We start from the raw sequence: 251,426 nt of genomic DNA on the forward strand, positions 1-251,426 counted from the left end.
GGTGTGGGAAGACATCACAGTAAAGGAGTGGATGTACCCGGACTTGGGAGTCACTGGATCAGGTTATGCCACTGATCAAGCCGAGAGATCTGGAGCAAATTGCCTAGTATCTCTGAGCCTTGGGTTTTTCTTTGGAAAGTGGGTGTGATGATGATAACGAATGCCCCCACAGATTGAGCCAAAATAGACAGAGGAGTTCTCTAGGATGGTGACTGGCTCTGAGATGCAAGGTCCGTGGGTCAGTCTTTTGAGTTTTCAGGCCCATATGACTTGGAAAATGTCAGTGTTATCAACAACGAAATAGGGCAGTCACTTGATCTCCACTGTATGGAAGATGAGGAGAGAAAGGGAACTAACTCTTGCTGTTTCAGGAAGTATGCTGGAATTACAAAGGAATTACCCTTCACCTTATGAGGTAGGTATTTTAATGCCCATATAACAGTTGGCTTAACCAGAGCAAAAGATGGTGGTTTGAGTTTGAATATAAACCAAGGTCTACCTAAATCTAAAACACGGGCTTTTTGAACTTCGTCATATTGTTTTAGACTTGTAAAGTTCTATTTTATTTCATTGGTTTTGGCCTAATATTCTAGTCTATGTTGAATTTTTTTTTTCTGAATTTTGAATCTAACATCTAACAAGTTAATTACCCCTCCAAACTTTGGGTCATCTGAAAGGGGGACAACATCAATTTTGCTGAGATGGGGGAGAAAGATGGAGGAAGAATGTTTTGATGTGGAAAGAGAATAGATGGCCTTGGTTCATTAGGTTGGAGGCAAGCTTACCTGCCCAGAGTACAAGTGGTATAGATGCAACCGGTTGTGAAGTGGACATAAAAGTCAATGGCGTAGGGGACTTCCCTGGTGGCGCAGTGCTTAAGAATCCACCTGCCGCTGCAGGGGACACGGGTTCGAGCCCTGGCCCAGGAAGATCCCACATGCCATGGAGCAACTAAGCCCGTGCGCCACAACTACTGAGCCTGCACTCTAGAGCCCATGAGCCACAACTACTGAGCCCGCGTGCCACAACTACTGAAGCCCACGTGCCTAGAGCCCATGCTCCGCAACAAGAGAAGCCACCGCAATGAGAAACCTGCGCACTGCAATGAAGAGCAGCCCCCACTCACTGCAACTGGAGAAAGCCTGTGCGCAGCAATGAAGACCCAACACAGCCAAAAATAAATAAATAAATAAATTTGTTTTTTAAAAAAGTCAATGTCATAGTCTAAGAGCTAAGAATAATAGTGCAGATGAGTGGAGGGCAAAGGCTAGAAGGAAGTTAAGAACCAGGAATTGAGGTAATGAGAAGTGAGGAGGATGGTATAGGTGGACTAAATCCTTCTGTTAAGGAAAAAGAGAGGTTGGAAGAAAAAAACAGTAAAGAGAAAGTTGACCCATTCAGCTCATGTATTAGCTCTGGGAAGTCACAGGCAAGGAGACCATATTGAATGATGAGATGGGAGAGGGCAGATTAAGGGAAACTGGAGATGAGATACCTTGTCTGAGGAAAGCACAGGGAAGAAGTAAGGATCTAAGAGAAGCCATATACCTACAGTGGAAAGCATTGTCTGCAGGGACAAGCCTTCCATTTGTACCTTCAGTCTTACCAAGTGCCCACAAAAAAGTTAAATGCATCCAAGTTTCTTTTGAATATTTAGAAGTACAGGGTATAAACCAAGAATCTAAAAATCCTCACACAGACTGAGATCACATACTTCGGTGACAAGTATAGACAAATGCCCTATTTTTAAAGATACTTAACAGGTGCTGACAAAAGACCACTTTTTAATATGAGGAACCACATCTACTAGTGGGATATTTCTTCTAAGAGAAACCCATATTCCTCAGGAAAGAGAGGACTATGGGGGCAGCCCTCTGCTCTGGGCCTAGGATTTCCACCCCAAGGTGATACTTAATGTTTTAGTTTGGAGCAACACAGGAAGTTAACATTCATCAAGTTTGTTGCCCAGGTAATCTGAAATCCTTCCACGCTTGTTCATGGACCACGGGTATGAAGGCAGAAGCCCCTCCAAGTCCACGCTTCTCACCTGTGCGACCCTAGGAAGCCAGGTGGCTATTTGTGCTGCCAAAATTTGTATTTCAAGTACCCAGTTGTGAATTAATTTCACCTGAATGCGATGAACTACTCCAGACCCCACGTGAAAACAATCCTATAGTCACACCTCATCCCATCCATATATGTAAAATCTTCAGTTTTTGATTTGTCTTTACAGAGATTAATGGTAAAGGGAATCTTTGTCAACATTTGCCTTAAAAAGAGTCGGTTAAAGAGTTTGAAGAGGGAAGCTAGTTTTGGTTTGATTTTAAAGAAACAGGGGGAGAGAGGCGCCGAAGAGCTCGGGCTTTCAGGTGCGTATCGCCGAGGCCCGCAGGTGTCCTGGGGCTCGAGAATGGACGACACGTTTATCTCTAGCCTGTACCTGCTTTTCAGGGCCACTCGCCCATCTCAGACTTTTATCAGCCGGTCGGGATATGGCTTTTGGTTATTCTCCCAGCCGGGGAGGCAGATCCACCGGGTGCACGTGTGTGCGCGCAGGAGTGGGGGAGGAGTGGGTGTGTAAGACCCCCCTCCTCCGGGGTGTCTTGGGGCAGTTGCTCCCCAGGCTGCTGCCCCGACCTAAGAAGGTGACCCCTCCTCGTTCGGCCCGAAGTGGCGGGAAGCCGGGTCCTTAGAGGCGGCCTCTAGGAGAGGGAGGCTGTAAAACCTGGAGGAGGATCCGCTGCGCCCGGCCGGGGAGGGCGCCGGGGTTCGGGGCCAGGGGCCGCGGGCTTTCAGGTAAAGAACAGCCCCGCGAGCGGGTCCTCGGTGGCGCTGGGGGACCGGGAACCGGGTCCGCGGCGGGCGGGAGGTTTCCGGGCCCCTCCCGCGCCGCGGGCTGGTGGGGAGATGGCGGCGACGGTTTCCCGGTTCCCCCGCCCCGGACGCCGATGGCGGTGCGTTCCGGCCCTCCCCCACCAGCTTCTCCCCCACGGGAGCCGTAGCCGGTGAGGCCGGGAGGGCGGGGAGCGGCGGAGGAAAGGCTAGAGGGCGGAGGTTGCGTGGTGCAGGCGGCGGCGGCGGGAGGAGGGCCGGCAGGAGGGCCGGCGGGCGGGCGGGCCGGGAGGAGGAGGAGGCGGGAGCCGTGTCGCACGCAGCTCCAGGCGGGGCAGCCCCGGCGGCTGAGGGACGCGGCGAGACCTTGGCGGGACGGGGATTTAACCGGGGCCGGGCCCAGCGACCAGGTGGAGACGTCGCCGGAGCCATTTAGGCACCCGGGAAATGCGGGTGAGTGTCGGCGGCGCCGGGGCCGAGGAGAGTCGGCGGCGCAGGCCCGGCCCGGAGCCGCGGTGTCGCAGTGACTGGGGCCGCGGCGGCCGAGCCCAGGCGCCGGGCGAGGCCTGAGCCGCCGAGTCGCGGCTGGGCGGAATGGCGGCTGGGCCGGGGTACTCGTGGGCGGAGGGCGCCGGGGGCGGGAGGGGAGCGCGCGGCCCGGCCCTGAGTCACCCCGGCCGGTTCGGGCCTGGCCGGGCCGCGGCCCCGGTCGCGGGCACGGGGCGGCCAGGCCCGGACTACGCACTGGGAAAAAGCCCGATTCATGGCGCCCGCCCCTTTCCCAGCGCAACCGGGCTCGGACCGCGGAGCCGGGCCGGCGGGCGGCCTCGGGTGGCCGGGCGTGCGAACCTCGCCTCTCCTCGGGCGGCGACCCCCGCGGGGCGCCCGGACCCGTGCCCTCTCTCCCTCGCCCCCTCGGGATCACTTCTCCCCCGAGCGTCGCTTGCCCCGGACTCGTTCTCTCAAGTAAAGTACTGGGCTCGCGCGCTGAAGGAGCCGCGGCGCCGGGCTCTCTGCTTTCCGGTTCCCTGCTCGCGGCTCCCGGGTTCCTCGCCCGCATTGTTGTGACTGTGCGGGGCGCTATTACTGGGTAATAGTCGCCCCTTTGCCCTGTTCTCTTGGGGGAGCGGGCCGGGGAGGCGCGCAGGGATGCCAGTGCGGCGGCCGGACGGGGCCCCCCGGCGCCGACCCAGCGCCCGCGAGTCGGGCCCGGCCTGCTCCGCCGCCTTGGCGCGCCCCCGGTCCCGCGCCCGGCGGGAGCGCGCGCTGACCCCGCAGGTAACCAGGGCGACGGCCGCCGCCCGCGTGCAGGGGTCGCCCCGCGTACCCCTGCCTCCGCCCGGGTGTGCTGTAGGCCGAGTGCTGGTTCGGGGAGAAACGATTGGTGAGCATTTCTTGAGACTAATCCTCCAAAGTTCGGGGTTTTCTCCCTTTAACGAGCTCTCTGCCAAAAATAGGATCCTCTTTTCCGATTGGATCCCTGTTGTTGCTCATCGTTCGCAGTTGGGGTTAGTGGTGAGGGTGCAAATGGGGAATTGCAGTTAACTCAGGTATTTATTTGCTCTGTGTAATTGCCCTTCCCCGTAGGGGCATTAAAACAGTCCAAGTTAGGAGTGGAGTAGTCTCGCAGTTTTGGAAATGCACTCGTCGGAGTCACAGAAGGGAACTAAATTCACTTTACGACCCCAGCTTCTAGGACCTCGGCATATCTTAACACGCTGCAAAAGCGTGTGCAGTTGTAAGGTTAACACTTCATTTTGTGGCCACTCTGTCTACCCAATTTTCCGAAATCCTGGAGCGTTTGTGGGTTGTGTAGCAAAATAGGGAATGTTGTTTAAAAAGCAGCAATATTTCGTCTAAAAAAAATTGGATATGACGTTTTCTTGATTTAAGTGTTCTTGGATATTAGAAAAAAATTTACTTCAACGTTCTATTTGTTGCTTTCCGTGGGCATCGCATTTCAAATTCCGAAGCATGCGAACAGACTGGCTTGCTTTAACTCTATTATGCCCGTTTTTGGAGGTTTCGAGACAGTGCTTATTAAGCTGCGGAGGGGTGGCTGAAATACTGTCTAAAAATATTTAACTTTTTTTGTCATTGGAGTCATATTTTAAAAACTTATGTTACAAAAAACCCCACAAAAACCAAAAAACACTTTTAGCTGTAGTAGTAGGGTTTCTCACCGATTTGTAGTATCCTCTGTGTCTTAGGGCCACCGGCTCAGGTCCTTGCTGGTACACCCCCTTTTTTACCGCCCACCACCTCGGGGAACTAACAGCCCAGTGAATGCCTGGGCTGATTCTGCAGTTTGCTTAGATATTACCGCCCGGTCGACTCCTTTGCCTGTTGCTGAATATTACCTTGTAGAGATAATTAACTTAGTCTGGGTTGCCAGTGCAGCCTTACTTCCCATACTTTTCTGACTGAATTGCTTGAAGGCAGGAGATACTCCTTCTGTATTTTTGCATCCCCAAAGTAAATAGCATAGAACTTTGTCATGGGTACCTCAGTTGTTTTTTGAGTGAATAAATTTGGAATAATTCTAACTTACACCGAGTGTTTGACCACCTCCGATTTTGGCTACAGAAGCAGTCACTGCACTTCCATTGCGTAAGAACGCAAGCTTAATTATAATTGTTATTACAGCACCCCAGAAACTAACACAGTGGCCCGACAGAAAAACTGCGCAGGTTTTCTTCAGCTATGGCAATCCAGGAAAGTGCCAAGAAAACAAGTTGTGAAACTTTAATTTGCTTTTTTTGTTGTTTCAAAGCTAGTTTTAGGGTAGATTTCTAAAATCTGTGTGTGTGTTTTTAAACAAGATTGAGGTCTTTCCCCTCAGGTTAAATGTTTCAGCCTTACCTTTGAAGTGAAATCGTTTGGTGAGTTAAGGCTCTTCCCTGTTGGAGAGATGATGCAAATGCAGTGGTGGTAATAGAGCCCGAGTGACCTTTCTCACAGGAGAGACCTTTCTTGGGTCCTTGAGGGCCTTTTATCAGAAGTTCACACCCAGTTTTCCCAGCAGGCATAGTATGCCTTTCTTTCAGCAAGGAAAGGTCAAAGGAATGTGGTTTAGATTGAGGAGTAGTTACTTGCCATCCTTCAAGTTGAAAATTAGGGCCCCCCAAAACACAGGAGCGTGTTTGTGTTTTATTCCTCGCTGTTTCAGCCCTGCATAGGTTCCAAGGCCATGGGCTTTCTACCTCAGCAGTTGAGTCTGGAATAAGATGTCTTGGGGACCATTGGCTGAATTTTGGGCTTGTCTTTCAGGTATGCCTGGAGAAAAGAATGTACCATTTTTAAGGACCAATGAAAAGTTTACCTTGCTTTTTTGTTTGTTTCTTTGGGGGGAGGGATATCAGGTAGTTTCTCAACAAATTCTCTTCTTTCACTTGCCTTTCAAAACTGAGACGTGAACATGAAATGAGGAGTAAATCAAATTTAAATAAAACCTTAGGTTTATTGCTAAAGATTTAAGCTCTTTGTTTATAATGTGTCCATTTAATAATGCACACTATAAACAGAATTATATTTGATGGCTTTTAAATTTTTTATTCACAGGGATATAGCTTCTGAAAGAGATGTGTGTGTAATTTATTCATGTATTTTTGCTTAGGTATAGAAGATGTTGCTTGGGAGAGAAGACATGGGATCTGGTTTGAACTTAACTTTGCTGAGCCTCTATTTCCTCACTTATAAAGTGAGATGGTTTTCAGTTGACTCTTAAGTTTTCTTCAGGCCCTCAAAGTCTGGGTTCTATGCGAATGCCATAGCTTCTAACGTTAACAACATTTGAGGAACCATCCTATAAAGCGTAATCTCATTCGTGTTTGAGAAGCAGGGTTGTGAAGCCTAGGCTTGTTGGTCATTTAAATGTTTTCCCTTGGGACTCTGGGATCAAGTGAGCAGAGTCTCCTGGCAGCTTCCCCATCACTGCAGCGCCTGTTCCCAGAATTGGCTTTGCTGCCCTTTCCTCATGCTCTCCCGCGGTCTCGAGTATTGTGTCCCCTTCCTGTCGCCCGACAGACTCCTGCTGCTTTGGAAAGGCTCCTCTCAGGTCCTGATGCTCCATCCGGGGTGGGAGCCTTCCCTGCGGTCCCGTGAGGCCCCACCCGGGTCACTGTCCTAGCAGTTAACCCTGGACTAGACTTGTGGTTCCTTTGGAATAGACAGACCTCCTGTAGGGCCGAGACCTTGTGACGGGCAGGTGTCCCTGTGCCGTTGCGCTACCTGCTGCAACTCCTGAAACTCACACTTTGTTCACGATCATCGACCCACTTAAAATCTTGATCGGGCCCCGCAGAGTGTGGTGCTGTTGTTCAGTCCTCTGATGGCGTCGAGGAAGCGGCTGAGGCTTTGGGTGGTTAAGATCAGGCCTCGTGAGTGGTGAGGCCTGGGTTAAAACATGACAGGGAGACTCCAGGGCTCCAGCTTTTAACGGGATGCTCCCAAAGTGTCTAATTTATATGAAGGTGGAAGAGGAGAAGAGAGCAAAGTTGAAATGCTTTCAAGATTGGTATCTTATCATTGATAATTAGGACCAAATTCATTATGCAGAACTGGGTTGCCTACCAAGAATGAGCTTATTCTTCTCGGTCTTTTAGTAACTGGGGGACATTGAAGGGGAGTAATTGGGCACTGAGGGGATAGAAAGGAGCAGTTCTGGAACTTCGGGACTATTGTTAAGTTGGTGTGATGTGACTCACTGGCCTTAAATTTATGAAACCATTTAAGACTGTTCATATCTAACAAGCTACGATTTTTAAAAAAGGCCTATGTCAGAAAATACTTTGGAAAACAGATTGTATGAAATGTGTGCTTAAAATGTGTATGTACTAGTGAAAATATTTATAAAGTAGTAAAGATGGTTGTAATTTTAGGATGATGAACTTGTGTGTTTTTAAAATATCCCCCCCACCCAAGTTTTTATCTTTTTAATAAATTTATTTATTTATTTTTGGCTGCGTTGGGTCTTCATTGCGGTGCGCAGGCTTCTCGTTGTGGCTTCTCTTGTTGCAGAGCACAGGCTCTAGGCGCGCGGGCTCAGTAGTTGTGGCTCGTGGGCCCTAGAGCGCAGGCTCAGTAGTTGCGGCGCACGGGCTTAGTTGCTCCGCGGCAGGTGGGATCTTCCCAGGCCAGGGCTCTAACCCATGTCCCCTGCGTTGGCAGGTGGATTCTTAACCACTGCGCCACCAGGGAAGCCCCCCACCGAAGTTTTTAAGAACCGAAAGATAATACAAATGATCTCAGGATGGAGGAACCCTCTCAGCATAACACCAGAAGTAGGAACTGTAAAGGAAAAGGCTCTTTTCATTACTTTAGAATAATTAAACTTCTGCAGGTTAAAATGCCTTAAACAGAATTAAAAAGCAAATGACAAACTGAAAGAGATATTGTAACTTAACACGTAAATTTACTTTGCTTACTATAAAAAGAGGGCTTATAAAAACTAAGGTAAAGACGATGCCCTCCCCTCCCCCGTGGGGAAAAAAAATGAGCAAACTGGTAATTTTTAAAAGAAGGATCCAGAAACAAGACAAAAATTTCAGCTTTACTAGCAGTACTCTTGGAAAAGTATATCAGTGAGATACTGTTTTTAAAAACTTGGGCATAGATTGAAAAATAAGCCACTTCTGGTGAGGGTATGGAGAAATGAGTCCATTCATTCATTGCCTGAAAAAGAATGATTTTTCTGAGAGCACTATGTAAAAAATATATATATATGTATTTATATACTTAGAAATAGCTAATCTACCTTTAAGGATTTAGTTTAAGAAAATATAAAAAATGATTGATTAATATTCTGTCATGGGTACACTATTTAATGCTTTCTTATTGAACATTTGTTTTCAGGTTTTGCTATTAAGGATTATGATCTCAGCATTTTTAGATAAGTCTTTGCATTTCTGTAATTCTGTATTCAGTGAGACAAAAACGTGCTGTAAAACAGTATATGTAATGCTTAAATTTTTCTTTTTAGTGTGTGTGTACATTTTTTAAAGGATAATAAGCCAAAATGTTTTGAGTGATTATCTTGAATAGTGGAATTATGGGTTATTTTTAGTTTATTCTTTTGGTTTTTATTTTTTCATCCAACTTTCTACAGCACACATGTATTTATAATGCGGTGGGTTAGCTTATGAAGACAAAAGACAATAGAAGCAGTGAGCCTGCTTCCGAGCGAGAGGTTTCTGCTCACTCAGTTCAGTGCTGGAATCACTCTGGTGTTTGCTTTATTTGCAGGTCCCTTGCCAGGTGTGTTGACACGTAGGGTAAATATCTGACTCTCAGCCCTCAGGTTCTCCTTGCAGCTCATCTTCCCATCCCCCCATCTTAATCCTTCAGCTGCTTTAGGCCCCTGCAAGTTTCACACCCTCCATGAAACTGTCTTAATCTCATGAACCTCGTTTATGTTTTGTTATTTTGTTGAATTACAGTGGATTATGTACTAGTGAGTTGTCTTCAGTGGGGAAGTTTCCTTTTCTTAGAGCTGCTGTGAACTTCCTGTCCTTTTTTGCTAACTTTACAACTCCTAGCAATAGTAGATGGATGTTTAAACCTGTTGTCATCATGCCTAAGAATGTAAATTTGCTAAAAATTAGAAAAATTCTTTTGACACATTTTGTGCTGTAGCCTGGAACATTGAAATGTTACTATTGATTTAAGAAACGTATTCTAAATGACACAAATTAGGGATACTTTTGGCCATCTGAGAAACAGGTGCACAGAACGTGTCCCCTATTAGCTAACATAGTTAAGTGTGCCTGGGCAGCTTCCGTAAGTCAGGATGTGGGAGAAAAGCCAGGGAGCTCAGAGCCCCCTTCCTGCAGTGGGGAGGGAGGCCTGCTCTGGTCAGACTGGAAGGAAAGGTTTGAAATCGTGGATGAGGCTGAGAAACAGGAGACAGCAGACTTCAGTCCCAGCTGGAGGCCCAGGCATGAGGGCTGGAGGCCTTTTCCCTCCCCGAGCCCTGAGTTTGTCTTTGGGAACTAGGGGACTTCAGTTTGGGGGAGGGTGGAGAAGAAAAAAGTCCAAGAGTGATTTCTTCTGACTTCTCCTGTCTTACAGAATCATCTTGCCTGTGGTAATAACCACTATTCCTCAGCGCTTAGAATGTGCCAGAGACTGGGCTGAATCCACTTTGGTGACTTTGGAGCTGTTCCCCCTCAGCTTTCTGCTTCTTGCAAATAAATGCCTCATCTTGGACAGAAGTCCCAGGGTGAAGGTAGCCTTGGACGACACTCGGTGCAGGAATGGTTCACTAGTCAGTCTTCAGATAGAGACTCCTGAAACCAGAGGGTGATTAATGTCTACCCACAGGGGACCCAAAAGTCAGAAGGGAGGGCTTAGGGGTGCTGAAGACGCTTGGCCTGATGAGCAGTTTTGCCGCCGCTGCCCCTCAGTAGTACCTCTGCAAGTGTCCCGTGTGTTGGCGCCTTTGTCCTGTGCGGGACGTTGTGTGTTCTGTTTTTGAATGTCTGCAGTTTAACTGGGGCATTTATGGTGAAGCCTGTAACACCTGTCATCACTTGACATTATGAAGCTTTGTTTAGTCACTATTATTTTTATAATAAAGGAGCTCAGCTTTACCATTCCCTGCATTTTCAGTAATTTTTGATTTGCCTAGAGCAGTATTTGCCCACCTGTGTTCTGTGACGTGTAAGATACTGGAGTGGAAGGGAAGATCTGTGAGGAAGTACATTTAGGAAACGCTAGGTTGCATATTGGGGGGCTTTTAATATGTTAATGTGCATTGAGGGTCTTATAGGGAGACATTATTTTACAGAGAATGTGTATCTTACAGGATATGTGTGTGTATGTACTTGTGTATGTGTGTAAGGTGTACCCTTAGTTTAATAATAGCCTTTGGGGGAAGAAAACCCTACCACCATGTTAAAGAGTATGTTTTGTTTTGTAGAGCACATACTGACTTTAGAATCAGAAATGTGAAAAATGGCGTGCCATGCAGTAGAGGCGTGGTCTGGAGTGAACGGCTGCGTTCGCTTCTTCCCTCTTCAGTGGAGCGTCGATGAGCATCTGCAAACGCCCGTGTTCTGGGGAGCAGTGTGGGAAGTGGCGCGGAGATCGGGATCCTCATGAGTACGGAGTTAGACGTGTAGTTGTCTAGAAATGGTTCCTGCTTCAGTTTATTCCTGGTCTAAATAGAAACCCTAAATACTATCACAGGAAGTCTCTAAGAAATTGTTTTAAGCACATGGACCAGCATTAATCCGTCCTCACTACTGAGGACCAACAAACAGCAGGATGACAGCACACATGGTTCACATTTTCTTGGAGGTGCCATACGTTGAAAGTACTTTTTAAACCTGGGAAATGCTGGTTGGTAACATTAACTGCAAAGATGTTTCAAAAATTTTTAAAGTCTAAACTGCCAGAGTTTTCAAAGCACTTCAGTCCCTTGAAACTCAGACTTGGCTTCTCCTTGTTCAGGTTCTGTTAGATTCTTTCCTGTTATTTTAAGTGGGTTCCCCTGCATGTCTCGGGCTCAGTGATTTCCAGAGTGTGAACACCGTTCACGTGATACATTTGCAAAGTGTAACCAGGACTGTTTTCTAGAGCGTTTTGGCCCCTTTAAGGAGGGGATGTAACATGCAGTGTTTTCCAAGCTTCTGGACCAGGTTCTCATCCTTTTTTCTTGAGTCATCTCTTGGCCTTAGCTTCTGTGGAGAATACTTTGCTCTTCCGGTTATGTCTTCTTCTCTAAATGGACGCGCAGGAGGTACCTCTGGGACCTGATTCTCTGTTCTAGTCCACTTTGCTGTGGGGTTTTTCAGCTCTGTTTTGGCCGGAGCGGTTCTGACTGTTCTCGCTGGTAGCTGGTTGCCTTCCAGCTGAGCCCCAGTGGCCTCTCTGCCTGCCCGCAGGGCTTCCCCGTGGCCCACCTGCCCTCCCCACCATCACAACCTCCCCAGACTGATCTCATTTGCTCTCCAAGCCACATCCAGCTTCTCTGTTTCGAGGCTTCTCTCCGCGACTGTGATGTTCCATAGTGACTACCGAGTATTATTAGTTCCTCCTTCAAAATGCCCTGTCTTCATCCCTCCCTTGTTCGGTTCTGTCACCAGCTCCTGTTGCCTTGTGTTCAGGATTTGTCATGGCTCCCTGACTGCAGAGTCTGCCCCCAGCGGGTGTTGGCGTCACCACGACAGGCAGGAGTGGGCTCCGCTCTCCGTCCTCGCCAGCCCTTCACTACACGTCCCATCTCATCCCCTTAAGCTCAGAAAATACTGAAAGTCGGGCAGGCCGTGTGCTCGGTGCTGATCTGCAGCACTTCTCACCTAAAGTGGCTGGTGTGGGTGCTGGCTCTTTGTCGTGTCCTCGTTCTTCCAACCTTCTACCCATAACAATGAGATTTCAGTAAAGCAAACCATTTTGGGGAAGTTCTGTTAATTTTGAGATTTAACCTATAATAAATTATAAATGAGAAATTTTCTTTTGATAGGCTGATTTATGGAAACAGTCTATGATTAAAGAATTCAAGGTTCTGGGCTTCCCTGGTGGCGCAGTGGTTGAGAGTCCGCCTGCCGATGCCGGGGATGCGGGTTCGTGCCCCGGTCCGGGAAGATCCCACATGCCACAGAGCGGTTGGGCCCGTGAGCCATGGCCGCTGAGCCTGCGCATCCGGAGCCTGTGCTCTGCAACAGGAGAGGCCACAGCAGTGAGAGGCCCGTGTACAGCAAAAAAAAAAAAAAAAAAAAAAAAAGAATTCAAGGTTCTAACCAACAAACCGTATGTTAACACCGTTTAATTCTGAAAGTATGGATGTGGTGTAAGATGAATATCCACTGTTGCTTTTTATGGTAGATTTATAGGTGAGTGAGTGTGTGTCTAACTAGGACGGTGGATTCCCTTAATAGTTGTAAAAAATGATTTTAAAACACATTCAGATGACTCCCTTGGCAGCAGTTTTACATTAAAAAGAGAGTTTTTCCCCCCAAAATGCAGAGGCAGATTTGTGTGTTTTGTTGGCAGTCTACTGTAGACTGAGTGTAAGTGCATACTCGGGGTGTGTGATCTGAAAACAATTAGTCCTAAATGTGCTGCTTTCTATAGTTCGTTGCATTTATACAGTAGTACTTCGCAGAAGTTGATTTATTTGCAAAGTTTTGACGTCTAAATTTTATTGTAAAAATTGGATCATGTTTGTGAAGCTCAAGTCTTCTAAAGTGCCCATTTGTTATAGAAGTGAGTTCTTGTTAAACTGTGGAGGAAATCTGCATTTTGTGATTTTGATGTTCTTTGAAAAAATACTATATTTTCAACTGGGAGCATGATTTGATGGTTTTCAAGGTAAGCTGTTTGAAGCGTAGGCTTGAAAACCTTTTTTGAGAAAATATACACAAGTTAATGAAGTAAATTATGTGAAATCAAGAATTTTGCCAGACATTTCTCTGAGGCTTCTCCCACCAAACTTGAGCTTGACTGTAAAGATGATGGTACTGCCCCAGTCGCAAGTAGTATATTGATAGAAATCTGTACCAATCTCAGTATGTAGGATGTTCTTTATTCTTATTTAAAATATGAGGCTTAATTATTGTAGAAGTGAAATGAGCTGCTTTTGTCTCTTCTGCCCCTAAACAGTAACCTAAAAAGCCACTACTTTTATAGTGACCATAAAAACAAGTTGTGCGGATTATGAAGGAAATTCACTACAAGTTTTTGCAACTAAAAAGAAACATCATGACTAGAACCAGTTCAGAAAAAAACCACAAGTAAAAAATGCTAGAAGCTTAGGTCAGTTTCAGAATCATTTTCTTAGGTGAGGCCGTTACAGGTTTTACCAGACTCTTTCCCGTGTTATAGGTGTGGCCGGATTGTGCTCAGTCAGAGCGGGGAGCACGAGTTTTTAACCACCACCGCCCCTGCCCCCCAAAAAAGAAAATACCTCCCTTATTGGAGGTTATCAAATGGTACATTTTCATGAACTCAGAAGACACACTTAAATAATTGAGAGGCTGAATTTAATCTGTTTATCCTTGATAGGCGCTAAAGCCCAGGTTCAAACACACTTTTGTGTGCTGTGCACCTCCTCATACCCTTTCCCGGGTATTTACAAGTCTCTTGACTACTTGCTGTTGTCGTAGCTGGTAAGGACATTTTCAACGGGATGCTTTTTATCAAGTCCGCAGTGCACGTGTGCACGGGGTGGGGCTGGGTGCCGACCCTCAGCAGCGGTAGGTGCCTCTCTGGCTCTTCACGACCCCGCGTGGCCAGAAGCACTATCCAGGCGCCTGTGCCGCCAGATTGCTCTCGTGCCTTCGGTAAGGTGAATAAATCGGTAAACTGTATTCAAAACGTGAAAGCTGCAAATCAGATGGAGTGTAAAAGTGGGACTGTTTATTCTTTTTGAGCCAATTTGTAGTGAAGTGGGCAGTGTCTTGAAAATTCACTTAGCTAGAGGGAGCTGCCAGTCAGAATTTTTTTTAAATTTTATTTGGTTTGGGCTGCATTGGGTCTTCGTTGCTGCGCGCGGGCTTTCTCTAGTTGCGGCGAGCGGCGGCTGCTCTGTGTTGCGGAGCACGTGGGCTCTAGGTGCGCGGGCTTCAGTAGTTGTAGCTCGCGGGCTCTAGAGCGCAGGCTCAGTAGTTGTGGCGCACGGGCTTAGTTGCTCCGCGGCATGTGGATCTTCCCGGACCAGGGCTCGAACCCGTGTCCCCTGGATTGGCAGGCAGATTCTTAACCACTGTGCCACCAGGGAAGTCCCCTGGTCAGAATTTTTGAACTTAAGATAATTTATTTGTATTAGTGGAAAAAAAAATGTAATGAAAAGCCTTGAAAACCCAGATTAGATGAAGGATCTTGTTCAATTAGTGACGTGGTAACTTTCAAAATCTGCTGGGTTAGCAGATATTACTTAAAGGTCTAGCACTCACCAACTACAGGGAAAACCGTGGCCACACAGGAGGGAAATCTGCACATTAGTTGAACAGAATTGTGGGAACTGTGAGATGAAACATTTCATTGAAACGAAAGTGACAGCGTGTTTGGTAGAACAGTGCATCCTTTCCTGAAGCAGCAGCATCACCAGGAGTGGGAGAGACCTGTCATCTGCATGTGACATGTCATTCTGTCTCCCCAGCTGAAGGTCCGTGTCTAGATTTCCACCCTCGGTGGCCTGAAGATGTTTCCTGTACCACCAACATCCCGGTCATCTCAGGAGTGAAAACGACTTGCTGTCTGTATCTGCCTGTCTGTTGTTAGGCTGGGTCCTGATGATGCTGCAGCACCAAGACAGGAGAGGGATGCTGGGATGCTGGTGTGCAGGGAGAGCTCCGCCGCAGCAGGCTTCCAACCTCAGTGGATTCGATAAAACAGCAGCTCACCCACTAACTAGGGTGAGAAACGGTTTCCAAGGTGGTATTTTAGGGCATTCTATTACGTGTATTTGGTGGTGGAATGAAAGATCCAGATGAACTTTAAGAACGAATGAAATTTCAAAGAAAATCTGAACTTTTACAACTGCTTCTGTCTGGATCCCCAGGTCTGTCAGAATACAAGGTTCCCTGTCTTCTGATGATGGGCCCACTTTGGTGGGAATTTGTAAAGTACCCCTGGTGTTACGTTGTCCAAGCGTATTGTGAAATTTTCAGGCAACATTACTTTACTTCATTTTGACTTACACGCTAGCTTTGACATTTCCCCCTGAGAAGTTTTTTGTTGTTTTATTTAAGTAGCACGTTAGGAGTTTCGAGGACATCTGATAACCTTTGTTGAAGTGTTAATATGAATAGTAGCAAATACTTACTGTGTGTCTGGTACCCTTCTAAACAGTTTATTTAAATAACTCATCTATACCTCCCAACAACCTTATAAGATAGGTACTGTTATTGTCCCCATTATATATATATGTCTATCTGTGTTATAATTGCAGATAATTATAGGCACAGAAGTTAAGGAATCTGCCCAGGCTCACACAGGCTGTGAGTTGTGGAACCAGAACTTGGGGGTCCCCTCAGACATCCACATGCACTTATAGATTAACTATTTGAAATAGTCATGTCACTGTGTAATGTCACTCTGTGCTTCTTCAGTTGTTTCTACAGTAAGAAATACATTTTGTAGGTTAACTCTGTACATACACAGACATAACTGAATTAAAGATGCGCTGAGCAATACTTACGTTCTATGAGCTCTTCTCATTTTCACTCCTTTGAAGAGTTCCGGCTACCATTTACTAAGCTGATTTCATGGCCCACATGTTAATGGATTGCAGTCCTGAATTTGAAAAATATGCATGGTGTAGATAATGATCAAATGTAATACTGTATTTCCTTGTTTTAAAGTGAACGAAAATGCTTGGAAATGAAATACGTGCAAGCACCAGGCTAGATCATTGAATAAATGTCCCTATAAAAGCATTGTGCTGAAACTGAGAGCTGAAATTCGGTCCTTCACAGGTAAAGCTCGTTTATGTGGACAAACCAGTCAGTCTGCATGGCACCTGCTAAATAGTAAGAGGTTAGGGTCACCTTCAAGCTTCCTAAAGCAGTTTATACAAGTGGTGCTCGTGTCATCCCACTGGAAGGCACATAGTAATTAAAATAGGAAGAATCTGTATTCTAATGGACTTAAGATTCAGTTATAACTTGGACAGTACTTAAAGCTTTGAGTGCCTGTATTTGGATTTTTAGGATTTGAAAACACTTATTAATTAGTTGTTCAAGTACCAAGAATAAAAATTGTATCCTAATTCCTAAGATGCTCATAGGAGAAAATTCCATACTTAATGGCATCCAAAATTTCTCATGATTATAAAATTGTATCTGTGTTTGGGGGAATGAGTTGAATTAGCATATTTCTATATTTATGTAATTAGAAGGACAAAGGTTGATCTCAAGGAGAAAGCAGCTATGTTGCCTCGTTTAGTATAAGTTTGAGGGCCTACTAATTTCAAAGCTCTGCTAGTCTTTAGGAAGTGGGAGAACTCATCAAACAAACCGTGAAGATTTAAATACATGTGCTCACATCCTGCCCCAGGATGGTGAGCCCTTGCTTCTTCCCTTTCCAAGCCATCAGTTTTACAGTTTTTATCGCCTGTTTGAATAATTTCTCTTAAGTTTTATACATAACGTAAATGGTGTGCCTCCCCTCTCCCCATTTTTCTCAGTACTGTTACTGTGCTGGGAGAAAATGAAATTGCATGTAATTAACATGTTCTAGCATGCTTCTTTGTAGTTCTGTATGCTGATGGGCTGGGTGGGTTTGGGTTTTTTTTTTTTAATCTATTTATTTTTGGCAGCGCGCGGGCTTTCTCTAGTTGCAGCGAGCGGAGTCTACTCTTCGTTGGGATGCGCGGGCTTCTCATTTCGGTGGCTTCTCTTGTTGTAGAGCACAGGCTTCGGGCACGCAGGCTTCAGTAGTTGTGGCACACGGGCTCAGTAGTTGTGGCGCACGGGCTTAGTTGCTCTGCGGCATGTGGGATCTTCCCGGACCAGGGCTCGAACCCATGTCCCCTGCGTTGGCAGGCGGATTCTTAACCACTGTGCCACCAGGGGAGTCTTGGGTTTGGGGTTTTTTTATGTGTCATCAGTGATTCAGACGTGTCCCCAAAATATTTGGAATCATCATTTCCCCAGTCTTTCTGGAGCCCTGCAGTGTGTCGGGACACTATGTTTGGTGCTGAGGATTTAGCTGTGAATTAGGCCCCTGCCTTCCAACCACAGAGCAGAGCCCATGAATCAGAAGTCTTACTTCTATTAAAGTCTGAAGGTCTGGGGCCAGATATTTTGTTTACAAAGAAGAACCAGTTATTGATATACTTTACATTTTTACAGTAACAGGTATAAATGTAAAATCTACTTATTGACATATCCATTATTCAGGTAGCGATAATTATCAAAATAGCCTAATTTTCATTTAAGAAAAATAAGCAAATACAGTATTTGATATTCAGTACTAGCTCTTTGTTTACTCATGTTTTCTAGATTATAAAATGCAAGTTATTTCATGAGCAAAATAGAAAGATCAAAAGTGAGCCTCTACTTTTATTGTTTTGTTTTGATTTTTTTAACTTTTTTTTTTTTTTTAGCAGTTGTAGGTTCACAGCAAAATGGAGAGGAAGGTATAGAGATTTTCTATATACTCCCTGCCCCAGCACATACACAGACTCCCCCGTTATCAGTATCCCCCACCAGCGTAGTACATTTGTTACAACCAGACCTCCATTAACACATCATAATCACCAAAGTCCATGGTTGACATGAGGGTTCACTCTTGGTGGTGGACATCTTGTGGGTTTGGACAAGTGTATAATAACGTGTATCCATCACTGCAGTACCGCACAGAGTAGTACACTGCCTTAAAAGTCCTCTGGGCTCTGCGTACTTATTTCCCCACCCCGAACCCCACCAAGCTCCTGGCAGCCACTTAAAACTTTTCACTGTCTCCTTAGTTTTGCTTTTTCCAGGATGTCATATAGTTGGAATCACACAGTATATAGCCTTCTCAGAATGGCTTCTTTCACTTAATAATATGCCTTTAAGTTTCCTCCATGTCTTTTCATGGCTTGATGGCTCATTTCTTTTTAGTACTAAGTAGTATTCCGTGGTCTGGGTGGACCACAGTTTATTTATCCATTCACTCCGAGGGACATCTCGGTTGCTTCCAGGTTTTGACAATTAGGAAAAAAGGTGCTATAAAGATCTGTGTGCAGGTTTTTGTGTGGACATTAGTTTTCAACTCCTTTAGGTAAATACGAAGCAGCACAATTAATGGCCGAATTGCTTGGTATGAGTGTTTATTTCTGTAGGAAACCACCAATCTGTCTTCCAAAGTGGCTGCACCGTGTTGCCGTCCCATCAGCAGTGATTGAGAGTCCCTGTTGCCCCACCTTCTCACCAGCATTTGGTGTTGTCAGTGTGCTGGATTTTGGCCATTCTAATAGGTGTGTAGTAGTGTCTCATTATTTTAACTTGCATTTTCCTGATGGTGACATAATGTGGAGCATCTTCTCATATGCTTATTTGCCATCTGAATATCTTTGGTAAGGACTTTGGCCCATTTTTTAATCAAGTGGTTTTCTTACTGAGTCCTAAGAATTTTTGTATTATTTTGGTTAACAGTTGTTTATCAGATGTTTCTTCTGCGAATATTTTCTCCCAGTCTGTGGCTTGTTTTCTCATTCTCTTGACAGTGTCTTTCCCAGAGCAGAAGTTTTTAATTTTAGTGAAGTGCATCTATCCTATCAGTGATTTTTTTCATGGATCCTGCCTTTGGTGTTGTATCTAAAAAGTCACACCTCACCCAAGGTCATCTAGGTTTTCTCCTGTGTTGTCTTCTAGGAGTTTTATAGTTTTGCTCTACTTTTCTTTTTAAGGAAGGTTTTGCAAATATTGTATGAATAATGTTCAACATGCCAAAAGTGTCCTTGCATTTCTTGCATTTAATGGGTTAATCATTTTCTGACCAAGATCAGGTGAGTTAGATGGTTTCACCTCCTACTACACTATTGTTTTTTGAGAAGGAAGGGAGAAAAAGAGCTATTGGCTGGGAAATTCCTACTAGGTACCAGCCATAGAACTAGGCCTTTTTACATACGATGTCTCATTTAAAACTCTTTAACAGCCCTGGAAAGTTGTTTGGGTCTTTAGTTTCAAATGAGTTAACAGAATTAGAGCTGGCACTGAAGGAACCAAGTGTGCCCTTCTAAGTGAATCCGACTAGCGGTGCTCCCTGGTTTTGGGTCACCTGGATTTGTCTGTTCTCTGTAGTAATCGGTGTAGTATTTTCTCAGTCCCATGTGGGCGTGATTGGAGTTGGGGGTCATCTTGAGATCACCAAGGGGACCCCTGTAAGAGGGCAGTGGGAAGCATGAACTTCAGATCAGATTTTGAATTCAAGGTTTCATACGTTCAACTGTGAGACATTGCACAGAAGTTTTATTATGAGACAGCTGTTGTAATTATCATTGGTTGTATATTATTTTTGAATAGGTTATGTGATTTGTCTTAGAAGTTGAAACATGATAGTTGTCATGTTGTATTCAAATAAAAGTTTGTAACAGTTATGCTTGTATCTGGCCTTAGGATTTAAAAGGAACACTCATGTCTCTCACTTGCATTGTGTAATGGCGGATGGAGCTAGTCCTGGGTCCTCCTGTGAGACCGGGTGTCAGGAAAGGCAGGTTTCCAGGGGCCCCAGCAGCAGCAGAGCCGGCACCTTCTCCCGGCCGTTAGGGGGCGTCTCCACGTGGCTGCAGCTGGCTCCCGCTCTGGAGCTGCATTCTCAGAGGTACCTTCTCCTGGCGCCTGCTACAGTCAGCGACTTTCATCCTAGACCTTCTCCCTGATTGATCGCAGCCTTTGAGCCTGTCGAGGACTAGAGGTTTCGTCCAGCTCTCCTCCCTGAGCTTCTGTTCTCTGGCCTCTGGTTCTCACACCTGTGTCCCCCCTGCTCGCAGCACTCCTCTCTCCTGGGGGGCCAGGGGGAGGGGGGCTCCCCCATGTCCTGTAAATACAGGTTTGAGTTCTCGTCGCTGTTACGTTCTTCCCTTATGCTGTGGAGATTTTATCCACGTTAATGCCGACAGTTTTACCTTTTTGCAGATTACCAAATTTTTTTCTACAGGTGCGATTTCCTTTGGGCTACAGTTGTGTATTTTCAAACTGCCTGATTGAGCATTTTCATTTTGGGTTTTTTTTTTTAATTCCTTCCCATTCATCATATCTAAAATTAAGTTTCTCATCTTCTCTTTAGATTCAGACTTCTTCACATAACTTACCAGTTTATCTTAATAATATGACCTTTTTCTTTTGGGTTGTTTCTCTTTAACACTTTTACCCCTGGGTTTTTTCCAGCATGAGAATTTTTTTAAATGAGTGTTCAATTTAGTGACATAAGGAATTTTGTAATAACAGATGTATGAGTGTCTAGATGGTCATCACTTAACCCAGAACTTCCATGAGACTTCGTGCTTGTGAATTCCTGTTTATTTACAATTCTATTGTTGCCAGTTATTACCTAAAGTAGAGAGCACAATTGGTTGAGACCCTCTAGGCCAACTATGGCTCACAGATAGATGTTTTTATAACTTTTACAGTGTAACTTTTTGCTTTTCTCAGTCATGAAAGATGTCCAACAAAGAACAGCAAACTTCACCCCTGAGAATTACATGTTAACGTATTTTAAATATTTCCTGTTTTTTTAAATTTATTTATTTATTTTTGGCTGCGTTGGGTCTTCGTTGCTGCGCCCGGGCTTTCTCTAGTTGCGACGAGCGGGGGCTACTCTTCGTTACTGTGAACGGGCTTCTCATTGCGGTGGCTTCTCTTGTTGCGGAGCATGGGCTCTAGGCACGTGGGCTCAGTAGTTGTGGTGCACGGGCTTAGTTGCTGCACGGCATGTGGGATCTTCCAGGACCAGGGCTCAAAACTGTGTCCCCTGCATTGGCAGACGGATTCTTAACCACTGCGCCACCAGGGGAGTCCAATATTTCCTATTTGAGGTATAAAAATTTTTATGCCAGGCTACTGTAATTCCACAGTATTGATGAGCAGAAATGATACTGGCAGTAACTGTCATGGAGTAATGAAAATACCTGTGATTTCCTGGTGGCAAAGCCAGAGGTCCTGCTAAAACTGTTGTGGACTGCTGCCTACATTCGTAATCGGAGGAGTGGTCAGGTTTCAGTCAGAGGTGAGTGGGAGATAAGATGTACTTTTTTCCCCACCCGCGTTTGCAACCCCCGAGTTCTATCCGCGGACCCCCAATGAATCTCACCTGCACCCCTCTCCTCCGTCCATGGGTAACCATTTGTATTAGTGTTTGGTTTATCTTCCACTTGTTTCTCTTCGAAAAGAAAAATAGAGATCTATCCGAGTGTTAGTATTTACTCCCCTCCCCTCACACACGCAGGGAACCTTGCCTTTTTCAGCGACTGTGTCCACTGGGAAGTCACTGTGTTGTCAGTGGGCAGGGGTCGCCCTCCTTCTTCTCCATAACTGTGCGGCGCTCCGTGATGTGGGTGCGCCATAAACGATGCTCCGCGATGTGAGTGGGCCATCATTTAGTGCTCCATCCCCTGCTGGTGGCTTTTAGGTGGATTTTCAGTCTTTTACGTGACTAAACTTGAGGAGTTTACAACTTCTTGTAGTTTTTGGCCAGTTTGTCTTGGGGATAGATTCCTAGAAGTGAGATCGTTGGGTGGAAGGGCCAGTGCACCTGTGGTGTTACTAGATGTGGCCAGTCGCCGTCTGTCTCGGTGAACATCCCCGCCAGCAATAGTTAAGTCATTTTGACTTTGTAATGCAGTGTCCGTCAGATGCTGGAATCCAGAGGTACATTTTTGGAGATGTGAAAGTCCAAGTTTGAGAGGCGCCCTCTTCATCCTTGTGTCGTTCCTCACCAGTGCCACCCATTCTGGTGCACGTTCCCATCGTCCCTGCTTGGTTTGGTTTTAAGCATCTGGCCTTTTCTTTTTCCATTGCTGTTCCTCTAAGTTAGTTAGTGTCACTGACCTTTGGTCCCCGTTCACCCCAGCTCCAGCTCCAGCTCCAGAGAGCTGTCACGTGAATGTTTCTAAAAGCACGGCAGTCATGTCACTTCCCTGCCCTGGAACCTTGCAGGCCTCTGTCGCCCACTCAGAATAAAGGCCTCCTCCAAGGGGGGAAAGCCGAGGGCAGGTGGGGATGGTGGTGTGATGAATTGGGCGATTGGAATTGACATGTATACACTGATGTGTATAAAATTGATGACTTAGAAGAACCTGCTGTATAAAAAAATAAAATTAAATTAAAAAATTAAAAAAAAAAAGAATAAAGGCCTCGTGGGAGTTCCGTGACGGTCCAGTGGTTAGGACTCTGCACTCCTACTGCCAAGCGCCCGGGTTTGATCCCTGGTCGGGGAACTAAGATCCCTCAAGCTGCGCAGCCAAAAAGAAGAAGGGCCTCACGTCCTCTTACTGAAAACCTGCCCTCCTGCCCCTGAAGCTTCCAGCCTGAACCCCACGCTCAGCCTCCCGCTCTTCCCTGGCCGCCCTTCCTGTTCCTCTGCTGCCCTTCAGATCCTTCCTAAGAAGCGTTCAGAGCACATGTGTGTAGAGACTTCTTGTCATTGTAGCTGGAATGACTTCTTCTAGACCCTCTGAACTCTATTGCAGTTCTGTCTTTATCTTTACTGTGGCAGTAAAACACCTCTGCCCTCTGCCGTGCGGCAGCTCCGCTGGTGCTTCCAGCTGTCTTTTAAATGATTTGTGTTGCAGGAGAATAAGAGCCCCTCTGTTGGTAACATATTAAATAGCAGTTCTTAAATAAAGCTTTCTTTCCAGTAGAACACCCAATAATACTGTTTTTCATGCTAAGGCTCCTACATATGCAGAACCTGGTCGTTTTGTAAAGATACATTCCTTTCTGTGAATGACCTGAATTTGACCCAGAACGATTTATAGCTAGCACGCTTTAAAGCTGTCTTTTTTTCCTTCACAGTTTTATTGAGGTATAATTCACATACCGTAAAATTCACTTGTATAACTCAGTGATCCTTAGTAAAGTTAGAGTTGTGCAGCCATCACCACAATCCAGTTTGAAAACATTTTCATCACCCAGAATACCCCACGTGGCTGTCCGCGCTCTCCATCCCCGCCACCCCCGGCAAGCACGAGTCTGCTTCCTGCCTCTGTAGTTTGCCTGTGCCGTACATTTCATGTAGTAAATGGCATCGTATAACCTGTGGCCTTTTTCTTCTGGCTTTCACTTAGCGTAATGTATTTGAGGTTTGTCTGTGCTGTGGTGTGTATCAGTACTTCCCTTTTTATTGCCTGAGAGTATTCTTTTATATGACTTTAGGCTACTTTGCTTATGCGTTCACCTGTTAGTGGACATGTGGGGGGTGTTCCACTTTCTGGCTTTTATAAATAATGTGCTGTGAACATTCTTGTACAGGTCTTTGGATGGACATACGTTGTCTTGTTTGTTGGGTAAATACCTCGTAGAGGAATTGATGGGTCACGTGGTAAATTTATGTTAACTAAACCCGGTGTTTAAATGGCCCAAATGGTTAATCACTAGCTTTGAGTAAAGACATAAACAAGGCAATTCGAGCACTTAGGATACATTCAGGTCTTGGGAACTTGGCTGTGAATTGGTTGCTTGAGAAAAAGCAGAACCAGCGTCCAGTCTGGGTGAGTGTTTTTGCTTCTCTTTCCAGCCGCGGATTTTCAATTTTGAATTTTTAAAGGTTTTGAATGACTAAGTGGAGACAGAAACTCAGTTAAAGTCTCTAGAAAGCCATCTATTAAGATGTGAATTGGAACTTTTTTATGCTTTTGTCAACTGTAATTGTTTGAACTTAATTGTAATTGTTCCCTTAGTTCTATATATAGAAATGGAATAATATATTTAAATTTTATAATATAAGTAAGTATAAATTTTGCAAGCCTTGTGTTTCAGTAGTGAAATAAGGTAGGCTTATCCGAGGTAGTAAATGCCCTTCCTGGTGATGTACAAGTAGACCCCTAATTATTGAATGCACGCATTCCTGGTCTGCATTTACAAGATATTAGCCCCTGTTCTTTAAGATTCCTTTGATTTAAAAAGTGAAAAAATTTTAATAATTAACATTCGAATACTAATAAATGAATATTCAAATGAAGTATGTGAGTATGAATAAATGTCCAGTTCCTGAGTTGGCCAGCTCTTCCTTGACCTGTGGGTTTGCTGTCCTTTGGGCTCGTCATTACACACTTGGGTCATGAAGCTTTCAGTTGCCTTTTTGCATGGTTCCTGTGGTTCGTGTTGTAATTTCAAATTGGAGAGTAAGTCTTCATAGCACACTTTTTGAGGAAGTGGAATAAGAAATCTCCACCTTCCTGTGGAAACAACATGGAGGGGCGGGTGACAGAAAGAACATGGCTTTGGAATCCAGATAGTTGGGTGTGAATACTTGCCTCTTATTAGCAGAGTGGCTTTGGGCAAATTATTGAACATCTTCAAGCCTGAGTATCCTCATTTGTAAGAAATTGATAGTACCATGCAGAGAGTACGGTTATTGTAAGGATTCAGTGAGAAAAAGTATCACCACTAATATTGCCACAGGGTCAAGCACTGAGACCTACAGAAAATATTGGGTCCTTTTTTACACAGCGAGTAAACCGACATGCAGCAAGCAATCCCACTTGATGGACACTGTCCGGGGTGGTCATCACTGTGGTAAAGTGTAGATGGTGGTTGTGGAGTTAATTCATTTAACAGAATGAAAGGCTGCTTGTATTTTAGAAATTAACCCCGGGCCCCATTGTAGAGGGTGAACTGGACAGGGTGAGAGCAGTGAAGAGACTTTTGTTAGGGACCCCAGTGAGAGACGGTGATACCTCTTGGACTCTAGGAGTTGTGTGGATATCAAGAGATGTGGATGATTCAAGAGAAGAAGAAGGGGCTTCCCTGGTGGCGCAGTGGTTAAGAATCCTCAGGGGACACAGGTTCAAGCCCTGGTCCGGGAAGATCCCACATGCCGCGGAGCAACTAAGCCCGTGCGCCACAACTGCTGAGCCTGCGCTCTAGAGCCCACGAGCCGCAACTGCTGAGCCCACATGCCACAACTACTGAAGCCCGTGCGCCTAGAGCCCGTGCTCCGCAACAAGAGAAGCCACTGCAATGAGAAGCCCGTGCACTGCAATGAAGAGCAGCCCCGCTCGCTGCAACTAGAGAAAGCCCGTGCACAACAATGAAGACCCAACACAGGCCCAAAAAATAAATAAATAAAATTTTAAAAGAAGAAGAGGGAGTTGATGGAACTGACTTTACATCAGGGGTAAGAACAGAGAGGAATCAAAGCTGACCTCTTACCAAGATGGGAAATACAGAAAGAGGGTTAGTTAGAGGCTAAGCATGACCCTTAATTTACAGTGTCGGGGAGGGGCTGGGTGGGGGGTGGTGTGTGAATGGAGATGTGTCTGCCGTTAGCAAGTGGTGCTTTCATCACCCCCAGGAGTTTGAATCGGGCAGCTGAGGCTTCTGTTAACTAAGGTGGAGGAAAGGCGGAGAGGGAGGTGTTCCGTTTTATTCATGTGAACTTGTGGTCTCTGGAAGGTCAGGGAAAGGAGAGTAGGAGGGAGAGCTGGATTCAGGAGCAGCTTGGAGTGGCAGGTGCACAGAGGGTCGTGCCGCCGGAATTACCAAAGTGAGAGTGTAGAAGTCTAGTAAAATCCTGACCAGAACTGTCTGCAAAGTGTATAGCCCGAAGCTTCGGTGTTACCTGATCCCAGGGGTGCACGTCAAACCCAGGTTGACTGCATCTGCCTCTCAGGTGTTACATTCATTTAAAACTCTAATGGAATTTAAGACTTTCTAATAGAATTTAAGAACTTCTCAGGTTGGGAGCTTTCCAGTCTCAGTTCTAAGTGGCACTGAGATTTCTTTGTTATCAACTAGATCATGATTAAACATCACAGTATTTCCAGGGGTGCAAGTGGGAAGCTACTACTGTAGGGAACCCACCCCCCGGCCCTGTGGAATAGGATGTGTCCAGTGCGGGCTTGCTCCCTGGGTCTGTGCTGCGTTCCAGTCCCATCTCCACCCACATCCGTGTCTGAAAGTTCACGTCCCCGCCCCCCACCCAGTCCTCTTGCTTTTCTTTCTATTTGTACTTCATATGTTGTGTAGGTTTGCAGAGCTTTTAATTATGGAAAATAGAAACTACAGTGTAACTATCACTCAGCTTTTTTTTCTGCAGTATTTTAAAGTATATATCCAGCCATCGTATCATTTCACCCACAAGAGTATCTGACGAGGATGGTGGCGGGTGTTGTTTGGTTGGTTTTAAACATGAGCCAGGAAACCCGGGTGCCAGTGCCTCCCCCAGCCGTGAGCCGAACCTTCCAGGCTTTCCTCCCATTCTGTCAGGGGAGTGCGAGCCTTCTCTCCTGTGTTTTTTGTTTGTTTGTTTTGGGGGGATTTTTTTTTTTTATTCAAACAGAAAGTCACGAAAATTATAATCATCCTCATCAGTTCACTCAGTCCCATGTAATTAATTTTTTTTTCATCTTGATCTTTTGTTAGCACTTATATGAACTCATCAGTTTTCCATTAGAGTTCTGAAAATGCTTATTCATTCAGTTCAGCAGTATAGTCAGTTACCAGAAACCTGTACTGGTCGGAGTCTTTTCCATGAATTCCTTGAAGATGAAACCCTTTTATAGGAACATTTTTCGAAAGCATCAGAGTACACCCAGAACTGTCTGTAAATGACAAAAGACTTAAAAATGACCACGGTTAAAGATTTGATGAAAGTTCATAATAATGCAGTTGACAAGGAAATTTAGTTATTTCTGAGATATACATCTTAAAGTAATAACTAGAATTATGACTTATAACATTATACCAGAACATATAAGACTTTTAGAAATTTCATGTAATGTCTGAAATATTTATATTAACATATTTCCATACAAATAACCCAAAGAAACTTTAGTATTAGTTGTTTCTTTCTTTGTTTTTTTATACTGCAGGTTCTTATTAGTCATCAGTTTTATACACATCAGTGTATACATGTCAATCCCAATCGCCCAATTCATCACACCACCATCCCCACCCCACCATGATTTTCCCCCCTTGGTGTCCATACGTTTGTTCTCTACATCTGTGTCTCAACTTCTGCCCTGCAAACCGGTTCATCTGTACCATTTTTCTAGGTACCACATACATGCGTTAATATACCATATTTGTTTTTCCCTTTCTGACTTACTTCACTCTGTATGATAGTCTCTAGATCCATCCACGTCTCAACAAATGACTCAGTTTCGTTCGTTTTTATGGCTGAGTAATATTCCATCGTATATATGTACCACATCTTCTTTATCCATTTGTCCGTCAATGGGCATTTAGGTTGCTTCCATGACCTGGCTATTGTAAATAGTGCTACAGTGAACATTGGGATGCATGTGTCTTTTTGAATTATGGTTTTCTCTGGGTATGTGCCCAGTAGTGGGATTGCTGGATCATATGGTAATTCTGTTTTTAGTTTTTTTGCGGAACTTCCATACTGTTCTCCATAGTGGCTGTATCAATTTACATTCCCACCAGCAGTGCAAGAGGGTTCCCTTTTCTCCATACCCTCTCCAGCATTTGCTGTTTGTAGATTTTCTGATGATGCCCATTCTAACTGGTGTGAGGTGATACCTCATTGTAGTTTTGATTTGCATTTCTCTAATGATTAGTGATGTTGAGCAGCTTTTCATGTGCTGCCTGGCCATCTGTATGTCTTCTTTGGAGAAATGTCTATTTAGGTCTTCTGCCCGTTTTTGGATTGGTTTGTTTGTTTCTTTAATATTGAGCTGCATGAGCTGTTTATATATTTTGGAGATTAATCCTTTGTTGATTTGTTTGCGAATATTTTCTCCCATTCTGAGGGTTGTCTTTTCGTCTTGTTTATGGTTTCCTTTGCTGTGCAAAAGCTTTGAAGTTTCATTAGGTCCCATTTGTTTATTTTTGTTTTTATTTCCATTACTCTAGGAGGTGGATCAAAAAAACATCTTGCTGTGATTTATGTCAAAGAGTGTTCTTCCTCTGTTTTACTCTAAGAGGTTTTTTGTTTGTTTGTTTTGTTTTTTTGCAGTACGCGGGCCTCTTACTGTTGTGGCCTCTCCCGTTGTGGAGCACAGGCTCTGGACGTGCAGGCTCAGTGGCCATGGCTCACGGGCCCAGCCACTCCGCGGCATGTGGGATCTTCCCAGACCGGGACACGAACCCATGTCCCCTGCATCGGCAGGAGGACTGTCAACCACTGCGCCACCAGGGAAGCCCCTCCCATAGGTTTTAAATAGTTGTGTTTTCATTGTCATTTGTCTCTAGGTATTTTTTGATTTCCTCTTTGATTTCTTCAGTGACCTCTTGGTTATTTAGTAACATATTGTTTAGCATCCATGTGTTTGCTTTTTATGTTTTTTTTCCCTTGTAATTCATTTCTTTTTTTTTTGTGGTATGCGGGCCTCTCACAGTTGTGGCCTCTCCCGTTGCAGAGCACAGGTTCCGGACATGCAGGCTCAGTGGCCATGGCTCATGGGCCTAGCCGCTCTGCGGCATGTGGGATCTTCCCGGACCGGGGCACAAACCCATGTCCCCTGCATCGGCAGGGGGACTCTCAACCACTGTGCCACCAGGGAAGCCCCCTGTAATTCATTTCTAATCTCACAGCATTGTGGTCAGAAAAAATACTTCATATCATTTCAGTTTTCTTAAATTTACTGAGGCTTGATTTGTGACCCAAGATGTGATCTATCCTGGAGAATGTTGCATGCGCACTTAAGAAGAAAGTGTAATCTACTGTTTTTGGATGGAATGTCCTATAAATATCAGTTAAATCTGTCTGGTCTGTTGTGTCATTTAAAGCTTCTGTTTCCTTATTTATTTTCATTTTGGATGATCTGTCCATTGGTGTAAGTGAGGTGTTAAAGTCCCCCACTATTATTGTGTTACCTTCGAATTCCTCTTTTATAGCTGTTAGCAGTTGCCTTATGTATTCGGGTGCTCCTGTGTTGGGTGCATATATATCTAAAATTGTTATATCTTCTTGGATTGATCCCTTGATCATTATATAGTGTCCTTCCTTGTCTCTTGTAACATTCTTTATTTTAAAGTCTATTTTATCTGATATGAGCATTGCTACTCCATCTTTCTTTTGATTTCCATTTGCATGGAATATCTTTTTCCATCCCCTCCCTTTCAGTCTGTATGTGTCCCTAGGTCTGAAGTGGGTCTCTTGTAGACAGCATATACATGGATCTTGTTTTTGTATCCATTCAGCAAGCCTGTGTCTTTTGGTTGGAGCATTTAATCCGTTCACGTTTAAGGTAGTTATCGATATGTATGTTTGTATGACCATTTTCTTAATTGTTTTGGGTTTGTTTTTGTAGGTCCTTCTCTTGTGTTTCCCACTTAGAGAAGTTCCTTTAGCATTTGTTGTAGAGCTGGTTTGGTGGTGCTGGATTCTCTTAGCTTTTGCTTGTCTGTCAAGTTTTTGATTTCTCCATCGAATCTGAATGAGATCCTTGCTGGGTAGAGTAATCTTGGTTGTAGGTTCTTCCCTTTCATCACTTTAAGTATATCATGCCACTCCCTTCTGTCTTGTAGAGTTTCTGCTGAGAAATCAGCTGTTAACCTTATGGGAGTTCCCTTGTATGTTATTTGTTGTTTTTCCCTTGCTGCTTTCAATAATTTCTCTTTGTCTTTAATTTTTGCCAATTTGAATACTCTGTGTCTCGGCCTATTTCTCCTTGGGTTTATCATGTATGGGATTCTCTGCGCTTCCTGGACTTGGGTGGCTGTTTCCTTTCCCATGTTAGGGAAGTTTTTGACTATAATCTCTTCAAATATTTTCTCGGGTCCTTTCTCTCTTCTCCTTCTGGGACCCCTATAATGTGAATGTTGTTGCATTTAATGTTGTCCCAGAGGTCTCCTAGGCTGTCTTCATTTCTTTTCATTCTTTTTTCTTTGTTCTGCAGCAGTGAATTCCACCATTCTGTCTTCCAGGTCACTTATCCGTTCTTCTGCCTCAGTTATTCTGCTGTTGATTCCTTCTAGTGTAGTTTTCATTTCAATTACTGTATTGTTCATCTCTGTTTGTTTGGTCTTTAATTCTTCTAGGTCTTTGTTGAACATTTCTTGCATCTTCTCAATCTTTGCCTCCATTGTTTTTCTAAGGTCCTGGATCATCTTCACTCTCATTATTCTGAATTCTTTTTCTGGAAGGTTGCCTATCTCCACTTCATTTAGTTGTTTTTCTGGGGTTCTATCTTGTTCCTTCATCTGGTACATAGCCCTCTGCCTTTTCATCTTGTCTGTCTTTCTGTGAATATGGTTTTTGTTCCACAGGCTGCAGGATTGTAGTTTTTCTTGCTTCTGCTGTCCGCCCTCTGGTGGATGAGGCTATCTAAGAGGCTTGATGGGAGGGACTGGTGGTGGGTAGAGCTGGCTGTTGCTCTGGTGGGCAGAGCTCAGTAAAACTTTAATCTGCTTGACTGCTGATGGGTGGGGCTGGGTTCCCTCCCTGTTGGTTGTTTGGCCTGAGGCAACCCAACACTGGAGCCTACCTGGGCTCTTTGGTGGGGCTAATGGCAGACTCCAGGAGGGCTCATGCCAAGGAGTACTTCCCAGAACTTCTGCTGCCAGTGTCCTTGTCCCCATGGTGAGCCACAGCCACCCCCCGCCTCTGCAGGAGACCCTCCAACACTAGCAGGTAGGTCTGGTTCAGTCTCCCCTGGGGTCACTGCTCCTTCCTTTGGGTCCCGATGAGCACACTGCTTTGTGTGTGCCCTCCAAGAGTGGAGTCTCTGTTTCTCCCAGTCCTGTCGAAGTCCTGCAGTCAATTCCCACTAGGCTTCAAAGTCTGATTCTCTAAGAATTCCTCCTCCCGTTGCCAGACCCCCAGGTTGGGAAGCCTGACGTGGGGCTCAGACTTCACTCCAGTGGGTGGACTTCTGTGGTGTAAGTGTTCTCCAGTCTGTGAGTCACCCACCCAGTTACAGGATTTGATTTTACTGTGATTGCGCCCCTCCTACCATCTCATTGTGGCTTCTCCTTTGTCTTTGGATGTGGGGTATCATTTTTGGTGAGTTCCAGTGTCTTCCTGTCGATGATTGTCCAGCAGCTAGTTGTGATTCTGGTGTTTTCGCAAGAGGGAGTGAGAGCACGTCCTTCTACTCCGCCATCTTGGTTCCTCCCATTAATACGGTTTTAAGACCATGCATTCATGACCTGAATAGTTCTGCAAACTGTAGTCCAAAGTCAGGGTTTCGGCAGGGCCATGCTCCCTCCAGGCCGTCGGGGAGGATCTTTCCTTGCCTTCCGGCTTCTGGCAGCCCCAGGTGTTCCTTGGCTTTTCTCTCCTATGTTTTTTGTTGGTTTTTTTTAGCTCTCATATATAAAAATGGTATCGTACAATATGAATTCCTCTGTCACTTTTTTCGCTCTAGACTCTTTTCTAAAATTTATCTGTGTTGAAGTAGCCAAAGTTGATTTGTGTGTGGTCTATTGTGTGACTGTCCTACAGGTTATTTGTGAATTCTGTTGGTGAACGTGTGGGTTGTTTCTAGGTTTGCGTTTTTGTTCTCGTTCTTATAAACATATGGCAAATGCATGTTTGCATATTTCTTGGTGTGCATAGGCAAACGTTCCTCTAGGTCTAAATCACTGTTTTATCATACATTTCATATCTTATGTGCCACACTGCAGGTGAAAGCCGGGGATTCTGCATACTTTTAAGAAGTGTTCGAAAATAAGTAATTGCTGAGTAATACCCAGGATCATTCACATTTTAATCAGATTTAAAATGTTACTAAACTAGAAAAGCTACATTTGGCCGCCTTGTTTGATTTTTTAACAGTGAATTTTAACTGTATTTTCATTTACTCTAATGCTTTATTTTTAGAAGATACTGTAACAGTTGAAGTCCATGCTTTGTTTTTATCTTTTTACATTTTTTCCAAAGCAGTCACGTAACTGAAGCAGCTGTGGTCTTTTTGAAGAACCCTGCTTCATGTATTCCTGTTACAACTCTGATCTGATTGATTTTGCGTTTATTTAACCCTATTCAACATTGGCTTGTGCAAAAGCATCTGCTAAGTGTGTTTGGTCTTAATTTATAGGAACAGAGGCAACTATCAGTACTGCATTAATAGACAAAAGTGGTATCTGGGTTTTTTTGAGTATTGGAGGTGAAATTGAGCAGGGGACACAATTCTTTTATTATTTCTAAATTTGTGGGTTTCTCCCCTAGCGTAGAAATGCAGTTCATTGAAGTCTTAACTTATATTCCTGTCTGTTCTGTATTTAGGGCTTGTTGGGGGAATAATACAACACATTAGGGACATGCACGGAGCTTAGCTGGTGAGACGTGGTCCAGGCCGAGGGCCAGGCCCCGTCCCATAAACTGGAAGCCACCCTCTACTGAAACCAGTGGCCTGAGTCCCCTTGTGTCTCCCCAGGGTCTCTCCCATCTCTGAACTAACCCCCCGTAGCTGCATTGTCTGTCCCCAACGACCCAGATCCCTACCCCGGTCCTCCCTGCCCTCCCTGCTTTCCCCACCTGGTTCTCATGGAACCTTCTGGAGCCCAGTTCCGGGAATGGGAAACTCCTCCTTGCTCTTCCTCAGAGCCTAAGGCCCCTGAAGCGGAGGTGTGGCCGTCGCTTTTCCTCAGCATCCCATGGGCTCCCGTCGAAGGCGGTCTGGGGGCTCCGCTCGTCCCCCCGGTGCTGCCTGACTGCTCAGCCCGCCTGCAGCGGCCATTGTGCCCTGTCACCCTTTCGCAGGCGACGTGGCCTTCGGTGCGTCCACCTCACATCAGCCCCTCTCGGGCCTGGCCGCCCAGCTGCACCCTCCCAGCCACGGCCCCCTGCCCTCCCATCCCGCGCTCTTTCTCTGGAGAGAGGATGAGGACATGCGTGCCTTTCCCAGTTGTCGCATCCCCTTGCAGCCTCTTCACGCCTCCATGGCCAGAATTCCTAACGACAGTCTGCATTTCTGTCCCTCCCAGCCCACTCCAGTTTGATTCCTTCCTTAAAACCAGTGAAACCTGCCTTGCTCAGGTCCCCAGTGACTTACGTAGAACTAAAGTCAGAAGCTCCATTTCGGATACTGTCATGATGATGAAAATAACAGCTGGCGTTTATCGAACACTGCGTGGCCACATTCAACCCTGACCCTCATAGATACTAAGTGATTTACCCAAGGTCATACAGGAAGTAAATGGCAGCGACCTCCTTAGGCCCAGCCAGCCATGGCCTTCTCTGGCCTCCAGGACAGGTCTCGTTGCTTTTGGCTGTAACTTTGCAGGTACGAACTCTGTGGGTTCCCCAGCATCCAGTCAGTTTCTAAATGTTCCTCAGGATTCAGTTTGGGCCCATCTTTTTCTGTAATTTCTCTGATTAACTCTGGTTCCCAGACTGAAGTAGTGCCCATCAGAGATGAGCTCTCAAGCACCTCAGATTCCCTGGGTCCAAAAGTGAACTGTCTCCCGCCTGTCTTCCCTCTGATGCGTTCTGTCCTGGTAAATGGTTCCATGGTCCATTTATCCTGTAGATACTCGTGGGTGTTTATCATATATGCTCAAAGTATGCTCAAAGAAGAGAAGTCCATAGGAGGCTGCCTGTTGCAGTATTACTTACAAACTGTTAAAAAGTCAACACCTAGAAGCTCTCTAGCAGGGTGGTAGTGTGATGAACAGTAGAATAGTATATGCCCACAAAACCAGTGAGGCGTATTTCATTAAGTGAAGTGAGGTTTATCTCATTGTTAAATGGAAACGTTACAGAACATCGTGTGGTTGATCCCAGGAGAGTTAGGACCCTGTAGGGATCAGCACAGATTTACCAGCACCACCCCCTTTTTTTAAAGTTATGTTGTTCTCTGAAACATTAGTGTTTTCTTGGAAGTCCAGTCCTGAGATATGTTCAGGAAAAAATACACTCTGGCCAAGTCAGTTTGAGTAGGAGATGCTTTATCCTGTTTTTCTGATGGAAATTCATAAGACACATTCACTTGTCAAGGCCTCTGAAGTCTTGTAGCAAACAAAATATTTAGCTTCAGTAAAGCTAGCATTTCCCCAGATTCCCTCGATGATCTGTTCAGTTGACATTCCAGTCAGCGTCGGTAGATGGCTGTTACAAGTGCTCTTTTAAGAAAGCCCTTTCCTTACTAATGAAACTGTGAATTACTGATATCAAAGAGGATGTATTTTGCAGGATTCTTGGAGGTCATTTGGTTAGTTCACACTTGTACTCAAGGAAGGAATCTTATGCACCATTAATCTTGAGAAGCAGGCTGATTCGTTCACGATTTGAATTGTTAGAAAACTTGTTTAATATTGATTCTGTTGGCTTTCATATCCCTTTGGAACAACAGTCTCTTGCATGAGGCAAAGCCTTAAATAGACAACCTCCCTTCTGTTAGATGCCTTTGTTTATTTTGGCTCCTGGGTTCCTCCCATTATCTTACTTTCTGGGAGAGAGGAAGGTGAAGGGAGGGCGGGTGGGTGAGCAGTGTTCTCATGCAGGCTTCTGAGCCAGGCTCTGGGGCGGGACGCTACAGCCTGCTCTGCCGTGGGTTCCTGCCCTTGGTTGGCTGCATTCTGAGCCTTGGTCTCCTGTGCTTGGGCCTGTGCTTCCAAATGGTGAAGTGGCAAATCTGCAGATTCTCCCTCCGAAATCTTGAGTGTTCCTCCTGGATATTCATCACTGCAATTGGTAAACCCTGTGATGCCAGGGACCTACTGTAACGGAGTACTTTTGAAAACCACCTGATTTCCTAAGTGTATATTTCGTTTCGTTTTGTTTTTTGTTTTTAATATCGGCTTCTTGGACATCCTAAGTTTTTTGGCTCTGTGATGTGAATTATTGGGAAAATATTTTTAGCCCTTACCCCAAAGCCATTTACGCCTCTGACTTTTCATGAGGTCGGATTAAGATTATTGATAGTTTTTGATGGCCTGGTTATGAGATGGAGGGTATACGGTTTGTAAAGTGGTTTATTCCTGAAAATTCAACACTGACAGTTAAACCAGTCTTTTTTTTTTGCGGGGGGAACTGCGTTGGGTCTTCGCTGCTGCGTGCGGGCTTCCTCTAGTTGCAGCGAGCGGGGACTACTCTTCGTTGCAGTGCGCGGGCTTCTCACTGCAGTGGCTTCTCTTGTTGCGGAGCATGGGCTGTAGGCCTGCGGCAGTTGTGGCTCAGTAGTTGTGGCTCGCGGGCTCTAGAGCGCAGGCTCAGTAGTTATGGCGCACGGGCTTAGTTGCTCCGCGGCATGTGGGATCTTCCCGGACCAGGGCTCGAACCCGTGTCCCCTGCATTGGCAGGCGGATTCTGAACCACTGCGCCACCAGGGAAGCCCCTAAGCCAGTCTTTTATGGGTACCTCTATTATTGTACTTTATTACTCCAAACAGTTTTATAGTCAGACACTGAGTGCTGCATAAACAGGTGAAATCCAGACACACAAACCTGCACACACCCCAAGGTGGAAACCTCCGTGAGCAAAGCATCTTGGGTCCATTTGGGCCCCACCCAGGTGCCCCGTCAGGGAAAGACTTGACTCCTGTGCATGGTCAGCAGGTGGCCTCCAGTTAGCGCCGCCCTGCCTGGCCCATTGCAGGGACTGAGCCGGCAGGAGCAGAAAGGCTGCCTCTGCAGCCCTGCGTGCCATGTCCGGGCAGTGCTGGGCATCCAGCTGCCTGCCAGGTGGGGACCACCTCACAGTTCCCTTCCTTCTCTGCCCAGTCCTGCTTCCTCCCCTGCCCCTCACAGGTGTCATCCCTAAGAAGCATCCTCCACCCAAACTCTGTCCCAGCATCTGCTCCAGGGCACCCAGCCTGAGACCAGCAGGTCAGCTGCTGTCAGCATGTGACCTGATTTTTAGGGCCTTTTTCTGATGTACTGACTTTTAACATTTCCCTTTAGATTTAGTTTGTTGTAGTGTAAGTGATGAATGTTAAATATATAAATGTGAGGCTCGCTGGGGGATATTAAAAATATAAGATAAGGTTGTCCTCTTCAAACTTCTCAGTTAAGTCAATAAGGACATGGGAATTGTTGTGAACCTTGGATCAACTCTGTATGAATTTTGGAATCTCAGTGGAGACAACGAGAAACAGGGAATGAGTAGTTTCAAAGGGAAAACAATAAAGCACCTGAAAGCAGGAGTAGAATACTTGGCTGATTTTTCGGCCTGGTCTCCACATAAGCTGAGATCTGCTGCGGCACCAGATTTCCACGCGTAGACCTAGACACAGAACGTGCGTAATAAAGTAGACTTGACATTTCAACATGAAAAGGTGGTTTTTGGTCTTAGGATACTAGTGACTTGACAGAGTAAGCTTATAACTGGAATCAGATGTACACGACGAGGAGGAAAGAGCACACTGGGGTGCTGATGTTGCGTGAGGACAACGAGGTATTGTGAGGAGAATCACTGACCGTTTTATTTGCTGTATCTTAACCTTGCCTCTGGGGCAGGGTTCGGGGTGAGGTTGGTATGACAAGTGCTACCCTGACTTTATACTGCTCTGATATTTGCAGTGTTCTTAGTTTAAAAAGTCAGGCTTTTTTTTTTTTTTTCCCCAACCCAGCTTTCTTAAATTTCAAAATATTTAAATAGATTTAATATTGATACGATTAAGACTGGTTTGTTCTTTCAGACTATCAACTGTTTTCTTTGGAGCTGTTTGGGTTTGTGAGATTAATAGATAACTGGTGCATCTGTTTGTTTGTTTATTTTTCTTATGGCTCTGTTAGTGGTTTCCCTGTTTATTGACACCTTAAAAATCAAAGAATCTGGGCTTCCCTGGTGGCGCAGTGGTTGAGAGTCCGCCTGCCGATGCAGGGGACACGGGTTCGTGCCCCGGTCTGGGAGGATCCCACGTGCCGCGGAGTGGCTGGGCCCGTGGGCCGTGGCCGCTGAGCCTGCACGTCCGGAGCCTGTGCTCCGCAACAGGAGAGGCCACAGCAGTGAGAGGCCCGCGTATCGCAAAAAAAAAAAAAAAAAAAATCAAAGAATCTAAAGTTCAGACTAGAGTGTTGGGGAGTACTGGCTTGAGAATCCAGAGCTCTGGCCTGGGGTCCTGCCACTTCCTAGCACTGTGACCTTGATCAGCTCTGATTGCTTCTTTGAGTCTGTTTCTTCATCTGTAAAAGGAAGGGCCAGAACCATCTTTTAAGGTTAAACCTCTAATCCTCTGGGACTGTAATCGGCTCTTGTGAGCAAACACTTTTGGCACAAATGCCTGGTACATAAAGTTTCCAGTTTACAAGTGGGTTATATACCAAAGGTGTATGTTAACCCCTTAGATGTTTTATCTCATGGCAGTGGTGTTAATGGAAGTGGACCACGTCTGCTTTGATTTACTATTAACAGTACCTAACCAAGGCAGAGGACAGTGCCTGGCACAGGGTCGCTTCCTACTAAATATTTGTTAGATAAATATTAATGGTCACTAGATTTCTATAACATAAGTCTGTTTAAAAACTGTGTTAGGGCTTCCCTGGTGGCGCAGTGGTTGAGAGTCTGCCTGCTGATGCAGGGGACACGGGTTCGTGCCCCGGTCCGGGAGGATCCCACATGCCGCGGAGCGGCTGGGCCCGTGAGCCATGGCCGCTGGGCCTGCGCGTCCGGAGGCTGTGCTCCGCAACGGGAGAGGCCACGGCAGTGAGAGACCCGCGTACCGCAAAAAAAAAAAAAAAAAAAAAAAAAAACTGTGTTAAAATATGTATACATTTGCAGTGACCAGGATAATACAAAACATGACTAAGTGAAAGAGCAAGAAATAAATTTTAGCCTAAAATCTAGTGTTTGAAGGAAAAAGTTGAAAGGGAACAAGATAGAATTTGTGGAGATGCTCGAGGGGGATTTGGGGTGAGTTTAGATGCTCGATGATGCTGGTATTTCCTTATTTCTAAATCCTTTCAAAACATGTAACTCATCGATTCCTTAATTTACTCTCTCGTTTATTCATGCGAAACATTGATGGAGCTCTGCGCCTGCTCTGAAGTGGGCTCAGAGACACTGTGGTGAGTGAAGAGACGGCCTCTGTGCCTGGGGATCCTTCACACCGGTACAGGGAGAGAGTCCCAGTAAAGACACAGCTGTGGAGTGTCGACTCTGAGTGAGAGTTAAGGCGGGAAAGGCCTGGAAATGGGTGAACCTGAACCTCGCCTGGGAGTTCCCTAGTGTGTCTTCTGTGGCTGGAAGAGAACTTGACGAAGAGGAGCTTTCCGGGAAGAAGCAGCAGCAAGTGCACAGATGTTCGGGAGTGGAAAGGGGACTGGCACGTCCAGGAACGGAGGACAGGGTCTGTGTGGCTGTCCCCAGGGGCGTGAAGGGGGAGTTTTGTAAGAGGCAAACGAGGAGAGAGATGTGACTCTGCCGTAGTGAGGATTTCTCTGCTGCGGCTGCCTTTGCTCTCAGGACGACAGCCTAGTCAGAGTGGCAGCTTTAGACTCAACTGCTGTGTGAAGAATAGATGGCGCGTGACATAAATACTGGGAGGTATGGGAGTCCAGTTCCGACTATGAAAACAGTGGTCCAGGTAAGAGAGGATGGTGATGGTTATTGGAAGAGGAAATAGAGATGAGTGAGTGGATTTGAAATGACCTTGAGAGTTGAAATCTGTAGCAGCTGAATGTGAAAGATGAGGGATAAGGCATTAGAGTCATTCCCAGGTTTCTGGTGTGTGGGTACGTGGAGTTGCCACTTACTGAGGTGGGCAGTACTGGTGGAGAATGGAGGTTGGAGGAAGATCCTGAGTCCAGTTGCGGATCTGCTGGGTTTGAGACATGGGAGAAGACGTGAACTGGATACAGAGGTAGGCCTGGAGTTCAGAGAAGTCTGGGCTGGAGATGAACATTGTGAGTGACTGGCCTGTGGAGGTTTGAAGAAAGAAGGGTTCATACATCCCCGTCCTATGCTTATGTGTCATAATTGAATTTACTTTTTTAAGGTACCCAGTTGAAATGATAAGGTGAGGTAAAGATAAAAATGGGGAAAGTCGAGGGACTTCCCTGGTGGTGCAGTGGTTAAAACTCTGCGCTTCCAATGCAGGGGGCCCGGGTTCCATCCCTGGTCGGGGAACTAGATCCCGCGTGTATGCCACAACTAGGGAGCCCGCGTGCCGCAACTAAGACCCAGCACAACCAAGTAAATAAATAAATAAATATTTTAAAACATGAGTTTAAAAAAATGGAGAAAGTTGAACATTTTCAGTTGCCGGTAGAAATTAGAAGAGAAGAAAAAGAAGTAAATAGAGCATCTAGATGGGTCTGAGAAAGCTTACGGTCTAAGGTAGAATTACCTGAATTGCGAGTCTGGGAAATTAAAGTGATAATTTCCCTTTAGGGAAAAGCTAAGTAAGTGGTAGGGAATGGAGTGTAGGTTTAAATAGGGACGCTGTCGGGTGGCGCTGCCAGTCCGCAGTGCCCCAGTTCCTGTCAGGTGGGGCGTTAGTATGTACCATCCAAGGCAGATTGAAATTATATTAGGAAACACTTGCAAAGCGGTTGCTGAGTTGTTAGTTTCTTAAAACTTGGGGATTCGTTCTTGTTACACATTGTTATATTTCGCATTTGGACATACCTATTTGAATGTATAACATAAAATATTTTCAGGATCAGGAATGATGTCATGGTTTCATAAAATATTAAGTCCCATAGCTTAGGTTATAAATATTAGAGATGATTTATGCTTCCGAAGTTCAGACTTAATCCATATGCGTGACCTATGTTGTCCTTAAATGTGCCTTAGACTACGGAGAGCTCTATAATGCCGTTGAAGATGCAGGACGCACTGAATCCCTTGCAGACTTTGACGGCCCATTCTTCCTGTTCCAGATTCCATTTACGTTCCAACAACATTTATTTTTTGGAGCCATTAAAATAATTCAGTGTTTCCTAGTTTTGCACCACAAATACTTGTTTAAAAGCCTCCACAGGGCTTCCCTGGTGGCGCAGTGGTTGAGAGTCCGCCTGCCGATGCAGGGGACACGGGTTCGTGTCCCGGTCCGGGAAGATCCCGCATGCCGCGGAGCGGCTGGGCTCGTGAGCCATGGCCACTGGGCCTGTGCTCCCGGAGCCTGTGCTCCGCAACGGGAGAGGCCACAGCGGTGAGAGGCCCGCGTACCACCAAAAAAAAAAAAAGCCTCCACATTTCAATGTGATGTACATAGACAGTCCTTAAAGTATGTCTGTAATGTTTTGTATTGGGAAGTACTGACTTAATACAATATTGGATAGCTGAAGTTCTTTATCTGTGGATCCATAGTCCTGAGACATTATAAATTGTATTTTGCAGTAGCTTCATTCACTTAGAAATAATCGCCATTACCACTTGTCACGTGTTCACTGTGTGTTAAATAGATTTGCCCCCATTTTGCAGGCTGGGAAATTGAGGCTTAGAGCAGTGAGAAGTTAAGTAACTTGCCCAAGACCACGTATTTGTAGGTATGGAGCTGAGCTTCAAACCCAGGTCTCCCTAAATTGAGGGAGCATTTTAAATTTTGGTAATTCTTGCCCAGTTCCCTTCTGAAAAGAGAGTGACCAGGAATTCACTGGCGGTCCAGTGGTTAGGACTCGGCACTTTCACTGCCGGGGCCCAGGTTCAATCCCTGATTGCGGAGAACTAAGATCCCACGAGCCGCTGGGCGCTCGGCACCAAAAGCGGGGGGCGGGGGGCAGGGGGGGCGGCGCAGAGTGACCACTTCCCTCACCTTCAGCCTCAACAACATTTGCATTTTGCCAAATGCGAAGTGAAAAGTGCTTTAAATTCCCAGGTAACTAGTGAGATTGAATGTTTGGCTTTTTGTACTAGCTATGTTTGTTTCTCTTTCTGGAAATTTCCTTTGCCTTTTCCCCTTTGAGTTTGTCTTTCTGTTACGTAGGTCAAGTAATATAGTTTAAGTTTCGATACCTTTAGAAGGCCTGCAAAGTAACGTGTTGGTTGTGCTTGTGTCCATTTTACCCAGCTTTTCTTGTGAGCACTGATAGTCATAATGATTTTGAACTAAGCGTCTCCGTAAGCACAGACCATGTAATATGAGTGTGTTTCCACACAGAAAGAGAAACACTCTCTGGATTAGAGTGGTACCTGCTGAGGCCTGCAGACTATTTCTGCCATGTGGCAGGCATCCTATCCCACCCCCGCTCCCACCCCAATGCAGGATGTTGAAAAAGGATTAATTAGTTCCCTTTATTTCTTCTTCAGGTTTGCCTGCAATGAGATTTCATTCTCTGCCTTTAAAGGAGTCCTTTCTGAACTGCTGTGAATAAATTTGGAATGATACTGTATATTTTCATCTAATGGAGAAGTAGCTGTACCTTGAATAAGGATTGCTGCACTGGACGACTTCAGAATATTATTCAACAATGTCATCCAACAGGAGTCAGAATCCCCATGGACTGAAGCAGATTGGCCTTGATCAGATCTGGGACGACCTCAGAGCTGGAATCCAGCAAGTGTATACCAGACAAAGTATGGCGAAATCCAGATACATGGAACTCTACACGTATCCTCCTGCTTGAGCTGTGATCGATCTGCTTAGGATTTTGATTATTTACTGGTCTGATCTGTGAGTTGTTAGAAATTTTACGTCACGTGTTCTCTTCCAGTTCATCCTGTAATGTAAGACTCGTTTTTTGCTTTAAAAGTTAACTCATTTACTCTTCTTTGTTTTGAGCAGAGGTGAAATTGGCTACTTGGTGGTCTAAAGCAGTGCTGCTCAGGACAGCAGCCTGTAGCGGCACGTGGCTGTTGACATTTGAAATCATTAGTCGTGGTAGCCGTGTTTTCAAGTGCTCAGTAGGTAATAGACTACTTTTATCATTGCAGGAAGTTCTGCTGGACAACGCTGGTTAAAGCCGGGGAGCATTGGTTTCTGTATTGTGCCGGGCTGCCTTCATGCTATGCGGGCAGAGTGGAATAGCTTGCATCAGAAACGGTCTGATCCACAAAGCTGTGTATTTACTGTCTGGTCCTTTATGGGACAGGTTTGCTGACTCCCGTCTAAAGGGTCACCACATAGAGCAAAAGTTGTACTGTTATGGCCTTGTTTTACAAATAATGTGTTCAAGTGTTTCACTCACTGTTATGTGGTCCACGATGGGTGCAGGGAACTGCTGTGTGCTACGAAGGATACCTTGTCTGTTGTATACAGTCGGCCCTCCTGATCCGCAGATGCGGAACTCCAGCTGTGCTAGCCACTTTACATGAGGAACTTGAGCATCCACGGGTTTTGGTATCGCTGGCAGGGAGCATTCCTGGAACCTGTCCCCCACAGGTATCGAGGGACGCCTGTACTCCAAGACATACTATTTGACTTGTAGAGTTTCTTGATTCCGTTCAAATACAAGAAGTTGCAATTTAAGCTAACTCACCAAAGAGCAGGTTGCTGGTTCTAGGAGGTTAAAGTTGCCAGTTCAGTGGAGATTTAAGTAAATCTTTAATATGTATCAGTGATTGTCAATGCGATATTCCAGTATGCCCTCAACTATGCTAATGTTTTATAATCTGAAAAAATTAACATTAATTTAAATAGATATGAACCTATATGTCTATCTCTAAATTTAAACCTTACTGTAAGTATGTACAGATATTCATAAATGTGTATATACTTACACTGTAGAATACTTTAAAAAAACAGCTTTAGTGAAATATAATTCACATACCCAAAAAACTCACCCCTTTTTAAGTGTACAGTGCAGCAGTTTTTAGTATAGTCCCATGTTGTGCAAGCGTAACCGCTGTCTAAATTTAGAGTATTTTCATCACCGTCCTGTCCCCCCTGCCCCAAAGAAACTCTGTACCCATATTAGCAGTCACTTCCCATTCTGTCCTCCCCCAGGTTCTGGCAGCTGCTGACCTACTTTCTGTCTCTCTGAATTTGCCTGTTCTGGACATTTCGCATAAATGGAATCACACAGTGTCTGGCCTTTGTGATTGGCTTCTTTCACTTAGCATAATGTCTTCAGGCTTCCTCCTTGTAGCACGTGTCGGCACATCATTCCTTTTTACGTTTGAGTTGAATGCGTATTCCATATTTTGTTTATCCATCAGTAATGGATATCTGGGTTGTTTCTACTTTTTGGCTATTATGAATATTGTATATGAGTTTCTGTGTGGACATGTGTTTTTAATTCTCTTAGATATATGTGCAGGAGTGGAACTGCTGGGTCGTGATATGTAGAACGCTTTTAAGGACAGTAGAATCTTTGCAAATGAGAGGATATTGACCCACTCAAGAGGGTTGTGGCTTGCTAGGTATGATGGGTGGTTGTTGTTTTTTAAATTCTTGGAAGTAATAGATATAAAGATGGTGATTCCAGTTGTGAGACGATAAGGCACTTAGTTGGATTCCTGGTGTGCAAACAACAGGGGAGCCCTAGTGTAGACATCATGGAAATTTAGCTGCTGGTTTGTCTCTGGGGAATTTATTAGTTGTAATTTTTGACCAACTCAGACTGGTCCTTAGCCCAATCAGATGTTTTGCTCTTCGAACTCTGAGGAAGTAGAGACTTGTCTGCTTGCTGCAATTACTAAATTCTTTTATTCTACAAATAATTATAATTGGTAGTTCTGACACCTTCAATTTTAATTTTTTTAGGAATACTATTAAATTGAGTATTCTTCCAGTTTTGTCTGAGAAAATACTAACTGCATATATTTAATAGGAGTGGAGAATCTGAACTGAGTCTAAAGCATCTGACTGTACTTCTTTAGATATTATGAAATAATATCTATGAAATCATAGCTACCATTTGAGTCCTGTGTGTCAGACATGGTGCTAAGAACCGTCTACATGTTATTTAAGGCTTACATCACCCACGGGGGTTGGTGGTAGTAGCCCTCCTCTAGTGCTGTCAGAAACATGATCTCCAAAACGCAAGTAACTTGCCTAGTTGTTATAGCAACTGTTGGGCAGTGATGATGCCTGTCTAAAATTCTTAGTAGCCTGAATCTAGAAACTGCCTTTATCCACTCACTGTATGGCCTTCAGATTTTGTATGTGAATGAATCACTGTTCCCAAAGTATTTTCTGTATTTTTCTTACGAAGTTCCAAAGAAGAGGGTTTGATCATCTCTTAATAATTAACTTTTAGGATACAGATGAAACAGAATGTCTATTTGTATTAATTTAATTACTGAAAATCATAAAATTTTATTCCCCACTTTACCTGCATTTTTAACATCAGTGTTATTTTCCTAAGTAGAAGACCTTGAGTCATCTGACACAGTTTTCTAGAACACATCTACACTTCCATTTCAGTTAGTTAACATACAGTATTTTTGGAAACTGTGTGTCGCCATACCACAGGTTTATCCCAGCCTCAGTTTACCTAACAGTATTTTTAAAAGTTTTCTCTTTCGGGTGTATGTTCAGCCTCCCATGTAACCGCTTAACTGCATCACCCTTTAAAATAATCTCCCCCAGGCTGGTCTCCAGTGACAGATGATTTAACACTTTGGATTGTGAGGTTGTGTTTCAGGCTTGGAGGTACTTTCGGTCCCAGGAAGAAGGAGCAGACTGTGCATCTCCCTGCTGTAGTGTCACCCTTCAAAGTCCTGGCCTTATGGGGAGCTGGTGAGGGAGAGTGGCTCAGAAAGGGAGGAGAGGGAAACTGCCTGAGAGAAAAATGAGGGATCCTTTCCCCATAATTGTAGCCAGTAGCTAATAGCTAGATTTGTAACCCTTCGTTCATCCTGGAGAACCACGTGACATGTTTTCTAGAGAAAAGTAACCTACTTCTGGATGTGAAACAGATATTCTTCGAGCTTTTAGGAACCTCTGGCATTTATTGGTGCTATAACAAGAAGGTGGGTTATTATACAGTATAAACATTTTTCTTGATTTTTCAACTCAGAATAGCAAAGGAAAGAGAAGGGAACTTGGGGAAAGAAAAAAAAAAAGTCCCAGAGCATCTACAGTCAGAAAGATCTAGTTCAGTTAACTTTGTTTCTGGCCATTTCACAGACGTTTCCTTTTTCTTCTAAAGTTTAGCCGGAGGCTCTTGCTCCCCCATTGTATGTCTGTTCAGCACTTATATTCGGTTCTGATTTTCTAGGACGTCTTAGGTATGTAGAGTTACCGTACAGCGACTTTTTTTTTTCTTTTCTTTTTTTTTGCAGTAAAATGTAGGAGTACATTCTCTGCCGGTGGGTAAATAATAGTAAATTTCCTTTCTCTTGAACTTGAAATAGGTAATGAAGTTTCCTATTCAGTTTCTTGACACCAGTATGTTCCCGCTGCCGTGCCCAGCTCAGAGAGCAGGGCTGGGTCCTGACTCGCAGGCGGATCTTGGTGAAGGGAGTGCAGTGTGATGAGGGGACCCCTGTGGCATAACCGAGAACAGCCAGTCTGGTCTAGTCTGGTCTAGACATCAGGCCATCTGGTTAAGTGTGTTGGTTTTGCTAGGCCCCAGGTCTACCTGCTTCTCACTTCCAGGTCAAAATTCTCTTGTCCTGAAGTCATTATTCATCTCAAATCATAAATTTAGCTTCCTTGGAGTCAGTGTAAACTTCCATGGTGATGCCTTTCTCTTTTTTTCTCTCTGCCGGCGTTAGTTCTCAGAAACTTAAAAGTGGCTGTTTCTCTCCCTGTAGTGCTGTGAGCTGAATTAGTTTATTCTGTTTTCTTAGCCTGTTTTTTCAAAGTTCTTTTTCCCGGACCAGTACACTAAGGATCACATTCCCGTTGCCTAGCCTTTACTGCACCTCTCAGTAAGTTATAACACAAGTGCATTCAGAATTCAGTTAATCTCTGTCCCGATACTCTGTGACAAAGTTCACCATCACTGGGGCTGGGGCACTTTTTCACCCAGGCGAGTCTGCTGGGCCCTTGGCAGCCTGCAGCGTAGGCCTTGCAAGGTTGACACGCCAGGATGTGCTTGGTCCTGCTGCAGCTCATCACCTGCCAGCTGGGCCGTCATGTCGCTGTCACTATGCTCAGGTCGCCGGCTCCTCTGCAGGAGCTGTGGATGCAGGGCCGGTATTCCAGGTGGCGGCCTTTCTTCTTGGCCTGCCTGCTCCAGAGTTCTCTTTCCTTTATAGAAACTCAGTCTTGTAGAAAATCGGATCAAACAGAAAGGGTCACAAATTGTTTTCACAATAGATTCATAATGATGCATGTCCATTTTGAAATAACCATGTAGGCGGTGAAGGTATTTGGACATTTTTCGTCTTGTATACTTTTTATTCAGGAGTCTTACGTTCATCTGATTTTGCTCACCTAATGAGCATGGCTTACAGCAAATAGACCTAAATGTACAGAAGTGTTTTTTCCAAATGTATGCGACTGTTCATACACATATATATATATATATATGTCCATACTTTCAGAGCACGGTTCGGAAGGATGTCACTGGTTCACAGAAGGAAGAAATGCAAATGGTCAGTAAGCATATAGGAAAATTTTCAACCTCTTAATTATTAAAGAAATGAAGAATTAAAAATTTTTTAAACTTACGTTGAAAACATTTTTAAAGACATGTTCGTAGCCAGTGTTGGCCAGAGTGAAGGGAGTTGGAGCCCCGGCAGTCAGGTGGGAGTGTTAGTTTGCTATGATCTTTCTGGAGAAATTTAGAAATATAAAGACGTAAAAATGTACTTTGGTCTGGTGATTTTTTAACTTTTAACTCTGTCCTAAGGAAATAGTTGTGTCCAAATTGTATGTGCAAGGTTGTTCGGCATACTTTAATAATAGGAAACAACAGAAAACAACCTCAGCCTTCAACATTAAGGACTTGGTATAAAATAGCTATAAACAGCCATTAAAAATTCATTGAAGAGTATTCATTGACATGTAATAATGTTCGTAATAACGGGGAAAGCAGGGTAGGAAGTGGTCTGTGTGCTGTGAACCCTCACGGCATCCTCTCTGCTTTTGAAAAGCTTTCCGTAGTATTGAAAGTGGCTATCCGTATGTATTGGGCTTATAGATGACTTAAAAAAAAAACTGATCTGTGCTTTCTGGATTTTCAGTATAGAACATGCATTTTAAAATACAGTTATTTCGTTTTTGCTGGTTTTCCTTATGCAAATATAGGTCCTAGTTATTATACTTACTTGCAAAATCCTCCCTACCTTTCATTACTGACATCGTACTATTAAAATAGTTTATGGGATTGAGAAATTTTATCTATCTTTGAGAGAGAACCCACAGAAATGATAATTATATTGCATAGTTGTCTCTAGAAGCAACTTTTTTGGTTTATTAGTATAAATGTGGTATGTTCAGCTTTTATCTTCTAAATCTGATTCATAGTGAATATACTTAGAGCACTTTGAGCATTGTTGAGACAAATTTTATAGTTAATCACAGTCCATTGCATGGAGTCTCTGCCTTTGAAATAAATGTGAACTTACTTGCTTCGTCTGGGATTCTCCTTTTCAACGCTGTACCTACCACAGCCTAGAGAGAACTTGATTCTTTTATAACTTTACAGGCGACAGTGCGGGATGGTAGGCAGGCCTGCCTCTCCTGCCACTGGCTGCAGGTGGGACGTTTGTTGACACGAAGATAGGAAGTATTTTCAACACAACTTTTAGTGCAGAGCCTTTCCAAATGATTTTCATACAAGCAATTGCTTAAATTTCCACTAAGTTCAGTTGGATGAAGAAGTGGTAGTAGAAAGTGGTTTCGTTCTGTTTAGTTTTGCTTCTTCAATTGACTTGTCTTTTACAAAATGAAAATGCCTTGAGTTTGGTAGTAACTAAAAGTCACAAATTGATTCCCCAGATGTGTTGACTTTATGTAGACGGCCTGGTGCCGTGTGGTAACAGACAGTGGGGGCATCTGCCTTATCCTAAAGCGTTTGCAGCCTCCCTTGGCCTCACAGCTGGGACAGCGTGTCGTCACACGCAGCGCCTGGGATGACAGCGGCGGGAGATGGCTGCATGTCACCCGACCCCTTTCGCAGTGACTTGTCGCAACCAATCATGCAAGAAGTGTGTTTTGGCAAATGACGGAGCAGTTCTAGGATACGGAAGAGTCGTAGGCCCATTTCGGAGGCAGAACCAGGCTCGGCTCTCGAACACCAAGTGCTGCCAGGCCACCGTGCCATCCTGGCCGCCTGCAGAGACCCCAGGTGTCTGCCTAGGGTCCCACTTACTGCCCGCCTCTGGCCGTGTTGCCAAAGGAACTCTTCCAGGGAACCTTTTGAAAACAAGCTCAAAGTTTTAAAAGTCAGATACGGGGGTTTGTCAGGCTCTCGCTGACGTACTGTAAAACAGCCACCCGCTGACTACTGAAGGAAGCTTCTGTTTAATTGCCTGTTAGGTTTTTAGTTTACTTTTACCTCTTGAGGGTTTTTTCCCCTTATTTCCTCTTAATTCCCATATTTAACTTTTCTTCATATTCTATTTTGTTTTTGCTTTAAAAATCATTTTAGACCTGACCATTTTACTTTCAAATCTGAGTCATATTTACTGAGTTTTTACAGTCATCACTTAGAGTCAATGCCTTGTTGACACGCAGCTGCCCGTGTCGGAAGGGCGGGTGGTACAGGTGGGCTTGGGGCGGGGACCTGCAGGAGGAGCCCCTGCTCTTCAGCCAGAAGCCTGAGGTCGGTGGTTTCCCACAGTGGAATGAACCACCCCCAGCAATCGCGGGCCACCCCCCTTCCAGAGCCCCCCTCAGGCCCGGCTGGTCCTCCCCGTCCAGGTGACACGCGGGACGTACCAGTGACGTGTGTGGAGGGCCGGTCCCCTGCACAGACGACTTCTCCCTGCAGCTTCTTTTTTTTTTTAATTAAAAAAAATTTTTTTAATTTATTTATTTTGGGCTGCGTTGGGTCTTCGTTGCTGCGCGCGGGCTTTCTCTAGTTGTGGCGAGCGGGGGCTACTCTTCATTGCGGTGCGCGGGCTTCTCATCACAGTGGCTTCTCTTGTCGCGGAGCACGGACTCTCAGCGTATGGGCTCAGTAGTTGAAGCATGCAGGCTCAGTAGTTGTGGCTCGCGGGCTCTAGAGCGCAGGCTCAGTCGTTGTGGCACATGGGCTTGGTTGCTCCACGGCATGTGGGATCTTCCCGGACCAGGGCTCGAACCCGTGTCCCCTGCATTGGCAGGTGGATTCTTAACCACTGCACCACCAGGGAAGTCCCCTCCCTGTAGCTTCTGATACACATTAGGAGTCTGCTTTTTCCTTTTCTGATAGCATTTCCCCACACAGTTGATTTTAAAGCCAAGATAAAACACTACAAAGTGAAGATTGCACATCATTAGAGCTCCGTGGGTCCATCTAGGTGGGAGGCCGTGGGTCTCGCCTTTCTGCTGACGCAGCCTGGGCTCAGAGCGCAGCTGGTGCTGTTCTTTTGTGAAAGGCGTTCACGACTCCGTCAGAAGCATCCACCGGTTGCTATCTTCCCGATAAACTTTGTGTCAGTTTCCTCTTCAGGAAAACAGCCAGCATGGGCCCCCAGGCCAGCATCTTCTATGAGGCATAGCCCAGCTTCGGGCTGAAGTCTTCCACAGTCAGGCGCAACTACCCATTTGGGGGCTTTTTAATAATTTTTGTTTTTTAGACAAATAATCCTGTAGTAAAATCTAGATGTTTAAAAGGACACACAGTGAAAAGTACGAGTTCTTTCCATCCACATGTCGTTCATGTCTCTCAGCCCCCGGGAAGTCCCTGCACTGCTGTCTTGGGTACATCTGTCTGAGTGTTACCTACACACACATACATCGTACAGAAAACGAGTGTTTGTATGTAACTTAGAAATAACCTTTAACAGCATTTCCCAAGTGTAAGTAAACATGTACCTGTGATGGTTCCCTGGTCATCAGTCTTTGCAGAGCACTTTCTCTGAATCCTCCCCGTGAGTGTGAGAAATGGTCTCGTCGTGATACCATTTTTAGCTTATATCTGAGCACTTGTAGTTGTTCTTCAGTGCTCTGGAAACAGACGTCTTTAGAGAGACAATAGGAAAATTCATTTTTCCTTGATTCCTTTGATAATATTTGTACTATAGTCAGGAGTAGGAATTGCCCTAACAGTTAGTTCTGTTACTTAAATGCTATTAGAAATGCGGAAGATAAATACTCTGAAACTGGAATTAATTGTGGCAGGTAGTCCTCCAGATGTGAAACATGTGCATTTCTAATAATGCATATGGTTATTTAAGTAAGTTTTAGGATGCTGACATACACACAATAATTTTGTGCCCTGTCTTTTTTTTTTTTTAAATAAATTTATTTATTTTTGGCTGCATTGGGTCTTCGTTGCTGCGCGTGGGCTTTCTCTAGTTGCAGTGAGTGAGGGCTACTCTTCGTTGTGGTGCGAGGGCTTCTCATTGCAATGGCTTCTCTTGTTGCGGAGCACGGGCTCTAGGTGCGTGGGAATCAGTAGTTGTGGTACACGAGCTTAGTAGTTGTGGCTCGCGGGCTCTAGAACACAGGCTCAGTAGTTGCAGCGCGCGGGCTTAGTTGCTCTGCGGCATGTGGGATCTTCCCAGACCAGGGCTTGAACCCGTGTCCCCTGCATTGGCAGGTGGATTCTTCACCACTGCACCACCAGGGAAGTCTTGTATCCAATCTTATTTTTGTGTTCTGTAAATATTATTTGGGCTTGTATTTTTTATTTTTCTATTACGTTTCAGGTCTTCGCATAAGCTATCTCAAATCCCTAGTGAAGTGGGTGGTGGGGGATGTGTGTGTGTGACGGAATATTTGATGGTCCCGTTTCATGAATTAGGAAGTATATTATGATGGGTAGTACAGAGGGGATGCTCAGAGGAGGAGGGAGAAGGATTCTGACACTTCCAAGGTTGGAAAGTTTCAAGAACTAGTAGAGATTAAGTGGGCCTCAAAGGATGAGTATAGATAAGGAGAAACAAAGGGATGAAAGTCTTGCAGAGTTTTGCTGGAGGGAGAAAGATGAACGTGAAAGTGGGAAGTAGCACTTTGAGAGAACAGGATGCTGGTCAGCTTGAATAGATGCTGTAAGAATGGCTACCCAAGTTAGTTTAACTGGCTTTAATAAAGAGTGACTCCAGATTCTGGTGAACCTTGAATACCAGGTAAATGAGTTTGTTTGTTTGTTTTACAGTGTTGTGGGTCCATAGAGATGGATATATGACTTGATAACTAATGACTTTAGGAGGATGAATCTGGAAACCAGATGGGATTAAAACAGGAAAGATATCAAAGGCACAGAAAGACCAACTTGGTTTTAGTAATCCAAGTGTGATGTTGTGTAAGTTCTGAACTAGGGTAGAAACAGGAAACAAAAGGAGCAAATTTCTGGGCTTCTGGTTGAAGATGAAATTTATGTTTTGACTTTCTCGTTTGTGACATCACTAAAATGATAGTAAAATAATTTTTAAATCAATGAAGACAAAGAATGGAAGAAAACAGACATCATAGATGAGAATTTAACAGTTTTTTTTTTTTGGAGAATGAAAAGCAGATAGAGTCACAGTACTGATCACCAGGGTATAGGAAGCCTCGCTTTACAGGGTACATCCCCAGAGGAGAGCACCGCTGGCCCTGCAGGACTGGAGAAGCTTGGGACCTGAAGGCTCCGGTTTGGCAGAAGGTGGAGGCGTGAGACTGGGCGGTGCTTGGGAGGTGAGGGATGGATTCAGAATCCGTGAAATTGAAAGCCTGTCATTTCCCTCTACTCAGGTATAGAACACATGGTAGTCAAGAGTCTGCATCCCAAGCAGAAGATTTGTTGCTTCTACGTAGAACACGTTGAATGGGACTGCTGCAGAAACTTGGGAACAGGAGGCCTAGCAGAGGTTGTCACGAATAGGAAGCAACAACAGTGGCTATGATAGAAAGTTGGCCTTTAGAGTGATTGGTCCCTAATTCCATATATTCAGAATACTGGTGGTGATGCTAGAGACAGAACAGTGCTCTGGAAAAATTGAACAGCCCTGAAAAATAAATGCATTTATTGACATGAAAGGTGAGCCATTCAGAACTGTGGCCCACCAGCCTCACTCAGGCCAGTGGTGTTTCCAGTTAGTTTTTTAGTACCTTATCGTTATTAGTACTAAGGATTAATAGTTGTATGAAAGAACAGAATACACACACAAAGAATAAAAGGGAACAGGAAGAAACTGATAATACAGGGAAAAGAAGAATATGTTTTAAAAAGTAACATTGTCTGATATGAGAAGCTTCTCATTATGACAGTAAGTTAGGAACAGGATGCTGTGAGAAAAGAACTCACATTTGAAATGGTAACTGAGATTTTAAAAAGAAGAACAATTGAAGACCTAGAAGGACAGTAAAAAGTAAAATAAAAGGACAAGTAGCTTTGCAGACAGGAGTCACCCAGGAGGCCTAGTATCTGACTGTTAGGAATTCTAGAGAAAAACAGGGGAAGAAGATTTTTTTGAATTTATAATATTTTTAATAGAGAGTGAAAAGTAACTTCCCAGACCTGAAGGTGCTATATCTCTAGTGCCCAAGATAATAAAGGAAGAAAAGATCGATCCCACAATTTCTGTGCACAGAGAATTAAGAGATATCCAACAACCTGTGGACTGAATTTGAGAACAGGATGCAGTTCCTGGGTTAGTGTCGCCCAGTGGGTCTAGAGAGCAGTCTGTCTAAACTGAAGCTAGAAGACTGGGGAGCTGTTGCAATTGCTGCTGGAATTAAGACCATAAGTGTGTTGAGTGGAAGGAACCCAGCCTTCAGTTACCAAGAGTAGCATGTAAGGCATATCAGAAGCCCTAAGCCTGTCATTATGAAGAGGGGCACAGTTAAGGGAAATGAACATAATTTAGCAGCCTCAAATATTGAAATAGTTGGAGTCTGACCACCTGTCTTAAGTGATTAGCCCGTCACAATGTAATTAGCCGGGAGCACCGTTATTACAGTAAGTCTTAATAAAAGGACCAAAGTGGTACACAGGCATTTGTTCAGCAGTTTTACGAATGACTGGTTTTGTATCTTTGCTTTTGATTTTAGGTAATAAAGCATGTCTAATTGTCTTTAGCAAATGACATCAGAGGCTCAAGTGTTCTTTATGTTTTGTTTTGAAGGTTGTTATATGTTATTTTCTCTCTTGGAGTTTTCAACCTTTTATTTATTTTTGATAAATTTATTTATTTATTATTTTTTGGCTGCGTTGGATTTTTGTTGCTGCTCAGGCTTTCTCTAGTTGTGGCGAGCGGGGGCTACTCTTCGTTGCGGTGCGCGGGCTCCTCACTGCGGTAGCTTCTCTTGTTGCGGAGCACGGGCTCTAGGCACGCGGGCTCAGTAGTTGTGGCGCACGAGCTTAGTTGCTCCGTGGCATGTGGCATCTTCCCAGACCAGGGCTCAAACCCATGTCCCTGCCTTGGCAGGCGGATTCTTAACCACTGCACCACCAGGGAAGTCCCTCAACCTTTTATTATAAAAAATTTCAAACATACAAAGAAGTCAGAAGAATTTTAGAGTGAAGACCCATTTAACTGAACTTGCTTAATTACATATCTGTCTATCCTGAATTCCCATATCCATCCATCCATTTTACTTCCTACATTTCAGAGTAAGCTGTAGACATCAATGCACTTCTCCCTAAGTGCTTAGGCATCTACATCATTGGAGTTTGATACTTGTTTATAGTTTCCAGTAGGTAAGTTTTGACTAACACATTTGCCCAAGTAACCCAAAGCCCTACCAAGTTACAGGGCATAATCATCCCCACAGAAAGTTCCTTAATGCTTCCCAGTTAATCCTGGCCTCCCCCAAGGTAACCACCATAGATTAGTTTGGCCTGTCCTAGAAGTTCATCTAAAGGAAAGTATGTACCAAGTGGTGCAAAGGAAGTGTGAACCACTTCATGTAAGGCTGCTTTCACTCAATATTTTTGAGATTTAGCCATGTTATCATAAGTAGCAGTAGTTTCCCTACCCCCCTTTTTTTCTGCTGAGTAATATTCCATTGTATGAATATGACAGTTTCTTAATTCATTCTTCTAATGACAGATACCTGGGCTGTTTCCAGTTTTGGGCTGTAATGAATAAAACTACTATGAACATCTAAGTGGAGATCTTTTATATCTCTTGGGCAAACGCATAGCAGTGGGATTGCTGGAATGTATGGTAATAGTATGTTTAACTTTATAAGAAACTAGCCAACTATTTTTCCAAAGTGGTTGTATCATTTTGAATTCATGTGAGCAATGTTTCTGAGTTCTAGTTGTCCTACAGTTTTGCCAACATCTGCTCGGAATGTCATTCTCTTTAATTTCAGCCGTTCTTGTGGGAGTGTTGTGGTATCTCCTGGTTTTAATTTGCATTTCCCTAGTGATTAATGATGTTGAGTCCTTCTCATATGCTAGTTGACCATTTGTATGTGGTCTTTTGTAAAGCATCTGAGTCTTTTACTTTTTTTTTTTAAACTTTTGGGTTAATATCCTTTTTATTATTGAGTTGTAGGAGTTCTTAATATATTTAGGATGCCAGCATTTCATCATATTATCAAGATATGTCTTGCTACTATTTTCTCCCAGTTTGAGGCTTGCTATTCCTGTTCTTAATGGTGTCTTTGAGTGAGCAGGTTGTTTTTATTTTGAGGAAACCTAATTTGTTTTATTTTCTTTTACAAGTATCATCCTCTGTGACCTTTGCCTAGATGACAAAGATACTGTGTTTTCCTCTTGAGGCTTTATGGTTTGGGCTTTTAGATTTAGGTCTGTGATGCATCTTGAGTTAACTTTTGTGTGTGGTGTGAGGTAGGGCTTGAGGTTAATCTTTCCCCCATGTGGTTCTCCAGTTATTCCAGCGTCATTTGTTTCCCCCAGTGTGTTGCTTTGGTGCCCTCGTTAAAACTAAGTCACAATATAAGTAGGTTCTATTTCTAGAATTCTGTTTCACTGATATGTATCCATCCTAAAGGAATGACATACTACTAATTTGATTTGTTTCTATTTTGTGCAATATGTTTACATCTATATTTATGTGGGATTATTGGTTGGTGTTTTCATTTTTCTGTAATTTCTTAATTACTGTATGTATGAAAACTCTTGAAGTCAGGTAGTATAGGTCTTCCAACTTTGTTCTCCTACCCCAAGATTTTTGACTATTCTAGGTCCTTTGCATTTCTCTATAAGTTTTATTGTCAGCTTGTCAATTTCTACTCTATTAGTTTCTGGATTACAATTGGGATTACATTGAATATTTTTTAATAGCAGTTTTATTGAGATACAATTCACATGCCATACAATTCATCCATTTAAAATGTACATTTCAGTGGTTTTCAGTATATTCACAGATATATTCAATCACACATTTTAGAACATCTTCATCATCTCAGAAAGAAACCTTGTACCCTTTAGCTATTACTCCCTTAGTCCCCCGCCTCCATGCTCATCTACTTTCGGTCTATAGATCTGTCTATTCTGAACGTTTTATGTAATGTAATCATATAATATGTGGACTGAAGTGTATGCCCCCCAAAATTCATATGTTGAAGCCCTAACCCCAGTTTTATAGTATTTAGATGGGACCTTTAGGGAAATAAGCATAAATGAGGTTGTAAGGTAGGGCCCTGATCCTATGGGATTGGTGTCCTTATAAGAAAAGGAAAAAATACCAGAGAGCTCTCTCTCCAACGACACAGGGAGAAGACAGCCATCTGCAAGCCAGGAAGAGAGGCCTCACCCAAAACCAACCCTGGCACCTTGATCTCGCACTTCTAGCCTCCAGAACTCTGAGAAAATTAACTTCTGTTGTTTAAGCCACCCAGTCTGTGGTATTGTGTTATAGTGAACTGAGTAGACTAGTTCTGTGTCTGGCAGCTTCCACTTTACCGTGTTTTCAAGCCGCATCCATGTGGTGGCATACATAACTGCTTCATTTGTTTTTATGGCCAAATAGTATTCCACTGTGTAGATATAGATATTACATTTTGTTTATCCATTCATCAGTTAATGGACGTGTGTTATTTCCACTTTGTAGCTATCATGAATAGTGCTGCTGTAAACACTTCTGTACAGGTTTCTATATGGATATGCTTCTATTTTTCTTGGTTAGATACCTAGGCGTGGAATTTCTAGGTCAGATGGTAGGTCTATGTTTAACCATTTGCAAAACTGCCAGAATGTTTTCCAAAGTGGATGATAATACTGTTTTACTTTCCCACCAGCAGTGTGTGAGGGGTCCAGTTTCTCCACATCCTGACTAGCACTTGTTACCATCTGAGTTTTTTGATTCTAGCCATCCTAATGGGTATGAAGTGGTGTCTTATTATGGTTTCGATTTGCATTTCCCTGATGACTAATGATGTATCTATTGGCAATTTTTATACATTCTTCAGAGAAATGTCTGTTAAGAGCCTTTGCCCATTTTTTAATTGGATTGTCTTTTTATTATTGAGTTGTGAGAGTTTTTTACATATTCAAATAGTTTATCGGATAAATGATTGATAAATTGTTTTCTCTCAGTCTGTGGATTGTCTGTTCGTTTTCTTGATTGTGTTCTTTGACACGAAAAACTTAAATTTTGATAAAATCCAGTTCATTTTTTTCTTTGGTTGCTCATGCTTTTGATGTCATATATGAGTCCCTTGCCAAGTACAAAGTCATGAAGATTTATTTTTATGTTTTCTTCTAAGAGTTTTATAGTTTTGGCTCTTAGTTCTAGGTCTTTGGTCCATTTTCAGTTAATTTTTATATACGGTGTGAAGTAAAGGACCCCTTCATATATTTGCATGTCACTATATAGTTGTCCCAGCGCCATTTGTTGAAAGACCATTTTTCCCCCCATTGAATGGTCTTGGCACCCTTGTCAAAAATTAGTTGTCCACAGAGACATGGGTTTATATCTAGATTCTCAATTCTGTTCCATTGATATATGTGTCTATCCCATGCCAGTACCTCACTGTCTTGATTACTGTAATTTTGTAGTAAGTTTTGAAATCATGAAGTGTAAGGGCTTCAACTTTGCTCTTTTTCAAGATTGTTTTGGGTCCCTTGCAATTCCATATGAATTTTAGAATCAGCTTGTCACTTCCTACGAAGAAGTCAGCTGGGATTCTTCTGATAGGGATTGTGTTGAATCTGTAGATCAATTTGTCATCTTAATAATAAGAAGTATTGTCATCTTAATGTCATCTTCACCTATTCTAGTGTAAGTATTTGAAGGTACCAATTTCTTTGTAAGGATTTTTAGCTTCATTCCACAAATTTTGATTCGTTGTATTTTCATTATCATTTAGTTCAAAATAATTTATGTCTTGTTCTTTGACCCTTGGGTTTTATAGAAGTGTGTTGTTTAGTTAGAAATATTAGAGGTTTTCCAGGGTAGCTTATTGTTGCAGATTTCTAATTCCATTTTGGTCAGAGAATAAACTCTATATGAGTTCAGTCCTTTAAAATGTATTGAGGGCCGTTATGGCCCAGAAAACGGCCTATTTGGTGAGTGTACAATGTACTGTTGAAAAGAATGTGAATTTGTTGGGTGTAGACTGGGGCAGGATCCTATTGGCTTGTGGGAGATGATTATGCACATCTCTCCCCAGCTCCCTGTCAGTAATGTCATGTTGGTAGCTTGAAATCTGCCGTGGAGGGAGTCTTACCCCACAGATAGCTGCTAAGGCTACAGTTGGGGCTTTTTTCTTTTCTTCTTTGAGAGAGACAGTTTACTAGCATCCACTGGGTATAGAATTAGGTGAAGGTGATTGATAGTGTCAATCAGGTCGTCTGTGTCATGACTCCTTTCCCCCCTTCCCCGCCTGTGGTCTAGTTGCTGAGAGAGGGATTTTTAATCTTATCCTATGATTGTGGAATTGTCTTTTTCTCCCTTTACTCTGTCATATTTTGCTTCATGTATTTTGAAGCTCTGCTATTAGGAGAACATACATTTATGATTATGTCCTTTTATTATTATGAAATGTCCCTCTTGTCTTTGGTAATACTTTGTCTTGTTGAAGTCTGTTTTGTCTGATACTGTTGTAGCGTCTTCAGCCTTCTTATGCTTAGTGTTTGCATGATAATCTTTTTCCATCTATTTACTTTCGATTAGTCTGTGTCTTTATATCTAAATTGTGTCTCTTAACAGCATATTGAAAGGTCTTGCTGTTTTGTCCCTTCTGATCATTTCTGCCTTTTGACTGTAGGTTTCAGTCTACTGACATTTATTATAAGTATTAATAGGTTGGTTTTTAGGCCTACCATCTTATTATTTTTTCTGCCCTGTAAAAAAATTTCTCTGTTCCTGCTTTCCTCTCTTCTTTTGGATTATTTGAATTTTTTCAGAATTGCATTTCAATATATCTGCTGGCTTTTTTAGCTATTCCTCTGCTGTGTGTGTGTGTGTGTGTGTGTGTGTGTGTGTGTGTGTGTGTGTGTGTGTGTGTGTGTGTGTGATTGCTCTAGGGAGTACAATATGTATCCTTTTATTTCTTTTTTAATATGCTGCTTAGAGTTGATATTGAATGACATCACAGAAAACATAGAAAAACCTTGTAACTGCAGTGTTCCATTTACTATCCCAAGCTCATCCTTTATATTACATCTAAATAGTTTTAAGACCCACAAGGCAATATTATAAATTTTAGTTTTAAATCATTCTTTGTATTTTAAAGAATTAAGAAAAATAGTCTTTTATATTTGCCCAAATATCTACTACTTCTAATGCTCTTCATTCTTTTCTGAAGATCCAAGATTCAGCCTGATACCAATTCCTCTCTACCTAGAATTTAAGTCTGTACTATGTGAAGTCTCTAAGTTTCATTTTATTTGAAATTACCTTTATTTTGCCTTCCTTTTTGAGGAATATTTTCACTGGATAAAGCATTTTGGGGTTGATAGGTTTCTTTTTTTCTTTCAACACTTAAAGATGTTATTCCACTGTCATTTGGCCTTTGTAGTGGTGATATTCTTTTGCCGTATGTTACAAGTCTACTTTTAATATTTTTTCTCCCCTTTAGTTTTCAGCAGTTTTTTTTTTTTCCCTCTTTCTTCTTCAGAATTGATCATTTTTGTTGGTCTGTCTTCATGAGTCTTATTTCGTTTCCACTCTGCTCTTAAGCCCATCCACTAAATAACTTATTCTAGGTAATATGTATTTCAGTTCTGTAATTTTTATTTGGGTTTTTTTTTCATAGTTTGTTTTTTACTGCAATTAATTTTCATTTGTTACGAGCCTGTTTTTCTTTGTGTCCTTGAGTATAGCTATAATAGTTGCTTTAAAATCCTTGTCTCCTAATTTGGAGACAGGTCACCTCCAGGTTGGTCTCTGTTGCTTTTCTCTTGAGTGCGTCTCATTTTCCTTTCTTAGGTCTATAGGCTTGGGTTGTGCCGTTCCCTTCTTCCAAGACTAGGATACTCTGCAGTATAAGCCACCTTTTGGTTGCTCTCTGGTGCCTTCAGACAGTTCTTTTTACACTTTTTCAAGTTTATCGTTACTATCCCACAGAAACGTGGTTAGATACGTTGGTACTGATCGCAGAACCAAAGTTTAAGTAGAACCTGAAGTTTCAGCGGCAACTCCCGCAGGCTCCACAGTGACATGGGCACTGCCGTGGCAGGATTGGGTTGGGGGTGGCCACGAGAGAGGTTTTCTGTTGGCAGGAATTCAGTAACTTACGCGAAGATTAATTAGTCAAAAGACAATACAGGCGTATGATTTGAAGATGTGTCTATTTGCCTGAAAAAGAAGAACTAAATCAAGAAACAGTTAAAAGCGGTTGCTGCTGTGGGTTGGGAGGGGTGGATCATAGCACGCTTGCTTTTTATTATAAGTTCTTCGTTATTTCATCTAATTTAGATGTAAGTTGATAGAAGGAAACCTAAGTTTTATAAAGCAGGACAGCTCCTAGCCACTACTGTCTCTAGTCAGCACTGTCTCATGTTTTCGGTGCCTGGTTGGATAATGGTGAGGGTGATGCTAATTTGGGAATGAATGTTAAACTGTGGGTAGAAATTTTAAAAGAGCTTTTAAGGGCTTTTTTTTTTTCCCCATTAAAATTTTGCCGTTTAGTCTGTTCTGTGAGGCCCAGGGTTCCTTGCATTGTTTCCAGGTCCTCTTTGAGGAGGTGAGGCTGAAAGGAAGTAATGGTGGGGTGAGAGTGTGTGTTCTGGGCACAAAGAATACTTTGTGAAGAAGAAAGAATTCTGTAGTTAAAAGTTTTTAAAAACCCTTGCTAGCCCTGCTCTCCCAAAGTAATGACTATTAATGTCTGGACAGATACATAAACTTTATCTGCATGTCCAAAGGAACCACACTGAAATGCTCATTTCTGAGTTGTGCTTTACACTTTTATCTTTTCAACGTCTTTCTGTATGGATCTATGCATGTCCCACGTTCCTTGACTCCAGGGCTGAGTGCACCCCTAGTGGGCGGCATGGCTCCCTGGTTAGTCAGGTGCTCATTACCTGCACCTGTGCCGAGTTACCTGCCCCGCCCCCACCCTTGTTCTTAGCCTGCAAACCATTAAGGACCATTTTGAAGAGTATGGCCGGAAAGAACAAAACCTTTTAATATCAAGCCAAGCTCAGGATGGGAGCAGATTAGAAAGAAACCCCACCGTGGGCTATGGGCTGTGGCCTGCTCTCAGCTTTTCTTTATTTGCTTACAAGAACGTTGTGATAAATCTTTTTAAGTCTAAACCACTAATCTTTTAGTCAGTATAAAAAAATCCCATCTAAACGCACTGTGTCAGATTCTAATTGGCAGCATTTTCGTAGTGTTACTTAAAGTAATGATACATATTGTGACCAGAGTCTTGGATTAGATGAAATTTGGTAAATGTATTGCAGTTTTTATAACCACTCTGTATTCTCTGACAGTATTAAAAGCGTCATATTGTATCCTCAGGTGAATCCAACAGTGTATTTAACTAATTATGTTTGACAAGTAGGTTGTTAGAATTCTTTTTATCATCTTCAGCAATGCTGTGATAGTTTGATAGCTAAATTAAAGTATTTGTATACTTCCATGATAATTTCACTATGATAAATGCTTGTGAGTATAATTACTATATCAAAAAGAATGCACTTGAATTTTGAATATTTCCAAATTATATTCCAGAAAAAAATATAACAGTGTGTGCTCTGACCTCCAATGGATAGATGCTCCCATGTTCCTGCACTTTGGCTATCACTGGGTTTGACTGTTTTGTTTTGTTTTGTTTTTAAAACCTTTGTTAATTTAGTAGCTAGAGATTAATATATTGCCGAGAAATAAAGGTCAGGCTGAAGTAGGTAACCTAAAAAATTCCCTAGAACCAAACACCTCGAACTGGGTGCTAGATACAAAGTGAGACTCTGTGCTGCCCGAGGATCTGGGTGAGAGGCGGGTAGGCTGGAAGCAGTGGTCACACAGAACAGGAGCAAAGCCTGCGCCCGGCCAAGAAGCTGATGTTTCCATGGAAATCTTTAGTGAAAAGGTGAACTGGAAAACAAAATAATCGACCCACTCTCCCAGGTGGGCCACTAGGAAGGTAGTTTGAGCCAAGGTCTGCATGTGAGGGGAGTGGAGGGGGAATCCGTCCTGAGAATTTGTCACCTCTGGTGTCTTTGGGATTTGAGTTTGTATTGCCAGCTTGCTGGGGGATTTCCCCAAGCTGGGAAATTAATGTGAAAGCCCCACTGAAAATGAGTTTTTAAAAAACCCCAAAGTTACAAAGTGAGGAGAGTCTCGGTCCACGTGAACAAGTCAGCATATAGAACAAACAGCAGAACTAGAGCCTCAAGAACTTCAAACAGAAAGGTCTTTAGAGAGCACTTCTAAGTGTATTAAAAACAATTAGTGGTGTAAAAGAGTCAAGAAGATAAAGGAACAAAACACTATGGACAATAAGACATCTTTTTAAAGAAATAGGGAAAATCTGCACATGTAAAATAAAATTATTAAAGGTAGCAAATTTGACACAGCTGATAGAGAATTACTTAACTTGTGGTAGGTAGATCAAGAAAAATTAGAAAGTTTGAACAAAGATAAAGTGATGGAAGTAACTGAAGTTATAAATTGAGATAAGGAGGTGACATGAAAATGTAGCAGAGAAGCTAGGAGAAAATAGAAAGGGGACCAGAAGTGTTTGAAGAGGAAATGACCCAAGAATTTACCAGAATTGGTGAAAGCAAAATATGCATGCCAAATTTTAAGGCAACCATTACAAGAATTTGAATAAGATGTGTAACTCCAGCATAACAAAAGTACTACAGTGGAATAAGGAAACTATCGATCCAATATAAGAGAAAGGGGGAGAAAACAAGAAGCACAGAGAAAAAAAATGAAAATAGAAAATGCAAAATAAGGTGGTAGAAATTAATCGAGATAGCAGTAGAAAACAGTATAATCTTAAAACCAAACCTGCCCATCAGAGACTGTCTGACTCAATTTCTATTTTAAAAGTGAATCTTACTGTGGTGATTCACAGTAGACAAACCAAAACATAGAGATATAAAAGTTGAAAGTAAAGAGGTGGAATACAGGTATTTGAGATGAATTCTAACCAAAATATAGGAAAAACCATATTAACATCAGATACGATAGCTTTCTAAGGCCCTGTTGTTAAGAAAAAACATGGTTACTTTCTAATGATAAAAAAGCACAAGTTATCAGGAATATAATTCTAAATTTGTAAACTTATTAACAGGGCCTCAAAATATATGGCAGATTTTTTAGAGAATTATAGGACTCATTGACAAACCCATAACTGGTTAGGGGGATTTTAATAAAAATTTCTCAGTAGTTAATAAACAGACAAATCACTGGCAATACAGAACATCTGAAAAGCAAAAGTGACCAGCTTGCTTTAACAAACCGTGTGTCCAGCAGTTAGAGAGTGGACATTTTTTCAAGCACATGTAAAGAAAAATCACTACATCTTCGGCTACAAGTCTCATCATATATTTTTTTAAACATCTTTTTTTTTTTTAATTAATTTATTTTTTGGCTGTGTTGGGTCTTCGTTTCTGTGCGAGGGCTTTGTCTAGTTGCGGCGAGCGGGGGCCACTCTTCATCGCGGTGCGCGGGCCTCTCACTATCGCGGCCTCTCTTGTTGAGGACCACAGGCTCCAGACGCGCAGGCTCAGTAGTTGTGGCTCACGGGCCTGGTTGCTCCGTGGCATGTGGGATCTTCCCAGACCAGGGCTTGAACCCGTGTCCCCTGCATTAGCAGGCAGATTCTCAACCACTGTGCCACCAGGGAAGCCCACTCATCATATTTTAAAGAAACTATCCAAAAGATAACACTCTCTGATTAATTTTAAAAAGAAATTAAAGGGTTTTTTAAAGGTTAAAAAAAAAACACTTTGGAAATCTAAAAAATTCTAAACTCTTATAATCAAGACAACTAGCAATGGAAAAAAGAAAATATAACTGAATAAGGAGAATACATATCAGACTTAGGTGATGTAGCCACAGAGGTGTAGAGCAGAAAGTTTGTAGGATTTTTTTTGGTTTTTGGTTTTTTTTTAAATAAATTTATTTTATTTTTATTTTTGGCTGCGTCAGGTCTTTGTTGCTGCGCGCGGGCTCTCTCTAGTTGCGACGAGTGGGGGCTACTCTTCGTTGCGGTGCGTGGCTCCTCATTGCAGTGGCTTCTCTTGTTGCGGAGCATGGACTCTAGGCATGCGGGCTTCAGTAGTTGTGGCTCGCGGGGTCTAGAGCGCAGGCTCAGTAGTTGTGGCACATGGGTTTAGTTGCTTCGTGGCATGTGGGATGTAACCCGACCAGAGCTCGAGCCCACGTCCCCTGCGTTGGCAGGCGGATTCTTAACCACTGCGCCACCAGGGAAGCCCAGAAAGTCTGTAGGTTTTAATGCTTATATTAAAAAGAGCAAAGAGGACAAATTACAAAGCTAAGCAACCAAACGAGGATTTATAGAAAGAGAGCAAACGTAAAGAAAGAAGTAGATTGGAAACAGTAGAAATACAGGTACAGTGATGAAAATGGATAAATCTCAAACTGGTTCCTTAAAAAGACTAATAGACAAGCCTCTGGCAAAATTAATAATAAAAATATTTTAAAAGGGGGACAATAAAATTAGCAGGCATTTTTTAAAAGAAGACTGAACTGGGCCGTGTACTTGAAAAGTTTATTGAAATGGACAGTTATCTAGAAGGTAGCAATACATATAGTCAGGAAAGGATAAGACCATTTAATATGTGGTTTGTGAACCGTTGGTTTTCTATGCAGAGAAATGTAAAATCACCTTTCTTCATGTTATATACAGTTTTAACCAAGGTGGATTAGAAATGTCAGATTTAAAAGAAAACACAGTAAAATCATGCCAAAATTTGGAACCTGCCAAAAGATCGTTAGCAGGGTCTAGCAACGAGAGAATGGATAAATCATAAATCTGTACTATACAGTACATTACATACAGCTGTAACTATCTCAAATGTTGTCAGAAACAAATTGGCAGAAGCAGATGTACAACGTGTTACAGTTTGTGTAATCTAAAATTTGAAAACATGCAAAATAATTTCATATATTGTTACACAGTAAAATATAAAACATTCATAGGAATGTTAGACACCAAATCACGGGGACATTTGCCCCTAGGGAAAGGGGGAGGAAGAGTGCGATGAGGGAAGAGTTCGTAGTGTGTCAGGTATACTCTGTATCATTTCATTTACTGAAAAGTTGAGGGGGGTTTGGATGGAATGAGACAAGCATGGGAATGTAATAAGATTTGTCCAAACTAGGTCATGAGTTTGCAAGAGTTTGTTGTGTATTATAATCTGTGATTCTGTCTATATTTGAAATATTTAATAAAATGAGTCAGTGTTTTATGGCATAGTTCTTTGATTACCACTGAGATTGAGGGGTTTTTTAGGTTTTTGGCTACGAATACGTATTTCTTTTAGCTTTTGGATTTTCTGTTGGAATCCTTGTTTCTTTAGAGATTAATTTTTTTCACATTGTTTTAAATTACCTTTATTTATTAAAGGTAGTAACTTTAAGATATCTCTTACTAAAATAGTTACAGAATTTCAGATGAAGTGATTATATGACTTTGCTTAGAAAGGCCTTCTCCAACCTCAGATCAAGAAAGTATTTGTGTGTATATTCTTTGTTTTATGGTTTCAGTTTGTATATTTTAGTTCTTAATCTGTTTGTAATATATTTTGGAATATGAAATTTTTTTGAAATCACCTATAATGCCATTTATTCAATAATCTTTATCCGCTGACTTGAAATAGTTTTTATATAGCAGGTTCTTAAATACACCAGAATATTCTGTTTCATGATTTTTCTTTCTGTCTGAATCAGTATTGGTGTCTTTCTATTAATTTTATCCAAGTAAAGAATATGCAGATAAGCTGAAATAGTATTAAAGGTTATATAAAAAAAGAGAGACCACATCTCCATCTCTCTCCGTAGTGCCTGGGTCCTGCTCTTTCCTGATTGGCCAGCTTTAGGCATCCATGACTTTCAGTTGTAATAGAGGACTCCGTCTCTTTCACTGCCGTGTCTTCTGCTTTTCATTTTTCATTCTCAGAGGGTAGCTTTGGTTAAATCCACTTACAGATAATTTTAAAGTTTTGGTTATTTTTATATTTATGACATATGCTTCTGGAAATATTCATAGCTAAGCATTATAATAGACTATGGTTATAGCTTGTTGTTTTCCCTGAAGTAGGTAGTTGCTTTTTTTCTTTTCATTTGCAACCTTTTCTTTGTACATTTGCCAGTTCTTTTCTTACCTTCTAATATACTCTCAGGACAGTTTTCCACAAGGTAATGGCATTAGACGATCTTGAAGGTCCAGAGTTTTCTTGGTGACCTTCCTCCAGGATGTTCCATCCTCCTTGGCTGGCTGACTCTTAGCTTTATTGGTGTGTGAATGGGATCTTTTTTCCACTCTAACTTTAACAGGTTTTGGTTGATACATGGGAAACATTGATACTGAAGTATCTTATAAGAAAATATGTTCGTATTAATCACTGTTGACATTGATGATGCCTGTTGATTTCCTTGACTTTTCTCCAAGTCACGTTTATAACTACTGCACGAGTGTTCACCAGTCAAACCAGGCTCGAGGGGCTGGTGTCCCTCCTTCTAAATCAAAAAAGGGGCAGACGCCGGGGGGAGCTCAGTTTGTTGGCTTGGAATTGTACAAACGGCTTAAAGAATTTTTGAAGAATTACTTGACAAATCTTCTGAAGGTAAGATGTTTTATATGTATACTGAGCATTTATAAAAGAATGTAAAAACAGAAAAGGTAGTGAAATAATGATTCTATTGATAAGTTAAATCTTTCACTGTCATTGTTTCATTGTTTTTGGCATTGACGTGTGCCTGAAGATGTTTTGCTCTTGCTTAGTCATTTACCTATTGTGAAGATGAAATCTTCATAAGCCCATATTCTGTTCTTTGATTTGTTAAATTAGAAGTTTTTGATAGCCTTTCACCATAGTAGTACTTTCCTTCAATTACTAACCATTTGGTATTTGGTGGTTAGAGATTGATGAACCTTTTTAAAGCATATGATTATGAAGTCAGATTACCTGTATTGTATTTTGAACCCAATGTGCTGTTCTGTATCAAAATGTATAAAAGACTGTAAGGTTACCCAGCCTTTGGTAATCACATTTTCCAATGTGTTCTTGCCTTTTCTACATGGCCTTGTGGTACATTTCAGAACTATAAGGAAATTGTGCCCTTGGCTGGGTGGGTTTCGCCACGAACATTCATTCCTCCTGCTCTGAGCCTTTTGCTTGGACAGTGATGTGGTTTTTCCCCTTCATCTTCTGCCTTTTTCTTCCTCAGTCTCCATCCTCTGTAGCAAAGGCAGTGTGATGCCTTCCATCCAGCCACAGGATGGGCAAGTGGCTTCTTCATCTGGTGCTACGCACATTATGTAGGGTGTGTACCCTGGGAAGTCTGCACACTCTGTGTATATACTTGAAAGATTTTTTATTTACACAGATAACAGGCAGAAAACTTCAGCATGCCACATTTGTTTTTCTTAATATATTTTACAAGGTAATTGGAAACTTAACATCATTTTAACAGACCATAATCGACTGACCACAAATCGTGACTAAGATGGTATTATTTTCCACGTTCCTAAGCAGTCTTGATGAAGCCACTGTGTCCTCCTTGCTTTTATTCACAACACTTTGTAAAGTGAACACTGGAATTAATTATTCTTTTTTAGTATTGAAGTGAGGAACAGTGTATTGTGTTTTGAAAGGTATTGACAGCCATGCCATCAGCGATATTATTTTTTGCATTCTAAAAATGGTCATCTACTATAATCCAGAATAGCTTAGCTTTACATGTTCGGGTTCGTTTCTTGTTATTTAAATGAACACAGATTTGGTTGTATCCAGATACGGTCAGGTTTTCACGTGGCTTGTCGGATCACTCGTGCAGCGTGTATTTATGGAGCTTCTGAGAAGTTCAGGGACGGCCCCAGGCCCTTAGTTCATGGAGGGGGCTGCCCTCTCCCAGCTCCCCCTGGAGTGCTCTTCTGCTACGGCACGTTTTAATTATACTGCAATTTAATGCCCCATTTTTAAAGGGTAAGACCTAACTTTGTAGATGTCATTAATACGTAAGAAAAAATTTCAAGTTACTGTCCTTCAAATAAAAATTTGTGGTTTAAGTTGTAGACATTTCAGTAAAAATAATTTGGTAAATGAACATTTTCCTCGTGAGGCCTGGTTAAAGAAGAAATATTGCACCATTATACTGTATACTTTATTTTTACAAAAATGCAGCAGATTACCACAGAGAGCTATAGATTTTTATAATTTTTAAGTAAATTTAATGAATGAAGAAGATGCATTAAAAAATGGAAGAGTATCAGCCCCGTGGTCTAAATTGTTAATTGGACATTTTAATTAATTTTTTAACAGAAAATATCAAAAATAGGAGTAAGTTGAGGTGAATTCCTCATTTGTTAATATAAAGGAATTACCCTCATATTCTAAAAAGTTCAGTCTTTTTATGAATGTATATGCATATTAATACCATGAAAAATGTTCTAGTTTGAGATCAAAGAATTTCCATTAAAATTCTCTTTAGTCTAATCCTCATGAGCTACTTTCTTGTGAGAATTTATAGTAAATGAGCATGTTTTGTATACAGAATAATCCAAAGAACCCATCTGAAGCCATACACATCAGTGTATCCTAATGCAATAGATTTGTTTCAGTTAACTTTTATCTCTGATTTATCATGTGACAAATTAGTCATCTTAAAGCTCTAGTGAACTTGTCTTTAGGACGGAGAAGATTTGATGGATGAGAGTGTCCTGAAGTTCTACACTCAACAGTGGGAAGACTACCGGTTTTCAAGCAAGGTGCTGAATGGGATTTGTGCCTACCTCAATAGACACTGGGTTCGCCGCGAGTGTGACGAAGGACGGAAAGGAATCTATGAAATCTACTCCGTAAGATTGTTTTTACACACCTTTCAGATGTGTGTTTTCTTAGGGACACATCTTCCTTCCCAGTAGGAGATCTAGGCAAATAGTAAGCAGTTTTCAGACTGGTGAGCTATAACTCCCTTTGTTTTAATTGATCAATAAATGGCCCTTAGATATTTTGTGGCGAGAAAAGAGAAGGATGAGTAATTGGAGTTCTAAAATACAGCCTGCACGCTTCTGCATTTACTTATTAAAAGTTTCTTCTTCAATTATCTGACCGACCATCAGGCTGAGCCCGGAGCTGTCCCCGTTTTAGCACAGCAAGTCCTGCATCCCGGCCGCAGCAGGCAAAGCGGGTCCCTTGCTTGGGACTCGAGCCTCAGTGATCAGCCATCCACGGTCTTCTGGGGTCTGGGAAACTGCTTCACGGAGGGGACTGTGATGTGAAATTCCACTCTACCCACTCAATATACGAAGTAATAGGAGTCATGACACTTAACAGAATTCAGAATTGAGGGTTTTTTTTTAAGACTGCATGGAAATAAATTTTGAAGAGGCAAAATTTGAATTGTTAAATCACCTTCATTAGTATGTTTCTTCAGTCAAGGGAGCTTTTTCCAGGCTCACTGGTTTTCAAAGTGTGGTCTCCAAACTTGCAGCATCAGTATTACCTGGGAACTTGTTAGAAATGCAAGTAATTGGGCCTCAGCCTAGACTGACTTAACTAGAGACTCTGGAGCTGGGGCCCAGCAGTGTTTTTAGCAAGCCCTCCAGGTGATGCACTGTCGAGTTTGAGAACCAGTCAAGGGAGGACTCAGAACAACAGAACAGTCTGTCTGTTCATAGTAGGCTCTCAGATATACAGACAGTACCTTTTTTGAACGAGTGGTGTTAAAATGTCAGGTTCTGCATAATGAGATTATCTCCATATCCAAGAATGTTGCTCTAATAGCAATGCTTTGTTGCTTTGCTTTTGGCAAATTTAATTAAAAGAAATGTGCCATAGATGCATGACACACTTTTATTATTTTATTATTTGTGTAGCTCAGTTTCTATACCAAACGGTTATTGCTTCATAATGGTACTTTGTTATATAATTTTAACAGAACTTTCTAGGTTTAGTGTTTTGATTTGAGTCTCTTGTAGTCCACCTTTTCTTTTCCACTTACAGATGCTTTCTCGAGACTGAAAGTTGTCAGTGTAGGAATCAGCGTGATTTTCGTTGATTGCCTCTTGGCTGCTTGACCTAAAACACCATATAGATGCGCTATAATAACATCACATACTCCCCAAAATTATTATAGTCTTTAAACTTTTTTGTGTACTGTTTTCAAGATTTGACTGCTTTTTTTTCCTTTTCTTTCTTCCTTTTTTTTTTTTTTACTTTCAAAATTCGTAGTTTCTACATCCCTAAATGCTGTAGTCAGTTTGGAAATGCAATACGCAGCCATAACTCACAGCAAAGGCCAGTTAACACGTCTCTCTAGAAACAGTATTTCCTTTGCCTGCTCTCGCAGGGAGCCTGTTGAATTCATTTAAAGCTCGAATATCAGTTGACACATGGAACAGTTCTTGTGCAGTGATGCCTCATTGCATTTTCGAGACTCTCCAGAAGACGGGGAGGCTTTGTCATGAACTATAAAGATCTACTTTTTTCCCTGATAATTTTGTCTTTCTCTTCAATTATAGAAAGCTGTGGGTTTCCTTTCCAGTCAACCAGAGCGCGTAAACTAATTCCATTATTAACACGTTAAAGGAATTCAGCAGGACTTCTTCCCTGAATCCTGTCCTGAACTTTCTCTGGTTTACCTTCAGTCCTGCTTTCTTATCTTGCCTTTCTTCCTTCAAAGTGACGAATTATCCCAAGTCAAATGAGGTCTGCCTAGTGCTGTCTTAACTTAGAAAAATGTTTGAAAGGTGCAGTATCTTTACTGGAAGTTGATGGCCACACGTTGCGTTTGCCTTGCCTCCCCCTGCACTGACAGGTCTGAGGAGTGTGGGAAGAGGAGCAGCGGCCAGTTTGCACAGGGAGAGTTACCTTCAGACCGCGCCCCACAGGGTGTATTTTTCCTGAAAAATAAGACTCTTTCTTCCCGGAGTTTTTTTTGGTAGCATAATTCCTAATTCTGAAATAACCTTTTTATTCTAGTAGTACTTGAGTATATATTGTTCATGCTTTACTAAAAATATTTTTCTCTTAAATAGTGCTTTCAGATTGCCCTTTTTTTGGTAGAAACTTTTTCATTTTGTAAATTAAATTTACACATAACCTTTTCAGAACTGTATTATCTTACATAAACCCAGTTTTATCTATGGTTAAATTTGGCAGAAAATAAGACTGATAGCATTTACCTTTAAATTAATTTCTCAGCAGTTTGTATTTGAGTGTTAAATTGTTATAAATTTGAGTTTGAACTTAACTGAATAATACCTTTCTCAACAGTTTAAAAACCATATATGAATTGTAACATTTCCCTTTGGGGGAACATTTTACAGTAACTTTCTGACATAACCTCTATTGAGAAGTTCCAAAACTTTTAAAAATGCATCATACGCACACATACTAGTAAAATGGGAAATTTGAATAATTTATGTATAATAAACTGATTCATTTAAGATGTACAGTTTGATGCGTTTACAGTTGTATGCATCCATGTAACATAAAACACCATGATAAACATACAGAACTTACTCGATATTTAAGATCTATTATTTATTTTACTGAGTATTAGGAAACTATGATAAATGGTAAACTATGATAAATCTTTCTTAAATGTGTTAGGTCAAAACATACATTTGAGTCAGAGAACAATTTTATACATTAAATCCACCGTTGCCCTTTAGGCTAATATGTATGTTCTCCTAAAATCCAGATTTTCTTTTTCTCTCAACTATTAAAATGTGAGCTAATAAACGTCTGTACTTTGATACCTTTTGAAGTTGTTAAGAGAATGGCTCTCTGATTTCATCATGATGATTTTCACCAAGTTTATAATCTAGAAATATTGATACATGTAATCTAGGATTCAGGCTATTTCCTATGACTTCAGCTTTGGAAAAAGCATAGTAAAAGTACAGCCATTTAATACTGTTCCTTTTTCTTTTCATCCAGCTTGCATTGGTGACTTGGAGAGACTGTCTTTTCAGGCCATTGAATAAACAGGTACCTACTTGTGTGAGTGTGTGCATGTTTTCCTTTTGAAACCCCTTCCAGATTTCATTTCTTAGCCATTGTCTTCCTCACTCCTTTGGGATGTCCTAAGGGTGCCTCTCATCTTGCATTTAATGGATTCTAATGTTGAAGAGCTATGTAGTAACATAATGTGGGGTTGGCTAAAAACCCGAACGAACTTTTTGGCCAGCCCAATACATACTGTAGTCTGTAATCTACATGTTTTCTTCCTATATCCTTTCTAAAGGTAACAAATGCTGTTTTAAAACTGATTGAAAAGGAAAGAAATGGTGAAACCATCAATACAAGACTGATAAGCGGAGTTGTACAGTCTTATGGTAAACAATTTCCCTTTAATTTATTCAGTTGTATATCAAGTGACAATTGCATAACAATGCTCCAATAGATTTATTTTCAGATAGTTTAGTATTATCAAGAATATTGTTAGCATTTACAAAGGTACTCATAATTCTCTTTATGTCAGTGTGATTCGGTTTGATTTTACCCATTATAAAAATTGTTTGATCTTTGTGCCCTAAGGAAATTTTGATGGACTAGACATTTGACATTTGAATTCTTTTCTTTTCTGGTCTCATACTGAATTACTGGATTTATATGCTAGAGTGTCATTAATGGAGCCGAATGATAACAGATTGAGAAATCTGAAAAGTAATACAGTATTTCAAAAGCTTAGGTAGCATTGTATTTCTTTGAAAGTTTAGAATTAGGCATTCTTCCTTCTTGTAAGCTTTTAGAAATATAAACTTTCTCTGAATGAACTTCATGATAACTTGGAACGTGCCTGGCCATCCATCAGAATTACTTGCTTTTGTGTGTCTTGGACTTTTTTCTTTTTTCTTTTATTGAAAGTATACTTTACTACCAGTGAATAACAGATTTGCCTTATGCCCTGTTGTTTTATTCTTACCTTTTAAGCATAACTTAAACTGAATGCCACCCCTAAGTATATTCCTTAAAATATAACCAAAAATAGGGCAGTTGAAATGTAGTTCCTATTTACTTCCAGTGGAACTGGGACTGAATGAAGATGATGCCTTTGCGAAGGGCCCAACGCTAACAGTGTACAAAGAATCCTTTGAATCTCAGTTTTTGGCTGACACAGAGAGATTTTATACCAGAGAGAGCACCGAATTCTTGCAGCAGAACCCGGTTACTGAATACATGAAAAAGGTAAGCTTAAACATAGTACTTAAAGTAGGCTTAAGTTAAAAGTTATTGCTGCTCAGATGAATTATTCTTTTTAATATATGCAACTTTCTTCAAAGTCATTTCTTAGGTACTGTTATCCTGTAGTGTCTGTAGCAGGTGCAGATCGTTGCTCCCAGTTCACCAAGGAGCTTTTATAAGTTAATTTGATAATCATGGCTCCATGTTCTCCTTACTGATCGGAGGATGTAACCGTAATAGCTGTATGACTTTCATGTTTTGAACTGTCTCTACTACAATAGAATGTATATGTGTATCTAACGGGAGCCACGGTCTCACGTCAACGAGAAACTAGTTTTTAAGAAACAAATATTTGCAAACTTTAAGCTTTTGCTTTTTTGCTTCTGAAATATCCCCTAAAAATCTATATAACACAGTCTTCAAGTTTGCATTAGAGGAGAAGTCCTTCTGAGGGAACAGGATCAAAGTCTTAGACAAGAAAAAATCCAAGATCGGTGTCTGTATCGTAAATCTTTTTCTACATTAAGTGATGTTACAGTGAAGTTCTAGTGGAATTATTCTTCGTTCTCCTTCTTGGGAATACAGGTATCCCAGACTTATGCTCTGAGGAGTGACCTAAGTCAGGAGGTAGCAAACTTTCTATGAAGGGCCAGATGGTAAATATTTTAGACCTTGTGCACATGTGGTCTCTCTTGCAACTGTTCAGCTCTGCCGTTGTAGCGCAGAAGCAGCCACGGCAACATCTAAACAGTGAGTGCCGCGGTGTTCCAATAAGTTTACTTACAGGCAGGATTTTGCCCACAGGCTATGACTGCTGACTGAGACGGGCAAGGAGACCTCCAGGGAGTCTGGGGCTGACTGTGTCTGACACCTGCTTTTTTCCCTTTATTCTCTGTTTGCTTGGAGAGGAAATGCACTGCAGAATCACTTTCTCCATGTGCTGAGATCGAAAGTTAGTAAGTCAGAAAGAGCAACAAACAGCTCTCCCTTCTAACCATGTAGAGAAGGTCCTCCCCAATTTGTTTGTGACATTCCAAGTGCATTTTCCCATAAGAGATAGTGATTATAAGTGGCCCTTACAAGTTTGAAGCTGAAAGTCCTTGACAAACAAATTTCTGATACCTCAAAACCTAACAAAAGTGGAACGCTTCAGAAATATTATACTTGGGGGGCTTCCCTGGTGGCGCAGTGGTTGAGAGTCCGCCTGCCGATGCAGGGGATGTGGGTTCGTGCCCCGGTCCGGGAAGATCCCACATGCCGTGGAGCGGCTGGGCCCGTGAGCCATGGCCACTGAGCCTGCGCGTCCGGAGCCTGTGCTCCGCAACAGGAGAGGCCACAACAGTGAGAGGCCCGTGTACCGCAAAAAAAAAAAAAAAAAAGAAGAAGAAGTATTATACTTGGAGTAGTGATAGTTCCTTGTGTATACTTACGGATTAAATTAGCTTTTGTGTGCCAGTCTGGAACCTAACCAGCTTATAGAGAGTTTCTAACAGCTGCCTGACAAATCTGTTTTAAATCTAAGCATTGCCTGTTACTTCATTTTTTCATTTTGGCAGAGTGTAGTTTGCATAAAGACATATTTTATTGAACTCTACTATATATGGTGATCCTTTTAAAACTGTGTATGTTTTTAAAAGTGGGGCCTTTTATCGGGGTACACATCCACAAGCGTGGTTCAGGCCTTTTCAATTTGCAGACTACTTAGTGAATTGCAGCTACCTGCTCTCCACAACCAGGAAGGTAGTAGTGCTTTGGTACAAGGAAATCCGCTTCGTAGGCCAGAGCTACGTCAGCACTCCCAAAACAGGGAAATCTGCTTTTAAAATCGGACCGGGGGGCTTCCCTGCTGGCGCAGTGGTTGAGAGTCCGCCCGCCAATGCAGGGGACACGGGTTCGTGCCCCGGTCTGGGAAGATCCCACATGCCGCGGAGCGGCTGGGCCCGTGAGCCATGGCCGCTGAGCCTGCGCGTCCGGAGCCTGTGCTCCGCAACGGGAGAGGCCACAACAGTGAGAGGCCCGCGTATGATTATTAAAAAAAAAAAAAATCGGACCTGGAACCAAAGGCAGCTTGAGGAGCAAACATTTCCAATGGCCTGGATAGTTTCAACCCAGTGTGAGCTCTGCCTTCAACAGAGAGCATGCTTCCAGCATCCTTGCTCTCTTAGAGGGGATTTCTTCCTAGAGGCGTTAAAGGTTTGGCCCAAATCTGGTTGGATCTTACCAAACATGACATCCATCCATTCTGAAAGTCCATAATGCAGAGACTCTGTGAGCATAAAATTGGAATGTGTGAACAATTCTACCCTTACCTATAGCTATAGCCTTGCATCTCAAACTGAGCTATGGGTCTAATTTAAAATCCCTACTCCACCATTTACTAGGGAGTTGACCTTAACCTTTCTGTTCCTCAGTTTCCTCATCTATAAAATGGGGATAATTTATTATTATCATTATTATTACTATATATTATTTGATGCTTGGCAAAGAGCAAACATGATATAAGTGTTTGGTATTACACACATACATTGTTTAGAACCTTCAGTATATGCCTGAGAATATGCAAAACCATGGGATAAATTGTGGCACATTTTATTCAATAACTTAAGAAATTACGTTTATATTAAAACATTCTATCAGGAAGTAGAGTACAAAACTCATGAACAATATTGAGATAAAGCATGAACTTTCAAGAAATACTCTGCTTTTAACAGCCAGTTTGGGCTAGATGTGCAAATTCCCTGGAGGGGTCTATGTTCCCATTTCTGTGTTGTTAGGAATCTTTTAGTGGAAACAGTTGAGAATCTTTGGCTTTCCTTCTACTGATGACTTTGATGAATGAACACCCCTGAGCCATATTAGTGTCTTAGCATATCTTACTGTCTCATCTGAGCTACGAAAAAAACGTGTGACTCTTCTAGGTTTCTAATGTCATTTTTTAAAACTTTAAAAATAAATATACCTTATTTCATTAATTTGCTTACTTCTTTTTTTCATTTTGTTTTTCCTGCATACTGATGCTAATAGAATTAATAGGAACAGTCTTGAATTGCTTAACTTTATTTAGTCATTCTGAATTTGATCTGGGTGTTCTGATGTAATTATCTGCCAAGTACAGTGCTGATCAAGAGCTTATTTGCCTTCCAGTTAACAAAGAATGTACATGACTGTCCTTCCTAAAACCTAATGACATAACACCCAGGACCTTGGGTTTTTCATCAACCTCAGAGACACTGCAGGCTCAGGTTCAGACCACTGCGAGAAAGCAAGTCACTCGGATTTTTTGGTTTCCCAGGGCATAACGCCATACTCTAGTTTATGAAATGTGGAGAATAGCGTTATGTCAAAAACAGCAATTTACATACCTTAATTTAAAAAAACTTTATTGCTAAATGATGCCAAAACAATTACAATAGCAGCATCAAAGATCACTGATCACAGATCAGCATAACAAATAATAATAATGAAAACGTTTAAATATTTTGAGAATTACCAGCATGTGGCACCGAGACCCAAAGTGAGCAAAGGCTGTTGAAGACACGGTGCTGACACACTTGCTCTACCCACAGTCCTTCAGTTTCTGTTTTGTTTTTAAAAAAGCAGTATCTGTGAATCGCAATAAAAGGAAGTAGGCCTGTGGACAGTAGTCCCACCTTATTCACAGTTTCAGTTACCCACAGTCAACCTCAGTCCAAAAAATATTAAATGGAAAGTTCCAGAAATAAACAGTCCATAAGCTTTAAATTGTATGTATTGAAATATGTCGTTCTGAGTAGCATGATGGAATCTTGCCCTTGAATCATACCTTTGTCCATAGCATCTCCCCTGTTAGTCTCTTCATCGACCAGGTGATCAGATCGACCGTCGTCCGCAGTGCTTGAGATCACATAGCCCTTATTGTACTTAAAAGTGGCCCCAAAGCACCAGAGTAGCAATTCAGATACGCTAAAGAGAAGCCATAAAGTGCTTCCTTTAAGTAAAAAGGAGGAAGTTCTCAACTTAATAAGGAAAAGGTTGCTAAGGTCTGTGGTGAGAATGAATTGTCTCTCCGTGAAGTTGTGAAGAAGGAAAATCTGTGCTAGCTTTGCTGTCACACCTCAAATTGACGTCATGGCCACAGGGCATGACATGTGCCCCGTTAAGACGGAAAAGGCATTAAACATAACTTTTATTACATTATATTGTTATGATTGTTCTACTTTATTGTTGTTGCTAATCTCTTACTGTACCTAATTTGTAAATTAAACTTTCTCATACGTATGTATGTATAGGAAAAAACATAACATAGTACCTATAGGGTTCACAGTTTCAGGCATCCCCTGGGGGGTCTTGGAACATATCCCCCGTAGATAAGGGGGGACTGCTGTGTAAACAACTGCTGAGCCCCTCTGGCTTTTGTGATCACTTAGGGACCAGTTTGCTCTTCCCTCTCGGCCCCTGCAGGAAGAGTCTGTAGAGTGCTACTGTTTTTTTGTAGTACAGGGGATGGAAAGCCAATGTCCCCCAGAGAGTGAATCAGCAGTGATACCAAAGTTTTACCTTTCATTTTAGGGGAGAGAAAAGTTTTTAAGAGATGACTTTTTGCTGCCAGGGTATTATGTTCTTCCAGGAAACAGGTATAACCTCGAGAAAAAGTGGTGCTTTTTGGTTTGCATGTCCTGTATTTCACCAGCTTTATTTCTTGAGGTATCAGGCTTAATGAAATACTAGATATGAAGGAGCAGAGGCTTGGAACTTCAGAGTTAAAGCACAGAAAGATCTTTTATTGTTTTTTAAAATAGCTTTGTAATCAGGAAAGAAAACACACAACTGTAGACTTGCAGGGAAATACAAATAGCATAAACCTGCACAAACTTGGGACACTTGCTCAAGTGTGCGCGTAAACACCAAATTGGAGTAATGCTGTAGGGTTTTGTTTTGTTTTTATTTATTTATTTTTGGCTGCGCTGGGTCTTCGTTGCTGTGTGCCGGCTTTCTCTAGTTGCAGAGAGCTGGGGCTACTCTTCGTTGCGGTGCGCAGGCTTCTCATTGCGGTGGCTTCTCTTGTTGCGGAGCACGGGCTTCGTAGTTGTGGCACACGGGCTTAGTTGCTCCGTGGCATGTGGGATCTTCCTGGACCAGGGCTCGAACCCGTGTCTCCTGCATTGGCCAGCAGATTCTTTAATCACTGTGCCACCAGGGAAGCCCTATAGGTTTTTTTAATAACTATTTTCCCCCACTAATTTATTACATTAATGTATTTTCTATTTACTGGATAGCAGTATTCCATTAACCAAATAATATAACAAATTATGTCTTATCAGAATCTTCAAGTATTTCTTACTTTGCAAATTGTTCCTTTTCCTTTCCCATGTTTTTATTTGCACATACTTATTGATTTTTCAGAGATTATTATATATTAAGGATATTGACCTTTTGATATATACTACAGATATTTTCCAAGTTTATTTTGTTTTTCACATTTAACTCTATTTAGAATGTGCAGTAAGGTTTAAATTTCTGCAGTTGAAACTATTGTCCTATTAGTAATTTTTGACAGCGCAAGTCCTGCCCAGTCATTGTTTCATTTTGTTTTTTTGGCTCTTGGATGTTTATTCTTCCATTTGAATTTTTCTAGATTTCTCCAAAATTATGCCAAATTAAAAAATCATTTTGGGGGCTTCCCTAATGGCGCAGTGGTTGGAAGTCCGCCTGCCGATGCAGGGGACACGGGTTCGTGCCCCAGTCTGGGAGAATCCCACGTGCCGCGGAGCGGCTGGGCCCGTGAGCCATGGCCGCTGAGCGTGCGCGTCCAGAGCCTGTGCTCCGCAACGGGAGAGGCCACAACAGTGAGAGGCCCGTGTACCGCAAAAAAAAAAAAAAAATCATTTTGGGAAGTACTGGCATTTTTATAATACAAAATATAGTTTTTCACTCTTTATTCAGGTTACCTGAATAATGCGAGATCATTGAAATTTCTTTTTCTTTTTTTTTAAGAAGATGTTGGGGGGAGGAGTTTATTAATATTTATTTTTGCTGTGTTGGGTCTTCGTTTCTGTGTGAGGGCTTTCTCTAGTTGTGGCAAGCGGGGGCCACTCTTCATCGCGGTGCACGGGCCTCTCAAAGATGTTGGGGGGAGGAGTTTATTAATATTTATTTTTGCTGTGTTGGGTCTTCGTTTCTGTGTGAGGGCTTTCTCTAGTTGTGGCAAGCGGGGGCCACTCTTCATCGCGGTGCACGGGCCTCTCACTATCGCGGCCTCTCTTGTTGCGGAGCACAGGCTCCAGACGCGCAGGCTCAGTAGTTGTGGCTCAGGGGCCTAGTTGCTCCGCAGCATGTGGGATCCTCCCAGACCAGGGCTCGAACCCATGTCCCCTACATTAGCAGGCAGACTCTCAACCACTGCGCCACCAGGGAAGCCCTAATTTGCTGCTATTTTTGTTAGCAGTTTTTAAAAAGCAAACCCAAACCTCTGACTTGAATTAATTCCCACAGGCGGAGGCTCGTTTGCTGGAGGAGCAGCGGAGAGTCCAGGTCTACCTTCACGAGAGCACCCAGGACGAGCTAGCCCGGAAGTGCGAGCAGGTGCTCATCGAGAAGCACTTGGAGATTTTCCACACAGAGTTTCAGAATTTATTGGATGCCGACAAAAATGAAGGTGAGCCACTGAGATTCAAAACACAAGGGTATTTATTCTGATCTGTGATGTTGAAATTGTGTGAAGTTCTAGACTCAGTTAGCATTACCAACACCAGTCATTCTTTAAGAGACTCACGTGTGAGATTGTGTGTGCGCAAGTGTGTGCCTTGTGTGTTGATTTCAGACCTCTGCAGTGTGCTTGGGGTGTGACTTTGGGGGAAGAGCGTCTTTTCAGTTTGGTTTGGAGCCTAACCTGTTCCATACACCTTAGCATTAAGTGATGCTACCACTGGTTTTTTTTGTTTGTTTGTTTTTGGGTTTTTTTTTTTGCAGTACGCGTGCCTCTCACTGTAGTGGCCTCTCCCGTTGTGGAGCACAGGCTCCAGACGCGCAGGCTCAGCGGCCATGGCTCACGGGCCCAGCCGCTCCGTGGCACGTGGGATCCTCCCGGACCGGGGCACGAACCCGTGTCCCCTGCATCGGCAGGCAGACTCTCAACCACTGCGCCACCAGGGAAACCCCTGGTTATTTTTTTCTTGCGTATGTTTCTTCTGAAAATTCTTTAAGATGAGAAGGCTATAATTTTGCAGAAGTATTTCCTTTACCCCTTCCTTGTTTTACTGGGACATGTTAGGAGCTCAGTAAAAGATTGGTGTTTGGATTCAGGATTTTTCTTTGGTGTTCATATATCAACCATGTGCCATACATATATTAAGTGAAGAATATGGGGACCCTTTTGTGACTTATTTGTTTGTATAGTTGGGATGGATATTCATAAATAGTCCTTAAATTTATTCATTCTTTTAAGTAATATTTGAGTGCCTATTACGTGTCAGGTATAAATAATATCTGAATCTCAAATGTTAGGAAGCCTCAGATGTAGTTCCTGATCATCTTCTTTCTCTATTAGTAGTTTCTCCTAGCAAGGGGGAGAATATGCTTTTTTTTTTTTTTTTTTTGCGGTACGCGGGTCTCTCACTGCCGTGGCCTCTCCCGCTGCGGAGCACAGGCTCCGGACACACAGGCTCAGCGGCCATGGCTCACGGGCCCAGCCGCTCTGCGGCATGTGGGATCCTCCCAGACCGGGTCATGAACCCGTGTCCCCTGCATCGGCAGGCAGACTCTCAACCACTGCGCCACCAGGGAAGCCCGAATATGCTTTTATAATAGCATGACTTCCTTATTACTTTCAGCTAAATATACATATGCTAAATATAAAGTATTTGGTTACAGTTAAGTGCATTTGATTATTAAGGTGTGAAAACACGGTGGTTTTATTCCAGTGTACCTTTCACCTCTGTAAGCACTTACTTAGTGGAATGGATATGCAGAGTTTGTTTCTGTGCATAAAGGTGTGGCGCCTTCTTCTTTCAGATTTGGGTCGCATGTATAATCTTGTATCCAGAATCCAGGATGGCCTGGGAGAATTGAAAAAACTCCTGGAGACACACATTCATAATCAGGGTCTTGCAGCGATTGAAAAGTGTGGAGAAGCTGCTTTAAATGTAAGTACTGTTTAACTGAAAACCAGTCGGGCCTAACCATTCCCACGCACGGACTGCAGGTGTGTCTCGTGTCTCCACCTACAAATCCAAGGGGTAAGATTTGCACTAGACTCTCATAGAGAACCTGGTTTGGGCTTTCTAAAATAGAAGGTTCACAAGCATCTTTATTCAGTAAACATCTCCATAAACTCTTCTCTGGCACTTTTTAGGCATTAAGCGTTTAATTTCTTGATATTCTTTTTTCCTTTATGTCTTCTCAAAATTACATTCCTTGCACTAGAAGAGAGAAGATTATTCCATAGAAAGAACAGGCTAAAGCCTCCTAGAGACTTGTCTCTGGCACTCACAGGCCACAGGCTGCCCCTTGCAGGAACTTCGGTCTGTGTACTGCCCTCCCATTGAAGCTCACAGGGCTGTTTGCCCTGGAAAGGCCCTGAACTGTATGGCATTTCTAATGCACACCCCCCTCCCCACTGCGGGAGGCACAAGAATACTCTGCTGGGTTATCTGTAATTCACTTGATAATTTTACATAGCAAGGATCATGTGTTTCTAAGAGACAGGTAAGTTGTCTTCAGTTTTGTCCCTATTGTGAACTTCAATTTTGATAGTGTTTGGGACAACTATTGGAGAAGAAAAGCTTCTAGAACACACAGTTGGTTCTTAGGTCTGAATCAGAAAACTTTTTACCTCTGATTTTATTGTGTTTGGTGTTAATTATTTCAACAGTACTATCTTTAGTATCTTTTTTTAAGTCTTTATTTTCCTGTTTTCTTGGGGATCTCTTTTCTACTTTTAATTATGGGGGTTGCTGCCTCACTTGTTATCACATCTATGAAATATTAGAGGGAAGAATGTAAACACACCTTTAAAGGACCTGACACAGGCATGTACAGGGGATTCAAAAGGGGTGACCTGATGAAGCTATCTTTTCAGTAACGTGAGGTGTTTTCACAGATGTTAATTCAAAACCCGGTTTGGCTGTGTGGGCAGCAGAACCAAGTTAAATGACTTTCCTTCAAATGAGTTAAGGTGGCGAGTCCTGTTTCATCAGATATGGATTAGAATAGCAGATAAATGAAGCAGGTTTCGCTTTTTCATGTAAACTGTTAAATGTTAGATATGAGATTGGCCTTAGGGACTCATGTTCTAGGTGAATATAGTTAGATTAAAAATCAGTAGGATAACCTGCTTTTTTGTTTTCATAGGTATGATGGGATATTCCTTCTAATGTCAATCTTTTCCAAACCAAGTAAGGTTCTAGATGGAGAAGTAATCACGGTGTGATTCTCCAGGACCATTTTCTCTTTCTTTTGGACACAGTCAGCTGCCTGGTTGACTGGGCCAGTGGGTCTTGAATCTGGAGTTGACCTTTTCGTGGCAGTTAAAGCACAAGTTCAGCTTCTAAGTAAAATCATTGCTCTATTAGTAGAGACTTCGTCTGTCAGCAGTAGACAGCAAAAACAAACTGTATTTACCAGCAGTTATATTTTATTGAAAATTAAGCTTTTAAACAATATTTTTATTTATTATCTATTTATTTAATTTATTTTTGGCTGCATCGGGTCTTCTTTGCGGCACACAGGTTTCTCTCTATTTGTGGCATGCGGGTTTTCTCTTCTCTAGTGGAGGCGTGCGGGCTCAGTAGTTGTGGTGTGTGTGGGCTTAGGTGCCCTGCAGCATGTGGGATCTTAGCTCCCTGACCAGGGATTGAACCCACATCCCCTGCATTGTAAGGCGGATTCTTTACCACTGGACCACCAGGGAAGTCCCCTAAACAATATTTTTATTACTTAGATGTAAGCCACTGATACACGTGTATTTAAACATCAAAATAAGATTTCCCCCCATGAAGAATAATTATATATAACTTGGTAAATTTATACTGCATTTGCCTTAACTTTCAAAAGTCAAACATTTTAAAAATAACATTATTCATTATAATTATTATTTCCATAGGAACTGTTTTTATACTGAACTCATGAAACTGGTTTTTTAAATTGTTCTTGTGAGGAAAAGTTTCTTTAAGAAAACAAATACTTTTCCTATTTTCTGCAAAAGGGGTTTTCCCTGGTTTTCCATTTTATTGGCTCATCTCTGAAGTTTCGGTTGACTTGTAAGTTCGTGGTGCCGTCTGACTGGCGCGTGGATTTCTTTACGACCTTCCCCGGGCTGGGTCGGACCTGCTGCCTTTACTCACCAATGATGTAAAAGCCCAGGAAAGTTGAAGAAGCTCCAGAGAGAAGCACATGTAGCCAGTCTTAGCCTGACTCACAGCTGTTATTGTAAGACAGAATAAATACAGCTGCTAAAACATAAATAATTTTAAGTAGGTATTCATTTTTATCACATGTGTAGTAAACGTAAAAGATGTATTGTAACCCAAACCATGATGGCTTTCCAAAACCCATTAATGCTGAAAAACAAAAAAAGCGGCAGAAAAAGGAGATTGGTTGAATTAGTAAAAAATTACAATTATCGTACCTAATTTTAAGTGGGGTTTAATTACTTTGAAAACAGTTTTTTAAGTTTTTCACCTAATTGAATTGAATCATAGTATATGAGAATCATTTAAATTCATCTATTAAATGCCATAGAAGGCACTACTTAAATGATTTTTTTTTAAGGGCTGAAAAGTTATCTAGTCCTATGATTCCATTTACCCCATCAGTTTGGCTAGAAAACAAGTTTTACTGCTAATCAGTGTGGCCTAGGCTGAAATTATTACAGGTTTCACACTTGTAATGTGATTCAAATAATATTTTTGTGTTAGAAACTTCAAAATCTACTTAAGAATTTTCTGAAGGCATTTTTTTTTTCAGGTAAAACAGATTTGAGAATAATGGCTGTTCCTGGGTAACCAGTGTCTGGGGTGTCCCCCTCTCTTTACCCAAAGAGGAGCTGGCAGTCTTGCCCTGTGAAGTGTGGCTGAAACCCTGAACACATGTGCTGTTTTTAGACACACTGCTTCTTGTACCTGCCCCGCCGCACCCAGGCTGGGGAACACCAGGGAACGCAGCTCGGGATCAGGGCTCCTCTCAGGGTACAGGGGCTTCAGGCTGAAGCAGATCAGTGTGGGTCCATCCCACCCACCATGACGTGAGATTCCAGCACGAGGAGGCGTTCTCTCCAGCCTTCGAGAGACGCTCGCGACTGAGGACACTCGGGCCTAGCCGCGCTGCAGGCACCGTTAGCATGTTGCATCGGGGCAGCAGTAGAACTTCGGAAACACAAAGAAATCTTCAAGGATGGGTTTTAAACAGGTTTAGAGCTGAACAAAGGATCAGATAATTCTTTTAATCGGCAAGTTTATTTCATAGGCAAGTTACCCCGTGTGTGGCCTCTGGACTGAGAGGAGATAGTGGGGCAGCAGCAGGGCAAATCAGCACATTTCACGTTGCCTCCAGGCCGGCAGGAGTCGAACATTGAGAGACCCCGTGTGCTTGTGTAGACGGGCCGCAGCACTACACGTGTGCTCAGTTGTTGGCCGTGTAGTAACGGGAGAAAAATAATCCGTATTAAAATACAGGAGGAGGTTGGGCCCGTCCACTTAGGTGTTGAGGGGAGCATCTTGAAAGCAGAGCCCGCACCTTCAGGTGTTCATTTGAAAGGATTGAAGGCCGTGGTGGGGCGGCCCCGTGCTGGGTTCTCAGCCGTTTCGTCTACCAAAGCAGCCGGCTGCTGGTGCTGGCTGGCGGTAAAACTCAGAGGACCAGCGGGTGCCGCAGAGGACGTTGACGTCACTTCCGCTCATCCAGCAAGCGTCACGGCCTTCCTGTGCTGCCTCTGCTGCCGAGGATCCCAGTGCGCGGTGCCGCCACACTTCTGTCTTCTCATCGCATCTCACTTGGTCTTGTCGGGTCTGTGTGACCTCCTCGGCCCGCTTTAGTGACTGTGCCGCGGGGCCATTTTAACGCTCACATCTTCCTTCCTTGCTTCCCTAGCACGGCGGCGGCAGCTGTGGAGTATGTGCCACGCGGCCTCACCCTCTGCCCCTGGCAACCTGAGCCTCCTCAGGTGGAGTCATTTCCTACGGAATGTGGGCATGGCCGTGGGGTCCTCTCGGACCAGCGGGCAGCCAGCCTGTCGGCCCCCAGCAGCGCGTAGCCGCCGCCCAGTCCTCTCTGCTGAGTCAGTGGAGTGGGGACGCGCTGCGTCCCTTGGCCCTCCAGGCTTTTCCTGCCTAGTCCCAAAGCTGCCCTTGGAATCGAGGCCCCGTCCCTTCATTTCTGGATGGTCTTACATCTCTCCCATTCCTGTTCAGCCCTCATCTTGCTTAGCAGTTTCGTCTTCCAAAAATACTCCTCAATGTGTGAACAGTTTTACTCCATGTTCTTCATCCGTTGCTTTAAATAAAGCACAAAAAACCCCTCTTCCCTAAAATAATATATTAAATCTTCCATATTATATTAAGTCAAAATCCTCTTCTAATATGCTCCCATTGTCATGAACCTCATCTTCCAGTGAAACTGTTCTGTCCTCATTCCCCCCAGAACACGTCCTTGTTCATTATACACATGCTACCTTCTGTGCCTGGAACGCGGTCCTTCCTTCCTTCTCTTTTTAACCTGCTTTTGAAGGCCAGCTCATATCCCACTTTCTGAAAAAAAAAAAATGCTCTCCACTGACTCTTCCCGCCCAAGTAGTTGTATCCTCATCCTAAACCATTAGGGCATTTAGAAAAATCTCCCAAATGCCACTGTATATTTGTGTATAACTTCTGTGTTTCTTGTCACTCCATCTATTATAAATCCCTTAAGAGTAAAGCTGACACCTTACTATGGTTTGATACTCTTTATAATTTTAGAACTAGCGTCTGATACAGCAAGTAGTTATTGTTGATAATGACGATGACCGTGGTGGCAAGGAGGAAGGGCCACCTGCTGCCGCCCCAGCTCCTTTCTGGTTTCATCCTCCTTACTCTTCATCCTCATCATGTCCATCGTCGAAACGTTTTTAAACACTCCCAGTTCCATACGTGTGCCGTGCTGTACCCTCCTGGTTCTTCTGTCTGCTTAGACATATTCCTTCTTTTTTTCCTATGTGTTAAACACCTCTATCTTTCAGTACCCTCAAATGCCATTTCTTCCATGAAGGCTTTCTCGATCACCCCTTTGAAATAGCAGCATGTTGGACAATTTACATGACATTCACACTCCGTATATCTTAGATGTCTGTGTAAATGTCTTCTACAGGGATGGCTTTATCCATCTTCATGGCCTCAGCTCAGCACTGTGCCTCACACAGAATAGGGTCTCCGTCTACTTATGTCTTAATTATACTCCTCACTGTTGCCAGCAGGATTCAGGGTGGCTTACACAATACATAAAATACAATAGGATAAATGAAACAGTAGCAAAATAAGGGTTGGAAACACAAAGGAAGCTAAGTGTAGGATAGCACTCAGAGTGCGTGCGGTGAAGTCTGGTCTCTCATTAGAGGTGGGTTACAAATTTGTCTCTGATGTCTTCCATCAGTACAGAGAGCTTGCTGGAAAGGACAGTTGGTAGTACTGTGAAGTACAGTCAACTCCTTGATTCATAGTAATCTTAGGGAACGAGCCTGTGGCTCAGAGGAATGACTTTATCGGCGTTCAGAACCGACGGTACCTTTCCTTATGGCCCATCCTAAAGAGAACACCAGCTATGTGGAAAGTCATCCATGTAAATACAGAGTAAATACTATATCAAGTCATTGGACGGCTTTATAAGTTCCCCTAATGCCACAATTTTATAGCAAAATAAAGTTCAGGAAAAGAGTCAGTACAGACTTGTAAGTACCTGCTAGTGAATGCTTGACCGATACAGTTGGTTCCATGTTGAATTTTTTAATTAACACACGATTCTGCAGCAGTCTGGGTGCTATTGTTCTTCCCTACAAAGAAAGCTTCGTAAATCAGGTATAGAGAATGTTTCATTACTCTGTCTTCAGGGCAGAAGTGGCAACAGATAAGCACAAAGTCCTCTTTGAAACCGTATCTTGATTTAGTGACCTCAGTCTGACTGGAACTGAAATATAATCCAACAAGAATGGGCTTGTAGATGCTTCGATGTCCAGCAGGGCTGTTGGTGTGACGGTGGGAGGTTGGGCTGCAGAACCAGACTGGGGCACAAAGTTGTGAATGTTTACTTGCAGCTTTGGAGGCAAAGGTGTACTGAGATGGAGAGGCGTTTCAGGAGCGGCCCAGGGCTGCCGCGGCGACAGTGCTTGTAAGAGGGAGCAGTTAGAGCGGAGAGTTCTAAAAGCAGAAGTAAAATCAGGGAGCTCGGACGAGCAAATTTTTCAGTATAAGACAAAGGGGCTGAGTCTGGGACCCCTTACGAAAAAGAATTACGAGAAAGTTCTATGGTTGGGATTGAGGACTCACTTGTGTGTGAGCTTACCCCAGACCGAACAGAGTAACACAGTGCTGGGTGCCTCTGGCAGATTTGGGTTTTTTATACAGCCAAGATTCCCTTTCTCTTCTGGAGTAAAAAGCTTAAATAACAGTCTTGACTCCACCTTGCTGTGGGTGGTAATAGAAGAAAATTACCCACGCAGAGCTAAACTTTGGCTCGGGGACCTTTTACATTTGGAGTGTGACCCGGCTTTGTGTGGTCAAGGGAGATGGAGACCATATCCATCGTGTCTTTAAAGAGCGTGGAGAGGGCGGGATAAGAAGATCCTAGACTGTCACAGCTGCAGGCCGTCCCTTAAGCTGGGTGATGGCCAGCTGATTGTACTATTTCTTATTTTGAATATGTTGAAATTTTTCCATAATAAAACTTTAAAAAAAAAAGCAAAACGGAAGAAATGTACTAGTTTTGGTGCAGTCGATGTGGGAAAGGAGAAAGAGGAGGGAGCGGGTTACAACTTTAATTACATAAAGAGCTGATACTCGGTGACAGTGCAGATTGGTTCAGAAAGCACGCAGCTAAATTTATGAATTCGTCTTCTGTCTTTGCCGTGAGATGAAGAGGGTAACCATTTTCTCTGAAGGAAAAAATACACAAATGTCCATCTTTAGTCTAAGATAACCAGGCTCTGAAAAGACGCACTGTATCCTTTGTGTATCCGGGAAACACCCTTCTCTCCTTCAGCTGTAGGGAGAACTCCAGTCCTTTCACAAGCAGACCCATCGTGGAAGCCTCTTCCTGCCCAAATCTGACTTTATACCCCACGTTAAACTAATTTTGGCTTCGTCTTTGCTGCGTATCTGTACGTCCTGAAGTGGCCCCTGCCCGGTTCAAGACCAGTCACATGCGACCTGTGAACTGCTCTGGCCGCCCACCCACCACCCACCCGCTTCCCTTCTGTATAGGCTGCTCCTGTTTCTGAGCTAATGCATTTGTTACTTTCTGAAACATCATTCTTTCAGTTAGAGGAGACACAGTTTTTCTTGGCAAGTCGAACGTAGTTCCACTTTCAAGAACTAATATTTTCGCCCTTGATCACCCAGCACCTAAGTCTAGTCAGTTAGAGCCTCAACATTCACGGGGTAACCAACACCAAAGGGCTGGCTGCAGGCACACCTGGGATTCAGGGCAAGATAGGGGGTGAGCGGGCATGAGGGGCCAGGGTCAAAAATGGGAGCCCACACGGTCACGTAACTCAGGTCAGGGGTTTGTAAAAGTTTATCAGAGGCCGAAGGTTATGATCAGATTGAAGATGTGTTCATTACGCTCTGAGGCTCATAAGAAGTAAAAATGACTGAAGCAGAAAGTAGCAGGTGGACAGAGGTTAACGTGGTGGGAATGGAGAGCACTGGTTCAGTTGCTACGTTTGTTTGTCTTGATATTTTAAACTTAAACCATTCTCAGTCAGAAAAACTAGTGATTTCTGCTTATCTAAACAAAAGAGTTGAGGCGATGGAGTAAGAAAAGCCCATTAAAGGACTTCCCTGGTGGCGCAGGAATCCACCTGCCAACGCAGGGGACATGGGTTCGAGCCCTGGTCCGGGAAGATCCCGCATGCCGCAGAGCAACTGATCCCGTGCACCACAGCTACTGAGCCTGCGCTTTAGAGCCCGCGAGCCACAACTACTGAGCCCATGTGCCACAGCTACTGAGCCTGCGCTCTAGAGCCCGTGAGCCACAACTGCTGAAGCTCGTGAGCCACAACTACTGAAGCCTGCACACCTAGAGCCCATGCTCTGCAACAAGAGAAGGCACTGCGGTGAGAAGCCCGCACGCACCGCAACGAAGAGTTGCCCCTGCTCACCGCAACTAGAGAAAGCCCACGTGCAGCAACGAAGACCCAATGCAGCCAAAAATTAATTACTTTTTTTAGGCCCATTAAGAAAATGTGAGACTTAGAATACTGAATGGTATTTGAGGCCTCCCATTTCTCTCCCAGTTTGGGGAGGGGGCTGTTTGGTTTTTTTGGTTTGGGTTTTGGGGGTTTTTGCTCATTAGGTAATATCAAAATTACTTTTAAACCCTGAGTGCACACAGGCTGGCAGCGGAGGGGGGCACCTCAGAAAGTGCTGAGTGATGGGGCGCCGGGCTGGGGTTGAAGCTCCCGCACGTCATCGGCAGAGTGTAGTCGGTGGTTTGGGACTGTTCTTTTTCTGAACCTCTTGCTTCTCTGTGTTTTGCTTGGAGATGATGCGACTCCAAAGGGGAAGTGCTAATGCTTATGGGGAAGAAGAGTTCCACTGACCCCGAACGATGGCGTGGTGTGTTCTCGTCAGTTGAGACACATTTCTTTCCCTTTCCTTCTTGAAGAGAAGCAGCCCCGAGGTGGGGACGTCGGCCTCGTGGAACAAGGCCCTGGGTGGCCTGTGCTGCCTCCGCCTGTCCCCCGCGAGGACAGGAGGCCGGGTGCCGCCCGGGGCCCTGGAGGCCGCACGGGCTGAGAGCGCGATGCACGTGCGTGAGGTGGAGGCCCCAGGCCTGTGGCCCCCGTATCCTCTTGAGGCAGAATTACAGTATTCCTGAGGATCACAAGTGACCCCGAGAAATCCTGCGTGACGTGCAGCAGCTCCCCGTGAGGTACTGGCCTCACTCCTCTGGGCGTGCCCCACGCGCCTCTCTGCTTTAACTAAGGGTAAGGTGGAAGTTATGTCAGGCTCCTAAAGTGTGTTTTCTCTCTGTGAGACGGGCTTTTAGAATTATCCTGTTAGTGGAAACATGTGGGATAAAAGGTAGTAATTCAGTTATGATTATGGTTGTTCCCGATTTGGCCATTTCAGAATGAGTTGGCAAAGGACAGGAGGCAAGACAGGCGCAGTCTGGTGAGCCCCTTGAGCTCATGCCCGGCGAGGGAGGCCGCCCTTGGAGCAGCTCACAGGGATGGTGAGCTCGTGTAACAGGGAAGCCTGGCCTGTCCTGGAAGCTCAGGGAGGTTCCCCGAAAGTATTGGAGACCAGTAGAAGAGCTGGAGCTGCCTGGGCCAGGTGGGGGTCCTAGACAGAGCAGAGACCTGTCCTGGCCACCGCGAAGTCGGCTACAACAGGAGGAGGGAGCAGGGCACAAGGTAAACCTGCGAGGGTGGGCCTGGGCTGGCCAGACCGTGGGAGACCTCGAAGGCCAGGTTGATGATGCACCTTAATCCTAAGAGCAAGACGAACCCAGGAGGGTGGTTATAATAAAACCGGACACTGACGGGATCAGATTTTTTTTTTTACAAAATCGCTACCATGTAGAAAATGGATTAAAAGGAAGAAGAGTTGCTAGTGTACCAGTTAGTTTGTTAGAGTGGTTCAGATGGAAATGACACGGGCTGGTGATGGGGGGACACAGAAGGAATTAAGTAATTAGACTCTGTAATGGACGGGATCTGTGTTGGATAATTGTTGAAGCTGGACGATAAATACGTGGGGTGGGTTTTCCTGTTCTTTGTAATTTTGAATATGTTTGACTCTTTTCTGCAATAACACGTTGAAACAAAAGAAATGGAAAGGGAGAGGTCCAGAAAGCAGCAGAGCCAGGGAGGAGATGGGGCCGGCGCTGGCACACAGAGTTTGGGGATCCCTCCAGGCGTCCGCGGCAGGTTGTGTGAACTGAGTGGGGACGTCTGGTCTGGTCTGGTCTGGAGAGGAATGTGATGGCCATTGGCAATAAAGACACCGATCACGTAGGAGTTGGATGAGATCCCTCTGGGACCAGCCTGAGAGGCGTCCTGTTTCTTATATGCAGAGAGCTCTCATGTACTATTGAGTAATCACGCCAATTACTGACTACCTTTTTTTTCTATTGGAGTATAATTGCTTTACAATGTTGTGTTAGTTTCTGCTGTACAATGAAGTGAATCAGCTCTGTGTATACCTATATCCCCTCCCGTTTGGACCTCCCTCACCACCCCCATCCCACCCATCTAGGTCGTCACAGAGCACCAAGCTGAGCTTTCCTTTTTTTTTTTTTTTAACGTCAGAAATTCACATCTTCATGCTCTTGAAAAAAACGTGCATTTCATCCGGCTGATCTTTTCTCTCTCCTTACCTCTGTTGCTTGTCTAACCCTGCGATCTGGTGCCCTCTGAAGAGACCGCCATTTACCTCCTGGTTGCTAAATCACTCACCTTTTGAACGTCTTTTCTCTGTTTGGCACTGCTGACGGCTCCTTCCTTAACTTCTCCTCTGTGTTATTCCTGTGTGTTCCCATCTCCATCTGCCCTTGCCAGGTTCCAAGGTGGCTTCTCTCTGGATCTCAGATGCTAAATTCAAGTCTCCAGGGCTCAGTACCTTGGCACGCTCTTCCCTCAGTGGGTTCCGTTCACACCCTCACTTCTCACCAGCCAGGCTCCTGGCTGAGTCTTCTCGTATAGCAGAAAGAATCTGGAATTGGAGTCTGAAGACTTCTGTTCCCTTAGGGAAGTGCTGTCTTTCCATGGGCAATTCTGCTGGGCATTTTTGGGGACATTTATGTTTTTCCAAATCCTAGATCTGAGAAAAATTGGTCAAGAAAACGGAAGAGCGTTGTAGTTCTCCTGTAAACATAATGGTCACCGTGGAGACTTTCCTGATTCAAAGGAATCCATTGATGATGGTCCAGGGCAAGGGGAGGGGTGCTGATGTGGGGAGTCCAAGCTTCAGGTCGTCTCTGGGAGCCAGGGTGAGGTAGAGGAGCAGTGTCACCCAGTGGGTCCGTCTTCCTTGTAGGTGATGCCCAGGTATAAACGTGCATGTGTCCCTCTCTGCTGCTAAGGGTGAGTCATTCTTGCAGATAAAATAAAAACTAACCTGTTTATATACATAATATACTTTATATCAATCCTGTGAGTGGTGTTGCAAGAAAAAGCAAGTTTTGGGAGCAAAGCCCTTAACTTGGCTGTTTTGATATGCGGTTCTTTGTAACGCTGTTAACCTTTAATGTTCCTTTATTCAAATACTACACGATAATGTTTGCTGGCATTTTCCGGTGTGTAGATACTTGCTAGAGATTAAAGTTCTTTGTAAATACTTTAAAAGAACAAATGCAGAGAGAAAAATAATTTGAATGATGTGAAATAATTTGACATGAAATCAGAAAGCAATCTGAATTGGCAAAAGCAATATCAATTTCGATGGCAAAACCAAAATTAAGTCAAGCGGACAGTATTATTTCATTGTTAGAAAAAAGAAATGAGCTTATATGAAGTACGCTGTGTGCCAACTGAGAGATGCTTTTGGGTGCAGTCTTGTGAGTAAGACCATTAATACAGAATGCAAAGATTCTTCTGCAGCCGGAATAGCTGTCATGAAACTGAGAGCTGGGTTATCTGGTGGAGCAGCTAATGCGGTGTGTGTGCTGAGTTTTTAGATAGATAATTTTTAGAGATTAAACACATGTGGCATTGGCTTTCAGTATTTTAAGTGATTTTTGTTTGGCAATTATTTTGTGTTAAATTCCCTTTTAATGTTTTGTCGAATGTCTGTCAGGTAGAGGCCACTTTACATGTCATTGAAATGATAATCTTGTTATCATTTGTTCGTAATAATAATAATCCTGGCATTTTTATTACATCTTTAACAGAAAGCCTCTGAAACTCTTAGTATAACCCTATCTGTCACAGAAAAATGATTTACTCTTAATGGTTACTCATTATTATTTTAAAACAAGTGTCACAAAAATGCAGAACAACTAGAATTGGGGGAGTTCTGGTTTCTCGTTCCTGAATCCCGAGGAGAAACACCTGTGAGGAATTTGGAAACGCTGGCAAACCATTTAAGCCCCCTGCACCCGGCCTTGCCTCTGTGACGTGCTGGCCGCCGTGCCCTCAGCGCGCGCCACGTGGGCTCAGCCTGTCTTCCCGACCCCTCACCTGGGCCCTTTCCTTCTCAGAGGCTCTCAGGAGTCAGGCTGCCCGTGTCCAGGCCTGACTGCCGCCGCTTAGGCCCTTGGCCGGCTGGTTGCCTGTGACTTTGTTTCTTCGTCTGTGAGGAGGGGATGCGAAGAGCACTGGCCTCGCGGCAGCGTAGTCACAGCCCTCAGCGGGCTCAGCGCCGTCCGGTGCGCAGCAGGCGCCCAGCGTCGGCCTCTGCTTTCTTGTGGCCCAGGACTGTCCCCTTCGGCGCCCCCCTTCCTGTGTTCCTTCTGTGTCGCTCCAGAAGCCTCTCCTGTGGCCGACTTTCACATTTCACGTCCATCCTGTGGTTCCTTTGTCCAGAGACTCCCACGGGGCTGCCCTGCCGATCCCACAGTGCTCTGCCTGTCCTGTCTCCCAGGCCCTGGCCTCTCCCGTCTCAGTTCTCTCTGTTTGTCCACGTGGGTCTTCTGATTTTCCCAGATGTACTAGTCTCACCCTTGCTGCCACGTCTGACCTACTCCGGCCCCTCAGCACACTTCCTAGGACCTAAAAGCTATGTTATCTTTGCATTGCCTGCCCAGCTAAGTTCTAAATAACGGGTAGACTGGTTTCCCCAGCCAAAACAAAGTCAAGAAGTTGAATTGTTAACAACAAAAATTGGCAAAGTAAAGCTACCACTTCGAAAGTTTGTTTTCTGTCATCCCTTTGAGTTTTCAGATAATTTGAAAAAAATCACTATTTTTCATATAGCTTGAAGTCAGTATTTAATTTCAAGTGCAGAGAATATATTTTCTTTTATTATATCTATAAACATCATATCCTATGTGTTTTGATGATGGAATGAAAACTATTTCTTGATCTTGTTAACATCTTTGAAGAAGTATCCAAACCTTTTGGAATGTTTTCTAGTAGCTGTTAGTGTGCAGTTTAGTCCCCAGAAACCAACTTGTGTGTCTGCTTTTCCCTCTACCCAAGGACCCAAAAATGTATGTACAGACAGTGTTGGATGTTCATAAAAAATACAACGCCCTAGTGATGTCAGCGTTCAACAACGATGCTGGGTTCGTGGCCGCACTGGACAAGGTGGGTGTGCTGGCCCATGGCTCTCCTGGGGACAGTGGCTGGCACACTGGCCTCTGACTGTGTTTCCTGTGATCTGCAGGCTTGCGGCCGCTTCATAAACAACAACGCGGTTACCAAAATGGCTCAGTCATCCAGTAAATCCCCCGAGTTGCTGGCTCGATACTGTGACTCCTTGTTGAAGAAGAGGTACTAGTGACTTTGTGTTTTTTCTTAGTAAACCTGTTTAAAATCTCAGCCTCTAGATGAGGAGTTAAAATTTATATTACATTTTACGTATGTATGTTAAATTGTACTTTTTGTACCTTTTGAGAAAATACTGTAAACCTAATACACCTTCTTTGTCTTCCTAAAAGGCATTTCACGTTACATGTACTGTGCCCAGTTCATGTTTTTCTTACATCACTAGGGTCTATGATGGCAGGCGGTGTGCGCGTGGCCCTTCAGCTAAATAGACTCCACTGCGCAGGTCCAGCTGGTGGTAACAAGGGTGGAGGTTACGGCACAAAGTCACCATTTCTCTTCACTCCCTACTTGCTCTTTTCTACTGGCCTTGATTAATTATTTTCCAGTTGAAAATCTGCAGTAGCTCCCACTGGCTGCTTTTTAAAACGGAAGACTCTCCACATGCTGTAGTGTTTGCATCAGTCTGTGTACTTTTAACATTTATTTTCATTTAACGAGTTTGTTTTATTGCTGTTTCATAGTCTTTATATTTTAACCATCTTATTTCTCAACTGGTATTTTTCCTAATCAATGTATGTGTATTAAGCACGAGAGGCAACGTAATCTAATATGGTTTTCTTCTCTGTGTTGTGTTTTTGGAAGTTCTCACTTAATTTTTTGTGTGTTTGTTTTGGTTTTCATCAGCATCTCTTTCACTGAGGAGTAGCTTTTTTCAGTTTAGATAATGCTCAAGGCTTACTTTCCTATTCCAAATATCACACCAACAGATTTTGCAGTAGTTTTCCGTGCCCCCCAATCATATTGGTTTGATATTAGTAAATTGTATTTTAAGCAGCTCTCAAAGGCTCGTATAATCCCATTACAAAAAAGACTGAGAACACCTACACTACCAAGCAAAAGACTACAAACAAGTCTCACTTAGAAGAGAGTTGTGGGAATCTTAAGTAAAATGTTAGCAAACTAAATTTATCAGCGAACTAAAGGATAACTGTCCAGAACATAGCATAGCTTTCTAGGAATGAATGCAGGGATGGCTCAACAGTAGCAAATCTAACGTAGTTGACTTTATTAACTGAGAGCTGTATGAACAACTATGTGGCCTTCTTGATTGACGTGAGAAAACATTTGATGAGGTCAGTAGCTATCTCTCTTCTAACTTTGCCGGAAAGTGATTTGCCCAAGGCAAATTGAGTATTTGATTTTTTCCCCCTACTTATCACAATGCTTGTCTAATGTATAATTTAGCAATTCTAGTCAGATCCACTGATGTGCTCATTTCAGGAGTGAAAATGGACTTTAAATTGGGATGCCTCTTCTGACCTGATTTCATTTTTTAGCCTCTATAAAATGAAAGTTTTCAGTATTTTAAATATGCAGGTACTCTCATAGAGCTCCAGTTTGTTTGGCAGAATACATAGCTTCTTTTTTAGCCATTGTCTTTTTAGAAATTGTCTCATCAAGTCTCTTGATAGATTTTTCTTCAGTTAAGGCTGCTGAAGCAGACAGAATGGCGGAGAGTTCCGAAAGCGCTGCTTTAATGAGCGCGTGTCAGTGACTAGACTCCAGTGGGCACTAAACTAACCTCTTTCAGGAGAGATACAGCCCTGACCTCTCAGTGAGAAACAGAGAGAGAAGAATGGACCTTCGGAGCCAACTGTTCTTAAATAGGAGCCTGTCTGGTGGTTGGATCATTTTCTATGAATTTATAGGGGTCTTGTTTATAAAGGACTCTTGGGATAAAAGCTTTAAATTTGTATTTACCCTGAAATCACCTTTCAATTAATAGTTGCTCATAGAATAGAGTGAATGAATCCGTTGTTAAAGGACAAGCATCTATTTTGTAGACATAATGACAAACGGAAGGCAACACTTGAGAAGTGGTTTAAAAACCCCTTTCATTGTCTTTAATTATTAGGCCACTAAAAGGCGTTTGGTTTTTTTCAAAGTTAACTTAAAGCATATTGTAGAATGCAATTAGAAAAGTGAAGCTCATTCACTTACATTTAAGTGGATTATCTTAAAGGAAAACTTGGTTCAGAATGTTTTGGGAAACTTAACAGGTATCTTCTGTTCAGTTTCATTGTGGATATTTTAAATGATTATATGTGAGAATAGATTATGAAATTGAGACACAGTATAAGATTGCCAAGTTGCCACAGGTAAGGAAATCTAACTTTCCCTCTTCCACCTGTTAATCTGAAAAGAACTGAGCATTTGAATGTCCAGAACCACAGTCTGATATGGTGGTTTGGCTAAGTGGCGCTTGTTTAGTAAATGTTTGCTCATTTGTTTTAAAACACTGTGCCTTTAAAAATTTTTCAGTTCCAAGAACCCAGAAGAAGCAGAACTAGAAGACACGCTCAACCAAGTGGTAAGGTGCTGGATAGTTATGTCGCTATGTTGTAACCTTTTCTCTGACAGGTGGCTTTAAAGTTATTTATATGAGCTATCTGGAACGTGGAAAGTAGTAGAATCATTTATTTTATTTTGAATCTATGATTTTACTCCCTATGTTGAGTCATTAATTTTAGCATTTGTACTTTCCTCATTAGTACTAAGTGTAGACCAACTTAATGTGATTTAAGGGGTTGATGAAAATATTTACTTTAAAGATTACAGGACAGTAATTTTTTTAACTTTTTTTTTAAATTTATTAAAAATTTACTTTTGGCTGTGTTGGGTCTTCGTTGCTGCACGCGCGCTTCCTCTTGTTGCGGTGATTGGGGGCTACTCTTCCTTGTGGTGCATGGGCTTCTCATTGCGGTGGCTTCTCTTGTTGTGGAGCACGGGCTCTAGGCGTGCGGGCTCAGTAGTTGTGGCTCGCCGGCTCTAGAGCGCAGGCTCAGTAGTTGTGGCGCACGGGCTTAGTTGCTCCGCGGCATGTGGGATCTTCCTGGACCAGAGCCCGAACCCGTGTCTCCTGCATTGGCAGGCGGGTTCTTAACCACTGCGCCACCAAGGAAGCAGGACAGTATTTTTTGTCGTCATAAATGTTGACATACAGGGCCGGACAAGACAAAGCACATGTGTTGGTTTCTGGCCTGTGTTTGGTGACAGATTGTAAGTGCGTTAAGTGTGCTCTCGTGGTGGCTTTCTAGATGGTGGTCTTCAAGTACATAGAGGACAAAGACGTGTTTCAGAAGTTCTATGCGAAGATGCTGGCCAAGAGGCTCGTCCATCAGAACAGTGCCAGTGATGATGCCGAAGCAAGCATGATCTCGAAGTTAAAGGTAAGTGTAACCTTTCCCTGAACGATTCCAGCTTTAAGGCATCAAAGTTCTTAGTCTCTCCAGGTTATCAGTTGGGCAAAGCCATCAATCAGTGATAACACAGAGTCCGTGCAGTGTGCGCTCTGCTACTCCGCTACCGAGAACCCGCCACGGTTGTGATGAGCCCAGGTCTCCCCTCATCAGGCCTCACGTGCTCTCCCGACCACCCTACCAGCCCAGCACACACACCCGGGGGCCCTTCTGTTCCAGCCGAGCCCTGCTCGACGCCCAGCGCCTGCTCCTGCACCTGTGGCCTCAGCTCTGCTCCCGCCACCAAGAACTGCTCCACGTGGCGTGGCCCGTACTCTTGTGCTGTTGGCCTTGAGCGGGCGGGGTGTTTTGTTTTTTTCTGGGCTTGCTTAACAGTTAGTAACCCCACGTCTGCAGGAGGACGGAAAGCGTCAGGGTTAGTTTGCTGTTGAGTCTTTCTTTCTTTATTCCGCCGCCTCTGCACTTAGCCTGCTCGCTGGCCTGTCAAACGCTGCTACATGTTTTGCAGCATGTTTCACTTTGACCCGAAATTATAGTTCCACGGGTATCTTGTTCAGCTCGGGCTGCCGTACCAAAATACCATAGACTGAGTGGCTTGAACAAGAGAGATTTATTCTCAGAGTTCTGGAGGCTGCCGGGAAGTCCAAGATCAAGGTCCCAGCCAGTTCAGTTTCTGGTGAGGGCTCTCTTCCCAGCTTGCCTGGGGCCGCCCGGCCACATCCTCACATGACCGGGAGCGGGGTCGGGGACAGCCTCTCCGTCTCTTCTCACAACCACACTAATCCCAATGTGGCGGAGGCCCGCCCTCATGACCTTTTCTAAACTTAATTATCTCTCTGTGACCTGACTTCCAAATGCCATCAGCACAGGACTAGGGTAGGGGCACCGTTCAGTCTGTGGTAGTGGATGAGAGACATAGCGAACTATGGCATCTTGGTGTTCCCCCACGGGGTCACAAATCCTTGCTCTTTGGGCCTGCGTGATAGTTACTGTGTGTATAAAGTCGTAACCGTTCCATTTATAACTGTATAATTTTTGATAGTGTATGAATTTTAATCAGTGCATGTTTATACCCTGAGACACAGTTAAATGTTAACTAGCTTTAGTAGTACGGTTAAGCGTCTGTCATGTACTGTGATCCCCATTGGATTCCCTGTATACATTTATATTTCTATAGAAATTAATAAGGCAGTTATCTGGGTTCATTTCAGCAAGCTTGTGGTTTCGAGTATACCTCCAAACTTCAGCGGATGTTTCAAGACATCGGTGTAAGCAAAGATCTGAACGAGCAGTTCAAAAAGCACCTGACGAACTCGGAGCCTCTGGACTGTGAGTATGCCCGGCTTTCCGAGCTTCCTTTACAGGCAGGGTTCTCGGAGGAGGTGGCGCTCTTTGTAGCTAGTGAGAGAGATGGTGGATGCCTTATCAGAAATTCAGGGACAGGTAAACAGGAAGTCCTCCCCACAGGCACTGCCCACCTCCTGACTTGTGTGGTGACAGGAGGTGACAGCCTTGGAAGCGTGTTGGCCTTTCCCGGAGGGCCGAGCCGGGCGGGTGGCTTGCGTCCAGGTCCTGAGCCCCGGCCCCTTCTCCTGGCTGACGTGGCCGCCCCACCCCAGGCGTTCGCCATCTCAGGGCTCCACGCACAGTTTAAGTTTCAATGAATGTTTTTTAACCTTAGTTTAATTCCATTCTAGCAGTTTTTTTAATTATAAGAAACTGAATTGGCTGTGTAGATAACAGAGTCAGACATGGCTTCCGATTGCCATTGGGGGTCGGGACAGGCGGGTGCCCGGCCTCGTTCGTGGAGGCCAGCTGGGCTCCTGCTGTGAGGTCTGCCTGCTGCAGGAGGTGGCAGGTGATGCTGACATCATCATGTGGTGATTTTATCTTTTTAAATGAAACACGAGGTTTGTACTTTTCCCAAATTGAAAGCACTGTTTCATTGTTAAACTTGACAGCCGTGCCAGTGGACTTGTTGTCAGCCATCTGTGATGATGACGTCACTGTTACGAACAATGTATACGTTATATGTGTGTTAGATATATATAGTCCGTGTGCTATACACAGAGTAATCTGTGCTACACAGAACAAAGAAGTCGGTTTACTTTGGGGTTCTCGTTGTCTAGAGTTTGGGGCTCTCGTGCCATCCATGCCTGGTGGCCTCAGGTGCGCCTCAGGGGGACTGAGGTTATTCATGGCAGAAAACTAAAGCAGGTGCAGCCAGACGGGCCCACGATGTTGTAATTCTGCGTTAGAAGAGGAATGAAAAGCTCGCTCTTTGGAGGAGGGAATTTCTGGCTCTTCTTCCCTTTACTGAATTTAATTGAAATTAAATGTGTTCAATCCTTAGTTTTATATTAAAGCAGGATTTTTCATTCAGTATGCTTTCTTTTAATAAAAAGCAATCCATGTGTATCTGACATGTGGCGCATTTCAGTTCACGGGGCTAATCACATGTATTCCTGGATTTTTCCCCATCCCCCCAGTGGACTTCAGCATTCAAGTTCTGAGTTCTGGATCGTGGCCCTTTCAGCAGTCTTGTACGTTTGCCTTGCCGTCGGAGGTAAGGATGACTCTGTCATCTGTTCGTTCCCTTCGTGTTGAGCAAAGGTGAAAAGGGGCAGCCTCCACCATTATACACGTGCTGTCTGCAGAAGGCCTTCCTGCTAGTCGGCCATGCGGCATTAAACCGGGCGGTGCTAAGGCAGCCGCGAGCCCCGGGCAGGGCAGGAGACCCAGAGGTGCGCCACCCCTGTTCCAGCTCAACAGTGTGTTCATTTACATGGTCATTTACTCTCGAAAGTAGAACCTAACAGTTCTGCGATGAACATCGTGATGATACCTACTTGTCTGGAGCTAAAAACTTTTTGATTGCACCTTCAAATGCTTAAATCAACGTGCTTTTTTGCAAGAGAGTAAACACTTGATATTTGTATTTTACTGTTCTGTAAGCATTTTGTCCGGTAAACTTGGACCAGTGTTTTTTATTTAGAGATGTTGACTGTAGAATATGGTGAGATATATATTCCACAAATGCTCTTCCCCCTCTGTATCCAGCTGGAACGGAGTTACCAGCGATTCACAGCGTTTTATGCCAGCCGTCACAGTGGCAGAAAATTGACATGGTTATATCAGCTGTCAAAAGGAGAATTAGTAACAAACTGCTTCAAAAACAGATACACTTTGCAGGTAAGATCACCTTTTTATTTTGGATTTTTTTTTTTTTTAAGTATAAATGAAGACAAGTTACAGAAATTTAGTGTTTCACGCAACAAAATCTGGAGTCAATCTCTGGCAAAATAATACCGTGGTTAAACAGCTTGGATTTTTAAGAGTCAGTGGAGCTGAGTTCTTACTCTCTGTGGCTAAGGGAGAAGTTACTTAATGACACTGAGCCTCACTTTTCTCCTCCACAAAAGGGCGGGCGGGTGTCAGTGCTTCGACTCTGTGTGTGGTGTGAAAAACAAGCAAAATCATGTATTTAATAAGTGTTGGGTACAGCTCCTGCCTGACACACACTAAGTGGTCAGATAGTAGTTTAAAAAGCTGGAGTTTCATGAATTTAATTACGATAATAGCTCTTTCCCTTTGACAGGGCAGTTTCACATTAACAACAACCCTTGGCGCTCACTGTGGTGCTGAGTGCTGTGTGATGATAACTGTAACTTAGGTTCCATTTTATATCTGGGAAACAGAGGATCAGGCAAATTTAAGTGACTTCCTCTGGCTCCGGGCTGATATGCAGCAGAGACGAAATTGCAGTTAAGGTCTTTTCCCTTAAAGAATCCATCTTGAAGAGGGTTTCGCTAGTGTGCTTCTAAAAACAATTACAGATCTGTTGTTAAGTGTTAAGAAACTTCTGACTGCATTCTGCAGACTCAACCTGCTCATTAATTGAAACTTTTAGTAGTTCTACCCTGATAGAAGTGTTTGACGTTCTGTTACACCAGGTCCAGAGGTCTGTATCCACTTGAATGCGGGTTTCTCTGCAGCTGCCCCTCGCGCAGTGCGGGGCTTGGGGCATCCGCCCTCCAGCAGCTGAAAACCTGCACATAACTTAGAGTCGGCGCCCTGCATCCACGGTTCCCTTGCATCGGATTCAACCAGCCTCGGATCTGTAGCACTGTCCTGTTTACTATCGAAAAACAAAATCCACGTATAAGTGGACCCACACAGTTCAAACCTGTGTCAAGGGTCAATTGTACGGTTGGAAGTTTTTCTTTATTCCCAAGTATGCATAGAAGAATCTGTGAGTTCATACTTCAGTACCTGAAATCTCAGTGCCCCTTTTTTGATAAGTGGACATTCTGTAAACTTTACTGAGATAATTTATGTAAAAAGACACCCATCTAAGTGTACAGATGGAGTTATGACAAATGTGGACACCTGTGGGGCTACCACCAAGCTGTGGAACATTTATCAGAGACTCGTTTTGCTTTTGGTCACTGCCATCAGAGATGAGAGGCCCCTGCTCATCTCAGGAGAGACCTCAGAGCTGTCAGTCTTGCCCCCCCCCGCCCCACCCCCTGGGCCCCCCGGGCCATTTTCCTGGCCGCATCCTGAAGTCTGTCAGAGGCACTCACCCCGCCCACACTGCCGCTGCTGCCCCCCCTCCCGTTGACCAGGGTTTTGCCTGGACAAGTGGCGGTGCTTATGGCCCTTTAGTTGTTGCCACGGGTTATGGAAGAGGGGAAGGGAGGAGGGGTTCGCATGGGGCGTGTGGCACGGCGCCCAGGGCTCCCCCAGGAGCGGAGCGCCCTCCCTCAGCGGGCGTCGTTCCCTGCACAGCTTGAGAAATTAAAACCAGTGTATGCTGCCTGGCGCACGGTTTGCTAAAAATACCTCAGAGCGATTGTGGTTTGCTTTAAACCATTTAAACTTTACATAGTGAAGTACTTAGGAAAAAAAAACAAAAAACACCCAAGTATCATACAGCTCAGCTGCAGGTTCCTCTGTCAGTGGTGTGCCAGACACAGTTTTCTTTAGTATTTGTGGAAAATCAGACTTAAAGATGGATGCTCAGTGCTTCTGTCGACACTGGCTGAGTATCTCTGTGTTTATCTATATAAAATGAGTGTGGCTGCATAGATGGTGTGTACACTTAACCCTTGAACCACACGAGCTTGAACCTCACGGGTCGACCATTAGGCAGTTTTCTTCCGTAGTAAATACTCCACAGCCCGGATCCACGGTTGGTTGAATCTGGCTATGAATCCTCAGGTGGGGAGGAAGCACACGTACACGGGGCCGAACTTAAGTTACACGTGGCTGCTCAGCGGCTCAGGCTCGGCACCCCTAACCCAGCCCTGCTGCGAGGCATTCAAAGGCCAGCTGTATTTGTACAGACAAAGCATTTGGAAGAAAGTTCAAAATCACTTGAATGTTTGAGAAGGTGGAGAATGACGTCTTTCAGGAAAACGTGGCAGCGTGGTGGAATTAGACACGTTGTCTTCCCTTGCAGATCTGCTTTGGTTTCCGCATCTGTTTGGGAATTGGTTTCATGAGTAGGTTCTTCACGCTCAGGCTCTGCACTCTGGGAGTTGTCCACACGTTTAGGTTTTGCCTCTCTTTCTTTCATGTGGGGACCCTAAGGCGTCGACGTTCCAGATGGCCATCCTGCTCCAGTACAACACAGAGGACGCGTACGCCGTGCAGCAGCTGACAGACAGCACCCAGATCAAAATGGTACTCCTACCGCCAGCCTCTCTGCTGTGGGAAGCTGGGGGGGGGAGGGGGTGGGGGTCTTCTTTGATTTGAAATGGGTATCTGTCTTATGAACATGAATATGCTCTCATTCCAGGGCTCAAGGCATGATTTTTCTTAAATACTAATTTTTAAACTCAATGTAACACACACACACACACAGACACACACACACACACACAGACACACACACACACACACACACACACACCACGTACACATGATATGCTTTTCTCTCATTCATTTAGCTTGTTCTTAACCCTCTTTCCAGCTAAGCTTTTTCTTACTAAACTTAAATTTTCACTTAATGTTATTCTTCCTATTAATCATTTTTTTATTGCGCTATTTCACATAACATAAAATTCACCATTTTAAAGTATACAGTTCAGTGGTTTTTCACAGGGTTGTATAACCACCGCCACTATCCAATTCCAGAACATTTCCATCACCTTCAGAAGAAGCCCAATACCCACCAGCAATAGCTACCCTTCACCTGTCCTCTCCCCAGCCCCCATGACCGCTAATCTACTCTGCTCTGCTCTGCTCTTCTCTCTCTCTCTCTCTCGCTCGCTCTCTCTCTCTCTCTCTCTCTCTCTCTCTCTCTGGATTTGCCCGCTCTGGACATGTCATATAAGTGGAATAATATGGCACGTGGCTTTTTGTGTCTGCCTTCTTTCACACGGCACAATGTTTTCAGGGCTTATCCATGTGGGAGCACGTATCTGTATTTCATCCTCTTTTTATGGCCGAAATATGTTCCAGTATATGGATGGACCACCTTATGTCTATCCATTCATCAGCTGATGGACATTTGGGTTGTTTCCACCTTTCAAGTCTTTGTATGAACATATTCTCAGTTCTCTTGGGTATAAATCTAGATGTGGAATTGCTGAGTCATGATAACTTATATTTATCTCTTGAAGGAACTGCCAGACTGTTCCGCAGTGGCTACACCAGCTTGTATTCTCACCAGTAGCGTATGAGGGTCCACTTTCTCCACATCCTTGCCAACATTAGTTGTTATCCATTTTTTTAAAAAATTATACACATCCTAGTGGATATGAAGTAGTGCCGCATTGTGATTATTTGCATTTCCCTAACAACTAATGATGTTTATGCCCGTTTTTAATTGGGTTATTTGTCTTTTTTGTTGAGTTGTAAGAATTCTTCTTCATATATTCTGCATAGTAGACCCTTTTCAGATACATAATTTACAAATATTTTCTCTTGTTCTCTGGGTTTTCATTTTCTTAATCACACACATCGTTTTAATTTTGATGAAGTCCACTTTATTTTTCTTCTATTGATTGTGCTTTTGGTGTCATATCTAAGGAACCATTACCTAATCCAAGGTCAGAGATTATTCTTTTCCTGTCTTTTTATTGAAGTACAGTTGACTTTATATATATATATATATATATATATATATATATATATATATATATACACACACACACACACACACACACACACACACACACACATTTATTTATTCATGGGCTCAGTAGTTGTGGCTCATAGGCTCTAGAGCGCAGGCTCAGTAGTTGTGGCACACGGGCTTAGTTGCTCCGTGGCATGTGGGATCTTCCTGGACCCACAGGGGATTGAACCCGTGTCCCCTGCATTGGCAGACGGATTCTCAACCACTGTGCCACCAGGGAAGCCCTGACTTTTTATTGAAGTATAATTGAAGTATAAATTAATACATTAGCTTCAGGTGTACAACATAGTGCTTGGATATTTTTGTACATGTTTTTTCCCTATTGGTTCGTACTAGCAACCTGTCAAAATCAATTGGCCATAGATGTATGGGTTTCTTTCTGGATTCCCAATTCTTTTCCACTGATCTAAATGTCTGTTCTTATGCCAGTACCACATTGTCTTGGTTACTGTTGTTTTGTAGTAAGTTTTGGAATTGTGACATCCAACTTCGTTCTTTTTCAAGATTGTGTTGGCTATTCTGGGTCCATATAAGTTTCAGAACCAGCTTGTCCGTTTCTGCAAAAAAGGCAGTTGGAATTGTGATGGGGATTCTGTTAAATCTGTAGATTGCTTTGGAAGGAGAATTGCCGTCCTAACAATATTAAGTCTTCTGTGAACATGGATGTCTTTCCATTTATTCAGACTGTCTTTTATTCTTTTTAAACTGTGTCTCATATTGATAGTTTTCATTATGCAAGCCTTTACACTTCTTTGGTTAAATTTATTCCTAAGTATTTTAAGTTTGATGCTATTGTTAATGGAATTGTTTGTTCATTGCTGGTGTGTAGAAATGTAATTATGTATTGAACTTGTATCCTGCAGCCTTGCTGAACTCATTTATTCTAATATTTTTTGTGTGGATACTTTAGGGCTTTTTTAATATGTGACCATGTCATCTGCAGATGCAGATAGTTTTACTACTTACTTTTCCTATTTGAATGCCTTTTATTTATTTTTCTTGCCTAATTGCTTTGGATAGAATTCGCAGTACATTGTTGAACAGAAGTGGTAAGAACAGGCATCCTTGTCTTGTTCCTGATCTTGGGGGAAGCCTTACAGTCACTTAAGTTTCTCTTAGATGCTGTTTACTAGACTGAAGAAATTCCCTTCTATTCCTAGTTTTTTGTTTTGTTTAGTTTCGTTTTGGTTTTAGTGTTTTTATTATGAAAGAGTGTTGGATTCTGTTTAAATGCTTTTTCTACTGCATTGAGATAACTGTGCTTTTTGTCCATCAATAATGGTGCATTATGTTGATTTTTTTAATGTTGAATCACCCTTGCATTCTTGGGATAATACCACTTGGTCATGGTATATAATGCTTTTTATATGCTGCTGGAATTTATATGTTTGCTGGAATTTTCTTGAGGATTTTTCCATCTTCATTCATAGGAAATTGGTCTGCCATTTTCTTTTGACGACTTTGTCTGGTTTTGGTGTCGGGCTAGTTCTGGCCTCGTAGAATGTGAATTAGGAAAGTCATTTATTTTTGAGTCCTGCTTCAAGTCAGTCCAGAATACATTCTCAGTTTCTAATAACAAAACTAATCTGCTTCTCTGCACGTAGGAGTGTTCTTCACTCCTCACTCCTCACCAGAAGGAGGAGGCTTCCGTTAGGGTGGAGGTTGCCCCCAGACCCTGGTGTGGGGCTCTGCCCTTGGTTGGGGACCTGCTTTTCGGAGCTGAGCTCCCCACCAGCCCCTGAGCCAGTTTTTAGTGCAGAGCCGGCTCCCCGTGGGGGGCTGACCCCTCCCCTGCCCTCCTCAGTAGGAGTCAGCTTGGCTCGGGAAGGCAGCCTCTGCATCCGTGCCCCGGGCGTGGCCAGCAGCGTCCTCATCCTGCTCTGGACTCTGGGCCAGTCACCACACCAGAGGCCTCTCCAGCTCTCCTTGACCAGGATGGGCTTCCCTTACGTGGGGGGCGGCCCTTTCCATCCAGGGAGGAGGGGCTGCGCATGTGAGCGGCCTGGTGACTGTCCGATTCCATGGGATCGGGAGCCTGTGGAGCTAAAGGAGAGCTGAGAAACGGTTGCCCACCTGCTCTCGGGGGGAGGAAGCGGCCCAGAGGCCACACGACGGGCTTAGACTTCACCAAAGGTGGGTGAGCGGCAGGGTGACGGGCACCATCCCCGTCCTGTTAGTGAGCAGACGGTGTTGTCCACCGTGTCCGGGCCCATGACACTCCCTCTGCTCATTCTTTGCGGTGATCAGTGTTCAAGATGCGCCGTCAGGCATCTAAGAAGATTTAGTCAAAAAATCAGTTATGCACGATTTCTAATATTTGTAGTAGAATTGTCAGTTTTAATACTAGGTGATCAAGAGCAGAAAGGGGTTGATTTCACTTTTAGGAGTAGGTTTTGGGGACCCTGTAAGAGGCACCATCCCTCTTTTTCCTCCGGGCATATTCTACTTCAGTGACTTTTATTTTTCCATAGAAGAAAGGACTGTGGGACTGGGGCTGTGGTTCTTATTACAAAGAAAAATGCATTTTCTCTTTTCTCTTTAATTGCAGGACATTTTGGCACAAGTCCTACAGATTTTATTGAAGTCAAAGTTATTGGTATGTTTGTGTACTTTTTATGTTAAGCTAGAAGAAAGCCTTTTCCTGAGATTACGTAGTAACAGTTGTTTTCTTATAGGTCTTGGAAGACGAAAATGCAAATGTTGATGAGGTGGAATTGAAGCCAGATACCTTAATAAAATTATATCTTGGTTATAAAAAGTAAGGAAAATCTAACAAGTAGATGGTCCTAGGCCGTAGACTTATCCCCTGACCCCCAGTGCACTTACTGGTGTCACCTCAGATGGGGGGCTGTGAGCACGGTGCCAGGCCTGGCAGGCCTTTGACAGGGTCCTCTGATTCCCTCTGACCCATCCTGGGTGGGTCTCCATTTGACTCTTTCAGCTTTGGGGTTTTTCTTCTATTGGCAAATAAATGTCTCCTTAAATGGCTCGCCTAGAAAGTTTGGACCTCTGTGTCCCCGTGTCTTGATTTTATTTCACTTGACAGAGTTTGGGAGAGCAGGTTAAGGAACTGAATTTCCCGCAATACAGACGTCCTGCTGCTGGCAGAGCAGGAACCCGCCCTGCAGAGAACTAGGGGCTTTTCAGAGAGATGAGTGTGGCAGGGAAGCGGGAGATGGTCGGTCACACTCTCCACCCTCCGTCTGGGGAGCAAAGCACCTCTTAAAGATTGAAAACAGAAAGAAGCCTTTACTGCCTGCCTTTTAAAACAATAGTGATTGATTTCCTCGATTTTCTTGACAGTAAGAAATTAAGGGTTAACATCAATGTGCCAATGAAAACGGAACAGAAGCAGGAACAAGAAACCACACACAAAAACATCGAGGAAGATCGCAAGCTTCTGATCCAGGTGACACTGGGTGCCTGTCCCCTCGCGTGGGAGGTGGCCGCCGCAGCGGGGGTGGTGCTTCCTCTGGGCTGTGTGTCCTGTGACTTGGGAGTGGTGGCCAGGATGATGGGTGGTTCTGGATGGAGTAGATGGAATAATCGATGAAATAGATGAGAGCAAATACCTGTGGTGAGTTACTAAGATGGGAGGGAGGGGAAGTTGTTTAGTGCAGGGTCAGGCGGCTTCCGTGGCTTCGAAGACTGAACTTTTTCTCATTTTAAAAGTGTTTTCTACTTGGGTTAAATTGCTAAAATTGCTGCTCATAAGACCAAAACATTTTAATGTTTGTTGTGTTGGCGCTGAAACTTAAGTAGATGGAGTTGGCGCCCTGCCCGCTCTGACCTGCGGTGTGCTTGTTACCTGTTAGGAAATCGTAGTCCTCTGCGTGTTTGGCAGCCTTGTTGCTAGTTCTTCTTAATTACTACGGCTAAGTTCTTATAACTCCGTTAAACACATTTGTTTTTCTTTCCTTGGTCACACAGGCGGCTATTGTGAGAATTATGAAAATGAGGAAGGTTCTGAAGCACCAGCAGTTACTTGGAGAAGTGCTGACCCAGCTGTCCTCAAGGTTCAAGCCTCGGGTCCCAGTAATTAAGGTACAAGAATTAATAGCAGAAGCATTCAGATTACATTTCAGAAGCCAGAAGAGGTAACCACACTAGGCTGATTGCTGTGTCGCGAAGAAGGAACTTGGCTTAGTCACGTATAATAGGTTTCTGCAAAAGAAAATAGGATGATTTTTTTCAGCGTTTTATTGAAGCACGTACACAGAGAAGGGCCAAATCCTCAGCGTTCAGCTTGCTGACCTCGGCAAAGCGATCAGCTGCCCCAGACGAGAGGGAGCCTCGCGCTCCCTCCCGGCCGGTAGCCACGCCCTGGTGTCACCACCTCCGCGTGGCACTTTGCCGCCTTGAACTCTGCCCAGAGGGTCTTGAGAGTCCCCGCCCGAGCCCGCGGGGGAGGCGGTCTCCATGGATGTGGCTCGTTGCTCCGGGTCCCCTGGGTGGCCCGCGGCCCCTGGGCACACTCGAGGCTCGTTTCTGGTTGCCGTCATTTCAAACAGAAACTGGGTGGCAGGTACCGCGGGGCGGGTGCGGCTGGAGGGACGGGAGCCCCGGGGGCGGGGCTCTGGGCGGGGAGGCGGCGGTGCCCCAGGGATGGAGGGGGGTCCGTCTCCGTTCGGACCCTGAACATGTTTTTCTTTCCCTTTCACTACCTCTTCCTCTTCTAAAAACGGCGCCCAGAAATGCATTGACATTCTGATCGAGAAGGAATATTTGGAGCGAGTGGATGGTGAAAAGGACACCTACAGTTACCTGGCCTAACCCTCCTGGAGGGGTCTGACCGCGGCGCAGCCCCTCGTCCCGTGGGAAGGATGGAGGCGAGGCGGCGGCGGCGGCGGCAGCGCCATGCGGACCTCCTGCTCGGCCCGAGGCCCAGGCTCCCATCGCGGGCTCGGGGCGATGAGAACTGCTCAGGATCGCCACACTTCACGTCTGTAAATACGGACACCGACGCCATTTAAGCTAATTTAAGACCAGAGGGGATGGAACCTTCCTCGCTGAGGGCTGCATGCTTCTGCATCCGAATCAACCCATTGGCCACGTGAATGACAGCGGCCGGCCGGGCGGCCCTTCGGAGGCCGGCAGCGCCTGGAGAGCAGGTCTGAATGGACCCACGTGTAATCCGCTATGAAAAACCATTTGTATAGTGTGTTTCATTTTTTAATGTGTGAAAATAAAGAAAATTAAAGGATTTCTGTACAAGTCGCATTTGGTTTTGTTTTAAGTTTTACTAATTTCTATATGTAAATAAAAGACATAATGATTGTGCAAACGGGTATTCCCAGTGTCTTCCTGAGGTCCCAAGGGCTGCCCTCCTGAGATTGGCCTTTGTAAGCTCTTCCCAGCTTAAGCCCTTTGTCGTCTTTTTCTCCTCGACGCTGTGCTCAGCCCCGCGATTTCCTCCAGCGACTGAACAGCAGCTCCCAGGCCTCAGCGCCTCCCATGGCTTCTCTGTGGACACTTGCAAGGCTGGATGGGGTCATCCCGACACCTCCCGTGGGAAGAGTGGCCCCTGTTCCCGGGCGCTGGTCACGAGTGCGGCTTGGGGACCGTGTCTACCACCAGCGCCTCCCTCCTGCTTCCGACCAGTTGTTCGAAGGACAGTCACTCCTCATCCACGGTCCTGGTGTTGGCGATATACCACTGTCACTCAGCCCCCAGGCGGTCACTTCCCGGCCCGAGGACAGAAGGAACGGGAGGTGGGAGCAGAGGCCCCGGGGAAGGCTCAGTCTCAGGGGCTTCGTGGTCCCCATAAACCACAGGCAACTCCCGTGATGTGAGACGTGAACATGCTTGTCAACATCTGTGTGGTCCCTACCTGCCCGGAGGCCAGGTTCCAAGAGCAGGGCCAGAGGAAGACGCCAAAGCTAAGTCCTTACAGTTTCTTGGACCAATCTGGCACCTAACAGGTTAGTTTTAAAAAATTAAAAGTTAAACAGGTTATTAAAAGGAGTAGTAATAGACTAAGCGCTTGTGTAATGGTGTCCACTCTTTGTTTTTCTAGTACATTCTTCCTTTTCAAACAATCATAAAAGATTCCCAGTGTGTGAACCAGGCAAAGAGCATTGCCACCACCCCAGGGGACCGTCCCTCCCCCCAGATCCTGCAGTGCCCTGGGGCTCCAAGGACGGCCTAACTGCCCGCGAGTCCTGGCTGGGACCACAGCTCTGCTGCTCCTCTCAACAGTCCATCCGCCTCCGCGACTAACGTGCTGTGAGTAACCACCACGGAGCCAGTTGCCCAGCTTGTGTGTGAGTCTCATCGAGAGTGGGAAGGTAAATTTGAATGAGATTTTGCTGCTGTCTCTTGAGTTCCTGCAGGATGAGGAGTGCCTTTGGTAGGACCTAGGACATCTGTGAGCAAAGGCGGACTGACGGTAGGTGATTGGGTGGTTCCCTCCCATCCTCACATTCAGTACCTGTACCTGCCCACCCCCCTCACACTTGGCAACTGTCCTGTTTAATGGGTGTGGAATAAAAAGCAGCTCAAGACTTTGTGCCTCTGTTCCCTAAACCATAGCCTCGCCTAACAAGGACGGCCGGGCCTCCAAACACAAGCCATGAGAATTGAGTTTCCTGCATTTTCAGGATAACGTCAATAGTAAGTATCTTCCGAATCTACTTAGGGACAGATGCCCAGGCCTTCTGAAAGCTGTTTGATGCACAGTTGCTACAGGAAGTCCATGCCCTGGGGGAGGGATGGTGGACGGCAGCCCTGGCAGGACCCACAGGAGTTGGTCGGTTGAAGGAAACCCATGTTCCAGGCTATCACTGTGGTACCGTGGTCTGAGGGAACCATTTCCTCTCGCCTGGGAGGGGAGCAGGCAAGGTGGGGCCCCACTGCCAGGAGCCTCTCTCTCCTGGGCTGGGCGCTTGGACCTCACGTCTGCGTTAATGCAAACTGCCAGGCGGTCACCCGGCAGTGCCTTTGTGAGAAGCAGCCAGGGACGCCAAAGTACAGGCCTAGGTAGCAGGTGCAGGGAGAATGAGCTGCAGGACCAAGAGGCACCTGAATTTAACATATTTTTACTGACTGAGCATTTTAAGATGGCCTTACCTATTTGTCGAGGTATCTAATTTTACTTTGAAAGAAATTTAAGATTTTACCACACCCAGATGAAAAAATCCAACATGCTGACCCATTTGAACTGAATCCCCCTTCTAATGAAGACAATTTCTTTTTTTTTTTTTTTAGGAATGGCAATAACTTGTCTGGGTGATTGGATTTTATATACACGAATTTCATCTCCAGTGGCAGCACAGTGACTTGGTCATAATAGGTGAGTGTGGATGGTTTTTTAAAACCTCTTTCTGGAGGTGCGGTTCACATACAAAAAGCTGTGCGGATTTGATGTATTGGACCATTTCTAATACCAGGTGCTACATACACCCGTCACTGGAATTGTTTGTAACAGGTTGGAGGAACAAGCAAGCATTTATTTGAGCTTATTCCAGTAAGAGCCCAAAGCTCATACAACTTCCGGCAGAATACTTACGTTCTTCAGAACGTCCACATGTGAAATCCCTCTTGACGACCCATCTACGAATCGAAATTACACGATGTTAGTTGACTTTTGGCGGGTGCGGGGGCAGAGGTGGAAATCGGGACTTCGGAGTCACTGACTGGATTCAGTGAAGGCTGGAGGGTGAATGATTCAGACAATATCAAAAAATAATTAGCGGGACTTCCCCGGCGGTCCAGGGGTTAGGACTCCACGCTCCCACCGCAGGGGGCACGGGTTCGATCCCTGGCCGGGGGAACTAAGATCCTGTATGTCACCCAGCACAGCCAAAAAATAAAAAAAGAGGAAGCAGTTTCTAGGTAGATAATTATAAATTTTTTATAAATTACAAAATATTGAAGAGAATTTTGACACACGGAACGGTGTTGTCATGGTGCCTTCAGATTTGCTTGGGGCAGTTTACTCTGAGGCTGAGGTGCTGCCTGTATTTGGACATTAGGACTGCGGTCAGACGTGTGGGCCCTCATGACCATCAGGGGAAAAGCTTCAGGACTACAGACACCGGCCAGCTGGGCAGCGTGTTGTCGGGTTCTTTATCCTCAGTGAACAATGGGTGGCATCCCTAAACCATGGAAACTATTTGAAACGTATCCGTATCTTGTGGTAACTCGTTACACTCATCTCATCCTACTTAGGCGTCTGTTTTCCCTGGTAGGGAACTAACCACCAGGCTTACCCACATACAAAGTCAATTACCACCTCGGTGAGGGGAGCAAGGGGAAGGGAGAAAAGCATGTACTTAAACTTAGCTTTTGCCAATCTTCTCTGTTACCTGGGTATTTGAATACGTTGTGTCAGGCTCTGTGGTTTTTTCCCCCCATTACAGATAAAGGAAGATCTAAAGCTGCCTGGACCGAAGGACGCTCTTGATCACATGGGATGTAGCCGTGGCTGCGTGTCAACAGTGTTTCTGGTCAGAATCTCCGTGTCCACGAGGTCAGTGGGTAGGTTACTGGAGGTATATTGCAAACCAGGGTACAAAGCCTGCTGTGCACCGAGAATACACACCAGCTGGTGCTCGCAAAGACTGCCGTCCATCGGTACAACTGCTGTCTTTCTGCTGCATTTGGGCCTCTGGTGTACTAAACGAGCAGAACCTACCTGAGCTCAAGGACCCACCTCCCGGTGTTGGCGTCTGGGGACAGGTTGGGAGCTACACACAGTAGAAAAGTTGTGGCTGGAATGAGCTCTGTCAGTAGCTGCTGTTGGGGGCGAGTCATCCCTGGGGCGTCCCGAACAGGCCCACGTGCAGCAGGGAACAGACGGGCTCCGCTGGGGCTGAGTGCCAAGGGCTGGATGCGGTGATCAGGCAAACGTGGGGTGACCCTCCGTGAACAGGTCAGTGACAGGCGGCCGAGTGCAGGTCCCGCTTCCTGGGTGGGGCGTGGGGACAGGACATCCCAGCAGGGTGGCGGAGAAGACACGGATGACACCCCCAAGGCTGGGTCTCTTCTCTTCGGTGCCAAAGCCAAGGGGCCCATGAACTGTGTGCCAGGACTCAGGTGGCTGTGGCTTGTGCGTGGATGCAGTGGGAACCAGTCTCCTCAGCGTTTGTGCAACTGCAGAGGCAGGTGAGTTCTGACGGAGCTTCCCGTTAACCATTACCATGTTATAAATCAGTGAAAATTTACCAAACTCTAGTAGAGGCAGCTACGCACCCGGGCTGACGACAGCCGTCTGGGCTCTCCCACCACGACGGCGTCACTGTGCCACCGCCGCCTGGCCCGAGGAGCAGCGCCACCTCCTTGGGACGTAAGAAAGAGGGTGTTCTTATTACTTCTTCAAGGAGGTATGAACCTAGTCTGGCTACATATCCCCGTCGTATCTGAAGGGCTGTATCTAGACTTGTGGGATTTAGAGCTAGATCGGTTCTCAGAAGTCGCTTCCTCCGATTGTCTGTTGTTTCACATGGAGAACGAGGCTTAGAGGGTGCGTAGCTGCAGGCCTCTCGGCAGCCGGGGACGTGCCCCGCACTGGTCTCCGATGCCAGCAGTGAGTCCCTTATTAAATTGTGACGTGTATTAGTGGTAGTAGGTTTATATGTAGGCATATATTTGTTATATTTGGTATTAACTTGCCTAATAAATAGGCAGTATTAGTGAAACCAAGATTTCAGTAGGATGGCTACTGGAAAACCGAAGGAGTTAAATGTTTTTCCCATTAGACTCAGTCGTCTTTTTCTAAAATCAATCAGCTGAGGAAGCTGTGTGACAGATGACAACGACCAGGAGAAGTTCAAGTATTCTTTATTCAAAGTTGAAAAATGTACCACACTGCATTATTGCAAAAATTCACTGGTACAAAACACTTTGCAGCTGGTGAGAAGGCAATAAAAAGTTGATTTTTAAACTCATTACTATAAATTATTCTTACAGTACTTTTAGCAAATTCAGAATTTCAAACTGCATTTTCTTTTTCTAAATCGCCCACAGTACTCGAGGTTCCTGAAGCTAAGGCAGCTGTTCCAAGAGGAGAAGGGGGGAGGTAGCAGACGTCAAGGGATTTCCATTTCTCTTTCGATGCCCACGTACTTGAGGGCGTCAGCCTGGCTGTATCTGAAACAAACAGCAAGAAAAAGGGGTGAGTACTATCTGAAACAAACAGCAAGAAAAAGGGGTGAGTGCCCTCCAGCCCGGGGTGAGATCCAACACAGCCAAGTCCGCTTCGTTGAGTGTGTTGCACTCACACGTCCACAAGGAAAAGCACACACGCATCCTGTTACACAGCTGCATCATTGGGCCAATTCCAGTTGCAAAGTGGATGGAACTGGTAGTACAACCCTTCCCCAGTTCTCTCCCCAGCCAGCCCTGTGCCCCTGAAACCAACCTCCAGCGAAGGCAGGCCCGCAGCGCGGTGATTAGGCCTAACACGGGGAAGGCAAAGTAACTGCGACGCGGCAGAGCCCTGACTTGGGCCCTTAGTCAAAGCAGCCAGAGCTGGTCACGCCCCGCCCCCGCCTTGAAGAAAGAACAGGACAGAGGCCAGAAGAGGCACCTGCGACCTCCACTGCCGGCTGGAACCTACAGTGCACCCAAAGGAAGGTCTACCAGCTGCCCCTCACTCAGAGCTGGGGGGGCTACGGCTTCGTAACCTCCCACTAATTTTGCCATTGAAAGTGGCTACACACGGGCCCTACTTTACGACAACTCAGCACTCAAGAAACAGCTTCTGGATGGGATGTACATTCAGCCACAGGATTCGTTTAACTAGACAGACGTCTGAGTGCATTTAAATAAAAATTATAGAACTTGTCAGTTTATCCCCCAGAGCTTGACAGCAGAGGCTGCCGGCCGGCGTGCCTTCTCCCGCAGAAAGGACCCCAAAGGTAAAATGCAGCTGTCCACATTTTTTTTGACTTATATTAAAGCATTACTTGTATAATGGAAAACTACGTTACCAAACTCCCACCACTGCCCACGACAAATAACGACCAGAACTCTGTTACTCTAACGACAGAAGCTCCAGCCTGGAGCTGGACCAGAGAGGAAAAGCCCTTGATGACTCTAGAAATGTACTGTTACCAACCTGTAATCAAAAAACAGCTCTTCACCAGTCTGGATGGCTCTCTTAGCAAAAATCCCTATCCTGTGATCGCCGTTAACCATCATCACTGCAGAGAGAGATGCCGGGGTCAGTGAAGTCGGCCCAGGAGAGGTGCTGACCGTTCACGTAACAAGTGTCAACCCAGAACCACTCAGGCCAACCTGCGGCAGCTCCACCTCCGGGGACACCTACCTTTTGCATAGCAGTTTGGATTTACTGAGTGATTTGCAAAACGAATTTTGTTACCCTTGCGGGTTGCATCCACCACAAAATCTAAAGAGAAAAAATAAGCACAATCCCGTAAACAATTTCAGCTATACAGAGCAGTAAACACAAAGTTATTATGATTCTGGAAATACAACTGGTTATGCTTCTTCAGGGTTCGCCTTCAAAAGCAAATCATTCAACCAACTTCACCTAGTATGAAATGACATTTGGAAGAAAATGTTCTCTAGGTAAAAATTAATCAGTGATTCCAGACAGTTATATCAGCTGTAAACACCTGTTACTGACCAAAGCATGGCAAAAAATAAAATCTAACTAAATTCTTCCCTTCACATTTTAAATTATATTAGTTTTCTTCATTATGGAGCACATTCATGAAAGAACCCACTCTACCTGCTTCAGCTGAGAGGCCCCCTGAATAGCTTGGGTGTGACGTGCACACTCCCAGCAGTGACCCGACTACACCAGAAGTTTTCCACCCAGGATCAGCATCTGCACACGCAGCGCCCTTTACCCTCGTTGTCCTCTGAGGACCCCCAGGAGCGTTGTGGAGATGCTTCACGAGGCCTTGCTCCACACCCTTCCCAGGTCAGAGGCACTAACTGGAGGAGGTGGGCCCAGCCAGCTGGTACCTGTGGCAAGAGGGGCACGAGAGGAGAGCCAGGCAGTGAAGCCAAGGAACGGCCCGGGGCCAGGGCAGCGATCTCTCCCTGCACACAGAACCCCCTACGGCTCAGGGAGCCTCCACCTCCGCCCTCAAGTTACACTCATCCAACCTGGCTGACTTCCCAGCAAACAGCCCATTCCTTAGCCCAGGCTGGGGCTCCTTCCAACACTGCAGACACTGGGGGCCCCTAATGTCGTTTCTGATACTCAAGCCACCAGAAGGGCCCGTGCAACCCGGGAACCAAATGCACTCTAATTCATCAACATACCATTGTTCAAGTTGAAGAGAAAGCTGCACATGTATTTATCATATACTTTCCCTCTTCTGTCTGCTTCATCTTGAGAAATAATCTAAAAGGAAGGACATGGGGGAGGTTATTTTGCAACAGGTGAGCCTGGTAGGCGAACACACACCAGCTCATCAGGAACAGTTGGGACCTTGAGGGGTCACTGTGGCCAGTTTCTCTCTTTGTCAAAAACAGTGATATTTTAAGGACTCTAACTTAGAAATATTGAATCCTTCCACATTTAAAGTAACTATGCTTGGAGAAAGTGATGAACAAAAGTCTTTTTACTCAGTACAAAATACAAACCGGGTGGGTTAATCGCACAATGAAGCCAGCCCCAGGGTTTTTCCTGACTTAGGTCCTTATCAACTTGGCTGTGGATTAAGTAGGACAGACTCCTCATTTTAAAGCTCTTGTTCTCCCCCTTGTCCCCAGGTGATAAAAGCTGTGACAAGGACTGAAGCCATGTAGCTTAACTTCCAAACAAACCAAACCCACAAGCCCAAGCTGAAAAGGCATTTTAAATTCACTTCTCATCAAACCCAACAGACTTGCCCAATGAAAATCAGTCCCAAGCAAAGTGAGTACAGATGACGCCCGCGAGCATCCCTCTGTCTGCAACTGGACGGCTGTGCCTTACCTCTCCGCAGTATTCCGAGATGAATTCGTTCTTCTGTACAGGATCTTTGATGAAAATCCCCCAGCCCGCCACATCAGACGGTGCCAGCAATAAATGCTAGAGAACAATAAACACAGTCATATGATCAGAGGAGAGCGAAGTGGACAAACCAGACATGGGATGACCCAGGGTAATTCAGCCACGGGCGGGGGAAGGGGTCAGCTCCCCCGCGTTACCGAAGGGCTTGGCAAACTGCAAGAACGTTTTGGTTTTTGTAAATCAAGTACAGAGCCTGAGTATCCTCTGTCTCTCTCAGAAATAGGACATCACCTATGCTGGTGCGGGTCCCTCCGACTGCGGTCCTTGCACGAGGCATCCTGACACGCTGCACCATTTGCTTCCCTGTCCGTCCTTCCGCCCTTGACTTCCTGGACTTCACGTGCAACGTGCCTGTCACACAGGGACCCCTTGCTCCCCCTCTGTCCGTGCCCCCCGCACCTCCCCAAGGCGGCCTCTATCACCACCTCCTCCGGGTCCAGTCCCAGCCCCCGTGGGGCCCTCTCCTGGCTCTTCACCAGCTTTTATTCCTCCCGAAGCGCTGCCCTTCCTTCCAGGGCGCTTTTCTCTTGGGCGCATCCTTCCACAGCCCTTCCTCACGACAGCACGAAAAACCACCACGAGGGGCAGCACGTTCCCGTGGGCCAGCATTCTGTTCTTAGCGGATGCCAAGATGGCTGATCACTGCTGTGGCTTCTACCGTTAGAGTCTGTTTGGGAATGAGTCCCTGACCTTTCATCGTGGCTCATCATTATGCTTTCATTCCAAGTATCCTCGTGGCCTCGAAAAAGACCCCCGGGTCCCCAGGTTACCGATCTGTGCTTGTTCTGACTCAGCCTACACTCCCTGTCGGGGAAGAATTAACCAAGTACCTTCCTGACCAGCGAAATACTGTTAAGCAAATGAAACCCCGTTGGTACAAAGTATCTACACAGTTTTCTGTTTTAGGAGGTAAAAGATGTGTTAGAAAGACATGTCGCCATTAGGATTATCCACTTTCTGAACTGAAGGAGGGGTTTTCATCATACAGTGGGAAAGTACAGGATTGAGGGAGAAATGGGAGTTCTCAGGGCTGAATGGGTGTCCCCGGGAAACCACGCCAGCATCACTGTGACGTGAGGACCTAGAGTAAAACCGTCTGAACGCCTGATAGCAAATGCCACAGCCAAAAATATAAAGCCACTGCCATAAACAGAACTTCCAGTAGAGCAGGACTGACAGTACTGCGATCTCAGTTACATTACACACTAGTTCAAGACCCTAAGAGAAGAGCGTGCTGCGTGCACACGGGGTGGTCACTCACGGCACAGGGTCCGGGGCCGGAACGCCTGGCTGAGTTCCTGCTCCTTTCCTGACAAGTCTCAGAACGTTGGGTTTAATGATTATTCCTAACTCAGGGAGTTAGGAAGACTAATGAGTTAATACACAAAGTGCTTAGACCAGGGCCTGCTCTGTATTAAATAATAAATGTCAGCTATTATTATAAAAATGATTAACTGAAGAAGTCTATCAGCTACCCTAAAAAGCCAAGATACTGATAGTACCCTAAAAACTAAGTTTCTTTTGGTCAGCAATAAACTCCCTGGTTGCAACAAGTCAAGTCCATGCAATGCCCAGGCTTCAGTTATGTAATTCCTGCCTGTGTTATTTTCAAGGTTATTACAGAAACTACTGTGGGAAGTCCCATCTTTTACTCTGTGCAAAAAGGAACCCAGAATACTATTTGATAAGAATGGGTCTCTCTGTTCTGACAGGAACACCACTGATTTGCTCTAAGGAGACTAGATAAACCACTTGTTCTATTAACTAAACTTAAAAAAGAAAATCGAATCATCTATTAAACAACTAGAAAAATACCTCTTGTTCAAATCCGATACCATTAACAGCTGCTTCTCAGAGTTGACTGGTTCATCCTATAGCAAACTATTCTACAGAAAAATCAACCATTTTCCTTTTACCAGCTGTACCATTCAATAATCACTTTTTTGCCCCAGCTAAATGGTCTAAGACTATCCTGACTTTGACATCTCTCGGAAGCCCACCAACAACGATCACGCCCTACCTTCTTAGAGCCCCGCTGAATGCTACAGTTCTTGCAGGACACGTTTTTACTGTCCCAGTGGTCAGCGGCTCCACAAGTAAGACAGAGGTCGGGGTCACACTCTCGGACAGCCAGGTAGCACGGGCACTGCTTGGTGTTGCACTGGGCTTTGCAGCGGCATCCCGGAAAGCGGTTCTGACCTTCAGAGAGATGTTCTTCGTCAGACGAAAACCTTGCCTAATGGTGCAGCTCAAGTCTGGCGCTAAGGCCCTGATTAATGCACGGAGGCCTCACAACAACTGTATTATCCCATCGTACACATTAGGAAAGGGAAGTAACAGGAAAGTTAAAGCTGTCCATACTGAAAGAGATCACTGAGTTCCTGTCTCCCCGTTTTTGTCTGTTAGATGGCATGTGTACGTACAGTTCTTTGATTTATAAAGCAGGTGTTAAGGAAGGATTTGGACTACATAATATCCACGGATCTCAACCATTCTGATAGTCAGAGTTCTAGGTACTTCCTTGGTATCCAGGCTTCAGTGCAGTTTCATTAAATCATTACAGTCGCTACCCTGATGCTACACATTCCTGTATTCTGAAGACTAAACCCACCTAACTCTTAACAGTTTCTGGTGTCCAAAAAGTATTTGGGTAGCTATTTCTAGAGTCCCCTTCCATTCTGTGTCAGCTCTACTATGATTTAAGTTAAATGATCAAGGGGGAAAAAATAAAAGCTCCTTTAACCCACATTCGCCTAAACCTGCCCACATACCCGCGTCAGCCAGGAGGCTGGCTGGATACAGGCCCAGCGCCACTCCTGGGCGCCATGCATGCTCGTGGCATAAGTGAATTTCCCAAAGGGAAGAGCACGCAGGAGCTGCCGTGTCCTTGTGCCGACTGAGGTTACAGTTTTAAACTGCTGGCCAACAGCCTATTGAATTCTCACGTAATCACATCAAGACAACATACTTACACTCTGAACTACATTGACAAAACTTTTCACAAAAATTCTGGGCTATCACACAAGGGCACGAGCTGTCGCAAGGCTGCCGCGGGTGGTCACAGGGCTGGTAGTTGTAAACATGGTTGGAGGAGCCGTCTGCACAGAGACAACAGCACCACGTCAGTCCAGAGAGCGGCAAGGGGAGCACACGCCCGACAAGCACATGCTCTCCCCGTGGCCCTCCGAGCTTAGCGGGTTGTCTTTCCGTGTCCGCAACGTCACACACACTGTTTACAACAGGTCAGCAGAAATTAGCCCCACCCGCCAAGAGCTCGGGAACCCTGGGGCACTGTCACACACACCTCAGTCAGGTTACCAGAGTCGTTCTCCTCTAACCGACTGGAAATTAATCAACAGACAGCCTCCATTTAATGCACTTCTGTGCATTAAACTTCAGTGCACCAAAGTCGGTTATATTAGAATATCCCAAACTCTAATCCAATTACTATTCTAAGACACGAGAAGTAGACCGAGTTACTAATGAAGCTGAACGGAAAGGTGCCGACCCTTCTTCAGCTGTATCTTTCTGCAGTGCGCAGCCCACAACCTGCAAAACACAAAGGAAGAAAACATCACCCTCGTGACCTGGGGCGCACAGTCAGCCACATGTCAACAATCGCAACTTAAATGCGTCAACCTGGGCCATGAATGCAGCGGGGCTCTTAATCCAAGTGACCATGAAAAAGGAGTCACACGCCACCCAGCTCACACCTGGCGCAGGGGAACAGCTTAAGGGCTGTGGCCTCAGAGAGCCAGCCCAGCCCCCGGGGGCAGGTTTATCCTAGTGTGGATGATTCTGCCACAGCACACCTGCTCTCATTTCTGGGCTCTTGCATCATTTCAACTGAGCTATATGGTCAGAGAGAATCCAAGCAAAAAATGCCGAGGCGTCTACTAAAGCCTGAATTAAGCTGTAGACAGTTTCTGAAGCACAATGTAGATGTTCCCTTACCCAACACCCAACTATGTTTCTCTCTAAAAAGAAAAAAAGGACCGGGTGGTGGTTACAGCAAGTAGTCCATCCAGCCTCCACACATCCGAGTCGGCCTGACACCTTCACTGCCCCCGTCACTCGCTCACCCAGGCCGACGGCAGGGTGGGCGTGGAAAACTCAGGCTCCTAGAGTGAAAACCGGCCCAGAGCTCACAGCCTCCCGAGATCCACACACGAATGCCAAGTAAGGGTTTATGCAGCCTTCACTGCAGAAGCTACTCAATAATTCTTCGTGACCAAAATGTAGCATAGTAATCATAAAATTTTTATGACTCAACACACCAAATCTCCTGACAGCCACTGTGTTCTTACAGAAAAATGCCAGCAATGCCCATGGAAACAAGACCCCACAGGCCTATTTCTGAGGCCACTTAAGCTTCCTTCCTAATCAACGGAGTGGAGCCACCACTGCCCTCACGAGCGCCAGGCCCGCAGCGGCCTCCGCATCACGCCGCAGACTCACCGGTGTTTCCTCTTCTTCTTCCTGGGAGGGGTGTCAACGTCCTCGGCGGGGGCTGGCGCTATGACACTGGATTCTTTGACTCGAAACTCATACACCTGACAAGAGGCAAGGCCACAGGGCCGTGAGGATCGTCTCTTTAAGCAAACCAGTCTCCTGCTCATTCCCACCAGAAACTCTTTGTCTGTCCTGGGACGCTGCTGCGATTACACTCTTACTGAGAGTCATGAGGCTAAATCTAAATCGTTCCTGGTTTTTAAAACCCATCGCCAGGATTCCCTGGCTGTCCAGTGGTTAGGACTCTGCACTTACACTGCAAGGGACACAGGTTCGATCCCTCTTTGGGGAACTAAGATGCCATGTGCCATGCAGCATGGCCAAAAAACAAATAAATGAATGAATAATAATAAGATAGAACCCATTGCCAGCTAACCTAAAACATCTAAAGTTGAATGAGTAATTTCCTTTCAGTATCCTCTCAGTGAAAAAAAAAATTTTTATACTTCTTTTCAGAGGAACAGCAGTTTGATAACCACGAGTGTTCGTATGTTTGGACAGTGACCACGTATCTCTCCATTTGAAGCTGACAGTATTTTTATCAGGCACGCTTACCTGTCGACATGTTTTGGTCCCAATCAACCTGGCGATGGCACAGAAATTGTCGTAGTACGTGCCGATGAGGACCCTGAACATGGAGGCCTCAGCGCCACTCCACTCCACGTTCTCGGGGGGCTCGGCGTTGGGCTTCATCTTTATTGGTGTTTGACACCGAGAATTCGCTTCTACGAAACCAAAGTTAAGCAATGGTCAAGAAATAGCAATGGGAGGAAGGAAAGGGAAAGGGAAGGAAGTATCAGTAAGCTTTTCCCCCATGGAAACCATGAGAGCAGGCTCCCTTTAACTCAGCCTTCTAAAATGAGAGCAAATGGGGTTACCCTCCTGTTACTTATGGTGTAATCCTAGGGCTGAGAAGACACTCCATAACATACTAGTCAGTGGTTCTAATTCTCTCTCCTAACCAACACTACCCACAGGGCGTCAGGAGGATTCAACTGAATGATGAGAATTCCATCATGCCCCTGTGAAAGCTGGAAAAAGGAAAGTGACCCAAAGAGTGAAAATAAACCGGATGGTCAACTTGCAAGTAACCCAGACAGATCAACAGCACAGGCGAGGGCTGGGTGTGGGCCAGAAGAGAGCAGTAAGAGTCACAGCCACACAGCTGTGCTCCTGGGTTTCTCACCGTGTCTGTAACTAACCAACCGAGGGAAGTAACCAACACCTTACACGACCCAAACCTCGACAACATGAGCCCTCCGAGCGGCAGGAAGACCCCGTTACCAGACGCGTCTCACCTGAGGAACTGGAGGTCTCGTCCTTCTTCTCCTCCTCTTCCTTGTCGTTGCCCTCCCCTCCAGTCTCGGTCCCCGCCTCCCTGTCACTGTCCGTGTCCTTCGACTCGAGCACGTTGGTGGTGGGGGTGCCGGGCCTGCTGCTGTTGTTGGGGAGCCGCCCTCTCCTGCGGCCGCCTGGGCGCTTCGGGGGCGTCTTTATCCGCTCGGCAGTGAGGGCGGCAGCGAACTCCTTCGCGCCCTCCTACGAAGGAGGAAAAGTGCAGACATCAGGGTAAAGTTCTGCAGCTCATTTTGGCGGAGGAGAAAAAGAAAAGGATGGCATTAGCACGTTAGTCAAATGTATCACAGTATCCGGCTTTCACAGACAGTCGCACATCTACATACAACTGTTTTCTATCTGCTTTTGAGGGTTTGAAGGTTTGCGAAAGATAAATATGGCTTCCGTACAGTGCCAGAGCAGCACAAAATCAGGCAAGACGGCTCTATATTAACTGATTATGAGTTAAATAGAAATATACTTTAGGTAACAGTCTATTTAAAAGTGAATTTTAAGAGGAAGCACACATCTAATGTGCATCTAAAGTCACACTTTCCTATTTCAGGGTTTCTTAAGCCAACATGTCCCCTTCTAAGGTAATATTTAAAGTATACAAGAAGAAAACAAAACATGTACACATACTCCACTCTTTCACTTTCTGCCTTACAAGTAAAACATCCCATTTATTTTTTCCCTGTGAGGGATGCACAACCCAGGAAGACATGAAAGGAACTCGACGAACAAGGCGGTGAGGGTTACATTCTGCGTTACCAGGTGTAATAATCCAGTCTCGGAAAGTATACAACAACGGGAAGGGCGTGGACTATAGAGACACCACAGACACATTTTAGATGAGCCAAATAAAATTCTGCCTTGTCAGGAATATTATATATAAAACAGTGCTCAAGAATTCCATTTTTAGTGGCAATAGAAGGGAGAAGTCTGAGAGCAGCCAACAGTTTTATACTTCATTCTACAAAAACCAAATTGCTTAAAAATAGGATACCTTCTGCAGGTGCCATTCAATGAATCTTCTGTCCAAAATCCAACAGGCAATATATACCCATTTAGTTCCTAGGTAGGAGTGGCTTGGTTCAAAGAGGGGAAATGGTAAAAATAAGATAGTACCCGTAAAAAACAACTTTTCTACCTCATATTTTCCTAAACCCTTACCTTTTCTCCATCATTAAAAAAAAATAAATAAACATACAAAACCTCTCCGGGGCCTATATATAATATAGCTCAACTACAGTGGGTCTACTACTCAAAGAAGGGCTATGGCTCTGAGCAAGGCCCGGGAACTACTGCACTTCTGGGGTTTAAAAGGGTCCTCTGTGCTTCCCATTCTCGTAAGCTCTGTGGAGGTACAGGAGGCCTGGATCCTAAAGACCTCCATACGCTGCTGAAAAGACTAACAGAGATAAAGAATAACGCGAGATAACGAAAGACTAGAACGTGCAGTACTACCAAGAAATGTGACTGAGAAACCTCTGCTATCATATGGCCAATCAAAGTATGGGAACAGTGAGGTTACCGCTGACTTTACAGACCTCACCGAAGTTCAAAATTAAGACTTCTCCAATTCCCTCTGGAGCCCCGCTGTGCATGCTTACCAAGTGCTGGTAACACTGGGGGCCGCAAGGCTTGTTGTCCAGAGCCGTCTCCGTGTTCTTCCGCTTGTAAGTGTTGGGTGTCGCATGAAAAGCTGCAAAATAAACATAAAATATCCAAACATAACTAACATTACTTTTACACATAAACATAACATTACTTTTTCATGTCTCCAGTTCCAAAGGAGAAAGTCAATTACTACATTACACTTTTGCTAATAATGTTTACATTACAGAACTTTCCTTCAAGCTCTTATTGAATTTCCACAATGTATTCTCCTCAGGTCTCCCCCAGAACACCTGAGCGCTAATTATAAACATTTATTTGGGTCTTGAATGTCTCCATAGAAACAACTGATGTATCCTCTACACAGAAATCAGATTTCCTCTTTTTACAAAAGAATTCTGACATCTACAATTTATCGATTTCCAAAGAAAGGTCAGCAATCAGCTTGTCAAATGGGGGAGAAGAATGGGACACCAATTGTTAAAAACCAGTTTTAAAAGATAATGAGGACAGCCTCGGAATACTACAAGTCAATTTCTTTGAATCACACACAATTCAAGAACCCAGCGGGAGCCTGCACAGTCAGCACCCTTTCTGCAGGAAAATACAATGGTCAGATAAAACAGGTTTTAGAAAGATAAAAGTGTTTGAAACTTAAGATTCCCAAATAATATAATAATATAACAGAAAAATTCAAAGTCCAGCACACTGGTATACTAACAAGTATGAAAGCGCAGCAGCGAGAACTTCAGACAACTTGGGGAGGCTCTGCTTACAGCGCATAAAGGCAAATACTAGAAATGCCCTATCCAGAATTACACAAGATGAAAATTAATCTGGATGAAAACAAGTGACAGATTCATGAAATAAATCATTTAAAAAATGAGCCATGGCCGCTGAGCCTGCGCGTCCGGAGCCTGTGCTTCGCAACGGGAGAGGCCACAACAGTGAGAGGCCCGCGTACCGCAAAAAGAAAAAAAAAAAAAAAAAAAGCCATACTTCTATCCATAGAACTTAAATGGGAAATGAAGACAGTGATGAGGGAAGGAAAAAAAGTTATGTTTTTAAAATAGAAATTCAAGGCTCAGACTGTTTCAAGTATGTGAGTTGGTTTTTCCCAGAACAAGAGCCTGATACCATATGACTTATTTAGCACTGAATTACATTTTGCACAGGTGAAGACCCCTAAAATACAGAGTGAGCACTAGAAGATTAAGGTCACATAAGCAGAAGGAATTACATCCATCCAAAAACAAAATCGTCCTGAGCCAGAGGCACATCCTGACACGCTTTAGGTGAAACCTGTGTTTAGTCTGGATGTCTCCTCTAGTACATACTATAGTTAGAGACTGATAGCTTTGCCCCAATTCACTGAAGAAGACACACATGTATCTATATACACACACACGTACACAAATGAGGACAGCAGCCTCTGCTGGTGATGAGACAGAAGAAGCCGCTAAGTCAGGACTAGGTAACAGTATCAGCATCATAAGCCACAATTATACAGTCTCCAAGGTAAGAACAAATTCAGGCCATAAAGGAAAAGTTAGCATGCTAATAATAAAAGTACTTTAAAAATTTTTAAAGTACCATTCTTCATCTCACATTGCATTTAGCTAAAGAAAGAGAACTATTCTCACGACCACATTTCCTTCAGCAAAATTTCCAACTTCAATTCTTTAGGAAAACTAAGTATATAAAGAATTCCCTCTTCTAGAAATGTCCTGACTATTTTTTTAACATCTTTATTGGACTATAATTGCTTTACAATGGTGTGTCAGTTTCTGCTTTATAACAAAGTGAATCAGTTATACAGATGTCCCCATATCTCTTCCCTCTTGTGTCTCCCTCCCTCCCACCCTCCCTATCCCACCCCTCCAGGTGGTCACAAAGCACCGAGCTGATCTCCCTGTGCTATGCGGCTGCTTCCCACTAGCTATCTATTTTGTATTTGGTAGTGTATAATGTCCATGCCACTCTCTCACTTTGTCCCAGCTTACCCTTCCCCCTCCCCATATCCTCAAGTCCATTCTCTAGTAGGTCTGAGTCTTTATTCCCGTCTTGCCCCTAGGTTCTTCGTGACTTTTGTTTTTCTTAGATTCCATATATATGTGTTAGCATACGGTATTTGTTTTTCTCCTTCTGACTTACTTCACTCTGTATGACAGACTCTAGGTCCATCCACCTCACTACAAATAACTCAATTTTGTTTCTTTTTATGCGTACTATTCCATTGTATATATGTGCCACATCTTCTTTATCCATTCATCTGTTGATGGACACATAGGTTGCTTCCATGTCCTGGCTATTGTAAATAGAGCTGCAATGAACATTGTGGTACATGACTTTTTGAATTATGGTTTTCTCAGGCCATGTACCCAGTAGTGGGATTGCTGAGTCATATGGTAGTTCCATTTTTAGTTTTTTAAGGCACCTCCATACTGTTCTCCATAGTGGCTGTATCAATTTACATTCCCACCAACAGTGCAGGAGGGTTTCCTTTTCTCCACACCCTCTCCAGCATTTATTGTTTGTAGATTTTTTGATGACGGCCATTCTGACCGGCGTGAGATGGTATCTCATTGTAGTTTTGATTTGCATTTCTCTTAATGATTAATGATGTTGAGCATTCTTTCATGTGTTTGTTGGCAATCTGTATATCTTCTTTGGAGAAATGTCTATTTAAGTCTTCAGCCCATTTTTGGATTGGGTTGTTTGATTTTTTGATATTGAGCTGCATGAGCTGCTTTTAAATTTTGGAGATTAATCCTTTGTCAGTTGCTTCATTTGCAAATATTTTCTCCCATTCTGAGGGCTGTCTTTTGGTCTTGTTTGTGGTTTCCTTTGCTGTGCAAAAGCTTTTAACTTTCATTAGGTCCCATTCGTTTATTTTTGTTTTTATTTCCATTTCTCTAGGAGGTGGGTCAAAAAGGATCTTGCTGTGATTTATGTCATAGAGTGTTCTGCCTATGTTTTCCTCTAAGAGTCTTGACTATTTTAGACTTCCAGAAAACTGAAAATAATCTTTTCAAATAGACATCTTAAAATACTAGTATTTGCAATACATTATTAAAATGTATTTCAAACTAAGTATAATATGGGCAGGTTGGAGAGAAGATTATATAAAATTCCCTGATCAGGAAAATTATCAGATGGAAAATTAAAGCAAGATACTTAAAAGTTTCACAAAAAGAAAAGAACATGGATATTAAAGGCTTTTTTTGTCTTTAATTTCAAAAGCAACTTAAAAGAATCTTGGTGCAATATCTTATCTAAAGGTTTTCAAGCAAAGGTAAAAGACTTATAAATTGTAATATACAATTCTAGCTACGCTCTAGGCCTGTATTGGAGATTAAAGTCCCTCTAATAGAAAAGATCCATGATCAGATACCAAGCTTCTGGCCCAGATGAACTGCCAATCCCCTGCCATCAGAATATCTTCCGGGACTTCCTTGGTGGGGCAGTGGTTGAGAATCCGCCTGCCAATGCAGGAGACACAGGTTTGAGCCCTGGTCTGGGAAGATCCCACATGCCGTGGAGCAACTAAGCCCATGCGCCACAACTACTGAGCCTGTGCTCTGGAGCCCGCGAGCCACAACTACTGAGCCCACATGCCACATCTACTGAGGCCACGTGCCACAACTACTGAGCCTGTGCCACAACTACTGAGCCTGTACCACAACTACTGAAGCCCACGCGTCTAGAGCCCGAGCTCCACAACAAGAGAAGCCACAGCAATGAGAATCCCGCGCACCACAAGGAAGAGTAGCCCCTGCTCGCCGCAACTAGAGAAAGCCTGCGTGCAGCAACGAAGACCCAACGCAGCCAAAAATAAATAAATAAATAAATTATTTTTAAAAAAGAACATTTCCCTTAGAGATAAAAGTGGCAGACACCCCTAACATCCAAATAACAAGTAAGGCCCAACATCAGTGAGGCTGCCAGCACAGAAATAATAAAAACAGTTAACATCCAAAAAAGGCCTCTTCACAATGAAGTTTTAAAAAGTCTCCCTTTGGGCTTCCCTGGTGGCGCAGTAGTTGAGAGTCTGCCTGCCGATGCAGGGGACACGGGTTCGTACCCCAGTCCGGGAAGATCCCACATGCCGCAGAGCGGCTAGGCCCGTGAGCCACGGCCGCTGAGCCTGAGCGTCCGGAGCCTGTGCTCCGCAACGGGAGAGGCCACAACAGTGAGAGGCCCGCGTACCGCAGGAAAAAAAAAAAAGTCTCCATTCAACAATGAGTTAAAGGAAATACAAAACATTCCCTCAAATTCCTTTAAAAAAAAAAATAGTAATAATACCAAATATCGGAACCTAAAAGAAGTTGAAACAGCGCTCTAGAGACAACTCACTGTGTTAAAATACATACATCCAAAAAAAGAGGAAAGAATGAAAATGACACAAACATCAGATTCACAAAAAGAAAAACAGTAAAAACTAATACAGTAGCTGATTCTCTGAGGGAAAAATATACAAAACAGATTTTCTAAATAAAATATATAAACCACTTCTTAATCTCTTCAAGAAAAAAAGAATCAAACACGGAAGAACAATCAAAGAAATAAAAGAAATTAAAAGAATTATTAGAACATGCAGATCCAATTATACAAATAAATTTCAAAATCGGAATGAAACGGGTAATTTCCCAAAACTGATCGAGGAGCAGTAGGAAATGTATCTCCTAGCACCACTATTATTTAACATGCACTGAAGATACAGTTAGACAGGAGAAAGTAGTTAAAGTTACAAAGATTGGAAAGAAAGCAAAACCATTCATAACTGTAGATAATTACAGCTGGAAAACTCAAAAGAATCTATGCAGAAACTATCACAAACAAGGACAGCTCAGTAAAGTAGCAGGGTATCAAACATATATGATACAAGGGGAAAAGCCCAACACATTTAATGCCTAGAAATCATCTTACCAAAGAATGTAAATACAAGAGCTACGGGGAGAAAATCAGAAAGCTTATTTTAAAGGACAAAAGGAGACTTATCCCATAATTAAGACATACCCTTATTTTAAATTGTCAATTTCCCCTTAGATAATTTATAAATTTAATGAGATTCCAATAAACATACCACCTAGAATTTTTTTTTTTTTTCCAGTACGCGGGCCTCTCACTGCTATGGCCTCCCGTTGCGGAGCACAGGTTCCGGACGCGCAGGCTCAGTGGCCATGGCTCACGGGCCCAGCCGCTCCGCGGCACGTGGGATCCTCCCGGACCGGGGAACGAACCCGTGTCCCCTGCATCGGCAGGCGGACTCTCAACCACTGCGCCACCAGGAAAGCCTCTAGACTTTTTAATTAGACAAACTGGTTCTAAAATTTATATAGAAAAACAAGAATGGCCAGGAGATCTCTGAATAAAGCCCCTTGGACAGACTCAAGGAACGGAACCCAAAGACCAGAAACAGACCCCAGCACCTGTGGTGACAGTGATGAAGGCAGCGGCTCAGGGCAGCCCCAGAGGGACTTGTCAATAGATGGTGTGGAGGGAAGAGATATGGGAACATATGTATATGTATAACTGATTCACTTTGTTATAAAGCAGAAACTAACACACCATTGTAAAGCAATTATACTCCAATAAAGATGTTAAGGGGCTTCCCTGGTGGCGCAGTGGTTGAGAGTCCGCCTGCCGATGCAGGGGACACGAGTTCATGCCCCGGTCCGGGAAGATCCCACGTGCCGCAAAGCGGCTGGGCCCGTGAGCCATGGCCGCTGAGCCTGAGCGTCCGGAGCCTGTGCTCCGCAGCGGGAGAGGCCAAAACAGTGAGAGGCCCGCGTACTGGAGAAAAAAAAAAAAAAAAGATGGTGTTGAAACAGTAGCCCTGGAGATGCAGAGAACGAGTTGGATCCAAAATTCTAACAGAATAAATTCCAAACGGATCAAAGAGTTAGATGTTATTCCCCCAAAAAAGAAAATAGCACCAAAAGCCTAAAACGTACTAGAAAAAAAGTGAGACGTCCTTTAAAACCTTGGAGTAGTAGGGAAAGCCAACTGATAAATTCAACTACCTTAAAGGTTTTTTTTTTTTTTTAACTTTGCTATGGGATTTTTACCAAACAACAAACTGAAAAAAAAAACCCACTGCAACTCATCTCAAAAAATTTCCTGACTATATAAAGAGCTTCAAGATATCAAAAAGACCAACAAAGCCAAAAGGATAAAAATAGTTCAGAGAAAATACAAATCTCTTAATCATACAGGAAGAAAAAGGCAAATTAAATTACGCTAAAAAGCATTTTACTAATTCAATCAATAAAATCAAAGTTTGTTTTTTAACACACTCTATTGGCTGGGCTCTGGGAAACAGGCACTCTTACTTTGCTGGTAGTTCTTTAAATTGGCAGAGCCCCGTATGGCAGGTAGTTTGGCACTGCCTACACAGAGTGGACCGGGTTAACCTGCACTTGTGGGAAAGGACGTACAGGTCCACCACACAAGGTTATTCACTGCGGCACCATTACCATAAATGTTGACCTTCGGGGGACGGGCTCAGTACAGCAGAAGACTATGCAGCTGTCCAGACAGGAATAATATCTACAATGTTAAGTCCAACAGGGAAAACACCTGGAGAGTATGGCACTATTTGAATAGGGTGGTTGGGAAAAGAGAGGAATGTATTTGTATTTGCCAGAAGAAACTACAGAAAGACACAGAACAACTAACAGCAGAAGTGGTTTACCTACAGGGGAGTGAGGATGCGGACAGGAGGGGTGGGGGATTTCGCTGGATGCCTTTTAATGCTTTTTGGAAATGTAAGTCATGTGAATGATGATTTATTTTAAAAAGAACAATAGCTAAACACACGCCAAGTGCTATTTTAAGTATTTTGCACATAGTAAATAATAAATTTAATCCTCATGACAGTTTGTATTATTCCCATTAGACAAAGAACAAAAAGCACAAAATGCTATATTTAACAGGTATGTTTAATAATGTATTTAATGACTTCTTTTACCTAAGAAAAATATATAGTGTGTGATATTTTGTCCAAGTCAGTGTAAAGCAATTAAATGCCTGTAGAATGTGTTAGGGTTACACTATGAAGAGCCTGGCTCTAGTGGAACAAGGGGGAAGGGTGGGCACAGCAGGGCTGGACCTGCGTCTCCGACGCACTGCAGTGAGCAGCCCACCGGTCAGTCCCAGAGAACCAGCTTCATTAAGCACAACACTTTTCTCCTCCTCTCCCCAGCATGAATAATGAGACGATGAGCAGGTTCCAGGTTCATCCAAATTACTCAGATTGGAATAGCACAATAAAATAACTCTTGTAATAATGTTTAAAAGTAGCACCCTCCTGCCTTGGCTCATCTGTACAAAAAAGGTCCATCAAATGCTACATCTATAAACAACAAATTGGAGGGACCACTGCATTGACTCCAATGAAAGAGCTCCCACCAACTTTTTTGCTATAGTGATATCTGAATGCAATTTACAGTATTCTTAAGAACTGGACATTATGTTATAAAATGATCGTGTGTAAAGGGGAATTAAATGCAATTCAAAACAACTACTTCAAGGCCTGTGTAACGACAATGCTGCCAAGCCCAAGTCAGTAAGCCTACAATGGCTGGAGTATGGCTGGCTTCTACGGATTATTACAACTACCAAGTCATCAATTTAGGAGCACGGACAACAGCTGCAAGGAGATACAATGGTAATTCAGAAAGTCTACTTCAAGTTTTTCTAAATTAAGATAACTAAACCACTAATACTTCACACACACATACACACAAACACACAAATGACCATTTCCAGACCTAGATACACATCACGTAACAAATTATGTGCTGCAGCAAACATTAAGTAGATAGAGCAAAAACTCAAAATAAGGCAAGATACAGCTGCTTAGGCAGCTAATTAACATTAAGAGGTACCACTGGAAAATGAGGGAAAAAATTGTAAAAGGTGGGCACAGGAACTCCAAAAGGGCAAAGCAACATGAACCCATTTAGCACAGAGACAAAGGTGTTATGCCACAGATGGTCACACAAAACTCTAATGTGGAAAAAGCTAACCTACATTAAGTAAACTCTGCTTAGGAACCAGGAGGTATGAAATATATTTTCAAAAAACGTGCCTCAAAAGTAGCTGGTACTTTCTAAATCGTACTTAATTAAGTTCCAGGTACCTGGAAATTTTACTAAGAAACTTCATTCCCCAGCAATGTCAGAAAAAGAAAGTAATATCCTATGTACCATACGTAAATCTCATTAAGAACATGTTATGCTTTACCTGTATTCAAATGCAGGTGTTTTTAAAAGCAACATATTCAGAGGATGCCCCTCCCCCCCCAAAAAAAACCAGATTTGGCACTAAACAGACAAGAATATATAGAAACACCTTTTTAGCCAATTTCTTATTCACCAAGTTATTCATCAGTATTGGCAATGTTGCTCTGGGCCATCAGCTAGGTCACAGTAAGTTTTATTATAAAACAATTGTTCGGTTAGCATTTATGGAAAAATCACTGATCTGTATTCCAAGTTAGTGGGAGACAGAGCAGTGTCAGCTTAACATGTGCAAAAGACTTCAGAGCAACCCTTAAGCAGCAAATTAGAAAATAACAATACTATGATGCTAACATATTTTTCAGTCGTAACTGCAAGATTAAATGACAAATTCTAGTGGTAATCAATGACACTTCCCAAGTTGCTTTAACACATAATTCCACAACAAAGATAGAAAATGTAAACGTACAATAACTGCACTTACGATGTAGGAAGCAGTCATATTTAAAACATCGCCTACAGAAAAGCGTATGAAATGAGTGCAAGCTCTGCTCCCTCTGAACAGACTTGGCGTTTGGTCCATCTATGTTGGGGGTACACTCAGGGGGAAGTGCACCTGGGAGCTGCTGCTCAGTGAGTTCTTTGTACCTAACATTAACCAAGAAAAATGGAAGTAAAGGTGAAACAAGAATTACATCTTTGAAAATAAATTTTCTACAAGATTTCTGTGTATTATTTTTGATGTTTATCTTGCCTAAAACACACAAAGAAGTTTAGCCTACAACAATATTTAAATGAAGAGCCAATTAAATATTATGCATGGTATATCAAGAAACGAATTCACTAATGTGATTCAGATCTGTCATGAAAAATGTTACTATATTCATTAAAATGAAACATCAGCTGCACTAAAATTTCTACAGGCGTCCCGAGAGATTTCCTCTTACACGCATTCCTGTAAATTGTGTGTGTACGTGGGCGTGTCTGCACGCGCGCGCGCAAATTTATCCCATCTACCATAAATGGAGTACAGGGTACCAGATACATACACGTATTAGTTCAAGTATCCTGCAGATGTTGGGAACACACAAAGTGGGGAGCTCACTGGCTACATTAGTTCCATTTCTAAAGAACCAAAATGGTGAGTTAAAGACCATACGAGGCAAAACCATGGCCAAAGAACAAATCTTACTTTTCCTTTAGCTCTTCTGCTGTGCCCTTATCTGGAAACATTGAGGAAATAGCTTCAAAAATTTTATCAGAAGGAAATTTCCGAGGTGGGCGACTTTCTTTATCTAAACAGGGAAATGTGAAAGGAAAAAAGAATGAAAGTGAACAAGCTTGCCAGTCTTTCATTTCCCTCGTGCCTAACGAAGCTGCCTTCCCAGGAAATTGCCAGCTCTGTTTCACTTCCTTCCGACAAATCTCACAAGGACCTGGGAGGCTGGTGGGCCAGACGAAACTCAAACTCAAGCGTGGGAAGCTGCAAGTGCGCCGGGAGGCTCAGCCCCTAACTGACGCCGCGGCCCTGTCTGGCCACTGACCCACCTTGGCTGTAAAATGAGGAGCCAGGTGATCACTAAGGCGCCTGTTATAAAAAACTGTACGCTTCTTTGAAACTGCAATTTTCCCCCATATTCTTCTATGCTGTCTTAATAACGAGCTTTGTCCGGTCGTCACCAACTGCCAAGCTCTAAGTTGGGACCCTCTAATTTTCTGGCAAACCGTAATTAGTGTAGCGGTTAAAACGTATGCTCTGGGGTCAGTTAGAGCTGGTTCCGAACACAGTATTTTCTGGGTTCTGTTTCCTCCCAATACTGTGATCTTAAGTTACTTCACCTCACTAAACCCATCTCCTCAACTATGAGGTGGATCTGATGATAAAAGCCACCTCGTGGAATATTATGAGAATTAAATGTCTATACGCATATAAAGTGAAGAGCACACAACTTGTTCATAGTCAATGACCAGTATGCTATATATATGTTATATAATGATTATGATGACTGCCCAGGGAAACCAAAAACAAAACGTTATTTTGCTAGCCAAGGGAAATAAAGTGCAGGATGAAATGTTATAAATAATATTCTAATTTTGATTATACTACCACTGATATGATATTTAACAAAAGAAAAAAGAAGGAAGGAAGATTTACCTATACTCTATTGTTTTTGAAAATTGCTGTAATGGCTACACGCAAATGTAACAGACAGACGTACCTTCTCGGTTCTCCTCTAGATCTTTCTGTTTTTCTTCTCTTTCATCAGGATCATCTCCATCATCATCATCATCATCGTCATTGTATTGACCAAGAGCATTCACCAACTCCACAAAAATTTCATCATTTATAAACCCACATTCTGAAATTCATCAAGTCAAATATCAGAAATACACAAAAGTTCACCTATGCTTTTGTTAATTTGTAAGAAACAGCTGGAGCCTATCAGTCAGTACCATAACACTATTATTAAAATGCAGTGAGGAAAGATCATTTTCAGGACTGGCCTGAGGCAAAGTCAGAAGTAGTACTTATCCTCAACACCTGTCATTTTCACAAGTTTCCAGTGCCTGCGACCACAGCCTAATTCTCTAGAGACTAACTATGGCCTTCGCCTCCTTCCAAACAATGCATCTGCCAGACCTTGCTGTCCACTCCTGACAGGAACATGTGAGGATGTTACACGTTACCCTCCTGCCAGGAACTTTAACAGGGTCTCCTGTTAAATCACCAAAGCTGTGATTCTAATGACAGGATTTCAGGTCCTGTGGTTGCCTAGTGGGGAAGGTATTTTTGAACATAGGGCCTTTTGGAGCCCATGTCACATAAGCAGAAGCCCTATTCCTCACTGATTTTATTGCTAAAGAATCTTAAAATCTACATACACTCAAACAATTCTATTTAATTTACATGTTATTGACATCAGAGTTTGTTATGACCAGCTATGAATTATTTTCAACTGGCAAGCATGATCCTTCAGTTTAAAAATAGGGTGCTAACACATATATATGGAATCTAAAAAAAAAAAATGGGGCTTCCTTGGTGGCTCAGTGGTTAAGGATCCGCCTGCCAACACAGGGGACACAGGTTCGAGCCCTGGTCCGGGAGGGTCCCACATGCCACGGAGCATATAAGCCCGTGCACCACAACAACTGAGCGTGCACTCTAGAGCCCGCGAGCCACAACTACTGAGCCTGTGCTCTGGAGACTGCGAGCCACAACTACTGTTTTAAAAAAGTAATAAAATATCAATTCTCTGGCTGCGTTTCCAAGAGAATAAACACATGACTCACCTCTATCCCCGTGTACTTTTCCATCATAATTTTTTATTAGTTCTTCAATGAAAGTCCCGTCCTGGTCTAAAACTTCATCCCCCATGTAAGGAATGTTATGTAAAACAGTTTCATCTTCCACCTGAAAGTAAAAAATATTTAAAAAGCAGGCTTATCCTGAGTATCAAATTTTTTAAGAGTAAATGTAACATAACTGAAATACAACAATATTTTTTCATAAGTAGATGTCTGTACCCAGTTCTCCAGATCTAAAATAATAGACATCAAATTCTAAAAGCCACAAAGAAGTAAGAAACCCTTCATATCAATAAGCATATCTGAGAAAACAAACTGTTTACAGGGAAATAATTTAAGAAAAAATACTGTATTATCTAATCTAATATGTCATCAATCATTAAAACTTACCGTTATTTTATGTACCTCTAAGAAAGGAAAAAATGCTGCAAATTACGACTCATCATCAATTTTAAGACATGCCTATTTCAGACGTTTCAAAGTTTTCTTAGGATCGATGAAATATGGTTTATCAAAACCAGCGAGGGCTTCCCTGGTGGTGCAGTGGTTAAGAATCTGCCTGTGAATGTAGGGGCCACGGGTTCGAGCCCTGGTCCAGGAAGATCCCACATGCCGCGGAGCAATTTAGCCCATGCACCACAACTACTGAGCCTGAGTACTGCAACTACTGAAGCCCACGCGCCTGTAGCCCACGCTCCGCAACAAGAGAAGCCACCGTGATGAGAAGCCCACGAACTGCAACGAAGAGTAGCCCCCGCTCGCCCCAACTAGAGAAAGCCCGCGCGCAGCAATGAAGACCCAATGCAAAGACAAAATAAATAAATTTATTAAAAAAAGGATATTCCACAAAAAAAGACCCCATAAATAACCATACCCCCAAAAAAGGAAAAGGAAATAAAAACTAATGTAAGGGCTTCCCTGGTGGCACAGTGGTTGGGAGTCCGCCTGCCGATGCAGGGGACACGGGTTCGTGACCCAGTCCGGGAAGATCCCACATGCTGCAGAGCGGCTAGGCCCGTGAGCCATGGCCACTGAGCCTGTACGACTGGAGCCTGTGCTCCGCAATGGGAGAGGCCACAACAGTGAGAGGCCGCGTACCCAAAAAAAAAAAAAAAAAAAAAAAAAAAAAGACATGAAGTTTCTGAAGTCCATATCTAAATATGGAGACTAAAACAAGGATAGGTCTAAGTCTTAAGGGGCCTCTGAACAAGGTATTGGTTAAAAACAGAATTTCAGAAAGATAATTCTGATAAACAGAATGGACTGGCTAAGACTGATGGGAGGACATGGCAACTATGTCAAGTGTGAGGTGCCTACCACTTCTCGGCCTTTTGGCTAAGATCAAATGTCAAGCGTGAGGTGCCTTAGGCTGGCCCATGATCGACAGGGAGGAATATGCCGGCAAAAGGCCGTGACACACACACGGAACTGTCACGTAGGAGCAGGCAGGAAACAGGAAGAAAAGGGAAGATTTTCAAATTATTCCTACATAACAAATTTAGGATAACTGCAGAGTTCTTAAAGATAATGGTACCTTCGACAAACAAGGAAAAGGGAAACTGGGAGAAAAAGTGCATATGGGGTATGAAAGGAAAATTTAGATGTTAATGTATTTATTGTTCTGTTCAGGGTCAAGCTTATATACAACTAATGAGTCTAACTGCCATCACACCTCACCTGCACTAATCCCATTTAAACTGGGAGAGTTAATTATTTTGGACACAAGCCAAAATTAAATGACAATTGGCTATTTTGTCTTCCCAATTATAGCCATATAACCTTTGCACCTCAAAATATATCCCAGCCATAATAAAGACAGCTTGCCTGACCTAGCTTTCGTCACCAGCAAAACCCATGGATGATGATTCATAATGTTTATTGACACCTTTGGAGGGGGAGATAAATTAGGAGTTTGGGGTTAACATATACACATTACTATATACAAAATAAACAAGGACCTACTGTATAGCACAAGGAACTATAGTCAATATCTTGTAATAACCTATAATGGAAAAGAATCTGAAACAATCACTTTGCTGTATGCCTGAAACTAACACAACAGTATAAACTGACTATACTTCAATTTTTTAAATGGTTTAAAAAAAAAGAAGTAAAATTTATTGACTTTAAACACTATATGCTTTCAGAATTACAGTCTGTGAAAATATGAACTCTCCCAGAAGCTCCTGCAACATGATTCTCAAACAAAATGTTTCTGAATAAAGCCTTAAATGCACAAAAATACACAATGGCAAAAGAGAATCTGAAGTTTGCCTTTAAGCCTCCACTGCAAAATTTTTAAGAGCAAAGTTACTGAAGCCATTAGAAACATCTATTTATTTAAAAATCTAGCAGGTAATTCTGTAAAGTAGGCTCACCAAGGACTTCCATCAACACTGAAATAGCCCTATTATTTTATATACCAACTAAGTAATAAAACTATGTATTTTTAATTTAACAACACAAGTCAAGAATGCATACTCAAATTTCTCTTTTGTTCCATCCTCCTTCATCCTACTTCTATAAAGAATTAAATACTGGCATTTCATTACAAAAGCTATTGTGCCAGTGTTATCTGTGGAAAAGTGCTTAACCTTGCCCTGAGAATATTTCATAGTGTACATTATCATTTAATAACATGCTGCCTAAAATTGTTTTAAGTAATACGTTCTCAATTAACAAAACCTCAAAGTCAGACTGAGATTACAGGATACTGACTAACATCTTCAAGGATAAGAACTAGAAGCTTCATCTTTCAAATATATTTTTAATCCCAGGTATGGCTTTTGCTTAATACTTTTCCTTTGGAGAATATTTTAACTAGAAAGGACTAAGAAAAGAGCAACATCAACACCGAAAAGGCTTAAAAATACATATATTAATTGGTTTAAAAAATTACTCTAAGTACTCCCATTTCGATAGCTATTTTTACTTATACTATCTTAACTCACCTTGACAAGAAAATTATCTATGCTTTTTTATTTAAAAGAAGTGATTAGCAAATAAGAAGACACACTATTTACATACCATGAAATTCTGCTGTAGAGGAGACCAAGAATACATTATGGGTACTGAAGCAACTGCATTCAGAGTCTTTAACGGGATGACTTGTGTTGGAAAATCCAAGTCACTGGTCACCGAACACTAGAACAGAAAAAAATAAAATTGACTCGTAAGAATAAAAGGACAACCTGAAGCTGTAGGCATCATATTATAAAGAGATGCTGCCTACTTACAGCATTTTGAAAAAGAAATTTCTTTACTGAGACGGTAAGTTCATAAAAACCAGAAAGGATTCTCTCCTCTCTTTTACTTAGCAATAGAAAAAGCTTCAGATTTTGCAAATTTTCAAAACCTTCCAACCCTTTCCATACTTACCAGTATCAATAAGAATCAAATATTCTAATTAGGCTGGCCTCAGATTAACTGCTCCTTGCTTTCACTATAAATTTTCTACCTCACTGCTTAATTTCATTTACATCTCATCCACATGGAATAATATATATATATATATATATACCAAATACGCCACTTAAATCTTAATAAGAATATAGAAACTTGTAAGGTTAACCTTTCTTACCTTTACCTTCTCTTTTTAAAAACCCAAGTGTCATTTGCTGATATTATCAGATGATACACAAATATTAAAGGTAATAGACCTGAATTTCAATCACAACGAAATGGATTCAAATCAATTCGCAGAAGTGTAATCTCTAAATTATTAACAATAATAGCTAATGTTATTAAGCACTTCCTATGTGCTAGGCACTATTTTAAACACTTACACGTCTTATATTTAGTCCTCATAACAGCGCTGTATGATGGGGACTATTCTTAGCGCTCATTTTACAGGTGAGAAAACTAAGATAGAGAAAGGATACGTAACTGGCCCAAAGTCATACACTGTTAGGGCTAGAATTTAAACCCAGAACGTCTGACTCTGGAGCCCCTGCTCTTACCCACTACACATATTGTCAGGATACCACATTTCTATACATTTCTAATACTGGTTAAGTAAATATATGTCCCTGAAATACCGTATTTCATCCAATCTACGATGACATCAATTTCAAAGCACACCATTATCTTCTGTATCATTAAGAAAATAATGTTGCCAATTAAACTATAACACAATGCTTTCTTATCATAGTGATTCTAAGACGCATGCCAGTTTCAGATGTTAAAAAGTTTGCATCTTTGACTTGATGAAATACGGTAAAGATCTGTGCCCAAATACCACAGCACTCTCCATCCTGTCTAGGAATCCAGCTTTTCTTAAAAGAGTACCATTACCCAATTATCAGGTCTCCAGAGCCTTCTCAAAAATACCCTGGACATATAATCCATGAAAATAGAGCAAAAAGAAGTAGAATTGAAGTAGTAAAATGAAACCAAAAAAGTCATGTCTATACAACACACATAATTATTAAATGTTTCATTTTTATTTAAGAGGACTTAAAAATCGCGGGTCTAGATTTGGTGAAATCAGAGTGGAAGTCTTTGGCATCCAGGCCCACCTGGCCCTCAGCACTTCCTCAGGCCAGGGGGATAATCTTCCAATAGTCACAGTCACCGCAGCACAAAAATAGTTCCTTCCTCAGTGGAAGTGAAGGTTTAAAGATAGAGTAGTTAGGAAGAACTGTGACAGTGATTAATCCATTAATTTGCTTTCCAAAAGGGCAAAGATTAAAGATAATACTAGAAAGCTCATAGCTCAAGTAAATAAGAAGGTGTGAACAGTTTACTAAAACTCCAGAACCCGCAATCTTTCCGTTTCCTTCTTTGGCCTCTGATGCAATTCCTCATCCATCCGTCCAATAATAACAGCAGTTAACATTTATTGAGCACGTACTATGTTGCAGGCACTGTGCTAAGTGCTTTATATACATTTTCTTAACCACTTCTCATCTTAGCCTTTGGCATCACGATTTCACAAAATGAGGAGGAGACTGAGGTTCAGAGAGGTTAAATAACTTGCCTAGTCAGAAAGGTAGTAAATTACCAAGCCAGGATGGAAGCCTAAGTCTGATTCCAACACCCACAAGCTTCATGCCTATGCTCTAGTTCTCACCCTGAGATGCCCGTGCAATGGGTGCTGTGCAAGAGAGACACCCAACAGTGTCACAGGGCATCTCCTCCCCCAGCATCTGCCTCTTGTCCTATTCCTACCATGTCTTCATTCCTTCTTAAGTTACTTAACCAGGTCACTCTGGGGCAAGGAGTGGTTATAACTACGGAATAAAGTGCTATACACTACCCAGTGATTTTAAATACAAAATAATTTCATTTCTTGCAAAACAATTAAATTGGAGTTTTTGATTTTTGTTCTACACATGGTGGAGGTAAATTAATTCTGTGATTTTAATTCTGAAGACTGGCCCCCTTTAAAGCCTGGGGGGCGAGGGGGAGCGGCTGCTTCTCCAACTCTGACTTATTCACCTGCTTTAATATCTAAATCCAAGGTCACACTTACGGGAGGACTGCTGAATATCCTATTCAACTACCAGACAGGAGGAACGCTGGCTCTGTTCCACCTGTTTGCTCTAGTGACAGAAAATGCTCTGAGTCTACTGAACGAGGTCAGCTGACTTTTCCGTTAACAGAAAGAACGTAGAGAAGCACAGAAAATAAGACAGCAAAGGCTGCAGCGCTAAGTACTATCTCCAACCCCACACCTGCCATACCCCCATGACCCATCACCTCAATTCTGAGTCATAAAAGTGTCACCAAGGGGCTGGAAATAAGCTCTCAAAGCGGCTGTGGCAGAGTGTGGTTTTACCTCTGTCTCGCAACAATACTCAGCACAGTGTCTCAAAAAAGAGTAGGCACTCAAAAAATGTTTCTGGAACAAACCGACTGCATTTGCTGATTTTTCCCTAATGGAGACTTCGACTTCAATTTCTTTTTAAAGCTAAGAGAACACCTATTTAGCAAATTGAAGGTCTATACCCACCTCATTATCTATGTAGTATCTCTAGAAACCTACCCCATTCTTTAACTATTAACCTTAACTAATAACCATATCCCTTTCATTTATGAAATAATATTCAAATGCAAAAGCATTTGTTGGTAAAACAAGTTTGGGAATTCTTATTTATTGACTTACAGGAAAATTACTCAAAAATCCCAGTTACTTACCAGTAACTTTTTTTCTTTGAAAATGTATCATCCTTGACACTTTATATTATTGTCTCGTATCACTCAGAGCACTGAAAAGGATTTTGACCTCATGGGTCTCCACAGCATTTTACCTGATCAGAGTCATATGTCTTGGACTCAGGAACTCACTAGGAGACCAATAGCAACAAATTAAATTCTCTAATTCTAGTTCCAACCTGAGGATCACACAAGGAAGTTGTTGTAGGTAATCCATCATTGATGGTAAAGAAAGAAAACAACTATATTAGTTGCCAAGGATGCTACATTTTCAGAGAAACACAGCTTACTGGTAAGTAACCAGGTTCCTCTGAGGATGGATAGACTTACATCAACCAGCTGGTACAATAGGCGACTGTGTGGCTGGACCACTGGGAGCTGGAGAGGGAAGTCAAGCCAAAAATAGTAGTTGTAGGAGTACACAACCAAACTGAGACTCTTGGCAGAAGGCTGGTTCCAAGTAAAAACTGTGTTATGGAAAATCGTAGAGGGAAGAGCAGGTGAATGGCCTGCAGGGAAGGGAAAGAAATTAACACACCCTACTATGTGCCAAGCACTGTGCTAGAGACTTTACCAAAGTTAACTTCTTTAAAATTCACCACTACCCTAGGAGGATGACTCCCCATCTTACAGTGGGACATCACAAAGGGCAACAGTCATAGCCATCGGTCTCTCAACAATCTTTAACATTAGAAGGGTTATGTCCGAATTCCATATAGTAGGGGGAAAAAATACACTCAGTTAGCCAAGTTAAAAATATTCTTGGATCCTGGTTGGTCCATTTAATTCAAGCCAGAGACACAATGAACTGGTGATGTTGTCTAATATCCTTTAGCTTTTCCGAGTAAAAACAATAAGGAACTGCCTCACATCTGAGGTGTATGAAAGAAAGCATCAGCTGCCACCCAGCTCCAGGAAAAGCTGAGGATTTCTGAAACTACCCACATTCTTCAAGATTTGAGTAGAGAAAAGATGACACACCAAGTTTTAAACCAGCTAGGCCTTCTGGTGAAAATGATCGTGTACATAACTTAATTTCAGACTGCTTTTATGTGAAGTAAGTACTGAAGAAAAAACTGGAATGAGGTAAGTATCAGGTCTGGGTCAAGGAAAGCTCATAGTAGAAGTGAGTTCCTAACTCACTCAGGATGATTAGGAGAAGGGTGGTTAAGGAGAGGGTCAGAAATAAAACATCCTGGTCGGATCTTGACACAGGCACATTTAATTAAAGCAGCTAATCAAGGGCGCTGGAGCTAAGGAGTACAAGAGTGGTTCACGCCGGACTGTAAATTATTCTCATTTCTGCTGCTGGATATGTATGTTGCAGAGCCGTCCGGACTGGGGGGAACCTCCACCAGCAACACGAGGCTCCTGCCCTGAGCTCACTTAAGAACAGAAAGATGCCGCCCTATAAGCATCAGTCTGGAGCTTCTTCCAGGGCGGGGGCGGCATATACAGCATTTCACACAGAACAGGTAACATGTGAAGTACAATTTCAGGAAGTTTGGACCCTTAAAGCTCTTCCCTGCGTCCTAGCTTCAGAAGCCTGAGCCCGAGTAAAGAGGTCATAAATCTATAAACCTGGTTAATATAGTAACTATTAAAAACCCAATGCAGTCTGGGTCTGAAGGGGGCTGTTAGGGTAAATCATCTCCTCATAATCTGCAGTTTTGCTAAAATACTGGAGATCAGAAACAGAACAATAGTCACAGGACATAAGTTGGTAAAACTACAAAAACACCCAACACAGCATGTAAAGCACGTAACCAGAGCCATGTTTGTCCGTGACATGCAAACTCAAGAACCTAATTCAGTAATAGTCCTGCGAGTGGCAAATAAGACCATTGCTATCATTGAAAAAAAAAAGGAAGTAAACAAAAACTAAGAAGCAGAACAAAGAATAAAGTCATGGTTTCCATCAGCTGTGGCAGCAGAGCCGTTGTGAAGCCTCGCTCCCGTGAGTGGACGTGGGGCTGAACGCCACAGAGCAGCAGAGCCATTGGCTAAGGTAAAAGGGCAGGACGGCCACCGGACCGTAGTCTCAGAAGCGCGAAGCCCTTGCTCAGGTGCTAAACCTGCTCCGTGACCACCAATCAGACAGGCCAATTCTGCTGATCTTTGCAAAACAGATTTATAACCGCTCCCCAATTGCTCACGGATTGATCATTTAGTGAATCGTGCTGAAACAACAAAGCCAAATAGAAAAAAAATTGAAAACAAAATTCCCCACTCACTCTTTACAAAAGGAAATTCCAAATAGGTTAAATGATGTTAAAATATAAAAATGAAAACTAGAAGGAAAGATGGGTAATTTATAATCTTGAAGTGGATAAAGGCTTTGTAAGCCTTAAAGAAACACAGAAATCAAAAGAAGAAATTCTAATTTGACTACATAAACATTTAAAACTTCTGTATAACCAAAACATCCCAGAAATAGCATGAAAATGGGGGGGAAAATCTGCAGAACGGATGATTAAATCTAGTATTTATAATATACAAAAAGTCCTTTAAAATCATAAGAAAAAGTCCAACCCAATTTTAAAAGATCCAAGACCATAACAGCCAACTCATAAAAGAAATATAAGCAAATAAGTACTTAAAATTAACTTCACTGATGAACGAAAGGAAAACAAATTACAGTAATGTTTTACCTATCACACTGACAAAGATTAACATTTTATGTTGGGAATATAGATAAACAGACACCACTATAAACAGCTGGTGAGAGTGTAAGTGTAAAACTTTTGGGGGGCAATTTGGTAATAGCTATTAAAAATTTAAATATGCATATCCTCTTGACCTAGTAATACTGTTTCCAGAAACTCTTCCTACAAAATTACTCAAAAGATGCAAAGATGTGTATGAAGGATATTCACTGAAAGGCTAACTGCAAAAGGAAAAAATAAAAACCTAAATGTTCATCAATTATGAATAGGGCAATTAATTATGGTAAATCCGCAGGACCAAGCACTGTGCATTGTTGAAGATACTGAAGACCTGGACAGATGTAAAGCGATGGCCCCAAAAGGCAGGCATGTTTTATCTGGGAATAACTTTTTTAAATAAAATATATATTATCATTATAATTAACATGTCATAGAAAAAGAAATCAGAGAATAAAAGTCACAGGGCTTGGACGACAGGGCCTTTTGCTCCTGTTTCATATATTTCTGTTTTATTTGAATTTTTACAGTTAATATTTTACAGTGACCTTTTAATTGAAGAAAAAGATAAAAAACAAAAGTTTCATTGACCCAACAGATATTCACATTAGCTAGTATTAAAAGTGCCTCATCGGTTGCCAAGGTAGCTCATGAAATCTACCCAACCCTCTCAAAATGGTACTCAAATAATATTCTTTTACAAAATCTAGTAAGAGGAGATAAAACAGAATCCTAAGCAGTGGATTTAAGTCAATCCAAATTATCAAGCTAAATTGTGATAGTAGTTCTAGGTCTAATAAAATTTTCTTATTTCTTCAGAGCAATGAACAATTTTTAACATTGCAGACTAGATAAGCATTTCTTTGGGTTTTGGTTCATTCTGTTTGTTTTCAAAACAGCTGTCAAAATTTGGTTTTGCATTTTGAGGACAGACTTGATCTCTGTACTGGTCAATTTAACAATAAATTTTAAAACACAAACTATACACAGTGTTCTTGGAGAAAAACAGCAAATTAAACACAACTTCTGGTTTATTCAGTAGTACAAAATAAACATTTGACATTTTTGAAAAGTTCACTTTTTAAACTTAAGATATATAATCTTAAATTTAAAATATGAACTCAGACATCATAAGTGTATGATATATCTTTAATATATGATGATAATATATAAACTCAAACAACAGAAGTGATCTTTTTTTTACATGGCCTTTTTGGAAAAGCATAAAATGCTTATGTTAGCTTCCTTTCAAAAGCAAAGGAACACCTCCTTATGGTCATTAAGTAATATTCCATCTATTTCAGCCGAAAGAAAGCCAGAAAGGAAGCAAAGGCTGCCGTGATTTGAAAAAGTCACCCGAGCAGGAAAGACTGGCAGAGTTAACACAAGATTCAACCAACAGATGGTTAAGAGGGACAAAGAGCAGCAGAAAGCAACTAAGAAACCAGTTTCTTGAGGAACCAAGAAAGGATGGATATGTTCAGACTGAGAGTAAAGACACACACTTGGGAGAACCATTCATCTATGTCTAAGACATGAGAAAAATGACCCAGCTCCCTGCCACGTCTGCTCAAATGCTGGGCAGGACATATTGGTCCTATAATCCTGAAATTCACAAAGGAAAGAAAGCATGTTACTGTGTTGAAAGCTGGGAGTATATTTAAGTAAAGAGCACTACACATGGGGTACACCAGCATGTTATTTTTTCTTTGTGTGTAGTAACTAAATTTCTATTTACAATTAACTGAGGAAAGTGCATTACCACGTCAATAAATAATGCAATCAAGTGTTTACAGGTAAACAAGACAATGTTTTTCTTCTCCTTCAACAAAAATAAGCCCGAACTGCAAACTTACGAAAGAACTTATACATTCTGCATCATGAAGGAAGCCTCCCCCCCTGAAAAAAATTCATTTGCAAATAACAAATGATAGGTGATGAACTTAAAATTTTAAGATATCAATAGGAAGAGCAAACCTGTACGTACTGAAAAGTCCAAAAGACTTTTAATTCTTCATGAATATGAGGGCTAGGAGGTCCTTCTGATGCTGCTTGATGTATGTGCTAAACATTCTGAAGAAGCCCCACTTTTCTTACTCTTTCATTAGTAAACAAGACACAGAATTCTTACAAGAACATTACATTCTCCTGGGAATCTAAAAATGCATATTGGCAGGATATTTTTAAATTATTAAACCAATCACACCACTTGCCCAGAAGACAGACATCATTTGAGCAAGCCTCTCTTTCACAGTCATAATACATACAAGTAATAAAAATCCTGATATGAAGAATCAATGAAAGGGAAAAGTGCCTTGTTGTTTTCAGCAAGAAATGGAAAATGTACAGAAAGAAATGCACTAGTAAGAACTACAAGAGTAACTCCTAAACCAGCTTCTTCGTCAAAACTGGAAAAACAGACACATTAAAGAACATGATTACCAATGTGCAGACTTAAAGAAGATAAAGTTCTTTACTGACTGATGAGACAAAGTAATGAATGTCCCCTAGAAATAGTCTTCTGACAAACAGCCACATATTATGGCAATACGGCATACATCCCTTGGCCTGTATGTATCGTTTCATAACATTTTTAAGCTGAATGCTCCTTAAAAAGATAAACTGAAGAGCAAAGAAAATATATGTAACATATATTACAGTCACTGTCTTCAAGAAGTCAGAAGTATTTTTAAAAAGAGAAAATAGACACATACTCTGTATTAAGATCCTATAGGCAACACGGCTTAGGTTCTGTAACTTCAACACCAAAAAATAAGTACCCACAAGTCTCCTAAAAGCATGCATTAAGGAAACAACAGACTAAAGATGTGGTCTCCAGGTCGACTGCAGGGCTCCTTGATCTCAAGTCAGAATCTACAGCAGTCACTTCATGAGATCAGAAAGTAAACTTGTCAGACTTTCTTTACTAAAATAACCTAGAGAAAATTGGTCATTTTAAAACTGAGCTTATCCCCTTCTACAAGTACAGAAGGGAATAAAGTAGAAGACTTGAGTGAATGACTGAAAATTGTCATTGAATCGTCGTCATGCTCAAAGGATTTAAACTGAAGACAGCACTTATAAAGGATCAGCTTATAAAAATAAGGATTAATTAAAACACTGTTACAACAGCACTTCCAAATGTTGAAAGCCATGGACGTTCTAGGTGTTTGGGTCAACAGTGCAGTCCCAAACTCTGCCAACCCTACAAGCCTATTACTAGGAAAGTCGTTGCAAAAGAGGCTAACTTATTTATCCTCCTGCTTCTGACCTAGTTGACTCCAACTTTTAAAGCATATAAAAGAAACTGATATATTGCTGGAAATGCTCAAACTGAAGAAAAAATAACAGGGATATAGTCTCATCTGAACAGTAAGGAGACTAGACAGAGATCATTAAAGTCCTTTCTAGCCCTAAAATTCTTATTTATTGTGATAACACCAAAAAGCTTATCACAAACTGTATAAACCTTCAGCTTCCAAAAGTCAGTGATGATGGTTTTAAAGGGGCCGGTGGGGGGGGGGGGGCGCTAGGAGGAGTAGAAGACGAATCACTTCAAGCAGAATCAGTAATTAAGAGTGGCTCAAAAACAAACGTGCTTTGACCAGAGTTCCATGCAACAAAACCTGAATTCCTGAGGCTAGGGGTTACTTTCCTCCTTTTCCCCTCCTGTTTTGTGAAAATGTTTTTTCTCAACCTGCATGGGGTACTAAGTTTAGAAAAACACTTGTTTCATTAAAATGCTAATTTCTTCTTACAATTTCTCTCACGAACTCAATAAAAAGTTAGGTATCTTTACATTCAATGACTTTTATCTCCACTTGACAAAATTAAAAGCAAAATGCAATTAGTAAATACTCATTTGAATAAACTGTACTCTTAAATTTAACACCAAAAATTGTATCATGAGCAATTCCGGTTGTACATAAATAATGAACTTTAATAATTTCTTAATGTGTCTGAGCAAAGTGTACTCTTCCAGGCCCACATCAGATCATTAGAGCAAGGAAACTGACTTTAATTCTTCTAAGGCTCAGTTTCCTCACCTGGGAATAAAAAAGTGGTAATACAACCATCACGAAGACAAAATGAGGTAGAGTAGTACCTAGTGCAGTGCCAGAAATCATTACTGCTGTTCACTTTTATTATAAATGTAGGCTGGGCTTTCAACAGCATTTTGAGCATTTGAGGTTTGTAATGGGCGGCAAAATTAAGTATTCCGTGTGTTCCTACTTTATTTCTCCAAATTTCTAAAATGTATCCCTCTGGAGAGAAAAAAACGAGGTTTCTTCTTCCTTCCCTTCAAAATTTCCAAAAGGTCACTTTCGAAAGAATTAGAGGCTCCATCCTGATCCCTTTCGGGAACATTCTGACTGGCAGAGAAAAGAATCCCTTTCACCCTTAGTATATTAATTAGTCATTTACCTCTAATGTGTAGGTCCTGACCTGTTGCAGAAGACTGGAAGGTGTTAATAACATATAATACATATTTATACAACTGCAAGTCAGAGCTTAAAGAGCGGTCAACTGACAAAATGCATACATAACTAAGAATCATCCCAAGCCGTATGTATCAGCATCAAGACCACAACATCATCACTGAAATCACCACTAGGACCATGTCTGTAGCACAGACTGAGCTGCTATAACAGCACTGACCAGTCTCTGAAGCCAGTGCGTCACACAATCTCAACAGGTCTCATAAGACAGCAAATTAGTGCTTGATTATTACAATATCATATAAAAAATGACTGCTCATTGAAAACATTATTTTAGAACAAATTCCATTGTTTAGATGCCTTCCATGTTTAGACACCCAGGTCAACAATCATCTACTACATGGTATAATCTAAATTTCAAATCACTTTCTTCCCTCTTTTTGCATCCATGCCCATTCAAATAGCATTCCATATCATATGCCATGTCTTCCTGCATAAAACAGGTACTTAAACAGAAATGCTTTAACCAAAATCCTACTGATTGGTTCTATACTGTGTAAGTTTCTGCCATTTTCTTTTCATCTTTCTGCCACTATGTTTTAATGTGTTATCTCATTATAAAATCTACCACAGATTTATTGCCTTCCTTTGAAAACAGTAATTTTTTGGAGTGATTAAGATCTACCTCGTTCATTCAAAAAAATTCTGTTAAAAAAGGAAATTCTGACCTCTCAACCCCAAATTTAAAAATTCTTATAGAGAGAGCCTTAGAATTTGGACAAAATGTATAATAAGAAGCTTGTTTACTCCATGAGTATGGATGAAAAAGAAGCATTTCTTACAGCACGGCTAATTCATATGAAGGGGGAGGAAAAAAGACAACTATGCATCAGAAAGCCTTGCTCTAACTTGTGATCTGATGAGGACATTCGAGAGTATTTAAAGTTCTTTTTTAATGAACAGTCTTATAAAAATCTAGGAATCAGCTGCATGTTAAAGAGAAATAACAATAAAACAAGGGACATCCGAGGTCAATGGCCTCCTCTCGACAACCAACCAACATTCCAAAAGCAAAAACCAAAATGCACTGATAATTCATACAGCGCATGAGTTCACCAACCTCCCTGGTCCCGCGCAATGAGCTCACAGAAGTCAGGATGTGCACAGGCTGGATCCTTCGCTGTTTCCATTCTTGGTTTAAGATTTCTGTTCTTTCCAAAATTTTCTGACGATTGGAACTAAACATACTCTTTAAAAAAATGAAGGAGAGGAGAAAAGAAATTGTTCATTGTTAGAAAATTTGTAACATCTCTAATGAAGGTTAAAATTGAGTGATTCCTCAAAAGTATCAGGGACATTCCTTCAAAAGCATATGGATTTTACACTAAACTGTGGTTTCTCACGTTCAAGTAATACAAAAACACCACACCTATTATTTTACTGAGAGTAGAAGGGGAAGAGGAAATTATTTCCATCCTTTCTTTGTTAACTCTGTATATATCTATATTTTTTTTAAATCACAATGACTTTAGGAACACAGTACCATGAAACACATTCCTTTATATTTGGGTCCTGGGTCTCCACATGCAGTACAAAGTTACACTGAAAAGATGGTGATTTCCAAGTAGACTGAATAACCATTAGATTAAAATCTTTCCACTTCACTAATGTGCATGGTACGATTTTTATGTTAAGACAGACCAAGGACCTTAACTTCCAAGTTTTTATTTATCTTACAGTAAATAAGACCATTTACCCTTTCAAATTAAAACTTATCTTTAGGGAGTAAACCATCCTTAACTGTACCCGCATTTTCACAGAAGACGGAGGATACCTTGACTTCGTCAGCTCGCCTGAACCTCTTGAGCTGCCGCAGGCGCATGTACTCTGACTTTACACGCTTCCGCCAACACACTGGTCCCTTCTCAGATTTCTTCCCAGTCTGGCCCATGATTATTCTAAAAGCAATGGTTTCATATTAAAATCACTAATCTAACCAGCCTGAATATGACCACTTGTGTTTTAATCCCCAGCAAACTAACAATCAACAAAAGAAATGACACATAATTACACTGTTGATATTTGCAAGAAGGGTTCTCATTTGTTCTGCATGGTGAAGTCCTTAAAAACATTTCATTCCAAGTATAAATTTTTATTTAATACAACTTTTAAAAGACATTTTTATTTACAAAGATACTCCACTTCTAAACTGCAGTCATCCTACAGAAACGTGACCCATTACAGGAGTTAAGTATATACAGTAACGAGCTGTGAGATCCACACTTGTGGAGTGAAAAAAAATGTAGACAGATATTCTAAGTTTTTCATCATTAAATTAGTTGCTACAGGCATAAATGAATGACTGAAAAAGATAAATCTGAAAAAGAAGTAAAATCTACATACAGCACCGAAGGTAGAAAATATACAGTACAACATGTGATAACTGGACAAATTAAAGTATTCCTCCTACACGCACTTTCAACCATGCGTCTCACCTTCAACACTGTGATGAAAGTCTGTGTCTCTGCCTCGGGCCACCTTTCCTCCCATGGGGGCTCCTCTGCTAGCCAGAGGAGAAGGAAGGCAGGGACCCCTTCCGCCCCACCTGTGGTTGCAGAGGCTCTGGAAGCCGGTTATGTGCAACGTGGGCTCAGCCTGCAGTCCACCGGATGTCCAGTTCACACCACAGAGTCTAAACGAGTGTCCTCTTCCAGAACATTTGTTCATCAAAGTGTTAAAACTGTACTTGTATCTTCAAAAGATTAGGACATTCCTCTATCGGATGGTGCAAAGGTGCCACATTAGGGATTTGTGCTTTAATTTATCTAAGTGCAATGGAAAGTCATAGAGTGTTTTAAGTAAAGGGGCAGGGGGAAGATTTACACTCTGGAAAGCCCAGCTGACTGCAGTGCAGCGGCAGGAGGGGCTGGAAGAGAGTAAAAGGCAAAGGTGAGGCCAGGTGAGACTGGAAGGCGGGACTGTCCCTAGACAAGAGACGACGCAGCTTCTTCAACGACACCAGTGATGAGAGAAAGGAAATGATTTCAAGAGTCACTTGAGAGCCAACATGGCAAGGATTTCAATATGGGGAAGATGGCTTTTCTGGCCTGAATAACTGAGTAGGGTTTCATGTGCCTGCTTACATAGAGCCCTCGGGCATAGAGAAAATTGCCTAAGGAGAGGAATTAGAGAAAGAAAAGGAAACCAGAGGTCAGTGGTAACTTTCTGTACGAATATTCCACCACCAAACCACGAAAGAGAACACAAATGGTGGATTATTCAAGCTGAGAGAGGGGCAAAGAAAGCACGTAATTAATGACTAGTAAGAATCAGGCAATGAATATACAAAGATGAATGAAACGCAGAACTTGCCCTTGCGACGCTTATAACTGACCTAAGAAGACCTAAAGGAACGGACTTTACAATATGAGATAAATATGCAAAAGTACTGGGGCTGAGGGTGGGGGACACAAGCAAGGAGCTGCAGAAGGATGGCAGCAAAGTGACCACTCAACCTTAAAAGTTGAGCCGGGTTTCAAAAGGCAAAGAGAGAACGGAAGGGGCTCAGGTAAGAGCAGGAGCCAGCTGGGTTCGGGGCTGTAAGGGCGGCGAGGGGCCGCCAGCCGACCCTGCAAACAAAGGTGGACCCCAAATTAGGTAAAGAGCCCAAATTACAAGAATCGAGGGAATGAGAAGAATGAAGAGATTTCAGAACTTAAGATAAAGACAGTTGAACTTAAGATAAAGACAGTTCAATGAGATCACAGAGATAGGACTGAGTCCCATAAAAGCTTCAAAGTGCGACCTTGCCTGGGGTGCTGAGTGGAACAAAGATGACAGTCCTCAGAGCTGAGAAGACTAAACCCCACAGCCCATCCCAACTTGGCGGAAACACAGAAAGCGGGGAAGAAGTTAGGAAGACGGTGAGGCCGGGCAAAAAGACGCCAAAGTTAGGGAGAGCCTGGAGCTTTATTCTAAAAACGACTATGTGGCAGTTTTTTGCTTTCACATCTGCTGGTTAGTTAACAGATGAGCTCAGGTAATTCTATGCAAATTATTTTCAGACACTTAGCACTTCAAAGGCCTAGCTAGAAAGGAGAGGAATCAGATAAAAAGGGATGATCTGTTGTTGCATTAGCTCAGAAACTCATCACAACTAGTCCCATCTGCTGCTTCCACAAATTCATGGTCCTGGGAGGCGGCACCACCATGCCTGATAAAAACCTGCACTGGGAACACGGCTTTCGGCTTTCGTTTTCATTGATATGCAACACGGGTATCACTACAATGCATTTTTTAAGGTGCATTTTTTATGTCGTGGTGAAGAGGTATCATTTCAATAGTTAGCACTTCATGTTTTCCACTGGAACCCTCCGTGTCTAACACGCTGTAATACCTTCTATGTGTTTCTACCATTAGTATCAACACCTCTGGAAAAGTATGTCAGGACAAAACCAAAGCTGTTACACTAAACTAACAAGTCGCTCCATCAATGACAAAACACTTCAAAGCTGATTTGGAACCAACCTCTCCGTAAGAGGGCATGAAAGGATACGTTTCCACGTTTATAAACGTCACAAAGTTCCTCCAAATAAAGAAGTAAGTAAGTGAAGGTTTTAAGCTACAGAACGATCTGGTAAATATACACAATAGAGAGGAAAAGAAAAAAGGACAGTGATTCATTTAGGGGAAATTATCAAAATATAAGAATCATGACCTCCGAATTAGGATAAGAAATGAAAGTGTACAGACTGTTGTTTAAAAGTATAGGGATAAACAGGCAGATCCATGGAAAAAAATAACAAAATTTAAGGCACCATCAGAAGGATGTTTTACATAAAACACACTGCCTCCGACTGTCATAGCATTTACAACATATTAAAATCACATCTTCACCTTCTTCACCCCACTTCACCCCCACTGGAAGTTCCTCAGTCTCAAGAACAATTTTTCTCCATTTGTAAAATCGCAGGCTGTGTGCCTGGCAAACAGATTTAAAAACAAACAAAAGGCAGGTCTATTAACATGCGCTGATCATGAGCCGCTGTGCCACAAGGTATGAAAGGAAGGGTGGCTGCCATGCTGAGTGCGGGAAGGGAGGGGGAGTCACCCCACCCCACCACCGACAAACCCGGGAGATGAGTCTCAGGGGCTGTCAGGACCCTATGGTCCCGCCGCCTTACAAAACCTGGAGCCTCTGGGTCTTCCTTAGGGAAGCTGATATTGCCTGAGAGACCTCATCCAAACAACTGGGGTAGCATCACCTACCCCACAGCTGGGTGCGAACAGCAGACACCGGCAGGCTCACCCACCTCTCAGGCCCTGCGTGCAGAGACTTCAGGCCTTCAAAGGTGAGCTCCCCCGCTCCTTCCCGCCCTGAAGGCAGACAAACCAGCTCTTCTGACTATTTCCCACTATCACAGCCCAGTAAGTATTATGATACAGCTTGGAATACTCGTACATTATTAGCAAAAAGAAACATTAGAATGACTTGCTACTAAATGCATGGGGATTTGTGAAAAATCCAATTTTTAAATTTCTCACTCAAAAGATTTGTTTAGTTTCATAGGTGAAATGGCACGAGTTTTATCCAGGAAAAGAACAGCTTCTCTTATTCAAAACAGGTTATAGCTCAAGTCTACCTGTATACAGTGAAACCAAAACAACAGTTATGCTTTAATTCAAAGACAAACCAGGTTATGGCAGGGAACCATCCAAACCTTAATACAATGTAAAGCTTTACAGGATCACAAACATGTAAATAAAATAAAGGAAAATTATACAGTCCAGAGTCTTATTTATGAATCAACCAAACTCAAATTGTTTTTGCCGCCCTGCATCAGTTCACCTTCTCTGGGAACTTTGCACCCACCCTTCTCTAAGGACTGTCACCTCCATGGGAGGCAGCCCGAGGCCCTGGCCCACAGCCCCTGTAGTGACCAGTGCTGGGATGAATACACGACCAGATGTGAAAGTCTCAGGAGGTTCCCTGCAAGGTCAAGAATGCTCACCCTTTCCACTTAGGTTTGAACCTGGAAACATGCTGCCTGAAGAATCGCTGGAAGCCAACTGCAACCACAAGAGGAGAGCCTGCAAAGAACAGTCAACAAGAGAAAAAGAAAAAACACCCAAAGCCAAGAAATGGACTCTAGTCCCATCACTGAGCCCTGACCAGGCGTGCTTTGCCAAACCAACTCCACAACTGTTCAGTTATGTGAGTCAAGGAATTCCCTCTCTTTTGCTTAAACCAGTTTAGATTAGATTTTCCGCCACATGAGACACAGAAGGGGTCTGAGGTATCGTTTTAATATTGAGATTATATACACAACAACGCCTGAGTGAACAGAAGACAGGTTCTCGAGCCGTATTTCCTCATGGTCAACAGCATCGGCTCCACTCCCACGTGGTGAGGAGCTCCGCCCCTGCCCTGGGTTTGGACGGCCCTGGTGACCCCAAGACACACCTCTCTACCTCCAGTGACTGGGCCACACAGCACTGGAATCAGCATTCTTCTCCATCAAGTCCAACTCTAGTCTACTTGTAAGGGGTCTTTTCCGAAATAAGGTAACATTCCTGCCCCTCCTTACTCAGTTGCCAATGATTGAGGAATTAAAAAAAAAAAAAAGCTCTAGGCATTTTCAGTGCACTTTATGCCCTTCTTTAAAGGTTTTTCATTCCTAAAGGATTTGCCAAATCAAGGCACTCGCCATCTACTAGTCTTGCTGAGTTCTGCTTCTACTTGTCTGAAGAAAACTAAAAAATAAATTACATGTACTACTTATCCTTCTCAACTAAGTCAATAGCATCAACTTTGACTCTAAACTGAAGACCAGACTAAGGAAGGTAAAATCCAAATTTAACAACATTTAAGTAATAATGATTGCAATATTCTCGATGTCCTTCCCTAACTGAAATTGCCAATTTTGAAAAATCACCCATCTTCAATAGTGCTTTTATATTTAAAATGCTTTGAGGGCAGCTGTTAGTCACATTTACCAATTTCATTTACTTTTTTAAGTTAAGATCCACTGCTTTAATAAACTCAAAAGGAAATTAATGGTAAATAAGATTCTGCGGGTAAGGCTAAGGGTTAGGGTTAGGAAAACTTAGACCTGTAGATGTAACTCTTGGTAAGAGATAAAAATTAATAACCTAAGAGAAGTAGGTCTTACGCCTGAGGGGCTTTATGGAAAACACCCCCATGAGAAGGAGACTAGGAGTGAGGAGCCCAAGGAGGCAAGCGCACAGGGCTGCTGCCTGCGTCCTCCATTCAGGATTCGCGAGGACAAGCGGACTCCACTGCATGTCACCACCCTGAACCTTACAGCGACCCACTCCAGGCTGGCCATGCTCTGGCTCAGCAGGAAGGGCGCTCTGGCGATTAACAACACCTGTCATGGACACGGGGCAGAGAACGTGGGCAGCAGCGCTCTCCACTCCAAACTAAGTCCCAACAATAAACCAACAAGATGGCATCTGGTCCTATTAAATCCTAAGTCCTATCCACAACTTAAACAAAGGCAAGAGCACAGCCTGCAAAGCCAGCCTCCCTGGGTTGGACTCCAGCTCTCCCAGGACCAGCTGTGTGTGAACCTGGTCAAGTTCCCAAACCTTTTGGTTCCTCCCTCTCCGCATGCTGTGGGGAACGTCCTCGTCACAGAGTTGTCCTGAGAAGTCCACTCATGTAAGGATGTAAGGCCGCAGGACAGCACCTGTCAGAGCAGGCACTACACCATGTAAGTCCTGGCTACCATCACCCAACAGCAGGTGAGGGCGATCAGGATACGATTTGCATATAAAAAAGTTAAGTTAGACAACAAATCAATGTGAAAAGTCATTTTCTTAAATGACAGACTGTATGCAAGTAAATAAAACCAAAACAGGATGTCAGGGGACCTCAGGAAGGAATACAGACCACACAATGAGTTGAGGTATATTAAAACCACATGAGATAAGCCCATGGAAACGGGTGGGGAGAAAAGGAGCCAACCTAGGAAACTTTGGAAATCTGTGTTCTGACTGGACAGAGGAAGGCTAAAGACGAAAAGAACTGGACAGAAACACTGTCCTCTAGTTAAGCTTTCTCACGGGTACCAGGGCCAAATAAGCAAGAGGTGGTGATGGACTAGAGTCAGAGACAGCCGCGTGAACTCTTCTATTTTCATACACACGCAGAGAGGCGTAGAGAGACTCGCGTGCATCCCTGGGTGAGCAGACACGTGTGGGCTTCCAGGCACCGCCCACAGAGCCCAGGAGCAGGACCCCCAGCAGGACCCCCAGCGCCCACATCTTTCCCTCCTGAATCCCACTACCCGCACAAGGAAGCCGGGCTCTGGATTAACGGCCAGCTCATGGGCTGGGACGGGGAAAATAGGAGAAAAGCCTGTAGCAGGAAGGGAACGCCGAGAGGATGAAAGGACGGGAACCAAAGCGAAGGCACTCCCAGGGGCCAAAGCTGGAGCAATTTGAGCAGCAAACTAAATCACAACGGTATTATAACCGAACTAATGAAATAAGTATCCATGAGTCTATGAGAGAAAGAAGTGATTAAATAAACAAGTAAATGGGGGCGGAGGGGCAAGTCTTTCTTACACGAATTCCAAAATCCATGTGCACACTTCCCGAGCCCACGCATGGAGCTCTAGTCCCTTCCCAGGTGAGTCGCTTTCAAAGCAGAATCCAGGGAGGGGAAGGGGACGTCCCAGCAGAGAAACCAGTGACACCCCTGCCACGGTTAGATCACCCGCCACCTGCACCCCGATGTGTGCTGAGACCAGCACCGCACCCCAGTCGTATTCTTTCCCCAAACCTCACAACCTCTCACTTCAGTCATCGCTAGAAAACATCACATCAACCCAAACTGAAGGACATTTCGACCAAACATCTGACCAATAAATAAGGTCATGAAAACAAGGAAAGACGGAGAAACTGTCACAGATTGGAAGAGACTAAGGAGACACCTAAATGCGACCTGCTGTCCTGGACTGGATCCTGGAGCAGAAAAAGGACTAAACAGAAAAACTGGTAAAATCCAAATAGTCTCCAGTTTAGTTATAACAGTAACATAATAATACTGGTTTCTTAACTCTGACAAATGTACCATGGTTACAGAAATCTAAAATTATTCCAAAATAAAGTTTCTTTTTTAAAGAAGAGAATTAAGTTATACAACAACCTAATGTAAAGACATTCATTTTTAAAATAGGCATCGACTTTTTAAAATGATAAACAGAACAGAAATATTGATATATTAAAAATTAAAATGCTATGTAAAATGTTAAATAGGAAAAACAAAAAATATACACAGACGGAATTTGAGGGGGAAATTCCCACATCTAATTCTACTATTTAAAAACTCAGACATGACTTGAACAATTTAAAAAGGGGGGAAAAGATCTCCATATGAACTTATAAGATGGTGTTCACTTAAAAAGATAATACACTTACAGGCTATATTAATAGAAATACAGACTCTGAACCAAGGAAAGTAATTGTGCCACTGATTATACATATACTGATCAAAGAAATCAAACAATTCTATACAATTCAGGTCCAGTTTAGTTGTGTTTAGGATGGACAGAGAAACATGTCTTTGCCCCAGCTGGAAGACAGCATTAAACACATAACACAAGAGAAGAGCATCTGAGTTTGGGGTTTTAAAAGAGAAGTGTTAATATGCATTCACTCATTCATTCAATATTCACTGAACATTTAACACATGGCTAGGTACTCTTACAGAAACGGAAGGCTCAGCAATAAATAAAACAGACAAAAATCTGTGACCTCATAGAACTTAAATTCTACTTAGATGGAAACGATCAAAAACAAAGAAAAATGTTTAGTATGTAACGTGGCGTTGAGGGCTATGAAAAAAAAAAAAAAAACAGGAAAGTAAGGTGAGGCACGTCTGGTAAGGCTGGCAAACAAAGGAACCGGTGCTGAAGCGCTCAGCACCCAGTGCGTGCTGCAAAGCCAGTGGGATGCAGAGGTCACCAACTTGCATTTTGTTCCCACCAACCAGCAAACCCAGTAGTAAAATATGTAATGATATTTTCTAGTAAAGACTCCAAAAATAATTGATTCAATATCTATCCAATGCAGGCTTCAGTAACTCCACAGTGCTCCAAGGATCAACACAGCTTTACAGAATTTTCAACTGGCATTCAAGGATTGCTAGGTGTCACAGCGCAGGGTAACCACTAGGTCTAATTATCCTGAACAAATAAGGACTAAAAGTTAACAGCATTTTATAAAACACATATATGCAAACAGCCATTCTCTGTGTTAGCATTATTAAGCCAAATTAAAGGAATAGATTGGCTATTCATGTTAACAAAATAGCATCATTAAATACATGTTGCTGATTTGATTGTCCGTGTTTAATCTGTAACTTTGCTTTGGTTTTACCATAAGAAGTTTATATCTGTACATTTTTAGAAAGCATATAAAGTCAAGTCAACCCTGGGGTTGCATTCAACATACAAGTTTGAAAACTATATTAGAAACAGCTGGAGTACTGAAGTAATTCAGGAATAAAGTGATAAGAGTTCTGACTGGGTTGACAGTAGTGTGAATGGAGAAAAAAGATGGCAAGAGACATTCTCAAATTTAAAAACCAGATGCACTCATGAGGAGAAAGAAGAACTGACCAAAAGAGGATAAGAAGCCCGAAGTGAGCCACTGCGACCACTAAGAATTTGAACTTAGATCCAGATTGAGACATTAACTACTCACATGGCAGTTACCAGCACAGACAAAGAGAGAGGGTAGAATGTTCAAAGAAAACACCAGACACCATTCTTAAGCATTTTGGTCTCAGGACCCCTGTAGTTTATATGCGGCGTATCTACTGAAATTTTGCATATTAGAAATTTTAAACTGAGAAAGTTTTAAAACATTAATTCATTTAAAAATAACAGCAAGCCTGTTACATGTTAATAACACATTTTATTTTTTAAAAACTATTTTTCTTTTAAAATAATCAGTGAGGGACACTGTTTTACATTTTTGTCAATTTCTTTAATATCTGTCTTAATAGAAGACAGCTGGATTCTCATATCTGCTTCTGCATTCAATCTGTTCCAACATGTTGCTCTGGTTGAAGAATATAAAGAAAATCCTTTCCCAAACAGATACTGAACTAGAAAAGGGAAGAGTATCTGGATAGCCTTCTGAGGTAATGGTGAATCTCATGCTCTGATATTACTCCAAAACTGTTTTAAGAAAAGAGTGGCGAGTGCAGCTTGTAATTCAACCTCATAGGTGCTTTTCCTCAAGACAACCACTACCCTTCAGTAAGCAGTGGCAGTTTCTTAAAAGATGAGTTGCAATGTGGAACCTGAAATTGTATCAATAAACTTTTCGTACTCTGCTACATTAAAATTCATTGGCCTGTCTCCTTTGAATGCATCTTTAACCCATGCGTGACTTTATAATATCATTTCCTCAGTATGAAAAACACTGACTGGTCCACTGAGTTGTGCAGATTTTCCATAAGTTCATATATTTCAAAAAATCATACTTGTTAAATCCACTGATGTCATCAAAGATGTCTTTAAGTATTTATTGGGAAAGTTGTCAACCTCACAGTGACAGATGCAAGTTTTCCAAAAATTCTAAATTTTGCTTGAAAACTCAAACATCATCACCAGCAACAAATAACGCTCAGTTGTTTTCCTTGAAGCGACAGGTTCACTTCGTTGAAAAATGGCTGCCAAATACCCAAGTCGGAATAATCACAGTTTGTCAGGCAACCCCTCTGTCACGTGAAAATGGTTCCCCATGAAAAAAGCAGCTGGTGCGGCCTGGAACTCCATCCATAAGTGCAGCTCCCAAAGAAGGTCACACTCGGGCAGCAATCGAAGCCCTTTAGGCACATTCCCATCCTGTGGCACAGAACATTAAGATGTGTGCACAGGATCAAGAGTATATAAAATTAACAACCTTTTTCACTTCATCGAGGACATTCTCAAAACTGGCTTTTTTTTTTTTTTTACTCTCAGTGCTAAGGTGCCAACAGTCCTTACCTACCACTGCTTTTCCACCACTGGTACAGATGTCAACACGGTAAAAAAAAAAAAAAGGCAAATAACATCGTAAAATTATTACAAAAATAATTTTTACCTCACGGACCCCCTGAGGCCCACAGAGCTCGCTTGGAGAACAACTGCCATCAGTATATCCAGACGCCGTATGAATCAGAAATCCCAATACCCCGCCTCTTCATTTGCCTAGCAGAGAGCCTGAACTGGCATATATTCAACTTATATTTTCTAAAAGACAAGTCTGTAAGAATGAAAGCCTAGAAATCACCATTCTTGCAACTAAAAAAACAAAGCAAACAAAAATCTATGTGAAGAATATTTAATGAGGGATACTTTGCTATAACTGTCAACTATAGAATCCAAAAGAAAGTCTGCCATACATCTGTGCCAAATTAAGGGACTAACATTAACAAAATTTCTTTTAAACAAATTGCTTGTTTTCATCCATCTGTCCTACCCTTCATGGTCATAAGAAGATAATCACCCCCAATCATGGTCACTCTTCTGACCCCCTTGCTTACCTAAAACAACCCCATCCTCCCAACCAACTCCCCATATATTCAAACTTCACCCTACACACATAAAAGAAACATAAATAACTTGTTCCTTTTCACTTCCTAGCATGCCTCTATTTTTATTCAAAAAGGAGAAAAAAGTGACAAAAATACACAAGCTCACTACTGTTGGACCCAAACAGTCCACCCAAATGACCTGCAAAAATTTAAGGAAAAGGAACTTCTGAAACTTCATTTTGAAGGATTTGGGAAAGCCAGGAATAGAGGTATTATCAAACAGTCAATATGAATCTATGAAACATTCTGAAAGTGCTAAATCCTGTGACAGACACAAGTTTGCAAGATACAACAGGCACCTTAGCGCCTAAACTTCAGTGGACACGACTACAGGTGAGAAAGCATTATAAACAGCAATTGTATCCAAGAAGTTTTTAGGAAACACATGTGCCCCTGACTAGTGATAAGGGAAAATAAGGGAGAAAAAAATCCATATCACATTTGTAGCCCTGGTTTAAGTAGTGCTAAAAAGGCACAGTCGTGTTAAAAGGCACAGGAAAATTACAGTAATGTGGCAATCTTAGGTGAATGATAGAAAACATTCACTGGATTGTTTCAGCAAAAATGAGTAGACTCTGCAGTAATGTATTTTCTACAAAAATAAGATCATTTTCCTTCCAGCAGAAGAGTAAACTAAACTCCTAAGTTCAATAGTTCAATACGGAGTCTACAGACCAGCATTCCTGTGTTTATTCGAAAGTTCTATCCATTCACAGACCCGTCCTAGAAAAGAAATGGCATATAAATTTACACCAAGTGGAAAACTGAACTATCATAAAGGTTATAAATAGTTTGCTTGGACAACAGATAAAACAGATTAACTAAATTGGCATCTAGAGGGTAAAGTTTTCTTTCAAAACTGTATGAAACCTATTTTATAAGCTAAATCCTCTCATTTTGTTGGGTATATACTCAGTTTACTGAGACACTGTCGGAGGGGAAATAGAACAAAGACTGATGTACCTGAAACTAAAACTATGATACACAACTCATTGTAATTCAAGGATGGGACATGGGATACATATTATTTCTTCAACACTCCTTTTGATATAGGCAAAAGAATGAAAAGGTAGGTTAAGTCTGATGACAGCCTTTCTTCCTTATAGGAAGTCTATTTTAAATCTTATACCTCAAATAAGCCAACCTAGTACAAATTTAACAACATATTGATATACTGGCAAAATTTTAAGAGAAACTCACTTTAGGTAAATACAAGGGATCTACCCATCATTCCAAACAACAAGTTACCTAAGTGAGCATAAATAGGTGACAGGAATCTGCTGTCCCCACAGCCTGCTCTGCACATCCTTGACACTATTTCACCACGCAGAGTGATTCCAGAGCTCAGCGTTTTCCATGTAGCATTGGCCCCTAAGTGCAAACAAACAACTCTGTGCTCAACAGAAGAACAGTGATCTGTTCGCATACTAGAGGAAAGATGGGCTGCTTTTGGACCTAAAGAGAAGGTATTTATGATATGGAATCTTCCTAGAAACTCTCCATGGGCAATTCTGCCAACATACTATTGTTGCCTGAGACACTGACCTTGTATCTTAACCCCCAAACAAAACACAATTCCCTCTATATTCTGAAGACAGAATCATAAAAAGGACTTGGTAGTTCAAACTACTAATCCCAAAGTACTTACAGAACCTCTCAGAATTTCCAGGCATCCTACAACCAAGTAACCCTTACCTGGTAGTTTCAGCACTGGAGTTTGGTGAGTTTGGTGTACACCACAAGGGGGTAAAAATGTTTGCAAGTGCCATTTATTTAGCCCATGGACGACAGAACTCCTCAGAAACCCTTCAGAAACTCCTTAGGCTCATCTCCACTCTGAAAGTCATTCTCTTGCTAAAAACAGTAGTAGTTTTGGGCCAACATGGAAGTATAGGAGGTAGGGGCAGTGATGAGCTATAAGTCTTTTCATGATTTTCCTATACTTAAGGTTCATGACAAATATCCACATAAATACATTGCTGAGGTACTAGAAAATGTCCAACTCTTCAAGTACTATTTACAATCAATGATATTTTCAGTATTTGTTACCAAAGTATATTGTCTCTTTTATTACTATAACATCACTTACCACAAATACTTAAGCCCTGAGAAAAAATATTTTGAGTCTCCAAATAACTATGGAAATGCTATAAAGAATCCACCAACTACAGGGAAACCAGTTGTACAATCCCTGCAGTCACCTCTCTGCAATTACCACACTAACACTAAGGTTTTTAGGCAGGAAAAAAATACTTCAATCCCAGCACTTCCTATGGTAAAAGAAAAGGAGGGGGCTAAAATGAGTGCCTTAACATTTAGGAATTTTAGACTCTGGGCACAGAAAAGACATGACTTTTTGTTTGGTAATCTAGATTTAAAAGTTGTAATAGAATGTCTCTTTCTCAAGGGTAAGGAAGAGAGTATCTCACCCTTTATTTGAACAGCCGTAATGGGTGAAGACTGAGGCACCCAATAAATAGTTTGAGGAAATTTCTATTCTAGGAAACTCTATGGTACAGCGAGCCATTTAGTTATATGCTGTTAGGGGATAACAAGTGACACCAGACTAATAGTAAAGAAAAACTATTTTATTTCTTTAACTACAAGAGTAAATTCTATAGGAAAAAGTGGGAAATAGTAAGTATGAACTTGCCAGTGCAGATCTGTGCAAAGTGTAATGTTATGATAGTTTTCATTTACATTACACACAATATTCTCTGAATAGTGCATTTCTGACACTTCCCGGTCACCAAACGTGGAGTTTTTCCCCTCACCAAGCAGTTCTCTGCAACACTAGCTGGGTATCCTACACTTCAACTCAAATCTGACACTATCTACCTGGAGATAGGTTTTCATTAATTAATTTGCTAGAGCTGCTCACAGAACTCAGGAAAACAGATTACCAGCTTATTAGAAAAGAATATAACTTAGGAAGAGCCAAACCGACGAGGTGCATAGGGCCAGGCACGTGGGAAGGGGCACGGGGCTTCCACGCTCTCTGGGCCTACCACTCTTCCTGAATCTCCATGTGTCCACCAACCCAGAAGCTACCCGAACTCTGTCCCTTTGAGTTTTTATGGAGCCTTCATTAAACAGGCAAGGTTGGTTGATTAGATAATTGGCCACCGGTGACTGAACTCCATTTCTAGCCCCTCTCCCCTCCCCAGAGGTTGGAGGGAGGTGGTGGTGTCTGAAAGTTCCAACCCTGTAATCTCAAGGTTGGTTTCCTAGCAAACTAGCCCCCATCCTTAGGTGTTTTCCAGAAGTCACCTCTTAGCATAAACTCAGGTGTGGCTGAAAGGGGTTGGTTACAAATAGCAAAAAACACCCTTATCACTCTTAACCCTTAGAAAATTCCAAGGGTTTTACTTAGGAGCTCCGTGCCAGAAACAGGACAAAGAGCAAATATATATAAACTTATTATAAATCACAATATCCCAATCTGATTGTTTAGAAAGCGAGTTTAGTCAGATATATCATAGTCCTAAAAGACTTTTAGGTGCTATTATGCCTATCATGCAGAGGCAAAAAAAGAGGAAAGAAGAGGCTTATAATCAGCATTAGATGTTTTATGAATTGATGAACTGGTAAAGGAATTTGGGAGAAATGCATAGAACGCAATTAAATGCCAGCCAGGGAGCACGGCAATTACCTGCGATAGTAATGTGAACTCAAGTCCACTATTTCTCAAACTCTCCAGAGAAACAGATCTAAGTGGCTAACAGAAGCCAAGCACCTAGCAAGCATCTCAGTATTTGAGCTAAGCAGGACCCTAGAAGCAGCAAAAGCCTATTCTCAAAGGGATCTTGGTCCTCCTGGTTGCATGAATTTAAGCAAGTTACTTACCTTCACCAAGTCCCTATTTCTTTATCTGTGAAACAGAGACACAGATATCCTCTTTGAAGGCACAAGGTAGATCCTCAATAACCACAAGTTGCTCAGTTTGCTCACCTCGGTCATTTAGCAGTGGAGATCCACGAAAGCTACTTGCCAAGGAAACACAACTAGTTTAACGGCAGAGCCTAGCCTAGAGTCTGTGTTCTTTGCACAATATCCAGCTGCCTCTAAAATATCTTCTCCATAGCTAACTTGAGCTCTGTATTTCAGGCAGACAAATATTCTCTGAAGAGGCAAAATTACTTACGGGGCACGGAGAACAATTCATCCTCTCCTTCCTTTAAGCCTGTTCAAGCAACATTTCTGCCATTTAAAAGTCCTTACTGATTACTCTAGAAGGGCATTTCCCAACCTTTTCTGACCAATAAATCCTCTGCATGGTAATTTATCTCACGGTACCCATTAGAGATTTAAAAAATAATTTTGCAAATTTTGCTTACACTATTAAATAATCTGAATACAGAAACATTTTAGATCAGAATTTTATGAATAAGGATACTCACACCGTAGCTTTTGTCTACCTAATAATATTATACTGTCTACCTATAACATCATACTGTTAAAAGATTATGAAGTTCAAAAAATAAAAGGATTGTGAAGTTCATCTTATAGAATCTTTTATAATATTCAAAGAACAGATAATTATTTTCTCATTTAGCAAATACTATACGGTTTTTTAAAGTAATTAAAATGCACGACTTCAACAAATTTCAAAAGTAAAATGTTTGGTTTACAGGCTGCATGTATATTAGGCAAAGGGCAAGTTCACAATAAATAGTAGTTAGTTCCATTATTTGTAAGCACACAGTAGGTATTCATGTACCTATCAATAGCATACAGTGAAATTTCACTATAGGCAATGGCATCAAAGACAAATAAAAGTTGCTTTAATAATGATTGGAATTTTCCCTGTTTAAAGAAAATCAACTAGCTTTCTTAAATTTTTGTGTTTTGCTTATAAAGCACTTCTCAGATGGTCTTCAGTAACAAAAACCAAAGCACTAAAACGGATAAAACAGTCATGACGTTTTGTCTTTTTGACACTTTTTAAACCTACTAGAAACATCTTGACATGCTATGTACGACAGCATGCATTTAGCTCGCATAAACGCAACAGAGGGATAGAGATCATCCTGAGATAAATTTGCAGAATCATTATTTTATGTTCTCACTTTTTTCCATGATCAGAGTTTCTCAAGCTTTCTAACTTTAGTCAAGAGTATACTAGGGATATAGGGCCTCCCTGGTGGCGCAGTGGTTGGGAGTCTGCCTGCCGATGCAGGGGACGCGGGTTCGTGCCCCGGTCCGGGGGGATCCCACATGCCGCGGAGCGGCTGGGCCCGTGAGCCATGGCCGCTGAGCCTGCGCGTTTGGAGCCTGTGCTCCGCAACGGGAGAGGCCACAACAGTTGAGAGGCCCGCATACCGCAAAAAAAAAAAAAAAAAAGAGTATACTAGGGATATAAATTAAAATTGTATAATAGTACCTGACAGCAGGTAGCAAAGCTCACTGGGTGATACACAGAACAGCCGAAAAACTCACCTGAGACAGACTCTTGAAGGCTCTGCTTTAAAGGGTCGGGGTGCTATTTAAATCACTATTTACTGAGTTGCTGCTGAAGAAGAGAGCCTCAAGTTTTCAGGACTCTGGCCCTAAATCAATTTCACAAAATTTTATTTCTATCTACTATGTACAGAACCCTTTTTTTTTAAGGAAGGTACTTTTTCTTTTTAAAAAATTTATTTATTTATTTATATTTATTTATTTTTGCTGCGTCGGGTGTATGTTGCTGCACACGGGCTTTCTCTAGTCGCGCTGAGCAAGAGCTACTCTTCGTTGCAGTGCGCGGGCTTCTCATGCGGTGGCTTCTCTTGTTGCGGAGCACGGGCTCTAGGTGTGCAGGCTTCAGTAGTTGTGGAACGCAGGCTCAGTAGTTGTGGCTCACGGACTTAGTTACTCCGCGGCATGTGGGATCTTCCCAGACCACGGATCGAACCTGTGTCCCCTGCGTTGGCAGGCAGACTCTTAACCACTGGGCCACCAGGGAAGTCCCAGAACCCTTTTCTAACCTCTACCATGCAGACGTGTAAATTAGAGCTTAAAGTCAAGGGGAGAGGGAAAGAGAAAAACACAAGAGAACTGCTGTGCATTTCCCTCGAAGCAGGAGAGAAGCTGTCTAGTTTGGTTGGGAGAGGGGGATGGGGCATTCTGAGCCAAACAGGCTAAACAGCATCTTCAGATGCTAAAATGGTATGGAAGACACTGCGCAAAGAGGACAGAGCACAGACTCTCCATGTGAGGCTTCCTGGAGACAAGTAAGAAGACCAGTTGAGCTCAACAGAGGAAAAGTAGAAGAAAACTATCAGAGGTGAGACTAGTTGAAAGAGGTAGGGCTGTTCCGTAGCCAGCCTGCAACACTAGCTTCAGGAGTTTTGCGTGGAATTGATGACAGCCATGGAAGACTTGAGCTGGGCAAGGACGGGACCACCTGCAGAGGCATACGACACCCAGCAGAAACCCAAATGCTTGCTTTTTTTTTTTCTCCTTTATTTAACAGGGAAAAGGAGGTATCGTGTATTACTTGAATAATGAAGAAAAACTAAAAATTATTATGGGAGTAAATTAGCTGTTGAGCAAAAGAACTGATACTCTTCAGAAATAAAACAGTCCACAAATCAAGTATATACTCTGAAAAGCCATCTGATCATATAGGAAAAAATTTACTTAACTATCAAAATAGGTAAACGAAGCCTGGCAATCTTATCAACACTTCTACATTACCAGAGTCTAAGATCAAAGTCACTTTCACTATCCCCATTTATCCTCTGAAGAAAAAAAATGTAAGAAAAATGTTAACTCACTAATAAATGAAAAGGTCCAAATTACCCAAAATGATAATTTAAAGAATTACTAAATATTATCACTTTCAAAACTAGTTAGCTTAATTTTAAAATTCCTCATGCCACACACCTAATACCATCATTATAAATAATATCCTTTAAATGTCCATGTTTCTGCAAACACAAGACATTTTGTTATACCAAGAACTAAATGATTTGTGGATTAAGAATGAATTTGTTTTCACACAATTTAACTGAATTTAAACAATTACGCTTCTAGTACTATTACCTAACTTGATCTATATATTGTCAAAATCAAAGTAGAAAATTAAGGAGAAAACATTTGCAACACATACATCTGACAGAGAATGTGCACCCAGAATACACAGAGACCTCTTACAACTCAATGAGGCAAACACCCCAATTTTTTAAATGGACAAAAGGCTTGACCGAAAAATGCATACAAATGGCCAATAAGCACGTGAAAAGATGTCCAACATCACTGATCACTTGGGAAATGCAAATTAAAACCACGATAAGATACTCAGCACTCAGAGGCCAGCGACTTAAATGACAGCAACACGGGACATGGGTGAAGACTCAGCAAAAATGTGGAGAAACCACAGCTCCCACATGGAAACAACTCAACCCTAACTCCACGCAAAACGGGACAATCGCTTGGTGAAATGGTCTGGCAGTTTCTCATAAAATTAAATCAATATTTACCACATGACCCCACAGTCCAACTACAAGGTATTTACCCAAGAGAAAGTAGAAGATATGTCCACAAAAGGCTTGCCCAAATGGTCACAGAGGCTTTACTAATAAGAGCCAAAACGGGACACAGACCCATCAACAGGTAAATGAAGAAAACATAGGATAGTCACACAATGGAATATTACTGAGAAATAAAGAGAAACTACTGAAACAAGCAACAACATACATAAATCCCAAAAACACGCTGGATCAAAGAAGCCAGTCACAAAAATGTATATTCTGCGTAATTCCATTCATGTGAAATTCTTAAACAGGAGAAATCTGACTGGCAGTTGGGAGCATAAAAGAACTCTGAAATGATAGCAAGGTTATATCGTGATTGAGGTGATAGTTACACAGATGGTTACATTTGTCAAAACTCTTCAAACTGTACCCTTCAAATACGTGCATTTTCATGTATATAAACTACACTTCAATAAAGTTGATTTTGCACACTAAAAAATGGATACCTCTCTAGAAAGTGATTTGGCAACATCTATTAAAACTTGAAATGTGCATAATCTTGAACCAGCAATTCTCCCTATAGAAAGCCATCACACAAATGTTCAAAGCTACATAAGGATGTTCCCTCCTTGCGGGGAGAGCACAACGTCCACACAGACGGCTGGTTCACTGCACGACGGCACAGAAGCCGGCATACTGCGTATCCCATATAACAAAACAGCCTGAGAGCTTAGAGCAGAGGGCAGAAAACTTCTGCAAACAGCCGCATGGTTAAGTGCTTTGAGGCTTGGCAGGCCACACCCAGTTGCCTTGCATATTCTTTTGGGGTATGTGTTGTTGTTTTACAACTCTTTTAAGAAATGCTAAAATCATGGGTACCTCGAGGGCCTTACGAAAACAAAGAACAAACACACACACACACACCCCAGGCTGAGAAATCAGGGCTTTGAAGCCCAAATTCAAATCCGTACTCTACCACTAACTAGTTACCTAAGCTCTCCATCTCTTGTTATTAGTGTCTGTGTAAAATAAATGAAAGCACTTAAAACAGTGTTGACCACATAGCAAGCTTTAAAGAAATAGCAAGCTTTTAAAAATGAAACAGATCTCTGCATTGACCTAAAAAAATGTTTCATAACAAAATAACTTGATACTGTTTTTGTAAAATACATGTATTAATATATATTCATACGGATACATTGGAAAGTTTGGGAAGAATATACAGCAAACTGTTAAGGGTAGGGAATGGGGTTACAGGGATCAAGAAAGTTTTCACTATATAAACGTCTACGTTGTTTTCAGTATTTTAAATTGAACACATATAACCTGTTTTTAATCAATACATAATTCAAAGTAAACAGAAATGAAAAGCGTACATGGCGCGGTTTTCTTCACATACAGGTTCTAAGCACGTACTTAAGCTTGGGAAGTGTTTAGTTCCATGAATGAGAAAGTACATCAACTCTTATAAACAATATTAGTGCAATAACTAAGAATCACTTATCAAACAATTTGTGCCAGCTGTAGTTCTAAGGGCTTCACATGTATTAACTAATTTAATCCTCTCAACAACCTTATGGAATGAGTAGTTATCATTAGGACCACCAATTTACAGATAGGGAACTTAGACATCAAGGGCAACGTGACGTGACACAAACTGGCAGTTCGGGAACTGGAACCCAAGCAACGTGACTCCAAAGACCACACTCTCAAAATCTGTACTGCCCCCAGAGCGCACACTAGTACAACTCCGGCTGAAAAGAAATCCACAAAGACATCTTTTAGTTTGTCTAGGGCATCAGATCCCATAAACCTACAATTATCTACTTCTAAATATAACTCTCTGATTGATTCAAATAAACTCACTCTTCTTGGAACCAATCTGTCTTCAATCATCCAGGAGACCAGCAGATAACACGAAGTAGATAAAATGGAGCCAAAGAGAATCTAAGTTTGGATCCTGACTGCAAATTCCTAGTTGGATAATCCTGGGCAAATTCTTAACCCTCTACATCAAAGTTTCCTTATCTGTAAAGGTCTGCAGAGTGTGTTGTTGTCATTGTTAAAGTTTTTTATGGTAAAACATACATAAAATTTACCATTTTAACTATTTTTAAGCACACAATTCAGTGGCATTAGACATGCAAAACGTTGTGCAGCCATTACCACCTTCCACGTCCAGAACTTTTTCACCTTCCAAACAGCAACTCTGTCCCAATTAAACACTAACTTCCCATTCCCCTCTCCCCTCTGCCCCTGGTAACCTCTTATTCTACCTTCTGTCTCTGAATTTGCCTGTTCTAGGTACCTCCTATAAATGGAATCATACAATTGTTTCCTTCTGTGTCTGGCTTATTTTCCTTAGCATAACATTGTCAAGTTTCACCCATGTTATAATATGTGTCAGTACATCATTCCTTCAATAGCTGAACATTCCATTGTATGTATACACCATATTTTGTTTATCCAAACATCTGTTGATGAATGCAAGGTGGTTTTTACAAGAATTAAAAACAAAGCCTCTGATGTGAATGTTACCACAATAAAAACAAACAAACCAAACAAACGAATGAATGAATAAAGAATCTGGCAAATAGTAGGCTCTTTAGTATTAATGTCTTTTTTTTCACTTCATTTTTGTCGTATTTTTGCACCACGTAGTGGTGCAGTGGCAAGATATAAAACAGTGCAACCATCTTAAAAATTTATCAGCTATGCCTTTTGAGATATTATTGGATTTACAAATCTACATTTATCATGATTTTAAAAGAATGATGAAGAACATCCCAATAAATAATCTGTAATTACACTGGCACTACTTCCTTCAGTTTTAGCTTCAAAACCTACCTCAAATTATTCCAATAAAGAACTCATTAATGGTAACTAGACACCTTTCGATTAAAAGATGTACTCGCCCCTTATATTTTTGTACAATTATCAATTTCAACACAAATTAAGCAGATACTATATGCTACGTAGCCAGATGACCCATCAAGCTTCTCTCTAGCTGCCTGAAATACCAAATATGAAAACCAATAGTTGCACCTAAAGGATATCCAATTTTCAATACCTCAGAGTGTTAATAACTAGGAGAGACCTTGGAACTTGTACATCTTGACAATTATTTTTCTTTATAACCACTGCCTCTCAAAGAGGGAGAAAAACACCTTCCAAAGTTCCTCACAACATAAATATGAATATATCCTGTTTCCTTTGCAAGTTCCTTTGTCAAATTATTTCCCTACATTTGTTGGATTTCCTTCATTCGTTCAACTATTAACACCTACTCTCTAGCAACCACCAGGTATACAAAGAAAAGTAAGACAGAGCTTCTGACTCAAGGCACTTAAGAGTGTAGTGAAGGAGTCAGAGGCACCAGCAAGTGATTACAATACAATTGGATACATGCTACAATAAAGGTGTGAACAAAGCCTTTGCAGACACAGGGAAGGCCTCTAGCAAGTGAAGCTTTCTCTGAACTTAATGAGCTGTTCCTCTCCTGCTCTTCCTCCAAACTGAAGATTTCACCTGCCCATCTAGAATTCTTCATCATTCACAGAAAATGTTTTCTTCATTTGTACGGACATAAAGACTTCAAGGCAAATCCATAAATCATTTCTAATTGACCCCAAAAGACATTAGATCCGCTGAGAAGCAGATTTTTCCTTGCTGTTAGTCCTTTAAAAGCAGATCAACTTTCTTAATCACTTTTTAAGGCCAAGACAGAACCTAATTCACACTCTTTGAGCATGCCAGCTCAAAGGATGGAGGATATCCTGGAAAACCTCAGGGTGAGCTGGGGAAATGTGCCTAAAAATTTAAGCAGCCAACACAAAGATAATCACATACGTATGCATGCAAGGCAAAGCTGGTATAAAAGCATTAGAGCTTTTTTCTTTTTTTACCTAATTACACTAAATCAACAAGTGTGTTTTTTTAATCACTGCTACTTAAACTAAACATTCTCAATTCAAATAGAAAAAATTTAAAACCAATTCCCAAAAAAAACTTTAAAAAAAATCTTGTGGCAAGTACAAAGATAGTAATTATCAAATACAGTGTACACAAGAAGGGAAAAACTGGAATTTTATATCCTAAAAGATCCAAATTTCTGCCAAAATCTGCGTAACTAGTTCATCTCATAACAATGGGCAAGACTTTTTAATATATAATTACCAGCAACTAATATAAATGTAAACAATACTTAGGAACAGCACCTGGAATGTCTGTTCAGTGGTGTCCAACACTGCAAAATATGTAATAAAGACTTTTACAATGCAGTTCTTTGTCTCCATTTTTATGAAACCATAAGATAGTAGGTTGTACATTAGATCATCAGATAGAATAATGCAAATCAGAAGAGTGTCTATGTGTTTCTAAATTCCTTTTCTTTGAATATGTTCACTTTCCACAAAAATCAGAATTTAAGATGCCATTTTCCTATGTGCTTCCAGGACTTTAAACACTACATTCTCTAACACACCTCCAAAAAGAGAGAATGGGATTCTTTATATCTAGGACTAGCATCCTATCTATTCCTATCTTTAGGGAATATGAAAATGAAATTAAAATATATCTTAAATACTTTCATTTTCTTGCAAATAAAATGATCAATAAACTAGTTAGGATTACACACTTGTTCTACATTTTATTCCCAAACATAAAATAATTGCTAATGGTCATGAATGAAGAGTAATGGAAAACAAACTCCAAGACCCCCCCTAGCTCCCTGGTGGTCTAACGGTTAGGATCCCACCCAATCTCAAAACCCCCTAGAAGCATAGATTACAGTCAACTGTGTCAGCATTAGTGTTTTTTAAAGATTTTTTAAAATATTGTTTTAAATGTTGTTTTATGTGACACTGAAACGCCATAAAACTAAGCTGATAATGACCTTTCAAACCCAGCAAGTAAACCCTGTAGTAAAATATTTTTAAATACCAAAGACACATCTTTATTTCCAAATGAATTTAAATTTTACAGATCCTGTGTGACAAACAAAGGAAGTTTAACTTAACTGTGGACAGCACACATTCGATTTCTTAGGCAACAAACATTTCTGCAGCCAGCCTTTTCTGACTCAACAAAGCTATTGTTCACGGAAAACAAGACCAATTAATGAGAAATTGCTAACCATACCACCTAAACACACGTTTGTCATAAACATTTTCTTGTGATCAACTCTTTCTACCATCTCATCCTCATTCATCCCCTAGGGATTTGGGGAATAATCGCTTACTAAATGACAGCTGATTTCGTTAGCACCTGTCGCCAGTCTCAGCTGTATCACACAAGTTGGCCGAAACAGCCTGTAATTTTTTTTTTTTAAAGATTATGATTCTTTAGAAAGTGGGGACTCACCAGGCGTGAGTTCACCAAGTTTTCCAAAATATCGTGCTTCTCATTCTTCCCATTTTTCAAAAAGTGACCCTGTGGCACCGACTTTTGGGTGGGCGGGGGGGAGGGGTGCCACAATGACGCGGGAACTCGACGGAAAGCCCTCCGAAAGGAACAAAACCGGGAAGGGGGAGAACAGCGAGACCCTTCCCTCAAACTTAACAGAAAGCCCGCCGAGAAGGCGAAGGCTGCCGCGACCGCCTGGTCCGAGCGGGTGGAGACGAGGAGCTCCGGGGCTGCTTTCCGGGGAAATGTCAGACGCGCGGCCGCTCGGAGTCCGGTCTCCGCGCGCCGTCCCGGCCCCCACGGCCCCGGCCGAGCCTGCGCCCTCACGGGGAGGGGGCGTGGAGCCGAGCCCGCCCGCTGCACCGCGGCCGCCGCTCCCCACGCCACTCTCCCGCCCGCTGTCAGGCCCCGGTGTCACTGCCCCTTCCTCGCGCCGAGCTCCCTCGAGACACAGTCCGTCCTTTGTCTGAGTGCGCACTCGGCGCCGAGGTCCCACCAACTTGTGTGCGTCCCGTCCCACCCGGGCGCTCCCGCCGCGGCGCTCCACACAAAGGAGACCGGGGCTCGGGCGGCCGGCCCGCCCCGGGCACCGGAGCGCCCCCAGCCCAGCCCCGGCGCCTCCGGAGGGGCGGGCACGCGAGAGAACCCCTTCGCTTGCCCCCCGCGGCGCCCGCCCGGGCTCCCGCCTCGGGTCGCCGGGTCCGGCACTGCCCGCCCGTGGCGGTCCCACAGGCCGGCCCGGACCCACGGCCCCTTCAGAAGGTTCTCCTCTCACCCCGCCAGCCAAAGCGGCACCCCGAGAGAGCCCGCTCGGGGCGATACCCGGACAGGCAGAGCGGCGGCGGGGATGTCCCACCACCGCCGCCGCCGCCCCTCGCCGGGCTCCAGAGCCCCGCCAGCCGGCCGGCCCGACAGCGGCGCGTTACCTGCGCCCCGCGCCCCAGCCCGCGCCGCTCCCGCGCGCCGCTCCCGCGCGCCGCCGCCGCCGCCGCCGCCGCTGCCGCCGCCGCCGCCGCCGGGGCTCCACCGCCTTCTGCGTCCCAGTGGGTGTCGGACGCTCCCGGACCGAGCGCCAAACCCGGCAGCCCAATCGCCATCGCTTTTATTTGGCCCCCCCTGTCCAACCAAGCGCCGCCCCGATTGGCGGGACGCGAGGCGGGCTCCCATCCAATCACAGGGCCCGCCGGGCTCTGAGGCGCAGAGCCAGCCCCACGCCGAGGCACCCGCGGGACTCGGCCGGGCCGGGCTGGCGGCGCGTGCGCGCGGGCGGGCGGGCGCCGAGGGACGCCGCCGCCGGTGGAAGCGCTGCGCCGGCTCTTTGTTCTTTCGCGGAACGCACGGCGCCTTTCAGGAAGGCGGTGGGCCGACGCGCGGGGACGAAGGGCCTCTGGAGCCCGAATCCCGGGCCGCGGGCGGGAGGCGGACAGGGCGGGGTGGCGGGAACCGGCCGGAGGGCGGGACGGCGCGCTCGCGGCTCTTGGCGGGAACCGCCGCCTCAGAGTTCCCGGGCCGGAGGGGCGGGGCGGGGCCGAAAGCCAAGTTTGAACCAGTTCAAAACTCGGGGGTGGTAACGGTTTCAACCGCTGCACTCTTTTCCCCGCGCGCGGAGCCGAGGCCCGGGCCGGCCGGCGAGCGCGCGGGAGGCGCCTGGACAGGAGGGCCCGCGGTGCCCCGTTTGCCGGCCAGATGCGCTCTGGGGCCCCGGCTCCAGCCCGGCTGGTCTCGGGCGAGGAGCCGCGAGCCTCCCGCGCTCCAGTGTGGCCAGCGTGCCGCCCCCGAGCCGAGCGGAGCGCCCTGCCCGCTACTTTTGTCTGCTGCCGCCCCTCGGCCGCTTGGCCCGCCTCGGATTCCCGGCCCGCTGGACTTCGGTTGGTCGAGCCCGCAGTGCCCTTGCCTTAGAAACCTGGCACAGAGCAGCGTCACAATTATTTCAAATTCCTCATTTAGAGCGCCTTGTTCAGACCCTTCCAGTGCTTGTAGTGCCAAGCACGTGTCAACGTTAAAAATCATTTATCAAGGATGAGTGCCGTTCACTTGCCTCGTGCTAACGCCTCTGGAAAGTATTAGGATGATTGCAACATTTTTCAAGTATTAAAAAAAATGATCTTGAGGTAAGCCTGTTTCAACCCAAAGGAATTAGGAATATTCTACTTCGGATACAGTCTCCACTTTTGATTTTTCTGGCAATGAAGTTAAGGTTATTACGAATTTTTTTTTTTAATAGGATGCAGCTATAGGGCAAAGTAACCACTCACCCATATAAACTGGGATTCCATACTGGGAGTTCAGATGCGGTGCGGGGAGGATGGTCAACTATGAACTGGAGTTAAAAGCCTAACGGAATCATGTTTTTAATATTTTTAGTTACATTTTTAAATGATTAAGATTTTTAATGACTAGTTCCTCATGTGGTGATTTAACCCTTAGTTCTACCAACTTTCCTAAGTCACCGTCCCATTCCTCACGTATATTCTGGACCAACTCAATGTTAAAAGTTTAGGTGGAGGGAAACCAAAAGATACAGAGAAAGTACAATCATGTGCCCAAATAAAAGCAGAGTTATGAATAAATGATAAGAATAGTGCAAAAGTAAGTAGGTTATGCATCTGAGATGTAACTATAAACTAATGTAACAATTCCATCTGTCATATACCAACAGTCACCAATACATTCGGAGTCCATGGTAAAAGGCTTCCCTCTAGACCATTAATTTACAATTACTTTTTAAACCAGCCATTTAAATCTCAAGAGTTAACTTTATCCCTAAGTCACTTATCAAATTACCGATTTTGCCTGTCCTTTATATTAAATATTAAAACAATGTGGGCATTTTTTAAAGAAAGATCAAGGAAATTACATTAGAGCTTATCAGCAAATCCAGGCAATATATAAACACATCCAGCATAGTGTGAAATGCCATATAAATTGTAAGGCATTTAGAACCAAGGAATGACGTTGGATCAAGATGTTCCCCCAAAAACTCAGAAAAGGAAATTTTAGCTGGACCCTAAAGAAAGCATAAGATTTAGATTGATGGGGCAGTGAGGGCACTTGAGATGGGAATGAACAGGTACTCCGAGTGATTATGTGGAATCTAACTAGAGCTGAGAGCACCAGTTGTGAAAGAGAGAGCGGATTAGAAAGCCAATATTATAATATTTATATTTACAATACACATTTATGTTAAGTAGAATATGAAGGCTGACTTGGAGCAGGAAGTAGGGGTGCCAGTGGATCACAACATTGTCTTAATTCAGGGGTAACATTATCCAGTTAAGCAAGATGTTTTAGGTCACAGTGATGGCAAGAAAAAAGGCTAAATTGAAAACTGCCAAAAGGCTTCATTGCATGTGGAGGGCATACATTATCTTGCAACTCAATTTTGTATATTCGCAAATACAGGAAAGTTGGGAGGGAGAAGAATTATTTCATTTTAGATACTAAGAAAAATTATCTGAAGATTTCCAAGCAGGGAAAGCAAGAAAATGTGTGTGTGTGTGAACCCCAAATTACTGAAGTAGAAAGCCAGGCTGAACACAAAGGTAGATGTGAAGGGTGAGAGTCACCAGTAGTAGTTATGCTACTACTAGTAGGTCATCCTGTCCTCTGTTAAAGACAGATTTACTATGAACAGTTACGGGATAAAACCAAGAGTGGAGAGTTAAACTCTGAAGTCAGGACATAGCCCTACCTTAGCCAGGGCTGTTCTCCCAGGGCCTACCACTGCCTGCACACAGTGTATCATCAGGGTTTTCCAGGGGGCACAGGAGAAGGTCAAGGGCAAAATTAAGGCTGTTAGCATCACAGAACTCCCCTTTCAACCCCCTGAACGGGATTTACTTCTCACACATTCTTATATTCACTCAGCATTCAACAAGTATTACGGAGGGCTCACTATGTGAAAGCACTGTTCTAGGGTCTAGGAATACAAAGAGAACAAAAGAAAAGTCCCTGCCTTGGTGGAGCTGATAGTCTAGTGGAGAGAAACAAACAATAAACAAATTATACAGCATATGAGTGATAGTAAATAAAACGGGGAAACACGTAGCATGGAAGGAGGGAAGCATTGAATGTAAATGCTGCAATTTTGAAATAGCTTTCGGAAGGCCACACTGAGAAGGTGACATGTGATGGAAAACTTGGAGGTGAAGGAGCACCTCCTGAGAAAGATGTTCAAAGAGGAGGGGATGGCAAGTGTCTGGGCCTGAGGTGGGAGCCTGCCTGGTGCTCTAGGGGGAGGGGGAGACTGGTGGGAGGTGAGGGGGCACAGGCAGATCTCGCGCCTTGCGGGCCGTTGTTAGGAGTTGACTTTTTACTTCAGTGAGACGATTTGGAGCAGAAAGGTGATTGGATGATTTAAACGAGATCACTCTGGCTGCTGTGTTGAGAGTAGCCTGAAGTGGAGCAAGGGCCAAATCAGAGAGCAGTTAGGGGTCTATCGTAATAACCCAGGCAAGAAATGACTGTGACTGGGAAGCTAAGTGGTGACAGTGGAGCTGGCAGGCTGTAGTTAGATCCTGGGTGTGTCTTGCAGGTACAGGCAGTAGGAGCGGGATAGGGATATGGGGCTGGAGGTTTGGAGATCAGAGTTTAGTTTGGGACACAGTAAGTTTAAGATGCCTGTTTTCAACCAAGTCGAGCTATCAAGAGGTTGGTAAGTTATTGATGGGAGGAAAACTTGTCCTCTACCAATTTAGGACCTAGTTATCAGTGCCAGCAAATTAATTCACAGCAGAGTAACAGGATAAACTTTCGTTTATTATGCCTGCAGGAGTACTTCTACAGAGAGAGTAGCTCCCCAAACAGCAAGAGGTCAATGTTTATATACCAGCTTAATAAAGGGCGGGGGAACAGGGGAGGTTTAAGCCTTCCAAGGATGGAACATTCTGATGAGGCTTGTTTAAATGACTTTTTTTTTCTTCTGGAATGTCCCAGTGCCTGAGATAGGTCACCTCCCTGACGGGAGACTTGCTGGGGAGGGCAGGTAGCTGACTCTGTGAAGCTCTCACTTTAGTCAGATAAAGGGAGTCCAATAAGTTCTTTCAGCATGTTAGAGCTGAGATGTTCGCACTTTGGGGTCATCTTTATACCATTTCTGTTATAAAAAAAAAAATTAGTTATAGGAGTCTGGACTTAGGGGAGAAGTTGTGACTAGGAATGTAAGTTTGGGAATCATCAGCATATAAATGGTGGTTAAAACCAAGGGAATAGGGGTAGACAGAAAAGAAGTTGAAGGTACTCTACCGTGACGTTTGTGGCAATGAGGAGAAACCAATAAAGACAGAGGGAACGACCAGCCAAGTGGGAAAGTGTGGCATCCTGGGAGCCAAGGGGAGGAGGTGTTTCAAAGAGGAGAGTAATCGTTGCACAATAAGTAAGATGTCCAAGACTTAACCCTCGAATTTAACAACATGGAGAGCATTGGTGACCTCGATAGCACACTTTCAGTAGACTGGTTGGAGTGGATTTCATAGTGAATGAAGATTGGAAATAGCAATTGTAGCCAACTCTCTCAAGAGTTTTACTACAGAAGGAGAGAAAATATACTGGAACAGTAAGTGGGATCGAGAGAAAGATTTTAAGATCATTAAGAGAAATAACATACCACGTTGGTATTCTGATGAAAGATCTAGTGGAGATGGGAAAACTGGTGATTCAGGAAAGAAAGCATATTGCTGGAGCAACATCTGGTGTGTTAGGAGGCATGGACTCCAGACCCTGAACAGGTGAAAAGAGATGGGTCCTGGAGCCTGTCAGCACCCTAGCAAAGACTGACCTTTGCTAGGTAATGGCCAGGAGAGAAGGTAGACTACCTGGACACAAATGCAGGTACATGGGTACATCTGGTAAGCGTTTACATCTGATTGCAACAGACACCCATCGGTAATTACCTGACTGAGAATGGGTAGTGTGTAAATGAGTATGCAGTTTGTTAGGGCAAAAAACTGTTTAGACCATTATATTCCAGCATCACATTTTTATCAACTCTCCCTTTTTGGTCTTAAAATAATTTCTCAGTCCTAATAGAGATAGAAAACTGATTATTTGGGTTTTAGACATAGAGAATACAGAGCAAAAGCAAAACATCTAAACGTTTTGGAGGACAAATGAAGAGCTATAGGATATAAAATTTGGCTAAGAGGTTTGAGCTTGTCAACAGAGGAGTAGCAACTGAAGGCCCGAGAAGGGATGAACTCTCGTAAAGAACGAGAGCGGCCTTATACTGCAGGCCGGAAAACACCCAGGGCTGGGGCCAGGAAACGTGTGGCATGTAGAGAAAGCTTAATTAAAAATTATAGCATTGGGCTTCCCTGGTGGCGCAGTGGTTGGGACTCCGCCTGCCGATGCAGGGGACACGGGTTCGTGCCCCGAGCCGGGAAGATCCCACATGCCGCCGAGCGGCTGGGCCCGTGAGCCATGGCCACTGAGCCTGCGTGTCCGGAGCCTGTGCTCCGCAACGGGAGAGGCCACAACAGTGAGAGGCCCGCGTACCGCAAAAAAAAAAAAAAAAAAAAATTATAGCATAATTTGGTCCTGATTTAAATTAGCCTGACCTTTTAAGAAAAAGGTTGAAATAGTCACCTCTAGAAAGCCAAAGGGGGCTGTGATAGGCAGCCTCTAAAATGCTCCCAGGTGTTACCGCCTCTTGATCTTCACAGCTTTGTGTAATCTCCCCTTGAATGTGGCTGGATCCACTGGCTGATTCACTTCTAATTAATAGAATACGCCCACATGAGTAATGGGATGTCATTTCTGAAATTAGGACCTACCCCCCACCTCTTTCTCCCTCTTTCTCTCCCTCATCTCTTGCTCTGGATGAAACAAGCTGTCATCAGTTTTATCCCTTACGCCTCCACCACCCTTAATTCCAGCCATGTTGTACTACCCACTTTCCCAAACACAAATTCAGCGAAATTGATCAGGATGTTACCATTTTACTTCGACTTTTAAAAGAGAAATTTGATCAAGTCAAATGAATAGATTAAAATAGATTTAAACATTTAGGCAATCTAGAAATTATCTGAGAGTTTTAAAGGAATCCAAGTGTGAAACTGAGGGATGCTTGGCCAAAATAGTGTTACAAATGACCCCTGGGCAGAATATCATTTTACAAATGCGACACTTGTCCTACAAAGGATTACTGAGGATTTGGGGAAGCTGAGAACTGATGAATCTTACCATGACTTTGAACTATAATGGGAGAAATGATCAATAAAGACTAAAATATATTATATGAAAGAGAACATGGTTTTAGCAAAGGATAAGAGCTGGAAAGGAAAAAATAAAATTGATTACATGATGGCATACATAGATACTCCAAAATAATCTTCAAAGTATTAGAATTCATGAATGAAGTTAGCAAGGTCACTGGATACAAGGCTAGTTTACAAAAATCAATTTCTATATACCAGCAATAAACAAAGAGGAAATTAAACTCTTAAAGTAAAACCATTTACCTTTTGAAAAACATCAAATACCTAATAATAAATCTGATGAAAAATGCACATGACCTCTATCCTGAATATTACAAAATGATACTGGGAAAAACTTTTAAAAGACTTAAATAGGGGGAATGTCATTTTTGTGATTTAGAAGATGCCTAGATTCAACACAATGCCAATCAGAATCCCAGGAGGGTTCATGGGTGTGTGTGTGTGTGTGTGTGTGTGTGTGTGTGTGTGTGTGTGTGTGTAAATTGACAAGTTGATTCTGAAACATATGTGAAATGCAAAAGGCGGAGAAGACCCAAGACAATCTTGAAGAAGAAGAATGAAGCTGGGAGACTTCATGACCAGATATCAAAACCTAGCTTTTTAAAGCTATGGTCATTAAGACAGTGATATTAACACAAAGATGGACAAATGGACCCATGGGAAACAAAATGGAGAGCCCAGAAATACACCCATACCTATACGGTTACCTGATTTATAACAGAGGTGACCTGGCAGCTCAGTGGAGAAAGGAGAGTCTTTTCAACAATTGGTCCTGGATATCCTTATGGGGAAAAAAAAATCTTCGCCTCTACCTCTTACCAGATGGGTTACTGATTTAAATGTGGAAGAAAACGCAGAGAAATATCTTTATGATCTTGCAGTAGGCGTAAAGTGCTTAAACAGGATGCAAAAAGTGTTCACCGGGGCTTCCCTGGTGGCGCAGTGGTTGAGAGTCCGCCTGACGATGCAGGGGACACCGGATCGTGCCCCGGTCCGGGAGGATCCCACATGCCGCGGAGCGGCTGGGCCCGTGAGCCATGGCCGCTGAGCCTGCGCGTACGGAGCCTGTGCTCTGCAACGGGAGAGGCCACAGCAGTGAGAGGCCCGCGTACAGCAAAAAAAAAAAAAAAAAAAAAAAAAAAAAAAAATGCTCACCATAAAGAAAAAAAATGATAAGTTGAACTACATTAAGAACTTCCATCCTTCAAAAGACACCATTACGATACTGCAAAGGCAGGCCAAAGAAGAAATCCACAATACTCATATCTGGCAAAAGACTTGTAATTAGATTATGTAAAGAACTCCTAGGGACTTCCCTGGAGGTGCAGTGGTTAAGACTTAACCTTCCAATGCAGGGGGTGCAGGTTTGATCCCTGGTCAGGGAGCTAAGATCCACATGCCTCATGGCCAAAAAACCAAAACAGAAGCAGGGACTTCCCTAGTGGTCCAGTGGGTAAGACTCCACGCTCCCAATGCAGTGGGGGCGGATTCGATCCCTGGTCAGGGAACTAGATCAGCAAGCTTGCTGCAACTAAGAGCAACTAAAGAGTCCACACACCGCAACTAAGAAGTCGGCACACCTAAGCTAAGAAGTTGGCATGCCGCAACTAAAGATCCCACATGCCGCAACTAAGACCCGGTGCAACCAAAATAAATAAATAAATATATATTAAAAAAAGAAGCAATACTGTAACAAAAAAAAATTCAACACAGACTTTAAAAATGGTCCACATCAAAAAAAATCTTAAAAAAAAAGAACTGCTATAAAACAGTTTGAAAAAGAAGACAAAATATTAGGAAGTGGTCAAATACAATGCACCTTAAACTGGCACTCTGAAAGAGTAAATGTACAAATGTCTAATAAGTATAAAAAGGTGCTCAATTTCACTAGTTATTAGAGAAATGCAAATAAAACCATAACGCAATACCACTACATACATACCAGAATAGCTAAAACAAACAAAATAAAATACAGAAGATACCAAGGGTTAGCAAGAATGTGAAACAATGAAAATTCTTATACACTACTAATAGGACTATGAATTGGTACAACCACTTTGGAAAATTGAGAAGAGGTAGTGGCTACTGAACTTGAACAAATATTGAACCCTCGGTAACATAGCAACTCTACTCCGAGGTCTAGATCTAGCAGGTATGTATGTGTGTATGTATACTTACCAAGAATATACTTTCTTGAACACATGTATGAGAATGTTCAAAAGAGCAGTATTCCTAAAAGTCACAAACTGGAAACATCTAAATGCCCATCAACAGTAGAATGAATAAATTGTGGTCAGTTCACAGAATGGAATACCCTACAACAGTGCAAATGAACAATCTACAGCTACGTAGAACAATGTGAATAAATCTGATCAACATAACAATTGAGTGAAAGAAGTCAAAAAAAAAGAATATGTATCATATGATTTTGTTTATTTAAAATTCCTTAACAAGCAAAACTGACCTGTGATGTTACAAGTCAGGATAGTTGGTTATCCCTGGTGAGGCTAGTGACTGAGGAGAACATGAGGGCCATTTCTGGGGTGCTGAGGATGTTCTACTCCTTGATCTGAGTGCTGGGTAAACAGGTGCATTTTCTTGGTGAAAATTATTTAAGCTATTTCTATTTGTATGTTATACTTCAATAATAAGTTTTTTTCACTTTTGGGTTTTTTTTTTTAAGATCAAGGAGAAGAGAAAGAGCCAGCAAAGAAGACTGAAGGGGGTGAACAATGACAAAGGAGGAAAACCAGAGTGTCGTGTCCCAAAAGCCACATGAAAATAGTCTATGAAGAAGGAAGGGGTGTACCCATAATATATGAAGAACTCTTAACAACTCAACAATAGAAAGGTGGATATCCCAAATGTATAAACAATAAAAAGACAAATAGATAAAGGATTTGAATAGGCATTTCTCCAATGAAGATATGTGAACGGCTAACAAGCACATGAAAAGATGCTTAACATCATTAGTCATTAAGGAAATGCAAATCAAAACCACCACTTCTCACCCACTAGGATGGCAATGATCAAAAAGACAGACAATAACAGGTGTTAGCAAGGATGTAGAGGGATTGGAACCCTCAGACATTGCTGGTGAACTGTAAAATGGCGCAGCACTTTGGAAAACAGTCTGGCAGTTCTGCAAAATGTAAAACAGAAAGCGTTACCATATGAACCAGCAGTTGCGTTCCTAAAACTATTTCATTTCAACGAAGAGAAATGAAAACATATAGCCACACAAAACCTTGTATATGAACATTCATAGCAGCGTCATTCATAATAGCCAAAAAGTAAAAAAAACAACCCAAATGTCCACCAACTGATGAAAGGATAAACCAAACGTGGTATATGGATACAATGGAATATTATTCGGCAGTAAAAGGGAATGAAGTACTAATACATGCTACAACAGGGGTGAACCTCAAAAACATGGTAAGGGGAAGAAACAACACAAAAGGCCACATATTGTATGGGGCCATTTATATCTAATGTCTAGAATGTGCAAATCTAGAGAGACAGAGGTAGAATAGCTGTTGCCTGGGACTGGAGGGGAGGAGAGGGTGGGGAGAGACAGGAGGAGTGACTGCTAAATTATACAAGGTTTCCTGGGGGATGATGGAAATGTTCTAAAGTTAGATTATGATGATGGTGGTACAACTCTGTAAATATACTAAAAACCACTGAATTGTATAGTTTCAGAGAGTGAACTTTATGGTGTGTAAATTACATCTCAAAGTCATTTTTAAAAAAGAAGGAAGTGGTGATTACTCAGGAGAACTTGCTTTGACATCCCCACCCACCAAAAGATCCTGCTTCCAGAGAAAGGATATTTGCTCAGATGGAAAGTTCCAGATAACTTATTTAGGGATAGAATAAATCCTCTATGCATTAAAAAAGAAGACCTCTGAACCATTGGTCAAAGCCTCAGGAAAGGTCCCCCAGGGAGTCAGTTGCTTGAAAATAAGGGCTTTAGCTCCCCAAAGACAGCAAAACATTACTTGTCCTAGCGTCAGGCTTAAAAACGAGAATAAGGTCTTCCCTGGTGGCGCAGTGGTTCAGAATCCGCCTGCCAATGCAGGAACCACGGGTTCGAGCCCTGGTCTGGCAAGATCGCACATTCCGCGGAGCAACTAAGCCCACGTGCCACAGCAACTGAGCCTACGCTCTAGAGCCCGCGAGCCACAGCTACTGAAGCCTGCGTGCATATATAGTCCGTGCTCCGCAACAAGATAAGCCACCGCAATGAGAAGCCCGTGCACCACAACGAAGAGTAGCCCCCGCTCACCACAACTAGAGAAAGCCCGCGCGCAGCAACAAACACCCAAAGCAGCCAAAAATAAATTAATTAAATTAATAAATAAAATTTTAAAATGGGAATAAAAAGCTTTGAGGTGTCCACAAAAGGAAATACTGCAAGCACTTTTGATCACTGCACCTAAAAGGATTAGAGAGGGAGAGGGGCAGATGGGTGTTGGAAAGGGAAAAGAGAAGAAATTCTGCTGAATAAAGACAGCATCAGAACACTTGAGGCTAAAAACGCAAAAGTTGAGAAGCGACTCAGGTGTTCGGATTCTCTGAAAACGTATGCAATCTGGATAAAGTGAATCCAGGTTTTCTCATTGAATCCCAAGATGTTTCAATTAAAAAGTACTGCTTGCATTCTCTATAATGTACAATGAAAACAATTAAGAATGACTTCATTTGGTAAGTAACAAGCTAAGGAACTCATTATGTAAAAATACGGCATAATTAGACAAACATAAAAGAGTTTAAAATGTTTGCATAAATGTTTAAAAGTCTGAATCATACGCGACAATTTATTTATTCACTCAAAATACATCTACTTAATGTTTGCTTTGGTCCATGCCCTGCAGGAGTATAGCCAGGGGAGGGACACAGAGAAGGATTCCTCAAGAAAGCAAGAGGAAAGCAAGGGAGGGAGGGAAGGAAGGATGGAGGGCTGTGGGGCTCGGAGCCAAGGAGCACAGTTAGCAATGACGAGGGGAGAAGATGTTCAGGTGGGCAGCGAGGCAACCCAGACCTCCTGATCCCAAGAGCAGAGTGACGTGGGTCCTTTCAGCAGCCCATTCCCATGACTGGTGGGGTTTGGGTGGGGGAAGGTTAATTTCCTTGGCCTCTAGAGGTGTCACCGTCTAGGATCTCAGAAGCAGGGTATGTGACCAGGATCCTGCCTCAGGACCAGGCTCAGTGATTCCTGAGTCTGGGGTGGGCAAGCTCCAACTCTTTGGCTAATAAATCTTCCCGATAACAAGATCCTACACCTGATTTCTTCCACTGTTCCAAGTCCAGGGTGGAACCCTCCTCAAACCCTTGCGCATTCTTAGTGGGTTTGAGCTGCAAGGTTCCCTCCAGCACCTGCGGTCCGGTGGGCAGTGCTGCTGCACATGCACGTGCTAACATAACCAGAGCTTTTGAAGCTCTGGTTCTGTACAAGTTCCATGGCAATCTTTTGACGTGTTGCTTTGCAATTCTCCGTGTTCTGCTGACTGTTGACTAAATGCTTATTCCTCCCATTCAAAGAGGAGCATGTTCCAAATCAATATCTTTAATATAAGAGACGTTCCAACTGCAGAAATTTATCCCTAACTTGAGGAGAAAATATTTTCCCACTGATGAAATTTATCAAACTGGTGTATAATATTCTGGGAAGAAAAACAGTAGCAGTGATAAAACTTCAGCTGGGAACCATATGTTCCAAAAAGCAACCATTTTAAACTAAGGGCAGTATATCTGTGATAGAGCAGGTTCATTCTGCAGTGTTGTCACATCTGTACCACCTGTGAAGTTTTTGCAAAAAAAATCACTGAACTTGGAATACTGCACTGGAAATAGACCTCATAAGTTACTTTTCAAATACTTTCCTACAAAGATTATCCTAGGGTAATCTTAAAAGAATGGCCCATTGCTCAATAGTTTATTATCTTATAAATATAAAAGAGTGCATAACAGTCAGTGCACACTGGCAGAAACTTCTCAGTAAAGACATCCATTGTGCCCATAATTTTATTATTTTTCATACCTTATATATTTTACAAGGCAATGTCTTTTAAAGTAGGCTGGGTTCTCACAGAAAATGGTGAGATTATTAAATTTTTTCTAAGGTGCAAAGCTATGCCAGCCGGCCTGCAAACGTGTGAGTGACAACACCATTGCTGTTTAAGCAACTGAGTTTTAGAGGGGTTTGTTATACAGCAAAAGCTAACTGATGAACTTCCAACCCTTCACCTTTGGTGAATTGTAGATAAAGCTTTTTAAAAATAATCCACAAATATAATATATACGTATGGATACATATGAATTAATGTTTAAGTTTATATAAATAGCATAGAAATACATGTGACTAAATTTCCTGGAGGAGAATGTGCTAACTTAATTCAGTGGCTTTTTCCTTCCTCAAATTTTCCAAGGGACTTATATGTCAAAATGGCTTTAACAGAATATAAAAAAATAAAACAAACAAAAATTCAAACCTTCATTAGTAGATTTGCCTTTTATGTTAGTATGTAGGCCATATGATAAAATAGCACAAACATTTATTGAGATAGAGATGTTTAGAACAAAAAAGCATGGATACTTAAAATTAATTCCCACTTTAGTTGAAAGTAGAGATGTAGTCTCTGCCTATATAATTACTTCTGTTCATTGATTATGGTATTATTAACCAAAAATAAGGTAACACCCACCATTCTTCATATCAGGAAGAATACTGTTTAAGTTCAGAGGATCATTTATTTCACTCCTGAATTTCCCACGTTTCCTGCATGTACATTGAGAAGGCTAGCTTATTAATAGGGTTAGTGTCATCCAATGAAAACAACATCTAGCTACTAGTGGTACATTTTGAACAGGCAGAATCAGTTGATTATATTTTAAGCTGAAGAAGATTATTCGTTATACCCACTGAGGTATATTTGGATGCAAGTAGCAGAAACCCTAACTATAGGTTAAGCCAGAAGAATGTTTATTACTTACTTAAGAAACTCAAAGACAGTCCATATCAGGATTGACCTGCCAACTTACCAATGTCATTAAAGACTCAGACTCTTTCTGTCTCTCCATTTTGCATATTGGCCTATTATCCCCATGCACATCACCTCAAGGTTACAAGATGGCTGTGGAAGTTCCAACTATCACAGGCAAGTTCAAGGCCAAAAGAAAGGGGACGGGGCTGAGGCAGTCACTTCTTTCTTATGTATAAAGAAAGCAAGAACTCTCCAAAAGCTTCCCTGCAGCCTTCCTCTTGCATCTCATTGGCAAGAAATGGAACACATGCTGACGACACCCTCACTGAAAGGGAGGCTGAGAAGTTGGCAGTCTAATGGAAGAGGATGGGACTGTCCTGACTGGTTTTGCAATGTCATGAGTCATCCTCCCAGGCTAGGCCCAGTGTCACCCTGAGCAAAATCGGGGTTCTATTGGCAGAAAGAAGGGAAGACAAACAGCATCCCCACATTGTCTTGCTGTCCTTACATCCCTCGTCTTCTCGACCCAATGGATGCAGGAAAGAAGAAGACACGGAATTGTGGTTTTTTTTTTTTTCTTGGCAGAGCAACCTGAATCCCTTTGAGCATCTAAGCAACAGACACTGCCCCACCCTCAGAATTTCCAAATAGGGCATTTCAGGGAGTGCCCAGAGCCCCTGAGGCCCATCCGTGGGTGACTAAGTTGAGAAATCCACCCACAGTCTTTCAGCTTGGTCCCCCACATTATACAGCTTCTGGGCTCCACTCTGCTCTTTCAAGTATGGCTGTGTTGTGGGTATGATGGTTGCTGATTCTGAATGTAGCAGTATCTCCTCTCTCCGTAACTAAGTTTGCAACTGAGGAAAATGGACAATGTCTAAAATGGCTTAACAAGAAAACTTAAATTTTCACTCTTTTCAAGGTTCATTATGTTAAAAATAAACAGACCAAACGTTAAACTGAGTTCCTACTTCAAAGCATTATCATTATTAAGCATCTAAGTGCAAAATATTACACGCAGGGAACTGCATGTGGCTGGTGGCTGCTGCTAAGAATCTATAATCTGAGACAATCCGGTGATTATCTCATTTGGGTCATGGGGGAGGGGCATGAATAATGTTATTAAGTCATTAAATAATACCTGATGACTTTAAGAAGCATAAACTGTTTTGAAAATACAAAGTTCTAGATCAGTTGTTAAGTCCTGACTCCATGCTCCAACAAGTAAAATCAGAGATCGCCAATGATGCCCAAAATCACATCTGAAACTCTAGGAAAACAGAATACTGAAGAAGCTTTTTTAAGTTAAGATGTAACTGACATACAACATTGTATTAGTTTTATACAACAACATAATGGTTTGATATAGGCACATATTGCCTGCATATGCTTCGGTTATAAAATAAGAACATTGATTTCCTTGTGTGGCTCGTGGAATCAGAAGCCTTCCTTTGTAGTCACACCTTGTAACAGTGTGAGACAGATTTCTGATAATAATAAAATGATGATTCAGGGCTTCCCTGGTGGCGCAGTGGTTGAGAGTCCGCCTGCTTATGCAGGGGACACGGGTTCGTGCCCCGGTCCGGGAAGATCCCACATGCCGCGGAGCGGCTGGACCCGTGAGCCATGGCTTCTGAGCCTGCGCATCCGGAGCCTGTGCTCCGCAACGGGAGAGGCCACAGCAGTGAGAGGCCCGCGTACCGCAAAAACAAACAAAAAAAACACAAAAGATGATTCAAAATTCTTCGGCATTCCATACACCTGAAACTAACACAACATTGTAAATCAACTATACTGCAATAATAAAAAAAAAATTCTTAGGCATTCTTAGCCAGAGAAAAAGGGACATATAGAGACTAGAACAGAAAAGTGTAGAGGAAAGGTGAATCTTTTTTTCTTTTTCCTTACTAGATTGGAAGAATTGGCTTTTCCATTTTATTTCCTTCTTTGTCAGTGCAATAAAGTGGTATCATGTGCAACTTTATGTTTTTTTTTTTTTTTAAATCTAAGCTTCTGGTTCAACTTATCACATTTCCTAACAGCAGACATTCTCTACAGGTCCTCTTGTTCTCCGCGGGATTCTGTACTTTGTACTAGTTCCGATTTTGTGGAGACCTGAATCATTCTGTAAGCAGTTATGAAATATCTCCTGTAGAGTCATGGCCCAGGACAGATGGAGGAATTAACTCAAAGAAGAAAAGCGCACTCTGAGCAACCTTATTTTCTGGCAGAAAGCCGTCGCCGTGATCTCAGGGATCAGTTCCTCCCCCTGGTCCACGGATCAGCCTGCACGGCCTCGGTTCCAGCGAAAGAGGGTCTGGGCTCCGGTTTCAGCCCTGTGGCCGTAAGATCCTATTTCCTCCGTGTCTGAGCCCAGTGATCTGAAGCAGATGCTTGTTGGAGGCTGCTTGCAATTCAACCTTCCTTCAGCCCCTTATCATCTCCTTCTAGCTCCATACCCCTGTCCCAAGTTGTCCTAGAGTTGAGATAAATAACCCCAACCTTTACAGAGCTTCTTAAGGGTGGGGAAAAAAGGCTGGGTTTCAAGGAAAACGGGATAAAATTTCTCCCTGAACATAACCCAGAGTACGGAGACTTTACATCTACTTTCTTGTCTTTTTTTTCCCATCTATGCTTTCTTTTCCCCTTTTTTAAACACAAACTTATAGCAGAAACCTGCCATTCTAGTATGTAATTTAAAATCTATTTTACTCTAGTATTAAAGATGTCCCATATAAGAGAGCTTATCGTTCATTTCATGAAAATTTATTTCCATACATACGAACTAACAATTTCAAAGATGCCAATGCGTATAAAATTAATAAACCTGAATGCTGCTTGATAGCACGACCGTGGTGAAATCTACAAATTGAAATCACAGTTACAGCCCAAATATATTCACGTTTTAAAACAAGGTGGCTTTCCTAATCAAATGTTTGCGGTGTCGTTAGCACTCTTGGTACGGGGTTGAGGTGTAAGAGCAAGTTCAGACGTCCTTAGGGCATCTGAGTTAAGACACCAGCAGAGGGTCTAGATGTGGGTCCATGGAACTGTCCTGGTGATGGACCAGAGTGGGCAAGATTCAGAGTAACCCAGGATGACCTGGGCTCTTGCATCAGAGAAGAGAGAGAGGGGGAAACCAGCAACTATTAAGTGCCTGATATCTGCCAAGCGTTTAGATACATCAATTCATTTAATCTTCATGTTTCATATATGATGGAGGGAGGTTTTCCCTTTTACGGATGTGGAAGCTGAGTTCTCTGGGAACTCCTTGGTCAGCAATCTTTGTCCCATAAGCCACCTGATGGCATAGGTCCTATTTATCTTACTCTACGTTTTTCCATTGTTTCGCATTGTGCCTCATCTAGAGAAGGCATTTATTTAATACTTGTTGAATAAGCAGCCTCCCCTGTCTTCCTGGTGAGGCCCATCCCTTAGAGCAGAACTTGCTAGACTTTAATAAGTCCTTAACTAATTAAGGGTGTTCTCTATTTCCTTTGAGGCAGGGGATCATCCCTAAGCCTCTAGTTCCCTGATACAAATCAGGACCACATGCTGCGGCCACATGTGTGTCTCAGTCCGGGTGCTCATATCCGTAGAGAGGCTCTTGGGGTCAGGTTCCGGGGTCCACAGTCCATGCCCCAGAGTTGGTATCTGGAGTTTTCTTCATCAGGTTTCTCCAAACAAAGCAAGCACATGACCTGTAGCATCTTTCCTCTATTCGACTTACTGCCCTCCCCAGCCAGGTATCTTAATAATATTGTGTCCTGTGTCCCCAGGAACATTTGATAAGAGCGTTCAGAACAAATGCAGACTCCCCAAGGGATTACAGTCCTATTCATTTTGATTTTACATCTACATTAATCAAATTAATTCCTTCTGGGCTGAGATTTATCTGTATTTCACAATCCCTATAACAGCAAGAAAAGGATCTTTTCATTTTCTGTTATGATTTATTCAATTCTATCTTTTTGCATCTAGAAAAAGCAAAAAGATTGTTTCACAAGACATCCGAGAAGTTGAGGCGATTGGTACAGAATCAGGTTGCGTGAGTCCCCATCTCTTGGAGGCACTATTGAGTTTTTATTGTTTCCCACCCACCTCCACCAGCACCCGCCCTTCTCCGTTGTTAGTGTTATATAGTATGTATTAAACTTTGGGGACTAACTTCTTAATTCTGAAAAAATTTTAGACAGAAAAAAGTTGAAAAAATTGCGCAAGTAATTCCCATCTCTCCTTCATTGACATTCTCCAAATGTTAACATTTTACAACATTCTCTCTCTCTCAGTAAGTATACATATACACACAAAGGGCACTCACTTAAAGCATGCTGACTTATTTAGTATTTTGTGGGCATTGGATTATATCATTTCTAATCTTCCTTCTCTAAAGAGTGTATGATTTTCTCACCTGTATATAGAGTAAAGCCTTTTATAATATTTGTAATATGTATTTGTACACAGTATCAAAACACTAACAGCTAATCAATTCAGCCCAATGATAAGCTAATAGCTCAGATGCAAATATTTGGCATTTCCACAGTAAACTATCACACTAGATGGCAAGTCAGAGGAGAACTGTAAACGGGACATGAGTGACAGTGAATTACCCCCATCCAAGAAATCAAAAATAAGAGAAAATAGATGCTCCATAAGAGGTAAATGGAAAAATCAGCTGGGGATGGGTCAAAACAACCCTTCCGTCTAGGACTCACTGAAGCTTAGATGCACGTGCCCAGCTGCCAGCCTGAGGTTCACATCCGTGGGTCCCACAAGTGCCACAAACTGAAGTGGCCAACACCAAAGACCTTAAGTCTGCCTGTTTTCCTGTGTTCTCTCTTCTTGGTGACACTGAGATCAATTCTGGGACTTGGGATTCCTCCGTGATGAAATTTTCTTTCGTCCCCAGCTTCTAATCAGTCACCAAACTCTGCTCATCTGGGTGGCTAAGACCACCCAGGAGAGCAAGGAAGTAGTCCAGGTGAGAGGGGGGTGAGTGCCTCACACTTAGAGGATCTTAATCTGAAGATGCCCAAAGATAAATATTTAAGGAAATACGGTCCAGAAAGCTGCCCGGTGAAGCCCGAAGCCTGGTGTATTTCTGCGGATGTAGTGGTTTCTGTTCCACTGTGTCTTGTAAGGTTAGTGCCAGCAAGAGTTACAGAGAGCTTGTGTGAAAGAACTTAGACACGGGGCCCTGAACGGATAGCCAACCACCCCTGTGATGGCTCTTCAGACCCAGAAGGACCATCAGGTCCCCTGGTGGTTTGGTGGGGGCTGTTAGCCGGGTAAGGACCCCAGAGAAATGCACTAGGAAACAGCCCGAAGAACGCGCCTGCCTCCTGCTGGGCTCACCGCCCCATTGCCGAGCAACAGCTCCATGTTCCATCACATTAAAGGTGAGCATTGGGCTTCCCTGGTGGCGCAGTGGTTGAGAGTCCGCCTGCCGATGCAGGGGACACGGGTTCGTGCCCCGGTCCGGGAAGATCCCACGTGCCCCGGTCCGGGAAGATCCCACGTGCCGCGGAGCAGCTGAGCCTGCGTGTCCGGAGCCTGTGCTCCGCAACGGGAGAGGCCACAGCAGTGAGAGGCCCGCGAAAGAGTGAACCCTCATGTAAACTATGCACGTTGGGTGTTTATGGTGTGTCAGGGCAGGTTCATCAGTTGTAACAAATGGACCACTCTGGTGGGGGGATGCTGATGATAACACGGGAAGCTGTGTATATGTCGGGCTAAGGGTATGTGGGAACTCTCGGTTCCTTCCTCTCAATTTCGCTGTGAATCTAAAACTGCTCTAAAAAATAAAGTCTATTTAAAAAAAAAAAAATGGGATGAGGGGCCTTGAGTCTCTTTCCCCACACCCACTTCAGCCTTCCCTTTGGAGGTCCCTGATGCCACCAAAGGTCCTGCAGTGGCTCCACCATGAGCAGTATAAATAACCCCTTCTGTGAAAACCCCAGAGCAGTCGCGTACAGTTTGCCCCAGACGTGTGGGACTGCTCACTTTCTTCTAACCCCTCTGCACTCTGTTCCTGGGTCTTCTCCCCCAAAGGCATAGCTGGAACCTATCTCCCAGAGGGTCACTCCCAGCCCTCACGCCACCTGCAGCCTCTCAGGTCACAGAGAGCTTCCCTACCCTGTCAGAGAAAGCGGACCCCCAGAGCTAGAACATGCCTGCCCCAGCGCTGAGGCCCCGGGGCGCCTCAGGCCCAGACAGCGTCTCAGGCAAGCCATCCCGTGGGAAGGAAAGAGTGTCTGGGGACAGACACGGCCAGGATGGCTCCGAGACCCCGAAAGGAAAAAGGAAGAGGAAGGCTCAGAGAGTCTTCTTGGTTCCATCTCCCCGGACTGCAGGCATATTTTTTCTTTCGAACTTCTAAAATTCCTACTTATCTCCTTGTCTCATCAGCCAGCACCATGCGGACCCCCCAGGAGACATTTACCGAAGGCATATTGAATAAAGAATTGTGAGAATTCTCCTTCAGGGAGACGCTTTCCTCACCTGCTAGGGAATGCCTGAACATCGCTATAATCGCTGCTATACGAATGATTCAAAAGCAAGGAGGGAGGAAATGTCTCCTCCAACCTCCTAAGCTGCGACCCAGGGGTGAGAAACTTTCTGGGAGGAAAACTGGTTTGAAGGAGCTCTCCTTGGGATATAGAATCCTTGGGGGTTTTATTAGGCCTTCTGGGTCCCAGGTGGCATTTGCTCTCATGGAGAATGTTTTCTACAACCTCGGCTTGTTAATCTATATTACCAGTGGAAGGCAATGGCTCAGAACACCTCAAGGAGGGACTTTCCTGGTGGTGCCGTGGATAAGACTCCGTGCTCCCAACGCAGGGGGCCTGAGTTCAATCCCTGGTCAGGGAACTAGATCCCACATGCATGCCGCAACTAAGAGTTCGCGTGTCACAACTAAGGAGCCCGCCTGCCTCAAGTAAGACCCGGTGCAACCAAATAAATAATTAAAAAAAAAAAGAACACCTCAAGAAACTGTCCCTCAGTCACTAATGTTTGCCTCCTTGAGGATAGAATAGAACAGAGGAATAGAACAGAGCAGAAGAGATGCTGCACAGGTTTCTGGCCAGGGCCTTACTGCCCCTTTGGAATGGTCGTTCTTGAGACACTACCATGCTTCGAGAATCTGAGTCACATGGAGAGGTCACATGGAGAAGCTCCAGTCCAGAGGCACAGCTGAGCCCCCCGCCAAAGACAACACCAACCTTGGGCATGTGAGTGCGTCATCTTGGACATCCTGCCCAGTCATGCCTTCAAATGACTCTAGTCCCGGCCACTGTCTAAGAGATCCTGAGAGAGAAGGACCCACCCTCGCCCACTCAACCTGCAGAAACATGAGAGGTATATTCACTCCCCAGGGCTGCCTTCCACAGTACCGTAAGCTGCGGGGCTGAAAATAACAGAAATTCATTCTCTCACTGTTCTGGAGGCTGGAAGTCTGAAATTAATGTGTCAGCAGGGTCGTGCTCCCTCTGAAACTTCTAGGGGAGGGTCCTTCCTGGTCTCTTCCAGCTTCTGGTGGTCCCAGGTGTTCCTTGACTTGTGATAGCATCACACCAAGGTCTGACTCTATCTTCCCATGGCCTTCTTCCCTCTGGGTGTCTGGTGTCCAGATTGCCCTCTTCTTATGGGGACACCAGTGATACTGGATTTGGGCCCTGATGCCCTCATCTTAACTTGATGACATCTGCCAAGATCCTGTTTTCAAATAAGGTCCCACTCACAGGCCCCGGGGGTTAGGACTTCAATATGTCTTTTCTCTCGTTAACCCATAACAAGAGGTAAAGATAAACTGTTGTAAGCTTCTTCCTTTTGGAGAAGTTTGTGATGCAGCAATAGAATGGTTGACACTTGTGGTCCACCAGGCAAATGAGTTGCATGTCTAAGGGAAGCCAGCCTATGATTAAAACGTGGATATGCAGATAATTGAAACTTTGTGAAACTTTGTTTCACTTGGCTGTTGTGTAGAGGTGTTTTATTTATTTATTTATTTTCTTCCTAGGGTGTTTTCTTTTTTTTTTTTTAATACATTTATTTATTTTATTTCTTTATTTTCGGCCGCGCTGGGTCTTTGTTGCTGCACGCAGGCTTTCTCTAGTTGCGGAGAGCAGAGGCTACTCTTCGTTGCGGTGCACGGGCTTCTCACTGCAGGGGCCCCTCCCGTTGTGGAGCACGGGCTCTAGGCACGCGGGCTTCAGTAGCTGTGGCACGTGGGCTCAGTAGTTGTGGCTCTCGCGGCTCTAGAGCACAGGCTCGGTAGTTGTGGCACACGGGCTTAGTGGGCATGTGGGATCTTCCCGGACCAGGGCTCGAACCCGCGTCCCCTGCATTGGCAGGCAGATTCCCAACCACTGCACCACAAGCAAAGCCCCCTTAGGGTGTTTTCTTCATTGATCTCTATGTACTTTTACCAAATTCAAGGTCTTTATTCTAAGCCTACTCTATACCAAGAGCCATGGCTGAAAGTCAGAAGACGTGGGTCTCTCCCTGAGTAACTGTGTGATCTCAGGCCAATCAACCAGTCTCTCTGGGTGCTAGCTTCATTCACCCAACAACCATTTATTAGGATTCTGCAAAATGTTGGTGGTGGGAGGAGATCAGAGTTCATACAGCCCAGCCTCTCATTTCACAGACCAGAAAGCCGAGCCCTGGGAGGTTAAGGGACCTGCAGGTCATAAACTAGCTGCATTCATCTGCAAAATGATGGGCTGGGAACAGATATTCTCAAAGGCTCTTCAGTCATTAAACTGATTCTGATTCTAAAACCATGAATCACTCCAATAAAGATGTTAAAATAAAAATATAAAAATAAAAAAAATAAAACCATGAATCTATATTTTACCCATTTTAAATTAAAAAAAAATACTACATTCGAATCAGCTGAATGCATTTCTGAGACTCAGAAATTGTGACTGCAAAATTATGTCGCCAGTTTCCATGACTTTGATGCTTGTGAGTTATGAAGCCAGTGAAGAGAAAGTTTCATCAAACCATCAAAAGCCAAAATGTTTCTTTTTGTACTTTCAATTTGCATGACTTTGACGATCCTGTTTTTACTAATCTTAAGAATGTCTCCATGCTTTTAAAAGCCTCCAGACTGCCTCATTATGGCAAAGTTGAGTCACAGAGCTCATCTGCAAAGAGTTCAGCCTTGGAAAGTGTACTCATTGCCTGATTTGACAGAAAAAAATAATAATATGAGACTAATGTGAAAAAAATGTCAGTATACTCATATTTCATTTATAGTATATACATATCATATATACATGTACTCAAATATATACTCAAAAATATACTCAAATACATATACCTATATATCATATAGTCATTTATATATGAGTACACTCATATCATTTTCTTTGAAACTAGGAAGAAATCTCAAATGTTGTACAGATGTGTTGGGATTATTTGTGGATTCATCTTCCAGTTATGCCTGGTACCAGAGTGTATAGGGTTCATGATCTGCAGGAACATTTACATGAACAATTTGCTTTTGGAAATGAAAGCACATCGTATAGTCAGATAGTGACACAAAGCACACACTGGGTAAAAAGATATTTTTATAACATATCATGAGAAGACCTGGGTAAGTGAGATTAACAGACATTTCATGGCTGCATGTCCTGCCATGGTAGCGAAACCTGAGAATACGAATTAAAACGAAAAAGTCATAAAATGAGAAGGTATTTGCTCCATGATCAGGGCATGATATCAACCATCGTCAAGTGCAAATGTTGGGAGCCTGTGTCGGGAGCACGCAGGGAAGCCGAAAGGACCATTTCTTTGTTCGTGAGCGGTTATCGGCTTCTCCCTCTCTGTTCCCAGATCCTTGTAAAATGTGTTTTTATAGCATTTGACCCCTGTGTGGTCATTATTAGTTTATAGTTCACATCTCCGTCTAGGCTGTGAGTATCTGTGGGAGAGAAATTAGGTCTTAACTCTCTCTGCGTACCCAGGGCCAGCTGGTGCCCCGGGTACAGAAGGTGATCACAGGTCATCTTTCTCCAGTCCCTCCACCAACGGCAGCAAAGATGCTGTGGGTGATGCAGGCATGAAGAGGTAGCTGAAATGATGTGGGTTTGGAAGAGAATGAAATTTTCCTCGCAGGCAGCTCCAGGTAAGTAACCTGATATCTGTGATTCATTCATACCTATACCTTTCCCCATCCATCCCTGACTTCGGCGTGGGAACATCTAGCCTCTGGACTGTTCAGGGAGGTTTTCATCACCACCTGATCCGCAGCCTCAAGTGCAGCTGTCTCTCCAAAGCACCTGCCGCTTACTCAGAACTCACCCTGAGAGCGACTTCTGACAGGTCCTCTTTCACAACTGCTTGAGAGAAATCCAGAGCGTGACTCACCCAGAGCAATTATAAAAGAGAGGGAAGTATTCTCAAGAAAAAGAGTTTTGGAAGCGGTGACTTGCTGGGCCTCCACGTGGGCGGACCTCAGGTGTAACTGACAAGGGCCCGTGTGCCCCGACGGGAGGGGCCCGGCCCCAGCTCTGCCCCTGCTTCCCACACCTCCTCCTCCGCCAGCTGCAATTCCAGGAGACCCAGCCAGGAGAGCGTCTCAGCACTGAGCCCAGAGCCAACCTGCGCCCTCTCCTCGTTCCTAGAACAGGAACCCTCCGAGGGGCTGTGTTCTGGTTCCCTGGAACCAGGTCAGCAATGCCCGGGGCCAGGTGTGAGGCCCTGCAGTTCAGGTTCAGCTGGAAAGTCGTTTTTGAAGGTGGAGCTGGGATTTGTTGGGTGAGATGCCTCCCAAGAGTTCCTGCCAATGCCTGAGCCAGCTGTGCTGTGGCTGCCTCATGAGCTGTATGAGAAACTCCTTCACAAGTTATCTTTTCTCCTCCTCCCTGACCGTTTTTGCCAGTGAACAAATGGGAGGCGGGTTCTGCTTTTCAAACAGATGTGAGTCTCACAAAATGCATGGCTTGCTACCAGGTGGCAAGTTCTGTGGGGCCTCTTTTTTATTTTTTTTCGCCTCTAGCTTCCTTTCCCGCCGTTTATATGAAGGGCATTTAGTAAGGGCCCAATCAGTACTGGCTGAACCAGCGAGTGATTCCTCCCATTTGCAGTACTTTCCACTTCTTATTCAACTTCCTCAGAAGAGTTAGGCCCCGCCCCTCACTCGTTCACATGTCTGGCCTCAGAAAGTTCCTGCCGACCCGCTCTTCTCAAAGGAGGAGGAGAAGACGTGGGCAGTGTTGCCTCCAGCCCCATCACAGAAACAGAGACTGACAAGAACCAGCCATGCGTGGGCTCTGGGCACCTGGGGCAGAGTCCTTTGACGGAGGGGTTCCAAGACAGGACGAACCTAAGGATGTGTATTGGGTGCTGCTGAGGGTTAGAAACTACCTTACTTACGCTTCACCTCCACAATAGCCCTACGAAGAGGGTGGTCTTCCCATTTCACAGATGGGTAAATGGTGGCCCGGAAGTACTAACCAGCTTTCCCAGGCTTACACAGCTAGGACGCAGCACGGCTGGGCTTCAAGCCGCTGTCTCGCCGTCTGCGGAGAATCATTTGTTCACGTTTCATTTGATTACATCACTAAGCTCCGTTTTCCTGTCCTCATTCTAGTATATTCTTCATGTGGAAGCCTCACACACGTCAAGGATTAGAGAACCCTGGTTGCGGTCTGTCGGCAACCTTATTGGGCCAGAGTTCAAAGGAAGTACGTCAAGGGCAGTCTTCTCAAAGGGAAGTCTGTGGACGGGGGTCCAAAAACGTTACCAATCTGACCAGAGATAAATACAGAATCTGAGATTCACCACTTGAAAACTTTTAAGGCAGGATTTTTCTGCCTTGGCACTTTTGGTATTTTGAGCCCCCAAATTCCTTCGTGTTAGGGCCGTTCTGTGCACTGTGGTCCCAACAGTAAGTAGCATCCCTGGTCTCCACCTACTAGGTGCCAGTAACACTTCCCTCCCCAGTCGTGACAACCAAAAGTGTCTCTAGACTTGCCAAATGTCCCCTGGGGGCAAAAATCACAGCTCACCACCCCAGTTGAGAACCACTGTTTGGGGTTTTGTTCTTTTTTTACAAGTTTTTTTTTTATTATTAATTTTTTAATAGAGTATAGTTGCTTTACAAGGTTGTGTTACTTTCTGCTGTACAGCAAAGTGAATCAGCTATATGTATACATATATCCCCTCTTTTTGGGGATTTCTTTCCCATTTAGGTCACCACAGAGCATTAAGTAGCGTTCCCTGTGCTCTACAGTAGGTTCTCATTAATTATCTCTTTTATACATAGCAGTGTATATATGTCAATCCCAATCTCCCAATTCGTCCCACCCCCCCGCCCCCTTGGTATCCATATGTCTGTTCTCTATGTCTGTGCCTCTATTTCTGCTTTGCAAATAAGTTCATCTGTATCATTTGAGAACCACAGTTCAAAAGCAACTTGACAGAGGAACTTTATGTCTATTCTATCTACTAATAAAAATATTGAACCCTGAATTTTGCATGTCTTGGTTGGTTTTTAATTTCATTTTTGCAGTAATTCATTTTTATTGGTTTTATTAAAGCCTCCATCTGCAAGGCATTGGGGAAATAAAGAGCAAAACAGAACTGGTCTTTCACTACCGATGCCCTGCTCTAGAAGCCCTGTTGGGGGCAGAGCACAGCAGGCGGTGGGTGTGAGAAGCCCACTGGGAAGAAATAGAAAGTATCCCATCAGACTCCTGTTCTATCTTGACCAGTAGTTGTGGCTTGTGAACTTAAGTATAGCCTTTTAACATTTTAATTTTTTTTAAACATGTGGCACAAGCACTTGGTATAAAATTGAGAAAGATCCCCCCAGCAACACAGGCCCCTCTTAGGCCCACCGCACTGCAGACAGACACACATTCTCATGTCCTCTCTCTCTCCCTTGGATGATGGCCTTTCGAGGACTTTTTTTTTAATGGCAGAGCTTTTGCCATTTCAGGCGTGGCTGTAGCAAACATCCTTGAGTACGCAGGCAGGATGCAGTTTTGGGGGTTGGGTGGTTTTGGGGGTTTTTTTGTTTGTTTGTTCGTTTTTAGGATGCAGTTTTGATAGATGACTCTGCAACTAGATTACTTTCAAGCTCTTTTCAATACTATTTTTTTTTTTTGCGGTACGCGGGCCTCTCACTGTTGTGGCCTCTCCCGTTGCGGAGCACAGGCTCCGGACGCGCAGGCTCAGCGGCCATGGCTCACGGGCCCAGCCGCTCCGCGGCATGTGGGATCTTCCCGGACCGGGACACGAACCCGTGTCCCCTGCATCGGCAGGCGGACTCTCAACCACTGCGCCACCAGGGAAGCCCTGCAATACTATTTTTATTGTAGATGTCATCAATTTCAGCTCTATATTAATATATCATTTTCTGATTACAAAAGCAATATAGGCTTCTTATAAAAATTCAAGTAGTACAGAAATATGTAACTAAATGTAAAAATACCTTATAATCTCACTCCGCCCTGATCCTCACCAAAACCACTGTGACGTTAGATAGCCTTCCAGGGTTTTTTGTGTGTGAATATGTGTACCTATAAATGTGTGTATCTACGCACACACAAATGGGATCATACTGCACATTCTGTCCTGTAACTATCATTCTTAGATATTAAAGGTTACATACAAAATGCCAGCCAATGGTTTCTGATATTAAAACAAGAACAATTCCAAAGAATCTATTTGTAAAGCAAAGAATTACTAAGAACACATCTCTCCAGATTTTAGAAATGTGAAAATCCACCGATGTGTAGCCATATGGTACTATATTTATTTCCTTGAAGTTCACCCCAAAGGATTGTTCTCATGCAGTATTTATTAAAGTGTATGTTTTCTGTCTAACATTATTGAACAAAACAAATATTTCCCTGGACCAGCCTAACCATCATATTAACTGTAAATTGCATTATCTGAAAAGCAATCAATATTCTTCTGGTATACAGTGCTCCTAATGTATAATTCTAAACCACATTAGGAGATGGAGAAGGCTGCCTAAGATTTAACAGGCTTTGTCTAGCTATTGTTCAGATTTCTTCATCCAAACCGTGTAATCTGAACTGAGCAGTAATTATGACCGAGAGCAGGGAAAATGTCGTTTGAAAAAAGCCACCATTGACTATCGTAGGTAAGGAAATGGTACTTGCAGGTTTGGGTACCTAGATCAAACATTCTGGCAAAAAATATGTTTTGAGCATGTTTTATATTCTAAGCTCTGAGCTGGGCAGGTCGGTGATACAAAGATGGTTAGAACAGTGCCTGCCCTTGCAGAGATTTCTTAGGAGATGGTTTCTCTCTCTAAGCAAGAATCTTGTAAAAACATTCTACCATTTGGTGATTTAAGCTCATATACCAGATACCAAGCAAAACTCTTTGCTTTCAAGCCAGCATTTTTGCTGCCCAGGTGCATCTTAATATCCCTTTCTGAGTGTAGAGGTCTCTCACCCAACACAGGGGAGAATTGTTTTAAGTTTCCTTAAAGTGAATCTCTGCTAAATGAATGCTTCCACTATAAAATCAGATAGGCTTTCTGTAAAACAAAGCACAACAAAAAAGCACCGTCTTTGAATGTGAGAAAATTATAATTAAAAAAGCAAGCACCTAAAAATCACATATACTGAGAATGCACGTATATACACGAATCATGTACGGCATGTAGGAAGTACTCAATACATTTCCACTGCTGAATTAACATATTAATAAGATCGGCTATATTTTTAAAATTCTCCTTTGTCCACAAAAGGCTTACCCACTTACTAAATCTGACCCAGAAAATGCCAACACAACCAGAAATGCCAACTACAAAAGGAAACATATCTAAATTTATCCAGAAACCCTGACGGTAATTGGGTGTTTCACTGTTTCACATCCTAGTCCTGCTATAGATATGGTAGTTCCTGGAGTCTTAGGATTTGGTGAAGTTCTACTTCAACTTCAAATCTCCATACCTATCTAGCTGTATCTTTAAAGCAATTTTTATAGGTTTTGCTTTCATTCCGCTTCTAGGAGTTTACTTCCACCTTACCAGTTTATTAGGTAAAGAGGTAAGCGGATAGTGATTAGTTTCCCAAGACTACAGCATCTAACATCCAAGTCTTTTTTAAAAAATTAATTAATTAATTAATTTTGGCTATGTTGGGTCTTCGTCGCTGCACACAGGCTTTCTCTAGTTGCCGCGAGCGGGGACTACTCTTCATTGCGGTGCGCGGGCTTCTCATTGCGGTGGTTTCTCTTGTTGCGGAGCACTGGCTCTAGGCGCACGGGCTTCAGTAGTTGCGGCACACGGGCTCAGTAGTTGTAGCTCGTGGGCTCTAGAGCGCAGGCTCAGTAGATGTGGTGCGGGTTTACTTGCTCCCTGGCATGTGGGATCTTCCCGGACCAGGGCTTGAACCCATGTTCCCTGCAGCAGGAGGCGGATTTTTTTTTTTTTTTTAGGAGGCGGATTATTTATTTGTTTGTTTGTTTATGGATGGCCGCATTGGGTCTTCGTTGCTGTGCGCGGGCTTTCTCTAGTTGCGGCGAGTGGGGGCTACTCTTCGTTGCGGTGCGCGGGCTTCTCATTGCGGTGGCTTCTCTTATTGCAGAGCACCGGCTCTAGGTGCACAGGCTTCAGTAGTTGTGGCAGGCAGGCTCAGTAGTTGTGGTGTATGGGCTTAGATGCTCCACAGCATGCGGGATCTTCCCAGACCAGGGCTCAAACCTGTGTCCCCTTCATTGGCAGGTGGATTCTTAACCACTGCGCCACCAGGGAAGTCCTATTCAAGTCTTAATATGAGCGCTTTGATTTCTAAAAACACAACTTTCTCCTTACTAATCTGGTGAATCTGACCTGACCAACACCATTGTTGCTCTCATTAGAGAGAAAATCCAAAATTTTCACTGATGATGTCACATCATCGGTGCTCAGTGACACCATGTCTGCACACAGTCTGATAGAAAGTACATTCCTGTCTATACAGATATGTGTAAACCACTGGAAGTGCTGAGTTTAAGATGACATGCCTTTTGGACAAAATTTGAAATTAACTCTACAGTACACAACTGAACCTTTTCTACTAGGTCTGAACTTTTCCCATAACAGTCTTTATGCTAAATCTACTCTTATCCCAGACCTTTATTTAAAAGACAATCTTTTAATCCACCCAACTCTGCCTTTGACGTCAGGCCCTGGGGACACTGGCTTATTTGCTTTCTGATTCTATCTGTCTGTCTGTCTGTCTCTCTCTCTCATCTCTTCCCCCTCCCTCCCCTCTATTTAAGTCTTTCCTTCCTTCATCTAGCCCCAGATGTCAGTGAGAGCCTAGAATTTCTCTAGCTTTCTCTGTTTTTCTTTCTGCTCTCAAATTTTATAGCCAAATGTCTATGTCCAGCGGGTATGTTGGCAGGAGGGGGCAGTGGGGGATTCCTGGGTTCCACTAGTCACTAAAAAAGAGGAAAATCACTTAAATCACTGCTATCTAATTTGCATAATATCCGAATTTACAGGCTTTAGGTTCCAAGGCGTCCCTTAACAAGGGACATCTGTGATATCTCAAGACAGCCAAGTGACAGCATGACACCTAAACCTCCACCTCACCTACATGCTCAGCACACACTAACACACTGATGCAAACACACATACACATACACACACTCTCACACACACACACACACACACACTTACACATATTCACTCAATTTATGAGGTTTTAAGCCTACAGAATTTCAAAAAACATCAGCCACGGCTACTACAATTTTATGGGCTGGCAAAGTCCATGGATGAAGAGTCTTAAGTGTTTTAACGGTAGCCAGGCGTGTTGGTATTACAATTTCTTGCCAGGATGTCACCCCACTGGCAGACTCCTTGGGGTGTCTCACTCCTCTGTAATTGTCCAGGACTGGTCCCCAGCAGCTACTAGATCCTCCTTGTGGAATTATCCTGTTGCACCCTATACTATCCCTTACCAAGGTCCACATATGATGCTTTTTAAAGGGAGAAGGGATAGGAAGTGAATCATTATAAGTTTGGTTTGCTGGGAAGGAAAGATGAGCACTCCGGTTCCAGCCTTGACATGTTATTATGGGATTGAACTGTGTCCCTCCAAAAGATAGGCTGAAGTCCTAATTCCCAATGCTTCAGAATGTGATCTTCTCTGGAAACAGGGTCTTTGCAGATGTAATTCATTAGGGTGCAGTCATACTGCAGTAAGATGGGCCTTTCATCCAACAGGATGGCGTCCTTACGAGAAGAGGGAAGAAGCCCGTGTGAAGACAGACACACAAGGGAAGGCCATGTGGCCGTAAAGGCGGAGACTGGAGGAAGGAGAGGGAGTGAGGCGTCCACATGCCAAGAAATGCCAAGGGCGGCCAGCCACCACCAGAAGCTGGAAGAGGCAAGGACGGATTCTACCCAGAGTCTCAGAGGGATCCTGGCTTGCATCCTATATACACAATCTGAAATTTTCACAATACAAGATCTTCACATCATGCTCTATGACTTTTGCACTTTTAGGAATTCGGTTGGGGGTTCAGTAGAAACGATGTGTAACTGCCTTATAAAAGCAGTTTTAAGTTTAGGACACTTTCATTACACAATTATATACAATATAATACAGGTCCTATGACAAATGAAATTGGATGTCACAGAGAAAAGGTAAGCTGTACCTTAAAGCCAACAGCAATTCAAGTCCACATTTGCTATGACAGCAAAGTCCGAAACACTCAGGAATGTTATATCAACCAGTGCTATCCTGTCCACAAGTTCAGCGATCAGAGTTAAAAGTTTCCAAACTGAGTATGGACTTTCTGAAGAGTCTAAAAGCTACAAATTGGGGGAATTCCCTGGTGGTCCAGTGGTTAGGATTGGTTGGGGAACTAAGATCCTGTGTGGTGAGATAGATAGATAGACAGACAGACAGATAAGTAAATGCTACAAATTGAACTTGTCATCAAAATAGCCTCCTTGACTTGAGGTCATCATGCCTCTCTCCCTTGTCTGTAGGCTTGCAAGTTGGGGTCCTTTTAAAATCCTGTATCCTGGGAACTCCCTGGCAGTCCAGTGGTTAAGACCTGGGCTTTCACTTCTGTGGACCTGGGTTCGATCCCTGGTCAGGGAATTAAGATCCCCCAAGCTGTGTGGTACGGCCAAAACCAACCAAACAAACAACCAAATCCTCTTTCCTTTGCCGTCTGCACGCGGCCCATCACCAGTGCACTTCCCAAATGTGTGTTGGCTTCAACATTCTTTTCCTTCCCCAGAGTCAGCAGCCTTACCTCACAGCCTCTCCCCAGCATGGTAGCTGCCATCTCCTGACCAGACCCTTAGGCTTGGAGTCTTCCCTGCTCTAAGCTCTCTGGCAACCTGGTACCCTTGAACACTTCCAGCCCAAATCTGGTTGGTCATGTCATATGAGATGAAGTGAGCTGGGCAGTTTCCTGGGCTGAAGGTTTGAGGTACCATCCAGTTCTCGTGAAAAAACTGTGGCCACATCTTTGGGAGCTCTTCGGGCCACCTCCTCAGGGGCTGGTCAGCTTTCCATCCGTGAATCCCTGGGAACTGTGTATAATGAGGATAAGCATAGATTCATGGGGAGGGAGACCATAATTTTCTACTGTTTTCTTAAGGGCATGCTTGACTCCTCAACAAAAGGATAAGAACTACTGACTTGAACTATTAGAATCTCTTCTGAATTTCAACACCGGCCAGACGTCAGACTGAAACTGGCTGTTCATTCCTTCACTCATTAGAATAAAGGTGACGGGGACATGAAGCATCCTCCAGGGTCAGTCCTTTATCAGGGTAGATCACAAGATGAGAAGGCACCTGCATAGCCAAGGCTTCTTGAGAAAATGAAGTGGTTGAACTACGGTTCGAGATTATGACCTTGGCTTTTTTTTGGTCAAGTTGTATTCAACACCGCATTGCTGAGGGAAGCGAAGGACACGTATATAGATTTGGGGGAGAATGAGGCAGCCCTTGCCTGTGAAACTGTTGGAGAATCACTGAGTCTTCCTAGGTCCCGACTGCGTCAACATATCACCTTTCTCCAAAACCCCTCTCCTCCTCCTGACCTCCTGGAGTGGCCAAATGGTGGTCTGGAATGACATCTCCTGTGAGATGTGACTTATTTGGGGAAAGGGTGTTTAGCAATGTAATTAAGAATATCAAGATGAGATCTTCCTGGACTCGGATGAGCCCTAAATCCAGTGACAAGTGTCCTCATACGAGAGGAGAGGTAACGTGAGGACGGAGGCACAGACTGCAGCGATGCGCCTACCAACCAAGGAACACCGAGGGCTGCCGGCAGCTGCCAGGAGACAGACATGAAACGGATTCTCCAAAAGGAACCAACCCTGCCAACACCTTGATTGCAGACTTCTGGCCTCCAGAGCTGCAGAGAAGATACTTCTGTTCTTTTTTGCGGTACGCGGGCCCCTCACTATTGTGGCCTCTCCCGTTGCGGAGCACAGGCTCTGTACGCGCAGGCTCAGCGGCCATGGCTCACGGGCCCAGCCGCTCTGCGACATGTGGGATCTTCCCGGACCAGGGCACGAACCCGTGTCCCCTGCATCTGCAGGCGGACTCTCAACCACTGCGCCACCAGGGAAGCCCAACACTTCTGTTCTTATAAGCCACCAGTCTGTGATAATTTGTTCCAGCGGTCCCAGCAAGTGGGTGCATTGAATACACCTATTTCTCCTGGCTTCTTACTTTTGTCACTCTTGAGTCTACCTAACATAACAGCCAGAGTCAGAAGTCGTTCTTCTGCTGGAAGCCCCAATGGTCCTCTCCCCATCACTCCCTCCTTTTTAGAGGAGCACACGTCCACATTCAGGTAACCAGATGGCTCATTCTCTCATGTCCTTCAGGTGTTTTTGTTTTGTTTTTTAATTTATTATTTATTTTTGTCGGCATTGGGTCTTCATTGCTGCGCACAGGCTTTCTCTAGTTGTGGCGAGCGGAGGCTACTCTTCGTTGTGGTGCGCGGGCTTCTCACTGCGGTGGCTTCTCTTGTTGCGAAGCTCAGGCTCTAGGCGCGCGGGCTTCGGTAGTTGTGGCGCACGGGCTCTAGAGCGCAGGCTCAGTAGTTGTGGTGCATGGGCTTAGTTGCTCCGCGGCACGTGGGATCTTCCCGGACCAGGGCTCGAACCCATGTCCCCGGCATTGGCAGGCGGATTCTTAACCACTGCGCCACCAGGGAAGCCCCAAGTGTTTATTTAAAAATCCTCCCTCTGTGATATCTTCCCTAACTACCCTACTTAAAACTGCACCTGCCACACACCCTAGCTGCCTCCTTGCTTCATTTTTCCCCATAACAGTTACTACCACCTAACATGCTATGTCTTGTAGTTATTTATTTTACTTTTTTGTCTGTCACCCCACCGTTACACTGTAAGTTCCATAATAGTAGTAGGTACTTGATACATTTCTGTTGAATGAATGAATGATGATTTAATGGAGGTACTTGATACATTTCTGTTAAATGAATGAATGGATAATGGTCATCCAGTGGAACTTTCCACGCCACCGTTAACTCCTCCATCTCAAGTCTCACTCCCCACATCTTAATTCATCCAGACTTACTGATCACTCACTTCCGACAGCCTCAAATCTACCCCTTCCTCCTTTGGTCACAGCTATCGCCACCGTTTTGTCCAGTGACCCATGAATTAGCTTCCTACATAGTCTCCCTGACTTAGCTCTTCCCCAGTACATCCTAGACTGCCTGTCATGTGAATTTTCCTAAAAATAGCACTTTGATAACGCTTCTCTCCAACAAAAAAAAAAAAGAAAGAAAGAAAAAAATCACAATGGCTCTGAAAGACGAGATTATGAGTGAAGTTCATCTCCTTCTTTATACCTTTCTGGGCTTTTTTTCTGATTTTTCTACATTAAAGGTATATTCTTCCTATTATAAAAATTTATTGAAGATAAAACTTCCAAATGGTTCCCTCTTGCCTATAGCAAGGCCCTCCATAGTGTGGCCCCCACTGTCCTCTCTCCCCTCTGGACCATCCCCACCCCTCTCTGCACGGACCGAGCCTAAACTCTGACCCATACTTCAGTGGGAAAGTCTCCCCCGTATCCCACGAAAACTGGACAGGTACATGTAAAAGTATGAGATTAGATCACTCCCTAACACCATACACAAAAGTAAGCTCAAAATGGATTAAAGACCTAAATGTAAGGCCAGAAACTATCAAACTCTTAGAGGAAAACATAGGCAGAACACTCTATGACATAAATCACAGCAAGATCCTTTTTGACCCACCTCCTAGAGAAATGGAAATAAAAACAAAAATAAACAAATGGGACCTAATGAAACTTCAAAGCTTTTGCACAGCAAAGGAAACCATAAACAAGACCAAAAGACAACCCTCAGAATGGGAGAAAATATTTGCAAATGAAGCAACTGACAAAGGATTAATCTCCAAAATTTACAAGCAGCTCATGCAGCTCAATAACAAAAAAACAAACAACCCAATCCAAAAATGGGCAGAAGACCTAAATAGACATTTCTCCAAAGAAGGTATACAGATTGCCAACAAACACATGAAAGAATGCTCAACATCATTAATCATTAGAGAAATGCAAATCAAAACTACAGTGAGATATCATCTCACACCAGTCAGAATGGCCATCATCAAAAAATCTAGAAACAATAAATGCTGGAGAGGGTGTGGAGAAAAGGGAACACTCTTGCACTGCTGATGGGAATGTGAATTGGTTCAGCCACTATGGAGAACAGTATGGAGGTTCCTTAAAAAACTACAAATAGAACTACCATATGACCCAGCAATCCCACTACTGGGCATATACCCTGAGAAAACCAAAATTCAAAAAGAGTCACGTACCAAAATGTTCATTGCAGCTCTATTTACAATAGCCCGGAGATGGAAACAACCTAAGTGCCCATCATCGGATGAATGGATAAAGGAGATGTGGCACATATATACAATGGAATATTACTCAGCCATAGAAAGAAACGAAGTTGAGCTATTTGTAATGAGGTGGATAGACCTAGAGTCTGTCATACAGAGTGAAGTAAGTCAGAAAGAAAAAGACAGATACCGTATGCTAACACATATATATGGAATTTAAGGGAAAAAATGTCATGAAGAACCTAGGGGTAAGACAGGAATAAAGACACAGACCTACTGGAGAACGGACTTGAGGATATGGGGAGGGGGAGGGGTGAGCTGTGACAGGGCGAGAGAGAGTCATGGACATATACACACTAACAAACGTAAGGTAGATAGCTAGTGGGAAGCAGCCGCATGGCACGGGATATCAGTTCGGTGCTTTGTGACCGCCTGGAGGGGTGGGATGGGGAGGGTGGGAGGGAGGGAGACGCAAGAGGGAAGAGATATGGGAACATATGTATATGTATAACTGATTCACTTTGTTATAAAGCAGAAACTAACACACCATTGTAAAGCAATTATACCCCAATAAAGATGTTAAAAAAAAAAAACCAGATGGACCGGGGCAATTCCAAGGCATGAGGGGCTACAGATGTAGTCAGATGGAAGATGTGTTAAAGTCGCAAATGTGACCAAGAATCCCCAAAGGCAGACACTTGAGTCTCCTCACATTCTAAAATTCCTTCTCCTCACTCTGTTATACTTAATTTGCGTTTGGAATGTTGCACTGATTTTTCTCATTGCTGGCTTTTGTAATGCTAGCGTGGTCATTGTGCTTTCCTATTCAACAAACCATAAGAATTCTGAAATGCAAGCCCTCCTCTGATGATAAATGAAATTGATTTTTAAAAAAACATTTGGATTCACCAGAAACAACGGCCTCAACACTTGTCTGAACTCCTACCTAATTATTTTTGGGGCTTTGGGCTAGGAAGCAAATTGCATTATATTCTTCTAAAAGTATATACTTACAGAACCATCTGTAATCCCTTCAAAGCAATCTTTGCAAGTCACTACTGGAATATGTAATGTTATAAATTCTATTAGATCATAGAATTACAGGGCTGGAAGTGATCTAGAAAACTGACAGATCATAGAGCTGACAGATCCCTGCTGTCTTCAAAAACCGCATCTTAACTAGGCCAGAAAATAAATGACCAAATGTATTTGTTCCAAAGTGCCTTCCTGCTTCCACCTCCCCAAAATGTAAAAAGATTTTCATGTTGAGTGAGACCAAGCCGTAAAAATTTAAATTTCAAAAGGGAATTGGGAAGAACTTTCCAGTGCCACTATCCATGATTATTTCCCTTACTATGCACATTCGTAGGAATCACGTGTCAGTACTCTGAGGCCAGCCCTACCCTTTCCTCTCCTTTGGTCACTAGGTTATCAGACGGAGTTAGCCGCGTACCTCCCAGGAGCCCAATCTGCTCAACTGAGTTGACCCTACCACACGTTCCCATGACAGAAGCCAGCAGAAGACAGACTCTGTGTCATTTCTATTAAAACAATGCTTCTTATCACCAAGGCCAGGTTCATTCTAACTTGGGCAAATGCTAAGAAGCATTTTGAATAGGGTAAAGGCAAGTCAGGCCCTGTCTTAAAGGGAAACGTTGATTAAAACCCCAGCCTTACCTTTGTTGCCACCACTCTCCCCACCCACCGGCTGGCCTTCCCACCTCCCTCCTCGGACACCCAGACTCATAGAACCTTCCACCACCCCTCAGTCAGAACAGTCCCATAACATGTATTCAACGTTCATCGCTCAGCACGTGTTTTTTGAGCACCTTACTGCACTGACCACTTCACGGGGATATTCTCTCTAATCTTCACACGGGGACTCTGATGTGCGTGCCGTGGTGATCTTCAGCCAGCTGGTAAAGTGCTGCACAGAGAAGTTAAGAAATTTGCCCAAGGTCACAAAGCCTGTAAGTAGTAAATGGAGCAGACACTCGAACCCAGCAAGTCTGACTCAGGTGGCCATCCTCTGAGGCTGCCTCATTCAGCCTCCTCGTAGGCCTGATGCCTTTCCGTTGCCAACAGCAGTGGTGCTACACGTTAGGAAGAGGTAGAACGGCCTGACCTAGTAGGGTGTAGCTTCTCCGAGGGCGCGGCATTGAAATTAGGGCCAGCGGTTAGGAGAAGCAGCCGTAGAAAGGGGTACAGAGGAGCATTTCAGCCCAGAAAATGAAGTCATTCATTCATTCACTCATTCATTCATGGTGTGATGCTGAACTTCCGCTTTCTTGGAGGCACTGGCGTCTGCAGCCTATTCCCTGGGCAGGAAGCACTGGTTGATATTCACGTACTCGTTAACCTGTAAATATTTATTGATCCCTATGCTGTGCCGCTGTTAACCTAGGGAATCATGAGCTGCCGGAGGTCGTTTGGCAAATGGATAAGAACCTTTCCTTTCTTCCTGAGACCTTCATGCGAAGGTTACTTGGCAGGTGAGGCCAACTCTGGATGAAGACCCTTGACTTGTTTTACTGGTCACTAATATGCTTTTCAAAGGAAGAGGCCAAGTGCTAACTGGTGGTGCCCTCAGGGTGCAGAGCCACGGGTGAGCCCACGTGGAGGCCCCCCTGTACCCCTGAGTTCTGAGAAGGAGGCTATCCCAGAGGACAGACAGACGTGATGGCTCAGCTGAGCAGTAGGTGCCCCCGCAGCCTGTGACCGCCCAGTGTTTGATTCACAGACTCAAACATCAGACCAGGCGGGAGGCTTCTGTGATGTGTCCCGTGTTGTTCTAGGTGGTGTTCACATGGGTGTGCTCATCATGTATAAATGCATCCGTTGTGCACCTTCTGTATCTTTCTTACACTTGAATTTACAGGTTTATTTAAAACATCAGGCCATACAATTTAATTTCTGGTTATAATAAGCATGATGGGAAAAGATCACATGTGAGCTGGCAGGGACCTCTGAGAGTGGCTAGTGCAGCATTTATCAAAGTGTGTTCCACGGAACCCTGGCCCCAAGAGATGTTCTACCAAGAAGAAATGGATTATGGGTTATGGATTATGACAGATGCTGCATACTATTGATTTTAGGGGTTTGAGATATCAGCTCCCAAACGGAGTTCACTGGTCTCCACACATCCCTGCCACCATCACCTCATAAATATTCTCCATGTCAATATCACTCGCTCTGCATTCCAGGCACTAGTACCAGTATCCCCCAATGGCACAGACCAGAAACCTGGGCATCATTTCTGACTCCTCTCTTTCCCTGACTTCTTTCAATTACATCTCCAGTTTTTTCCTCCAGTCTGCCCACTTTGGCCCCATTTTCACTGCCATCATCCAACATCACCAGCATCTCCTCTCTAAAACACTACAGACCCCTAACGGTTCTGTCTCCATTAACCTATTCTCTCCAAAGCAGCCAGAAGGATGGATCTCTGCAAAATGTAAGCACCGCACGCCTAATGAAAATCTTCAGTAGCTTTTTGCTCCCCTGGGATAAAGTCCCAAATCCCCCAAAAGGCTTCAGAGGTCCACAGTGATCTGGCTCGAGGCTGGATTCTCACCACTTTCTCAGAAGTTCCACATGCTCTCAGTTAGGAGCATGTGCTTTCTTCTCTGCCACTCCCCACCCTTACCCTGAGCTCCTACTCACCCTTCAATTCTCAGCACTCTGTGTGGGCTCCCCCTGCCATGCATTCCTGACACCCCTTTGCAACTTCTCTGTAACTGACCAGGGTTTGCTCAAGTCTGTCTTCTGCACAGTATGAATTCCACTGCAGAGACTGTGTCTGGGCTTAGGGGCCCTACCTCTTGTGATCATGAGTCACTCAATAAATGCTTCTGAATAAACAATAATATTAAAGGTAAGATAAAAGAAAAAGCCCTTTTACACTTTAGATAACACAGAACTTCCTGAACATAACTGTCTACAGAATTCCTTTCTCATTTAGCCCAACAAGACTGTACTGCTCAGAATACTCAGGGGGAAAAACAGATCCAGTCCAAGCCTCTCATTTTACACAAGATTTTGAGGCCCAGAGAGGTGAAAACAATGACCCAAAGTCATCTAGCATGTTAGTTCTTGAAAGAGTGCAGTTTGTCCTCAGAAAATAACCTACAACATGATAAAATTTAACTTTTTTTTAAACACCCCCTGCAGGCGTTTTAAAGCCAAGAAATACCATAGAAATTAGAAATCTTAATTAAGATAAGAGGGAAGAGCCAGGCAAAGAAGATGAGAAGCTGGTCTCTCATCACTCACACTGAAATAAAACTGATTAAAGAGTTAAATGAAAAATAAGAGCAAAACCTAGAAGAAAACACAGGGGAATATTTAACTGAATTATCAACAGGAAGGACTTTAAACTTAAAAGCAATGGAAGAAACCACATAGGAAAAGATGTGACAACGGAAAATTAAACTCGGCGTGGGCCACCTGGCCGAGTCGGGACTTCTTTCCCTACATGTAAACATAACTGGCTGTATCCCACTAAGTAGCCTAAAAAGAAAAGAAGGTATCATTAGCATAAGTCCAGGAAAATATAAATGCTTTCGATGACAAGAAAGGAAGAGAGGGCACAGATGCAATGTTGGTCAGTTATCAAAATTAAAACTCTCGGGCTTCCCTGGTGGCGCAGTGGTTGAGAGTCCGCCTGCCGATGCAGGGGACGCGGGTTCGTGCCCCGGTCCGGGAAGATCCCACATGCCTCAGAGCGGCTAGGTCCGTGAACCATGGCCGCTGAGCCTGCGCGTCCAGAGCCTGTGCTCCGCAACGGGAGGGGCTGCAACAGTGAGAGGTCCGCGTACCGCAAAAAAATAAAAAATAAAAAAATAAAGCTCTTGAGAATCAAACTCGATGGTCATTAATTAACGAATTTAAGTGAACATTTACTGAGTGTGCATGACACATGCCAGGCATTAGATTACATGCCTCTGACACCTGCAGCAACATCTTTGAGGGAGAGAAAGATGCCTGGGGTAAGAAGCAGCATTTAGGCACCCGTTCTACCTTTTACAGGAAGTTATTTACTTTCTCTGATTTAACTACCTGATGGAGTTGTTTCGAGGGTGAAATGAGATAATGCTAGTTAAAGCTCTTAGCACAGTGCTTGGCAGGGAGGTAAATCTCAATAAAATATTAAAGAGAGCCAACTTAAGTTGGGTTCTGCAGATCTAGGTCTAAGAGCATTTCTATAAAGATCTAAGGTATACTCCTCTCCCCCACGCACCTCATTTAACCTCTTTGATCAGTACTGATATTTCACGGTATTTCCTTTAGGTCAGCAGGGGAAGGAAAAAGTTTTCCTCTAGGCTTTCAAGTTCAGTTTCTGGGGGCCTGTGAATTAAGCCCAACAAAAGACAGGACGGTAAGGGGGAAGAAAGGAGAGTTTCCTTATGCGTGTAGCACTCATACATGCAGGAGTAATCAATGAGGAGTAACTCAAAGGGGTAGTTAGAATTTGGAGTTTATACACCTGACTTAGTAGGGGGAAGGGAGGGGAAAGAAAAGGCTACTATGGGAAGAGCAGAAGGGTTTATTTAGGAAAGCCAAACAGGAGAACAAACAGGAGAGAAGGAAGTTTGTGATAATGTTTGTCTATATGGGTTTGAGTAGTCTTTCTTCTTCAGGGCCATAAAACTCCCCCAGAGAGGACATTTATGAGTAGACCCGCCCCAAAGAGGGAATTTATGGAAGCCTTATTTCCCCGAAGTTGCCGCTTTGGGTCAGATAAGGGAAACTCCCAAACGGCTTCTTTCTTCATCTGTTGACTCTCAATTGTCCTCAGCTCAAAATAATTTTATGCCGAAGTAGCATATCCTGATTCCCTTCAGGTCTGATAAGTATAACAAAAGGGGGGAAAAGCTGACGTGTGCAAACCAGTTACTAAAGACACGAGTACTATAATATAAATGAGATAATACAAAGAAAAGTATAAATGATTATACAAACTGCAATGATTACTGTTATGTAAATTCCCACCTCAGTCAAAAGACAAAACCCCCCAAATTTATAAGGATGTCACTAGAGCAATTATCCACATCTAAAATAGAGCATTTGAGAGCATTCCTAATGTCTTTCTTAATCTATTAGCCTTTCCTAGATTATATGTATTTTTAAAAATCATTGAGTCAGCTAGCTTAGACTTTGGAAATCTCTAAGCTTCTGGTACCATCATTTTCTCTAGGACAATTTTTCAATATCTTATTTTAAATTTGACGATTTCTCCATTTTTCTGAAATTCTCAACCCAGCCCCAATATTCCCAATTTCCCAAATTTTTCTCACTAATCTTAATAGGTAATTAGGAAGTCAGCTTGGGCCTTTTTCTGAACAATTTCCTGGTTTTGTCTTTACAGGAAGAAAGAACAGTAAGTTACTAGGAAAACCCTAAGAAATATGTTGAATAAGAGCTTTATTTTGAGTAAGTGCAAGAAATCTATCAAAGTTGCCCCAAAAGGAATTTTTTTTTTAACAACGACAACCAAAAAAAGCAAAACTATCCTTAGAAAAGATTCAGATGATGCCAATATTCCAAAGGGCTTATTTCTTAAATCTAGTTCATATTTTAGTTTCTGGGTATAATTTATATCTGACACGTAAAACCGAGGTTCAGCCCCACTTCCTCAGCCGAAACCCTCTCCCTTAAGGAAAATAACTTCATGTTTTTGTTGGCAATGTTTTTTATGTGGAAAACACTTAATTGTGGGTAATTTCTCAGTTTGTCCTTCGACTTCCACTATAAATATTTAAAGCTTCGGAAGTTCACCAGTGGTTTGCATTTTCCCAATCAGTTGTTGGAAATAAATACCCCCGCCCACAATGGTAGGTTGAGAAAAGGTGAGTAATTTATGGGTGATGTAAACCATTGAAGAACTCTCAGAATAGGAGTTCAGCACACACGGAGTTTCATGGGTGGTATCTTTACCCGAGAGGGAAAGAGGAAGTCTTGCTGAAACCACCTGTTTGACTGCTGTTGACTCACTCTTAATCCCTAACCAGTAGAGACAGGGATGTAGACATCGGGATTTCTGGGGGAAGGGGTTTCTAATGATGAGCCAGAAGGTGGTACCCGCCAGCTACGGGAGAGGGACCAGCAGACCAGCGCCCCCTACCTGCCCGCCTGGCCTCCGCGCGCTGGGACAGCGCACAGTCCAGACCCGCCGCGTGCTCCTGAAACTGACACGACACTGACAGGACTGCCTGCCAGGGCGCGCCCCGCACTGGGGCCCCAGGCAAGCGCGTGACTTGGTTTCCTCGTCATTCCGCGCGGCCCACCCGGTCGGGCGGGGCGTGGGCTCCCAGCCAGGCGGGCTGTCCTCAGCCAGGCGAACCCGCCGCTCCCGGAGCCCGCGTGGCTGGCAGCCGCCCGCCCGGGTTTACTTTCATATTTAGCTGGGCGCTACCCACAATGCATTTGTAAAAATGAAATGCAAAAGAGGTTAGTGGTTAACATAATCCTTACAAACACTACTTTTCAAAAGAGCGATTTGGGTTTTTTTTACATCGTATTTAATCGGGAAGTTGAACGCATCTTATTTTTCATGGTTGTGACATGGGCCATGAAAAGTCTCCTTACTTAGAAAAGTCTCTGGGAAGGAACTATAAATAAACGGAGACCTATGCCCGCCCACAGTCGGTCCAAAAGTTGTGGGTTATCATTGATCTGTTTGACGTGGTCTCACGCCACAACTACGTCTGACTGACTTTGCGTTTTGCTTTAATCAAGAAGCAGTAATTGGTAGTGTTTACATAAATTAACCAAAATGCAAATTTAAGGAAATTTTTAGTTTATGATCTAAAAATGTAAAGACTTTGTAAGAATAGCTTGCTTGGGACTCACAGACATAGAGAATAGACTTGTGATTGGCAAGGGGAAGCAGGGGGAGGGAAGGGGGAACTGGGAGTTTGGGATTAGCAGATGCAAACTATATATTATATATAGAATGGATAAACGACAAGGTTCTACTGTATAGCACAGGGGAACTATATTCAGTATCCTGTAATAAGCTATAATGGAAAAGAATATGAAAAAAATAAAATAAACTGCTTGGTTACAAGTGTTTTTTTTGTAAAGTTACTTTCCAGCAGTATTTATGCATTCACTTTCAAAGTGCCTGGAAAAAAAAAAAACTAATGCAAAAAAAGCAACTTTGTTTTAATTAGCTTTAAACTTACCAAAGAATGTATCGGTTTTTAGAAATCTTATATTGAAACTCGTTAATTCATGGTTAAACAGCAATGCATTTCTTATAAATCAGGAAAAAGAAGGGGAAAACCAATTAAAGAAGCTTCCTTTCAAAGCTGCATATGGCATGATCTCATATGTCTATGTATGTGTATATAAATACATGTGTGTGTTTGTAGATGGATAGAAAAAACCTGGAAGGTACACACCACATTATTAACAGTGATTACATAACTCTAGGGAGTGGGATTTCAGGTGAGGGCATTTAAAGAAACTTCCAGAATGAAAAAAAGGTACAGAGCGTTTGTTGCCAAAAATTCAGCATATTTGTAGGTGTCTGTGAATGAACTTTGGACTGTTTGTTTCACAACAAATAGAAAGTACATATGTTCACAGACCCAGATGGATACCCAATTTAACAGCAGGTGGGAAAGGAGGTGTAAGTCAGTTTCTGATTTATGGCAAGACTTCCTGACACCACGTCGTCCATCATTTCTGTCTGCAGTTGTCAGCCAGCAGATGTCATCTCTTTGGTTCAACTGTTGTGATCAGTTAGAGTTTATAGTCAGATTCAAGCAACAGGTTCCAACACACTAGTGTTCCTCATTAGCAATGAAACTTGACTGCTCTGTTGATTAATACGCACCCTCTGCTGTAAATTTGTTTGGGGAAAAAAATCGTGAAAAAATTTGGAGAGAAGGTTCTATGTTTACCAAATCTTGATAGATGAAAAGGGCATCATTTGTTAGTAAGGATGGTTCTCAGCTGGAGAACACCCCTAGCTCACACTCTCAGGCTGGTGGCAGCTTGTTAAAAACAGGTGTTTTGTGTCAGTCAGCCTTGTTGAACTTAATATTAAGTTAATTTCTGAATTTAAAAGCATTAAGCCGACTGGTAGTCTAGAAATGTTAGAATACCAGAATCTTGTTCAGTGTTATAATCCTGATAGGCAGTTCCATATCTATTTCAGATGCCTAAAAAAATCTATCAGAGGTGAGGTCATTATGAGGGAAATGGACTGGAGCTAACATTTTCCTTATATAATTTCAACCCATGACCCAGGCCCAAGATAACAATTATTACAACCATGTTCTTAGTGTCAGATAATTTTTCCACAATAATATCTGTATCACAGGAAAAAAATGTAGCATCCCTACAAAACAATGAAATTAAAAAAAACAATTGGAGATACATATGTATGTGTGTGTATATATATATAGAGAGGGGGGGGGGGAGGGAGAGAGAGGGAGAGAGAGAGAGGGAGAGAGAGATCTTATGGAAATGAGTGTTATCTTTCAACCCTGCCATCTCACTTCAGGGATTTATGCAATGATTCTGCCTCCTGGTATTCGTTCCTGTGTAATCACATCTCCAGGAGTGAGACCTGAACTTACTAATTCATTTCTAAGGAAAAGAATAAGGCAAACTTATAGGGTGTCACCTTCAGGATTAGTTTCAAAAATAACTGTAGATTCTACTAGGATTCTCTCTCCCCCCAGCCCCATCTCCACCCCCGCAATTGCTCTGGGGGAAGCCAGCTGCCCTGTACAGAGCAGCCCTAGGGAGAGGCAAGGAAGGGTGTTTGCAGCCAACAGTCACTCAGGCCTGAGGACATGTGAGTGAGCCAACAGCCTTGCAGAGGGCTTGGAAGTAGATGTCTCCCCGGTGGAGCGCTGAGATGAACACAGCCCTGGCTAACACCTTCAGTGCAGCCTGGGGAGAGACCCTCAGCCTGAGCGCCAGCTAACCGTGCCCACATTTCTGACCCATGGATAGTGTGAGAAAAATGTTAGTTGTCTTCGATTGCTGTGTTTGGGGTTAATCTGTTATACAGCCATAGATAACTACTACGTGTCCTTTACTGAAAGTGCTGCCGTTGCTTAAGCATCTTTGGAACCCTTCTGTTTTGAAAGTTGCCTTCAGGGTCCAAGTGTGAGCCACACACGAAGATGGACTGCATTACTTTAATTACACCTCATTTTTGCCAAGAACATCCTTCCAGGCTTGTTCTCATCACATTCACCATCCTTGACTTTGACAGACTTGGGGCTGTTTTAAAAAGCAAATCTGCTTCCAAAGAGGAAGAGTCACTGCCACAAGGAATACTAAAAACGAATATGCCACGGCTTCTGAAGACAATTTCACTTGGCTTCAGATACATTCTGACCGACGGCTACATCACTGGAATAATTCTTCCAAGGTGATTATTTTGAAAGGGATGATACTCACTTTGGATATTTAATGCACAGATTACTCAATGAAAGAGTTGTGCTGTGTTTATTTATTTAGTATCTAACAAACATGACACTTCCTACCAATAATTACTCTGTGCAGTAGGTGCTATTATCTTTTGTATAGCCGAGGAAACTGAGGCAGAGAGAACTTGCCTGAGGTGCACAGAGTAAGAGGCAGAGCAGGAGTGTAATCTGGGCAGAGTCTGGTTCAGGTCTTTGCTGTCCTGCTTCTGTTAATTCACTCTGTGTTCTAGTTAGATCTCACACCATAACAGGGTCAAGACAATCACAAAGCAGAATCAGATTCTTATTCATTGTAATAAAATTTCATCTCTACTCAGACAATATTCCAATTTGATGGGCTTAGGAAATGTACAAAGTACTAAATTGACGTTCCTTCATACATTCTCCTGTAAAAAGAAAGGTTTCTTTTCCCTTAAAAGAAACCAGAACATCTGTCTTTGGTCAAATTTAGGAAGGTGCAAGTTCGAAACAGCAAATTAAGATTTTGGTCTTTATGTAAAGCCTGACAGTTTTTTTTAAAAAATTAGTAACCTATCAGACTTTGGGTAGAACTTTCCACGCATTCGGGTGTGATGTTTCTGACTGAAATGCTGGCAAAGCTCACACCAGATTTGGAGTCCGGCTTCTGAGAAGAGGGCTTTGCGGCAGCCACCCTGTCTTGACAACTGCTGGGTTACTTCAGAGAAGGTGCCTTTACTGATAAGCCTCCCTTTTCTTTCTCTTCTTTGGTGTCTGAGGGTGTCCAGCTGAGCGCACCTCCTCCAGCTATAACCAAGGGAAGTGTCCTTTCTGATGTGGTTTCCTGGAACGCATCTCTCCCTTCAGTCTGCTCCTCCTTCCTGCGAGACACCAAAGACCCTTGTTTATAGCTTTATTTTGTGTCGCCACTCAGCAGATCCTTTGTTGTCTTATAATAATTTGTGAATTTGTCCCCAGGTAGATTAGAACCCTTTTAGGGGCGGTTATGCAATTGTATTGGTTCCATTAGCCTCACAATGCCTGGAACACAGGCATTGGTTTTTTTTTTGTTTTTTTTTTTTGCGGTACGCGGGCCTCTCACTGTTGTGGCCTCTCCCGTTGTGGAGCACAGGCTCCAGATGCGCAGGCTCAGCGGCCATGGCTCACGGGCCCAGCCGCTCCGCGGCATGTGGGATCCTCCCAGACCGGGGCACGAACCCGTGTCCCTGCATCGGCAGGCGGACTCTCAACCACTGCGCCACCAGGGAAGCCCCTTTAATGCTTATTTTTAAAAATGAATGAACTGTTTCCATTTCCAAGGAGCCATGTTATTACCTATAGACAGACAGGATGTAAGTTGGCTTCCAAAGTCATGCGAGCACCAGAAGATGCCCAGTTTCTGCTCTTCACGCTGCTGCAGCCAACTTTTTAAAGATTCCAAACTACTAGGAATAGCAACGAAACTCAGCAGGACAGAGTCGTGGTAGTGAACTTGACCACTCTGATGAGTTTCCAGACTACTCGTTATTGGAAACGATTGTTTAAGAATGGTTACTTGACTTGTATACCTTTGTGCATTATTTAGCAATGTAAATAATTAGCCTCAAGAACCTTCTGTGATTCCAGTGCACATTTTTTAATCCCCAAGAGCTTGAATTCAGAAAGGATTCTGTGTATCCATGAGGTAACCTTCCTTTTCTCCTCTTTTTCCATCCTTTACATAGAGGCATAAACACCATCATTTTAATAAGGAAATTGTCAACAAATATTCACTGGCCCCTGCTATTGGCAAGCTCTGTGGCCAGAAACACACAAGAGAAACAACCTCTGTCCTTAAGTAGCCAAGTAAATAATGTATGTGATTTACCTGTACAAGGTAACACCAAAGTATGATGTAAGGTTCCCGAAGCACAGTTTACAGACAAGGAACTTCAGACTGGAGAGGTTGGGCGGCTCACCCAGAGACGCACAGCTGCAAAATGACCCAACCACGACTCAACTCTGGTTTTCTGGTGCCAAGCCCAATGCCCCTGTCCCAAATGTGGATGGATATGTAGAAATATACATTCAGCCGGAGGAATGTTCAAGGAAAGAGCGAGACAATTCACGGCTTGGATAAAGAACTTTTATTATTGCATTTTTAAGAAAATTATAAGCATAATCCAATTCACAAGTAGGCTATTCAGTTCGTGCAACTGACTAAAGAAAAAAATTTACATAAAATTGTAGTAATATATTTAGTAAAGAATGCTAATGGCGAAAGAATATATTTCCAAAAAAAGAACATATGCAACTTTTGGTCAACAACTGCTGATGGGAAATCCATGCCACTGTCCTGTGCTGCTATCAGGCTCAGTAGGATGTGCTCAAGGCTTATAGGTTGGCAGGAGGAAGCTGCAGTGGGGAGGGGGACAGTGTCCCACAGCAGGGGACAGTGATCTCTGTGAGACCACACACAGTCACTTCAGCACCAAGAACAGATAGCTGGAGCATCTGGCAACAAGTCCCACTTTAGTGTTGCTTTCCTTGAAATAACTTGTCATTTCCATTTGCTCCTTTAGGAGGTAATTAGCAGGGGTAAGGTCACATGCCTGTATCTTCCTGCTTGCAGTATGTACTCAATGGCTATTTTCAATTAAATGAAAACCACATTCTACAGCATAAGTGCAGTCATGTTTGGATGACTTAACTGCTGATGTCTTGGTCTAAATGTCACATACAGAGAAAAATTATGAGCGCTAGGGAAGGTTGATAAAATAAAACCAAAGGCTGTTGCCACTTGGTATTGACTGAATATTTGTGTACCCCCCCATATCCATATGTTGAGTCCCCAACCCCCAATGTGATGGTATTTGGAGGCTGTGCCTTTGGAAGGTGATTAGGTCATGAGGGTGGAGCCCTCATGAATGGGATTAGTGCCCTCTAAGCAAAAACATGAGAGATGATCTCTCCCCCCACTATTCGAGGACACAATGAGAAGACAGACATCTGCAAATCAGGAAGAGAGCCCACACCAGGAATCAAATCTGCAGCACCCTGATCTTGGACTTCCAGCCTCCAGAACTGTGAGAAATAAATGTTGTCTAAGCCATCCAGTCTTTGATAGTTTGTTATTGCAGCCTGAGACACGCCTCATCACATTCCATTTTTGCCACTTACTACGCATGTGATCATACACAAGTTAGTATTTTGACGCTCAATTATCTCATTGTTAAAATGAGTATAATAAAACATAGGTGGTAAGCACCTCCAAATCAACCTTTTTTTGGATTTGACACCAAAAGCAAAGGCAATAAAAGCAAAAATAAACAAGTGGGACTACATCAAATAAAAAAGCAAAGGAAACCATCAACAAAATGAAAAGGCAACCTACTGAATGGGAAAAAATATTTGTAAATCATATATACAAGAAGTAGTTAATATCCAAACTATATAAAGAACTCAAACAACTCAGTAGCAAAAATACAAACAATCCAATTGAAAAATGGGAAGAGGATCTGAACAGACATTTTTCCAAAGAAGACATACAGATGACCAACAGGTACAGGAAAAGGTGCTCAACATCACTAAGCATCAGGAAAATGCAAATTAAAACCACAATGAGGTATCACCTCACACCTGTTAGAATGGCTACTATCAAAATGACAAGAAACAGCAAGCGTTGGGAAGGATGTGGAGAAAAGGGAACGCTTGTACACTGTTAGTGGGAATGTAAACTGGTGCAGCCACTACACTATGGAAAACAATATGGAGATTCTTCCAAAAATTAAAAATAGAACTACCAATATGACCCAGCAATCCCACTCTGGGTATTTATCTGAAGAAAATGAAAAACCAATTTAAAAAGATATCTGCAGAACTACCCTGGTGGTGCAGTGGTTAAGAATCCACCCACCAATGCAGGGGACATGGTTTCGAGCCCCGAATCGGGAAGGTCCCACATGCCGCGTAGCAACTAAGCCCGTGCTCTGCAACTACCAAAGCCCGCACGCCTAGCGCCCGTGCTCCACAACAAGAGAAGCCACCGCAATGAGAAGCCCGCGCACTGCAGCGAAGAGTAGCCCCTGCTCACGGCAACTAGAGAAAGCCAGCCCACAGCAGCAAAAACCCAACACAGCCAAAAATAAAAACCACACATATATCTGCACCCCGATATTCACTGCAGCAGTGTTTATAATAGCCAAGACATGAAAACAATCTGAGTGCCCATCAAAAGGTGTATGGGTAAAGAAAATATTATTCAGCCATAGAAAAGAATGAAATCTTGCCATTTGTGACAACGTGGATGGTCCTTGAGGGCATGATGCTAAGTGAAATAAGTCAGAGAAAGACAAATACTGTATGACCTCACGTATATGTGGAATCTTAAAAAAGAAATAAGAACTCATAGATACAGAGAACAGGTGGTTTCAGGGGGTGGGAGTGTGGAGGGCAGGCAAAATGGGTGAAGGGGGTCAAAAAGTACAAAATTCCAGTTGTAAAGTAAATTACTCCTGGGGTTCTGACGCTCAGCACCGTGACTCTGGTTAATAACACTGTGTCGAATATTTGCAAGTTGCTAAGAGTAAATTCTAAGAGTTTTCATGAGACGAAAAAGTTAGTAACTGTGTGCTGAAAGATGTGAAGTGGACTTAGAGTGATCATTTTGCAATATATACTAATATCAAATCATTATGTTGTACACCTGAACATAATGTTATGTGTCAATGACACCTCAATTTTTTAAAAATAGAAAAAAATGGATATAATAATAGTACTACCTCACAGAATGATCAGGAGGGCGAGCGACCGCATTTGGCACGGTCCCAAACGGGAAGAGCTCAATTCATGCTCTTTCATTACTCTAATGATGATTATTATTCCCTGCTCTTTATTTCATACACATGATATTTTTCTATATTGCAGCAATGACCATTGTTCTGGTATAAATTAAATGCTTTAAATAATATTATGAGTCTGCTTTGATGATCCTAGGGACAGATAAGGAACTTGTATGTAATCTGAGAGCCCAGGTACCAGGTGGGGCCAGCCTTAGCCCTCTGCCAGATTCTGTTCACCTGCTGCTGACTGTTCCAAGTCTATTCTCCCGTCAACTCCTCCACACCTGGCCAGCCTTGGTGTTTCACCCACCAACTCTGCTTTCCTCCACCCAGCTCTGGGCCTGCGACCCGCCGAATCCGGCGGTTTCACCATCCAGCCCTGAGGCCTCTGCCTGGCAAATGCCCTGAGTAAGCAAAAACTCACATCCAACCAGCGCACCCCACCGTGGACCAGAGGGTCGGAGTCAAGGATTATCCTTGGAGCGCAGTGTCCACATAAATGCCCCCCCCAAATATACTTAAAACTTCCAGCAGCGACCCTTAACAATACAGTACTCACGGCCTTTGAACAAGGCCATTCCAGCTGGCTTTGAAGCCTCCAGGTGACAGATGAGGAAGGACCGGGGCCACAGCAAGCCAGCGCGTCCAGCACAGCAGCGGTGGGAACCGCTCCCCCGACGGCCGGCCCCTCCATCATTTGGGCCGGGAGGCGCTCGCACCCCGTGTCACGAAAGAGGAAGGCGAGACGCGAGGGACAAACGCTTGCCTGGTAAGGAGCGGCAGGGCGGGGACAAACCCAGATCCCGAAGCCTGGGTCCCCTCCCGCCCCACCGCGGGCGCCTGCAAGCGGGAACCTTCCACGGGAGAGGTGTGTCCGAGGAACACAGGTTTGGGCAGAGAGAAAGAAACTAGTACAGAGGAGAAAGAAAGAAGATTTTTAAAAAGGAAAAAAGTTCCAGCCGGGATCCACCTGCCAAACCAGAACACACAAAGCGCTCCTGTTTGGGTCTGCGGCGGTCCGGCTGCCTCACCTGACACCTGGACGATTCCGCCGAATGGGTCACCTCCCGGGGCCGGATGAGCGCGGCCGCCGCACAAAGGCCGGCTGTTCCCTGCGGCCCGCGGCCCCGCGGCTCCCGCCCGCACCGCCCTCTCAGCGCTGGCCCGCCTGCTCAGCCCCGCGAGGTCCAGGTGGAACCTCTTCAAAGAGAAGCCTCTAGACGCTGGCACCCGTGGAGGCCTGTTTAAGCACCGCAGAGCCGTCCCACCTGCCCTTCCCCGGAGGTGCAGAGCCCGACTTGCCCGCCTCCTAGCCCACCTTAGCCACAGGTGAGCCTTCTGGAGGATTCCCCAGGCTGATGCGCCCTCCCCCCGACGCCCTCATCCTACAGCAGCCCTGCCTGTGAATAACAAGTACCGTCTTCAAAAACCAAGCCTTCTGCAACTAACACAACACTTTTAATCACCTATACTCCAATATAAAATTTAAAAAGCTTTAAAAAAAAAAAAGGATGAGGTACTCTCTATATATTGACTAAGATTCCCAAGATGTATTAAGCTAAAAATAAATAAATATTGCAAATAAAAGAAGCAACACATACACACCTCCGCAGGAGTCTTGGAAGAAACACTGCGAAAATATTTCAATGGATCTTTTCCTCTTTCAAGCTGGAAAAAAATGTTAAGAAACCTGCAGCTTCTTTGCAGAAGGCCAGGACGCTCTGGCTGCTTAGATAAAGTCCCTTTTCAGGGTCATTTCGGGTTGGGGGAATCCCATTTAGATCAGATATAGGGGTTTATATGGTGTTATCTACACCATGTGGAAATTTGTTTACTCAGCCTTTTTTTTTTTAATTGAATGAAACTCTTTATTTATTTATTTTTTTTAACATCTTTATTGGAGTATAATTGCTTTACAATGGTATGTTAGTTTCAGCTTCACAACAAAATGAATCAGTTATATTTATACATATATTCCCATATCTCTTCCCGCTTGCATCTCCCTCCCTCCCACCCTCCCTATCCCACCCCTCCAGGCGGTCACAAAGCACCGAGCTGATCTCCCTGTGCTATGCGGCTACTTCCCACTAGCTATCTACCTTACGTTTGGTAGTGTATATATGTCCATGCCTCTTTATCGCTTTGTCACCGTTTACCCTTCCCCCTCCCCATAGCCTCAAGTCCATTCTCTAGTAAGTCTGTGTCTTTATTCCTGTTTCACCCCTAGGTTTCTCATGTCATTTTTTTTTTTTTAAATTCCATATATATGTGTTAGCATACGGTATTTGTCTCTCTCTTTCTGACTTACTTCACTCTGTATGACAGACTCTAGGTCTATCCACCTCATTACAAATAGCTCAATTTCGTCTCTTTTTATGGCTGAGTAATATTCCATTGTATATATGTGCCACATCTTCTTTATCCATTCATCCGATGATGGACACTTAGGTTGTTTCCATCTCTGGGCTATTGTAAATAGAGCTGCAGTGAACATTTTGGTACATGACTCTTTTTGAATTATGGTTTCCTCAGGGTATATGCCCAGTAGTGGGATTGCTGGGTCATATGGTAGTTCTATTTGTAGCTTTTTAAGGAACCTCCATACTGTTCTCCACAGTGGCTGTATCAATTTACATTCCCACCAACAGTGTAAGAGGGTTCCCTTTTCTCCACACCCTCTCCAGCATTTATTGTTTCTAGATTTTTTGATGATGGCCATTCTGACTGGTGTGAGATGATACCTCATTGTAGTTTTGATTTGCATTTCTCTAATGATTAGTGATGTTGAACATCCTTTCATGTGTTTGTTGGCACTCTGTATATCTTCTTTGGAGAAATGTCTATTTAGGTCTTCTGCCCATTTTTGGATTGGGTTGTTTGTTTTTTTGTTATTAAGCTGCATGAGCTGCTTATAAATTTTGGAGATTAATCCTTTGTCAGTTGCTTCATTTGCAAATATTTTCTCCCATTCTGAGGGTTGTCTTTTGGTCTTCTTTATGGTTTCCTTTGCAGCGCAAAAGCTTTTAAGTTTCATTAGGTCCCATTTGTTTACTTTTGTTTTTATTTCCATTTCTCTAGGAGGTGGGTCAAAAAGGACCTTGCTGTGATTTATGTCATAGAGTGTTCTGCCTATGTTTTCCTCTAAGAGTTTGATAGTTTCTGGCCTTACATTTAGGTCTTTAATCCATTTTGAGCTTATTTTTGTGTATGGTGTTAGGGAGTGATCTAATCTCATACTTTTACATGTACCTGTCCAGTTTTCCCAGCACCACTTATTGAAGAGGCTGTCCTTTCTCCACTGTACATTCCTGCCACCTTTATCAAAGATAAGGTGACCATATGTGCATGGGTTTATCTCTGGGCTTTCTATCCTGTTCCATTGATCTATCTTTCTGTTTTTGTGCCAGTACCATACCGTCTTGATAACTGTAGCTTTGTAGTATAGTCTGAAGTCAGGGAGCCTGATTCCTCCAGTTCCTTCTTTCGTTCTCAAGATTGCTTTGGCTATTCGGGGTCTTTTGTGTTTCCATACAAACTGCAAAATTTTTTGTTCTAGTTCTGTGAAAAATGCCAGTGGTAGTTTCATAGGGATTGCATTGAATCTATAGATTGCTTTGGGTAGTAGAGTCATTTTCACAATGTTGATTCTTCCAATCCAAGAACATGGTATATCTCTCCATCTATTTGTATCATCTTTAATTTCTTTCATCAGTGTCTTATAATTTTCTGCATACAGATCTTTTGTGTCCTTAGGTAGGTTTATTCCTAGATATTTTATTCTTTTTGTTGCAATGGTAAATGGGAGTGTTTTCTTGATTTCACTTTCAGATTTTTCATCATTAGTATATAGGAATGCCAGAGATTTCTGTGCATTAATTTTGTATCCTGCCACTTTACCAAATTCATTGATTAGCTCTAGTAGTTTTCTGGTAGCATCTTTAGGGTTCTCTATGTATAGGATCATGTCATCTGCAAACAGTGACAGCTTTACTTCTTCTTTTCCGATTTGGATTCCTTTTATTTCCTTTTCTTCTCTGATTGCTGTGGCTAAAACTTCCAAAACTATGTTGAATAAGAGTGGTGAGAGTGGGCAACCTTGTCTTGTTCCTGATCTTAGTGGAAATGAAACTCTTTAAATTCTATAGTGCTTTACAATTTTCAAAAGTTTCACACACGTGATTTCATGTAATCCCATAATAACCCGTTTTTCATCCCCTATCCCTATACTGCCCCTCCCCCTTCCCTCTCCCCACTGGTAACCACTAGTTTGTTCTCTATATCTGTGAGTCTGCTTCTTTTTTGTTTAATTCACTAGTTTGTTGTATTTTTTAGATTCCATATATAAGCGATATCATACAGTGTTTGTCTCTCTCTGACACTCAGCCTCTTTTATTCTAACTTAGTTGAGCTGGCTGCAAGGAAGGAATGAGATTCCTAATTCTTATGTAAGTAGCACTATAATACTATCTAGTAAATATAGATATATAGACATAACAAAGGAAAAAGAGACACCGGCCCAATAGATCACACTTCCGATGCTCAGTTTTCTTTGCTTATTCCCATATAATTCTCCAATAGGTGTGAGCACAGTATGATTTTGTTTTGTTCTCCTGCTGAACTGTATGTGTAAGTTTCCTTTGTACTACTCAGTCTTAATAATTCTGTTTTAAATCTGCCTAACTTTCCATCTCTCAAATAGATGTATAAAAATATACTTAAAACATTTCCTATTCTTGGGTGTGCTCTGGGGGAATAAGGGTTTCTATGACCGGGAGGAAGGGGTAATTTGGGGCACTGCTTCCCAAGGGCAGCTCTGGGTGGGACAAGGGGATGTAGAAGAGAGTGGAGATAAGGATGGAGGAAGTAGACAAACGTGTCCTGGTTTTGCAGTTAGCCGTCTGCATTCCTCAGGTTTAGATCAGACTTTCTCAACCTGGGTTCATGATTGGGCTTGGAGCTCCATAACACCCTGACATTGTACACAGAATGTTTGTACGTATGCAAATATGTGCAATTTTGTGGAATAGATGCATAACTTTCATCAGAGTCCCAAATAACATAATGGTTTTTTGGGGTTTTTTTGGTTTTTTGTTTTTGCGGTACGCGGGCCTCTCACTGTTGTGGCCTCTCCCGTTGCGGAGCACAGGCTCCGGACGCGCAGGCTCAGAGGCCATGGCTCACGGGCCCAGCCGCTCCGCGGCATGTGGGATGTGGGATCTTCGCGGACCGAGGCACGAACCCGCGTCCCCTGCAGCGGCAGGCGGACTCTCAACCACTGCGCCACCAGGGAAGCCCAACATAATGATTTTTAAAAGATTTTAAGAACCGCTGGTTTTGAGAGAAAAGATTCAAAGGGCCAAGCTCCTTTGAATTGCTAAGCTTCTGCCATCCCCAAAGATGCATCTGAAGGAGAGCATGGGGGGGGGGGGTGACACATTGGTGTGTGCCTTGGGGACTGGACATCACAGGCAACTTGTAATAATAATACACCTCCATAATTATGACACATTTAAGAAACTGAAAAGTGCTGTGACTGGGGCATGTGAATAAAATTAGATTGGCATTCAGAGGAGAAAAGATTCCTTCAGATTGAGAGGAAAAGAGAAACAAGGGAGGCAGTCTTGCTGGGAGAGATGAAGCCTCAAAGATACTTTTAGGGAAGCATGTGGGGTGTGGTTTGATGTGGTGAGATGTGGAGGGCAGATCAAGTAAATGGGGGAGTGTGGAATAAAGAGGGGAGGTAGGTGGGGGCCAGGGAGTTTAAGATGTATCACTTAAAAACAAAACCCCAATGAAGGACTTCCCTGGTGGTGCAGTGGTTGAGAATCCGCTTGCCAGTGCAGGGGACATGGGTTCGAGCCCTGGTCGGGGAAGGTCCCACATGCCGCGGAGCAGGTAAGCCCGTGCGCCACAACTACTTACTGATCCTGAGCTCTACAGCCTGTGAGCCACAACTACTGAGCCCATGTGCCACAACTACTGAAGCCTGTGCCTAGATCCTGTGCTCCGCACTAAGAGAAGCCACCACAGTGAGAAGCCCGCGCACCACAAAGACCCAATGCAGCCCAAAAAACAAAAAATATCCACAACATTGTAATTCAATTATATTTCAAAAAAATTATTAAAAAAAAACAAAACAATGAACGAAACTGCTACCTCTGTGGCTTCACCTGTAGCTTCATCACCTCCTGCATGATTGCTGTTTATGTAGTCGTGTTCTCCTCCTGCATTTTAGAAGAGGCATGTGTTTATATCCTGCGCACAGAGATTTTTAAAGAGAGGAATCATATCAGAGAACTGCTTAGACGGAGCTGGCTAAAAACGCTTTTGGCCACAGAAAGATTCCCCTTAAATAATGGTCTCCTTCCCTTCCCTGCCTTAGACGGCTGTAGTTATAAATCAGGCTGAAAGGGAGAGGGGAGGGCACAGAGCCACGAGCAGTTCTTGGGTCTGGTTGGAGAGCAGAGGTCTTGGGCCTTGGGGTGGGAGCGGCTCATGCCTGTGGAAGACAGACCCCAGAGAAATTAGGGAATTAAAACATCATCAAAGGCAGCGGGGTGCCATGGAATGGTTTCCAGCATATTCTGAAGAAAAGCACAGGTTAGCACATGAAAAAAAGGGTTCTTCCCTGGGAGCCCTGTGACCAAATGGTGCATCTTCCTAAAGAATTGCTGTTTTTCCAAGTAGGTCATAGCACAGCTGTGAAACAGATTAATCGTGACGTCTGCCCCTCCCACCTCCTCTTCAGACCTCCTTCCTGGCTGCCCCCTGGTTCTTATCAGTGCTCATCTCCAGCCCCAGCAGCATCACTTGGATGAAGTTTGAGGACCTTGACCTCAGCATCTGTTAAATGCCTACTGAAGTTATATATATTCCTCATCTCAGCCATTTGAAACTCACTTCCTGGGTTTTGGTGAAATTCAGGTATCACTTTAATGGTTATTTACACAATATTTTTCTTTAAATAAATTAATTTGTTTTACATAGATACTTCTTTATTTTTTATCTTTATTGAGGTATAATTTGTATACAGTAAGATGCACCCATTTTAATCGTGCTGTTCAAGGAGTTTTGACAAATGTATACATACATGAAATCACAACCAAGATGTAGAACTGTCCCATCACCACATAAAGTTCCTTCATGGCCCTTTGCACAGTCCCCCATCCTTAACCCCCATTCTATACAACTGCAGATCTGCTTCTATGATCATAGATTCGTTTTCTCTTTTCTAGAATTTCATGTAAATGAAATCATACTTTTGTGCACTGCTGTATCTGGATTCTTTTTTTTTCATTATTATTCTTGAGATTCCTTCATGTTGTTGCATCTATTAGTAGTTTTTCCCTTTTATTCCCAAGTAATTTTCCAAAAATACATTTTTCAAGAAAACTTTACATCTCCAGTAAAATTAGAAAATCAATATCAATTACCATAAGTAAAAGGAACCATAAATATGAATACTATGGAAACAAAGTAATGTTTTAAAATTCTAGTGAGATACGGTTGCAGCAAGAGGTACTTTCCTTTTGCTTAAAAAAGAAGCTTAGCAAATGGGAGGTATTAGTGACATATCATCAGACTAAGATTTTCCCTCCTTGATGTAATCATAAGGATTGAAAGAAAGTTGGAAAAAAAAAACTTTTCTCATTATAGGGGTCACTGCTATTTAAGTCCGTGTACAGTGCTACCTAAAGTTTCTCATACCTCACCATGATCTGGTGATATATATCCCATGCTTTGCGTATCCTCTTTCTACCAGCTAGGAATGTGTTGAGCTGCATGTAACAGCAAAGCCAAATAAGAGTGGCTTGAACCCATGCAGACTCATTGTCATCAGATCACAAGAAGTGTGGAGCTAGGCAGTGTCCAGGGCCAGAGCAATGCCCCACCAGGTTATCAATACTCCAAGATCTTTTCTCTTTATCTTATGCCATCCTTTGGGAGGGCTTCTGTACTCAAGGTTTCAGAATGGCTTTTCCCACTCCAGGTACCAGTCCCCATTCCAGGCAGGAGGAAGGGGTGAAGTATGTCTTCTCTCCCTTCTCTTTCCCCCTTTTCTATTGTTTCACTCTAGTTTTAGTGGGATTAGAGAAGGAATTCAGACAAATGCATGTGTTCAGGCTACCATGTTAAACAGAAGTTGAATGCTTAGATGTTGGTAAGAGATGTCTGAGACCAGAATGACCTTCCATCCAAATGAACTGAAGACTCTTTCAAATGTGGGAGAGATGAAAGTAATTTCGGACTGGTCAGGCTTCCAGGAAATCCCAACTAGCCTACTTTGGCAAGTGGTCCCAATCACTGCCTGAGAGATTATAAAGATGAGGATAGAGCCTGTATCTTCTATTCTTCATCCCCCAGAAGGCTCAGCCCTTCACTTCTCTCAGCCCCAGATCCCAAGGAAACTTCATAATTCTTATTCCAATTACTTAAAAGAACTTTCTGTTATTGACTAAGCTCGATGAAGGTGAGGTCAGCAAATGCTATGCCTTACCAAGCGGCATTTCCTAAGCATTCGTATTAATCATAATCTTCCCACGTTTTCTTCCATCCTTGAAAATTTCAATTCACTTTAACATTTAATATTTTAAAGTACAAATGATTTAAAGCAGGAAAATTAAGATTTGACAGGCAAAGATAATAACGAAGATTTCTTGATCATTTTCTAATCACTTTCATTCATTTTCTTCTGATTAATGTGGAATTTCTTACCTGGATTTTGGTGAGGGGGCTTATATCTAATCATTGAGTGGGATTTGGCCCCAATAACAAAACCATTGGCAAAAGACCATTTTCAGCATTTTATGGTAACTCCTACATCACAGCAGCAGTCTTTCTTAAAGGTGAAGGATACGGTCATATTAAACTTGGCCTAACTATTTAACTTATTATAACGATCAGGGATTATTAAGAAAAGAAGTCTAGAATATAACAAGTATAAACATTAATTGTATTCATGGACGAACTGGGAGATTGGGATTGACATATATACACTAATATGTATAAAATGGATACCAAATAAGAACCCGCTGTCTAAAAAAATAAATAAAATAGAATTTTAAAAGTAAAAAAAAAAACGTATTCGTGGACGAGAAGTTCTCTAGTCAAAGCTCTAGATGGAAAGTGAATCTTCTGTGTAGTACTGCCCTCTGCTGCTGCCCTGAGTCAGGAAGGCATTTTGCAGATCATAGACAGAAAGACGATTACAAAAAAAACATAATCAAAGCTCATTTTGTTGACATTAATTTTTTTTTTTGGCTAAACATTGGGCACAAATATGTTCATTATTTATTTATTTTTCTGTGATCCCTGGATGTCCTAAAATATTTGTGAAGGACAAGAGGCTTCCATCTGGTAATTTGTTTCTATTTCCCATCATGCAACTATATTCATTTTGAATATCAGTTTGTGTTAAGCTGTTTAAAATCTAGGGAAAATCATCAGGAAAGGCATCGATTTCTGTAGCACTATATTGTATGGCTCATGTAACATTAAGACGTTTTGAAAATGATTAAAACAACTCATCCTAAGTTATTTAGAGTAGCTACTGAAGAGATTTATATAATGAAAGTGAAAGTGGTTCTCTTGGCTGGTCCGATGGTAGTGGGTTACCAGAACTTATTAACGTTAGTGTCACTAAAGTTGGTATACAACCCCCCACTGCTAAATTTGACTAGCTTTTCACCTTTTGAGTTTGTAGCCAATTAAAAAAAATAACTTTGCAAAATATTCATTTTTGAGGAAAAACAATCTTAAAAAAATGCACTTATAGCAACTAGGAACAATACCGTTCTTTTTCTAAGTTTCATAACAAGTGCATTTTTTTTTTTTTTTTGTACTGGAAATGGGCTTTTGCAGGTTTGAGCCTTTCATTTGTACTTAACCTGAATGGCAGTTCCCTATGGCTTTTGGGTCGGAGCACACTTCTCGTGTCGTAGCCCTTGGAGATGGGGCAGGTACAGCGTTACTGCCAAGGGTTAAGCTTCCCTGGCAGCATGTCCAGGGTGCTTTTTTGCTCAGAAGGGAGGAGTTTTCAAGGGACCCGGTACAATCAGATCTGATTGTCTCCTCTGAGGACCAAGGCTCTCTTTACCATCATGGTTATCTATTGTTTGAGCTGCAAACCCTTGTCAATGATGAAGCTCTGTAAGTATCTCTCAGTAGCTCAGGCCTAACCACTGTGTTCAGAGGAATTTAGGGATAAGAGCTAAGGTGCAGGGCAAAAGGGAGAAATCCACAAGTCTTTCCTTGACCCTTTCTATTATATTTGCTTTAGTTCAAAATAGTAATGATCATTTTTTTAAAATAATAAAACCAGCATAATCTGTCCTTTTTAGAGAATGAGACTGGCCATCAGAGCAAAGCGAAGAAAATAAGGGTGATATCATTCCCCAAAGCTCCTGATTATGGAGGAAACAGTACATATATCTTTTCCTTTGTTCTGCAGTGGGGATGAAGGGCAATGGTTGGCGGTTGAGTCACTGAAACAGAAATAGCCTGAGTCTCCAGGAACACCCCCTTAGATGATCTCTAGTCCAAACCCCATCGTGATTTCAACTGACAGACAAAGTTACAGGGAACAAAGAATTAAAGCAAATACGGATAACTGAGGCAGCTTTCCCATTGCTCCCCCAACCCTTTGCCCCTTGTATCCGACTAGTGTCTTCTCAGTTGCCTGGATCATGGCCTCTGTCCTGGGTGTGTGGGTGTGGGTGTGGGACGAGCATCCCAGAGACCAGCGCAGCAAGAGCGGTGTGCATGCCTCAGGGACCTGGGGTGAAGTGTGACTGTAGCAGCCATGCTTCTCCTCTGCATGGTCCATTGAGGACTAATAATTGTGTTGAACTGGATATCAAATGCCTTGCTCTCCAGGGGCAGAATGGAAATTGATCCCTTGGAGAGACTATGCCTCTAGGGCCCACCTCTCTGATTCCCCTGCCCCATCTCTAAGCCCCTACCCACTGCCTTTGGCAAAAAACACCCTACCTTCCCCTCCAGGCAGAGTTCCCCATGCTGCCTTCATGCAGCTACCTATTGCCTCGTATTCTCATTTTCCATCCCCTTTTCTGGCTCCCCAACTAGAGAGGGAGAGTGTCCTGGGTTCTTTCATCCGTGCCTTCCTTCTGCCTAGCACACAAACCCCCTCTTCACAGGTACACAATGAGTGTTTTGGGAATGCCTGAAAAATTGAGCGACTAAGCATTTATTTAAAGTTACTGACTGTAATATAGAAAATTTTCCAGGCCTTGGTCTAGAAGTCGATTTATTCCTAATGGGTGGGCGAAGTAAGTGGAAGGGCCCCTCTGGGAGCTGGAGCAGGTGGTAGAAGGTGTTGGTGAATAATGAGATTTAGGGGCTGCCAAGGAAAGGACAGAATGGAAACCGACGCTGCTGAAGACAACGCACTGGGGATGCCTGGCGCTCTGTCCCCAGGCTTTGGGGCTGTAGCGATCAGAGGTGTGTTCACAAAGCCCTCCTCCTGACCCCACGCTAATCAGCAGCAGTGCAGAAGCACCTTCACCGGTTCTTCCCACCTTCTGGAAGCGGGGGGCAGGCCCCGACACTGTTTCCTATCAGCCCAGAGCCTCAGTCCGGGGCCATTTCCAGAAAGACGCCCCTGTTCACGTTGTGAGCTGCACCTTTCCACAGAGGGGTTCATTCAACAGCCCTGTGTCCACCGCTCTCACATTGACTCGTTACATGCATTGCACTTTATCTTCAGAATAAAAGTCACTCAGAAAGTTTGTGTGTGCTTTAATTTTCAGCTCTGCTGTTCCATGGAGGTTCTGCAGGACACTTCTCAGTTAAGCTCTCAACAGCCTTCTTTCAGAATCAGTTCTTTTCCCTTTCCTTCTTTGCTTCTGTCTCTACAGACAGAATCGTTTGCTTCCCAGCGCACCAAGGAGTTAACAACAGAGGTTGCACTGGAGAGAGATAACGGTGGCTCCAGAAAGCTGGATTCTTCCACCCCGGCCCCAGGGGACAGAGGACACCTCCCCAGGAGCCGGGAGCAGGCCCAATCATGGTCACCACTAAAAAAGATCCTGAGACAGTAGCCTGGAGAACATTTGATTGACTCTGTGTAGCAGCGACCAGCCCCTAGCCCCGCCCCACAGCAGACCAATCCTGTTCCATCCGTTCATCCGTCCCAGGATTTCATCCATTCCTGTTTCATCCATTCCCTCCTCAGATCATTTTGAAGCAAATCCCAGACATCATATTTTCTTCAACTGCAAATATTTCAACATAAAATTACAAAGGAAAATAACTCCTTTGAAAACTCTTTTTAAAAACATAACCACCGGGCTTCCCTGGTGGCACAGTGGTTGAGAGTCCGCCTGCCGATGCAGGGGACACGGGTTCTGTGCCCCGGTCTGGGAAGATCCCACATGCCGCGAAGCGGCTGGGCCCGTGAGCCATGGCCGCTGAGCCTGCGCGTCCGGAGCCTGTGCTTCACAACGGGACAGGCCACAGCAGTGAGAGGCCCGCGTACCGCAAAAACAAAACAAAACAAAACACCATAACCACAATACTATCACTTACCTAAAAATTTAACAATAATTCCTTAATGTCATCAAATATGCAGCCTTGGTATTTTCCTGTCTCATAATTTTTTCCAGCTTGTATTTTGAATCTGGATCCAAATAAGATCCATACACCATAATGGGTTTGCATGTCTCTTAATTCTCTGTAAAAAAATTTTTTAATTAAGATATAATTCACATAAGATTCAACTTTCTAAAGTACACAATTGAGTCCTTTTCAGCATATTCACAAGGTTATGCAACCATCGCTGCTATCAAATACCAGAACATTTTCTTCACCCCATATCCATCAACAAACACTCCCATTTTTCCCCTCCCACCTCGGTCCCCGGCAACCACTAATCTACCTTCTGTCTCTTAATTCTCTCTCTTTTTTAAAAAAAATAAATTTATTTATTTATTTATGGCTGCGTTGGGTCTTCGTTGCTGCGCGCGGGCTTTCTCTAGTTGCGGCGAGCGGGGGCTACTCTTCGTTGTGGTGCGCGGGCTTCTCATTGTAGTGGCTTCTCTTGTTGTGGGGTACAGGCTCTAGGCATGCGAGCTTCAGTAGTTGTGGCACGTGGGCTCAGTAGTTGTGGCACGTGGGCTCAGTAGTTGTGGCTCACGGGCTCTAGAGCGCAAGCTCAGTAGTTGCAGCACAAGAGCTTAGTTGCTCCGCAGCATGTGGGATCTTCCCGGACCAGGGCTCAAACCCGTGTGACCTGCATTGACAGGCGGATTCTTAACCACTGCACCACCAGGGAAGTCCCTCTTAATTCTCTTTTAATCTGTAGGCTTCTCCCCTTTCCGTCTTATGCAATTTACTTGTTGAGGAAACTGGGTCATTCGACTTCAGAGTTTGCACAGGTTGGATTTCCCAGATTGCCTCCCTGGGATGTAGTTTACAGAGTTCCTTTGTTCTGTATCTCCTGTAAATGGATAGGGAAGTCTGGAGTCTTGATCAGATTCAAGTTGGATTGGGGAGGCATTCCTGGTGTTGTGAACACCTGTAAAGAAGCACATGATGTAGGATTCTCTCTTTTCGCGGCGTTAACAGCTGTTGGTAACTGTTGCCCAGATCTATTGATTCATCCAAGGTCGCACAACGGTGCGGTTTTAACTCAATCTTCCCTTCTCTTCTGTGAGTTGGCATGACTCTACGAAGAGAAACTTTCCTTCAGCAACTATGAGTTACTCTGAGGTGCAGCATATTGTGTAAGAGCAGGATAAATGTTTGAGTCTTCTCCTCTGTCTACAGTTTTGAAAATAATGAGTTTGTTCGCAAGCATTCTCCAAAGCTGATCAGTGAGAGTTGGTTGGTTGGGTTGTTGGTTTGTTGGTTTTGGGTTTTTTTGGTAGCATAATTATAAACCATGCATTTAAAAATCTACTATAAATGTGGGAAAGGTAGAATGGGTCCAGATTCTGGAGGACCTTAAAATGTGGCAGAAGGGCATAAATTATGGCATTCAGAGACCATTGTTAATTTCTGATTGAGGTGTTATTTGGTGAAATGGTGTTGAAGGAATAATATTAGAAACGGCAACAGAGGAGAGGATGTGGAGAAAACCGAACCCTCCTACACTGTGGGTGGGAATGTAAGCTGGTGCAGCCACTATGGAGAACAGTATGGAAGTTCCTCAGAAAACTAAAAATAGAATTACCATATGATCCAGTAATCCCACTCCTGGGCAAATAGCCAGACAAAACTCTAATCTAAAAAGATACACGCACCCCTGCGTTCATAGCAGCACTATTCACAATAGTGAAGTCATGGAAACAACCTAAAGGTCCCTCGACAGATGAATGGATAAAGAAGATGTGATACATATATACAGTGGAATACTACTCGGCCCTAAAAAAGAACAAACGAATGCCATTTGCAGCAACATGGATGCAACTAGAGATTATCATACTAAGTGAAGTAAGTCAGAAAGAGGACAAATACCATATGATATCACTTATATGTGGAATCTAAAATATGACACAAATAAACCTACCTACGAAACAGAAACAGACTCACAGGCATAGAGAACAGACTTGTGGCTGCCAAGGGGGAGGGGGTCAGGGGAGGGATGGAGTGGGAGGTCAGGGTTAGCAGATGTCAGCTTTTGTATATAGGATGGATAAACAACAAGGTGCTACTGTACAGCACAGTGAACTATATTCAATACCTATGATAAACCACAATGGAAAAGAGTATGAAAAAGAATATATATATATATGTATATATATATGTATAACTGAATCACTTTGCTGTACGACAGAAGGCAACGCAACATGGTAAGTCAACCATACTTCAACTAAAAAAAAAAGATATTGAAAAGGCAGCAGATGTCAGGACAGACTCAAGGTGAGGGCAGGGGATAAATAAACAAGAGTCACAAAGATCGGAAAGGATCTGTTGCTACAATTTAATGAGAGAGAGAGAATCAGCTGAACATGATTAGAAACGAGGAATAAAGGACACACGTTTTGAAGAACAATTCAGACACTGCAAGTGATTGGCAGGGTGTGGGAAACATGAACTCTAAAGGTTCAAACCAGGGGCAGAGAGGATGGTCATTCCTTGGCTAAAAACAGGGCAGCTGGATGAGGGAGACAGTTCTGAAGAGAGAAGATCAGGATGATGGGGTGGGTGCCAGGAAGGTTGTTTGAGGTCAGAGTGAGACGTCTGTGTGTGAATATCCAGGCATCGCAGGCGGGCATAGCTGAAGCCGGGAATATGAAGAGAAGGACGTGAAGAGATTTGTCAAGGGAGAGACAGATACTCAAAGGGCTGGAGGAGGGAATAGGAAAGGATAGAGGGGGAGTTAAGGCAGGCAGCCCAGAGCCAGGGAGAGTGAGGAGGGAGTCCCGGCTAAAGGTGCCACCCAATTGGGTTGGGTTACAGAGAGTAAGAACTGAGACAGCCATTGGATTTGCCAAGACAAGGAACTGGAGACCCTGGAGAGAGGAGGGCGGTTTGGAGAAAGTTAAGGAGGGAATCTGTCCTGGATTTTATCTAGTGGTGGACAGTCAGTGCACATTTCCATCCCTCTTCTATCTCACTCCAGTACCACCGAGGCTGGACACCTGGAAAGCGCACTTCCCAGCCTCCTGTGCCAGCAGTGGTCCACGTATAGTTTGTTTTCTGCCTGAGATGGACTGGAATGGGATCTGGAAATTATACAGGAGGTAGAAGCTCTTTTCCTCCTGCAATGGGGGGAGCAAACACCAAGTTGGACAGCTGTGCTTTGAGCAGCCATGCCCTGACCTCTATGTATCTTGGCATCCCTGGCTTTCTGGATCACGACTATGGCCGTGAACCTGAGGGCAGCAGTGGTCCCACTCCCTTCCTGTGCTGTCCAGACCTTCCCAGCTCCCTCAGCTAAAGTCCTTCTGCTTGAAATTCCTAGTGTGGCTTGTCTCCAAGTGTCAGAGGTTAGGCAGTGAGTGGAGGGATTTAGGAATCAGCCTGTGGAGTTGGGAGGACCCAAGGAGATCATCATTTTTCAAGGTGGGGAAGACCATGCGTGTCTGCCGGTGGCAGGGGTGGGGGGAGGTTGAGGACGCACACAGGTGGAGGGTAAGTGGGGGACCTGTGGAGTCAGGGACCACCTCACTACAAATGCAAGGGAAATACACTTGAAACATACCTCCCACCAAGAAATAAGAGATTTGTGGGAGTTTTCTGATTACAAAAACAATACACATACACTATAGAAAAAAAAAAAAACCTGGAACGGTGTTTGTTTGTTTTAAGTAAAAACAAACAAAAAAATCATGCACAGTCAAGCTCAAAGTCTTTGGCATCTTTCTTGCTGGTTTCTTTTCTTGGCACGTTACTCCTGGTTGGGGCTGAGTGAAAGCACTGGTGAGGTTGCCGTGTTGGCGGAAAAGCTCAGGTTTCCCTCTGGACTTAACCACAGCCCGGTAGTCTATTTCATCCTCATAGGTTCAGGAACATTTTTGTCAGTCCCCGGAGAGGAAAGCAATAACGGTGCTCCCTGAGACGGGCATGTGAGCCAGAGCGCCAAGAGTTCCATCAACCATGGGAGCTCCAGAGGTCACTCGGACCAGAACGCCATTAACTATCACAGCAACACCAAAATGATGCACTCGTGGTGAGTGTGCTAGTCTCCTAGGGCTGCCATCAAAGTGCCGCACACGGAGTGGACTGAAACAACAGAAATTTACTGTCTCAAAGTTCTGGAGACTGGAAGTCCAGCAGATGTCAGCAGGGCTGGGCTCCCGATAAGTCCCATGGAGGAGGGTCCTTCCTCGCCTCTTCCTGGCTTCTGGTGCTGGTTGGTCAGTTGACATTGGCCTTCCCTGCCTGCAGCTGCCCCTCTCCAGTCTCTGCCTGTCATTGCATGGTGGTTGCCCCGTGTGTGTCTGGTCTTCATATGGTGTTGTCCCCACTTCTTATCAGGACACCAGTCATATTGGATTAGGGGGCAACCCAACTCCAGTTCGACCTCATCTTAACTAGACTAATTACATCTGCAATGACCCTGTTTGCAAATAAGGTCACATTCACAGGTACTGGGGTTAGGACTTCAACATATTATTTGGGGTGGGGGGACACATTTCAACCCATAACGGGGAGCCAGGAGCCCCAAGCAAGGTGAAGTTGCTGAATGACAAATACAGAGGTCTGGTGGCCAGACATCCTCTGCTGGTCAGTTCATGGAGATTCACTGCCCACTCTGGGCTCCTCTGTTAGGCTCCAATCCAATCACAGTCTTTCCCCAAACAAGGAAGAGGACAGAGGCACACAAGATTCCACTCAGCTCATTATAACCACAGCCTGGTTCTGCTGCCCTAAGTTGACACTCGAATTTTTCCATCATACTATAAGATAGTTCCTTAGTTTATGCTAATTGATGGGTTAATTTCTAATTGGGTGATTTTCTCTGACTTCCCTCCTTCCAAGAGTTTAGAAGACACCTCACTGTTACCCCTAGGTACCACTGACATCCATAACTCTAGAATACAGTTGACAGACGGAAGATCAGTGTCAATGTCACATGCATGGCGAACGGCTGGCTTTTCCAAGGAAACCAGCTTTGCAGCCAGGACCCCGCGGACAGCGAGCTTTATCGTCTTTGCTCCGGTTGAAACTCTGAGCAAATCCCTTACTCAGAATGCCTTGGTTTCTTAACTGCAAGAGGATGACTTGTGCGATGCGCACTTACAAGTCATTTTATACCGGAAGTGGTCAACTTTGAGTGGACCTGTTTTTTTGTTTGTTTGTTTGTTTTAAATAAAGAGACGAACTTTTTAGAACAGTTTGAGATTTACAGACCTATTGTGAATATAGTACAGAGAGTTTCCAGATACCCTGCACCCAGGGTCCCCTATTATTAACATCTTACATTGGTAGGGTACAGGTGTCACAATTAGTGAACCAATATTGATACAGTCTTATTGACTAAAGCTCCTACATTACTCAGTTTTCCCCTAACACCCTTCTTCTGTCCGGGGTTCCATCCAGGACACCCCATTACATGTAGTCGTCATGTCTCCTTAGGCTCCCCTTGTCTGTAACAGTTTCTCAGTATCCCTGTTTTTGATGATCTCAACAGATTGGAGGATTGCTGAGCAGGTGTTTTGTAGACTGTCCCTTCGTTGGGATTTGTCTGATGTTTTCCTCATAATTAGATCAGGGTTACGAGTTTTTGGAGAAAGACCTCCGAAGTGGCGTGCCATCATTATATTGTATCACGGTCACGTACTGTCACTATGACTTATCACTGTTGATTTAACCTTGATCACCTGACGGAGGTCGGGTTTGTCAGGTTTCTCCATGGAAAAGTTACTCTTTCTTCCTCTCCCTTTCCATACTGTCCTCTCCGGTGGAAAATCGAGTGGGCACGTTTCTGAATGCTGTTTATATTTCAAACCTTGCATCGCTCTGGCGGCCTGACTTCCCTTGGTGATAACAACCCGTGTCTGCGCACACACAGCACCTCCCACCCACACCCTCTCTGTTCGATGCTGCAGACACCTCTTCCATGCTCTTTCTCCTTTCCTGTGCACAGCTTGCTCTTGCGTCTTGCCAGTAAGTCTGTATTGCACTTTGAATAAATACCCTCGTGACGCAAGATCATGGCAAGTTTCCGTGACCTGGGGTGATGAGGCTGTGAGTTGCTGAGGAAGGTTTGCTTGGTTTGTTTAGTGCTATCAGATGTGACACAGGTAGCAGCTAATTAGCACATCAATCGTCTGTAGCGTAATTATCACCTCAGTTAAAACATCAGAGCCTGCTAGCAAGTATCATTAAGTTTAAATTGGATCCCTGGGCAATGTTCTAATTACAATATTTGAATATTTTAAATGAACTTGTAGAAAGATTAGTTTCATGCTGTACTTAGTGATTTCTTCCTATCGGACAGGAATATGTACAATGTACCCTTGAAGTAAATGATCATTCTTTCCTTGTAGCACTAAGGTGAGCTTATGAGTACGATTAATTAAAGTAATTACATCTTGCTTCTTACTAGAATATATTAGATTCTAATTATTATGTAGTATAGTACATATAATAGCTAATATATAATAATATATTCATAAATGTATTTAAATATTTATACATTTATAGGTAAGTATAATACATTACATAGAATTATTTTGTTATATGTTTCATATTATATCTTATATTCTATATAATTTATTATAACATTCTATATCATATTATACATTCTTATTGGAAAATATATATACATGTATATACATATATACAATATCGTCTTGGTTGAAAATCTGAAAGTGAGGAATGGAAGATGTCATTTCAGAGCAAGGTTAGATTACACTATGCAAAGTAGCAAAGGTACATAGGATATGAAAGAAATCAGCCTACAGGGAAGTCATATTTTAATTAAAATACAAAATGTAATCCTTGGTATTGGCCCTATGCTTTTTAGGTTCTTGCTGTGCAGGCGTGGCAAACAGGGAGAGCCTGTTGAGAATGCGGGCCTTTCCAGGATGACCTTCCCCATGGCCACAGTGTATGGCTGGGCAGGCTGTGCACTGCACAACTCCAGGGGGTGCCATTCCTACAGAGACTATAGTATAGACTATACTGAGATGCTCCAGGAGTTATACTATGAGGCTCTGGATGTCCCATAAATTGTGCATGCAACAGGGAGTTTTTCTGAACACTTTCCTCATTCTCTCTTCCTTTTTTCCATTCATGGTACTCATGGGTTATTAAGATTTAATGATTTACCCATCTGGTATGGAATCTATTTGGATCATCCACACCTGAGGGCAGTCTGACCATCTACCATCATTTGATTCTTTTGCACTACCTCTTTGTTTTCAATCACTCAACAAATAGGTATCAGTATTTCAGTCTATGCCTCCCCGTGGGCTATCCTTCTCTTATTTTGAAGAGCAGACGTGGAAAATCTTTTATCTCCTGCAATCTACTGACCCACAAAGCATATCAAGGTCTGCCAAAATAAAGAACCACTTAAATTCACACTGGAAACTTCTACATAGGTGTTCACAGCAGTATTAGTATAACAGTAAAACGCAAATGTCCATCAACTGCTGAATACAGAAACGAAATGCGGTATGTCCATACAGTGGAATGTCATTCGGCCATAGAAAGGAATGGATTGCCGACGCCTGACACAGCATGGCAGAACCTTGAAAACGGTGCAAGAAGCCAGACACAAAAGCCTATATATTGTATGATTACATTTATATGAAGGTTCAGAATAGGCAAATCTATAGAGACAGTAGATTCATGGTTGCCAGGGAGTAGGGGGAGTGACCACTAGTAAATATGGGGGGTTTGGGGGGGAGGGTGGAAAATGATGATGTTCTAAAATTAGATAGTGGTGATGTTGCATAACTCCATGAATACACTACAATGGCCTGAATTGTACACGTTAAGAGGATGAATTTTATGGTGTGTGAATATGTCAATAAAGCCATAATGAAGACTTTTAAATCATATCGGAATCACATAACTTTAGAGATGCATTTTAGAGGGCTCTAGACCAATTCCTCCTTTTACATTTGAGGAAAATAAGGTTCTAAAGCAGTTGATTGATTGCCAACAGTCACAATATGTTGATTGCTGCCTTGTGATTAAATTGTTAGGGAGAAGGTGTTTCTGTGAGGGTCCCAATTACATATAAGTGGCTACCGGTGTATCCAGGAGATGGTCCTCACAGCAAATTACATTTCACAATTTAAAGGGCAGTTTTGGACTTCCCTGGTGGCGCAGTGGTTGAGAGTCCGCCTGCCGATGCAGGGGATATGGGTTCGTGCCCCTGTCCAGGAAGATCCCACTATGCCGCGGAGCGGCTGGGCCCGTGAGCCATGGCTGCTGAGCGTGCGCGTCCAGAGCCTGTGCTCCACAACGGGAGAGGCCACAACAGTGAGAGGCCCGCGTACCGGAAAAAAAAAAAAAAAAAAAAAGGATCCTAGATGGACCTAGAGATGATCATACTAAGTGAAGTAAGACAGAGAAAGACAAATATCGTATGATATCACTTATATGTGGAGCCTAAAAAAACTGATACAAGTGAACTATTTACAAAACAGAAACAGACTCACAAACATAGAAAACAAACTTACGGTTACCAAAGGGGAAAGTGGGGTAAGGGATAAATAAGGAGTTTGGGATTAGCAGATACAGACTACTATATATAAAATAGATAGACAACAAGGTCCTACTGTATAGCACAGGGAACTGTATTCAATACCTTGTAATAAATATTAATGGAAAAGAATCTAATATATATATGAATCACTTTGCTGTATACCAGAAACTAACACAACATTGTAAATCAACTACACTTCAATTTTTTAAAGAAAGGATCATAGACCTAAATGCAAAACTATAAAACTCCTAGAGGATAACACAGGAAAAAAATCTAGGTGACCTTAAGGATGGTGATGACTTTTTAGACACAACATCAAAGGCATGATCCATGAAACAAATCATTGATAAGCTGGACTTCATTAAAATTAAAAACTTCTGCTCTGGGAAAGACACTATCAAGAGAATGAGGAGACCAGCCATAGGCTAGGAGAAAATATTTGCAAAAGACATTCATCTGATAAAGGACTCCTATCCAAAGTCCAACTCTTAAAGTCCAACAATAAGCAAACAATTCAATTTTTAAATGGGCAAAAGACCCAAACAGACACCTCACCAAAGAAGATATACACATAGCAAATAAGCATATATGAAAAGATGCTCAACATCATATGTCATTAGAGAATTGCAAATTAAAACAGCAAGGCACTACTACACACCTGTTAGAATGGTCCAAATCCAAAACACTGACAACACCAAATGCTGGTGAAGATGTGAAGCAACAGGAATTCTCATTCACTGCTGGTGGGAATGCAAAATGGTACATCAACTTTGGAAGAGTTTGGCAATTACTTTTTTCTTTTTTTGGCAATTTCTTACAAAAATAAACATACTCTAAATAACTATGTGATCCAACATCATGCTCCTTGGTATTTATCCAAAGGAGCTGAAAACTTATGTCCACACAAAAACCTGCACACAGATGTTTATAGCAGCTTTATTCATAATTGTCAAAACTTGGAAAATGTCCCTCTGTAGGTAAATGGATAAACTGTGGCATATTCAAACAATGAAATATTAGTCAGCACTAAAAAGAAATAAGCTATCAAGCCACGAAAAGCCATGGAAGAAACTTAAAGGCATATTACTAAGGGAGAGAAGCCAATGTGAAAGTCTATATGCTGTATAATTCCAACTATACGTCATTCTGGAAAGGCAAGACTATGGAGACAGTAAAAGGATCACTGGTTGCCAGGAGTTAGGCGGGAGGGAGGGATGAATACTGGAGCACAGAGGGTTTTTAGGGCAGTGAAATGACTCTGAATATTATAATGATTGATACATGTCATTAAACATTTATCCCAACCCATGGAACATACAACACCAAGAGTGAACCCTAATGCAAACTATGGACTTTGGGTGATAATGATGTGTAAATTTGTGGGTTGTAACAAATGTACCACTCTGGTTCAGGATGTTGATAGTGTTGGGAGGCTGTTTCCCATGGACTGGTCGCAGCCAGTCCATGGGAAATCTCTGTATATACTGCTCAATTTTGCTGTGAACTTAAAACTGCCTTAAAAATAAAGTCTATTTTAAAAAGGGGGAAGAAAACCCAAAACACCAGAGAACAGTGATTCTTCAGAAAAAAGTACATTACTTGAGTTACTTCATTGTATGTCACCGCTTGGAATTTTCATTTATTTAAAGTTTAATTGAAAATTAAATTAATTTAAATAAATTTTAAAGTTTAATTTCAAATAAATTGATTTAAATTGGTTTTAAATTTGAATTTGTTTAATATAAAATTTTAAACACACTATTTAAAGCAGGGACACAGCGGGAACTGCACCGTATAATATTTGTATTTGGTAAGTGCAAATCTTAATTCATACATGAACTTATCTTACTGAATTTGGCAAAATCTTTAAAATGGACATTTCTTCCTTTTTTCAAATTGTTAATTGCTTGTTTTACAGCTAAAGGACGAATAGAGGAAACAGTGATTATTACTGATTATTACATGAGTATTACTGAAAATAATTTTGACGCACAGAGAGAAGTGCTCAAAATGACCTGCTCCGGGGGTCCAGTAGTTGGTCCCTGATACTGAACCTGACAGTGGTGACTTGCCCCAAAGCTGCCCTGCGCGCCCAGCTCTCACTGTTCGCTTCTGTACGACAAGACCCCCTCCCGCCCTCCTCAAAGCTACGGGGGAAAGGACTTGCACTTTGAAAAGACCGTGCAGCCAGTGGTGCGGGGCTGGAGGTCCAGGACCCTGGGGCCGCTCTGCGGGAGAAAAGGCAGGCAAGTTCCCAGCCCCGGTCTCCTGCCCCCAGTTACCATGCGCCTTATTTCTCCCAGGCATCTTTTTTTAAAACTCACTGCTAATTAAACACATTTTTTGTTTTAGCCGCCAGGGACGAAATTCACTGTTTCCCCTTCTGTGAGGACAGGGACCCCCCCATCTCCCTCCCGGAGAGCAGACAGTCCCCATTTCTCCTAAAAACAAAAGCCCTTGCGGAGAACAGGAGGCAACGACCACGGAGACTGCGGGGCGCAGCGCGCCGGGAGCTCCCCGCCGCCCGGGTAGGAGGTCGGGAGCCCGGGGCGGCTCGGCTTCCTGGCCGAAGACTCCGGCTCGGGAGGGTGAAGCCCCGCAGTGCGTCCCGGGCGATTTCCCTGTATCCCAACCCGAGACGCGGGGCGTGGGGTCCGGGAAGCGGAACCTGCCCGCGCGAGGCCGCCCCACGCAAACGCCCCGGCCCTTTGAGACTTAAGACAAACCAGGGGGCTCCCCACGCTTCACAGACCCGCCAGGACCCACCTTCGCGGTTCGGCGCCTTGGCCGCGGCTCGTTTTGCATGCAAATCACCCACAATGCTCTACCAGGGCCGCCTGGAGCTGTTTGCATTCCACTGAAGAGGAAAAGCCTCCTTTCTTGACGAAGTTCATATGCTTAATGGTTTTATGTTTTAAATATACGGTTGATATATGAGGTGTATGTTTGTGCGTTTAAAAAGAACCTCCCCCCCCCCCGTGTCTATAGGTAATCACCATAACCGTAGAAGGGATAGAATTCTAGAGCTTTATATAAGCAGCGGTGGAGGGTTTTGTATCGGCTGGTCCGCGTGCAGTGGTGTTTACAATTAATTGATCACAGCCAGTTACAGATTTCTTTGTTCCTTCTCCACTCCCACTGCTTCACTTGACTAGCCTTTTATACCGCCTGAGGGTAATGGAGAATTAGTCTTAAAAGATTTTCTTTTTCTCTTTGTTTTTTTTTAATCTTACAGGACAGCCAAATACTAAGTCCGTTTCTTAAACACACCATAAAATGCACTGTGCACCCCCGTCTGCCGGCGAGGATGACTAATGGACCGCAACAGATGCCCCGTTCATGAGTC

The 251,426-nt window shown here is 43.2% G+C and overlaps 2 protein-coding genes and 1 long non-coding RNA gene across 18 annotated transcripts; 2 read left to right on the plus strand and 1 right to left on the minus strand.

The window, feature by feature from the left end:
- The first annotated feature begins 2,981 nt into the window (after nt 1-2,981).
- On the plus strand, nt 2,982-110,140 carry CUL1 (cullin 1). 2 transcript variants are annotated; one of them, XM_019933888.3, is made up of 22 exons: nt 2,982-3,005; nt 41,521-41,821; nt 66,194-66,368; nt 68,435-68,602; nt 71,691-71,741; nt 71,998-72,088; nt 72,778-72,941; nt 79,410-79,572; nt 80,928-81,058; nt 94,240-94,347; nt 94,427-94,533; nt 96,853-96,901; nt 97,629-97,760; nt 99,002-99,119; nt 100,280-100,356; nt 100,851-100,982; nt 103,386-103,478; nt 107,486-107,533; nt 107,613-107,695; nt 108,241-108,346; nt 108,868-108,981; nt 109,630-110,140. In XM_019933888.3, the coding sequence occupies exons 2-22, from the start codon at nt 41,682-41,684 to the stop codon at nt 109,708-109,710; spliced, it is 2,331 nt and encodes a 776-aa protein (XP_019789447.1). In that variant the 5' UTR covers nt 2,982-3,005; nt 41,521-41,681; the 3' UTR covers nt 109,711-110,140. The 2 variants fall into 2 exon arrangements, with proteins under 2 accessions (XP_019789447.1, XP_019789446.1); XM_019933887.3 differs by lacking the exon at nt 2,982-3,005 and adding an exon at nt 3,130-3,285.
- A 1,451-nt stretch (nt 110,141-111,591) lies between these two features.
- LOC117313634 (uncharacterized) lies at nt 111,592-118,102 on the plus strand. Its single transcript, XR_012334136.1, has 4 exons — nt 111,592-112,228; nt 113,298-114,223; nt 114,636-115,051; nt 117,628-118,102. It is a non-coding gene; the product is annotated as an uncharacterized lncRNA (long non-coding RNA).
- Nucleotides 114,702-176,743, minus strand: EZH2 (enhancer of zeste 2 polycomb repressive complex 2 subunit). 15 transcript variants are annotated; one of them, XM_073810038.1, is made up of 20 exons: nt 176,587-176,743; nt 152,019-152,142; nt 151,332-151,433; nt 139,954-140,070; nt 136,912-137,032; nt 135,840-135,980; nt 134,813-134,915; nt 134,090-134,268; nt 125,371-125,462; nt 123,721-123,961; nt 122,978-123,147; nt 122,369-122,463; nt 121,419-121,459; nt 120,883-121,008; nt 119,931-120,109; nt 117,833-117,928; nt 117,175-117,256; nt 116,207-116,287; nt 115,997-116,081; nt 114,702-115,026 (listed from the first exon to the last, which is right to left on the minus strand). In XM_073810038.1, exons 2-20 carry the CDS (start codon nt 152,133-152,135, stop codon nt 114,966-114,968), a joined length of 2,229 nt encoding a protein of 742 aa, XP_073666139.1. In that variant the 5' UTR covers nt 152,136-152,142; nt 176,587-176,743; the 3' UTR covers nt 114,702-114,965. The 15 variants fall into 15 exon arrangements, with proteins under 15 accessions (XP_073666139.1, XP_019789460.1, XP_019789456.1 ...); XM_019933901.3 differs by having other exon boundaries at nt 134,105-134,268; nt 176,587-176,742; XM_019933897.3 differs by having other exon boundaries at nt 134,105-134,268; nt 151,305-151,433; nt 176,587-176,742.
- Between the last annotated feature and the right edge of the window lie 74,683 nt (nt 176,744-251,426).

Source organism: Tursiops truncatus, chromosome 9 (assembly GCF_011762595.2).
Source record: "Tursiops truncatus isolate mTurTru1 chromosome 9, mTurTru1.mat.Y, whole genome shotgun sequence".
Classification (NCBI taxonomy): Eukaryota; Metazoa; Chordata; class Mammalia; order Artiodactyla; family Delphinidae; genus Tursiops; species Tursiops truncatus.

Bases quoted from the DNA above. Each gene is read 5' to 3' on its own strand.
- CUL1 (XM_019933888.3), top strand. From the start codon at position 41,682: ATGTCATCCAACAGGAGTCAGAATCCCCATGGACTGAAGCAGATTGGC. The intron at 107,534-107,612 runs GTATGTTTGTGT...GTTTTCTTATAG, and splicing joins TATTGAAGTCAAAGTTATTG to GTCTTGGAAGACGAAAATGC. The intron at 108,982-109,629 runs GTACAAGAATTA...AACGGCGCCCAG, and splicing joins CTCGGGTCCCAGTAATTAAG to AAATGCATTGACATTCTGAT.
- EZH2 (XM_019933889.3), bottom strand. From the start codon at position 151,374: ATGGAAACAGCGAAGGATCCAGCCTGTGCACATCCTGACTTCTGTGAG. The intron at 137,033-139,953 runs GTATGTAAATAG...TTTTACTTTCAG, and splicing joins CTCTACAGCAGAATTTCATG to GTGGAAGATGAAACTGTTTT. The intron at 116,288-117,174 runs GTATGTTGATGA...TTTTCTCTTTAG, and splicing joins TCTCTTCAACTTGAACAATG to ATTTTGTGGTGGATGCAACC.